The sequence below is a fragment of the Chlamydotis macqueenii genome, chromosome 20, assembly GCF_036417535.1.
Source record: "Chlamydotis macqueenii isolate bChlMac1 chromosome 20, bChlMac1.mat, whole genome shotgun sequence".
NCBI classification, from domain to species: domain Eukaryota; kingdom Metazoa; phylum Chordata; class Aves; order Otidiformes; family Otididae; genus Chlamydotis; species Chlamydotis macqueenii.
The window spans coordinates 10915041-11123769 of NC_141575.1; the positions used below are offsets into that span (position 1 = coordinate 10915041).

At 48.7% G+C, this 208729-nt stretch overlaps 6 protein-coding genes and 2 non-coding genes across 11 annotated transcripts; 2 read left to right on the forward strand and 6 right to left on the reverse strand.

Annotated features, from left to right (window-relative positions):
- Positions 1-14692: 14692 nt before the first annotated feature.
- On the reverse strand, positions 14693-142075 carry PNPLA7 (patatin like domain 7, lysophospholipase). 3 transcript variants are annotated; one of them, XM_086763494.1, is made up of 36 exons: positions 142000-142075; positions 141325-141358; positions 138962-139027; positions 138452-138536; positions 137737-137819; positions 134917-135005; positions 134391-134531; positions 133158-133317; positions 132080-132160; positions 127369-127497; positions 125921-126001; positions 125204-125348; positions 124544-124636; positions 118911-119011; positions 117894-118040; positions 113706-113783; positions 112661-112866; positions 107422-107553; positions 105985-106108; positions 92215-92328; positions 80810-80870; positions 78493-78642; positions 67739-67802; positions 67218-67386; positions 65906-66088; positions 65193-65311; positions 47370-47526; positions 39770-39886; positions 35457-35526; positions 33303-33419; positions 31192-31340; positions 30054-30206; positions 27295-27402; positions 21220-21304; positions 16554-16657; positions 14693-15473 (listed from the first exon to the last, which is right to left on the reverse strand). In XM_086763494.1, the coding sequence occupies exons 2-36, from the start codon at positions 141355-141357 to the stop codon at positions 15393-15395; spliced, it is 3975 nt and encodes a 1324-aa protein (XP_086619620.1). In that variant the 5' UTR covers position 141358; positions 142000-142075; the 3' UTR covers positions 14693-15392. The 3 variants fall into 3 exon arrangements, with proteins under 3 accessions (XP_086619620.1, XP_086619622.1, XP_086619623.1); XM_086763496.1 differs by lacking the exons at positions 141325-141358; positions 142000-142075 and adding an exon at positions 139519-139841; XM_086763497.1 differs by lacking the exons at positions 138962-139027; positions 141325-141358; positions 142000-142075 and adding an exon at positions 138898-138914.
- A 193-nt stretch (positions 142076-142268) lies between these two features.
- On the forward strand, positions 142269-142904 carry MRPL41 (mitochondrial ribosomal protein L41). The gene has a single exon (XM_010128795.2). The coding sequence runs from the start codon at positions 142386-142388 to the stop codon at positions 142791-142793; it is 408 nt and encodes a 135-aa protein (XP_010127097.2). The 5' UTR covers positions 142269-142385; the 3' UTR covers positions 142794-142904.
- Positions 142905-145364: 2460 nt separating this feature from the next.
- Positions 145365-154369, reverse strand: DPH7 (diphthamide biosynthesis 7). The gene is made up of 9 exons (XM_086763972.1): positions 154174-154369; positions 153613-153749; positions 153093-153180; positions 152279-152373; positions 150445-150611; positions 149867-149939; positions 148893-148958; positions 148552-148724; positions 145365-147413 (listed from the first exon to the last, which is right to left on the reverse strand). Exons 1-9 carry the CDS (start codon positions 154309-154311, stop codon positions 146791-146793), a joined length of 1560 nt encoding a protein of 519 aa, XP_086620098.1. The 5' UTR covers positions 154312-154369; the 3' UTR covers positions 145365-146790.
- Positions 154370-159399: 5030 nt separating this feature from the next.
- Positions 159400-169391, reverse strand: ZMYND19 (zinc finger MYND-type containing 19). Of its 2 annotated transcripts, XM_086763773.1 has the most exons (6): positions 169271-169391; positions 168895-168954; positions 167372-167478; positions 162359-162499; positions 161149-161329; positions 159400-160114 (listed from the first exon to the last, which is right to left on the reverse strand). In XM_086763773.1, exons 1-6 carry the CDS (start codon positions 169319-169321, stop codon positions 159971-159973), a joined length of 684 nt encoding a protein of 227 aa, XP_086619899.1. In that variant the 5' UTR covers positions 169322-169391; the 3' UTR covers positions 159400-159970. The 2 variants fall into 2 exon arrangements, with proteins under 2 accessions (XP_086619899.1, XP_086619900.1); XM_086763774.1 differs by lacking the exon at positions 168895-168954 and having other exon boundaries at positions 169271-169338.
- Positions 169392-176413: 7022 nt separating this feature from the next.
- On the reverse strand, positions 176414-179159 carry RPL12 (ribosomal protein L12). The gene is made up of 7 exons (XM_086763490.1): positions 179005-179159; positions 178840-178913; positions 178470-178568; positions 177674-177755; positions 177091-177177; positions 176590-176702; positions 176414-176504 (listed from the first exon to the last, which is right to left on the reverse strand). Exons 1-7 carry the CDS (start codon positions 179039-179041, stop codon positions 176499-176501), a joined length of 498 nt encoding a protein of 165 aa, XP_086619616.1. The 5' UTR covers positions 179042-179159; the 3' UTR covers positions 176414-176498.
- LOC147598271 (small nucleolar RNA SNORA65) lies at positions 177323-177451 on the reverse strand. Its single transcript, XR_015260780.1, has one exon. It is a non-coding gene; the product is annotated as a small nucleolar RNA SNORA65 (small nucleolar RNA).
- LOC147598272 (small nucleolar RNA SNORA65) lies at positions 177909-178037 on the reverse strand. The gene has a single exon (XR_015260781.1). It is a non-coding gene; the product is annotated as a small nucleolar RNA SNORA65 (small nucleolar RNA).
- Positions 179160-179224: 65 nt separating the features above from the next.
- LRSAM1 (leucine rich repeat and sterile alpha motif containing 1) lies at positions 179225-206602 on the forward strand. The gene is made up of 25 exons (XM_086763489.1): positions 179225-179322; positions 183579-183758; positions 185274-185330; positions 186930-186974; positions 187433-187510; positions 187760-187828; positions 188563-188647; positions 189909-190030; positions 191220-191310; positions 192240-192370; positions 193007-193036; positions 194081-194203; positions 194293-194432; positions 194870-194914; positions 195920-195990; positions 196780-196879; positions 197761-197848; positions 198587-198661; positions 200191-200271; positions 202533-202628; positions 203206-203304; positions 204078-204209; positions 204633-204714; positions 204835-204983; positions 205475-206602. The coding sequence occupies exons 2-25, from the start codon at positions 183687-183689 to the stop codon at positions 205598-205600; spliced, it is 2187 nt and encodes a 728-aa protein (XP_086619615.1). The 5' UTR covers positions 179225-179322; positions 183579-183686; the 3' UTR covers positions 205601-206602.
- The last annotated feature ends 2127 nt before the right edge of the window (positions 206603-208729 follow it).

The following is a 208729-nucleotide window of genomic DNA, read 5'->3' on the forward strand; positions in this document are numbered from 1 at the left end:
TAAAAAACTGGCTAAAGGCTTCTCAAAGAGTAGCTGCCCATAGGCAGGCTCCTGGATGGAGGGAGGGCTTGAATGGAGCCCCACCGGGATGAGGGCTCTGCACACTTCAGCATATTCAGAAATAGTCTTGAAAAGCAATTTTAAAAAGGGTGACACCGCTTGCTGATGGTGCTAAGGTTTTCAGAGCCATACATACATGAGACGCTGTAAAGATTTATAGAAGGACCTCCTGGTAGTGAATAACTAGGTAATAAAATGGCTCGGGACAGCTAGAGCAGATAATTACAAAGATATGCACAGAGGAGAAAAACGATCCCAACCTCAGCAGCGCGGTGCCGGGCTCTGCACTGATCCTTCTCCTCAGACGTGGCCTCTTTTCTCGCAGGTGCAGCTGCGCATCATCCCCACCCAGGCTGCATTTGTGCGTCACACGCTGGTCGCTGCCTTCGGAGGGAGTACAAAGGCGGGAGGTGAGGGGAGGGACTGGGCAGTTCGGTAACCGTAAACACAGGGCAAGGCATGATGTTTAACTGGCCGTGTGGGGTGACTGCAGTTTCTCTGGTCCAAATTGAGACCAGGATCGTTTGTGGTCCCTGCAGATATCGCAGTTACACGGTCACTGGGAAGGGCGGAACAAGAGTGTGGGCAGTGCCGCTGGAGGTGTGGGACATTTCCGCCACGCCAGCCGAGGTGCGGGTGTCTCCCAGGCACATGGCGCCCTGACACCGCAGAAGTGGTGCGGAGAGGACTGGCTCAGGCAGGGAGGTTTTTAGCCCCCCTGCCCTCCACTCCCATTGTTCTACACAAAACCACTGGCCCAAGCGCGGTGGTGATGGAGGGAAGAAGCACCAGACTGAGAAGAGAAGACAAGCTGATGTGCCCGCCGTCCATAAACATGGTGTCCCGATTCAGCTGTTCTGACAAGTCACAACAGCCCTGGGAGACGGCGATGAAACCAAGGCGCTGGGGGAGCAGGGGAGCTGCCGGGTTTTGTCTGTACAGCACTGTTTGGAAAGGGTTCGAGGACGACAGTTACGGCCAGCTGCGCTGGGAAGCTCAAGGTCTCCCAGGTACCGGGAGGACACTCAGTACCATCTAGCCACCTTCCCGCTCGGCCAGTTCAGTCGCTTCAAGGTGTTCCTGTTGAATTCACCAATTAGAAACTTCACTCTAATGAGGCACTGTAAGAAAATAACTTTCCCAACACTGGCATAATTAAAATTAGGCCATACATCACAGGAGCAATATCGATAGCTAACAAGTTGGAGGTAGCCAAGAATTATGGTTTTGCTTTGAGTGAATTCATTTGGACAGAGCTGTTCTTAAATGGCCAAGCATTTGACATCAGAAAATAAAAGCTTGTTCAAATGCAGTCCCAAAGATCCTGGTCACTGGTGAGCCGCTCTCTGAACCAGCCGGGGTGCCGAGCACTCAGACCCAGTGTTAGGCCGGCTCACCCCCAGCTATTTTTAGTGAAAGCCCTAATCAGCAATTATCCGGGCGGGATACAGCCTCTCAGCCTTTCTGCCTGTTTCATGACATGTGCCAGCCCCGGTGCGCTGGTGAGGGGGGAGAGGAATCCAGACCCTTAGACCCTGAGCAGGGAGTTACCTGTGCTCAAACGTTACACCCTCTCCTCCGCCCTCCACTTTCCCAAACCTTCTCATTTGGCCAGCGTTCTGAAGAAGCCAAACATTATTTTGTATGATCTGTCTGCTCCTGCGCAGGGCAGCAGGGTCCCTGGCAGAGCCGGCCAGGAGCAGCCCTGGTCCAAACTGGAGATGGGGAAGGGAGGGTCTGTGCTTAGCTGGGGGTGGAGGACATGGAGAAGCTGTTCAATCCCAAATTGGGAAAAAAACAACATTGAAAAAGGCCTTGGAGCTTCATTTCCCATGCATAGCCATGGTTTGGGGGGCGTTTGAGGGCCAGTGCTCCCTCCTGGGATGAGCGCAGCAGCCCATGACCAGCACGTATGGCCCACGCTCGGGGCAAAGCCCAGCGCTCGCATGGGCTGAGCGCGGCTCGGAGGGCACGGTGCCCTGCCGCTGCCTGCGCTGGGTTTCTCGCACGAGGGGGTTCCCCGGGCACAGGCAGCCGCGCTGCGTTTCCTTTGATCCCAGCCGCAGAGCTGCTTTGCCAGCTCCCGCTCACCTTCCAAGTTGGAGCAGACTGTGACTCAGAGCAGGAGCTCATCCCAGTTGGGTCCAGTGGCAGCAGCTCAGCTTCCCACTGGGACGCTCCCACAGAAGCTCTGAATTGGCCTGGGTCTGTCCGGCTCTGCAAACACAACCTGACCAAACTTCACCGTGGCTGTGGCTCAGAGCGAGGGAAAGGTGGTGGAGGCCACAGGATTTATTTTGCCGCCTCCTTGCTGAGAGCGGCGCAGCTCTCTCTGAGCAGACGTCAGCGACGGGGCAGACAGGCTGCAGCTCGGCACCGCAGTGCTCCAGTCGCTCTGGCCGGGCAGCGCCTTTCCCTGCGCCCGCTGCGCTGCAGCATCGGCGCCGGCACAGCACGGCTCTGGTGGGAGGCATCGCGCTACTTAAAGAAAATTATGTTGCTGGCCTTTTCATTATGTTGCCCAGCAAATGTTCCCATGAAATATAGGCCTAATTATCTACCCACATTCAGATTACTCTAAGATGCAATTTTCTTCTGCTCTCTGGAGTTTGCTTTCCTTCTGTGGATCTCGTGATTGAAATACACTCAATTAGCGATTACTCTGCTGGCTGAAATCTTCAGATGCCTTCCCGACGAGGCAGCTCCGGCCAGGTCTCGCTGGCGTTACGGCAGCCAGGTGACACGAGCTCACATGCAAGCCATGAAGATGTCTCACCACACAGCCAGGCCTGCTATTTATTAGATTTGTATCGCGAATGGGAAGTCTGGTCAGGACTGAGGGCCTGGAACGTGACATCGTGAACAAACCTGCCTTCAAACGGGGCCCCAGAAGGCTAAAATCGTTTTCTAAATGAGAGGCATGCCTTGCGCGGGGTAGTTTGGAGCTAGGCAGACTCATTCCCATGCATACCCTTGTTAATATGCATGCATACCAATTAATGAAGTCATAATAATAATACAATTCAGACACTTAAGGGAGGACAGGAGCATATCTAACCCCACCAACCATGTAGATGCTTCCATCCTTTCTCAAACCCCTCTGTCCTTTCCCAGACTCCTCCTTGAACACAGCCAGGGGGTTTCCCGTCGCTCCTTCCCACCCGCTGCGTTCTCAGTCCTGCAGTCCTGCTCTCTATTGCCAGCAGACCAACTTTGCTCCTTGCTGCCAGGTCAGTTTTCGGGCCATTTACGAGCCCAAGAGCGCCTGAGCACCAATATTTGGGAACTGCGCACGAAGTGTCACATGAAGACTGGGAGGCTGTGAACCTTGGCAAAGGTTCTCGTTGGTTCAAAACCAATGCAGGCAGGCGGAGCTGCCGAAGAGGCCAAACAAAGCAAACGGCACTGGCACGGGACATCACTGCGGTCCACGTCCGTCCCTCGCGTGGGATCGTTTCAAAAGTGCGCTCCTAAATCCCTGCAAGGGAACTGACTCTGCCCAGGAGAGAAGGAGTCTGGATGAGACACTGCGTTTCGGAGTCAGGAGAGTGGGCATTTCTAGAGCAACGTAATATTATATTCATATTTTTTTTCCCTAAAATGATACGGCAGGTGGAGAGAAGCAGAAGAAAAGAGCATTGGCTGTAGCAGGAGGGAGGATTTGAGCAGGACGGTAACATCATTGCACTCCTGTCGGCTAAATCGGTGGCATCAGACTGACATAAGCCAGCCCCTCAGAACGAACTACGATAAATAAAACCAATCAATATAACAAAGGAAAAAACAACATGGATATTTCATAAAGGGAAAAGATTCCTTAATTTCTCCATGGAGACGTGGAAGCACTGGCACGCAGGCGCTCTGGAGGTGCCCTGTCCTGCTGCCTGCTCAAAGCGGGACCGTCGCCCACGCTGGAGCTACTTTGTATGGCCAAGTTGTGATGTCCTCACTGGCCCGTGATCCCCACCCCCAGGGTGACACGTTCCCATGCTACAGCACCCTCCTGGTGAGGGGAAACTGGTTTTGCACCTACCAGAGACAGGTTTTACTCCCAGGGCCCCCAGCAGCAGCAGGGGAGGTGCAGGACTTGGCTCTTATGATGGAGGTTCCTCAAGGTCGGGGTTCCCGAAACAGCTCCCGGAACAGACTTGAGGGTAATGGATTGCTCAGTGATTCGGTGATTACTCAGTTTTTGCTCCATCCACAGCTCAGTATTTCATTGTTTGGTGAAATAACAGCCTGACATTGTCCTGACATTGGTACCACACAGCAGAAGAGAAGTTGAAGTGGCTGTGTTACGCTTAAGGCGGAAAAAAAAAAATAAATATTGCTGCTAAAGGAGAGTTTGTGTGACTGTGTCCCTTCTGTGTCCTGAAGCCCCATCCAACCCTACCCCACACCATGTCCAGCCTTCGCTGTGCTGGGCACCAAAATGAAATGGGTTCCAGTTGTCTTGCACATTTGCTGTTACTGGTGGCAAATGGGCTTGGGCAGGGCTGGAAGCGCAGCACCACTCTGGGCAGCGCAGGGAGGTCCAGGTGGGTCTGCACACGCATTTGGGGCCATCAGCAGCTCCTGGCCATGGCGAGAGGGGACAAAATAGGTGCCATCTGCTTCAGCTGGGGCATCGCATGAAGGTGCGGGCGCTACAGAGCCTCTCGACCCTGTTGGCAAAGATGGAAAATTGCACATTTGTGAATAAAACAGCCCAGGGCACAGGAAAGGAGCGGCTGCGGTGTGAACGTGGGGCAGGAGGGGGTTATCCCTGCTGCCCCTGCCCCCCCTTCCACGCTGCCCTGCAGAGAGAAAGCAGAGCAGCCCCCAAAGGCTGGGGATCAGACGGGTGCTGAGGGGGTTGGGCAGGGAGAAGAGGATGGGCAGCAGCTGAGCCCATCACCGTTCTGCAGGAAAGGACCTGGGTGCTGCTGCAAACCATCAGCTGAACCGGAGCCAAGAGCGCTGTGCGGAAAAGTGCACGTCACAGCGCGAGAAATAATACGGGACCGTGCCATCGTGCCCCGGTCTGGTACGGCACCCGCCGGGGGACCTGGCCCAGCTACAGCCGCGGCGTTTTAGCAGAGATCTGGAGAGAGTGCAGAGGGAGCACCGGGAGGGCCCGGACGGTGCGAAAGGGCAGCCCGCGAGCAAAGGCTGAAGGTGAGATGGATTCACCCCGCCAACGCGCCACGCAGTCACGCCACGCCGGCTTGGTGGTCTCTTCATCACCGATGGAACCAGGCAGCTTCACAAACTTCATGGCGAGGGTGCCAATCAGGAGGAAAACCGTGTAGGGTGGGAAAGAAGCAGTTCTCTGAGCAGAGCTTGCAACAGGGCAGAAAATGGAATATTGCCGAGTCGAGAAAATGTAACTTTGGCTGAAAGCCCATCCTGTACGTTGGTAACCTGAAAACAGCAAGTGGCAGCAAATTGACAGTGCGTACGGAGAGGGGGAAAGCAAGAGGCACTGACGGATGTGCAGCAGTCAGCACAGGGAACTACGGCGCAGGGATGTCAATGGAGAAGGGTAAACGGGCAGAGGAAAATCCATTCTGGCAAAGCCAGGACCAGCAAAACGTTGTTCACTAAATATGTTAGGAACAAAATAAATGTTAATGATGTTGCAGGCTTGTTTCATAGACTTAGAGAAGCATAAAAATATTTCAGTCAGGAGCAGCCTCAGCTGTCGGTAATCCAACCTCTCGCTGGGAGCAGACCGATGCCAAAGCCTTGCTCCAGGACCGCCCGGTTGAATTTTTAAAATCTCCAGGCGCGGAGAAGTCACAGCATCTCTAGGTGAGGTTCATCACCAGCGACAAGGCCCTCGGTGTGTCCTGCATTTAGAAAGGATGGGAATGTGAGACACAAGGCTGAGGAAATACTCTCTGGTCTGCTAATGGCCGAGAGCACCTTGGGTGACATCTGCGGGGTTTCTGAATCAGCAGATCCGCGTGACCTGCACCCGAGGGCCGTGAGTGTGCCACGCTGGGCTGCGCTCCCTCGCCACTGGAAACCTCGGAGCCTGGGGAGAGGCGCAGCTTGGCAGGACGCTAACGAGGTGCTCAGCCCGGTTCACAGCCGGTCGGTCCAGCGTGACGTTCAGATTGAAAACCAGAGAGGACACAGGGGAGTCAATGGATACAGAATTCAAGGATTAAAAATACGCCCTTCAGTGTGGTGCGGTGGAGAAATGTCTGGTCAAATGAGCCTCATTTCATCCCTTGAGACAATTACAAGTTTGTAGATAAAGGTTACCACGCAGTCATTATCTGCTTAGCTTTTGGCAACATGTTTGACTTAATATCGTATGACACTCTAATTACAAATTTAGCGCTATACAATCTCAATAAAGCCCGCATTCAGCGGCTGGAGAGCCGCAAGCCCGTCTCCAAAACACGGCGCCGTGCGTGAACAGAGCTGATTTAGAGGGATTCTGCGGGAGCTGGTCCCAGCCTGACACTAATCAATGTTTTCAGCATTGATTGAGAAATGAGCACAAAACACAGCTGATAAATTGTACAGCTGCTGGAAGAGGAGGACTGGCAGTGAATCATTACGGCAGAGAAATTCTGCAAAGCGGCTGGGATCTTTTCTGTGCACAAACCCCTTTCCACTTGGCAATGGTAAAATAGGGCAGCTCTCAAACGGGAGCAAAGGAAGTGTTCTGTCCAAAAAAATTGGGATGCTAAAAAACCAGATGTATCAGGGGAAGGTAAGTCAGAGGCCGTTGCTTTTGCAGCGCTCCAGCGAGACAGCGCCGGCCCCAGGTGTGGAAATGGGAAGCAGAGGATGAGGAAAGTGGGATCATTCCGGGTTTTCTGCAGTGCAAGGAGCAGCGGCCAGAGAGGGAACGGCTGAAATCCCCAAGGAGACCAAGTCCCAAAGGGGGGACAAAGTCCCTGAGCTGCAGGCACCCCACGGGGGTGGGGACGGGCTCCAGCGTCAGACCTGCTGCCAGCCCCACGTCCCAGCGGCGCAGGGACCCGGTCACACTCGTCCCGGCAGCGCACTCCAGTCTGCTCGGCTCCGTCCCTCCGAAAGTGTGTGACACAAACACAAGCGCTCTCTTTCCCAAGGGAAAAAACCGCTTGGTTTGCTGAGTTCTTGCATCAGGCTTGGGTTACGTTTCCCCCGCACCGTTATTTTCTGCCACTAATTGTTAACACGTGGTCAGTAATGGGGAGCTGAGGTGGTTTTCTGAGCAGGCTGGAGGCGAGACATCCAAGGCTCACAGCAGGGCCTCTGCAAGGAGCGGGGGCCTGGGTACGAGTTGCCTTGCGATGACCTATTGACACCGCCCGCAGAGAGACATTTTCTTGGGCAGATTCTGGATCTGCAGCCCCAGAAGGGCTTTTCCAGCACCTGCTTCCAAATCAGCCCTGGACCCAAGGGCCCCAGTGACCCTTGTGGATGGGGCAGGGGTTGGGGCATCCCATGGCCAAAGTCCGACCCGGCGAGGCCACGGCCCTTCGCAGCTGCTGGGGAAGCGCTCAGCTCTGCTGGTATTTTTAGTCCCATCCGCCACATCGCCGGGGTTCACAGCGTGACCTGGTTTGGCAAGGCAAAGCGCTCGCCCCGCTGGCTCCCCGCTCGGCCGCGTGCTGGGGAGGATGCCAGCGGCCCCGGGAACGGCTCCCCTGGGGCACGCCAGCCCCGGCACACGGCGCTTTGCCTCCTGGCAGATCCGCACAGCCGACCCGGGGGCAGATTTTGGGGAGGAGGAGGGGGGTCCCGCGGGAGCCAGGGCTGCCTGTGGCAGGGACATGTGCAGGGCCCCTGGGCCGGCACTGCTCTGCAGGGACCTGATGGCCTCTTTCCTGGGGCTCCGTGCTTCCACTTCATTCCTGCCTCACGTGCAAACTCAGCAGCTCCCAGAGCAGCCCGGACACAGCCTGGATTTGGGTCCCCAAGGGCATTGCCTCCAACAACCCTGCTTCCCAGCACGCCAAACCACGTAGCCAGGTCCCTGCAGAGCCCCATGCTCGGCTCCAGCCATGGGAGCGGAGCTGCCCTGATGCCCAGTCCGTGCCCAGGCTCCAGCGTCCACCCAGCCCGTGGCTGCGGCGGGGACCATGCTCAGCCCCAGCACCACTTGGCGCTGCACGCATCGGCCTTGTCCTCCCGCAGAGCCTCCCCGGCAGCCGCTGTGCAGAGCTCGGTGACCGGCTCGGCTCCCCGACTTTGTGCCATCCTGGCGCTGACGGGACGGGGGCTGGCAGGGTGCTACCAACCCCGCCAGCCAGGTGCTATTTTAAATCATCCCTCCCCACCAGCGCTTTAGACTCCCCACTCGCTGCCCCGGTTTTACTGCGAGGGCCGGGAGCAGAAGCGCTTTCCTCCCACTGCCCGTTTCGCACCAAGGAACGGCCGCGGCGCCACCGCCTCCATGAACGTGGCAGTGCTTGGGCACTTTGAAAAACCTCTTCCCTGCTACTTTGAGCGCACTGAAAGGGCCGTTGCTCGCAGAAGAGGAGCCCCGGCAAGAGGCACGGTCACCGCAGCCGCCCCTGCGAGGCTCAGCTCTCCCCTCTGCTTTCGGGGACCAAAAGCGCCTCGCTACAGGTGCACGGCCCCGCGGGAGCCTCGCAGGCGGCCAGGGCTGGCTGGGCCGCGCAGCCCCACGCCGCCACTCTCGGCCGCAGCCCAGGCACCGATCCGCAAGCCGGCACGGCCGCCTGCTCGCCAGCTCTTTCCTGCCTCATTACCCCTAAAATCCCGGGGGCGCGCCACTTTGCCAGCCCCGCTCTAAAAGCTTTTCCGATCTCTGCTTCCTTAAAAGCTTTCTATTTCCAGTGAGGAAGCAAGCGGTGGGGAGGGATTTTACAGCCCCTGAGTGACTCAGTGCCACGGCTGAGCCACGGAGCAGCAGTTCGGGGGATGTCCCAGCCGGGCTGGCATCCTGCAGCTTCACAGCGGGGAGAGGAGTCACCCACCAGCCACTTGCAGCTCATTCAGCACCTAAATCGGGAGCAGGACAGCCCGGTCACACACTGGGGGAACAGACCCCGCACCGGCAGGAGAGGGGAAAGCACCAAGATGGGACTGAGAACGACGAAGCCGAGGACGACAGAGCCAGCACACACATCCTTCCCCACCACATCCAGCCACGCAAGAGCCGACGCGCCGCACAGCCTGGGCAATGCTCACTCAAAGAGCAGAAACCCTTCCAGCCACGGCAGCGACTGGCTGAAAACCGCCACCGAGCGCCTCTGCCTTCAGGCAGCCATTAGCCACCGCGAGGAGAAAGCGTTTCACAGCTCAGCCCATGAAGAGGTGGATGCACATGCGCCCCAGATGCAGTAAAAAAAAAATATGTAGTTGTTGGAAGTGCAGCTGGGGGCACAGCCAGTGCCGAAAAGCAGCCGGCTGTGCCTCCCCGAGCCCGTGGGGCGCAGAGCACCCTGGCATCAACGCCAAGGGTAACCGGGGCATTTGGGGCCACCCGCGCCCGCCCAGCCCTCCCCGCAGCACCGCGCTCGAGCACGGGCACGGCCCCGAGCTGCCCCGTCCTGCCTGGCCCCCGCGGGCGGGTCAGGGCTGTTCAGTGAGGCAGCGGCCGTGTTTGACACACTCCTCCGGGGTCAGGCATCACATCCGGTGCGCCGCCTTCGAGGGAAAAGCGTGTCATTTATGGTACACCTAAAATTACTGCACATTTGGTGTTCCTGCTGATCCCACGTTACACACTGCAGGAGTGCTACAGCACGGAGCGGCGCTCATCCCTGCGAGGCCAGCATTGCCCGCGCCAGCTGCTGAGCCTTCCCTCCCTGACAGACACCAGGCTAAGGACAAGGTTTCCAAAAATAAGCATTTCCAGCAGCATCGATGCCGTTCATACCTCACGGGTACCAGCTCCTGCCCAGTGCTGGGGGTGTCCCGTGCCATCCAGGGGTCGTGGGCTCAGCACGGAGCAGTTCTGGATGGAGGCCGCGTCAAACCAAACCATCGCTCCTGACGGATAAACCTCTGCCTTTCCAGACCTGGAAGCCCGGCTGCTTCGTGACAGGAAGCTCGTTCCTGTCCATAACCCCCTGCCGGAGCAAGGCTTAATTAAGAGCCATCCCCGCTGGTGCCAGCCACGGAGAGCGGTGACGGTGGCTCTGCCAATTACCTGTGAAAATGCCACATCTGCGCTAAGGAACGCTCGGGCCCCAGGTGCGTCCCCAGCGCTGGGAACGCTGCTGAGGGCCGCTCCCGCAGCGTGCAGCATGGCTCCAGAACAATCCTGACACACAGGCAGATTTATGGTATCTTCGCTTCTAAACCCAGGATGGGCATCAATATCGCTTTGGCTTTGCTTTTCCCTATGATGATTTTTTTTTTTTTTTTTTTAACAACAGGCAAATGCTTTTACTGCTTTTGCTAGTGCTACCGTTTCCCCTAAAAGCCTTGATTCCTCCCAGGGAAGGGGTTTGGCAGCGCTGACTTGCCCAGTATGGATGTCCCCAGGCCGGACTGGCCGGCATTTCCCAGCTTTCGCGCCCGCGGGCAGCTGCGCCCTGTCCCTGTTTCCCAAGGGAGTTCCTGGGCACAGGATGCAGGCGCAGGCCCCGCCAGCTCCTGTCAGCGCTGTTCAACCAAAACCCAAATTAAGGCCATGGGGAAAAAAAGGGTGAGACCCTCAGTGACCTGAGGAGGGGATGGGGACAAGGAGCGTGGACACAAACCCGCCAGACCCGGGCGAGGAAGCAGCCGTCGGCCAGGAAGGGACACCTAACGGGTGCCCTTCTACTAGCAAAACCCACATCACAAAATTGCGTTCATCAAACAAACAGCCTCTTAACAACCCCACTGCCTCCGCTCTGGAAGCCACGGTCCCACAGTGAAACCTTGCACCCCGTGGCGGCGTTTCGGGAGGGTTCTCAGCACTGCGGGCAGCAGCGGGCGCGGGTCCGGCCTCGCGGAGCGCCTGCCGGAGAGGAAAATATTTACTGTGTTTCTCGTTTGCTGATTTTATTACCGGCTCTTACTCACAGCAACAGTAAAACCCAGCGGCACAGTAAAGCCCCCGCATCTTGACAGCTTAAACACAGTCCTCAGGCGGCACGCAGGGAAAATCACACATCGGAGGAGGTCAGGGGAGCACGAGTAAATAAGATGAGAATAATTTTGGAACAACACACAGCAAGAATGACGTCTGCCAGGGAAGGAGCATCGCAGGGTCCTGCCGCAGCCCTGGCCGTTCCTGGCTGGGGAGTGAAGCCCCGAGGGGCTGCATGGACACAACCGGCTCCGTACAGGCGAGAAGCCCGAGGAGCTGCAGCAGCAGCCGTTGCAAGCAGCGACAGCCAGAGCTGTGCGGCAGGAGGTCAAAGCTCTCCCCCTGCCTGGGCAAGGCTTCCCGGAGAGTTTGGGTGGGTGCTTCCAGCTGCCGCACGGGCAATGGTGGTTGGCTCTTCCCAAACGCCACTGGAGCTGTCCCCAAGAGCTGAACAGCTCAGGAGGCCACATTAACAAAGAAACTAATTAAGTTCGTTACTTGCACAGAGCTGTTCGCTGTAGCACCTGCACGGTGCTGGCCCACGGGGACAGGAGCACCACGGCTCACCAGCACGGGGGGTCAGGAGGCCCAGCTACGGCAGCCCCTCACCAGGCATGGATGGTGGCCACGCTGTCAGCCCTGCCCCTGCAGGGACTGGGGCCAGAGTTGGAGTCCTGCAAACAAATTTCCCCAAAACACCCTCCCTCCTCCATGGCCTCACCTCTCCAGCGGGCACCTGGTTCTCAAATCACCGCCTCGGGACACGTCTGTCCCCTCAGCGCGGCAGCCACGGTCACTGGCAGAGCCCCTGGGCAGCGCAGGCTGCGCCCGTGGGCGTTTCTCACCCCGCTTCTCCACGCCGGCTGCTTGGAGGGGCTCAGCCTGGGCCAGCGAGCAGGACCGGTGCGTGACCCACTGCGAATCCATCACTGGGATGTTTCTGAAAGCGCATTCAAGGCTTTACCCCAGCAGCCGGCAGCCATCAGATGTGTCACAGCCAAGGCCTTGCTGGGACCCTTTCCCCCTGCAGCCGCCGCTCACGGCCGTGGTCCCCTAGAACCTTGCTCTGGTCCTGCTACCTTGTGTCTGGCATTGCTGTGTGTCCTCTTCACCCGAGATGAAACCTTCAGGTCTCAGCAGCTGTTTTCTCTCCCCCAGTACAGCCAAACTCATCGAGCTTCTGGTCAGACTTTGTCTTTTAAGGGATGTCACACCCCCATGAAGAAGTCACAGGGAGAGCAGGCGGTTTCCAGCCGAAGCCAGCACCCACTGGGCCAGCGAGGCCCGGCAGGACAGTGGCCCGGGCTGGGACAGCAGAGACGGGCAGACTGGGGCTCTTCCAAACCACCCTTCTGCTGCGTTTCCAGCACAACAACGGGGCTGTCGCTGTGGGCCCCGGGGTGTGAACAGGGGATCCAGCACCAACCCCTCAGCACAGCGCTGGGCGTCCAAGGGCGCAGGGACCACGTAAAACCTCCCAACGTGGAATTGCGCACGCGGGGCAGGACGGTCGGGATGCACGTGGTGTAAGTGCAGGATGGGGCCGAACCAGGACAGGGCCCTGCGGTGGCCGACCGGGCAGACCACAGCCAGCAGCAAAGCAAACTGGAAAAACAATTTTGCTTGTAAAGTTGTACCGTAAGCGGTTACATTCCTCTGCCCAGAAAAGTTTGTTTTAGCATCCAGGGCTCGGCTACAGAGAGCGCAGCTGGGGAGGGACGCTGTGATCAATTATTTAGAAGAGACTTCCAGTCGCACATCGAAGGTTTATTTTCTGTCTCCATACATCTGAACCCAGTGCCATTTCCCCGTGGAACAGGGCACAGAGCAAATAGTAGCACACGCAGGAGCCCCCTATTTCAGTATTTTTCTGTTTTCTGCGACTCCGTCAACCTGTGCAGCCACGAGCCCAGCGGCCCGAGCCCAGGCTGCAGGAGCGAGTCTGGCTGCTGGGGAGGGTCAAGTTAGAACACACAACTTGGAAGAGACTGACCTGTTTGAACAGAGGGGAGGAGCTCTCCTGGACCGGCAGAGCTGCGCAGGAAGCGCTGGTCCAGGCTGACTGATCCGTCATCCTTCTGGAAAACAACCCATGGTTGTAACCGTGCTGCCCCGGCGGCTCGGCAGCTGGGCACAGGGAAGACGCAGGATCGGCGGCTGCCATGGGAAGCGTAACGCAGGTGTCTGACCAGCAACAACCCGCCCATCGTCAGGGGGTCTGATCCTCCCTCTGCTGAGGGCACTTTTGTTTTTAAACCTATCCATCGCAGGCTGAAGGCTGCTGGTAAGGGCAACCAGAGGACCTCGGTCATCTCCAGGACCAGCCCGATTCCTGTTTCCCAGGGGAAGGTTCCTGTGCTGTGACCCCCTGTCAGTGCAGACACTGAAGGGACTCACATCTGGTTTGCATCTCCCCATCAGAAAAACAAATTGTGCCGCTGCTGAGCGAGACGCGCTCCTCCCGCATCGCTCGGAGCAGCTCTGCGCAAACGAAGCAGCCAGCGCTCAGGTGGGCGCTCACCTGCCCTCACTCCCAGCCTGCCCAAGCGCGTCCCCAGCTCACAAGCCCTCCGTGACCGGCACCAACACCGCCCCGTAACCAGTCTCAGCAGAAATGAAACCTCCAGCCCAACAGGCAGCCTGTGCCTCCACAGAGCCCCCGCTGCTGGCTGCTCTGCCTCCACTTCAAATGCCATTTTTAAGTTTTCTCTGTAAGAATTGATTCTTCTCCATAGCAGGGAACAAGCTCCAGCAACTGCAACATTTTCTGTATGACTGCACTAACCAAAACCTGCTTCAAAGACCTGGGTGACCCTTGCAGGGACGGTCTCCGATCACTTCCATCGCCTCGGAACAGGCCGACGGCCGGCCAGGTGATGGAAGTGACCGAGGGGAGGGCGAGTCCCTCCGCAAACACTGCCCTGAGGCTCTGACACGTGAAAACGCCGTTTTGTGTAAGAGGAACGGCCTCCCTTGGTGGAGGCTGCACGGTCACAGACATGCTGGAGGAAAACGTGAGGTGGCGCCAGCAGGGAAGGAGCCTGTGCCAGGAGGGAGTACGTGGGAGAGGAGGGTAACTGCAGCGATCAGGTCACACTTCACCATGCTTACAACCGCCGCGGTCCTCGGTGGTGCCACCAAACACGTTTCTGCCCTCAAAGCTGTGCTGCCCAGCTCTGGTCGTGTCTGGAGGCATCGCCGCCGGCTGCTGACGCACTTCCCATCGGAGGGCCAGGAGCGCTTGGCAAAGGAGGCAGCTCGGAGCAGCGCCTTTGGCGCTGTCGAATGACAAATCCCCTCAAGGCAACAGCACCTAGAGCTGGTGCTGAGCAGAGGAGTCTACATAAAGCAAGAATTAGCTTGCCTATCCAGCCACGCGGAGCTATCGGCAACGACAGATGTGAGACAAGAGTAGCAAGCACGGGGGGACTTGCGAACACGGTCCGGCTCACACCGACTGCTGCGGCCGCAGAGGGGAAGGGCACGGGAGGATTTTCCCAGCACCTGACAACGCACCGAGTGACTCCTGCTGGGGCTAGGAACTGAGAACCACGTGTGTTTCTCTGCAAGTCTGACACGAGCAGAGGCAAGGTGGGCTCTTAGACGCTGACAATCTTCTCTCTGTGGGCCCCAACACAAAGAACCACGCAGACATTTCAATGCAGCAAAATAACTTCATTTCACAGGGCAAATACAGCCAAGTAGTGACTCCCGAGTTGCCCGGCGAGTGTCAGCTCCATGATCCGTCAGCAAACGCTCTGCTGATAGCGGCTCCACAGCCACTGCCCACACTGACTGATTCCTTAGGTCTAGATTTCACCTGAAATACATTCGGACTGGCTCCTGTCAGAGCACTGCTCACGAATGCCTGGTTGAAAGTCACTGAGGAGTTAATGACAGTTACCTGATCACAGGAAAAGAAAGCAACGCTGCTTCACCCACAGACCCCTCCCTCTCTCTGTGCTGCTGCTCGGAGCCTTTTCAGCACACAGCAGGATAGCATCCCGTCGTTCTGTGGGCCTTCACAGGAAAAACAGCGACTAGAACATACAGCAGCAAAAATCAAGGCAGCATTTAACTGCGCGTTCCCAGCACGTTTCCCCTCTGCCAGTCTCGGCGTGGGCAATAACCGGCCGCTCCCACTGGCACCCGTACGAGGGGTGGGGCGCGATGCGGGTATTTGTGCTTGGTGCTGGCAGCTGAATGCCCCAGACCGTGTCTGAGGGAGGACGAAAGCTTGCTTAATTTCCACTAGATGTTGATTTGGCTTTTTTAAATATTCCATAAATACAGATGGCTGCTGTCGGTACAACGGCTGCAGCTCTCAGCCCGCGAGGTCGGACTCTCCTGCGCGCTAGCCCGGCTCTCCCGTGCTGCTTGCCTGGCCATCCACGCTGGGGACATTCCTGCGCTTCCTTATCTGCGTATCTTCATCCTGAAGGAGAAAAAAAGAAATAAAGCACAAATTCATTCCTCAGCATCTTCTCTGAGCTGGATAAAGTCTGTCTTCTTTCCCTCCACTTCTTTGTGCACCAACCATTACCCACTGGAGATCGGCCCAGCAAACAAAATCTTTGCGCCATCTCTCCAGCTCCTCTCCCAGAACACCAAAGCCATCTTACAGCCTCACGTGGGCAGCCACCCAGGGCGGGCACCTTCCCAAACCACTCACGTGCTCCCACTGAGAAACCGTTCATGTCCAACACAACGGGCAGCTCCACCTTTCAAACCTGCCGGCCGCTCTACCTGAGTAAGGGCGGCAAGGATACGACCCTTCAGAGCTTCGCTTCTCAGGCTGTGAAAAGTCTGACCTCCCAGTTTTCCTCAGGGTGGACCTGACGTCCCGCAGAATCAAACAGCTTTGGCTGGAAGGGACCTCTGGAGGGTGTGACACAATTTTCTGCTCCAAGCAGGCCAACCCTAATGCCACATCTGGTTCTTCAGGGCATCGTTTTGGTTTTCAGGTGTCTGCAAGGATGGAGTTTCCACCATCTCCCTGCACAGCCTGTTGCAGTTCTCAGCCAAGCTTACTGGGAAATCTTTCCCCCTGTTCCCAGCCTTCCTTTAGCACAAGTTGTGTCTGTCACCTCTTTTTGCTGTGCATCTCTGCCGCTGTCTGCTCCATAACCACCCAGCAGGCAGCTGCAGGGAGATCCTCTCTTGGCCTCCTCTCCTCCGAGCTGGAGAAAGCAGCTCCCTCAGCTTCTCCTCGTGCCGAAAGCTCTCCAGCCCTGACCCACCTCCTGCGCAAACCCACGGAGCTGCGTGGCCAGGTTTTAACCGTGGCCAGGCTTTGCCACACACAGCACCGCTGTAGATGACCGACCTGAACCAGGTGAGCACGCATCATTTAGTGGCTGTGCTACACGAAAAGCAAACTTATTTCTGCAGCATCTTCCTCAGCCAGTCCCTTCCAGGCGCTTCTCTCCTTCCCAACACCCCCGCCTCGCGCCCGGCACACCCCCTTCACAGGGGCTCAGCGATGCCACGGGCATTGCCACGGGGCAGTTCGTACCGAGTCAGAATCTTCTTCAACCTGGCTGCTTATGAAATTGATATAATCATCCTTCTGGTTGTCCAGAACTTCTTCCTCGTACTCAGTCTGGTAGTCTGACTCATCTAGAGAGAGAGGAGAGACAAAACACTGGTTTAACTGGCACTCAGAGAGGCAGAGAGAACTGGCAGAGCAATGACAGTTGTCTCAACCGAGCACTGGCGCGGGGCAGGGTGACTGCTGGCCAATGCTCCACAGCTCACTGAACTGGGACTACTCCAACCAGACCACAAAATAAACTCTGTCCAGTACATGAACTGGTGTCCTGGGGCCCTCCAGAACCCAAAGAGCCTGGAGCAAGAGCAGCGAGGTGCAAACTGTCTGTACTGCGCTGCTGGGTTCAGCTGCCCGGCCCAAGGGGACACAACCTCTGGCAACGGGGAGACGTTCCCTGGCGAACGCTCTGCACAGAACAGTTGCTGTCTCCCACCCATCAGTGTCAGTCCAGACGAGGCCTGGAAAATCCCTCCAGGAGACACGGCTGTGAGCTACCGATCCGAGCTCTCCCGGACACCTCAGTCCCTGGAAACAGGGACTTCCAGGCACAGGGCGAGCTCGTCCTGGCGCGGAGATGATAACTGTGTGTCTCACAGTCTCTGGTCCGCGGGACAGTGACATTTACACTCCCCTCCACTCCACGGGGCACAACCACCTGCACTCTCTGGTAATCAGCAGATTAACATAATTTAGGGAAGCTCCAGAGCTGTGCACACAGCAGGACATGCCACCAAGCCCCCAGTAACAACACCAGAGCCCACTCCCAAGGGAAGAGACGCATCAGTGCAGCGTCAACGCCCCTTCCAGCACCTGGAGATCACTTTAGGGTCAGGGTTGTCACCTGCGAACAGGACTGACTCCCACACCAGCCCAGTCCTCAAGGAACGTGCCAGGGCAGACGCCCGCCGTCGACCCCAGAACATCACCCAGCGCGCCAGCAGCTGCTGCTGAGCCCCATCCCGACCGAGCGCGAAACCAGGGCCCGCGGGCAGCGAAGCGAAGCGCGTGGCAGACGGCCACCTTCCCTTCGCACGGCTTCTGGCACGCGGCTTTTCAGAACGCAAGTGAAGGCATTAAAATGGCAGGAAGGCATTTTTGCCTGACGCTAGGTCTTCTGCCACGTTCACCAGTTAACTCCAGAGCGCTTGGAGTCGCTGGAGCAATCCCTGGTTTTTAGCCCACTAACGAAGAAAGTGGCTCGTGTTTAAACGGGATTCTTGATGAAGCATTTTTTTTGGGAACAGTCCATAGCATCTGCTCCCTGCTGAAGACAACAGCACAGTCTGTTCCACGGCGTTTTCCTCCAACACGAGAATGACAACCAATGGCTAGAACATTAGGACTAAAGACATTGGGTCTTTTTTAAAAATATTTTTTTGGTTTTGGTTTTAAATATTTTTTACTATGTATTAGAGAATTATCATTAGCTTACACTAAAAACATCGCTGCTAATCTTTGATAAACACACCGGAGAAACTGGAAACTCGAACAGCAACAGGCAGCACAACCAATAGTTTGCAGTTGACAGCCCCAGCGAAGCTGACTACCATCAAACCAAGCCCCTCGATTTTCCGAGCACTATTCCGCATTTACCAGTTTTTTATACAGGTGCTAAAAAAGAAGGGAAGGATGTCCCTTCTCACATCCCTCACACAGCTCCGGGCGCTGGAGAGCAAGAGGGCAATGAGAACAGAAGGCGTCCCTGCTGATCACCTTCCATTGCCCGCTCGAGGCTGAGCTCAAGGGACAACCGCTCCTTTACGCCACGAGAACCCCCAGAAGCATCAAGAGGGACGGAGGCCTCGTTGCGCTGCTCGACACACCGATACCCAACCACCGCAGCGTGAGAACGAGCCAGCGCAGAGGGATGACCCTGGGGGAAGGCAGCCGAGCCTCCCGTGAGCAGGGGAGTCCGTGCACAGCGGGAAGGGCGCGCACCGCTCCTCACGCCGAGGATCTGCTTCGTGATGCTGCAGCTTTCAGCATTTCTTCTACAGCCCGATTTCTGCAGGTAACACACCACACGGGAAGCAAATCGGTTTCTGTTTCAGGAGTGCTGAAGGGCTTCGATGTGAATCTGGGAATCTGGCAGCTGATCAGAGCCTAAGGTGCATGAGTGCCTCTTGACAAAACTCCTTCTTAAGCAGCAAAGGTGTGGAGGGTGACCTAGTGCCCCACAACTGTGTCCCTTGAGAGGCCTGGGGATGTCTCCTGCTCCAGCTGTATGCAAGACGCCGTATTTCACTCCACTGTTAACTCTTCTCTTTCCCGAGTCGTCTTTACAAATGACCGTTGCTACAAACGCTCTGCTATGCGACGTACCTCCTCCAGGCAGTGCGCCACCTCACCTCACGCTAGCAAACCTGGCCGTGGGGACAGCCCAAAGCACTGCTGCTTTCAAAAACGGGACACAAAACCTGCTGTGGGACATCCCCCAAGAGCCTGCGTTACTTCAGTCCTCGGAAATCCCTGACGGGTGGGAGCGTGACCAGAGGTGCAGCTGAGCCACCCTCGCAGGATGGCACCTGAGCTCCCCTGGCTGTGTAAAATGCAATTCCAGCCGAACAAAGACAGAAATCCCAGTCTGGGAAGTGTTTGGATGCAGAACAAACACGGCCACAAACACTGCAGTGGCTCAGCTGTGGAAAGGAGCTCCCGGTCTCCTACAGACGCTTGCCCACGCGCTCACCGGCAGTACCCGTACCCCGGCTCTGCCAGCCTCTGCCCGCTGGGGCCGTTCACCCTTCGTGCTGCCGCCTCCCCCTCTCCTGGGCTGCCCAGTCCATCAGAACACGATCATTGTCATTTTCTTTCTTTAGAACAAAATTATTGACATAATTTCCCCACCCAGCCTGAGACTTGTGCTATGCTGTCAGGTCAGAGCCTTTCTAAATCCCTGAGGTCCGAGATCTCACTCAGGAAGGGAATTCCAGGGAGAAAAAAGGTTTTACCCTCTCTGACAGTGCTGTTTCACAGCCAGGCCACCAAGAAGCACTCTGTCTCTTTCTTACACGGAACAAAAGCAGTCGGACCATCTTCACCCCATCACTAGCAGACAAACCCAGAGGCTCAGCAGCAGGTAGAAGGAACCACCTGACAGCCACGCAGCCACGGCCGCGGAGGTGTCACCCTCTGTCTGAGCTCACCCCAGTACAGGCCGCTTCCCTTGAGAGCTCCAGACACCTCTTGAGCCAAAGCGACACCGTTCTGGAGGCACTGAGGTGACACTGCGTCCAGAGGAACGCCTTCACAGCCACTGCCCACCAAAAACCGGGCAAGGTCCCTGCAGGCAGCACATGGAGTCACCCACAACATGAACAGAAAAGGTCCTTCAAGCCACAGCACCCACGTGCATGACTTCCTCCCTCTCCCCCCCTCTGGGGTCTCCACAACCAACAGCTTTCAGCATCCGTGAGGAGCACGCAGCACCCACCCATCCCAAATGCCCAGGCACAGGCCCTCCTTAGCCCAGCGTTCACCTGATCTGCTTTTGGAAAGACGTGTCCCCTGCTTACACTCATGCTCAAGGGCTTGCCCAGGAGAAAGCAGGTCCTCCTAACGGAGGATCCAAAACTATACAAGGGAGACAGAGCTGTCCCAGTTCCCTGGTTAAACGTCAGCAGGTCCCAACGCCCATGCCTTAAACAACCACGACACACGAGCCCTTCGTTCTTATTCACAACGGCTGATCCAACCACGTTTGATTAATATTTTCTTCATAAGGCATATGATTGCAATTAGCATTTCAAATTACCACAGGGACATCTCCACAAACAGTCACAGATGGGAGGACTGCTAACTTTAGATTTCCCTCTGCCAGAACAAGAAACTGGGAGGAGGGGACAGACTGTTTATAAAGAGTCCTAGCAGTGGTGAAACGCTCGCAGATCTCAGGCCTGCAAAGCTCTGATCCTTTTTGTCAAGCGAGCTCCGGTTACGGCATTTAACGGGGAACGGCTCCGCAGGGCTCGGCTGAGGCACAAGGCACTCGAGTGCCTCCGTGTAAAGACGCAGAGCTGTTAGACGTTCCTCATCGGTTCACTAGTGCTCCCCGAAACAGGAGCGTGCAAAAAGCAACGGAGCCACTGAGCGACTCCAGATCCTACTCACATCAGCAGGGAACACTTGAGATCAGCCTCCTCCCGTTGCAAAAGGGCACGGACCAAAGAGCGAAGCCGTCACAAGGACATGGGCCAGCACACAGAGAGTGGAAGCCGGTCTTTGCAGGAGGCGCCACGCGTGTTATTTCACTCGGACGAGGCTCCCTTGGGTAGGGATCACTCCTACTGGGAAGCCACAGCAGGGAAGGGCTGGCAATGGACGTCTTGCCGTGGCAGGAACGCTCGGCTCCCATCCTCTCCCGGAGAAAAGAGCAGGAAGGGGAACGCAGAGGGTCTGGCCTGGGCAGGCTCGGGCACACCTGCAGGGAGAGGCTCTGGAGGAAGTGAGGGGACAGCCCGCCACCGCCAGCTTCGCTCACCGACACCAGAGCCAGCCCTGGCCTGCCACAATTTGCAGCGCAAGGTGTTAAAAGAAAGCAGTTAGACACAGCATACAGGACGAGCGTGGCCGTCCCGACCTCGCTGCCCTTCCCCACGCCTCCGCAGCGCAGCTGGCTCACCCCACTCACCGTCTGCCACTGGTGCTTTCACGGGCTCGATCCTGGACACGATTTCTGCCAAGTCCGTAAAAGAGGTGGTGGGGCAGGTCATGTTCTGAAACACAGCGTAGGTACAGGTATGTTAACAAGTACACACAAAAATCCAAACATTTTTATCATAGAGAAATAGCACTGAATAGACAGAAAGCTCCGGACACACAAATTCTCCATGACTGCCCCCTCAAAAGCCGTTACTCCTCAGTGGGTAACCTCCTAACGACTCTGCTGATGCAGGTCTGGTGGCAGAGATGGGATTCCCAAGGGCAAACAGTGGGACAACCTCTAACGGCTCCTTCTCCATCCACGCAACAAGAAGCCTTATTAAAAATTTAGCAAACTATAGAAAAGACCACAAAGACAAGAACCAGAGGGTCTGGACTCCGTGATAACTCACTTTCCTCGTTTGCTCTTCATCGCTGTTTCTTTGTGAGAGGGAGCGGCCGGGCCAGGTGCAGCCCCAGGGAGCTTTCGCCTTCCCTTGGGAGAAGAAGAAGGGGCCCCAGTGCCCAGGTGGGACACGGCGCTGGGTCCAGCCCTGAGCGACGCTGCGGGAGGCTGCAGGGACCAGCGGGCAGCAGCGCAGCATGGGGGTGCCCAGGACCCACCCGGGACCCTGACGAGCCGTGGAGCCGGAGGTGCTGCGCCAAGCAAGAGCCTGAGGTACACGGTCTGCCCGCAGTGAGAAACATTTCCCACTGTAATTCCTCTTTTCAATAAACCCTTTCTATTTCTGTTCCGTCTCGCTCAAGCAGTGGGTTGAGCATTCTCTATTTTGAGAAGCTGCCTGCTCCAGTTTCTCTTCTAATAAACCCCAACTTTGGCATTTTGGCCTTCCAGCATGCAGCGCCATGAGCAGCCCGACCTGCCTCCTCAGGGCCAGGCGCAAGGTCACCAGATGGAAACCTGAGCAGCCCTCACCTTGTTTTAAACCAGCGATGTTAACTGGTACACCAGCACACAGCCCCGGAGGGGAGAGACGGGGAAGTGCTGGCAGGGGGCACGTTATCCGTGTTATCTGCGCTAGGCTGACGGGAATTGCTGCGACAGACCTGCCCACGTGCTTCCAGACAGGGCAGTTTCCTAGCTCAGGGCTTTTATGAGCAATTCTTTGCTCTTCTGGCAAGAACAGTGATACCGTGAATCATACAGCCCCCACGGGGGTCACAGCAGAAGCCCGTTACGGCCGCAGCAGACTGCTCCCAGTCGACCTTTAATCTACAACGAACTTTTGATGGGATTTAGTGCAGCCAGAGCAAGGTGCAGATCCAGGACAAACAGCCGGTGGGGAGCAGGGGACAGAGAAAAGCCCAGAGGGAATGAAAAAATACCCGTATGGAACGAAACAGCAGTGGCCTGGGACACACGCTTTAGAATACAGAGAGGTCAGGGAGCTCAGGGCTCGGTTTGACCATTAAGGAGCCATTGAGAAGGGTGAGTCAGCGTGCCGTAGGACTAAGTGAGGGATATGTGCGAACTCCGGCCACCAAGCAGACGCAGCAACGCTGGAGGCAATCACCTGCACTCTGAAAATGCGGGCTCTTACCAAGCGGACATGGCAGCGGCATGCAGTGCCCAGGCAGACACGTGCCAGGCTGTCCCTGGGAGCACCGGCTCTGGAGGGGACAAAAGTCCATCCCGTACGAACAGCTGAACAAAATCCTGCAGCGAGCATCCCCAAAAGGTGCCTCAGGAAAAGCACCATCAGCCCACGTGCTCCCACAGACGAGGTGAGGACAGACAGGGACGAAGGCAGCGGTAAGAGCGACCGCAGCCACGGGAGGGTCGTGACGCCGCCGACACACAGGCGATCTCGCGGGTAAGGCTGTTTGAGGATACTTGGTGAGGCAGCTGCACCCCAAAGTCTTTGCACTAGGGCTGGCACGCCACTTGTGGGAAACCAGGTGCCTTCCTACGCTCCTCTGATGCTTTGCAACAGGAATTTAACATTTAAAACCCTCCTCTTACTACTTTTCAGGACAAAACCGCACTCCATCAGTTAATGCAAGGGAACGAAGCATCTCAGGGTTGATTTGAAACCTACTCTAAAGCCTTTCTGCTGGTACTTTTTTCCCAAGGAGGACAGTATTCTCTTCGGCACCATCTTTATTAAATAAATTAGAAGAGAAAGACAGTTACTATTGTAGTCTGCTAGATTATATTTAGCTTTGACTATGAATAACACTTCAGCAGACAAAACTTCCCCGAGGAGATCCAATTACGGGTACTGCATTATTCTGTGCTGGCGAAGAGGAAGGGCTGGTGAAGTGAACTTTGCGTAAGGTTCCTGCTGTTTGTGTCTTCAGTATTTGCATTTTTGAGACAAGGTAAACAGTGATGGAAGGATGAAAGCAAAGAAAACGCATCTAAACAATTAAATATCTGGAGTTTTAAAGTAAAAATTCAATGCTTACGACACGGAAACGAGATGATAAGAAACCGCGCTCAGCTCTCTCAGATGTTGAACACTCCAGAAATAGCCGAAGAACTAAAACACAGGGAGCATGAAACCTCCGCTAATGAAACGCAAGTTAAAAATATCAGCTGTTATCCCGGAAAGAGAGCAGAGCTGAAGCACTTGAGTGACTCTAATGGACTAAGGGGAAGAAAAAAAAAAAAGACAAACACCCCAGTGGGAGCCCACAACAGTTGTTATTTTGTAGAAATAAATCTACTGAAACAAAAGTCAGATTTAAAAAAATCTTGTTTTTTACTGGACTCCAGAGTTTCCAGAGGAAGCGCAGAGACCTCCTAGGCCCTGGCAGTACAGCCTGGAGCCAAGCCTCAGCGTCAGCGTGGGGAACACACAAAGGTGATGGTCCCCGCTCCGTAACACGGGCAGTTCAGTGAGTCACTCTCCTGAACCCCTTATTTTCAATCCTGTTGGCATCTCAGCAATCAGCACTTTCTGCCGTGCTATCAGGTGCACGCACAGAAATACAAGGAGAGGCTGCGAATACAGTAAGCACGTGACAGACCCCATCTCCAGCGCAGCTGAAAGGCCAGAAAAACCAGGGGAGACTGTGATAAATGCTCAACATGCTGCTTGGTGCACAGCTGTAATATCACGATTTAATGAAATCTTAGCCTGGATTAGCGTACCCCGTATAAGGGCAATGTTAAAAGAAGTCTTCTTTAAAAGAAACACTTGTTACAGCAGAGAATATGTTTGACCTCATTACCAGTTAGCAATAAGTCAGAGGATGATGTGGCCAGCAGGTTGAGGGAGGGGATTCTGCCCTTCTGCTCTGCCCTGGTGAGACCCCCCTGCAGTGCTGCATCCAGCTCAGGAGCCCCCAACATCAGAAGGATGTGGAGCTGTTGGAGAGGGTCCAGAGGAGGCCACACAGATGCTGAGAGGGCTGGAGCAGCTCTGCTGTGAGGCCGGGCTGAGAGAGCTGGGGCTGTTCAGCCTGGAGAAGAGGAGGCTCCGGGGAGAGCTGAGAGCGGCTCCCAGTGCCTAAAGGGGGCTGATAAGAGAGACAGGGAGAAACTCTTCAGCAGGGCCTGGTGTGACAGGACAAGGGGTGATGGTTTTAAAATAGAGGGAGGTAGATTTAGATTAGATATTAGGAAAAAATGTTTTATGCTGAGGGTGGTGGAGCACTGGCCCAGGTTGCCCAGAGAGGCGGTGGATGCCCCATCCCTGGAAACATTCCAGGCCAGGTTGGCCGGGGCTCTGAGCAACCTGATCTGGTTGGAGATGTCCCTGCTCCTGGCAGGGGGGTTGGACTGAGTGGGCTTGAAAGGTCCCTTCCCCATCCAAACCGTTCTGTGACTCTATGATTCTAAATAGGATGTATAACCATCCCCGAGACACACAGAGTCTTCCCTCCCTTGACATCTCCTACGACTGTCAATACAAACACACACATAGCCAGTCTGAACACCAGGAGTCAGGGGCAAAATGGGGGCCCGCCTTCTGCAGCTCAGCTGGTGTATCTCCCAGTCCAGCTCACCTTCCCAGTAAGAAATAACCAGCCCATGCGTTCTGGGGCTCCTCAGGCCACTCAGCTCACCAGCCCGTTTCCCCTAACGCTCAGTCCTCTGCGCTCCTCCCAAAGGCACCCACCCAGCCAGGCAGCTCGGGTGGGATTCGTCTGACGAGAGGAAGCCATTGATGCCAGTCCCCTTGGCTCCCTTTGCGTGGCCGGAGCAGACGGTGCCATTCATCTCATCCCAACGGAGCCACTTCTGCTTCATCTAGTGACTCACACCACACAGAGCTCACCTCTGTCCAGTGACAAACGGGGGTCTCGGGCAACCAGCTCAGCCGTGGGCGTCATCCACCCCTCGTCGCTGGGCTAACGTCCGTGCCTGCAAGTACTGCCCCTCCTCTCTCCTTGCTCACGCTGTCCCACTCCTAGCAAAAGTGCTCTACCAGCGACCTCTGAAAGAGCCGCAAATCGTCAGGGTCATTTTTCACCTCTACTGACTTGCTTACGATACATTCTCGCAATCACTTAAAACATTACTGCTCATTTCCCGATCTCTAAATGACAAAGATTAATTACTGGGTAAAACACGAAGCCTTTTGTAGCGCTTGGGATTTAAATCAGAGGAATTCAAAGGAAGGTAAGAATAAGGCAATATATGATAATATTGTACCCAAGTCCTCAAAAAAGTGATAACTGCTTCTTAAAAACAACTGAAACTTCCCCGCCGAGAAATTCAGTCAGCTCACTGAGTTAGGAACCAACTCTGGAAGCAGATCTCAATCTTTAAACTTGTAAGACCAAGATAATTTTATCCTACTTTCACGTAGAAACCTTAACAGGACCAAACACACAGCAACACCGTGTAGCCTATAGATTTGCCATAATCAGGCGTTTACCACACTGCACATTAACCGCTCGCATGTGCTGAAGTGGGCAGAACAAGGTGTGTGAAACCCAGTCCCTCGACAGCGCCGCAAGCTCCCGCGGAGCTCCCACGACGGCTCTACGAAATGCCTTTTCTAATAGAGCAGTGAGGGAGAAAGCAACAAAGCATGAAATCTGACTTTGCAGGGATTTTAACTCTCATCTAAAAACACATCTCCAGCAAGGGTTCAATTTAGGTTCCCTGGAAGCATCCGAGAACTACCTGAGTCACATCCTGAAAGCCAGCAATGGCCGAGATCAGTGCCAGTGACCCCAACTCACATCCTCCGGGACAGGCGCTGGGCAGCCGGTGGGAGAGCGCCGCTGCCCTGGCAGAGCAGTATCTACTCGCAAGAATGAAATCCAGGTAGCACCTGAAGTTTCTGGCACAAGAATAAATGAAAAATAATTCTTAAAAAGTTACTTGTGCCTACCCAGCACTACTCAAGGAGGCAGTCCATATGCGCATTCAGGCGATGGGTACAAGCATGGCGCATCGCTGGAAATGACAGACAGTCCTCTCCCAGGACCTGCAGGGCAGTGACAGCCCCCGCTCCAGCGCATGGCGCAGAAGGCAGCTCAGCCAGCAGCACGTACTGCCCTCAAGCCTGCCGTCTCCTCACACAGCGGAGGAGAGAAAGGTGGGCATGTAAAGAAGTAGAGATCAGCTACGCGTCTCAGAAAACGCTGGTTACTGGTGAGCATCCCGCCTTCCTTCGAGGTTATTTCTGTCATGAACAATTCCAGGTTACAAACACAGTATCAAGAACCTGTTAGAATGAAACAGCAACAGGAGAGTGCCCTACAGAGCGCTACGTCGGCTCTTGGGGTCTCAGAGACCCCATCGTACTTGCTGAGGATACGGATGGGCACGCATCAGGCAGCGGGGACGGACAGGGAGATGAGGGAGCCTGGGCTCTGGCAGAGCAGGCTTCGGCTGCGCTCGTACCTGACGATCAGAGAAGTGCAGGACCGCAATCACCAAGGCTATGGCCCAAGGACAGAAGTTCTCAAAAACTGATCATACCTCTTCTTGCCTAAAATATGCTTTTAACTAATACCCGCAGCTCACAACAAGGACTCAATGCCATCGATCATTCTCACTCTTGGCAGTTTCCACGCAGTTTGCGGCCTGGCGCGCATCGAGTAGCCCTTGCAGAACGCTGCATTCAAACCGAACACTTACCTCAGTTTTGGATTTGCAAGTCTCTTGTCTGTCTCTCAGCATCTTGTCAAGGACTCCACTCCTGCACCAGACATTAAACACGGTTTTACCGTGCTGATATCCCACTTCCTGGAAAAAAAAAAAAAAAAAAAAGAGAGTCGGGGAAACAAAAGCAATTAATAATTAAATCCATAATGCACATCATCTGCCAATTAGCAGGCGATCTGGAGATCTGCCCACAGCCAGGACATACGTTCGCTACCTTCCAGCCTCAGCCACACAAGCTCTTCAGCCTAAGAATTAGGGGAACGATCAAGCAAGCAAGGGGCTATTTGAAGCCCAAATGCTACCCTGACCTTTGACCCCAGCCTATGCAATGAAAAGTGCCGCCGGACACAACGATTTTTACAGCAGTGGCCTCAAGCAGGCTGCTCACAGAATAATGTCATATAAGGATGGCAATTTTCTAGCAGAGAAAAGGTACTGCAGGGCACCCGGTTCCAAAATCTCTTGCAAGAAGTTAAGCCAGACAGGACTGAACAGGCAAGTGGCCATTCACTGCAGCAGGGACACCACCAAACCCACAAACTCCATGTCCCTCTGATTGAAAGTAATTTGCACTTGGAATAACAACATGGCACTGTGTCATTAGCACGGAAACAACTGGAAAAAATAAACCGATTGCCCCAAGTTTTACTCTTCTTCTCATGAGACAGCAGAAATGGTGTTGAAAAATCGAACTGAGAGGACAGAGTAACCGGTGTCAGAAGCCCTGGATCCCATTTCCAGCTCTCGCGCTGGCAGCACGCACTAAACCTCAGGCTTGCGTGGCAACTCCGCGTGCCGGAACCAGCCTGGGCTGAGCTGGTATTGTCTCTCCTCTGGTTTTTGGACCCGGGTTCAAGGCACGAGAGGCACTCAGGGTGGAATTCACCTCTCAGACCTATCATAGCTCCTCGGCCCCAAGATGGATGTGATTACTGAGGAAGAAAAGGGACTGACAAACCTTCACCTGGCTGAGTCAGATTGATCCAAAATAGCCGTGAGAACCTGAGCTTCAGTAAATGGCACGCAGCCAGCATCGCTCTAGGCTGATACAGAAGAGGGGCTTTGACAAGGAGAGGGGATTTCTGTTCTTCTGACCATGCTGAATAGTTATGCAGTGCCCATTTCTGTTTTCTGTAAAATGCAGGTACACAGCTGAAATAAAAAACCCCGCTACTTCACAGCCTGTAACGCTAACAGAACACCTAGATCGCCCCTTATTTAAGGTCAGCGCAGTCTAAAGCTTCCCAGTGGATAAAAGGTATTTAGCTACACTGCCGGGGATGAAAATGCAGGAGGGTGCTGCCCCTCCACACCTGCAGCGTCTCCTGCCAAGAGCTTGCTCACAGCGAGCGACATCTCTGAGAAACTGCGCTTTTCTCAAGTTTTATTCCACTGAGAAAAATTTGCCTGGCGTCCTTAAATCTCTTTAACAACAGCAAATGAGACAGAGACAGAACAAGGATTTGACAGCTTACTATCAGTTACTGTGATAAACCACCAGCCCCGCTCGTCAAGGTTTTCAGCGTGGCCAGGGCGCTCCATCTAGTGAAGAATAGTATTAACCGGCAAAGTCTCAGATCCACCCTTGGCAGACAGCACTCTTTCCCTAGGAGCCATGAGACACCAAATATCCTTAAGAAAACATTTATACTGGGGAAATCAGCTGGTGTTTTGAGTAGCTTCTCTTTGGTCCTAAGGACTCCCTCAAACGCCAGTCTGCAGGGCTTAACGGTATTACTGGTTCTGTTTTGTATTTTTTAGACAGTATTGGAAAAATCAACCTGCAGCCTAATGAGCATTGTAGGTCCTCAGTACATCTATAAAGGAGAACAACTTAAAGAAAAATCAGTGAGGTTTTTTTTTTCCCAGCCTAGGAGAAGAGCAAAGCTGTGCAGAAACACCGGAGGATGGAAGATGCTTGCAAGGCTGACGCAGGCAAAGAATGGGAAGAGACAGAAAAATAACTTCCTTGACAGGAGACAATGAGTCAAAATGGCTGTCATTACTTCAACCTGGGCAGAAACATTTTTGTTGTGAATGCTGAATTATGTCACTAAGACAACTCAACTGCACATCCAGAGTCAGTTCTTCCCGTGCTGGTTTCTGATACGTAAACAAAGAAAACTAAATCCCAGAGACACGTAACCTGGGACTACCCTTGTGTAACCTGGGACTACCCTTTTACAATGTCCTTCCACTGACATTGGGGCCATTTTCCTGCTACTCTATCAGGCACAGAGGAATTGTGGATGATATGTTCTATTAATAGAAGTGTTGAAACATCAACTGAGACAGATATTGTAACATGCTGCCCTCCATTTCAGTCATTCACGGCCTCCCCTACAGATTTCTTCAAATCTTTCACATGACAACAAGCTACACAATGAAGGGAGAGAACTGACACCATCTGACGAACCCCAACTGCCCAAAGCAGCTCAGACACACCAAGAGTTTTCACCAAGCAGCTGAGCAAGAATTGTCATGAAATAGAGCGAGGCAACTGGCCCGTTCACAGGTCATTATATAATCAAGCTTCCTAACTCCATTTCTGCTATTAATCCAGCCTCACAGCCATGACAGCATTCCACAGAATTGTTTAGCATCAATTATTCCCTCTGTACCAACTGACTTCTCTTTCTCTCCAACAGCTCAGGCGCTGATTAGCACCACAAACCAGCAGATTTCTGCGGAACGGCAATAGGGGGGAACTGCCTTCCCCAGGACACACTTACACAGATTTCGTCGAACTTCCCGAAGTCCAGGGTACCGTATCGGTCAATCGGCGGCCGGATATACTCGCAGTAATCGCTGTTCTTCACCATCTCCAGCTGCCGCACACAGCACACGTATGCAAGCCGTGTCTGGATCTCCGCCATGTTCAGCACCTGCCAAGCAGGCCAGGCACACCAATCAGGATTAATTCAGAAATATCATTTCAGAACATGGTCTGGATTCATAATGGAGAAAAAGCAAGTTATCTATCTTTTTTTTTTTTCCAAGAGCGCACAGAAGCCTGCTGAACCCTTCACACACCAGCACATCCATCTGTTTCCCAGGCAGCGTGGACAGGTAGCCAGCAAGTCTCCATAACCAGCAGCAGAAAGGGGACTGCCCTCAAACATAGCTCTGCAGTTCAAGGTTCAACGGAGTCTTTCATAGCAGGACACAGCGATACCTTAAGAGAGAGATCCGTGCTGAGGTGAAAGCGGCACAGCGTCCTTCATGGCAGAAATCAGCGATGGTCTCCACAGTACCAGGGCAGAGATTTCACAGAATGGTGGAGGCTGACAGGGAGCTCTCAAGATTGAGCTAGAGCAGGTTGTCCAGGACCATGTCCGGCTGAGTTTTGAATAACTCCACTCTGCAATCTCTCTGGCTGGCCAGTGTTTCACCACGCCCAGTAAAAAAAAGTGTTTTCTGGCATTCAGAAAGAACCCCATGTTTTCATGTGTGCCTACTGCCACTTGAGCAGTGGCAATATTTCACTGGACACTACTGAGAAGAGGCGGGATATTCCATTTTCCTCGCACCAAACACGCCCACCGTGCTGGGAACAGCACGGTCAACTCTGCCAAAGCACAGCAGGGCACTCCACTGCTGCACCAACGCCAAAAAGCCACTTCTCAAGAAGACCAGACCTTTCCAGGGCAGGGAGTTATCACAGAGGAAAACGTCAGGTTACAGAGCAGTACTCTCTCCCACGCCACTGCCTTTCCCGTGGTATCAGGGCACTGCCCAGCTTTCTTTGTCCATAAGAGCTCAAACCCAAGAAACAAGACGGTCTGTCACCAGGCTTGCTCCTGAACGAACAAGGGGAAGTTTCCAGCTCTGTACATAAAACCAGATGCATTTTAACACAGTCTGCAATACCTTGACTTTCTCAGCCAGCGGATTCCACCTCTTCCAGAGCAGCCACCAACCAGACAAGCAGTCGCCGTAGTTGGTGAGGTCGGTCTCGTCCCGGCTCCCCACATCGATTGCGATTACCACCTTCGCGCCCATGGACCTCGCAACATCAGCTAATGGGAAAGAAGGTCGTATTAGTACCGCTAATCCTGGTGCTGCTCAGCCAAAGCTTACGTACATCCTGCTAGGGAGCACATAACCCGCCGTCACACCTACCACGAGCGTCTCTGAACAGTCTCAGATACAAACATTTGCAGAAACTCTGTCGAGAGACCATTTATCTGAGGAGGCTTGTACTCCACCTGCTCCATTTTCAGGGAGAGACGCCAGCGTACTGCCCGCTCCGCACCAACCGAGCCCCTGCAGAGCCTCAGGGTGAGCTGCCGTTGCAGAACTGCCGGTGAAGGCCACTGACAGGGTAAGTTTTACCCCGGATTGGCAGGATGAGCTGACTCTCTGAGGCCGTGCTGTCACCAGAACCCACGTGAAGGCAGCAGTGAAAGCATATGGTGGGGAGTTGGGGAGAGGAGGTGGGACACAGCTCGAGTCCACAGGTACACCACGTTGGGTGTAATGGGAAAGAGCACATTAAACCCACATTAATTCTGCCTCTCATGAGAACAAAGGATCTGGGGACCTGCAGAGAGAAGAAGTGGCAGCAACCTTGAAGAGGAGAGTCAGCCGGGGCCAGCCCTGCCGACAGCAGTAATAAAGGAACGGAGCAGCACAGGAAACAGACAGCACGGAGAGGCTGGGAGGATTTCAGGCTACGAAAAGCCTTGGGATCCAAGAGAAATATTCGTATTTGGAAGTGAGAGAGAGAAATGAGGCAACACTTCCTACTTCAAGGTCAATAAAAGGACTAGCTGCAGCCTTTGGATACGGACGAGGATTTAGGGAAGCGCCAAGGGAGGGAAGAGAAGGACGTGTACCTCACAGCACAAATTTATATTTCTTCCACACCCCCAGAGTCCAAGATAGTTGCAGTTTCCAGAATAGTTATGCGTAGGAAAACCACAGCTCTGAAAAGCCAATTCAGATGCTTAATTTAGACACTCATTTAAATCAGATCTGTTCTGTAACTTGGATTTATATTCCTGGGCTGGTTCAGGCTGTTGTATCTCTCCCACCCAGAGTCATCTGCAGCTGTGCTCTCTGCCCTCTCAGTACATGCAGGTGGGAAAGGTGCTTGGTTTGCAATTCATGATTTTGCTCACAGACACAAACAGAGGATGTCAGGCGCAGGTTTTGGTGGTCTAGGTTGTGCTGTTTCCACCTCTGGTTTTTAGGCAAATACAGCCCTGATAGAAAAATATCATCTGGGTTTGTTCGGAACACGTAAATGATTTAGGTTGCTCAGATGCAGAGTCTCCAGCTTAAATTCCTTCCTCTTTATGTGCACACAACTACAGTCACAAACGGCAGTGACACCACGTCTCTCTCCTCTGTCTCGGCCACGCTCCTGAGCCTCCCGCCTTCCAGTGCTTCCTGACTCTGACGACAACCTGACACAAACCACATCCCAAACACGCAGGTGAGTCCACATGCCTTGGGCCCTGCCCTCAGAACCCCCAAACTCCACGTGATTCCACTGCTGCCGCGGGCTAGCGGTGAACTGAGACACTGACGCCCGTCAGCTGAACCCTTCAGGCTCCGGGGGACACCCCTCTGAACAAGGGAGAGTTAACACTGTTGCGTTCTCAGAATTATTTCTTATTCCACTGATAACTTTTCAAACAGAAACTCAGAGATAGACTGTATGTCTGCAGTTTAATTTCTGCTCTCTTGTTTCAGTGAGCATTAAAATAAATTCAGAATTAGCTCAGAATTGTATGTTCAGAATATGTCTATTGGGAAATCCTTCATAACAAAAAATAGTCTTAATAAAGCAACGATAAAGTAAACACCTAGGAAACTGAGAACAATGACTCCTGGTCACCATCAGGCGATTAAAGGTGTCTACAGTATTTACTTTTTTGGGGAGGAAAAAAAAAAAAAAAAAAAGAGGATAAAGTTTTGCAGATTGTTTGACAGGCTGTGTTCTCAGTAACTTCTCAGCTGATCCTTGCACCCACCTGGCAGATTGTTGATATAACCGCCGTCCATCAAGAGATGCCCATCCTTCGGGTCGCAGAGAGGAGGCATGTACCCGGAGAGGGACATGCTGGCACGGACGTACCTCCAGAGAGAGCCTGCGGGAGCGAAAGGGGAGGAACAGCCCCGGCATTAATCCCTGCCGCAGAGCTGGGCTAGGCTTTTGCACTCATTAAAATAATTGGGAGGCAGAGGCTCTCCTGAGAATACTGTTCAAAAGTTATTAAAGCAGTTTATTATTTTCTAGACCGTCTAACTGGCTACGGAAAAGAAAAAAAACAACAACAAAAAAAAAGGGCTATTCAGACACAGAACCAGGCAAAGGCCTTAGAAACTGGAGTTTTAAGCCCATGCCTCACATTTACTGCCTGCACGGACATGGCAGCATGTGCCCGACTGCGGGACCATCTTTAGCACTCTGCGGAGCTGACACCAGTAAGGAGAGGGAGCGGCTCCTCCGGGGACACCGGGACAGACTGAATGAGCAGACTGCAGTGCAGCCAAAGCCATTACGCTCCACAGAGATCCATAAAACCCAGGCGTTTAGCAGGAGCTGAACAGGAAAAATGTATGCTGTGGAAGGCCCAGGATTCTGTTTTCCCTGCTCGGCAATAAGCAAACATTTTCCCTGGTAAAACCAGTGCAAGCGCACGGTGGCCACCGTATCTCTTCTTAGGACACTTCTGTTCATAGTGCTGTAAGAAAAAGGCGATAATCTTTTAAGCTGTTAGAAACAGAAAGTTTTATCAGGTAGAGATTGATTGGATCTGTTTCCTGTGAAATATTCTGCTTAAAGGCTTTTATCTACTGATTTCTCTCTTCACATTTGCGCTGGGTGGATTGGGAAGACACTGCATTTCCAAAGAGGCCAGGAGCCCCGTCTGAGAAGCGAATCTTTAAAACATCCCAAATAAATAGGACTTGCAATATTAGCTCACTTCTCAGTAATTAACTACGTGGTTCTTCAAACAGCAACTCTTTCCAGTAACTGGAAATTGATTTTTTTCCTTTCTTTTTTTGTTTCTAATTATAACCAAAGCACTCCTGCTGTTCAGCACACGTCAGCACTGGCAGATTTGGGGTTTATTAGGAACAGTTTTAGTTGAGTTGGAACTTCCACCCAAAACAAATGCTGACTTCTTGTGTTACACCCCACAGATGAAACCAAGACGGGCAATTGTAGCAGCTGGGAACTTCCTCCCTCTCCTTTCAGTGAATTCTGGAAATGATGATAACCCCTCTCCAGCTGACTTCTGTGCTTACATTAAACACCCGCAGGACAAGCAGCCAGATGAAGTGAGTTTCCTGACCTAAGCTGGCTTAACCAGCTGCAGAACAGGAATATAAAACCTCTAAGAAGGCTGAATCCTTTTTCTGCTTGTTTTAGCTCCCTTGGTTGTCCTGGGTCACCAAAGCACCGGTGTCAGTGTGATTTAGAGATTCTGTAACCCACGCCCTGCCAGCGGGGATGGAACATCTCACCTGGGCCAGCTCAGAAGACAAAGCATCAGAGACGCGGCAGCAAAGGCTGCAGCTACCCAGGGAAATATCTGGGGCACCTGGCAGGCTTGTCCTGCCTTCACTGAGGCCTGACTCACCACACTGTCACCCCAAAGAGACAAAAGCAAGCATCCCACCAGGCTGCCGCCACAGCCCGACAGCAAAGCAGGCAGCTCAGGCCCTTCTCTGCTCAGTCACAGCACATCACGGTTTTCCACCAGAGAAACACAAAGGACTGGGCACAAACGAGAACCGAACACAGCCTCTGCCCCTTAAGGAGTCTCTTTATTCGGAAAATGGGTTCATTTCTGAGGAATTTGAATCTTAAAATGTTTTGGTTGCATTAGTTCTGATTTATGGCTAAAACATCTGCACTTCATGGGATGTTTTAAGGAAACAGAATGGTGTCAACGGACCCATTTTCTCTCTAAGCAGTGAATACAGCATCTCATTGGAGCTCCGTCCCTTGTTATCCATGTACAAACACAGGCTGGTGCTCACCAAGTAACAGAAATGGGAGAAATAAAAGGAAAGACAAATTTAAAGGTAAGGAAAAGTCCAGGAACAAGGGCTGACATGAAGTCTCACATTATTGTTTAAGACCGGCTGCCGGAGAAGGCTGCCCGCACACTCACCGTCCGTGTGGACCCTCATTGCTGAGGCAGTGATGTCGGTTGTGATGGTGAAGTAAGGAATCCACAGATCCTGCAACAGAGCAAGTCTCAATTTTACTAAACCTGTAACCTTGCACTTAACCTAAAACCTTTGCCTAACCCAAACCAAAGCAACAACCACTGTATCTTAACAGAGCTGTAGACATGAACGCCTGCATGGACGGAGGAAACACCATCAGCTCCGTGTTTGAGTTCACAAATTTGTTTCTTATGTGACGACTGCATGCAGAAACAAGGCAGACAAAAATCCTTATTTCCTTTTTTAATAGCAAAAAGTACTTGTTCCAGAAGACTGTCCAGCATACAGAGCAGCCAGAAACCACATCACTCCAACCAGGAGTTCACCTGCTTGCTGACACTTGCTGAGACCTTTGATCTTACCAGGTTCCTGCGTTTCACCACTCAAGGTGGTGTTCACCCGCTGCACAGAGCAAGTCTTCCACAGCTGTACTCACCATGGAGGAGCATGCAAGTACGCACTTCCCCCAACCCCAACCTAAGACTGCAGCAGCAGCACCTTCCCCGCCTCAGTTCCTGAGACACCACAGCCCAAGACAAAAAGGAAAGAATGAGTCACGGCCTCTAGGCTAAATGATGCTCCATTTGTACCTCGTGGTGATGAACCTAGGAGTCATTTCAGCAGGAGACGCAAAGCAAGGCTGCTGAGACCCAAAGCTGCCTTGAGTCAAAGAGGACAACACAGAGCTTTGCAGCGTTACCTACAGGAACAAAGGCTAGAACAAGGCTGATCTTCAAGCAGACCCCAGAGGCTGCTCAAGATACTGCAGGGTAAGAGAGCAGTGAGCAGTGTGGTACCTAACCTACCTAATAAGCAGGATGATATACAAGAAGAATGGCCAAGCTAAGGCCTTGACAAGTTTATTCAACAGGGGCTAGACCAACTCAACAAGTCCTGCTCCCAGCAGGGGAAGTTCTTTCTCTTTTTTGGTTCCACCATGTCTCTACTCACATCCCACTAACTGGAAAAACTGAATGCGAAGGCGGCCTCCCAAATGTACTGGAGTTTGTTGGAGAGAGGATAGTTTTGGAAAGTCTCCACGGTGTCTAATGAAAGGGCTGCCTCAAAGGGGAAGGAGGAGGATTTGTCTGAATGGAACTCATGCCCAGAGAACAACAGCTGATAGTTCTGTGTCAATCAGCAGAGCTGAATCGGGACTGAAAAGGCAAACCTGCTCTCCCATCCAACCAGCCTCTCTGTTCACAGGACAAGGTGTCCGGCTCTTCTCCAGCGTAGCTTTGATGTGCCTTAAACTCACGTCAGAGAAGGGTTTGGACTCCAGCTGTCAGTATGAGCTGAGCAGCACTCCCTCTCTGGCCAGTCAGTACTTCTGGTGTAAGTTTCTGTGCTGTTCAATACGAAATTCTGAACTGCCAAGGAGAAGGGTTTTTTTCCGAGCAAGTTTAATCTTTTCAGCAGCTCTGCGAAGATGGTGGAATCGAGGAGGACTAACAGATGCTGCGCAAGTATTACAACCCATCTGCTATAAATGCCGTCGGAGGGCGGATGAATAAAGTGTGACTACAGGAGTATCAGGGGTGCCTCTCCGCGCTAAAGATATTCTGATGATTGCAGATCTCGGTGCATCAACCGTATTTTAAGCAAAACCAGGGGAACGGGGAAAGAACTCTATCTGATGCTTCCTTTCATATTCATGCAAACACACGCACGAGGGAAACTAAACCAAGTCCTGTCATGCAGTAATAAAGACTGCATTTCTCAGCTACCCTTTCATTTATTTGCAGACAGAGCATTATTTGAGTCTGAAACAGGGCTTGATAGGACTCATCTCTGACTCCTCACACCCGAACCTTCAGCTGAGATGACTTCCAAGAGCATTTTGTGCTTCTGGCACGGGGGATAAAAATTCCAGAGCCTGGTGCTCTCCCAGAAGGATGGATAATGTCAGAGGAGCAATAACTGCGTTTCTTGAGAAACATCGTTCAAGCGCCCTGCCCTGGATTCCTGCGTGCTCTCCTGGAAGAACTTGCACAGGCTGACTTCTTCCCATGGAGCGCCTTTGGCTGACATCCGTAGCAGGAATCACAGGGGCTGCTGGTAACCAGGGCTCCCCCACAAACAGCACTGCTGGGAACCAGGAGACACCTACGTTACAAGGGCTGTTAGAGAGCAAATCTAAGAGAAGATGGAAACTCCTTTTCAACGTCAGATGTAACAGTTCAACTCAAGTGCTTCCGCTCCCCGGCTCTGACGCAGAAGAGGGACGAGGGCACACGTGGAAAGTGCAGAGTGCCCCCTCACAGCTGTGGGGAGCAGAAAGGAGGGTCTGGCCCAGTGCTTTCTAATTTTAAGCTTTTACAGAGACACAAAGGCCAGTACCACCCCAGCCCTGCGGGGAGGAAGTTCTCAGGTTCTGCTACAATCATGGTGGATCCTCCCGGGAAGGAGCAGTTGTGGCCAAGCGTCCAAACACAACCTGTGCGTGTAAGGCTGTGATTAACTCTCGTTAATACGTATTGCCAGTTGGAAATCACTGTGACCCACCCCCCTCCAAAACCACTCCAACAACTGAGAAGAGACGAGCATTTGTAGCTTGGATGCTTTGAAATAATGCTTTAAGAAAATAATGGTTCAAGGCTTAATCTTCTTAGTCCAGCTTCTGCTACTTCGTAAGTTACCCTCCACACTTAGGCCGCTTTCAATTACATCTGCCTGGTGACACGACTGGTTAACCTGCGCTGATAACATGAATTGCGATGCAAGGGTACCCGCCTCCTTCCTTGCAGAGCTACACACCGCTTCTCCTTACTTAGCTGACGGAAGGCTTCCCACCTGAGGACGTCCTCAGGCACAGACCGAAGGGTTTAGCTTGTGACACTCAGCGCACGCACACAAAGATGATGCCGTTGCATGCCTCAGAACTGGACTTCTCTTGGACAAAAACTTTTCTGCGACTGCAAAGTCAGAACAGATCACGCAATTGCGGCTGTTAAGAATCGTAAGGAAGGAACCTACTGCATCTCAAAGGGAAGTTGCCTATTGAAATAAAAAGCAGTGAGAGTAGGTGAGGGGAAGCAGGGGCCACCTAAGCTCAGAGAAGTTTTTCTCCCATTTTGCCCCTCACTCCTTCTCAAAGCTCTGCTCAGCACTGCCGTGCGCCATGCACGGTTCATCCCGGGTTAACAAGAGAAGTCCGTGCTTAGCACCGCCGAGGAGGTCTCGGTGCTCCGCACAGGGCAGCTCCTCGGCTACGCCAAAGCAAGCAGAGGGGAGCTGGTTCAGCCGCTGGACAATCCGGTGCTTTCCTGTAAGACACTGCTGAACCAAAGGTAGGAGCTGCAGTGCTTCAGGAAGGGATACGCGTGATCAAAGAACAGAGAGTTTGGCTGTTGCTGCTCAAACAACGAAAGAAAAATAATTCTGGTCTCAGAAGGATTTATCACTCTAAAACCTGTTTGTTCCCAGCACCATCCGCTCTGCACAGCAAAATATTATTTTAAGCCATGTGATGATTAATTACTTACCTTCATACCTGCATTTAAGTGGGGAATGTCTTAGATTATTTTAACAAATGCATTGAAAGTATATATAGTGTTAATTTGCTACATAATCTTTCATCACAAGGATTCCAAACGTAGGATTAATTTGGTTTAAAACCGCAAACAAGGTAAGACTGCAAGACTACCCAAACACCCTCTAAGCCTGGCGATCTAGAAAGGCAACCATTGATAACGTGCTTTATAAACTGCTGCTGCTGAGAGACCAAGGGTAGGTGGGATCCGAGGGCGGCTGTCAGCTCAGGTGGGCCATACAACATCCAGCAATTACCAAAGGTCACCGCATGCAAACCAGGAAACGATACGCTCCGACGTTACCGCAGCTTTCGATAGGCTGTTCATAAAACTTCACTCTAGCTTCAAAAATAAAATTTAAAACAGCCAAACCCTCTGCTACCCTCTGCAAGGCCTTCTGGTATGCCCTAAAGGTGTCTTAGACCTGATTTGCAGAAAAAGAATGGTAAAATAGTCTCAGGAATTTTACTTCAGTGACACAATTTTAACTTCTGCTCTCAAACATCGGGATCCCTTTGTCAAACAGGACAGAAGCAGCTACAAATAACCTACTCCTTGTGTTTTCTAAATCCCCCAAAATGAAAGACAGGCTCCTTCCTATATTCACGTAACATCACATTCACAGTTTCAACGTGTTTTCAGTCATCGCACAGCCCATATCTCATACCAGCATGGAAGAACAGCGACACCATTCCCTACACAGGGAGTGAACAAGCACCCACCTCTATCTGCTTATCTTTGAAGATGTTGTTGATGCTGTTGTTAAAAGCTGCTCCAGAAAACATAGAGGTTATTGGGTATGTCAAGTCTAGAATAGTCTTAAACACCGAGTTCATAACCTGAAAAGAAAAAGCATTTCAAAGGTAAATACATGCAAGAATCCATAATTAATGTATGCATTAAGGTGTGCAATTTGAGAGACATCGTATTGCAGTCTACAGCCAACACACTGGCAGCATTGCTACTGTAAGTACAGAAGTTGTGGAGAGACAGAAATACAACTACAAAAACTACAGCCAGTAACTCTGTGTATGGTGCCACACATTCAAAACAAAGGCTGCAAACTCAGCAGCCAGTTTGCAATAAGGCTACGGAAGAACGTACATCTGTGTTGCTTCCCTTCTACCCAGAAATGAAAACGTCCCTCTACAGCAGCGCACACGGGCACAGAGCGCACGTGAGCCGTACAGTTTAATTCTTGATTGGTTTTTTAGTAACAAAAGGATATTATTAGTTATCTCCCTCTCCATCCTCCCTTCCCCAGCACACGTGCAGTTCACCGGCACGGAACAGAAACCAGAACTCCGTAACACAGGAATCTGTATTTTTGTTCACCTCTTCTCATTTGTGGATCACACCTCATTTTCCTTCCAGTCTAAAATCCTCTACCTGCCTCGGTGTAAGCACTCAGGAAAACGTGTGTGTGATTCTCCGGGACAGCAACAAGGTTACAGCGGTCACACACACTCTGTCTCAGTGCCCGTTATTTTTCATTCCCCCAGAGCGCTGGGCTCTTCCCCTGCTGCCTGGCAGCCGGCATTTCGATGTTTCCATGGGCACGCCGCATCGGCAGATAACCCACCGCCTCGGGTCCCCAGAGCACTGCAGGACCCATTCTACTGCGTGACAGTGCTGGGCACTGTCAGACGTGGCTCCTCGAAAAACACGTGTACTGTAATTAAGCTTTCAGGGATTTCTTTTTTTAATCCCCCATTTCAAGTGCACCAGACCTGTGCACTAACCTACAAGGTAAAACGATGAAAACACCTGAACTATACGGCATTGTGGGCACTGTATTTGTCCCACAACCATGCTCTTGAACTCAAATCCTAATAAATTCTAACAAAACTCAATGCCTAATATATTAATCGTACTCAGTGAAAATGCAAGAGAAGACAAAACAACCCCAATTAACTCAATCGCAATGAAATATGGTTTAGCTGGATGAAATATTTACATTAGACGAAATTTCTTCTGTCCCTCCATGTTCTCTATAATTTAACAAACAAGCAAGCAGCCAAGGTGGCACTGTACTCTGGCAGAGCCCTGCAGCGGGAAGCTGCAGTTTGTTAAAGGGTCTGTGATATGGCAGATACCTATATTAGGTATCTGCCATACATGTCCAGTATTAAAAAAAGAAAAAAAGATCCTTAAAAACAAGTGTAGAAACAGGAAATGTCGGAAAGTGTAAAAGCCTTCACACAAAACCAATTAGGAACTTGTCACCTTCATCCTCATCCTCATCTTCAGTTCTGAGGGGTGAGGACAGTGTGCCAGCCTAACTACAGACATACTACAGCTTCAGAGTTAAATGGAATTAGTTTTGTACTTAAAATAGGGATTTGGTCTCTGGGATTACTTAGAATGATTAAATCACGGAAAGAGGCAGTTACAAAAAACGATACTGAAGAAAAATCTCTCCAACTCAGCACCAAACGTCGGGCTAGCCTTGCTGTGAATGATCTTTATAATGCTGAGCTCTACATTTTCCCTACAATTAATGCTCACAGTAATGTAGTACACGAACAAAATTCTTCTCATTAACAGTTATTTCTTAATTTTCTCATTCCTCCTAACTGGAAGATGCCCTTTCAGCAGACACTGATGGCCCACAGCCTCCATGAGCCAGGAGAACAGCTGCTCCTCCCTCAACTCCCGAGAAAATTCAGATAAAGATCATCCTTGGGAAGGCAGCCGGAGCCTTCTGAGCTCTCCTCCCCTTCACACTTTGCCAACACCGGCGTCTCCAAGAAGGACACAGCTTCCATTCCCGCAGCGCAGCGATGGGCAGCCCAGCCTTGAGGCATCTCTAACGGTTCTCTCGGGAGAGAGCAGGTATTTTACAATTCTTCATTAACTTCTCACGAACTTTCACCTCTACAGCTCTGCTGCAAGGTGAACCTTCTCATTAAAAAGACCTCCAATCCTAAAATTATTTTTAAAAGGCACTCTGTGGTACAAGGCAACTTCAGCAAGGAAGGGACAAGGTTCTTCTGCTCAGAGAGAACAGGAGCGAACACACACACTGGACAACACGAAACCTGAACTGTAATCTCTGGCTATTTCGTTCTTTGACGCAAAATGGCTGTAAACCAGTGACCAAAACCAGGATAATCCCAGAATTTTTCAATGTTTCTGAGTACTTAAAAAAAAAAAAAAAGTGCAAGGGAACGGGAAAACTTGTTGCAAGAACAAAAATGTAAAACAGTAGAACAGATGAAATATTTTTTAAACTACTAGAGACAGCATCCAGAATTTCTTTTAGTGCCTTTCAGTGTTCACATACAAAGCTTCAGTGGAAAAATCAAAGGAATTCACAAAGAAAAAGATGTTAAAGACAAAACAAAAGCACACCTCAGGTCAACACTTTCAGACAAACAGCGCTACAGGGACGTATTTATCCCGAAGGCAGGAACAACAGATCACGGAAGTTCAGATCTAAAGGTAAACGATTAAGAAGTTGAAGAAAATGAAAATTAATCCATTTAAGAAACCCTATCTCAGAGTCCGGTGAAGGAGAGAGGCGAGGTAAGTAACTGTGAGTTTAAAACCAGATTCAGGCGTTCTGATCCCGTAACATTAATGTGCCACCTGCGTGAGCATCAGCTGCCACGGTCGCCACAGGGCAGCAAGGGGATGGTGCAGCGCCCGCGCTGGGCATTTCAGAGCAATAGGCACGTTTGCAATTTGCGTGCAACCTTTTATCTGAATTTCAGTAAGGCCTGTTGTGACAGGCCTAGGGGTAACAGTTTTAAAATAGAGGGAGGTAGATTTAGATTGGACATTAGGAAAAAATTTTTACCCTGAGGGTGGTGGAGCACTGGCCCAGGTTGCCCAGAGAGGCGGTGGATGCCCCATCCCTGGAAACATTCCAGGCCAGGTTGGCCGGGGCTCTGAGCAACTTGATGTGGTTGGAGATGTCCCTGCTCCTGGCAGGGGGGTTGGGCTGGGTGGCCTTGAAAGGTCCCATCCAACCCAAACCCTTCTGTGATTGTGTGGTTCTATGATTTAGGGTTAATTTCAACACCCAAGTAATACAATTGAAATGGTAAATGTGAATCATCAGGACTTATCACATGATAATAGATTTTTCCTGTAGGTCTTGATAGAAATTTTTAGGATTTAACAAAAACACACCTTGTCCTTTTGTCTTTGTTGTTAGTCTCAAATACAGAAGTCCATCTGAAAGGCAACCAGAGGGAACACTTCAGCTGGCTTAGAAGGGAAAAGCAATCTGCCCCGTTCTAATTTTTGCCGGCAGAGAAGCCTAGTGAATCAAACCTTTCAAACTGGCTGATGAAGTTTTAAAGATGCAATTAAAAAGCACCAAACACAGCAGAGTGCCTTGGCAGGCCAGCGCTGTCCTCGAGCACCAGCAGGGTGGAGGACACCCATCACAGGTTCTCTGCCACTCATCAACCCAATTTAAGAGACAATATGTGCACACTCATTAATCTGTAACGAACCTCTTATTTATTTAGCATTCACTGCACCCTTTAAAGCTGCTTTAGCTCATAATACCTGAACCAGTGCTAAGTCACAGTAACCAAGACTCCCTTCACCTGGGGGACTGGGACCAGTTTATTTTGCTGATCTCTGGTGAGGTGTCTTTCCCATAATATCCTGCCCGCTCCTCATGCCCATCTCGTTTGGCATCGTTTGCCTGCTCAGCTCAGATTTTGTGTTTGCAGGGATCTGTCCTCGTAGCTGTTGTTAGACAGGAGGATCTGGCACACAAACGAAAACAGTGTAGGACACAAAGCGATTTACAAACACTGCACCTACTCACAATGCTCCCTCCGACGCCCACAGCGAAAGGGCCATCCGCGGTGCCCATCGCGTAAGGACCGGCTGCGGTCCCCATCGTGCGAACGCTGCACCCTTCCCCGCTAACCTTTCTGCTGAGCCCCACGGGGCCGTTGCGCGCTGCCACCAATCTTCTCCTCCGCGGTCCCAAGCCATCCTTCACCTGCACCAGGTCCCAGGAGGGCTATGGGTGTAGACATCACCCCCATACGGCAGAGAACAGCTTTTTTTTTTTCTCAAAACAGCAGATGTGAGGGATCAGGAAGAGTATCGGGATCCAGGCTGACAGCAACCTGACCTGACCCACACTGTGCCCGACGGTTCTCCCTCCCAGATGCCCTGCACCAGCACGGCTGCCCTGGCAGCAGGCAGCTCAGAGGAGCTGAGCTGGCCTGAAACTGGCATGGCAGAAAAAAAAAAAAAAAGGAAAGAAAAAAAGTGATGAATTTTTGGCCAGCTCGGCTCATTAAACCACGGTGTCTCGCAACGTGCGAATACCAGAGCAGCGTTAGGGAGAGGCCTCACGACTGTGACCTCAGAAACGCCCTCATTTATTTTAGCTGCCACGCAATCACAGCCAATGACTACAACATCCCCCCCAGCAATTCTTCATTCTCGTTGTGTGAAGAGTTTTAGCTACACAGTCCTATCACCATATTCCCTTCAACAGCAGAATATTCTGCAAACATGGCAGCTTTGGTTTGTTCGCTTTGCTGGCTAAACACAGGTACAGAAGACACAGAGACAATATACAGTAACCAGCCTGACTGGTAATGTTCATACCCCCCTGTACTTTGACAAAAGCGTAATTTACTTCTTTGCTGTTCTATTAAGTCCAGAAAACACACCCCATTAAAAACATCCCTTCTCCCAGCCCCGAGCATAAAACTAGAGATATGCCAATCTCTAAAAACACCAAACAGAGAAATAACTGCAGGACAAAACCAGCATTTATTTTTATGAATATAAAAATTAAAAAAAAAAAAAAAAATCGGAGTTACCTAATCAATCACAATGAAGACATTTCAAAAACCCCCACAGGCTAAAAAAAGCCAGGCTGCAAGGTTTTGCTCAGAGAGCACCGGGCAGCGACCTTCACCAGCAACGGCTCCCAGGCCGCAGAGCAGAATCAGCCGTCCCTGCAGCGGGCAGCGCTCAGGGCTGTTTGCACGCTGTTGGCTTAACGAGGGACGCTCCCCAGCGCGCCCCGCGCGCACAGCCGCCTCCTGCGCCGGCGGTGATGCCGCTCTTCAGGACAGCGGGAACCGTCCTGTACCTGTTAGACACCGGGAATTTGGGGCTTCTCTGCTGGGCTGTCACCTCTCTTGCACTCGGTCCCCGCGGGTGGATCTTCCACGAATCCCCAGACCTCCCTGCCACCACACAGAGCTGGCGCTCAGAGAAAGGAGCCGCTCTCCTTGTTCAGTCTACAGCTGTTGCAACACAATACAAGAGAAAATAACCCAGAACAGCCACTGCTAAAAAGATTTATCATCCCTCGAGCTACTCTGTGCATTAGCTGAGATCTGACCTCGGAGAGAGCATTTTCACGGCTTTCTCCAATTTACAATCCAACCATTTTGCTGGACTGTGCTGGTAACAGTGAAAAAGACTTCAAATAGAGTGGTCTGTTCTTTCTTCCTTCTCAAACCCTTGAACAATTTCTGTTTTGGATGTAGACCTGGCAAGCTTATCAGCACACTCATGAAAAACCTGATGTAAATCCCTTTGTCATTAATAAGAGGAAATGTTTGCTCTAACAGAGGTCTTTAACCTCTCCGTCAGCTACTTATTTGCCGATTTCGAGGTACCAACGCCTGAAACAGCCGGAGGCTGGGCCAAAACCTGCCTTTTCCTTTGTGAAACACTCCTTGAGCTTTGCAATTTGTGTTCAAAAGCTAATCAATAGATTACATTTCTTCATTTCACCTTTAACTATTTCTGGTAAAAGCAAGTGTGATTCCAGATTAGGCTGGTGAGCTCAAGAGCTGCAATGCTGGAAATGACGCCGGCTTCAACTGGTCCACAGCTCCGAGAAGCCCAGAAAACAGCACTTCCAGCTCTGCATCACCCCCTGTGCAGAAGAGATCTGACAAGTTAACAAACGAGAGGAGATAATCCTCTGGACACATGCACGGAGGAAAATTCCATCTCTCCAGCCCAAGCAACGGAGAGAGGGCAGCAAGCCACGGACTGCTGGAGGCTAGGAAATCATTGCACACGCTGCCCTGTAAGCATCTGCGAGTGACCAGTGTGGGAAATAAAGAGTGCAAGGTTAAACGGATGCCTGACACGTCTCAGCACAGTTGGTTTTATGTCCTTAATCCCCAGCCTCCTCCACCTTTGCGATTCCAGTGAACCGCTCTGTATCATAAACAGTTCCCAGCCAGGAACAGGCAGTTCTTAAATAAAAAGCACAAAATCCTCATTCTTCTAGCAAACAGTGACAGGGAGGTGAAACAGCACGACTCCCACGGTCTCTGCCCAGCAGAGAGCACAAACATGCTGGGGCCTCAGGATGTATTTAATGTCCCAGGCTTTCCAGCTGGCAAGGTAAGTGGTGTCTTACCAAGATACAGCAGAGTTCAGCTCAGAGCCACGGCAGCTTAGAGGATACCTGGGAAAGGTAAGCAGTGTACCCGTGCCAGCTACAGACTCCTATTCCCCTCTAAAACTCAAGATCTAAGCAGATCCACAGCTTAATCCCATTTAGAAAACTCCCGTGATGCTTCCCTTTCACTAAGAAAATGAATTGGTTTTCATATAATCGATACAAAGTCAGAATCACACAGTAACTAGCAAACTTCAGAAATAATGCTAATTACACTATTAGGCAGTTGGAACCAGGTGTAAACTGGAGCTACTACAATTCTCCCCCAACATCCCATCAATAAATCCACCCACTACTTAAAACAACCTTGCCAAACCTTGGGTTAACTACGAAAATATGGTTTTGTTTGTGTTAAACACTTAAAGTTCAAATTTTCTCCTGACCCAGAGTACCACCACCCTGGAGTTCTCAGGCTACACCACGAATTACACATTTTGTATTTAGTTTAGAGAAGGATTACCTCTGTCAATCAGTTCCACTGAAAAATGACAGCATGTGAGAACGAAAGAGAGAAAATTACACAAAAGAGAAACACATTTGTTGAGAGTTGGGAAGGAAATAGATTCTAGCACATGAAAACAGAAGATAAAACAAAGATAAACACAGGCTCACACACTCAAACAACATCACTCTACGTTTATAGAGTGATTAGAATTTGCTCAGAGCAAAGTCAAACACTTGACTCCTGCCTCCTCGGGCGTTCGCATCGCCTGCCGGCGTGACAGAGAGCAGCTTTCCCACTTCCCTCCCTCGCTGCCGCGCAGGGCCCTTTTCGTCACGCAGACACCGAAGTGCAGGTGGTGGCACTTTCCCTGGGCGGCTGCTTGCGCACCGCTGCCTGCTCAGGCTTGCGGTGAAGCTCTTGCACTCCATCCGAGGGGAAGTGCGACATCTCCAGCGCTTACCATGGCCCACTGCCTGGCTTTGATCCTCATCTGGTTGTAGCTGCGTTCTTCGGCGTACAAGGCACTCATAAAAGCACCAATGGACGTTCCTCCGATCATATCCACGGGGATGCCAGCTTCAATCAGCGCTCTGATAACTCCCACTTGGGAGCAGCCCCTGTGCCAAGAAAGGAAAAGAAAAAAGCCATTATGAGATAAACATTGAAAAGGCATAAAAACACAAATGCCACCTCCTAAGGGAACGAGCGTGCACTAGCTGAACGGCCGACCTCTTGCTAAACAAGCCTCAATGCCAGAAAAAGATGCCATGAATGCAGAAATCTTCAAACAGACTCCCTGAGGATCCCAGGAAGTGCAGACCACGCAGCCGGACTTCAGTACGAAAGTGATACATATCCCAGCGATACGAAAATAACAGCCAAGAACCAAGCCAGTGGACATGCGAGGGAAAAGTCAACATGGCTGTATGGGAGCAACGCACTTAGGGCTCTTCCAAAGCAGCCAAGAACAGTTGGAATTTAGAGACCTCTCCACAAGAGTCTTTTCTAGCGATTCTTCTAAGAAACCCAGTCAGCCCGGGACCACAAGATGGGTCACGGTATGGATTAACGATGAACGTGAAGATGGAAAACAAAGAGCAAGAAGCGACGCACTGATGAGAAGGCAGGAGCAGAGCAATGATGGAGTCAAGTGATAAACAACAGTGCTGATGGGGTAAGAGAGAAACAGAAGCAGAAAAGCCCCTACAGCAATGAGCTCTCAACTACCTCACTCACACAGAGAGATTTTGGAACCACTGCGGATATTCTCTGAAAAACACTAACCTAGCATTCAGTGGAAACTCAAAAGGCAAATCAAAGGAACCAGAACAAAACAGGAAACACAAGAACATACATTCAGGATGCACCAGCGTTTTTAAAACTGCAAGGAAGCTCAGACTTCTCACTTAAAAAAAACCAATAGCACTAGCGGAAAATGACAGAGAGAAGCACAAAAGATGACCAGAATATAGGGAGGACTTCACGTGAGAAGAAACTAGACTTGAATCTCTGACTGGCAAAGATCACAACTGATGGGAGACACACGGGGCCAGACAAATCGCCATGCAGAAGGTTTAACAGAAAGGGAAGAATTTACACACAGACGTGTGTGTAAATTACTCTCCCCCTGCAGCGCTGTGTCCAGCTCTGGAGCCCCCAACATCAGAAGGACGTGGAGCTGTTGGAGAGGGTCCAGAGGAGGCCACGCAGATGATGAGAGGGCTGGAGCAGCTCTGCTGTGAGGCCAGGCTGAGAGAGCTGGGGCTGTTCAGCCTGGAGAAGAGGAGGCTCCGGGGAGACCTGAGAGCGGCTCCCAGTGCCCAAAGGGGGCTGCAGGAAAGGTGGGGAGAGACTCTTCAGCAGGGCCTGGTGTGACAGGACGAGGGGTCATGGTTTTAAAACAGAGGGACGGAGATTCAGACTGGATAGAAGGAAGCATTTTTTCACACTGAGGGTGGTGGAGCACTGGCCCAGGTTACCCAGAGAGGTGGTGGATGCCCCATCCCTGGAAACATTCCAGGCCAGGTTGGCCGGGGCTCTGAGCAACCTGATCTGGTTGGAGATGTCCCTGCTCCTGGCAGGGGGGTTGGACTGGGTGGGCTTGAAAGGTCCCTTCCCACCCAAACCCTTCTGTAATTCTGTGATTCTATGTGTATGTAACCGAAATTGGGCAGTCCCCTGTCACCACATGCTGAAGAGCTCAAATCACAGACAGATTCAAATGTTGACTGGCTGAATCAAAAGAATGAGGCTGTCAGCGGCTACTAAACATTAAAAAAAAAAAAAAAAAAAATCAAGGTGCAACCATGCATTCAGAAGCTGTTAATTGCTGCAAATACTCGTTTCTGAAGCAACCACTACCGCCTGCCATCAGAAAATAGGTGGAACATTTGATCAGATCTTATAAACAGCGATTCCCTAATGGGAGAGGGATCCCTGTCTGTTCTAGAGAACCACCACAGAAGCAGAGAAATTAGCAGTGTCTTCTTATCTGTACAAAACTACGGCCTCTCGTTTCAAATCCTTTGTCCAATTAATATCAAGTCAGTCAATTAGTTCATTCTACCTGCATGGATGCTTTGCAGTCTAAGCCACACAGCTACAAGATCTCCCTTTTCCCATTTTCATCCCATTTTCCTGTTCCCCCCTGCCGCGCTCTATTTCCGTCCTCTTTCCCCTCGCTGTTTACATCCTATAAATACTTGTGAACAGCTGCCAGGTCCACCATAGGTGTCATCTGGCCAAGCTATGCTGAACACATTCTTTCCATCGAAATAAATCCCCTCCAGCTGCTGAAGCGCTTTCAGACAGGTTCTCGGCTATCCTGGTGTGAATGACTCCAGTGACAGATCCGTGCTCGTGCAAGCCAAGAGCAGAAGACGGCTTGTTTAGCTTTCCTCTCCAAATTCTCCTTCCCCTGCTTTACTATTGCTTCTTCTCATAAGATGCCTTAAGTTAAAAGAATTTGATTTTAACCCCTGCCAGGGAGCCCATTGTTTGTAGGCTTTCAGATGGCAATCTGCTGCTGGCGCCTGGCACTCACGGCTGCCTTACCCCCGTGCGTAAGTCACGGATGAGCTGACACCGATGTTTCGCTGAGGAACAGACCTCACACTATCCCACCTGCTGCCTGGGGAAAGCCTACATCATGTGGGTTTGGTAAGACACGTTAACCACTGGAAAGCATTTCCTGCGTGAAGGGCGATTTTAAACTGGCGAGGACGAGCTCCAGACCGGATTCTCTCCCTTTAATCTCTTCCGAAACTGGATCTCCTCGCTCATGCGTTCGTGCATCCATAAGATATGAGGGATTTGATGTGATCATGCTGGATTTGTTATCTGCTGTATGATACCCTTGAATAAACAACAAAAGATTGCTATTAGTTCTCTCAGCAAGCCATCACCTGTGTCACGCATCGGCAGAGCCCCTGGCAATACAATCTTCCAGCCAAAGGTGTAACAGCCACCTGTCTCCAACAGACACATCCATTTCCAAGCACTGGCCTGCAAGATGGGAACGAAAGTACTTTTCTTCCACAAAAAGGGACCTTCCATTGACTGCCAGCCTAAGTTATGTTTCATTTATAGACAATGACAAAGCTGATTCTTCTAGCTCCAGCATCCTGAACAGCTTCATGTTTAACTCATTTGCACAAACCAAAATCCCGAGGAAAGTCCAAAGTGTGTGAACCCACCTAATTTTTCCATGCACCACCTAGGCTCCTAAAGATGTAACTTCTTCCTAAATTTTTTCACCTCCCTACAGCTTTAGGCCATAGTTACCCCAGAAACACTACTAGATGAAACTTTTCCACAACTCCTCGCAGTTGGTTCTCTCTTGGCCACTTCTCCGCAGCTCCCGGCGTACATAAACACGGGGCAGGCTGCCAGGGGAAGGCGTGTGTGGAGCCGGCGCGTTGCCAGGCAGCACCCATCCCACTCACTGACGCCTTGCCGGTGCACCACGGATAGCCGGTGTGGGCAGCTCTCATGCTGCAACTACAGAGGAAAAGAAACTGAAGCCAGGAGCTAGGTCCTGTTAACAGTGGGAGTATTAGGGCAGGGGAAAAAAAAAAAGAAAAAAAAAAAAAAAAAAACACCAAACCACCGGGGATCGTGCACTTCTTGTGATACCAGGCACAGTTTCACAGGGGATCTGTCCCATTTTAGGGCAACACATGTAAATACACGTGTTTGTCAAGAGGAGCACAAAGGACAATTGCTCACGGCAACGCTGTACGTACGCATCAGTGCCAGAGCACTCGCGTGGAGCAGAGGAGGGACGGGGAAATCTCCAGTGACCTGGCTGACACGAAGCTGAATGTCTTGCTCTGGAGGAAAGGAGGAACAGGGGAGGCCACCGAGATACGAGGAAAGAGCTGCTCAGAGAGGGGATGTTGCTGGAGCTGCACACGCAGCTGTCCTTTGCCTGAAGCTGCCTGACGGTGCAGCTGGACGGAGCATTTCCCCTGCCAGGATTAACACTTGTCCCCAGGACAATGACAAGGACTCCTGGCACCAAGGACAAATAACCTAGAAGATTATTGTCAAATAATTTGTACCAGAACCCAAAGACTTGCCCAAGAAGTGCAGAGTCTGTATATTAACAAAAACTTTTCCATTGTGTATCGGCCCCTAGGACAGGTATGATTAATGACTGCCCTTTGCAGAGAGAGCGGAAACGGCACCAATCAGTTTGAGGAAGAACTGGAAATAAGAGCCAGGCTTTCACCTCTCCCATTGCCTCGCAACCTGACCCGAGAGCCAGGCGAGTTACGGGCTCTGCAGCAGCTGCCCCACAGCGCTGCTTACTGCCCTACTCGCCAGGCTCCTCCTGGCAATACGCTTTAGAAGCCTCCAAAAGCAGTGCCGTGCTTCCCAAATCCCAATCACTACTTCTTTCCTACTAACGGTCACAAATAAATGCCCATGAAGCAGGGCGAGGAGTTACGGGAGAGACGTGCTTCCTTGAAATAACAGGGCACAGTAAGCAGAGAGCACAGCCTTGCTGGCAGACGATAGGGCAGGAAAATTCCCGCTCCCGAAACAAGCCCCTGCTTTCATCCCCCCGGGAAACGCCGCTGGCATGTGACTGTAACGCACGAAGGCCAGAGCACTACTGATAAAAGAAAAATTCCTCTGTGAGACGTGCATGTGTCAGCTCCACACGTGCCTGCCCGAGCTCAGATTAGATGTGACTCGCGGGAAGAAGCGAGCAAACGCAGCAGGACAGTTCAGATTAAAGTGTCAGCAGGAATGCAAGCTGTCCTCCCTGCTCAGGTCAGGGGGCTGAAGAAAATACAATTAATACAAAAACAGAGACTGTGCACCAATTTTTTCTCTGCAAGTCACGTTTAACATATCAATAGAACATTGCCTGTCAGCGTTAGGAGGAATAAACACAATACGTGAGCACACAGAGAGGGGACACTCGTTTTTCAGACCGTGACTAACAGTGCAGCAAGGCAATGCTGCAGATGGATCACGCCACATGCTTCCAAAGTCCACTTCAGCTTCAGCAAGTAAGGGAGAACACAGCTCGGGTATTCGGCCTCCCCAGCACCCAGCTCGTCTCCTAATGGACTCAGCAGGATGAAGATCTCTCTGAATGCGCTGAAGAGACGCTGTTTCCTTTGGTTAAAAACAGGATTAAGGTCACGGCTGCTGCAGAGCTCTGCTGTGTCTCTAACCAAAGCCTCCCCAGAGGAGGACACACAGCTGCTGCACTGCCTTCCTGATGTAGTGAAGTGGTGAAGTAGGTAGAAAAATAGAGAAATTGCCAAGCAGACTTTCCTAAGCTCCACCAGATGCTAACAAACCTGAATTAAGGCTCCCTCATAGCCTTAAAGCTCCTGGAGAAGCAAAGCTATACAAATGAAAACAGCTTTTCCTTCATACAACATCTTCGATTCAAAGCAGGTTACGAGAAGTCATCAGACCACCCAGCTTACGGGGTAAGCGCAGATGAGCATTTACTATTTCCACTTTAGAGACGTGCAAAAGTGGCGTATCAGACAACGACTCCCCCAGCACTGCTCTGAAAGCGCTAAAACAAACGGAAGGTGACCGAGCTTCCAGCCCGTGGGAACGGAGAGCACACCCTGAAACACTGCCAGGTACGGCACGGGGGCTCACCTGCACTTCTCGGACCGGGATCCCAAAACTGGGGCTGGCCACTGAATGAGTGGGCCGCAAGACCACCGGAGACAGCCACATCCACCCCAGAACTGCTTTCTGAATAACATCTTGGCGGTGGCGGTAGATACGTCCCAGCTATGCTGGAGGGGCTCACTGGATTGGGGCAGGGAGGAGATTAGATGTTATTTAAATGAAAGGCTATACAGGGTGGTATCCGGAAATGTGAGACGAAGAGAAATTTCCTCTTTATATAACAAGTAGCATGTTTTGGTATGTGTTTCGTTGCTGATCCCGATGCTGAGTGGCACAGTCGCTGAGTTGGAAACCAGACAAGTCTTCTACAAGTCGCAACTCCAGTTTGGCACCTTCAATCTTTTGTAGCTGCACCAATACACACAAACACTGCTTTGAAGTCTAAATGCACTTGTATCTTTCCAAGAACATTATTTCCCAGCTTTCCTGACCATAAAGCTTCCCAGTATCATAAATTTGCCAGAATAATTACAGTGATTAAGCTGTCAGCTCAAAAGGATAACAGAAAACAGACCACTGCGTTTCTGCCGCAGCTGTAATACTTGTGCACTTACAAGGAAGTTTCCAGCCAGGACAACACTAATTAATTAATTAAGCCCATTAATTGGTCAAATTTCTAAGCTAAATAGAGGGAATAATCCCACGCTACTGGGTTCTCACCCCAACATCCAGCTACCAACATGAACTTACCCAGCACTGCCCATTTTAAGACCATCCCCAGTGACAGGTGTATTGACCCAGAGACCTGAATTCCTCCTGCCCTCCCCTCCGTTAGCAACGGCCTCCCCTCATCCTCGCTCTCTGCCCTCAGATTCCCACCATCCCCTAACTCAGAGCTAAGCAGTCATGTTCCCTTTGGCCCTGCCATTCCACAGGGACCACACATTAACCCCCGCGCTCGGGGCCATGCAGGCAGACTCAGCAGAAAAAGCAGCTCCTGTGTATCACGGTGAAACTACCTCCCTGCCAGAAAATCCAAATACAGTGTCCTTTCAGTGCTGAGCTTGTTTCTGCTTTATACACCACCTTTAAACAGCGGAGTTAAATCAAACTGCACCTCCCCATCACTCCCTGCTTGAGGAAGCCAAACAAAATTCTGTCTCTTACTCTGAGCCAAGAAACAATTCCGTTATCTGCAAAGAAAGATTTGTTCTCTAAAGAAATTATCTATCTTCCCTCCTTCCTCCATCCTTTGAAAGTTATTTGTGAAAATAAACCCTTTGAGCACAAAGTCTGGAAGCTGCAGAAGTAAGACAATAGCATTGCACTTCAAAGAATTCAACTGTGATTTTACCCACAACATCTCCAATCTCCTCTTTCTTAACAGCAAAGCTCATTGCCCAGGTAAGGTTAGACAGATTCCTGAAAACCACAGCCACGCAAGAGCTTTACCATCTTCCTGCAAGGACGCAGCGTGGAGAGCATTTCCTCAGACTGGCAGCTCTAACACACCCAAGTCTTTTCAGTTGGCACAAAGAGATGCAAAACTAGTAACAAGAGTTACACCACAGCTCCACCATCTCCGTGCTTAATTTCACCTGTATATCAAAGTACGGCTAAGATAAATGAGTCTGGTGGGTTGAAGACCGGAGATCAGGACAGGAGAGTCCACATAAACCACTTGCAATTAATCTTTCTTTTTTTAACTCATAACTTGGAAGTAGATGGCTCCCAAGCTCCCGTCGCTCAGAGGATTTAATAGAAAGCATTAAAACCTTCCACCCCCATGGCAAACAGGAGCAAATGAGCAATGATTACATAGGTGCTACAGATGGGAAAAGGAAAAATCAGATCATTAAACATTATGTGGGTGCCAAGCCATATGAACAGGGCTTTTATGTGCATGCCATGACCCAACTACCACACAACTCACTGAGCAATCAGCACTCAGATCTGGTAACAGCCACACGGCTTTGTCTGCAGTTAAGACAACTGCACTTTGAGGCAGAGTTTTGAACTGATGCATAAACACGATTAATGCGGCCGAGCTCTCAGGCAATACACAAGATGGTCTGTCCCTGAAGAAATCAAAAGCAAAGTCCTCTTAGGAGCAATTACGCTGCAGTCTATTACCAACCATTTGCAAACAGCAAGTCTGAAGCCTTCGGTACAAGCTCACAGCCGTGTCTCATGAGGTTTTCTCAAGAAAAGCAAACACTCAGAACTCACTGTTTTATTTTTAGGACCTGGGTTTTGTTTGTTCAAACAGTACACTCCAGGGCTGACCTGGATCAGACTCAAATTAGGTATCCAAACATGAGAGAGCATCAGCTTTTCCAAGGAAAAGCCCACATTCCTTATCATTCTCCTTCAGCCTCTACAAAACAGCACTGAAAGTAAAACACCAAGTCAAAGGTGTAATTTTATCTTTAAGGATAAAGATCTAGACTCTTTCTCTGCTATTTTAGCTCCTGGATATTGCTCTGAAATCAAATCTGCTTTTCAAAAGACAACAGGAATCCAGGAGCCTGACTGCATGTCTGACACTGAAATTCAGATTTAGGTTCGGTTTACCTGCACGTGTCAATGGATCACAGAATCCCAGGATGATCTGGGTGCGGAGGGACCTTTCAAGGCCACCCAGCCCCCCTGCCAGGAGCAGGGACATCTCCAACCAGATCAGGTTGCTCAGAGCCCCGGCCAACCTGGCCTGGAATGTTTCCAGGGATGGGGCATCCACCACCTCTCTGGGCAGCCTGGGACAGTGCTCCACCACCCTCAGCGTAAAACATTTCTTCTTTACATCCAGTCTGAATCCGCTCTTTCAGTTTAAAGCCATGACCCCTCGTCCTGTCACACCAGGCCCTGCTGAAGAGTCTCTCCCCACCTTTCCTGCAGCCCCCTTTAGGCACTGGAAGGCTGCTCTCAGGTCTCCCCGGAGCCTCCTCTTCTCCAGGCTGAACAGCCCCAGCTCTCTCAGCCTGGCCTCACAGCAGAGCTGCTCCAGCCCTCTCATCATCTGCGTGGCCTCCTCTGGACCCTCTCCAACAGCTCCACATCCTTCTGATGTTGGGGGCTCCAGAGCTGGATACAGCGCTGCAGGTGGGGTCTCATGAGAGTGGAGCAGAGGGGCAGAATCCCTCCCTTAGCAGATGCTCTACTCATGACAAGAACGCGAACACATAGGTCGCAGGCCACTCCTCCAAACACCTGTATGAATAACTATAAGCTCTGAAACCTTCATACAGCAGTCTGAGCTTGAAAAAGAGATATAACAAAGAAAAATTACGACTCCACTGTGCACTGAGATACAGATGTCTCTCTACACACATGAAAACATACCACACATCATCAAACAGCTGCCCTTCCTCCGAAACGCACCTGTCGCAGCAGCAAGCTAACCGCACGCCAAGGAGGGTGAAGACGGCGGAGGGTGAAGAATGCGAAGGTCATGAGGATTAACCTCGGGGCTGCCAAACTCCTGCCCTTCCAAATGTCAAAAGACAGATTTTGCCTGGTCTACAAAGGGATTACTTCGAGGAAAGGGAATTGGAGGAAGGATATTTCAAGTATTCAGGGTTTTCTTTTTCCATGACATAAAGCAGATTCAGCCTCTTGTCTCATTTTGATACTTCCATGCTGCAGCAATCTTGCTTCATCAGTTGTTACTGGCCACTGACAGACTGCAGATGCTGGGCCATAAGCTTAGTTCTTCAGTTTAAAAGAAGGGAAGAAGCATTTTTCAAGTTTCTTTCATATTTCAGTTCTGTTCCCCGCCACACTTAACAGCAATATCAAGATGAGAAATGGGATCCCTTTAGTGGTGCATATTCTTCAAAACCTGCCTTGCTATAGAAGAGGAAAGCAGAGTCACTGCCTGCCATCTCAGTACCTCGAGCAAGCAACTGGAAAGGAAACATGGATTTCACGGATGCTGCCCAACTGTATTGGGGAAGAGAATCAGAAAAAACCAGGAATTGCAAACACCTCCTCCCTCCCTGTTATATTGCATAAGCAGAAATTAGAAAATGGAGCAAACTGAGTGCAGAAGGACCCAGTCTGTGCCAGCCTGGCTCCGTTGGGGACTGCCATACACCAGCCTGGAGACAGAGATCTCTGCCAAGCCCAAGCAGAGCCCAGCACCGCTGATCGCCGCTCTCCACACCACCAAGGCTGCTCACCTGCCTGAGCACAGCACTGGACCCACCCATCACTGCGTCCAGCCACTAACCTTCCCGTGACAGCAGGAAAGCAAATGCAGCCCCCCCAGCTGATCAAGACCTGGCACATCCTACTGACTCAGCTACTCAGGAACCTGCCGGCTCCCATCAGAGCCCCTCTCCTGCAGCACCTCTGCACTCTGGAAGAAGACACCAGAGCTGGCGCTGCCCAGAACTGGCTAGGGACTACAGGGTGTGCTTGTGCAGGCTCTCTGCTGCCCAGAACAGGCAAGGATACTCTCAAATCTCAGTAGCCCCTGCAAAAATCTTGACCACGCTTTGGCACTGCACCCAGCCAACACAGGGTTACCAGCAGCCCGGTTACTCCTCAGCAACTGCACACCGGAGCAGTGAGTTAACTTTATCATAAGAACTGGGCTGGATGTCAGATTTCAAGCAAATTCCCCAGACACGTCCAAGCAGAAATCCATACACATTTAGAGCTAACAATGCCCTCCTAAAACCCATTCCTAGCGGTAATGGTTTATACTCCTCTTCCCTGTAAGTGCTTCAGAGCAATTTATGAAGGGTGACCTGCACAGATGCCAAAGCTGGGATGGGAAACGCCTCAGTTTACAAAAGGAGAACACAAGTTCTAAGCGGTGAAGCCATTTGCTCAAGCCCATGCGACGTCAGGAGCTGAAATCCTGGCTGCCATTCCTCGCTCCAGTGGTTTAACCCTCAATAGCTGCAGTAACTCAATGCACCACGAGCATCTCAGAGAGGCTGTCGTTGCTCTTTCAGAGCTGTCCTAGCCAAGGTCAGAATGAAGAACAATGGTTTTAGCAAGAATTTTGTTTCATCATTTACTTCACAACAAGTGTTTTATCAGACTGTGGTTTTTTAATACTTCAAAGAATGATAATCTGATTTTTACACAGTTTTCAAGCTGTCAGTCCTCTGTTTATTATGAATTTTAAGCACTGTGAGACAGAGATAACAAATGAAGGGTATGTCTGTATCCTGTTATAAACCACAGAGAGCAACCTTAAACATTGCTATCAATAGTCTATTTGCAAAACGCAGTGCAGTCCCGAAGCTCACTGCATGATCTCAGGATTATTTTTAGAGCCAAGTGCGTTTCTGTTCAGTTGACAAATAAGGACAGCCCCAGTATGGCAGAAGCAGTTGGCAAACTCAGCTTTTTGCAATGGGTCTGTTGAGAGAGGACTTGAAAGCAAAGGCTGGGAAAGGAACTGAAGGGCAGATATAAAGAAGACAAGCAGGAATGATGTGTGGAACAAAAAGGGTGCAAGAAACCAGGTCATCTTAGGGCTCGGATGTGTCAGAAAGGGAAAACAGAGACTTAGAGACCAGCAGAGGCATGGCCAAGTGGAAAAAGCAAAAAGGTGAATAGATTATGTACTGTCTGGATAGGAATGGAAGCATGAAGACAACATTATTAAGCAAGTTCTCAAGGTGAGCAGCACTGTTACTCTCCAGCACAAGGAACTGGTAACGCAGCACATCTGGGCTCCGTAAATCCCTATCCCCGTACCTTGGGGTTACCTGGTTAGACTCAGTCTATGTAAAATTTTCAACCCAGCAAAGCAGCTGAACAACATTTACTGTGTTCCAACTTACGTGAGGAACATCAGGACTCCAGGAAATTCCCATGGGATTTTCTTTCATCTCTTCTGTAATCTCTATATTGAGCACGTTTAGGATCCCAAAGGGAAAATCACTGCTCTGTGCTCTTTATGCCGGAATTTTCAGTGCACGTCTCTGGAGGTAGCTTCTGAATTCAGGCACCAAATTCCTCCCCTCTCCCCCTACCGCTTCCCCCACACATTCTTGCAACAGCACATTATCTGGGTGCTTGTGGTCAAGTTTAGTAGTTTAAAAAAAGCAACTCCCTTCACGCTGCCAGTTACTACCCTGTATTTGAGGCACAGTAACACCTCTTGGGAGCCCACCACCTCTCATTTCAAGTACTACAGCTCTGCACTGGTAGTTTTAAGACAACGTCCACATACACACTTCTCCCACTGATAGCAGCAAAAAGCCCCATATGGTTAGCTATCCGTCTTAGCTGAGGAATGAGAATTAATCTTGCTTAACTGCTGGGACTGAACCTGAAGAATCTGCAGCATAAAACTCCAGGCAGTCTCCCCAGAAGACTCTGTTATTGTCCAAGACTGAACACCAGGGCTTCATAACCACAAAACTGCTATCACCTGCACCGCAGGAAAGGAAGTGCACTGTCAGCATCCTGTGAGCAAACTGTCCATCCTGAGGACAGCACTTTGTCATTGGAACATTGTTTCCACCTCAAATTCCAGCTTTTTATTCCTCAGATGTTTCACCATACATTGCAGGCTGGGCTATGAGAGGTCAGCTCCACCACTGCACTCCCAGCCAGCCTGTTCCACCCCACGGTGCCCAAACCTCCCTCCTGATCTAACTTTTGTCATGCCCCAGAAGACTCACTAAGTTTGGACATTTTCTGTGCAGTCTTCCCTATTTTCAGGGAAGAGACTCTGCTTTTGTGGACCATGGAGCAAAAGATGACAGTTCAGAAGGGATCTCAGTCGCTAGACAACCTGCACAGCTACAGCTCCCAGTGCTCTCCTCCACAGCAGTGCTGGAAACCAGACCTTCCTGTGCTGTTGTTTGACCTTGGTCTTTGGTAGAGCTAACAACAGCCCCAAAAAAGAAGATATTTTATTTCTGACATCCCTTCCTTGCAGCACATTGCCCCAGTGAGTCCAACTGTTGCGTTACCATGTTATGCTGCTGAGTATTTGCACGTTCATCAATGCTGGCAGCTTGTCAACTTTTCCTCAACCAATTCAAGCAAGGGAAAGAAAACAGTGACTTCATAGCTTCTCTCAGAAAAAGCTGATGAGAATTTCACAGGAGGCGAAAGCAGAATTTCTGCAGTGCATCCTCTTGCCAGACACCAAAGACCTGCATCACGCAATGAAGAAGTGAAAGTTTCTCAGAGTTGAGACAGCAAAATCCAATTGAGTAGGAAGCATTAAGCAACTAAATAACAAAGCAGGTGTTTTGGTAACCACAAAACACCTGCTGTCCTCAGTTATCAGGGGAAAAAGAATTAAGAACCAGCCTGCCCTCACCTGGGATGAAAACACAAGGTTTCCGTACATTTTAAGGCTTCTCTCCAAGTTAAAATAACAAACCAGACAGCAAAACAAAACCCAAACCACACCAGTCTCTTCATTAATCATTTCTGACTCCCCACACGAGCACACCGCAAACTCAGCCTCTGCACTTAATGCCAACTCTGACACCACCTAACTGCCGAGGCTGTAACCGAAGTGCCGTTACAGGCCACGGAGCATCAGCAACACATCCCTTTGTCTGCAAAGGCGCGGGAGCTCCCCGGAAGGCGCTCTGCCTCAGAGGACAGCGATGTGCAAAGGCACTACAGCAGCAATGCAGCCTTCCAAGTAACTCACCTGGATCGGCAGGTCACCAACACCCAAACTCAACTCCCTTTCAAAGAAGATGGAGCTGGGAAAGCACTACAGGGTTTGTTCACACACAAGAGCTCCTCACCTCCCAGCCAAACTTGCAGGCTAAAAGCATGCATCAACATTCAGAAAAGAATATGATCTTGTAAAGTTCTCAAAAAGACTGTTTTAAATTTTTCTTTATATTATCTTAGGAGCTTTTCATCAATCCTTCTCTACCGTGCCTGCTCAGAAACACAAAGGGGCACAGCGACAGCTGGGAAACCTCTCCGTGTGCTGCCAGCATTGGACCCAGCCTTCAATGAAAAGTTCTTTGTACCCGCACCGGGAGATGCACGTGTGCACCCACCACATCACAAGGTGGGCATGCGCGTGCCCTGCCTTCTCCTTCCTTGACCCATGTAGAAAGGACAAGCTGACCTGTACATCCCTTGGATCCTTCCAACTGCACAACACAGTTTTGCCCAACCTGGCTACGCTACGGATTACTCATAAACTGTAAGTCTTTCTCCCAGTGGGGATTAAGCACAAAGAAATTCTGTCTTTGAGCCTTCTGAATAAACGGCAATGCCAAGGGATCAGTGTCCGGTGGCAGAGAAGGTAAGCAAGACTGATAAGCAGGTTTTTACTCAGACTTGCCTGAAGAAGCTGGAGTTGCAGCCAAACATAAGAGACGCCGTGACAGCAAAGCCTCCCTGTTTCATTCTTTGTGCAATCAGCGGTCTTGGAGGCAGACAAGGGTGCAGAAGGTAAATGTGATCTCCTGAGAGCAGAATAATTATGAGATCTGCCTCTTGGGCACACTTCTAGTCTTTTCATCATTGGGTAAAGCCATCAAATCAGAAGATAAAGCCAGGCTTTAAGGAGTACAGAGACCCAAGTCAGGCTCAGCGCAGTAGCCAGTAAGTGACTGGGGGCAGGCTGACCTGCACGTTTGGCTTTCTCTAAAAGCACGGAGTGTGAGCACTCTGCATGTGGCACGGGCCTCAGGAGCACAGACAGACAGACAGGGCAACAAGTGGGTTCATCAGACACAAACATCTCCATCACAGAAAGGCATAATTTGCTTCTACACTGCTGCTGCTTTTCCCTCCCTTTTCAGAGGGCCAGAGCTGAAAGTAAGAAGAAAAGGCAGAAAAAGAAGTTGATGAAACAGGCCAGCTGCCCAAAATGAAAAGGTGTGAGTCTGAGTCAAATCCTTAGAGTCAGCAAGAAAGGGCTGTGGGAAAAAAACACTACTTGACATATCAAGAGCTGAGGTGAAATAATAAGTTAGAGAAGAAAACTAAATGGAAAATGGAGAAAAGACACGCTGATGAAATATCTACAAATATTCTTCAACAGCAGCTCCTCAGGGAACGCTTAAATGCTGCGCCTGAAGGAAAGGGCAGTGGAGAGAAGGGAAAGGCACGGCACGCTGCAGAGCCCCATCCACCCGCGCATCATGCAGCACAGACAGGGCCGGACGTGCAGGCTCCACGAGCACCAGCTGGTAAAGGTCTCTGGCATCATGTGCCTTCATTCCAGGCATGAACGTGTAGCTGACTATTACGCCTTATTTTAGACAGCACATCCAAAAAAGGCAAGTAACTTCTTTTTACAACAGCTCTTTCCTTCTTAACAAGCATATCTTACGCATATCATGTACGTGTATCGTGCATTACTGCAAATACAGCTTATCACCAACATAACCAACCTGGAGAAGGGCTAACACTGCTCATTTTCCCATTATGCCAATGTGGAACAGGCATGGTGGATCAAATTCACTCCTAGAATAACAACATTTTAATCAACAACAACGCTTGTCATCACCTTTTGCCTTAAGTCAGTCTTCTGAAACAGCACAATCCTTTTTTTCCCCCCAAAGCCCTAGGGATTCCCAGATATTTCTGTATTAATTATTTACTCCCCATAAATTTCCGTTTTCAAACAGCTTTGCCAAGACAACTATAGAAAACCAAAGAAGGGTGGGCTGTACGTGGGACGACTAAAGGTCAGGAGAATGATTTATGGGAGGGTTTATGCCTTTTTGGCAGGGTTTGATGTGTCATTATTATCGCAACTCCATTTCAAAGGTATTATTTTTCTAAACGCAAATCTCCCTCCCTTCTCTCCAACTCCACAATGTTTCTAAGTGAAATTAAGTTAGCACTTAAGAAGAGCAAAACACTGTAATTTTAGAACTGTATCACTTGGATTTGTTTTATTTTTGTACTCAAAAGAGAAAGAAAACCTTTAGTTCTTATGCGCCTTTTGTCATGACAAACCACAAAGATAATTACTAGGAAGATGCTCCAGTAAAACCTCCCAAACTAACTGTCACTGGGAAGCCAGACAAACATTCCCAAAATAACAACTAAATAATTGATATTACTGGCGTCACAGAGCACGATGCCTTGAACAGAAATACCCACCAGCCAGCACCCTGTAACTACTGGCGCTCTCCGGGTTTTGTGCCCAGTATGATTCATGCTTCTGGAACAAGGCAGAGGGTTACTCTGTGTAGGATATTACACCAAGGCTACGCTAACGATTATCAGGAGTCTGCGCAGCAGCCCATCAGGATGCTTTCAGCCGCAATGAGCTTTAATCACAGGGTGATTTTAAGTTCCTGGTGCATAATCTCTCAAAGTTCCCTTGTTAGCAGAGATGGGGACCTAAGAACGTACTTCGACCTGTGCACCTTGCAAAGGCTGACTTTTCCAGAGTTCAGAGTAACTTCATGCTTTCCCCAGAGGCTTAATTATATTCTCACTTTGAAAAGATTTTTTTTTTTTAAGAAATCCCAGTCTTTCACCTAACCATGACTTAGACGACAACTCAATTACAGAGATAGCATACAGGTGCCTTTCCACTGGAAGCACAGTGCTGACACCATCCACGTGCCAGCCTGAACCCCCAGGAAAAGCATTTTAGACCGTTACCCAAGTAGGGTTTCAGAGACAGAGAAATTATCCTATTTATCCGTTCTGCCATTTAATCCCCTTGAAGTCCTCCATATTGCACGGATGCAGAAATGAGCAAATGAACGGCTAACGGGACACGGGCACATTGCTGAACCAGTGGTGTGCATCCAGAAATCCCAAAGCCAACACAGCAGCAGTGCAGCAGCTCAGATTTGCGGAGGAGGACAACACAGGACCAACAAACAGGCTCAGTAATCCTGCTCTTTCTTACCTCTGCTCTTGAGAACCAGCAGGTGGTAGCTTGCAAATTAAGTAGTAGAACAAAAAAAAATAGTTTGGCAAAAATTACAGCAGTGTTTACAGAAGGAAGAAAGGAAGGGAATGAGCAAAATGTGCTGCCAGAAATATAGATGTGCACATATTTTAGCATGACACAGGTTTCAGTAGAGACAGAGATATCAGAGAGCTTGTAACAAAAAAATCCATGAGTGCTTCGCATCAGTCCGTTAGAAGCCTTCTGAGATACCCAGATTAAGTAGAAGCTCCCCACCTCTGCTTTACTTTGTGTCTCCACAGGGCAGTGCTTATCTCAGAAATGAAATACTGAAATCACCTTAGTGAGGACACTGTGAAAGCAAGCAGGATAAAGGCATCTTTGTAGACACCTAAAGAAACGCCGAAGCAGTGGCTGTCTCAGCACCAAGTGACTAATCAGAACAAGCTGTCACAAAGGAGCTCTAACCCTTACCATCGTGAATGTTCTGCCCAAAGCACGCGCTGGCCCAAAGTCAAAAACGTGATATTTCCATGAATTTAAACAGGCAGACTACATACAAATGATATATTATTTTTCTTGAGAGTGGTATCTCAAAGTAGTTTTAAAGGAGGCCTTCAAGACCATGGTGAAGAAGACAACGAAGACAGGCTCTCTTGAGACAAAGGGCTACAAAATTTTATGTCTCTCTCAACATAAAACTCTCAAAGTAAAAAGGGATTCCAAATAAAAATGTCACTAATAACTTATTTCCAAAGCTCACCAGGAATTCAGATGGAATTCTAATAGAGTGTTCAGCAAATACCTTATCCTTTGTCTGCAAAAAACACAATCTTTCTGTAAAGTAAGGCTGTCAGAAGTACCTAGGTACTGGGAGTTTGGGGTGACTGTAAAGAAGATAACACTCGCCCATTAGAGGACATCATTCCTCTCACTGCTCAAACTTTGAAAAGCTTGGGGGCCCTTGAAATATTGTGAGCGATTTTCTAATATAAGAATCCATAGGGGAAAAAAATCCATAGTGTAGACCAACAAAAGAAAGAAGAGTCATATTTAGTGCCCGTGTCACCTCCTGGTATTAAGCCCAATTTATGAGAGTCTCAAGAGGTCACAAACACTCATGTTCCTTCTGCAGAAACACAAGAACAAATCCGCACAGCGGGTTAAGCTCATGTAACAAAAGCAGCTCCTCAGTATCTCCCCCAAATGCTGCTTTAACAACAGTGCTGATTTTACAGGATGCCCACTGTTCTGAACGATCTGTCGCAGCCCAGTGACAGTGGTGCTCTAGGAGCTGGTGGCAGGGCACCAGCGCACCCAGGATAAGCCACCTACCTTGCTCCTCCGCCCCCAAGGACCAGCGCAATGGCATTTCCAGTCAGAACACGGGCCAGGCGAGAAAAGTCAGAGTGTCGGTCTGGTGGTTTCTGGAATACGCGTTCGTACATCTCTATCTGCAGAGGAGAGGCAGAAGATGGTCATTCTGAAGGCAGGGCAGAGTCTACGCTCCAGCCAAGAATATACTGTTAAAAAGTGGACAGCTGTTTGTTGAAGGAAAAAAGGGTGAAAGAACTACCTAAACAGTTCTAGTGATCACATGCATCTCGCATACTTTTATAGTAGCTGGGAGAATTTCACTGTAGTACAGTATTCTCTTTGGAGCTATTTCTCTTTCTTGACAACGATTTGAAGTTACTAGGAAGCATCCCAAGTCTGCCTCTGCTTTACGTCTAGCATGGTTTTCGCAAGCATGGGGATCCTCCCAATGAAAAGGACTCTACCACACGTACACTCCTATCAATACGACCTTGAGACAGTATTTTTTGTCTTCGGCCAAGCACGCCTCCATAAAGACGACATGAGCCCCTTATCCCTACGGTTCCTATAGCATATTGAGGCCAAACAGATTTAAAGAGAACACTATCTGTGTAACAGTCAGTTGCACACTGGGGTATCGTGTAGTGTCATTATGTCAGATCACCTTTGATACATGGATTACAAGCAAAGGCACAGCTAAGAGACCAGCCACCAAAGCAGGAATCCCTTACCAGCTTGGGCAGGCTTCTCTTGGAAAAGACTCTGCGCGGGCAGTGGAGATGAAGGTGAGCAGAACACCAGCTCCTCATGTTGAGCCATTCCACTGTTCGGGAAGGGAGAGGCCCATCCTCCTTATGGAGCAGGACAAGTTGCTTCTGGGCTCGGACCGCAGTGTTCTCCAGCATCCTCTCCAGCTGTGGCACATTATACACACCAAAGGAACAGGGGCGTCTGGTATTTACTGCTCCAGTACCAGTTTAACAGAATACTGTCTTGTGAAATACATACATATGCACACATCTACATCCGACCTCTATTCTTATCCAAATCTGCAGACAACTATGCACACCAAGAACCAACAGAGACAACTATGCTGCTAGCTGTGGGCTTACATGGCATACAGAACTCCAAAATCATTCAAAGATTCAAATCTGAGGATGAAGATAAATGCTTTTTACCTAAAAGACAGACCATTAAATGCACAGCACAGACACACGCTGTTAATGCAAAATAAAATCGCCTCCCAAGTCATACTTAAGCCTACAAATGTTTGGCATGTTTCGTTCCTTCATTTCCAATCAGATCACTTTTTCCTCCTTGCATTCCTTATTTTTTTTTTTTTTTTGTTGTTTTAGGCAACTGATGGAGACTTGCTTTTACTGCGCTTCCTGCCTCCCACATACAGTCATGAAGAGCCAACACAAAGCGACACACACGAACGCTGCAGATGGTACCAGTCCCAGGCTCTCCGCAGGTCAGACTCAGCACCGCACAATCCTAAAAAACTCACTCGTGACCTCATTTCTAAATTTCTTGCAGAATTTATGTGCCCAGTCAAACAACTTCGGTAATAAAATATCAAAAATAAAAATAGATAGTAAGGAGGAAAAAAAAAAACCAGCTTACAATCTCTAATAAAATATATTCAATTACTCACATAATGCAATTTATATCTACTTTTTCCTAGGCACACACCATGAATTCCATCCAGACAGAAAAGAGTTCCTCTCTCTGTCTGGAGATCCTGCAAAGAAATTCTGGACAGAAACTCAAAGCTTCAAAGCAATTTGGCTTTTGATTTACCATTGGCCAAAATGACTCTTTAGAGGAAGAGATCTTAGCTGGAAATACTTCTGTATAAAACATGCCATTTCAGAGGATCCTCATCCAATTCTTTTTCTATTTATAATACATATTTCTCAGAAATATTTTGTTATTTATGCTTCACTGGGTAATAAACCCAGGAAAATTCAGAAGTATGAAACAATCTTCTTTGACCTGGGCTGTTAACACCGCACAGACAGGAAGCAGCTGTTTCCACACCTCTCCAACAGTAGGCTCCTGGTCCCCCAGCCCTACGATCAAGATGCAGTCAGCCTGCCGGATGCAGCGCTGGGTCCAGGGAGTAAGGGTGCTGTCTGCCTGGTACAGCACGATACGGTGAATGTCCTCCTGCTGCCCCAGCCAGCTAGTCAGTCGGTACTCGTGGATACTGGGGACAGAAAAGAAACAAAAAACAAATCCAAACCAGTTTATATCAACAGCTCGTGACAGAGTAGAGAGAAATCTTACATGTCAGCCACAAAATTTGAAGGGGAAAGATCTGCATCTCTTGCTCATCCAGCTCAAGAACCTTATCTGCCCACATTTCCAGACTCATGCTTTCTTTATTTCTCCATTATTTATACCAGCAGATATTTACACAGGGAAGAGTGATGCACAATGTAAGAGAAAGCACAGTATAAGTCAGACAGCACACAGGGTTTTATTCCCACACACTGTATTTATAAGACCAGCATAGTATCTTTCTGCATCTTTCCACAAGTAATAATGAGGACAGGTACCTATCCAGCGCAGCAGAACCGAGTCGCTGTTTGATGTTATCACTGGTGAGCAGCAAGGCAGGACCTAGAAGAACAAAAAGTTTTGTACGTGAGCACCTGCCATTCAGCTCCTGACAAGCTGTACTGAGAAAACGTAGCTATAACAAATGCAGCCCCGCAAATTCACTTTGAAGATCGTGATGGACCAGTGCACTGATAAGAGTTGTCGTAGAAGAAAGAGCTGGCACAAAGTCTTCACAAAGATTTTCACACTTATCTACAATAACATCTACCCATTCTCCATATTCCCCAAGCTCTGTTACTTCGTTAGTCCCAGCCTACAAGCTCTCCTTTATCGCATCCCTCAGTGTCACACAGGGTGACAGTATCTGCTGCAGGCGCATTTTCACAAACACAGCATTCAGAATATCACGTACTTTTTCCAAACACAGAAAGCCCAGAATCTGGTTGCAAAGACAAAAGCTATTTCGCTGGCCTACTGAAATAGTTGAGAGAGCTGGGGCTGTTCAGCCTGGAGAAGAGGAGGCTCCAGGGAGACCTGAGAGCAGCTCCCAGTGCCCAAAGGGGGCTGCAGGAAAGGTGGGGAGAGACTCTTCAGCAGGGCCTGTGGTGATAGGACCTGATAGGACCTCAAAATACAGGAAGGTGGATTCAGATTAGATAATTAGGAAACAATGTTTTACACTGAGGGTGGCGAAGCACTGTCCCAGGTTGCCCAGAGAGGCGGTGGATGCCCCATCCCTGGAAACATTCCAGGCCAGGTTGGCCGGGGCTCTGAGCAACCTGATCTGGTTGGAGATGTCCCTGCTCCTGGCAGGGGGGTTGGACTGGGTGGGCTTGAAAGGTCCCTTCCCACCCAAACCATCCTGTGATTCTGTGATTCTATGAAACACATAATCTGTTCATCCTGCTCTGAACCAACTCCCTCAGGAATCCCAAAGCTCTCTGCCGTAGTTCAGCCCCGATCGGGACCAGACTACGCAGTCTCTCTCTCGCTCCCCCCACCCTCCGAGAGAACAGGGAGAGATAATATAAGGAAAAACGGCTCGAGGTTTGAGATAAGGACAGGGAGAAATCCTTAAAGTTACCGTTATGGGCAAAACAGACTCGACTTGGGGAAAACTATTCATTTATTACTACAAACAGCAGGATAATGAGACAGAAAACAAGATAACCTCCCTCCCCCCTCCCTCTTTCCAAGCTTAACATCTCTACCACCTTCCCCCCCTGAGTGGCACAGGGGGGAAGAGGGAATGGGGGTTGCGGTCAGTTCATCACACGTTGTTTTATGCCGCTGCTTCATGGTCAGGGAAAGAACTCCTCACATTCCTCCCCTGCTCCAGCATGGGGTCCCACCCCTATGCCACAGTCCTTCCTGAAACTGCTCCGGCATGGGTCATCTCTTCCACGGGTGCAGCCCCTCCAGAACAGCTGTCCCAGCGGGCCCTCCATGGGCCACAGCTGCCTTCAGGCATCCACCTCCCCCGGTGCGGGGTCCTTCACAGGCTCCAAGTGGATCTCTGCTCCTCCACGGACCTCCACGGGCTACAGGGGGACAACCTGCTCCACCATGGTCGTCACCACAGGCTGCAGGGGAATCTTGGCCAGGAGCCGCATTACTCCTCCCCCTCCTTCTGAACTGACCTTGGCGTCTGCAGCCGTTCCTCTCAACAGGCTGGCAGATGTCTCTCAGGATCCTTTTTACATCTTATTCACTTCTCATCTCCTCTCCACTTCTTGCAGCCGGGCTGGACCGAGTCGGGCGCAGTTGGCCACCTGGCGAGAGGCCAGAGGGTGAGGCCTGCAAGGCCCATGAGGCCTGCGCCTCCCCCTCTGCACCTCTGCCCCCGCTCAGCTTCTTCACATCTTCTCTCCTTTCTTTTTTTTTTTTTTTCCTGTTTTCCCCTTCTTAAATACGTTATCGCAGAGGCGTTATCACGGAACATTCTGCTACCAATTGGCTCGGCCTTGGCCAGCAGCGGGTCCGCCCTAGGCCCGGCCGAGTCCACTGAACAAAGGGGAGCAACTTCTAGCAGTTTCCTACAGAAGCTGCCACCTTAGGCCCCCCCTCACTAAACAAAACCACAACACTCTCGATAGCAGTGCTGCTACCTGTGCCATACGCCAACAGGAATCTATACCACTGCCAACCCCAAGCAGAAAGAGTGCACATGAAGTTTCTTGAGGGCACTTCAGTCTATTTTTCTTATCAGCAATTTTATTTCAGCAGCAGCAATACATGCCATATGTGGTGGAGGCTGCAGAATAACTGCAGCTAAACACAAAAAAGCAAAGGAAAGAAAACCTGAGGAATTAACCTCGTATCTAAAGAAAATACTGTCTCATATTGAGAGAAAAATTCACATTTACAAAAATGAAAAAGCAGTTGCTTTATATTAATGTTTTCATAATGTAACCCTACATTTTTTCATTAATAAAAGAACTGAAATTTATGTACAAAATAACAAAGCACTTAATTAGGTAAGGTCTCTCTAGGCATTAATAAAGCAGCACGCCTTAATGCATTTAGTAAAAAAACCAAAGAGCTGTGAATTAACAACACTGTCACAATGTCACACTTGTGTGCTCAAAAATCAAAAACCACCAGTACGGTATCTGGAGCTGGTCATCCTGACCTTCAGGGTCAACTCATTTTCCCCACAGTGCTCAGTTCCTCCTGTGCAAACTTCACTCTTGTTGTAACATACTTCAGTGCTAGGCTTGAAAGGAACTCAGGAGTATGATTTTTCATCTTGTATTTTCAAACATCCAGACAGCGTTTGCTCTTTGTTACGCTGATTATGATCGAAGAGCAAACAAAAATGGACAAAAATATCCCATAAGTTGTAAGAAAGTATGGAAGAGAGGATGATGACTTGAGAAAAGAATTTAATTTCTGCATCCCCCAATAAAGTTTACGGTAGTTGGTTCCTCTGAAAGCAACAAGTCCCAAGCAGAGGGAATTCATTCACAACCATTTCAAGACCTGAACTGGTTTAACGCACCCTTCACTCCAGCATCTGTGCTGCTCCTCTGTTTGTGTTTGTTTAACACAGGGAACAGACCCAATGCTTATGGGGGCTTTTACCACTTAACTTTTAACATCGGTAGATTCTTTGATCTGGTTCACCACTCGGCCTCACAAAGAAACTGGGCTAGCTCAACTCTGGACGAGGCAATGGGATCAAGAGAGGTCGCCCAAAAGAAATACTCATGACATTGCAAGCTATGAAGACAGCTAGGGAGAGAGGACAGGTAGATTCTGAAAAAGCAGTCCACAGCAGAGTTATCATTTGTGTTCATTAATGTGTTAAAGTTCTCAGCAAAACAGAAATGATATGTAGACCAAATATTCTTCCAGGATACGTGACTTACAAAGCTTTATGACAGTGGTGGAAGTTTAGTAGGCAAAGATGAACAGCCAGGAATGCAAAATGAGCTGAGGAACACAATAAAAATGTCAAGTAAGAGAGACTAACAACGAGGAGGGAACAGCATGCTCCACCTCTGTGTTTGCTTGTTACCTCACTGCACCAGGTCACTGAGATCCACAAACGTCAGCCAAAGAGCCTGGAGTGCACGGTACTGATCTGATGCACGGGGGCACACACCCAGGGGGAAACCATTAAACCAGCAACTTAGCCCGCCAGAACACCTTTTATTCAAGGAGAGAGAGAGACTTTGTAGAGCTGGGGGGTATCTTTATGTTAGTCCAGGAGATGGCTACTTCATCCACAGTTATCTCCAACAGGGACAACACATCCCCGTCAAGCACCAAAAGAGCCTTGGAGAGGGATGCAACTTCAGAAATCACATCCACTCACCTCACTTTAGTATTTGGGAACGAAGCAGTTCCCAGTACACGACACAAACACGTGTGTACAGGCAGCACAGCCATGCCGGCTCGGGAGGAGTCTGCCCAGCATCCCCTCTGCACACCGGCAGCGCGTCGCCCAAACCCAGCGCAGAACAGGGTGATGCTTCCAACGGAACCAACTCTGTTTTGCTTCAGAAATAACAACCATCTGCTCTACACTTCCAATTTCTAGCAAGCTCCCAATTAATCAACCATTAAATAACCCTCCATTAATGTGATCAAGAACACCAACATATGTGTTCTCAAGTACATAAAGCAGAACGACCAAAAGTGTTATTTAAACTAAACTGCTGAGAGCAACGAAGTAACTGAAATCATTCTCAAGTACATACCCCTCGAACAGCCACACCAGCAGGCAGGAATCTCCAAGATGATGCGTTATCATCACCACACACCATCATCTAGCGATGCTCTCTCCACACTCAGCCTCGCAGGCAATTTACAGCTGCAGCTGGCATCATGAAAACATTCCTCCATCCTCCCACAGCCGCCTGCACCCTTCAGGGATTGCTCTCTTCCAGCAGGATTAGACACGGGGGGAACAGCTCGAAGTCAAGAACAGAGGAGAGGTACGAGGTAACATTAAATACTCATTTAAGCCCAACAGTGTGTCTCTGACTGCAAGCAGCAGCAGATTGCTGGGGAAGAGTATCAGAGCAAGGCAAATTTAATGACACTCTCCGAGCCTCCAGCAATTTGCAGTTCATGAATTTCTCAAGCCAGAGGTGATGACTTAATAGCCCCTGGGAGATTTTTCTTTCAGCAAACTTGCTGGGATTCTGAATCCTGGCTTTTATACACTTCAAGTGAGGAACACAGCATGGCAGCAGTCTTACCCCCAGGCACAGAGGATCATGATTCATGGGGAAACCTCATGGAGCAACTAAATTGGTACTCCAGAGTCATCTGCGTTTCAGTACAGAACTACAAGTCCATGAAAGAGAACTGAGGGGAAAAAAATGCTGGCAAATATCAGAGGTCTAGTTCATTTTGTCTTTTAAGAATTTAAGGCACTCAAGAAAAGGCTGAGACAGCCCTTCAGCAAGGCTTCCAAGCTCAAATCCTGCCCCAATAAAGAGACCTAAGTATCACACAAGAGACATAAAACTCTTCCTCTCTTTCCAAAGATGAACATAGTACTCGCTTCTGCAATTTTTTTTTTCCACATAACACCAACTTCACAAGATGTGAAGGAGTGGGAAAACAGATATCCTAGCTCTACGTCTGATAAAAAACCATTAAAAAGTTGCCCAGAGAAATCAGAGGCCCAGAGGTCAAGAACTGATCTCTGATGGTGAAAAATGGTTGCAAATCCACCTCAACTGGAAAAAAATGCTTGTACAAAAAGATACTGCCCCGTATAAAATGCACTGTGGAATAATTTTAGCACAGCAAACTTACTTGCCTGGACTTCCTCAAAAGAGAATTTATATTTGGCCTAATAAAAGTGTACAAAATTATATGTCAAGGAGAGAGAACTGATAAATGAGTTTGATGTCCCAGCATTAGAAGATCTCATTCCAGCACAAAGTACCAAGTCGTGCCAGGGTCCAGGCACCACATTAAACACTTAACATTTAAATCTAATCTGTGTATAAAGAAGGGAAATTCAGGCAGAACTACAATTAAAAACTGCAATAAATTATTAGTAAAGATATTTCAGTGAGCTTGCCAATACATTATACATTTTTAGAAATGAAAAAGAAAGCTTATATTTAAAGGGCAGAAAGGAAGGAGAGACACGTATGTTGGATTTGAATCTCTCTCTACTTCAGTTTGAAATTGCAGATGATCAGAGGGCTCCCACATATCATCAGCATTTGCACAGCCATGTGGTATCATGTATCTGGTCTCAGTCAAAGAACAACAACAAAAACACAGAGTCATGCAAACACTTCTTAAAAATCTGAATACTGCAGAAGAGCTTTTGATAAAAGTTGCTCCCAGCTCTACCAGGACAGCCTGGATTTATTGGGGGGCGGGGCGCGCTTCGGTGGCAGCTTCTGTAAGAAGTTTCTAGAAGTCGCTCCCCTTTGTCCAGTGGACTGGGCCAGGCCTAGGGCGGACCCGCTGCTGGCCAAAGCCAAGCTGATTGGTAGCAGAATGTCCCGTGATAACGCCTCTGCGGGAACGTATTTAAGAAGGGGAAAACAGAAGAAACGTAAGAAGATGTGAAGGAGCTGAGCAGGGGCAGAGAGGGGGAGGCGCGAGCCTTGTGGGCCTTGCACCCCTCACCCTCTGGCCTCCCGCCGGGCGGCGACTGGGCCCAACTTGGCCCGGCCCGGCTGCAAGAAGTGGAGAGGAGATGAGATGTGAAGAGACCCTGAGAGGCGTCTGCCTGAGCCAATTGTGAAGAATTTCTTGTGAGAGGAACGGCTGCAGACACCGAGGTCAGTGCAGAAGGAGGGGGAGCAGTAACGCAACTCCTGGCCAGAATTCCCCTGCAGCCCGTCGTGATGGCCATGGTGAGGCCGGCTGTGCCCCTGCAGCCCGGGGAGGCCACGGAGGAGCAGAGATCCCCCCGCAGCCCGGGGAGGACCCCACGCTGGAGCAGGTGGATGCCTGAAGGAGGCTGTGGCCTGTGGAGGGCCCGCTGGGGCAGCCGTTCTGGAGAGACTGCACCCGTGGAAGAGATGACCCACGCCGGAGCAGTTTCACAAAGGACTGTGGCCCACGGGTGGGACCCCATGCTGGAGCAGGGGAGGAATGTGAGGAGTTCTTCCCCAGAGGAGGAAGGAGCGATGTAAAGCAACGTGTGATGAACTGACTGTGACCCCCATTCCCTCTTCCCCCCTGTGCTGCTCGGGGGGGAAAGTAGTAGAGATAATGTTAAGCCTGGGAAGAGGGAGGGGTGGGGTAGGTTATCTTGTTCTCTGTCTCATTCTCCTGCTTTGGTTTAATAATAAACAAATAGTTTTCCCCAAGTCGAGTCTGTTTTGCCCATAACGGTAACTTTAAGGATTTCTCCCTGTCCTTATCTCAAACCTGGAGCCGTTTTTCTTACATTATATCTCCCTGTTCTCTCAGAGGGTGGGGGAAGTGAGAGAGTGCATAGTCTGGTCCCAAGCGGGGCTAAACTATGACACAGGATTAAGGGAAAAAAATATTAATAATAAAGAGAGACATCACGTACCTTGACCAGAATTCATCAGCATGGTTATCCTAACCTGAAACTTTGCATAGGACTAAAACTTGCCCATCTTCATTTCACTTCAGTTCAGAAGTGGAAAATTCTGTTCCTGCTTTTTGGAAGTTCTATCACAGAATCATAGCGTCATTGCAGTCTACATCCTCTTTCTCTGGAGACCCAAAGACCAAGATTCAAAGAAAGAGCTTTCACATCAAAGCATACAAGCACAGGGAGCAAAGAAGCAGTGATGCGGCCTCGGGTTCACCGTGCTCTGCAGGACCTTCCCCCTCTCTCTTCAGCGCTCAGATCATGTTTTACATTTCTGCCTGTCTCCAGATGAAAGCAGATTCACGTTGAGTTATTCCCACCAGAAACCAAGTAACTGCTTCATTGTCCAGCTTTTAACAGAACAAACACCATGGAAACGCGAACATCCCTTGGTATTTAACTGGGACACATTCACACTGTCCAGAAACAATATCTGAATTACTGTAAACCACAGAAATACCAAACCTCAAAGAAACCAGCACAAAAACCGTGGTTGGTACCACATGTTGATGCTCCCTGCGTGCTGAATGCAAGCACAACGCGGTCAGCCAGGCCACCGTGCTCTGGGGCCCAGAAAGCCCAGTATGGGAAGTAATCTGGTCACATGAGGAGCTCCCACTACAAATTTTAAAAATCAGAAATTTTTTAGAAGTATAATTAAATTCGCACAACAGAATCAAGCAACCAAACCAATAAACCTTGCCACATTACAGCCAGAAGTAGTTTGGGGAAAAAAAATTCTGAAAAATTTTCAAGTTATTGTGGACAGTATATATGAATTAATGGTGTAATGAAGCTTCAGCTGTCACACTGAGCTATTCTACTTGTCGTTATTTTTATACTCCTTTAATAAGATGGAAGCAGTTAAAAATTTTTTTTAAAATTACAAAATCCTGTTAAACAGATTAATCTGCAACCAACTCCAACTCATAGCACTGCCAATAGCCTTAAAATGCCAGTTCCAGGACGAGAAAAACCGTCCTCTCATTTTGCAGGCTGTGTTACAACCCAGTCTGCATCCCGGCCGCTCTCCCCGGGCGGAGGGTCAGCCCCAGCGAGGACGGGCTCCCCCCAGGAACTGCAGCAGTTGATCCCTCACCATGGTTCTTGCAACGAACTTGGTATAGCTGCCGGCGTTCTCCTAATTTCTTCTGTCCTCTTGTCTCCAACCTGCAGCAAGGGGATTCTAGGCATCACTGCAGTATTTGTCTACATTAACAGGAAGAGCAAGGCATTTTCTAAAATAATGTACTAAGTTGTAACAGAACACCAAAACAAACAGCTTTCACCCCACACACGCTCATGCATACCGAGGCTGCCCTCCACCGCTCCGGAACGGATTTCAAGCGCAGAGCAATGAAACAATATGGATCAAATGTTAAGCCAAGTGTTAAATGGCAACATCTGATTACAATTTATGGTTTAAAAAAAGTTGGTTCAAGCAAAACCAAAAGAATAAACAAGAAAAATACGCTAATAGCAGCAAATCTACAGAGAGAAACCTGGTATTTTCAAAATTAGGAACATATGCGCTGAAAGAGACTTCCCTAAGAGAGAGATTTTCAATTAAACCTTCTCAAGCATATTAAATAACACCTCTCATTTCCATAAATACATTTAAGGACTAATCGCGGTTCACACCCAAACCCCAAGCGCTAATTAGACAATTTGGAATCCAGAAGTGGGTAAGCACTCAGGTGGCAGAGGCATGGGGATCCCATACACCAGCTGCTCACCAAGGCCCAAGAGCAGATCTTTTCACACAAATGTTCCATTTCCTCGCACGTGGAATGGGTACAGCTCTAGTTGGTCAGGTGAATACCACGTAAACCAGAACGTTGCTTCAGGACACTGACTTTACTACTCATTTCATTTTTTGATGCAAGAAGTCGTTCAAAAAACCAGCACTTTTCCTCATAGCAAAGCATCATGTGGCACAGTGCTCATAGCACCGATAAGGAACACCCAAACAATTTACAGCCATAGTATAAAGGAGAAAATACAAAAGCTACCAAAAAAAAAAAAATTATTTATATATGGCCTGCATGAAAAAGCCCTCAGCACTGTACAGCACGTAAAGACGCACAGCAAAGCACTGGCAGAAGGCTAACCGCTGTCTCGGGGCGCCGTGGGGCTGGGTAAGCAATAGGCTGACGTGAGGAACAGAGGCTCTGAGGGCCAGAGAGCCTGCTCTGCCAGCTGTGCGGTGAAGCAGATGGCTAGCTGTGTTTCCACACAACACTCCTCTGCCCACTGCAGCCGTCTGCTCCGTTTTGGCAGGAACTTCAGATGCCAAGGTTGTACAGCACTATCTACAGCCGCCAAGCACTGCCGAGCCGGCAGTGTGGGAAGAGAAAAGAGGAGAGAAGGCTGAACGAGGAAAGGCCAAGTGATCCACACAAAACCCCTCGTTCGCTACGTTCTAGTTGCTTTCAGCCAGAATGGTTATTTTTATTCTGAATAGTCCATCCATGTACTTAAGTTTCTGTTTGTTTTGTTTACAGGCTCCCAGCACTGTCACACATCAAAACAAGCTGGCAGCAATCCATAAGAAGTACCCATTAGCAATACAGCTCTGGCTGAGATCTATGCTCCGTTAAGGATGCAAAATCTTTCTGCCATCTCAAAATAAGAGGAATCTTCAAATGCCCATGAATCAGTCCTCACTGTAACACACCTCCACAAGCTGCATACAAATCCATAGTTCCAAAGGTGAAAGAATTCAAGCATCAAAGCCTTTTTCCTGTGCTTGCTCTCCTAAAAGATTTTTTTTAAGCAACACGATAAGGGCCAGCTCCAGATACCCCTAAGGTCAAAAAGGAAATAACCAATAAACGTAAGTGGTTATACCTCAAGCATCAGGTAACCTGTACTTCTCAAAATAATAAGCCATGAGATAGCAGACCAACAATTCGTCACACGACTACAGGAGGTTTACTGAAGAGATCTGTGATAGTGTATGAGGATGAGAAGAGGGTGTTCAGGAAATGTAGTACTGAGCGTGAACTGAAGTGTGAATTAAATACACGGTTTTGTGAGCAACTGGAACTTGCACCCACAACTTCACCAACAGATAAAGCAGTTAATGACTCAACTGTGAGCTGAATACATGCTTTTGTGAGCCCAAGACAAACAAACAAGCTGGCAACAAATGGCACAATGACTTAAGTTTGGACTTCCAGTGCCAACCTGGATCTCCTTCACAAGCCTATTCCATCAAGTCTTATGCCTACCACTCACTGCACGACCTCAACAAGAGAAAACTGTGTAAGCCATCCTCTGCTGAGTGAAGCCGTAATGACTGAGGAAGCCTGAAAGCTCTCAGACATGAGAGCGAGCGAACCAGACTCTCAGACAGGCGCTGTGGGAAGCGTGCACTGGTGGTGGGATTTGTCCCCTGGAGCGCCTGCAGCCCTAGGAGTGCTGACGGCAGCCGAGGCGACAGGCCAGACGCATTGGCTGGTATTTCTGAGACATTAAGGCCACAACGTTTTCCACTAAAATTACAGGCACATTGGGGATGGGAACAGAGAAGCAGGAGTTTATGAAAAAGGCTGATCCTGAGCCTTGCTGTACCGCTGCTCCCCTCAACGCAGCACAAATCCACCTCTGACCAATGACAGATACCTAGCCTTAACTCTCTAAAAAGACAAGCAGCATTTATTTCCCGCGATGCGGTAACGTGTAAACACTTCTTACCCACAGCGCTGAGAGCATGCTTGAGCTCCAGAGTAAAAGCCGTAAGCGGCACCTCTTCAGACACCGGCATGATTGCTACTGTGGAGAGATTGCTGGCAGGATTTCCGGCATCCCACTTGCTACTCGAGCTGTGTAATCCAAGAGGATGACCTGTTTGAAAAGAAAAAACTTGCCATCAGCCAACCCAGAAAGCTCGGTGTCATTTCATTGTTTTCAGCTGTCAGACAGCAAGGAAAGGATCACTGAATTGCTTAACCTAAGATAAATGTAACATCCTCCATATCACATAAAATGAAAGAGTTCCCACCTATCTCATTTGTAAGAGGATGAAGATCAATTTCCATCATTTTTGGCTGCTGACACAGCACGCGTGGGTACAAGGCAATGCTAAAAATATCCGGATGCCAGGAACAGGTTAAATACAATGTGCATTCACCTGACCTGTTAAGGAAAAGATAAAAAGGCACTTTGCTCGCTTCGAACAGCCACAGCTTTGGGACAGGCATTGATTCGCCCACAAGAGGAATCGGATTAACTAACAAAACCTCAAAACCTGTTGTCAGTGTCAAAATACTCCAAAAAATAACATTCCCTTTTTATGGTATTCCTAACCAAGGCAATAAACACCTGTTTTCAACAAAGTTCCTACAGGGAATGTGTCTCTCCAAGATGGGAAAATGTGGAGCTTTACAGGTATCTGCTTAGGTGTATTAAAATAAAATACGGAGCCTCTGAGGTAGCTGCAAAGTAACGGTGGAGGGATCTCCAACATAACACGGTAAGCTCAGTAAGGAAAAGAGTGTGGGCAGAGGAAAGCATTTTTTGACAGAAGCATGCAATGCATGTGACAAAGACTAACATCTTCCTAGATAGTTTAGAACGGGTAAAGATCAGTGACAGAGGTGTTCTACAAACTGTTCTTTTTATTTGATATTGTTTCTTTTCTCTTTAAAGAAGCCTTCTCAAACAACCTTACCCTGCTGCTAATGCCTACCAACTCAACTCTAAGTACACGATAAACTTGTCATCTAAGTTGGGATTTAACATCCCACTTATCTCATTTCACCCAGGAAAGGCCTAACACGCACCATTAAGATGAATTCTTGAGATGGACATATGAAATCCTTGATATGGCATGCGAAAACTCATTCAAAGTCTATGCAAGACTGCCAGTACACTGCAGGACACAAAGAAATGTCAGATAAACCTTTCTCAAATATATTCAGCAACTGAGTTATTCATTTCAAGTCTTCTAAAACAGCTCTGCACAGAACATTAAATAGTTTTTCCACTCTTTGCTGCTCTTCAAGAAGATATCTGGAGGTTCAAACAAGTTACACATCACTGCTCAGCTCCTTCAACTCCATCGGTCCTTTCTTCCTCAGAACTTCAACGGCGACTCCTTGACTGAACTCCTGTTGCTATTACTAGTTTTCTCCAGATAGCACATTGTCATATTTCCCAAGCAGTGCAGACTCTGCCTGAAGCCATAAATGCATTTCCGCGTGCACAAAGGTGTAGGTACCATTATCGCTAGAGATCGGTACACAACTGACCGTGGACAGAAAGCTGAGCATGTAAATAAAGAGAGGACTTTGAGATTCACTCCTCAAGACTGCTCCAAAACATGAGTTGGCTACCTCATTTTCAGCCTCCTTAGAATATTGTAAACACAGCAATTAAAGTAATTTTTAAAAACCCCAAACAAACAAAAACTAAAGAACCTACAGCCGCCTCAGTAGTTAATGTGCATCTGTTTTCTTTTAAAAGCTGCTCGAGAAAATGTGGAAAATCTCCTCCTACTCACTCAATTCAATCAGTAAATACACTTCATTTTGCCTCTGCCACATCCACCAGGCTTAGGGACTAATCCACAGCAGGCCATTTCCTCTCAGACACTCATCAAGGCAATGCAAAGACAGACATATTAAGTCGGTCTGCATGCAGACGCCACTCAGCATGACTACCCGCTTCAAATCTATTACAGCTGCTATTTCCAACGCTCCCTCTGAAAGCTTCTCTTGCAAGAAATTTCAAGGAAATTTCACTGCACATATGCAGAGGTACTTTTCTATCTCAGTTGCAAATCATTCCATTCCTACACTTATTTAGCCGTGCTCTGCCAAAAAAAAAAAAAAAATATATATATATATATATAAAAAAAATAAAAATCACCATTCACTTATGAGAACAGCTAAAATATTTAGTGACAAATTCTCTTTTCAAGTATGCGCTTTCTGTTTCCAGATTTAACGATGTAAATCTGGCTCCGAGGAAGCACCAGCATCAATGGGAGCAGTCCAGGAATGAGTCTTACCTCCCTGCTGCAGGCTGCCAAGAATCTTCTCGCCCAGCAAATGAATAAGTCTAGTCACAACCTAGCAAGGGGAGAGAAAGAAAAAGACAAGAAACAAACATTCAGGCAGAATGTACTTGAAATAGTGCATCTAAAGGGATGCTGTCAAACTTTTGCAAGCCGTTAGCGCAAGCTGAACTAGACAGAGATAAGGTTTTATCAGCGTAACTTCTTTCCTGGCTGTAACGCATGGGGATTGATCATTTGTCTTGATTTATTTTACCTTGGCTTACTCTAATCTGGAAAAACAAGAAAAGAAAACAAACAAACAAGCAAAAGGCAATATTTAGCTTGCTTTGAGAACAAAAGAAAAAAAAAATCCAACTATTTTGGGAAACATGTCAAATTGCATTTTCACTTCTCTTGCCCCTCCGCAGCGTGACTGCAGCTCCGCGGCCGCTGCACACCTCCACTTTCGGTAGGTACTAAAGGTTCAAGCCTGTACTCAGCCAGACGCTCCATACAATCCTCCTTCCTCCTGGCTGCCGTGAATTAGTCAACATTTACAGAAACCAGTTTCAGAGAACTGGAACAAAGGGACAAATACACACTCTGCAGAATCAGAACTACCCAAGAAATTGCTTTCTCCCTCAAATCACGTTTGTGTGGTACCTTTGAAGGGACAGACTTTTTCCCAGTTTTTTTTTTCCAGCTGGACTTACATCGATATAAGCCAATATTCAAATAGTCAAGCACATTTGAAAACCACAAGCTTATCTCCAACATTTACAATCAATAACCCCAACAAGTGGTGCAGCAGACAACTAATAATTGCAAGACCAAGGAATGACAGACTTGGAAACGTATCATTTATTCTGAAAAGCTATGCACGAATGTTTTGCCAAATAATGCAAAGAGATATGTAAATGCATGAAGAATCAATAGAGCAATCACTAGATACTCTCCCCCAGACAGAGAATTCAAAGGTCAAAATAACTCTAATCTTCAGGAGGACATAGCAAACCAAAAACCACACCAAAAATTCCCCGAATTCTTTATCAAGCTGAACAAGCAGCAGCAAATGGCTCCCTTGGATTTGGGACACAGAAAATACACACTGTTCCCGTAAGAACAAGCAGTTCAGGATGCATCTTTCAAACAAAAGACCATGTAAGCATCAAGACAGGTCAGCATGCCCATCAGAATCATTTATATGTCCTGCTTTAAAGAGAAACAAGATAAATTGCCCTAGACTGAAACTCCACAGCTTTCATAAGCACCAACATTTTTTTTTTTTAGCATCTGGAGGAGGAAGGGAGAAGAGCAAACAGGGAGCTTCCAACATAGCGCGACTTACAGCGAGCAGTAAGAGTTAAGTTATTTCAGTAATTTCTATCCCATAGCCATGACTGCAAGTTCCTAGAGATGCCACATCAACCACCTCCTCAGTGATCCAAGATCAGCTTCAAAGTTTCTCTTATTTGCACCAACAGTAGACACACATGATCCGTACCCGTCTCACCAAGGGCACTGTTGCAGCACGATGGCCGCTAACAAGCAACGGCGGAACAACGGCAGCTATCGACAGCAGAGGAGCTCTCAGCCTCCTTCCTTACCCTGGAATGTCAAACAGGATCTCAAACGCTTCATTTGTCCAAAGTACAACAAAGCTGACGATCGCCCAGCCACCCACTGGACTCGTTACCACTTTAACACCACCAAGATCTGGGGTTCAATCATGGTGCTGGGTGTAGCTACCGAAAATTGTCCCAACTACAGGGAGCAGGGAGGGAAAGAAGGAATTCTTAACAAAAGTTAGGAGACAGATTGCCCTTCCTACAGGAGACAACCTGCCTCTCGAGAGCGTTCGCTACACCCAGCTCACACGCATTCACCTAAACCTGCACCTGCACACTAGGACTTTCCTTAAGCAGCCTTGGAAGGTGTTAGGAACATTTTACACTTCTGAACCACTTAACTGTCAGAATTTTAATTACTTACTAAAACCACCTCCTGTATTTATAACTTTTTCTGCTTTACAGACAGTCAAGGAGAGCTCCAGCTAAGTTAAAGAAAATGTCCAAGGTTAATGACGGAACTAAGAATAGAATCTATTGGTCTCATTTTCCAGTTGGCTGCTCTTGTTACCAGGAAATATTATTTGTCTTGTTTGCTAGAGCAAACCTTGCAGCCTTGGTACGTATAGATATGGAAAAATTATTTCCCTGGTGACTTTGTAAGACAAGCAAATTGCTAACCATAACGGGATGAGTCACTCTGTCGCAGTCATGGCAACGTCGAAGGAACATCAATTTGGGATCAGAGCTAAGAACTGGCCTGAAATTTCCTTGGAGTTTTATATTACGTACACTAAATTTTCTTTCATAAAAAGGCAATGTGTTCCTTTAAAAATGACTTGTCCATCCGTCTGAGGAAGAAGTCAATGTAAATCACATCCCTTCATCGACAACAGACCCAGGTTCCACGAGCGACCTACACCCACTACTGTGCCGAGCAGCTGTCACCCAATTCAGTACAACTGGGAGAACTCAAGAAAAGATCACCCTTCAGGTTTCCAAACCCCTTTCTTCTAACCCCTCTAGTAACCTGGCACAAGGAGAGGGAGCAGCCCAGCCAGACGCAGCCCAAGAGGCCACGCAAGGAGGCCAGGAGAGCCAGGGAAGGACCAGGGCTGACATGGAGGGGGCTGGTTTGGCTTGGGGAAGGGAGGAGGAGGAACCAAGCAGAAATTAGCCCTGGGGCTGGGAGGTCACGCACCCCACAGGGAAACAGAGTTGTTCCAGGCACGCCTAGACGAGACAGAGGCAGGAGAAAGGCAGGTAACAGGGCACTGGCAGGCAGGTACCTCAGCACAGACATCCGGGCAGCGATTCAGCAGTCGCTTATTCCCACCCTCCCTATTTAGCCAGATTTCGTAGGAAAAGCTCTGGGAATTGGCAGTGAGGGTTTGGGCAGAGGGGGAAGGCAGGAACTCTGGCAGTAGCGCTGGGAAGAAGCAGATTAACCTGGAAGAAACTGTTAAGTTTTCCATCCTCTGGAGGTGCCACACAGCCTCCACCACTGCCCCCAGTGCAGCCGAGCCAGTGATGGACTCTGGTACCAGTTTTGCAAAAGTAGCCAAGACTTCCAGCCCCTCTCCCACGCAAACGCCCGTCTTTCCCAAACACGGTGCCAGGAGAGCGCAGAGCACTTCCCAGACAGCTCTAAATGCAAAATTGTCTCATTTCCTCGGTGTCACCGTCACGCAGGGCTAGACGGCCCTCACAGCACAGCTGGAAGCGTCCGGTGTGCTCATCCCTACGGCACATCCTGCATTTTACAGGCTCTTCCAGCACCCATGCACCCAGCCCTGCACGCACATCCCCCTCTCACAGACAGAGCCGCAGCCCAATCTGCTGGCACAGAATCAGGCCGTTGGGATTTAAGCTTTGAAGAAAAACCTGCACTGCAAAAAGGCAGCGAGCTGGAGTCCAGACTTGGCCAAGAACACCAGAGGCTTCTAAATTAGGCAAGAATCGTTAATTGCCTGCAAAGGAAACGCAACTTTTTGACTCTAGGTATGGAGATAAACTTGTTTTAGTGTCTGAGGAAGTTGAATTATTTGTCATTCCTCGCTATTAAGAGCCGCACCAGCAGTGAGCAGATCCTGCTCAGTTAGTCACAGGTAATCACTTCAAACAGTAATGAGCAGCAGAGACATCAATTAGGCATTTCTGTTGTAAGGCCAGGCGTGAACAGAGCTACACCGCTGAAACTGCCACGCTGCAGGTTAAACTTCTCCTTGTGACTCGGAGCCCACTTTCCTACCCACCGCTGCCATCTCCAGCTGGGAACTGACTCAGAAAGGCCACAGGGCTTTGCCAGGAACCTAAATATACATCTATAGGGTCTCGCAGCACGAGCCTGGACTCTGGAGCCATGCAGCCTGTCTGGGTCGTAAAGACAACTAGGTCACCTTAAAAAAAAAAAAAAAAAAAGAAAAGAAAACACCAACATCGGCCAAAAATAAAAACCCTAACCTAAAGCAAACAAAAATTCAGTTCCTGAGCTCATGTAAAGGATTTTTCAGGCCAAAAGGAACAAACCTGACCTTACAGGGCTGAAACACTGAGTACTTCTCCATCTCAAAAGCTACTCAGGATTCCCAGTGCATGATTACCGTTCTCCACAAGCCCCCAAACCTCTCCTGCTCTCGCAGATGCTACAGCAACTGTAAATTCATAAAACCAGTCCCAGAGTAGGCCATTCAGTTGAGACAGACATTTTGCAAGGGAAATAAAATCTTGCTCCTCCCACCTACTCACCTTTTCAGATTAACTCACCAAAACACTTTTGTGCAGAGCAAAACAGGGCAGAGTATTTCTTTTTCTGAAACGGCATTAGAGAGCACTTTCCTCAGCACAATCCCACCTCTCTGGCCCAGCTCACCACTCACCACCTCAGCTCACTAGAAACACGCTGGCTTCCTGGCCGTTTCTGAATCCGCCCCGTCACCACTAAGACCCAAGCTCTCTGAGCAGCCCCAGTCCCCCCAGCTCCCTCGTACTGAACACGAATGGCTGCTTCTGCAGCTGCTACAGAGAAAGCTCTGGGAAACCGTTAATTTTCCCTCTGCTTAACTAACGTTCAATTACTCAGCAGACCTGCTGCCTCTGCATTGCAGGGCAAGGACTAACCTTCCCGCTCCCAAGGGGACTGGATTTGCCTACTTGAGGATGACTGGAGAAGAGGAGGTTCCAGAGAGACCTGAGATCAGCCTCCCAGTGCCTAAAGGGGGCTGCAGGAAAGATGGGGAGAGACTCTTCAGCAGGGCCTGGTGTGACAGGACAAGGGGCAACGGTTTCAAAATAAATGGAGGGAGATTTAGATTAGATATTAGGAATTTTATTTTTTTTTTTACAATAAGGGCTATAGAGCACTGTCCCAGGTTGCCCAGAGAGGTGGTTGATGCCCCATCCCTGGAAACATTCCAGGCCAGGTTGGCCGGGGCTCTGAGCAACCTGATGTGGTTGGAGATGTCCCTGCTCCTGGCAGGGGGGTTGGACTGGGTGGCCTGGGAAGGTCCCTTACAACCCTAACCAGTCTGTGATTCTATGACTAATTCTAATTTCAAAACAAGCATTCTCCAGCAGTGGGGCCCAGCAGCATCGTAACTCTGCATCCCTGCCAGCGATGGTGCGAAGGTGGCTTTCTGCTCCCTCCACCTCAGGGCCTGGGGGCTGTCCTGAGCCCCTCATGCTTCGCAGCGACTGTAATTCCCACACCAAGCGGCTACGGTCACTCTGCAGCGTTGTGTTTCCTATAATCCTGTTACATAGTTCAACCTATCATCCACACCTAGCTATCTTCCAAGGCTGGGTTCCAGTTAAAGCTTCTGTTCCTGTTCAGCTGTGAAACTGAAGACTTGCTTCACAACAAGTCCTTCTGAAAGTGATTTTCCTGAGAATTCATTTGTAAAATACCTTCTCAGGGATGTTTATTGCATTCTGCGACTAGTACAGATTGCCTGGCAAACTGACTATCTGCTAGCAGAGAACGATGGGACCCAACAAGGCTTTTTCCCATCTTAGCTAACTTTGAACAAAGCTCATTTAGAGAAATCATGGGAAAATTCCAGAAAATCTACACCAATATCCAAATTCACAGTAACAAGCAACTGATGTAAAAGGTACTGTGTAAGACAAATCCATCTTTCTTAGAAGAGAAAAAAATATATGTAATATATTTCATATATATGAAATATATGTAAGAACAAAAAAAACCAAACTGAATGTGGCTTTCCTTCCAAGTTGTTTCCGATCCTCTCCAGCGGGCCCTCTAACACCACCCATTTCCAAAAGAACAGTATTCTTGCAGTGAAAAACATGGCTTGCAGGTGAGCTAAAGACTTTCTCCGGTGACTTTGAAGTTTAAAAATAAGTTACCTAATAGTTAAGCCTTTAAAACTTCAAATCAGTCATTGATAGGCCAGCTTTAAATTAAGTATGTTAAATAACAATTTATTGGTACCTGCATAGCGGGGTATTGTTAGACCTTCGCATCCATCTGAGATTTAGTTAAAGGACACGTAAAAGGGCTTTCTACCACCCGCAGACCCAATGTGAACAAGCTGGCACAGAAAACAGGACTGCCAAGGGTTTTCTGTTCTACAAAGTAAATGCAATTGGGGTAAAATAGTAATAGCAGCCATTTATCTACACAAACTCGCACAATAGCGTGTTCGCTTCTGCGGAGCTCTTTCTACGAGCCGAGAGTATTCTCTACCAGGTTTCTTAAGGCTTTTTTTGAGGGACAAGGGAGGAGGAGAGATAAATTAGATCATCAACTTGAATAAAACCAGGGCGTTATTGAAGCTTTATACAGCCCCAGATCAGGTAAAACACTCTGTCACAGAACCGAGGTGCTTAGCGAGGGGTCACCGATTAAAACTTCCGACAGTTTGAGAACCGCGGTGACAAAGCAAATCCTAAATGCTCACTTGCAACAATTTCTGGTGCCTTTACAAGCGCCAGTAAAGCACACAGAAGAGCTGCAGCTTAATCCTGGGGCTGCTTGAGCTTCAATCGCTTCTGATCAATTGTGTCTTGAAGAAAAATGTCAGTCTCACATCACTGCTATGACTAAGCACTCGCTCCTGCCCGCCTCGTGTCAGGCAGCTTCAGTCGGTGACCACGCTTCTGCCGAACATTTTTCTCCTCGCCTTTTCACATCTACTTCTCTGACAGTCAAGGAAAACTTATTTTAATGGGCTATGAGAAAAAACACAGAAAAATCTAGAAGCATGGCCTCTCCTGACCTATTCCACAGCACCATATCAAGCTTAAATAACGTGACCCACGATACACACGATGCCTGAGGGAACCACTTTGAAAAGAGGGCACGTCATCCAACTCGCTTTGTGAGGCAGAGAATGGAGGGAAGGCTCCCTCCGCTTCAGAGAAGCTCTGGTTAAAACACGCACACAGAGATAGCAGGGCTCGCTGCTCAAGATGCATGATGGGTTCTGAATATATTTGAAACCCAAGGGTGGACTTAGAGAATTAAAAGGAAGATATAGAAAACTCTATTTTCTATCATGCTTTTCCAGCCTGCAAAAGGCTGGCTGGCAGTTAACCCCCCACGGCTCCCAAGCAACTTCTCAGTGCCATTTCCATCAACAGCAGCAGGTCTAAATTTCAAGTTAGAATTATAAAAACAATCTCAGCTCAGTAGAGGCAAAGATAATCTATGAAATGCGATCCAAGTTATACACTGATGCTAGAACATCTCTGTAATCTGTTCACAAATCCTGCGCTCCTGCCACTGCTTTGAAACCGCTTTGCAGTGCCAAAAATCGTGAGCTGACTCTCTGTCCTACTTTTCAGAACGGAAGGCAGCGATGAAAATAGAAAGAATCAATTCCCTTTTGCTCCTGCAGCTCTGCAAAGCTGCAGGCAGCACCAGAAGCAAGCACGGAGGCTGTCGGAGCAGCGAATGCTCTCGCTGGCCCAGTGCCCTGATGGGTATGCTGGAGAGCTGTGGCCCTCAAGCACGAGCTCCAAGGAAACAAAGGAGAAGTTTTGCCTGTGGACCACCTTCAACTGGGAACGTCTAGGATGCCACAGCCAGAGTGACTCAAGGCTGGGATGCTTTCCTGAGAAGCTAGAAGATGTAGATTTGACTTCTGCAGACTGAACAAGATCTAGAAGACAACATCTGTCATTTCTGGGCACATATTCTGAAATTTAGGCTGTTACTTCTAACTGAGATGAGAATCCCTATGCTCACCCATCTGTTTCATCTCTCAGAACAAGAGCAGCTACAGTGGGTCACACCCAAGATCCCAGCAGAGCAGGATCCCCTCTCTGACAGGACCAAAGCAGATGCCCAGGAGAGAAGATAAAACAGAGGGCAAGCATATGGTGCTTCCCCACGCATCGGCTTGTACTGATGTACCCAGATTGTACATCACAGCTCAAGGAACCTGAATTATTGTGCAGACTAATAGAGCATGATTTCCCTCATTTGACATTGCTCTCACGGGCGAGCACCACTCACGTTTACAATTTTCTTAACCTTCAGGTAATATTTTCTTGCAATGCATTCCAGAGCTGGATCCTTTTCTGGATCATCTACAGACACATCAGGACTGGTGAAAAGTATGCAGGATGAAGTCCTTCCACTAACTCCTAGAATTAAGGGGTTCTCCACCCTCGACAGGAAACAGTAAAGCTCCAGGGTACCTAATTGCAAGGGTAATTCCATCCCAGGAACTGCCCAGCTCCTCGCTGTTACAATACCACTATTTAGGCTGTATGGAAGCTTCAAGAAGAACACTAAAACAAAAGCAATTCTTTCTGGTGCAGGATTCCTCTGAACTAAGAGAGCATCCCACCTGACTCAGGGGAGAAGCAGCAATGTCTGATCACTGTTCCACTGAGCAAGACTCAGGTTAACTCATCCTTACCAGTCGGTAGGGGAGCGTGTGTTTGATGGAGGCAGAGTTGCTTCTTTTCCTAAAAGATGGTTTTCTGATTTGCAGAGGACTAAGAGGGAAATCCTCCCTACACTGCTGAACCACAAGCTAGCTCTTCCTACCTAGTCAATTATTTCACAATTATCGCACCCGCTATCCCTTCATTACTTTATTACTTCTGGTTGGATAGGGAAAACATCATAAACCCTGTGTATAAATCATTCTACTAGAATAACAGGAGAGAAAACAGGAAAAGAAAATTCATCTGGCCCATCCGTCTGCTCAGCACTAAGCACTACCTCAAACATAATTTTTAAGAGGCTACAAAAACAAGTAACAACCTTCCAGCCTTTCTAGGGAGCAGAATCAGCTTTTTCTTAATATCCAACTGCTGCAGTTTCAGTATATCCCCGTCCGCTCCAGTCCAGTACGGTGAGTAGCTTATGCACCTTCTACCAGAAGGGAACTTTATACACTGGAAAATAGCGACCATGTCTTCCCTTAACCTTTCAGTCCTTTTGCCTTTAGAGGTTCATATTTTAAACACCATTTAGCCTCCTTTTTGTCCTCTAGACTCTCTTCACTCGGTCTGCCTCTTCCTTCAAACGTGCTGCCCCAGGCTGGTACCAAAGCTTTTCCACCATCACAAGGATTTCGTCACTCCAAAAAGCATTCTGTTAACACAGTTATTTTTTTCACAACTGCATGACGTTTTTCAGGCACGGTCAGCTTTTGATCCTCCAACGCCTGGATTGTTTTACTAAGAAACTGCTACCCAGACCCTTTTCTCTGTATGCAATTTATTAGTTTCCAGCTCAAAAACCTCTCTCCGGTACACTCCCTTAAAGCTGACTTTGTACTTTCTACTTGACTCAAACTTTCTACTCTATTCCTTTCTTCCATCACTTCAATTCCCTCTCACTTCTGTCTCTCCTCTCTTACCTGATGGCCCTAACAGACCAAAAGAGAAGACACAAGAACTTTGAGGTCATATTAAAAAAATATATTTTATCTTAGGTTCTTCAGACAGTCTGAAGGCATTAACTGCAGAAATCACTTCATTAAAGTTTGTCTTACACTCCTCTTTCTATTTCTAATGCTTGCTCTAAAACAATCAAATAATAAAAATGTAAGCTCTCACATTTTTGATACCAGCTTAACATCTCTCTAGAATTTGGAGATCTCAAACAGCAGCAAGAATATGTTTTTCTAACAACCTTTTTTGCAACATATTTCCTTAAAATATTTATTTTAGCCAAACTGTCTGCAAGCCTAGAGAAAACTAACTCTGTATTCAAGAAGGTCAGGAATTTGAGGCTGACAGGCTGCACTCTTCAGACAGGAGAAGACATTTGAACTTTATTACAAACACATGGTTTGAGTTGTACTATAAACATAACACTGGAGCTCAACTTTAACCGCAAAGCGAAAAGAGTCATATCTCCACAGAAAGCACTTTCTAGGGGAAAACAAGTCTGCCAGCTGACGGAATGGGAAAAGGGAAGAGAGAAAAGAGACACTGAAATCAGTTCTCGCCCCGGACAGGCAGAATTAGAACACAACCTCTGTGCAGATCAGTGTTCAAGGCATTACTACATACTACATGTTTAGTGCTTATGAGTAATTTAAAGCTTAAACGTTTACTGGTAACATTTAAAATCATCCACCATGTAAGGGGAAAGGTGGTTTTAAACTCTACCCAGCTCATTTCCTCACATTTCAATCCATCCTGAGGAGAGTGATATTCAAAAGGGCACCTCAAGGCAGGAGGCCACGCTGTGGGTACCCAGTTTGTGGCCAGTTACATACAGAACCTGCATGCTGCTACCAGTTCATAAATGCAGGCAGGAAATCTGCTCCATTAAATAGAGAACAGAATTAGAGGACTATTCAAGAGAAATTCAGAGAACAGGAGTGCCTTAACAACCCACGACAGAAGTTCCAAAACAAAAGCAAAAAGAACACTTACAGGAATCAAGATTATTTTTCATTTATGTAACTTCTGAACACTTACTGCAATGCTGAAATTCTCCTAGCAATAATACAGACAAAACCCCCACGGTTACTGTAACATGAGAATGCATGAATACAGGTTTTCTATTTACAGTTAAAAAAAAATAAAAAACACTATTATAGGTCCTAAGAAGGCAAAGGAATATAGGTATTTTAATTAGGTTTATCACTATTGCAGGTTTTTTTTTTTTAAATACATTTGGTAAAATAAGTATATGTCTTACAGACAGAAAAAAGAAAAATCAAAAATAGTTTGAAGTAACAGCATTAAAGTATTGCCTGTAAGGCCAGTGCAATGATTTAGTGTTTAGTGTAATGTCTCTGATGCACTTCGGGACAAAAGAATTACATTTCAAGTCCGTCAGCTCCAAATCTGCAGGACAGAGCTATAATGTCAAGCAAATTAAAGAAGATGGATGAGTTGTCGGATTCAAAGGGAGCAATCACAGCCTTCAGGATGCAGACAGATCTGGTAGCTGCAGAATGAGGACTGACAACCTAAAATGCAAGGAAGAGGAAAACCAACCCCCAAGTACCAATGCTCTGGAAATAAAGGTACACACAACCAGGGGCTGACCTGGACTCCTGGTGAGCAAGACAAATGCATAACAACATTGAAAAGGGATTTCAGAAGTCAAACTTTCATTTACTATCAACAGCACCAAGTGCCTGCCACCTTGCTAAGTATGTGTTCTGCATGTGAGCATGAACTTCTTACACACGCAGAACAGCCCTGCCACAAAACACGCTAAACTTGATAAAGGAAGAGAAGCTGGTGAAAGGCTGGTATAGATCAGATCAGGCAGACAAAGAGAACAAAATGTCTTCTCAGTATGCATCAATACTGAGACAAAACCCAGAGGATTTGGTGGTAATGGAGAGTTTTAGCTCCTCAAACATCATCTGAGGTAGACAGAAAACACTTTAATTTTCTTACCTGGGGGAATTTGCGTTTGATAGAAGTCAGCGCGCCCTCGGGGAGCTTGGCGAGCTCTGAATCTCTGACTGCGTGTACTGTGGTGGCTCTGGGCTGATGGGTCAACGCCTCTACCTGAAAGAGCACATACCCAAAACATTAAAGCAATGTGTTCCAAAAATCAAATGTCAGGCTGAAGAAACGGAATGATTCCCACGAACCAGACTGTCACACTTGTTCACACGCGGTCAAAACAGAACGCTGCCTCCCCCGAGGGTGCTTACAGAGGCGCTTTACCGCAGGCCCATCCGTCTGCAGCAAGTATTTCATCCTGACCCCAGATCTCCCCACCACACGCTCTGCTGTCGGCCAGCCGCAGGTTCCCACAGAACCAGAGCCCCGTAGCACCAGACGGACAGCACTAAACAGAAAGTTTTGCGTGAGATTTGCACCTCTCACACACTGCATCTCCAGAGCGAGGACAAGCACAGAGTGCCAGAACAGCAGCCAGAGTCACACAATGAACTCACCTATCACAACACCACTTAAAGCTCTTAATCAATCATTTTTAATTGTGATAAAGCCATCTAAGGGAAAGAAAAACTCCACTTCTCCACTGCTTGCTCTTTCTTCTTGCCTCAATGTCACCTTGAAATACCTTCACTTTACTTTCAGAGCTAATATGGCAACATCCTTGAAATAATCAAGACTTCTTACAAATTAAGGAAAGGGATGAGGAGCAAATCAGCACATTCTGGCCAGAAATGAGCTTTGCTTTTGCAGGTCTGGGGTTTTTCTTTTTTTTTTTCGTATGCCTGTATCTGTGCTATGTAAGCAGGAAAATGTGACAGTACACACCTACCTGAACAGAGCTTGATTAGTTCACCTAGAAACATTTATTTTATTGAGAGTAGAAATTTAAAGCAGAAAATGATCACGCAAAGAAAGTTAATGGGGAGATACTCTCCTTTATGGGGAGAACCCGACACAAAGTAAACAAAACCAGGTTCTAAAACCCTGCTCTGCAAAACGCCGCTGTTCCCCACATCCCCGCAGAGCCCGGATGTGCCACCAGCTCTCCTTTCATTTGGAAACGCAGAAATCAAATTCCCTGGTGAAATATCCTCACGTGCCTAACGAGATAGCCTGCCCGGCGCGATGGCGTCATCCGGAGCTCAGGCGTGAGCTACAGCATTTAATTGCTTAGAAACACCCTGGTGCTGCGTTTTGCCAGTTTTAGCCACAGGGATCTTTGCTGGGGTTAAAATCCACAGAGCAGCCATTTTGAAAAAAAAATGGTTGTCACTGTGGCAGCTGTAATTACTACGGTTAACATACAAAAAATTTCTCACTGTAACTGCAATTCATGGACACTTAGAATAAAAATGAACATGACTTTTCATTTTAAGTTTTCCAGCAGAAAAGGAGAGATACTACATCAGAATTGCTTGGTTTGGCGTTTTTTAGTGGAAGGGTGGGGGAATGTTGGTGGGGTATTTTGTTTGTTTGCTTTTGGGGTTGGGTTTTTTTGGATTCGGTTTGGTTTTTTTTCAGATTTTGTTCCGAAGCGTACGTTTACAGCAAACTCCAACCCCAGCAATGCTTTCACTACAGAAGTAGGGGCTCAGCCACACAAGAAGCTAACGCGCCGCACCCAAGGCCCCACACAACGGCTGGGCCAGGAGCCAGGCACGCGCTGCTGCCCACGATATGAGAAAATTTATTTCAAACACACAGCTCCGTGACCCCACTTCCAACAAGAGAGCGTTCTTGGCAGACTACGTGTGCACAGAACGGACAGCTCGGAGAGCCAGAACATCCAGATCTCCCAGTCTGCAATGAGTCCGTAACGCCGAGGCCAGCCTGCTGGTATTAACATCAATTGCTGTGCATGAAAAACTGCCCAAGTAAGTGTAAAGTAACTACATTTTGTTATGCAATCACATTTTAAACTAATTATACAGAAGGGGAAAAAGGGTTGTGCCATCTTCACACACGCACATACTGAGAACCAAGGCCCCTTTGGGTTCCCCACATGGTCTGTAACGTCTTCTGCTCTCTCTCCCCTATCACCAGATTTTTACCACAGTGTTTGGCTCTGTAATTTAACTTCCTTATCCTGAAAGCAGGTTAAGAGTTTCAATTGTTAAAATAAAACCTCTCCTCTCAGCCAGTCATCACCCAATCGAGTTTAATTTGTATAAAGGAGAAAAACACTCAAACTGTCTAACAACCTTTTCCGCTCTTTTTGTGATATATGAGTGCATAAAATTCACTGTGCTCCACTGGGCTCACAAGTCTTTCAGAAAAGATAAGATTTCTAACAAAGGGAATTAAAATTTTGACTTTAAAACAAAGCCTCGGGGATTTTTTTCCCCTCCAAATTACGACTTTGTCTTTTCAAATTGAGCCGTGCCTCGTCCCCAGGCAGAGCAGAGGGGAGATGCAGACCTTTTCCACGCCTCCTTCGCAAGGAGCCGTTCAAATCTCCAGAGCGAGTGGCATTTGCAGCACGACCAGTGTTACGGACTCCCCCCAAAAGCAGGGAATTTATTGACTGTAATTCAAATTTTGCTTTCCCCTTGGGTATTATCCACTCAGTTCCCAATCGCTATTTTTATTAGTTATCCCAAACTACTAATAAAAGGCTTCCTCTTCACTGGGAGTGAGAGGGCTCTCACTGAACACCCAGACCATCAGTAGGATTGTTCTCAGTCATCACCTCTCCCCTCTTTACACCCTGCGGTTAAAAACCCTTCTTTGCACTCGTTTTAGATTTTCTGCACATGGGAATCTGCCAAACCAAATAGGTATTTGGCTATTCTCACCTTTTCTGGAAATTAAAAACATATTCTAACATTGAGTCATATTTCTCTCCTGAAAATTATACTTGTCTTCTTTATATTTATTCTTAATAAACTATTTGAGATGTCATCTAGTCAGAGGTTTTCTTCTTGCTTAGAAAAAAAGCTGTTTCACGCAATACGAGTACTTAAAATCATTTCAGTCTTAAGCCACCTTCAAATCCTTGGGCTCCTCTGTCCAGTGAACCTTTGAACAAGTTTTCTCATTTTTCCAGGTTTGTAAATAGTACAAGACCTAGCGACCTAGCTTCATCTTTAATATGAATCAAACTCACCTGCGATCGGAAGATCAATCCCATAAGACTGTGACCTTGGTTATGAAGAAGAAATTTAACATTTTGATCACTCACCACAGCAGCAGCAAACAACACAAAGTGACCTCCATAATAACATTAAAAACCAAATGTTTCAAGGAGTAATTTATCATTATCTTCCAAATCTTACTCTCCCTGACCAGGGGAGCATATGTTTGCATGCGTATATAATCACCCAAGACTCTTCTGAGCTCCTTCCCAGACTACATCACCGTCATTTCCCCACGCCAGCATGAACACAGCTACGTTTGCTGCAGTGCAAGCGAGAATCAGTGGATTCTCTCCCACTTCTTTTCAAACTCAAGCCAGCGTGACATATTTTGCTTGAGGCAATAGTACATCTCTGGTTCTTCTCCCTTAATATCCAGTCCCTCTCCTTAGTAACAGGCCTCTAAACAAGTTCTGCCTCACTGCCCATTTATGGTCTTCTTTCCAATTTTATTTCACCCGTGTGCCGTCCTCACTCTTCCTCTCCTCCAGTGTTTGTGGAGCTCACTGAAGGCTTGAGCCCGTCGCCTCTTCTGCTCCAGCTGGACTGGCTCCTCTTCTCTGCCATCTTATTATCTACTGTTGTTCGCTTTTCCCTCATGTTGTAAACTCAGCAAACCCATATTACAGTGCTATCCCCACCTTGAAATCAGTCTCTCTCTGAAATCCAACTGCTACACCTTATTTTAGCAGTCACACAAAAGTGCTAAACGTCCCGTTCATTGCTCACCTTGTCTCCCAGCTCTGCCCCTTGGCTCCTTGTTCACAGCAAGCATCAACATCTCCTCTCCATCACACCCCCAAGAATCTGTCCATCCATCCTTGCCTTTACTCCCATTTCCTCCAAGAGCTGCTTGAAGCAACGCCTCGGATGCTGTTCATAATATGCATCACGGAGCATGTACCAGTTCAGAGTGTTAAAACCGGTGGTCCTTGTAACTGATTATGAGTGTTACCATAGCTGGTCCCCTCCTGCACTACTGCAGTTCTGTTGTTCCTAACATTAACAAAAAGGAAAAAAACAACCACAACCATAAATAGATCTCTGCTTTTTATTGTTTCAGTTAATTCTGACTGCGAGGTTTCTCCCATTTTCTCCTAGCTCAGTATTAAACAGTGACAAAAACACACCCCATGCATCCATCACATACAACACACATGATTCACAACCCTGGCTTACAAGTTCTTTACAAAGAAAAGGCGTTATTGTAAATCTTTTAAAAGGAGAGGGGAAGGCAATTTATATTCTCATGACCTCTGTTGACTTCATTTTCAACAGTTGTCTGCGACAGTTCTTCTTACAGCTTTCCAAATTGCACTGTTGGAAAGTGAAAACTAGCAAGTGTCGTCTTCTGCAAGTTGGTCTAATTACTGCAAATTCCTTTTTGAGCCACATCCACCAAATCACTTTGAATCTTTGCCTGACTTCAAGTGTGCACACAGCCCGGTGTGATAGCACAGCTGTTCTCACGCTTAGCCGTTCTCACACTTAGCCCTACGCAGCTTTGAGACTTCGTGGAGGACTTGGCCAAAACGGGGACGGTCTATCAGCTGGGAATAAAACACTGCTTCTCCACACAAATTCAGCCTTTGAGAAACTACGGGGTGATTTCCTCTAACAATCAGCAAACAGTAAACGCAAATAACTTTAAAACACAGTTTCTTCTACAGATTGTTCTTTCCAAGTGAGTTTAAGTCTGCCTAGTGCAGCAGTACACTGGTCCAGTCTGAATTAGTGACGCAAGTCAACAGGATCACGTTTATCCCCGGAGTTTATGTCCATTCTCCCCGACCTTCAGCCAGTGGCACATTTATATGATGTTGCGGCTCTTCCTGTGCGCTCCCTTCCCACCCAGTTTGCAATATACTGCTTTCGGCTTCTCTTCCCAGTGGCTAGTATTCCACCTGAGAATCCTTTTATTTGCCCATACATCATATTTCCTTCTCTCATACCAATCTTTTCCTTGCTACCAGCTCACAAAAAGCAGCAATCTTTCCACATCACGGGTACCCTGCATTTTGGCCCTGGACACAACGCAGTAAGAGCAGCCGCAGCAACGAGAGCGTCAGTTGTGAGGAGACCCTGGGAAGCAGGTTAGGACTCCAAGGATGATTAAATTATGTAACCTAAACCCTTCATCTTCCAGATTCTCATTCATGAAGGCCACAATCACCGTCTGTCAATTAGCCTGATATTTGTAGGCCTCAAACTTTGATTTTCATGCATGACGCCTTGGCAAGACCCAGTGCCCCACACAGACGCAGCCCCTTAGAAAAGAGCGCACCAGGGAGATGGGGCAGGGCACATCCAGCAGGGTCTCAACAAAAGCAGCATCACGCCTAACAAAACAAAGCGAGAACCCTGGTAACAGTCAAAACAGCACAAAGGCATTTTCTTCTCTTTAACACAGGCCCAGCCTCCAGCAGCGCCAGTGGAACAGCCACAGACTGCCCCGGGCAGGGGTGCAGCACTTCAGATGCTTCCCAGCACAGGCACCTCACCTCTCCACTGAAAGGTCAAACGGCTCAGAGATTCGTCTGCCAAAACTGCCTCCTCGCTCCCTCCTTACACAGCGTCCAGCCCAAACCGTGCCAGACGCTGTGCAAAACCAACAGCTCACCCAAAGGCACCGGGGAAGGACCACCACAAGACAGCGGGAAACACAAGGGACACGGATGAAATACACTGTGCGAGGAAGCACAGATGCACCCGTGGAGGCGTAAGAAGAAATATCAGCATTGACATCCACTGATACTCCGGAGGCTCAAGGAAAAGTTCAGGCACAAGTCGGATGCACAGGTACCTGGCAGCACACCCGCATCACAGCGGCCAGCACAAGCCCTGGAACAGCGCAGGCACAAAACAGACCCACACGTGGATTTTCCCAGCAGTGTTTGTGCCAGGCTAGACCGGAGATGATGCTGCTGCACCTGAAAACAGCGATGTAACATAATCAATGTCACATGAAGGGCAACCAAAGACCACACAGAACAATTTTTTTCCTGGTTTAAACAAGCTGCTCTCAGACTGCTTCAGCTCATCTGTACCTGAAGCAGCAGAGGATGCGAACCTCAAAGGTGTGTGCTCCATCCAGCCCTTCGGAAGGATCTGAAACAGAACTTGTTTGTATCAGATCAGGACAAAGGAGGAGACACTGCTGGAAGCAACGAATGAGTGGGAAGAGCAAGCAGACAAGCTGCAAACCAACGCTATTTGTGGGAGCAGCGCCAGCGGATGAATGCAGTACACCATGTACTCTTCAAAGTTGTTCTACCAACCACCTTCTGCAGCATCTCGTGTGCCAAGTTAACCCTGTGCCTGAGGACACCCAGCACGTCTGCTGTGCAGAATGAAGAATCCAAACCCCTCTCTCTCATTTATATATACGTATACACATATACACACACACACATATATATAAGATTTACATACATATACACACACTCATACATGTAAGTTACTTTGTATGTCTAGCTGTGTATGTGTAAGTGATATATAAGATATATGTAAAAATGTAATAAGACTGGGCTTGCTACCTGTTGTAACTAAGGCAGTGAGAGGTTCGGGAGGTTTCTCAAAAGGACTGAGCCCCCATTTTGTAGCAGTGCAATGCCGGTCCTGTTGCAGCACTGGACGCCTTTAAGGGACAGCAAAGGGACAGATGACAGCGGGGGAAGGGGACCGACAACAGTCCTACCCAGGGGATTTAAGTTTCACTCCCTACATACATGTGGCTAGAGAAAAGATGGGAAGTTGCATGCATTTTTTGCTCCCCTAATCCAACATTACAGTGAAAACAAAAAAAAAAAAAACCATACCAGAAGTTACCTGAAGAGCATACACACACACACAAAACCAATACATCCAGTTTATCCAGGTTGTTTGCGGAGTATCTGCAAGCGCAGCACCACTGACAAGCATGCGGCATGCTCCTCCTGTGATGAAGTTATGCCTGAATTTCAGCAATGGAAGAAGAGCTAACAGAACGTGACCACCTGCTTGAATTCCTTCCAACGGGGGAGAGAGCTTACTGCCTTTGACTCAGCCCCACGCCACAGTATCACCAAACCAGGCTGGAACTTCAGCAACATCCCCACCCTTCACTGCTGGACTCTGTTTCCCACTACTCCCTGTCTCCAAGCATTCTCATCACAATGAAAAGGATCACACTTCTCTCTTACTCAATGGCTCCCACTTAACGATGCTTAAAAAAAAAAAAAAAAAAAAGTTATAATCAAGAAAAAAAAATCTCTTTTACTAACAACTCACTTGTCCATTTGGCACAGGCTGAAGGGGATGCAGCACTAACCCTTGCCATTCACAAGCCACCCTCGCTTGATGCAGCATTTCTCCAAACGGAAGAGAGAAAGGAGCAGAAGGCAAAGGAAGCGCAAGACTGTCCTGAAGGTGGATCAGAAGCTGTATGAAGATTTACTTGATACCTGGAGGGTAGCAATGATATTATCACAGGGGAGTTTAGCTGGAAGCAGGAGGGAGACACAAAATACCTTAAGGAATGACAGTCTGATGCATGAAATCACCTGCCTGAAACCAGCAGCTCACAACTATTATCACTGTCTGACATCACGGATCCGAATACTCTCTAAAAAGAATCTGGCTAAGGAGATAAAGCTCTCTGCAGTTTTATCTGCGGCAGCTACAAAGCCAAATGACTTACGCACATAACATTACTGCCAGATAATTTAAAACCAGATCCTTTCACAACTTTGCCTGTGGTTTTCCCAGCCAGTGACATGACCACTAAACTGTACCACAACAATTTTTGGTTAGGAATGCTCTCTTACTTTCACCACCTGTCAGAAGCTGAGGTAAATCAAGATAAATTGTTGTGGAGAAAATAACTGGAAAACCGGACAGGACTCAGCAGCTCACCCCATAAGTGAAGATGCTCACAGGAAACTGAGGTTCATGTGGATCAGATCAGTGACTTCAGTTCTGCTAAGAACACCCTCAAAACAGGTCTGGAAGTCAGGACGCCCAGATTCTAACTTCTGTCCGACCCTAATTCAGCTGTGCAAACGTGAACTCAGTTCTCAGAGCTTCCTCTGCCTTGCTTCGCTGCGGGCAGATACTGGGGGCGTTCTGCAGTTTGTCTTTTGTTTGGGGGTTTGTTTGTTCGGGGTTTGGTTGGTTGGTTGGGTTGGGTTAGTTTGGGGATTTGTTTGTTTGTTTAAACACAATTTCACACCTAAGATGCTGCTAGGAAAATAATAATTTTTAGCAATGTATTACCAAGAAGACACTGGAAGAGATGGAAAGAGAACACCTTCCAGAACCACGCCTTCCAGCTCAGCTCTCGGACCTCATTCGCCTCCAGTTTCCACAGATACAGGCTGTGCACAGCGAGTGCCTGGGGTGCCACTAACCTGAATTAACCTGAAATCTGGTGGTTTTTTAGTAACTTAAAGCTTTAGAAATAGAAGAATTCACAGTTTGAAAAAATTGCATGCAAGTAACACACTTAAAACTGAAAAAGTAAACCAGCCTTAGCAGAGCAGAGCTTGCCCGGTCTGAGCACAGTTGTCAAGGGTCCAACAACACTCAGCTGGCTTTGGCAGTGCCAAAAGACCGCGGTGTGCGATAAAATTATGATAACATTAATACTGATAAAGACCAAAAGCCTGACAAGTGTAATCCTGATGCTGTGTGTTTCCTTTGGGGCTTACTCAGCAATTAAGGATTTCTAACAGTTACTGTCACATTTCAAAAGGACAGTGCTCCAAACCCCTAAGGAAATCATAAGCCATTTACAGATTCTTCTTGGTTTTCAACTTTTCAGAGAGAAAAAAAGCCGTGTACACTTAACTGTATTAATGGGATGAACAGCTTAACAGCTAAAAAACACTCACAAGAGCCATTATTGCTAGAATGTAAAGCATGATTTCTTCCACAGTAGTACTGGCATGCTGCAGCAGCAGATGAGGACTCTTTCTGCGATTTATCAGCCATGCTGCCCTGCATTAGAAAGCGTTCGTGCACAAATGCCTTTCTGCACAAATGCCTTTCTGCACATGTTTTTCTATCTTGCTACCCCAAAACAACTGGGTGTAATCCTACTGATAAGGAGGGGCATTCTGGTTATTAGAAAGAAGCAGAAAGGATCTTGAATTAACCAAAACACTGCTGCAACTTTCCCACTCAGTATGGCATTTCTGAAAGCCGGCTGGTTTGCTGCTCAGACACTGCAGACTCTTTTCCGAGGCAGGTGGCTACCTGTAAGTCTAGCTATAAACTACACAAGAGTCCAGCTTTTAAAAATATTGCAAGTTCAACAGCTGTCACTGAGGTCCCCAAGAACTGCCTGGCATTCAGCCATCTTACCAACACTGCAGCCACTCCTCAGGAACCCAATTCCGACAAAACGTTGACCTGCATAAAAAGCCAACTGCACAGAAGGTTCTGTCCCATCTGGATTTTTGAAGGGAGCAGGTAATGTACAAATGACTTCTTCTGAGCAGGAGATTATTCTGCAAGATAGCTCTGTTGGGCTTCTTCCCTTCTCCTCACCTGCTAGCATCTTTCCAACAATGCAAAAAGCAAAGAACGCCCATCTCAACAGATGCTTGGAGTTGTGATCCTGTAAACCCATCTGGGATACCCTGCTTTGCAGGTTAGAAAAGAAAAAAAAAAACAAAACCAAAAAAAAAGCCAAAACACAATGCCACCCCAAAAACTAAAAAAAAAAACCAAACACAAAAGCCTGAACAACTGTCCCAGTCTCATCAGTGGTGCTAGGGATGACACGAACTGTCCAAGTCTGGGCCGGTTTAACTGATATCGATAGGGGTAACAAATAAACGAATGACAAAATGTGTTAATGAGATCAAGATAATGAGAGTAAAAACTACAATTTACACTAGTTAACTAAGATCAGAACTAAAGCAGCTACATCAAGGGAAAAAAAAAAAAAGACATTAATATAAGCATTTTAAACAGATAACTTGGTGAAGAGAAGCCCTTTCACCCTACCAACACAGGGTGGGCTTTTCTGATTTCCTCGGGGGTCGCCTGGGCACAGCAGAAGTGACACTAGAAGAGTTAGCTTGCAGTTTGCCCTTTAGCTCACATAACCGCTTAATAAAATTTCATCTCAGCATTTTTCCACAAGCACATCTGTAACAATTCGCACCAACAAATGAGAAGATTCCCCCCAAAATGAGTCAAGTCATAGTTTCTAGACAACAGGACTTCTGTCAACTGTATTTCAAATGGTCAACTGTATTTCAAACGGGAGGGATTTACCTAACAGGTTCATCATTGTCCTTTAAATACTACCTGGAAGGCCTTCAATCAAGTTTTGGCTTGATTTGACCAGATACAGCCACTGGAGTTGCCTATCGGTAAGGTCAGCAGCAGCAAGCGGGTGGCAGCATCCCTCCACAAAGGCTCCCGGGGATCATTTTCCCCCGACATAACTGTCCTCGCCAGCTCTTCAAGTGACTACACACAAAGGCAAACTTTAGTTTCTAATCTGTTCTTCTCCCTGGAATCGACAGACCTCAGAAACAGATGCCATTGAGTCAGTACAGGGAACAAAACAGTTTGAGCCACAAGTTTAGCCTTGGGAGCGCAAGCACATGCTTGGAAATTAACATCTTGTCTGAAATCCTTCATCTTTTAGTGCTTTTCTTCTGAAAGCAGAAACAGCAGATACTCATCTCCTATGTATATGACACACAGCATTTTTAAAGCTATGAGATAAAGGCAATAAACAAAAATACATCGACTAAAGACTCTGGTACTCAGTCAGCGCCCCCAGTTCAGAATGACATGGGGGGGTCTTGAAGGGCTTTCAGGGAGGAACATGGCACCAGCTGACCAAAATACCAATTACCAATACCACCTACCGATTTCGTTCCCTGCAGGCACCTAGAACCCTCCAATTACTTTACGTTCAGGGAGAAAACCCAACCCTACAGCAGGCTTTTAAAGGTTTGTAACAGATCCTGCAGAAGGGGATAAACAAATCTTTTTAAAAGGAAAAGTGTCATTCAGCTAATGCCCTCTGCAAAGAGCGGCCACATTAATCTTGGCAATCTTTACAAATCCTCCCCCGGGTTTTCAAAAGGCAGCCAGAGTATGGAGATTCGCTCGACAAATGGCAGTGTGAGTCAGTAGGCCTGAGAGCTGCGGGTAGGAAGGAGCAGATGACATCCATGGAGTCACAAAAGTCTTCAAAATGATTCATGTCATAGCACGGATCCAGAAAAGCGACTTTTGGTTTAGACATAAACTATACGGGTGTTCCTGAATCCGGGCCTAGGGACTGACCAAACGCAGCACTGCTACAGCAAACGCGTCCCAGTCCATCCACCGAGTCAGCCTCCCTCTCTGCTCACCAGATAACAGTTGAGCCAGCATGAAATGTTACACCAAAACCAGTGCTCATACAGGGAGGTAGAGTTTAAACTTAAAATTGCTTTCAGAAAGGAGAACAGCAGCCCTGTTGTTTTAACCTGGGAGCTCTGCAAAACTCCAGAAGCTTGGCAGTGGAGCTGCAGCTCACTGCTGGTGAAGGAAAGCAGGGAAATGAGCAGGAAAATGCCTGCCCTCCCTCTTCCCAGGCTTAACATTATCTCTGCCACCTTCTCCCCCCCGAGCAGCACAGGAGGGAGAGGGAATGGGGGTCACGGTCAGTTCATCACGCGTTGTTTTGCGCTGCTGCTTCGTCATCGGGGGAAGAACTCCTCACATTCCTCCCCTGCTCCAGCATGGGGTCCCACCCGTGGGCCACAGTCCTTTGTGAAACTGCTCCGGCGTGGGTCATCTCTTCCATGGGGTGCAGTCCCTCCAGAACAGCTGCCCCAGCGGGGCCTCCGTGGGCCACAGCCGCCTTCAGGCACCCGCCTGCCCTGGCGTGGGGTCCTCCACGGGCTGCAGGTGGATCTCTGCTCCTCCGTGGGCCTCCATGGGCTGCAGGGGAATCTTGGCCAGGAGCCGCATTACTGCTCCATCTCCTTCTTCCCTGACCTCGGTGTCTGCAGCCATTCCTCTCACAAGAAATTCTTCACAATTGGCTCAGGCAGACGCCTCTCAGGGTCTCTTCACATCTCATCTCCTCTCCACTTCTCTCAGCTGGGCCGGGCCAAGTCGGGCCCAGCCGCTGCCCGGCGGGAGGCCAGAGGGTGAGGGGTGCAAGGCCCATGAGGCCTGCGCCTCCCCCTCTCTGCCCCTGCTCAGCTTCTTCACATCTTCTCTTTCTTTTTTTTTTTTTCCTGTTTTCCCCTTCTTAAATACGTTATCGCAGAGGCGTTATCACGGAACATTCTGCTACCAATCAGCTCAGCCCTGGCCAGCAGCAGGTCCACCCTAGGCCCAGCTGAGTCCACTGAACAAAGGGGAGCGACTTCTAGCAGTTTCCTACAGAAGCTGCCACCTTAGGCCCCCCCTCACTAAACAGAACCAGAACACCTCCTTACAAGAAAACGTTTTAATTCTCTCAGGAAAAACAACCCAGGTGTTAGGTCAGCTCCCAGTCTCAGACAGCAGACAAGACCTCTGCTGTGAGTACTTTACAACACAGATACCGGTCTGCGACACACCTGCCATCCGAGCCGAGGGCTCACGTGCTGGTGTTGTACTCCTGCCCCAGCTGCAGGGACAGCGCCCTCCGTTACAGACCGGCCAGTGACCAAGGGAAGGAAGGAAGGTAGCAGAGGCGAACCTCTTACACCAGTGGGTAACTCAACTGCTGGATCATGGCACTTTCAAAAACATCAGCGTTTGCAATCAGTACAACCTTGAATCAGCTGCCTAGAGGAAACCAGCCCCATACTCCTCCTTCCTCGTGATCTCTGTAAACAAGAATGTCTTCTCCTAGCACTAACACCAACTCTTGTGTTTTCTTTGTTCAGAGGTATGCTAGTTCTGGCTATAAACAGATACACATTAAATGTTCTGGTTTCAGCTCAGAAAGCAGAAGAGGGCCTGAATCACAATCTCAGAAGTTCAGAAACCTTCTAATTTTCAATATAAAACTCAAATAAGCCATGCATATTTATGATGCAAGACTCTCAGTTGTTCAACTTGGTCTGAGAAACAAAAAATGGGAGAGAAACTAAACATGGGTAAATACTACCATTTTGAAGTGAAAAGTTGCTTTATTGCCTTCTAATAACTACACATTCCCTGAACAACCTGATGTAGCTTTAAAGGTAGCTCTGCTAACTCGGAGGAGGTTGGACTAGATGCCTCCACGGGGCCCCAGCCAAACTGAATCTCTCCATGATACTGAATTTATTCAAATCACCATTTAGTGCACCCTCCTGAAATTTTTCTTGAACTGTTCTAACACGTTGCTCTCCTCCCAATGTGAAAGAAAGTAACCCGTATCACAAAAGAGCACCGTGCAGGGCTTTTTGGTTTGGTTGTGACTTTTTAAAATCTTTCTTGTTAAACCAAGTCTAATAATCCCATCCATGTATTATTATATAAGGTTTCCAGGTAGAAGGGATTTTCCATCTTTTTAACTTGTGAAAGCCCTTAAGTAAAAGTAAAAATAAAAGTAAAAATTTCTTGCTTTCAGAGCAAGAATTTTTTTGTTTAGTGTGGAGTCAGTACCAATTTCTCAGCCAAACAATTCATTTTTGAAACTGGCCCTTACCACTCCAATTAAGTCTCCCCGTCCATATTCACCCGTCAGGTGCTTTTTTCCATCATCCATCCGTATGACTGAGCGAAGGCGACCATTCAACACGATGTACGTGCAGTCTGACTTGTCACCCTGCCTGCAGGAATCATCAATAACAAGGATTAGTGAAACATCGTTGCTCAGCAAATGCATCTAGAGTCTTTAATGAGTTGATCACCTTGCCCTACCCGGCTTAGAGGAGATAGGAAAATGTCTACTCAACGGTTAAACATAACAAGCAAACAAGAAACTGAACAGGCATCTGTTAAAAGGTGGCTTGGAAACACGTTTAATGTTTAACCAGTTGTGCAAAGCACGTACATTTAATGTTGGGCCTGGAAGCGGATGACCAGGATGCGAGTGGTCTCTGCGGGAGACACCAGGCTCATGACTGGTGACAGCAGCAGCGTGCTGGCAGTGCAAGGTGGATGCATAGAGAAATTCTGCAGGTCAAAGAGGAAAACCCCCAGGTGGCTCAGGGTTTGGATTCCTTTTGGTGCACACGTCCTAGTCTACCAAGATCAGACATTAGGAAGATATGTTTTACGCTGAGGGTGGTGGAGCACTGGCCCAGGTTGCCCAGAGAGGCGGTGGATGCCCCATCCCTGGAAACATTCCAGGCCAGGTTGGCCGGGGCTCTGAGCAACCTGATCTGGTTGGAGATGTCCCTGCTCCTGGCAGGGGGGTTGGGCTGGGTGGCCTGGAAAGGTCCCTTCGAACCCTAATTATTCTGTGATTCTATGACTGTAAAACATTGGCAGCTCTGACTGCTTTGATGCACCAAGTAATCCAGAACTTCCACTAGCACTGGTGCTGCAGGTATAGTTATAAAAGTTAAAATTACAATTACATAGAACACGTACTAAATTAGACCTTTATTCTCCCTCCACTGCAGCAACCATACAATGGCTCAAATGCATCCTATTACAAAAATCCATAAAACTAAGTTTCCCAAGGATAACTTTCACCCCTTAACCACAAAGTGCAGTGCCTCTTTTCAATTTACTATCGAACAAGCCGGACTGAATTACCTTTGAGTTTTGCTGTTTATTTTAGAAAGGCTGAAAAACTCTTTGAGGCATAGATGTTCAATAATGCAGAAACTACCACCAGAAGATACAACTATCTATGTTTTAATTGATTATGTCACCTTAAAAGCTTGCTGAGACAACATAAAGAATGAGGAATGCTACGAAAGTTTTAGTAACACCTACTGACAAGAGACTGAAGCAATGTTGAAGGGTACTGCAGAAAGAAAGTAATCTCAAAATAGGCAGAGAAACCTGATGGAATGGTTGATAAATTTGGTCCAACAAGTTTCTTATTCTATATATCACCAAGGGACCACAGTTCCTTAATATGAAAATTTAAATATTCAAGAGACAACATGTAATTTTGTCCACATCCCACCTGTAAACAGCTCGTCCAGCCTCAACCTCCATCCAATCCAGGGCAAAGTCAATTTGCCTAACGAAGGGGGACATTCTCTTGACAACAGTGTGGGCCACACCGAGAACTACGCTTGGCTGCTCCCGCATTATCCTAGAAGGGAATTTAAAAAAAAGTGTTATTAAGGTCCTTCCCCAAAATAAGAATAGGTCCACACAGACACAACATCCCACTGCAGCCGTTACCAGTTGGGCAGTTACACAGACACTAATTCAGAACTTCGTACATACCCATATACACACTGCACTACCACCACAACCACACCACCGCGGCAATAATTTGATGAAGTACGGGGCTGCAGCCTTCCAAACTGGCCCTAACTAAACACCACTCAAAGCTGACAGTGTCCCAGTGGCAGCAGGACTGTGCTAGTCCTGATGTCTGCCCAATTCCCGTCTTTAACCAGCAGCAGGATGGACGGGAGCCACGCCAGCTCTTGTTGATGGGTCACCCTCCCAGCTTCCCCGTCACCTGGGTCTCTCACAACTCAGGACAATGTTCATACTGTCCAAATTATCCCTTCCTGCCGTTCTGCACCTCTCAGTCTCTCACGCATGCACAAGCGCTCACCGTTTCCTCTAGATTTTACATCAGGTCTGAACTTTACTCTATGTAAAGTTTGATGCTCTTAAAAATAAGGGACCTGCTCCGCATTTCAGATGGTCCCTCTTCCATGTTGCAAAGACTACAAAGAACTGAAACATCTTCTAATAAAGCTTCTGATCGTCACACTCCATCTTTTGAGTGATGCTTAAAAGTCTCTAGTGATAAAGATACCATGTAATTCAATACTTTTCTCAAACTTAAAAACCTTTGACCATTTTCTGACAGGGATAACTGCAAACCTGACACTGACTGCAGGCCCGAGGGAAACTGCTCTCAGAGACACCTGATAACTGCTCACGAACGTCTTATTTCTCATTCTTTTTAGACGAAAGATCACTGCATCCTGTCACTTTGTGAGTAAGCACTCAAATTCCTACTGAAGCACTGCTCCACAGGAGTGAACTGATCACGTGTATCTGTTAGGACGTTACCTCCTCTGTTCCTGCGCAGCATCAAGAGCAATTGATGGCAGAATACTAAAAACAGTTATTTCACCAGAGGCAGCACAATTCAGAAAGAAGTAGGTAAGGGTATGCAGACCTGGTGTGTGAAGTGCACGCAGAGAGCGATGAGGGAGCTATGTTAAGCCATACATGGACAGAAAAAAAGAAGAGAAAATGACAAATACTTGGTATGTTTTCTGCATCAGTGTTCCCTTTACAATGAAGGTACCACACTGCCGTAAGACAATCTACTAAGGAGACCCTGTGTATGTGGGAACTCTTGCTCACTAAGCACAAATCGTGAGCTTTGTATCTAACCTCACACCCTAAAAAAATGGAAAGAAGGAGAGAAAGGCATGGAAGGAGCACTCTCAGTCTTTGTTCCCTAACTAAAACATGGTTCCTTGTGAATCACCGTAACCTGGCAGAAATCAAAGAAAGTCTGATCCATAATCCTAGAATATGATATCAAAAGCAAACTCACCAGGAGCTCTTCACTGCCTGGATGAAGCACAGAAACTGCCCCAAAGTTTCTAGAATGTCAGATCTCTCACTCATTTGTCCTCTAGCTGCAGCAAGAGACCCAGAGCTGACAGTGACTATGGGTCACACGCAGCACACAGGACACTGCAGGAAGCTTTCGTGTTTATCATACACGACTATTCTTCTCTCCTCACCCAGTGCCTCAAATTACTTCTTTTTGCAGTAATGAAGCTTATAGTTTCTGCAGCTGAAACCCCGGAATTTGAAATGGAAGAGATTCGCAGGCATATCTCGCTATTCCATACCAAGCTCATCACGCGTACCCCTGCACTCGTACATGCTACTATATAAATTAAACTGAACACCAACTCTGACATTTAGCGCTGTTTAAAATCCAGCCCTCAAAACAGGGTTACGAAAAAGCAGGACAACTTTCCTCTCCTGCCCCTTTTTTCTTTTTTTTTTCTTGCCCTATGGTTTCCATGCATCCCCCATCTCCGACCCGAGATACGTAGAGACCACCTTGGTTTTGAGAAGCTATTATTGCATGTGAAACAACATCTTATTTTATGGAAACTTTACCACGCTAATCTACCTTGGAGCAATGGACAAAGGAGCTGGAAGAGGCACCCCAGAACAAGCACTAATAAACAGACAACCCCAACCCTTCAACACACCCAAAACACCCAGCCCTATCACCCTTCTCAGCTGATCTAAAAGTTAAATAAATCCCCTGAAAACTTCTGAATGGTTTAGCTCATTGTTTTTACTCTACTTGCTGATTTAGCCCTCAAAGTCTCCTCCCACACAAGCAGTCTGCTGTGATCAATAAAAGCCATTTACTTCTTTTCCTCCCTCAAGATATGTATCTTAATGCATTCAAAATGTAAACTACTAACAGGCTGCTTGCGTTTCCATCTGGAGCTCTCTGTTCTTTCACTCCGTGCTACACAGCTTCTAGAAGCGTATTAACATAAAAGGTAAAAGCCCACTCCTATGCACAAGAAGAGAAAAACAGATTTTTTTTTTTTTTTCTCCATTATCAGCCAGGTTGCCTTCCTCTCACTTGGGCATCGTCATCTTTGCTCTTCAGCTCTGCACGTGCCTGACACTGGGAAAATCAAGTGCCAAAGCTCTGCACTACAGAAATCTGCTCCTGAAGGGATCCTCAGGATTCTTTAATGGAAAGCTCACCGATATAGTGATGAAAAGGCTGAACTACTGCACATGAAAGCCTGGGACTTATGCAGATATTCTTGTGGATGAGGATGCAATTCGATATTCAGCTTGGCTGGCGATACAAAATAAAACCCAAAGTATCCCTGCTAATCTGGCGAGCGCACGTGATTAAGACTCCAAACTGTGAAATTTACTGAAGCAGAAGATGTGTCAGAGTCCCTAGCGCCGCAGAGCCTGAACATATTCCCTCAGGAGAGGCTGCTGACAACTTGATTACACTGTTCATCAGGAGACACCAACAGTTGCAGCGTAGGCACTGCACACTTAGTACAGCAGCTCAGCAAAATAGCAAAGCATTTAAGGTACACACTATGTAATTAGCTTGTGTCACCCCTATACTTAAACTCCACACTTACAGATCGCTATTTAGTCATGGTAGTACCAGTAAAAGGCTCCTGCCCCAAAGTTTCAGTGAAAAGGATTTAATTCTGTTGTCCAACACCCAACATGTCATTCTAAACCCCAGGCCACCTCCATTACTGGGCTCTTTGCCTAATGGCAGCTATCGACCACGGTCTTTCTGCTTCACCCTCTCATTAATTATTGAGAAAAAACACACACATTCCAGGACAGCTCAAAGTAAAATATTTGACAAGAAAGGAATTTTGGAGAATAATGGAGGTTCTTGTCAAATTTCAGTAAGACCCAAAAAATCAATCCTGTGAGATACACAGTGAAGGAGAAAGTCTGATGTTGTAGGACTATGCAGACAGATTTGGCACAATTTTATCAACAAGTCTGTCTTTCTCGTAGACCTCTAAGCAAAAATGAACAAACATCCGGATGAAGAAATCTCATAGCTCTCAAAGACTTTCTATGACAACGCTTAAATATGGGAACGGGAGTTAGAAGTGATATGAAGCTTGGGTTTCAGGAGAATTGTGAAGATGGAACGGTGAAAGATCACTGAGCTCGTAAAACACAGAGCACTGGCGATGGACTTTTTGAAGGAGAAAATGGAAGATTTAAAAAGGTCCCAAAAATGATGAAGAGGACAGAGTGATGGGTTCAAGATCACTGACTGGTAAGTGGTTAATGGAAACAAACAGGTAAGTTGGAATAAACCGGAGACAACTCGATTCTTGAGAGAGAAGAGAAAACTCAGGAAAATGAGCTCAAGCAAATACGAGAGTTAATCCAGGACTGAATAGCCAAACAAAATAAGAGGAGGAAAAGGTGGAATCTGACTAGTTGGCTGAGATAACATCATGAAATCTAAAGTCAGAAACAAGTAGGAAAACAAGAGTAGAAGAAGAAGGAAGGAAAAAGCAGGAGTTTAGAAGAAACATATCCGATACTGCATGGAGTGGCACAAACAGGGAGTATCTATCAGAAATTAGGTCAAAGAGTTGACATCCACCACACAGACCTGAAAAAACCCAGCTAATCAACCAAGCGCACTGCTGAGAACAGGGTGTGCAGTTTATAGCATACAGCCTTCTGCCTGAGGTGAAAAAAACAAAAAACACAGAATAAGATTCTGTGCTAGAGTTAATTAGGAATATAAACAATTAGAACTATTTAGAAAGTAATAAGCCTGCAGAAATACACAACATAATGGTAGCCTAGAAAACACAACCTCAAGAAGCCCTGCATGTAACACAGGGCTGGTGGCATATTCAAGCAGAAGGTGAAAAAGGCGTTTGGGAAAGGAAAGAGGTATTTGACACAAATTACACAGGTGAACAGGTGAACAGTAAGTCTTAACAACAGGATCATGGAATAAATCAAGAGTATTAATCATTCATATCGGACAAGAAGGCTCACCACACTCATCATATCAGGTTTGGGTGTGTTTTGCAATGAAGAAATACCTCTATCCCCCTTTGAGCACTAAGCTACAAGTCATGTGCTACTTCCACAGTCCGGAAAGGAACCTCTCCTGCAGAGAGGCATTCTTCTTCGACCTGTCCTACTAGTGAGCACAGAAGACCTACAGTTACACCACGTCAAATCATTCATGACACACCCAACAGCCTGGGCTGTGTTTGGAAACAGAAGCAGGGTGGTTCTCCAGCAAAAAGGAATAACGATTCTAAGAGAATGGGCCTGGCAAAGCAGCACTTAACCCAGCAACGCACAGGCTCTGGCCAGACTTTCTTACTTGGATTATGAAGTATACGAGTTTTGGGTCACAAATCACACCCCATGGGGTTAAGTGCTCTGTAAGCCTAGAGGAAAGGAGATATCACCATTTAATATGACCATGTTCCCTGCATTGTCTCTCGCTGGAGACCAAGCCGTCTGAGCTCAGAGCTCATCTGGGCACCTAAAACGCTCACAGTTTGCTACCTGGTTTGCTACAGATGTACTGCAGCAGTGCTACGCCACACGCATATCCAACGCTCCCATTTGTTCAAAATGGCTTTAAAAAATTAAGGAGGGAAAAAACAAACCCACTCAACATATGTTTCCGTGGCAGAACTCACTCATAGAAATGGGACTTGGAAATCGAGAGGAAGCTGCAGTCCCGATTGGCCTTGATGGTGAAAATCAGTGGTTCCCCAGTCAGAACAGCCAGCTGCCCTACGAGCTCTCCTGGATGGGTGATGAACAGACAGGTGTCCTCCTCCGAGTCTATCTTCCGCTGGTACACGTGGAGCGTCCCCGAGACCACAAAGCAAACATTAACGTCCTGGAAAAAAATGGAAAAAGAGCTCAATAAAATCCCCAAAGATTTTAAAAGCAATTATCACAGTGGCAGTACTATCATGACGGATCTGTTTTCCAGAAAGCCCCCTATAGTTTTTGAACAATTAGGTGATAAAATAAGACACAATAGTGAATTATTAAAAGCTGGTTATGAATATTTAAATCTAAGCAGCCACAATATTGAAAAATTAATTTCTCTTTGTATGGTTGTGAAAAATGAAGGCTGCAATCTGCAAGATCTCAAGAAATAACAACAGAATTGTGAACTGAGATAATGGGGTAATCACAGCGGCACAGTGAGGGCCACTGCAGTTCAGCACAGCACAATACAGCAGCACCGCAACTGGAGCTGCCCCTTATCTGCTTTGCATAAGCTTGTCTATTTACACAATATTGTTATAAATGGATCTCGTTATATCCTGAAGACACTTTGCTATAAACAAATAACACTGGATTTCTATTGTGCGTGTGGAAAAAAATATTGCAACTGAGTGATGTCACGGAAAGCCCGCAGTGCAGGGCATGAAAACGCGCTGCCCAGTCTCCACACCTCCTCCGGATGAGGGAGGTACGATGCTCCGTACCTTCTGATGAACGTACGTAAGAGCTGAGGGCAGACAGGTGCCAGATTTCCACTCTGGCACCAGCTACACTGCTGCTCTGTGGGGGCAGAAAGGCTGAGCGCTCGGATTGTTTCACCTCGAGAAGAGAAGGTTTGGAGGAGATTTTTTTTATCATCAATGTGTATAAATAGCTTATGGTGGGGAGGCAAAGACTGAGCCAGACTTATGTACTGTCTGCTCTCAGGTGACACTCACCCACCTGATCTCCCTGCCTCGACAGCACAGTCCCAGCAGTAACCTGATGCAGTGTCACTTTGCCGTTCAATAACGAAGGATCCTGGAAAAGAAAGGGGCCGGGGGTACAATTTTCTTGTTAATGCACACGTAAAGATCTGAGAACGTGCATTGAAATAAAGCAAATAAGAATAATAATTACTAAAGACAATGTTATAAGTACTTAAATCTCTTTAAAATACAATGCATGAGTTTTATATTTCTCTGCCCAACAGACATTTCTTCCAGAAGAAAAAAAAGTTTAGTTCTTTTCAATTGATCAGGCTTAGATTCTTCAGGATTTTATTTGTCCAATTTGTCCCCAGACAAGGGGCAAAGGGTCTATAATGGAAAGAGACCTAAATCAGTTGGCATGAAAATAATGAAGTATGAAGTTATTTCCAAAGGAAAGTGAAACCAGAGGAGACCGTCTACATTACGTGGTCACACAGCTCAGCTGTGCTGTGTGCGCGCAGCAGATTTTCACACACGCTACAGACCAAAAGCTTCCCCAAGCAATGAACTCTCATGTGCATGCACACGTGGATTGCCAGGAGAGCAGGAATTTTCCTCCTGGCTGAAGAGCACACGGGAGGGAGGGTCGTTCCAAAAGCCTGCCTTCGGTTTGGACTCGGCCCCAACCCCTTGCAGTGGCCAGGAGCTGACCTGGTTAAGCGCATCAGCGGATTCCTTCCCTGCTCCAAAGCTGGTCACCACCACAATGCTGAGTACGTAACACAGACAACCATCAGGCACAGGGAGAATTTTCCTTCATCTCTGAAGAACTGCCCATAAAATTCGGTGTGTGTGCAGTCAGTATCAAACCCTAATGCTTCAGGCCACCTTTGCTTCAGCAAAAGTTTCACCTAAACCAGCAAATCTTCACAAGCTCAACATTTTTTTATCATCATGGGTAGGGGCAAAAATGTAAGCTCAATTATGTTTGATCTCATGTTATGCTAAAGAGTGACAGCGCAGTCCCTGCCCGCTCTGCAGGGCAAAGCGGGACGTACTGCGTCCCGTGCGTTGCCACAGAGGTAGAGCCACTAAAAGCAAGAGAGCTGCATGCACAGCAAGACACAATTCAGTGCAAGCAGCAGAGCAGAATCTGCCCGCAGTCATTAAACTTATCGCAGCAGGAAAACAATATAGCCGGGATGTAAACATTTTACCATTGTAATTGCTGCGCCAGGCTTTTCTCTTTTCATTTTTGGTTGGAAAAAAATAGAGCAAGTGAAATAATCAGACTTATTCTTTACACCTACAGCTGATAAAAAGAACAGATTTTCATCAAAAAATAGCTTTATTGAAACCAATCTGTTTCATGGGAACATATTTAATGCAAAGAACCTGACAAGCACCTGTCAAAATATTTTGGTTCAGCAGCATCAACTCAGCTAATTTCTACGCTGTTTTTTCTATATTTATACATTGACGGTTATATAGTATCACCTATACGGAAAGACAAAGTTTTAGCTATGGAAGTATCTCACGGTAAGGGAATACAAGCTCCCTAACGAGCTCTGCTTGTCAATGGCTTTTTTTTTGGCTGCATTAGCTCTGACAAAAACTGTTGCAAAGATTTTCTTCGCGTCTAAGACTGCTTAAGAAGTGGAACAGATTACACACAAAGCTGTGAAATCCTCATCATTGGAGATCTTTAAGAACAGCTTAGACAAAAACCTGCCAGAAATGACTTAGCAATATTTGATTCTGCCTTGGGCATGAAAAGAGACTGAACGACCTCCAAGCAGCCCTTGAAATCCTACTTTTCTGTGCTGTTACTACCCTGATTAAGGAACAAAGGAGTTGACAAGGACAAGATCCATCCTCTCTGGTATCTTCTCTCTTGAATGCCAAGACCAGCAAACCCGCATTTAGCACTGCGTAGTTCCAGGGCCTGAGCTGAATTACTTTGCACTGATCCCCTCTCACCTTCTCCAGCCACCAGCTTTTAGGAGAAGAAGCCGCTAGCACAACAAACTCTATTTCACAGCAAGTTTCTTTTTTTGTATTACTATAATAGATAATAAATTAGCAGAGGTTTATGATGCAGAAGTGAAAGCACAAACCACTTATAAACAGTAAACAAAAGCAGTAATTAACCAGGACAAATATTTTTTTTGTCAAAGGAAGCAACTCAATTCCCTTATAACTCATACAGAAGATATGCCCTGCAACATTGTTTAACTCTCTTATCATAACTGCAGATAGAGCTGAAAACATGCAAGTTGTGTGAGACTGAAAACCACTCATGACAGAGACCCAAGGAAGTCAAGTCACTTAGATCAAAAGAAAAAAAAAAAAAAAAAAAAAAAAAGAAATCTTAATTCTGAAGTCAGATACCGAAGGGTCATTTAAAATGATGCTGCCTCTCCTCTCTTACAGTATCATGGGAAAAAAAAAAAGCAAAAACAAAAACCAAAAAACCAACAACCTACCAAACCACCAAAAAACAAAACACCATCATCTGTCATCAAAACATCTTCATTTTATTCACACCGATTGGCTGCTCTGAAAAATGACATCTTAAATTGCTTCCAGCCAGCTAAGAAATAAAAAATCTGAGGTAATTTTTTTGAGAGAAGAGCTTACAGAACTCATTTGCTTCCTTGATGTAAGTAGTACTGAACACAAATGTTTTAAACACAGTAAGATTTTTCTTCCCTTGCCTGCAGAAGAATCAACTTCTGCTATCCTGCACAGAAGAAATTAACAGTGACCTTTAAACGAGATTCCTAGCATTTGGCTACATTCCCTCAGATTCTTATTCACTTGTGAAAAACTGAGTTGCTAGAATACCAAAGTTTGAAAAGCCTACCTTCTTTTATTATTACTCAGCTCTTCATGTTAAAAACATTGCCTATTAGCTGCTGCACTTTAAGAGTATTGTTCCAATTAACTTTAACTCTAAGCTGTTTACTTGTTAATTACTGATAAATTTATTCTAGATTTTTTTTAAAGTGCTGTAATTAGTAGCTTCAGTGATCTTGGAATTTTTGCTCATGATCTGATAGGTCTGAAGAGGAAGACATCAGTTGCATACTGGATACAAACTTTTGTCACAAGCGGCGTCTGAGGGCAGTCCTGTCAAGAACGGAAGGCTGAGCAGAGCAGACTAAAGTACCTAGTCCTCCTTTTCTCCATCTGTAACAAGAATGTCTTCTAAAACAGTCTGTAGCCTTTCATGAGGATATAAATGCCTGAAAAACCTGAAAATTAGCATAACAAGACAGCTGGGTCTCCCGCAGACTAACGGCCAGTACTGCACCCCTCGGTCAGATCCGCACAAGGCAGGGTGTTTATCTCCAGCCCCACTACTGGCAGCTGAAAGAGCACGATCCAGATTTTGAAGCTGCAAGGGGAATAATTTGGAAGCGAGCATCGAATGTTAAAATTCAAAAGTAAAATCTTTTAAGTTCTACTGGCGTTTGGTGATACTTCTTAAAACAGTGGAGGAGCGGCTGTGCCCAGGCCTCTGGCAGCAGCAAGAGACCTGTGTTACTGAAATATGTGCAGTCATAAAACTGGGATGGCTGTGACTGGTTTAGACAGATATACAGTTTTCCCAAATTGTCTGATTAGCTGCACGAACAGTTACACCCCTGTAACGGAATCACAGGAACGATGGAAACAAACATTTCCATTCCTTCTTACAATACGGAGGTGAGAAGCAAGGGCTGGGCTCGATAACAACGGCTGCGAGGGCACCAGGCATTTGATTTTGAACGGGCACGATGCACTCACTCAGCTGTGAAACGCACTCACAGCCAACGGCCAAACACGGAGATTCAATTCCAAAAATCAAACGAGGCACTCAGATGCTGTGCCACCAGGATTAACAGATTCAGCAATCACCTGAACGCCTTTATGTAACTTCTTCACACAGCACGTGAGAGGGTGAAATTACAAGGCGGCAGAAATTGCACATTTACTTCTCAGATGGATAAATCTTTGCACAATGAGAAAAAGATTCAAGCAGTGCATTCCAGTACGGTCTTTTCAAACGGCAGAATAATTCAGATTTATTTCAGTCCTCCTAATAACTTCAACAGTCTAGAGAATAAAACTTGCAGCTAGTCCACAGTGTACTAAGGAGACAACTTACTTTTCAGTGTCTGGCAGAATGCGATGAAAAGCAAAAACAAAGCCTCTTTTTCCTGCAATAACTTACATCGAGTTTCATCAAGGTTGAAAGGTCTTTCTTTGCTGCTTCCACGATGGCATCAATGTGTTTGCTATTACAGGAATCTTGCACAGCACTGTAATGGAAAACTGCTGAAGGCGTTTCTGTCACCGTCACAGTCTTCTTCAATATCGACTGCAAAGAGCAGACACACAGCAAGCATTGGTTTAGATGCTGTAACTGGCACCTGCCCAGCAAAAACTGCCGTATCGTCTGTGTTCTCTATCCACCACAACTGGTGGCCTGAAAAAAAGAAAAGCTAGATTTCCAAAAAAGCAACAGCTTGCTAACTTCATTATCCTTGTATTTTTCTGCAAAGCTTGACACTCACGTCAAACAAAGTTACTCATCACAGCTCACAAAAGGGAAGAATAAGAGACTTCCCAGAAATTGGGCAGCTGCCAGCTCGAGAGAACTAAAACTTGATCAACACTGCATACGGAGACGGAGGGAAAGACAAAATGTCCGTCAAGGTCACATTGAGCGATGGTTTCAGATTCTGGTTTGCAGTTTTGTAATCCAAGAGCATTTCTGTGCTCTTAACTTCCAAATCAGTATTTGCAAAAAGTAGATCATAAAAGAAAAACAGATGTATAAATCATGACTGAAAACCTTCAGGAAGTTCACAGGCTGACAGAAGTTCTTAACTCCTTGTGGCAAAGCAGTTCTCACAAATAAAGCACGGTCTGACAAATTCACCTTTCTAAATAATCCTCTTCATCAGTCAGAGGAAGGCAAACCTAAAATCAGGAAGCTGCAGCAGTGCTTTTCCCATATTTGCCGAGGGAAACTCCACAGTTTCAAGGTCTGCACTAAAAAGTCTAGTCACCAAAATCTGCTGAAACAACTGTAAGTTAAAACTCACCAATATAAGACCAAACATCACAGGGGCGCAAAGGCAGCATTTCAAAGTAAGGGAGAAAACACTGGAATTCCCCAAAGAATAATGATGCAAGGAAGTACGGTGCAAGAAAGATGGCGGACTCTCCAAAGGAGACAAAGTACCTTGGCCACAACAGGACTGCTGCCAGCATCCTCCGAGCCAAAGTGCACTCTGGCTCTTTCATACGCCATGTCCATGTCTGACTTCGTCCCGCTGGAATTATCTGCAAGCAATACAAAAATCTTTTTATAAGCATCTCCTTTATTACAGTTTCTCAGAAATAGCAGATAAACAAACAAAAATTGTGTGACTTTGTGTACTGTTTTTTATTTCTGGAGCTGAGGATAAAATAGGAAGTGGCATTCTCATTCTTATTTATTTCCTAGTTCCTTTTCACCTGGAAGATCTGATGGGAACTTTAAATCTTCTCATCTGAGCTCATGTATACAGTATGCCCCAAAACTGCCACAACCACTCTTGTGCAGAGTACAGTCATTATTTTGGGGTAGACAAAACAAAGTCATTCTGATCTGAAGATCATCAGGAAGAGGCAAATCCACCAAACAGATTTTACTTATTGTTTTCAGGAAATGATTCTCAATAACCTTTTCTCCACCTAATCAAACAAGTGTTTTGTACCTGCTATATTGCAAGAGCTTTCATACGGAGAATATTATGATTAGCAACTTCTTAAAGTCTCTCCATGGAAAGCTTTCCCCCCGATGCCTAAAATAATTTCAGATCTTTTCTTCAACGTCCAAACTTTCAGTGCACATCATGAGCTGAGAGATGCATAAGTAATTCCCTTATAGGTCTCACTTAATTCATGAATTTGAAGTTGCTAACAACTTCCATTCCTTACTTCTCAATTTTAATACATCTTAATTATATTAGCTCCTTGGCTGTTCTACCCATCTTCCAGGAACTTCTCCGAGACAACCGATAATGCAAACATAACTGGGAAATGCTTCCTATTTAATTACCTTGAATAGGACACCCACCAATCAGCCCGAGGATTTACAGATGAGTGTGAGTCATACAGAGATTGCAATTTCCTTTAACAAACAAACCTATAATCGTTTCTATCATATTTCTGTGTCTAATACATCTCCAAAACATAATGTATTCAGAAAAGTTTACATTTTCTCCCTTATGCCTTTTTCCTTCTGTTACTACATTGTTCTTGTACTTTTGCTTTTTAAAGTACCAATTGGTGCTCAAAATCAGGATGGGCCCTTAGGAAAAGCAATTGTCTTTCCCGACTGTTGAATTCTGTTACCTAGTAAACTCTGAAAGGGCTCAAATTCTTAATTCTGAATTCCTCCTCCATCCTCCTGCTCTCTGCACACACACACACTCGAGTTTGCCCAGGACTGCCCTGATCTTTGGAAAGCTGGCTTTTGGAAACATCGAGCTGCCCTATATTTACACCCTCGTGTGCATGATCCTGTAAGACTATTGCCCTCCCATGGAGGGCTGTCTATAAATTTAGTTTTTAAAAATACAACTATTTTATTTCTGAAGGAGCATGACTCCTATCTCCACCTCAGGTAGGACAAGGAGCAACTCCTGCTTTCCCAAAGACTCAGACCTACCTCAGGGTACGCTTTTCCATGTTATCTACAAACACGAACAAATCTCTGCATGTAGTAAATCCGTACCTGCCGCTGGGGTCATAACATCATTTAACGATCAGCCTCCAGACAGGAAACCCAACAAGCTGACCCAAAGATTGTCATCAGCAAAACTTACAAACCATAAGACAAAAAAAAACCTGTTGATGCTATTAACTGAATTCTATATACACTGCAACATTAAAGACTCTAAATTAGTTATAAACAAAACAACAAAAAAAAAAGCTGGGATAGTAGAAATAGCAGCATGGAACTCCATATGGGCTGATTTGACTACCTGTCAGTTCTACTGCCCCACAAACCATGTTGTCAGCACGATTACAGCCCCAACACACCCAGTGGACTTCAGATCTAAACACACACTTCTCAGGTTAAACCTAAATAATCTGATAACGGGCATGTAGGCATGGAAAGCATCCTCTGCATAGGTCTGCATATTGAAAAAACAGAGAGAGGAAAAAGAGGAGGCACGCTAAGAGTGAATGCTTATGTCTACCAGACTTCTATTCAAAGCAGAAGTCTTCATCTCAGTCGTAGATACAAGCTTCCCACACAGCGATTAATTAAACTGTCTTGTTGCTCAAACGGGAGTTAGAAAGCATAAAGCAGAACAAGCTTGAACGAGAACCGTTGAGTCAAAGGAACAGAAGGCAGTGGGAAACTCAAGAGTGGAATGCAATCCTGTTTGATGAACACATGCTCGCTGGTATCCCACACACTGCTGGTATGGAAGTCACTGCAAAAACAATGGCAACTGCCACAGTCCTGGCAGGATCTCAGCGGCCTCGCTCCTTCCAAGCGCTCGCTCGCTCAGCTACCTGCTTTTCCTAAGGCAGGTGGTCCTACGCTCCTGCACGTACGCTGTGGGGTTACGCCTTCTGTTTTGAAGAAGGAAAAGCAGTTTCCCTTAACTGCTGATGAAAAAAAAACCCAGCAAAGAAACAAATAAAGTTAACTGCTATTTAACCTTAAAAACATTAAGGTGGAAACACTTACTTCCAGGAACAATAAAACTGATAAAGTTATTACAATACAAAAGATCCCCTTGTTTTATTTCATTTGTCCAATTCTTCTGTCCCCCAGCCCAGACACCCATCTGACTGGGTTTCATCTCTCTCCACGTGAAGGCTCAGTATACTTACAAAGCAGACTAGGCTAAGTTGGCAGGATCCTATTTCCTCATCTACACAACCGCTATGTTTCAGGTTAGGTAACTCCACAAAAACCAGAAGAACAAATTACATCCCAACCCCAGGAGCAACTGAGGTAAAAATGTTTTCCCCAAAGTCATTTTTAGTAGTTTTTGTTAATCGTCATGAGCCAAGCAAATCAAGGAGATGCTGAGATAAAAGCACTCATATAACAGACAGTTCTCTTTTCTCTGAACCAATAATCATCATAATCAATATTCCCATGGAGTCTGAACACACAGTAAGGCAGTGAATGACAATCTGAAGATCTTGATCTTTTCATACAGACATCAAGATAACTTCCATGCAAACTAAACAGTGACTGTAACCTCAGTGCTGTGAGCAGAAATCAGCTCTGTTAACCAAGGCTAATCATAATTACCCAATTAGATATGCTGCTTCTGTCAGTAGAAATTAATTTTCTCTCTCTGCTAAGCTCTGCATACCCAGACATAACTCTTACGACACGTAAAAGGAGAAAGGAAGGACAAATGGGTATATTAACTGTTAAGTGTGCAGGGATTCTTCCACATAAAAGCTTCTGAGAACACACATGGACTCCACCTTAAAAGTGTTTCATGGCTGCACAGGCAGATCTCACTGAACTTCTTCATTTACCTGGGGGAAATGGCTGTATCCTGAGTAAGCATTACTTAATTTACCACTGAATCAAGTCTGCTGGTGTATTTTGTAACACATAGTGCAAAACAACCTAACACAGAGGAAAACAAAGCCAAGTCTTGCTGGGTCAGTTCAGTATTTTGCCTTAATTTGTTTCCCTGGTTCAGAAAGATGACCTTCTTATCACTAGCCAAAATCCTACTTCTCTGTCACATCCATCCCTCTGGACAGTAACATGGAAATCAAGGGAGGGGGGGAATGCAGAGGCAGTCAATCAGCTCTCTATTGCTAAAAACAAAGTAACTACCCCTTCTTCTCGTCTCTACACACCACCAGCTTAACTTGACAGCAACAGCTGTTAGAAACCTTACACTGGGGAAAGCCCTCAACGCCCAGTGCTCCCTCAGCCTGCCCCTCTCCTTGTCTCCATCCTTTCCAACCCCTCACAGCATGTTCTGATCTCCTAAGCCAGCTAACAGTCAATGTAAGCAATACACGTGTCTTCTAACGTATGCAGGGCACCTTATTCCACCAATTAAACTTTCTATGACGTCCCAGTTAACAGTACCTTCACAATGGCGACAGTATCTACTCATGACCTTACAACCACCTCAAGAGGGTTAGTTTTTTGTTAGCTAACAAAAGACACATGCTTTCCTTCTCTGATTCACCAAGAAGTTCCAGTTTCTGTCTCAAACATAAAGCTAACCGAAACAACTGGCCCAGAGAAAGATGATGTCTACAGTGGAGACAACTGAAGTTCACTGAAATGAACACTGCAGCAGCAAACCAGCTCAGCCACAGAAATGTCTCATCAGAGCATCCAGTGATAAATCACCTTTATCACCCACCCAAAAAACATTCCTCTAAAAGCAACAAAGCCATGTAATGTGCTCTTTGGGACAATCAGCCAAGCAAGAATCGTGTGTCACCTTTTGTATGAAAGACAACATAGCTTACCATCATAACTCACTTTGTTTCAGTTACATCAATTAATAAAGCTCTTCATTTGCAGGTGTCTCAGTAGCCAAATTACAGTATGTTCCCCACTGCTAATAAAGACAGCGAGGGAATGCTCTCCTAGATAACAGTCCGTTTGTTACTTCAGAAAATAAATCCTTGACAAATGGCTTGGGAAGCAGTATTACTGCAAGATGATTATCTAACACACAGGAAGATTATCAACCCAGTCATGCTGGGTTTCTGTAGCAGTGGGGCTACAGTGGCAGCTTCTGCGAGAAGCTGGCAGGAGTTTCCCCTTTGTCCGCTCCAGTGCGGACCCGCTGCTGGCCAGGGCCAAGCCAGCTGGTGACACCAATAACGCCTCTGTGATAACGTACTGAAGAACAGGAAAATAAAACAGAAGCATGGGCAGAGAGCGGGAAGCATGGGCCTTGCAGCCCTCACCCTCTGGCCTCCCACCAGGCAGCCATTCGGACCTGACTCGGCCCGGCCGCAAGGAGTGGAGAGGAGATGAGATGTGAAGAGACCCTGAGAGGCGTCTGCCAGCCTGTTGTGAAGGATTTCTGTGAGAAGAACGGCTGCAGACACCAAGGGCAGGGAAGAAGGAGGGGGAGCAGTAATGCTGCTCCTGGCCAACACTCTCCTGCAGCCTGGGGAGGCCCACGGAGGGGCAGAGATCCCCCCACAGCCCAGGGAGGACCCCACGCCGGAGCAGATGGAGGCCTGAAGGCGGCTGTGGCCCGTGGAGGGCCCGCTGGGACAGCTGTTCTGGAGAGACTGCACCCCATGGAAGAGATGACCCACGCCGGAGCAGTTTCACGAAAGACTGTGGCCCACGGGTGGGACCGCACGATGGAGCAGGGGAGGAATGCGAGGAGTTCTTTCCTCGAGGAGGAAGGAGCGGCGTGAAACAACATGTGATGGACTGACCGCAACCCCCATTCCCTCTGCCACCCTGGGCTGGTGGGGGTGGGGGGAAGCAGGGGAGATAGCCCAGAATGAAGTTAAGCCCAGGATGAAAGGAGACAGGAAGGAAGTTGGGGGGTTTTTTTCTCTCTCATTATCCTGCTTTGGTTTTATTGTTAATAAATTGAATTTGTTTTCCTGAAGTCGAGTCTGTTTTGCTCGTATGAGTAACTTGAACGATGTCTCCCTGTCCTTATCTCAAACCTGGAGCCTTTTGTTACATTATCCCTCCCCATTCCCTCGGAGGGTGGGGAGAGCAAGAGAGAGTCTGCACAGCTCGGTCCCGAGCAGGGCTAAACTACGACACCAGTGCTCCAGAGAGCACGTGCCTTCCTCCACACACATTACACATTTCCCACAGTCTCGCCAAGCACTACTTACTGGAAGTCTCTGCAGACCCTGCATAGGGAGGTGAAGAAAGGCTTCTTCTGAAAACATGCTCAGTGTTTTCTGTACCAGAAGTCTTCAATGTATCTGAAATTTAGAAACAAAAGTTACACAACTACAAACGCAAGGTACTCCCTAATAAAATAAATTTCACTGACAGCAAGAACCTCTCACTATCCACTTTTAAAACTTATTAAAGGCTGTGTTAAAAGGTTTTGAAACACCAATGTTAAATATTGTTTAAACTTGCTTCCTGCTTTTGATTTAATTAATTTTTTTTTTCAGGTTCAGAGGCAAAATTCAACACAAACTATTTTCCCAGGTTTAGCTTTCACACCGACACTTCAACCTGAAAGCCTACGCACATCCAGCAATCCGTCTGCAAGCATCTGGAGTGCAGAATTTTCACAGCTCCTCCTATGAAGCCAACATTATAAGCCACCTTTTTCTCCCCTTCTCCTCACCCCTCGATGTCATTAACAGCACAGTACTAATTTCCTACTAAAGCTAAGGACTATTCAAATATTTCAAACCTGAAACTGATTTAAGACAATCCCTAACTAACTCCAATCAAATAAAAATCTTCTGATCAATGCCACAACAATTAAAAGAACATCGCAGAGGAGGGTTACTACACATTTCCAGAAACATCACCTATTTCCAGCGCTTCCCCAGCTTTTTCAATCTTTTCTCCACGATCTTCTTCCGATACATTAGACACTTGTCTTTTCACTGCTTTGCTCGAACTTCCTCCAGATGTTACGCTTGCCACAGAGATGAGTGGAATGGCGTGGCTCTGCTGCAAGAAGGAAAGTGAAAATGCAAACATAAACCACACGCTCATACACGTTGAACAGGACTGGACCCCTGGGGTACTTCTACCAGTTGCAACGATCAAAGATTATCAAGGGTGGCCTTGCAGTATCTGCCAGCTCCCTCAGCACTCCTAGCTGCATCCCATCATGGTCGATGGACTTATATACGTCCACTTGGCTTAAATACTCCCTGACCTGATCCTCTTCCACCAAAAGCGCATCATCCTTTGGTCTGCTGTGGGCAGAAGTGACTCGTTACCATTAACAAACGTCAGGACGGCTGACACACACCGATGTACGTGCACATACACCAGTTTGAAGTGATGCCCTTCTTCTAACTTGTGAAATTTAAGCTTCCCTCTGCAACTCCCCAGGCATCAGCATAGGCTAGGTTTTACGGGCTGGTTATAACAAGCACCTCACCTCTCCAGTACTGTCATTAGTAAATTAACATGTAACATTTGCTTTATGATCCTGTGAAAGAAGGAAGAGCTCTCTGTGCCAAGTCACAGACAGGCTGCGTAGGAAGAGCAGGTAAAATGCACTCCAAACTTACACAGTTGAAGAGCTCAGTGGTCAGGCCAAGGTAGTTGTGCAAAGCGAGGAATGTCACTCTCTGCAGCCTCACCATGATGATCTAGAAACGGGAAATCAAACAGCAGCAGGAATGGCTTTCGCATTCCCCCACACTCATTCTTGCAATTACATACAGCTATGTACCAGAGTACCTGGAAGCACTTTATAAGACACAGGCTGTACCCTAAGCTGAAATTGCTTTTAGGCAATTGTTAAACCGAGGCAAAGACAGATTCAAGTGATTTATCAAAGACTTCACCATCATTCGACAGCATAAGAATCCAAAGTCTTACTCCCAAACACCAAATAATGCTTTTTGTTTCCTGTAAACATTGATAATAAATAAGCCTTGAAATAAAAGCATTTCCTTCCATTTTTCCCCCTCATTAAAAAAAATTAATCCAACTCTCCCCATACAGAGCCTGTGCTGCTGCTCTACGCACACTCTGAACTAGCACAAGGCACCGCCGCCACCTGACCTTCCTCTGCCTGGCAGCGTCTTCCCACTCCTGTTCCCATCATCTCTTCTGCATCGGCTCTCATGGAGCAAATTAAATTGATCTGTTCTCCTCAACCAGCAGTATTAGGAAGTTCATGTGTCCCTCATAAATCATCCAGATACCAGAACGGTTTGCAAGGACAAAAAGATTTAGAAGGGACAGTAAAACAAAAGGACGGACCAGAACGGCCGATCAGGCTACGTGCGCTCGTTTGACTGTTACGCCTGCGGGACAACACGCCACTTGGCAAACTCTCCAAACCGAAATCGCTGATACACCAGTCCCTGCACTAGCTTCCACCTGCAGGATGTGCAAGACATTTGCAGTGCTTACCTGAAAACTGTCGAAGCTTCTGCAAAGCAAGGGAAGGTGAACTTAAAACTGACACAAAGCACAGCTTTCCTCAGACACTGACAATTGCTTCTGAAGTGGAAATTCACTTCAGTCTGAATGCTGCAAAGCATCACCCCTCAACAAACAGATTCTGAGGGTACAGCAATCCTTTTTCAGAATATGTGACTGTTTTTTCTGTTCTGTAAGCCATTCCGAAACCCCGCTGGTGCATAACCATGATGCAGGGCCCATCCCAGCACATTCTACCTCGCCAGGACTAAAGAGCTCACAGTGCAGGTCAGGCTGAATCGAGAGGCAGGAACTGATTCAATGTGTGTGTGTGGAGAGAGAGAGAGAGAGAGAGAGAGAGAGAGAGAGAGAGATGAATTATTTCTTCCTGCATATGATTAATGCTGAGATCATCAATATAGGACTCTAAGAGCAAGAGGAACTAATCCAAATCTTGAAAAGCAGCTATACTGAACAGCTCCATATCTGCAAAAGGATGATGAGCTTGCTGAACTTCAAAATGTAACTTTGAAATTAGAGTGATTTTTTTTTTCTTCCCCCAACTCTACTTGAAAATGAAGCTTACCTGTACCACTCTAACAAGAGTTTCAGGATATTTCTTGAAGACATCTTGAAAGGCACTTGCTGGAAGCCGCAATATAGTGGATGGAACAGCTGCTCGGGCTGAGACCGTTTTATAAGGAGCAGGGTGACCCTAACAGAAAGTTGCAGAGACACACAGTTAATCCACCAATTATCTGACCCAGTTCTTCCCAATCGCTTCCCAAACTTCTACTTTGATATTGTATACGCTTGACAGATATCATCTGACCGCAGAAAGCCTTGAACTTATGCTCCAGGACCTACAGGCGGTGTAATGAGGGCAGCAGGGGCAGGTGAATTCACAGCGGCCATTCCACTAGCACTGAACAGAGACAGGGAGAGAAATAGGAGCTACAGGAAGGGATCAGGTTAAGGGGAACGTGGTGGGCTGTCAACTCCATTACAGTTTTGACACAGGCAAAGCCAGGCTTCAGAAGTGTTCCAGCTTCCAGCTATTCAGGACTCTGAGAACAGAGGTTTTGTCATTACCCATACTGATGACCAATCTATTTGCTGCACCAACAATCAGAGACTCACACAATCAGCAGAAAATACAGCCAAATTGTACAGTAATTACATACATAATGGGATATGACAAAAACCAGGCAGACTTCTTGTGTTCCAAGATCTATGCAATGTATCTTCACATATATTCGTATATATATGAAACATTCCAAATGACAAAGCCAAACAGCTTCTCTTTACTTGAGATAACCCGGGTGTAGCCCATCCTGCGTTACACAAAGAACAGGATAATTAACAGACCAACGGAAGTTAAAACTTTAGGTGGGTAGAATACAGAGATGTTGACAGTGGAAGGCGAGCCTCTGGTTTAGGATTTTCCTCCTAGAATCAGTACAGATTTTAACAGTAATCCACTGCCAAACACTTGGATAAAAACTCCAGGGAATATCCATTCTAGCCCATTAGCAAACGCTGAAAAGAATATCTGCAAGTCACGAACACATTTGCTAATACATGAAACATTGACTTATCCAATATTTCTAGGACAAAAGGAGGGTTTTTTTGTCGTATGGAGCATGACCGAAGGAAGAAATGGAGTTTCTGCTTTAACAGTCACCCTGCAGCTTCTGAAGCTCTCGTTCCTCCTGAGCAGAAGGCAAATTTTTCCAAACGCTAAACACACAGATGCTAAACGCTGATGACAAATGAAACAACTTGCAAGTTTTCCAGAGCATCCGACACCTAAACACAACCACTGCAAAATAACTTCTGCCTAAAGAACACAGCAAAACCAAACAAGAGACATTCTGTGCAACTATAGCCACTCTGGAAAAAAACCCACAGCTCCGTCTGCCTTCCCGGTCTGGAAGCCGCGATGAAGCAGATTCTAAAATTAAATTAAATTAATTGGAACCAATTTCTTAATTACAGCAGCTTCAGCTGACCTTTTTATAAGATCTGGGGATGATATTAATAGCTTTGATTTTCAAGTTCTTGAGGGATTTGAAATTTTAAACATCTCTTTGACCTACGGCACAAAGCTCCTAGGCGTCCTCAGTTTTTTCGAGTTTCTTTTAATTAAGTAAAAAAATTAACAAATGACATTGCTGTGCTTTTGCTGTACCCAAAAAAAAGGTGACATTCCTCTTTTGCAGGCCAGTTTAAAGTCTGACTTTAGACAAATAAGTCACTTGGAATTCTCCTTATACTCAGATGTAAAAGAAAATTTATATAGTGAGTTTTTGAGTACATACATCACCGTATTTGCCATCAACTGTATTTCCTACCAATCTCTACACCAATCGCAGTGAAACCGAAGGAACTCTATTCAATCTTCAGTCGCCGGACAAAGGATAAGCATTAAGTTTAATAATTTACTGTTCCGTAACAGTTATTCAAAGGGCAAAATAAGCACTGTACATCACAGTTATGTGCTTTACGCTCTGCCTAGTCAAATGTTTGGGTTTTTTCTGAACAGTGCTTGTTTGAGGCTAGGCCAATGCTGACAGTCTCTCAGCAAACCAGTTCAAGGATAATAACGGATAACGATGCAGCAGCCTTTTTCTCCAAAAAACAGCCCATCCCTCCGGTTTTTCAGTATGTTATTTCTCCTTTTCGAAAGCCCTGCGTGAGAGCAGCCTGCTTCTGAAAGGGCCAACCACCACGTCTAATGGGTCTGGAACACGCTGAAAGCTGTCAGAGGAACGCAGAGAGGAAATGTTCCGTAATTGTCAGGTCTCTCGAGGAGAACACCGTGTTAAAATTATAATATTTCACAATCACACACTGAGGTCACGAGGAACAGTTAAGTTATAATCAGCATTGAGCTAGAGTTTCTTCAACAGAGAACTTTTTGTTCTCAACACAGATAACTATTTACTTCTGTCTTGTTCTAAGAGCCGCAGGGTAATTAAATACTGCAGGTGACAAAAATCACAGCTAAAGTAGTAGTTGAATCCAGATGACAGCTAATGGCCAAATCCATATGAATTTGGTTAAGAAATCTGCTACAAGAGACACAGGTGCCTTACACTCTCCCACCTGGAGTGGCAATTCCCTTTTGTAGCCAAAAATCCAGCATATGCTTCCTATTCCCATTGCTTGGATTTTGGCTCCCACCCGCCATCCTCCACACTACATCGATGCTGCTGCAACCCCAAAGTTCTTGCAGCAATCGCTTCTTTATATCCTCATCTGTCTTGTCCACTGCTGTTCAAACAGACCTGAGCCCTGCAGCCTCACCTTTATCCAAGTGTTGTTTCAGCTTCTTTTAATCCCCAGACTCTCACTTTTCTCCCTTCAGTCACGGGCAATTGATTAATATTCCTCCCAGGCTCTTCTCTTTCATTCCAGCTCCTGCTCCCAGTTTTCCAAATACCACCTCCACATGGAGGACAAAAGAAGAGTAAAACCCAAAGCTCTGGCAATCAGTATCAAACACTGCCTCTGTTTGTCCCATTTAACTCTGAATGAAAATTCACCATTTGGGAAACATCGGGGTAGAGTGAGCAGGCAGCAGCAGCTTCTGCAGACACTTGCATGGACATCACCAATGCTCAGTTCAATATCTGAGGCAGTATCAGTTCAGACCGAGATTAACTACGGCACAGAATTGTTCCAAAACACCAGGAAAGGGCTAGCATCTACCTGGATTCAAAAGCTTCCAGTTTCCCCTTCCAGTTTTGAGAAAGCAGCATTTATCCATCCTCAGAATAAGTGAAATACAGAAGTCTGTTACGTCAGAACTGGTATCTTTGTATTTAGTGGATCTAAGGGGACGTTTCAATTTAAAAAACTGGAAAATTAAATTAGAAAAATACCTCTTGTGTGACCTTTCTTTTAGATCCAAAAATAGGTAGCCACTTCTTGCAGCAACCCCAATTCTCTTGCACATCTCTCAATCGAGTAGGGGACCAGCCTGAAGTCGTATGTTACAAGATCAGCCAAAGAAATCACAAGCTCAGCTCAGACAACTCAAATCCTCTCTGAATACATTCTTTCTTCATGTCAGATCCATATGTTTGGTGGCACAGTGAAACCTGACTGCCGTTATGGTATCTGCAGGACGTTCTAAGACTCATCCATGAATTTAGAAGCCACTGAGAAGTCTCCTCTATTTTGAACAATACTACTTTCTCTTTCCTTGCCCATTTCAATGCTACTCCTACACCTAAAGTCAGCAAGGAGTTTAAGGAAGAGGAAAAACTGAAAGAAAACAACCAGTTCACAAAGCTGGGAAACAAGGGAGAAAAGAGAGTTGTAAAAATAAATGTGAACAAGTTATTTAGCAAAAAAACATTGCAAGGTGTTTGGTTATATACTCTTCTGCACACTGATAACTATTTTCAACACACTTTCAGTAATTTTTATTTTCTGATTTACCAGTGGTATAACTAACAAGAAAGAGAAATAAATTATAGAATGAGAATTTAAAAAAAAACCCCACCTTTTAATGAAACCAGACAGCTAAGCATGAAAGAAACATGATACAAGGTCAAATATGAACACCTTCTTGATTAGATTATCTTCATCTTCTCAGCTATCACAATTCTTCAGGTACGCTTTAAGTGCTTGTGTGTTATCGAAGATGAACAACTCACCATCTTCAATTTAGCTGTTCCTAATTAGGTGCACTGTGACAATTTCAGCAAAACCACCATTGTAATTTCAACTGAAACAAAATCCACACCACTAATCTGTGCAATAAATACGACCAACTGGCATTCCGCTCAGCTTGCCGCCTGCCAAAGAGCACAACCTTCAGATGGCCACCAGCAACATGAACATATTAGGAAAAAATTTCACAGTATAATTACAATAATAACTGTCAAATTTATTTTCATTAGAGTAAATAAAAATAAATTCAGTAAGTAACAAATCAAATAGTGTAAAAGTCTGGACTTCTTGGCCCTAACCTGGTCCTCCTCCTGACTTCTCTGTGACCTTGAGCAAATCAGACCACAGCTCACTGTTCCAGCATAAAAGAATCATTCAGATCCTACTGCTCATCAGAAATAGCCGGTGTTACACTGTCAAGCACACACATTTCACAAACAACTTACACACCACAGAGCTCAGTTTACAGCTGTGAAGGCCTGGGAGGAGGAAAAGAACTGGTCAAAGAAACCTCTTCCATTCTGACGCTTTCCCAGCAATATTCAAAGTTCACTTCTCCCGACAGGCTCTGACATGAAGAGCGCAGCAGAAAGCCGGCACGTTGCAGAACTTACCGTGATAACGTCAAGAATGCTGAGAAGGCTGTGGACGCTGTCTCCTGCCAGCACCTCCTTAACAACCACTTCTGTTCCATCCTGCAAGCATAGGACAGAGGATTACCGCAGGCTAGCAGTTGCATATTTCACATAGTGTTTCAGAAAGCTTCTCTTGCTCTCCTTCTCCCCGACACTCCAAACAGCCCTAACAGAAATGGTCCCCCATTATAATTTGGATGCTTGTTTCCTCTCTGCTCTGATGGAACTGTGCTAATCCAAACCACCAAAAAGTTTTAAACTAACATTCTAAAAGTGATAAACTAAAAGCAAAAAAAAAAAAAGCTTCCTTCACTGTGAGACAGAATTAGCTGCCTTTATCGAGGGATTACATGTCACGAGGTAGCACAAAACAAAGAGCAGCAAAATACAAAAATAGACAGAAATCAGGAAAATTGGGATAAAACACAAACACAAAAACTGTGCATTTTCAGTCATCAGAATACTGTTCACAAGTTAAAGCTAAATTCAAAGTTCAGTCAGGAAGAATAGAAAAAAAAAAATCTAAATTGGCAGAAGGGATTGCAGGGGCTAGCACTCCATACTTCAAGGCTCACCTGTAACACAAGCCATCATTTGTTTTTTCCCTGTCTACCCAAAAGTGAATCTTAATCTTCCCCCTCCCAGGCAAACCCACTAACTACCACGCTACAATCTCACGCAGCGAAGTGTACCTGGTCTCTCCTGCTCTGTACACCTAACATTTCATATAACTACTACCCCAAAAAGAGAGTGTTTCCAATGCTTTCCAAGTCAGTCCTGCACCCCACCCCCCTCAATAACTATGCAACCAGAGTACGTGAGGACATTGAAGAACCTCTGATCAGGATTGCGTTTCACTCTCTCATCTAAGTAACGAGGGATGACAGCTCAAAACCTTGATCTTTATAAATACCATGGCCCTGAAGGGTTGGAAGTAATCCTTTCTAAATCACTATGATTCAAATGTCTAAGTTTAATCAATGCTTAATGATTCATCCCAGCCTATACGCTACGCCAACAGATTGGTCTCAGGAACCACAGATCACTTTATTCTTACGCTTTCTTGAATGCAAACTTCGAGCTTGCCGTCCTGCACAACGTAGATGCTGTTATCCAGCTGCCCAGGACGGAAGATGTATTCACCTTCGTGCAACTGCACAAAAACCATGTGCTTGCACAGTTCCAGGAAGAGAGGTTTCTCAAAGTGGCCAAGGACCCTGCAGGAAAGAAAATACAAAGGGAAACCTAAAATGGCCACTGCCCTTGGAAAATCTCTCCTAAATTAGCAAAGCCCCCACGCATGAACAGCAGAGGAACCCCAGAGTCAGTTGTTGCGTGGCAGTCCAACAGCCTGGCAGAAGGAGCAGAACTCCAAGACCGAAGCGCAAGAGTACTGTGAAACGCTGAAAACTGTAAATACTGGCGTTCCTTTTTGAGCAGCCCTTCAAGCAATGCCAGCAGGCTCCGAAGGAAGTAGATCTAGTCTTCCTCAAGCAAACACCAGCATGGCTTTTGAAGGGGAAGACATATAAAAACCTGCAAGATTCCACATTGAATGGCAAAAATTACCCTGTGGAACTTTCCCTTTTAGTACAGCTGCCCTCCCCACTTAACCAAAACACATGAGAAATACTGAAAACAAAGGGAAAAATTCCTGTCACCTGCATGTACTTGTAAGCTTGGAATATGCCATCTCCTGCAGGTAACGTGCAACCAGACTCCTTCAATACTGAAGCCAGTCAGTCACGGCCAGGCAGACAGAAATACCTGGCTTAAACCCGATCGCTCTGTGCACAGCACCAGAAGGGCCCTCCATCCCTTCTCAACCCGCCAGAGAGCTCTGGGGATTAAGCTGACTTTGACTCCACTGGCAGTCTTTTTAAACAGAGAAGTAAAAGATTCTGCAGTTTAGAGAATTGTCAATATGGCATCCAACTAATATTTGCCACTTACGATGCTCTTCTGTACCAAAAAATTGTCTGATAGAGTCTAAAGGGAATTTTAAAAATGCACTGACAGAGATCTGTTCATGTTAGAATAGGTCTATCCTCTAATTTAGGCCACTAATCTACCATCTCTTTTTTCCCTCTCTTTTTTTTAAAACATTCTCAATTATTTTCTTAATATTTATAGACAATTAGAAGTACTCAGATTAATTTTGAGTCAACTGCTTAAAGATTCTGACCATGCAGTGGTAAAATTTAAGATTTTACATGAACTGGCAAATATTTAGATCACTTGAACATCCATCAAAACCAAAACCCAAACTTATCTTTCCATTTAACATTACCTAACGTTTTTAAGCATGTACAGGACTTCCGATGGCAAATGGGAATTCTTCACATCAAATTCAGTCAGATCTGCCTCTAGCAAAGAGGGAGGTGGCTCTTTCGGCTGCAGAGTTGGACACTCCTTCTTAATACGCAGAATTCTACAAAGAAAAAGATGAGTCAGAAAGCTCAGGAGGCCTCCTCATTTGTTTTAAGAGCGGGCTGTACACTGACACCATACACGGACTGCAATACCGAATGCACACCGCACCAAGTCACACATTATCAAGTAGATAACACAGCAGCACTCCACCCTCCAGCTGCTCCTTTCCTGCCCTTCTTCAACAAAACCAGAGCCAGTGCTGCGTGCAGAAACCACTCCATTTTAGCAAACGGCTAGGCTCATGCATAACTGCCAGGACTGTGAAAAAACAGCAGCGATGGAAAAGTGCTATGCTAGGGATAAAGTTCCACGCCACAAACAGAAGAACCCCACAAAGCCAGCCTCCACGGCCTGAATTTTTCCTTTCCCAAAAGCCCAGGTACCTTTTAGCCAAAGATAAAACTTTTGCCCGCTTCCGCATCCTTTGGCGAGGCACAGTGTTCCCAACCAGAGAGTTTGGAAGAGTTGTAACCTAGAAGGCAGTAATGAAAACAAAAACATCTACTAAAAACCAAACCAACCAACCAACCAAACCCAATGCACCAGTTCCAACCCTGCAAAGGATCCAGCTTATCCACCAAGGCATTAGAACGTGAGCAGAGTGGAGCACTCATACCAGAGCCTGGGGGACTGAACACCACCTGCTCCAGCATCACCTTCTTTCTGAAAGGCAAGTGCAGTGAACTTCCATTTTAATAAGCAACTACTACAGTGGTAATGGATGGCGGGGGGAGAAACCCCTTAGCTATATAGTTCTCACTCAGGAACACTCAACAACAGGCAGAGAAGTAACATTTACGGCTCTGCTACTCCTGTGGCAGTCTGTGATGCTGAGAAACGAGAGACTGATGCATTTTTGAGCTGGTGACAAACAGCAGCACAGACGTGCAGCAAGGCTGTAACTTGTTTTTAACAGTTATTAAGTGCCACCTTCTGGAGAAATGCAACAACTGCAAGGAACACTCAAAACATTACTAGTTCTCCATTTGTTTCTCAGGGAGTTTAATCTCAGGAAAAAGTTTCTCTTGCAGAAAAAAAAAGAAAAAAAATCTATAATTAGTTTAGAGACTCACTTTTTTCTTTTTTTTTGGGAAATAAAATCTTGGTATTTTATCAAAAATACATGAAGTACCACCAACAGCAGTTAGTTTGTAATACTCTGTCTCTTATTCAGGAATAAAGTCAAAAACCAAGGTCTAAGGCCCTAAATAAAAAACTACTCAAAATGATTTTACCATGTGGAATTTAAGCATTGTTTACTTGTGCGCATTATATACAAACAACTGCATTAAATACTATTAAGATTAAGACATTGCTGGCAACACACAAAACTTCTTTTAATCTGAGGCTTTTTTGACCGAGTTCTATGTAAAGCCTGATCTGCAATGCAAAAGCAAGGTTCAGGGACTAATCCCCTCCCTCCACAATGAGCCACAGCCCCAGAACCGAACGTCAGAACCAGCACAGCATCTAATCATTAAGTCCAAGTGTTTGAATTCACCTCAACAAAACTTAGCGGTGCGTGGTGCAGAAGGCTGAGCTCACAAGAGGAAGTGTTCCTCCACACGCAGTGAGTAACAAAGCAAGTTCACTTACCTGTACCTTATTTTTCTACAGATGTTGTTCTTGAGTGCCCTGGCAAGGTGAGCGCACGCCTGGACTCCAGCACATTACCCCACAGGGCACAGCTAGGACACCCCGGCCCTGCCCCTGCTCCCATTCCCAACTCACAGCTGCCGTGGGTCAGAGACCCCACCGGACCGCACCTTGGTTCCGACTCTACAGGACAGCAGGCAGGGAGCACTTACTGCCGTCGGAATTCAACAGCCTTTTTCCTTAGCAACCGTTCATATCTCCCATCATTCACTCAACAGGTGACTACGAACAAGCAATAACCGTCTGTTATTCTAAAAAGGGGTCAGACTTCCCACCTGAGTAAGCAGCAGCTTTTCAAAGTCCAGCTTTCTCAACAGCATCATACGTATTTAAAATGTGTATGGAACTCCAAGAAGTTGCTGCACAGACTTTGGTACGGGAAGTGTCGAGCAATGAAGTCATCTCGACCTCCAGGACCTATTGCACAAGCTTGTAACAAAACCAGATGCAAAATCTCTGCGCTGACACAGTCACTCATGACAGCCCTGAAGAGTTCTTTTGACCACGGTGGGACTGTCAGTCAGAAAAGAAAATGAATCCCACATTCCGCACACACTAAGTGGCTTCGAGGGAAGCATGTATTTTGAGGAGAAAGACGGGACAATTAATCTCCTCAGTTAAATGAAATCCAGGCAATCAGGGGTGCACACCTAGCATGCTTACTAAGACTAACCGAATCCATTTCGGGAAATGCCTGTCTGCAGATTTCCTCAAGCCTGCTTGTTGCAGTCTCCCAAGAAAAGCCATGTGCAAAGACAAAAGTACAAAACCAACAAATAAAAAAGGATCTAAATATCAAACAGGCAACATAGACTTGAAATATTTAACTAACTGATACAAAAACAGATTCCTGACTGACGGAAAATTCTTGAGGAGACCTGCCAGAGTAACAGGACAGGAACAACATCAGAACAGGAATCAGAGGGCACTGGTGGTATTCCTTGTGGCAATCCAAGGGAAGAGGTCAATCTTGGGATAAATTCCTCCTGAACAGTCTCTAATGAGACAGCCTGCAAGTCCTATTTGCAATTCGTAACAAGAAAACACAGGCTCATACGCTGAAGTGCTTCGTGCTCTTCACGGGTGAATTAAAGTATCTGCTCCGCAGACAGACTCACACGGGAAAGAAAGTGTCGGCTTTGAAAGTAATGGCTGTACTGGGAGTCATTATCTGAAAAGGACAATCCTGAATATAGGTACTGAATATCTTTAATACAATCCTAAATCCTGGGAAAGATAGATTACTATAGATATTTAAACAATCATCAGCTCCACAGAGGAGTTAGGTATTCATTGATTTATTACTGCTCTCATTGTCTGCAAACATTCTTGAAAGAGGTAAGGTTTGGCCAGGAGAAGCTACTGCTGTTCCATCAGCAATTCAGGCTGAATTCCAGGAGTTCTGAAACACCCCCAAAATTCCAGTTATATTATACAGGTTGAAGGCCCTGGGGCAGGCTAAGCAAGTGAAGTATTACAAAGTTTACACCACCTCCCAAACTGGATTTTAATCTTTACTTCCCTCCCACCCTGCCAGATGTTCTTACCTTTCTCATGATCTTCCGCCCATAGAACATCACTTTGTCTCGCTTGCGAAATCTGTACTGGGGCACATGTGGCTGGAGTTGTTCTGGAACAGAGAAACATCGCATCAGAAACAACCTGCAGCTCTGGGCTACGGGAAGCGAAACCGAGCACAGGCTGTCCATTTTGCTGCCTCTGTAACAGCACCGGCTCCTGTCTACTGAGCAGCAAGCTCCTGCAGCCAGCATTTGGAATTTAAACCAACATGAGACACCTCATTATCCGACACTGGTTAGCCACACCAGCTAGGGAAGAGCTGGCTTGAGGCTCTCCCTAATCACTGGAGGAGATTAAAAGGCTCTGTAAACAGACACAAGGATCAGGTAATTTTAATCTCACAAAGGAAACCTCAATCACCCGTTTCTCACTACTGCAACAGTGAAATCACAGCCTGGCTGAGATTATTTGCACACCAACTGATACTAAGGCGATCATACACTAGGGAAATAAAAACCTCCAGCGTCCTGCACGCGACAGCTATGAACCCTGTGTTCAGGCCTGGAGAAGTGAACCAACACAAGTCCTTCATCTTTTTAAAGCTGTTTTTCTGCAAGAACTACTACCTTCACAGCAAGCAATTATTACGAATCGGCATAGAATCTACCACATATTATTACAAAAATATAAAGATAGCTGAGAAAACTGGTTCTAAAACATACACAGTTACTGAGTACTTACTAGATTGTTTCACTCTTCTGTAAATGACAAACACAATCGCTATAAGTAGTAATGCCACTGCAGCTCCAATTGCAATTCCCGTCAGCTGTGAGAGGAATTCAGAGGGGAAAGAAGTTAGTAACTTCTAAAGTTGAAAATTATTAAGTACTTCTTTGAGGGTTGAAGAACACTTAGCTCAGTAAGATGCCTATAAGTCAAGTACATTCATAAATACTTAAATTTTTAATTAAAACATTACACATGCAAGAAGTTTAAACTACACCCGTGTCTCACTCATAAGCTCACATGCAAAACGTTCAGCATTTTCCCCCACAAACACGTGAGCTGATCAACTCAATGTACAGGAGATGAAAAAACGGGAATTAATTCCTGCCCCATGCACAGTAACAGCGCAGAAACACACACACAGACTTGGACTGTGACTTCGCAGAGCTCCTAGCACTCACGAGAAGCTACACGCTGTTCCGGCACACACAACCCTCCACGCGCCTGATCACAGCTATACATTACCATAGTCGTCTGTATTCTGTCTTCTACGAACTGAAGAATTCGCGTCCCGCCTGCTGGCAACGCAGCCTAGCGCCAAAAGGAAGGTGAAATTAGTTTCCCGTGACTGGCAGAAAGCCTCCATAAAAATATCTCAATGCCCGGTCTGGCACACACAACGCAACTCGATTGTATTTTCCAGCGTCTGTCTCTCAACTACAGCCACTGTGCAAACACAAGCCATTCAGAAGAGAGGGGTCACAGCGGAGCTCTACACTGGTGCCAGTTCAACACACTCCTAAATAGTCCTGAAACAGGGTCGAAGAGCAAGGTGATAACTTCTTTTGATGATTCTACAGTATTCAGAGCAACAAGGACGAGAATTGAACGTAAAGGACTGTATGAGACTGAGAAAATAAGTAATAAACCAGCAGATTAAATTCACTCTAAAAATAAAATTATGCACCTGGGAAGAAGCTTCAGCCTCAGGTACGCAGTCCTGGGGCCTCTGCCAACTATTGTTATTCGGCAAAAAAATCTGGCAGTTACAACAGTCTCACACACGCCAGCTCAAAACTCACCAGAACAGGGGGGAAAAAGCAGACAAAGCATTAGGCACAAGAAGGAAACAATCCGAGTCCAAGGGCAGATGTGTCCCCCGTAAGTCTTGAACCTCACGGGTACGTGAATCTTGAGCCCTACAGGCAGCTCTGCTCCCAGGTCTTGCCCTTGGTTCCAGACCGCGATGACCTCTTAATTTAGCTTTGCCACCAAGAGAAAAAACGAAGCGTATGCCGAGAGCTGCCAAACCGGCCTGTCTCACGAAGTTCATTCCAGTTGTACAGGGCAAATCAAACTCCTCCCTGACCAGTCAGCACAAACGGATCGCTGTCGTACAGTTGTCTCCTTCGGGTGCTTTAACACAGCATATTGACAATTAATCTTCCCAACATTGCTCAAACTAACCCTATCGCTATTATTATCAGACTATTATTAGTGACACTCTAGTGGAAAGTCACAAGAATTTTAAAAATAAAAAAGTTGAGAGTTTGTTAGCAACAGATACAACACATTCTGGTGAAATACAGCCAGTTCTTGGTGTAAGTCTGTTGCGGTCACTTGATTTATTTCCCCTTGACAGTGTCAGCAATAGACACAGTTCTGCTATTATCCAGGCCTGTACGATCTCAAATAACACCAAAAATAGTAGTTGCCAACTGACAGCCACCTTGCTGCTACATGAGGAGAAGAAACAAAATCACGAGCAAAAGAATAAAACACACAGGCACAGACAGAGCCCTCACGCCTCAGTACAGAAAAACAGCGAGGGAAAAGAAGAAATTCCGACTTCCAAGAAAAACCGAGAGGTTCTTGTGAGGTTGCTCACAAACACAGCACCGAAATTCAAGGACTTCGCAGGGGCCTTACCCACCCTCAAACAACTACTGGACACAAAACACATTTGGAACAACCCTGAAAAGAGGTCAGCAGAAAACAGAGCAATGATATGCTAAGCGTATGTATTAGAATAAATAGCACGTCTGCTTTTTCCAATGATGTTGAAATTTCATTAAGAAAACAAGAATTAATGGTAATTAACAAAAATATACAGCCACATAAATAGTGTTTACGGTCATGCAGAGTAACAAGCACAGAAGCAGCAGCTCTGCTGAGAGTTTAACAACTTCACACGGCAACCAAAGGCAAGCAGCGAGGCAGCCCCGCCGAGGGAGGGGCGGACAACGCTCATCTATGCCGAGAGCAAGGCCTTAGGACGGCCCAGAACATCCGACCTCCTTGTCGCTCGTAACCACGCAGGTCCACGTGCGTACGGTTTGACTACAGATACTGGATCTTCACCAAACCACCTAAAGTAGGTTGCACGTATTTTTTAACTTCTACGAAGAACTATTTCCTGCCATGGGCCTTGCCTTTCATTACTATGAAACGCACCGTGTGGCCCGTTGGACGAGGAGTTTCACATTTACGATCAAAGAACAAACACAAGAAGAGCGAGCTGCCAGAGAATGCTGCAATTCTTCCAGCTTTAGGCTAAAAACGTACTGCTGAAGCAAAAGCTACTTAAATCAAATCATTCTGCTAACAGCTGAGAACATGCAGCAGAGTGTAAATGGTCTGCAGTAAAAAAAAAAAAAATAATAAAGTTAAAAAAATAATAATAAAGACATAGACATATAAAAAACCGGACAAATCTTGAAGCTTTCGGAAGGATAAAACTCTTATCAGGAAAGTTTCTTTCAAAGTGAAACTGCTGCACCTAAGGACACCACCCAAGTGCTATCACATCAGGCACAGCAGCTTTCAGCTTCCGGAAGCAGCAACAGGGAAAGAGGTGAGCTCAAAAACACCCGCAAAGCACGTCGTACCTCGAGGCTGGTGCTGTTGCCTTCTTCGTCCATGGCTGCAGGTACAGCAGGAGCAAAAATAAAAAAAAAGAAAGCAGACTGAGTTAAGAGATGACCACGTACTCGAACGCAAAGTGTTTTTAACTCTGCAACGCAAGCGCACCAGAGCTGCTGCTCTGGTTTGGCAGAAGAGCACAACTCGAGGGGAACAGCTTGCATTTTGTTTACTTCGCTGTCCTTTTTCCTCTGCGCCGAGCAACAAACCCCAGCAAACCTTCACGGAAAAGCAGAGCTACCGGTCACGACCGCCCCCGACGCCCCGTGGGAAGCGCACGAAGCCGAGCGGGTCCCCGCTCTCCCCAGGCCCGGGACCCCCAAACCCCCGGGGCCCCGCCCGCTGCGCGAATCCCCGCGGCACACAGCGCGGGCTCCGCGCTCCAGAAGGAAAATGAAAATCCCGGGTTTCAGCCGCTCGTCCCACCGACCCCAGCCCGGCCCCGCGCCCCCGCTGCGCCCCCCCGGCCCCTGCCCGGCTCCGCTTCCCGCCCCGCGGTAAAACACGTCACGGAACGCGGACGCGGTGTTTTACGGGGGGGCGCCGGCACCTCCCGAGCCGCCGCACCAGCAAGGCCCAGTTCCCCGCTCCCCGAGCCCCGGGCACCCCGAGCCGACCGGACCGGACCGGACCCCTCACCTGCTGCCGCCGCCGCCGCGCTCGGGGCCGCCCAGGCCGGGGTCAAAGGTCACGCCGGCGGGCGGGGAGCGAAGGTCGCGGAGGGAAGACCCCACCGGCCACCGTCCGTCAAGGGGCAGCGCCAGGCCCCGCCCACGCCCCGGGCTTCTCGCTGCTCATTGGCGAGAAAAGTCCCCACCTCCGCGATGAATGGCCCGCGGCCTTGGCAGAGTACGATGGGCACTGCGGATTGGCTGGTGCGTTTCGGCCAATGGGAGCGGGCGGTGTTGGTGTGTGCGGAGGCGGGAGCGCGCCGAGGCGAGGGGAGCTCCGCGGGGCCGGGCCGTGCGGGGAGTGCGGGGCGGGAGCGGCGCTGCCCCGGCTTCGCTGAGCCTCCGTGCGCCCGGCCATGGGGCTGCTGACCGAGCTGGCCCGCGGGCTGGTGCGGGGCGCCGACCGCATGTCCCCGTTCACCAGCAAGCGCGGCCCCCGCAGCTACAACAAGGGCCGCGGGGCCAAGAAGCTGGGCGCGCTCACCTCCAACAAGAAGTTCATCCTCGTCAAGGAGATGGTGCCCGAGTTCGTCGTCCCCAACCTGGAGGGCTTCAAGCTCAAGCCCTACGTCTCGTACCGCGCCCCCGAGGGCTCCGAGCAGCCGATGACGGCCAAGCAGCTCTTCACCGCCGTGGTGGCTCCCCGCATCGAGAAGGACGTGAAGGACGGCAGCTTTGACCCCAACAACCTGGAGAAGTACGGCTTCGAGCCCACGCAGGAGGGCAAGCTGTTCCAGCTGTTCCCCAAGAACTACGTGCGGTAGGGAGCGAGCGGCGGGGCTCCTGGAAAGGGCATCGGCGTGTGAGAGGCGACCTGCACCAGCACGTACGGGACAGTTTCTGTCACTGGCTATTAAAAGCAAATCCTTCCCCTTTGTCTTTCTGCAATGTCTGATTCAAACTGGCGGTTGATTTCCCGTCCCCTCCCAAGGAAAGCCTTGCCTGTGTCTTGCACTGTGCACACAGCTGTGTTGTGTAAGCGTGCGGGTGTCCTGCTCTCAGACAAGAGCTGGTTGACCAGTTGCTCATCGTTAGCAGGAGGCAGTTTCTCTCCAGGCTGCTGAAACACCAGTCCTTCACTCTGAGAAGGAATTCCTCTCTCCTGGGAACAAGAGAGGACGAGTCCTGTCTCTTTGAGAGAGTCTGGAGTTCCCTGGCCGCGGAGAGCAGGCCACTGCACACTGAATGGCGTAGCCCTGTCAGCGTGCTGCCTCTGCTCGCGCCAAGGGGCCGTTGTGGTCGAAGAGGGAACACCTGGATGGATTTGCCCCTGATGGAGCACTCCCCTAAACCGGGAGTGAGACCTCCAACAGGTAAAACCACGTCCCTGCCCTGAGCTCTCTGAAGAGAGTACTGCGGCTTATACTGCACGCCACAACTTGTCCAGACTTTCCCAAGTCTCTTGTAGGGTAAGTCAGGATGCAGTTAACAGGGACGTTTACCGTCTGTTCCGTAGCAGTGCAGCTGCTTGAAGCTGCAAGGTACCTGCTTAAATCTGAAACCTATCCCCGCCACTGTTACCTTTGGACATGCTCCCAGAAGAGCGGTGTCTCGCTGTTCCTCAAATGCTGTTCCTCAAATCCACACAAGCGATGCATATGTAGCCAGTTGTGTGCAACTGTGTAAAGTAGAAACTGCTAAGTTTAAAATGTTTTCAGTCATTGGAAGTAACATGTTTTCTCTGACACACAAATGCTGAAGTCTGATTCTTCTGTGGGATGGTTCTGTGTCCGTGCTCCCAAGAGGTACTCGGGGCGGGGGTTTGCGTGAGGTTTTCCAAATACAAAGTGCTGCAAAGCTTAAGCGTTAGATAATTAAACCACAATTAAAATGCTCACTTTTGGAGAGGGGAAGCATGTTCACTGTGTTCTCTAGGAGCATCCAGTCAAGGAAGACTGACAGTTTGAAGTGTTGTTTAAAAACTTACATAAGTTGAGGGCCAGATAGGGCTGTGATGAGGGGAGGGGACACTGCACTGCCTTCCACTTCTTAGTGCTGCAGCCCCAAATAACAGCAAGTGAAGCTGTTAGCACACTTCCACAATCACATCCATGGTGAGGGAAGGTGCACTTTTCCAGCTGATTAAGCCTGACCTGCATTTTTCACTTACGTTTCAGCCCGTGAGCATAATGGTTATACGGCAGTGGTTGTTTTCTGCCTTCAGCTGTCGCTGTTGGCGGAGCTGGTGCTTCATCCCTTCCTTTGAGGTGTCACTTTCTTAGGCTCCACTCTGGGTTTCTAGAAAGGACAGCCCTGTGCAGGGGGGCGGAGGACGTGCAGACGCAAGGCTGGAGATCCTGTGCCCTTTGATGCCAATACCAGCTTGGTCTTGAACAAGTCGCTTGCCTTGCCTTCCCCACGCGAAGGCACATTGTAAAAGGAGACTCCTCACTTCGCGGGGCAAAGCAAGGACTAACGTAATGCATAAATCAAGTGTCCCAGTCCAGTCACGTTCTGTGACACCACTCCAGCTTCACTAACCTCAGGCTGCTTCCTCTTAATCTCACGCGGCAATAAAATCGCATTACAACCTTTTAAGACAGAGTCATAGTCAAAAGCCATGGTGCTACAGGGATACACCCTTGCTGTTCTCAGAGGCGTGAGGAAACTGGATTGTCTGCTCTGGCTCCCAAAGAACACTGAACACCGCATCCTGGGTTTCATCAGGAGAAGCGTGGCAGCAGGGCGAGGGAGCGGATTCTGCCCCTCTGCTCTGCCCTGGTGAGACCCCACCTGCAGCTCTGCATCCAGCTCTGGAGCCCCCAACATCAGAAGGACGTGGAGCTGTTGGAGAGGGTCCAGAGGAGGCCACGCAGATGCTGAGAGGGCTGGAGCAGCTCTGCTGTGAGGCCGGGCTGAGAGAGCTGGGGCTGTTCAGCCTGGAGAAGAGGAGGCTCTGGGGAGACCTGAGAGCGGCCTCCCAGTGCCCAAAGGGGGCTGCAGGGAAGGTGGGGAGAGACTGTTCAGCAGGGCCTGGTGTGACAGGACGAGGGGTCGTGGCTTTAAAATAGAGGGAGGCAGATTTAGATTGGACATTAGGAAAAAATTTTTTACACTGAGGGTGGTGGAGCACTGTCCCAGGTTGCCCAGAGAGGCGGTGGATGCCCCATCCCTGGAAACATTCCAGGCCAGGTTGGCCGGGGCTCTGAGCAACCTGATGTGGTTGGAGATGTCCCTGCTCCTGGCAGGGGGGTTGGGCTGGGTGGGCTTTGAAGGTCCCTTCCAACTCTAACCCTTCTGTGAATCTATAAATGCCCTGAAAGAGACTGCACCATCACAGGACAGGCAGAAGGTGTGTGACGGACTTGAAAATCAAAACGACCCAGAAAGATAAATCACTTATATTGATTTTATTTTAGAAACATCCAAAAATAGGGTGTTTTTTTAAACAAAAGCTCTTGTTCACAATACTAATATGAATCTTCATGTAACAGTGCTCAAGACTGTTTTCTAAAATACACATTCACCCTTGAAAAAGGGGTTTCAAAGCAGTAAAATGCTGATCTGCTGTACCTGGGTTTAGAGGCAGCGCTGTTACAGACAGATACCTGTTGCTGGTGTTTCTTTCCCCCCAAACAACTGATTCTTTAGGACCCTCAAAGAGAAACCATGCAAGCTAGAAGTTACTTACCTAGTTTAAGCTGGTTTTTTGTTTCTAGGAAGATAATAGAGACAGTGTTCCAGAAACGGTGTTTTGCTGATATTTCACAGTGAAAAAAGAAAGCTAATGGAGCAACCATGAGAAATTCTGCAGCCATTCCCGGAGGTAGTTAGGGCAATGTTGTTAAGATTTTGGTTTCTGTACTTACTTATTTTGAACTTAAAAGACGTCATGAAACATTGCTTGTACTTTTTGGAGGTTTTGATCTTAAAGCTGTTCACCTTTAAAAAACTGAAAGATCTTGACTTTGGACCAAAATGTTTGTCTCACTGTGGAGAGCAGAAAAGATGAGTTTGATACCGAGAGGCTGTGGCGGGGTGGTTAAGTGTGGCACTAAAACCTGGCGGGGCTCACTACAGAATTATGCTAAACCAGGCTGTGCTTAGCTTGGAGAGCGATAAAGTCACTCTGCATCCAGGCGATGAGCCCGACGTAAAATCAGACTGCAGATACACACGAATCCTTCCAAGAAAAGCCCTGCTCCTAACAAAGCTTCCCGTCGCTGAACTGCTGTCTGTCATACCGGTCAGTCTGGATTTCCTTCTAACAAAGAAGTTCTCTCTACTAAAGATCGCTACGAGCACGTTGCACTGCCAGGATCTGGACTGTCTTTGAGCATCTTCCCAAGGTTCATACTACTGTACAGAGCACACAGCTGAGCCTACTCTTGGGCTTTTCCGGGACATTCAGGAAAACCTCTGATCACATCCCGTGTTTGTCTGCACACGTAGCAGCGCAGACAAATTTGGTTTGTGATGGTAGGAGGAGAACGGGCCTAACAGACCAATCGTACAAATGCAGCCGAGCCTTGAAGGGATTCAAATATAGGGTACAAACAAGCCTTTGCGGGGGAGGCTGTCCGACTTTGACCTAGGACATTAAGGGAAAACTAAATAGACGTGTCTGTGCCTGACCACACTCCTCAGAGCAAAGGCTTTCCTCAGTGCTGAAAATAAAACAGTAATTCCATCATTATCAGCCTTAAAAGGCTCACAAGCTCGACAATAAAACTGGAAAAGCCCAACAGAAATTAGAGGGAGCGTAAGCCCAGCCGTCGCTCTCAGTACAGGAATTTTCCTACCCCTCTCCCTTGGGACTGGTCAGTGCAGACTTTCAGCTGCTCTTTCAGACGGAGATGCAGTACCTGGCGTCTCCGAAGGGGTCACCAGGCTCATCTCCCACTTCCAGACATGGAGGATATTGTCATAGAAAGAACAAGTTGCTACAATGCTCGTTTTTTTCGGACTGTCTAGAGACCTGGCTGAATCACTGCTTCTCTCCAGGCCCATTCCGTTGGGTCTCTTAGCTGCCGGGTCAGAACCACTGGCTGACTCGGGATCTCCCCCCTGGTCGGGACTCCCAGCCAAATCTAAACTCCCCTTTAAATCAGGGGCCCTAACCAGGTCAGGGTCCCCGGACAGCTTAGGACCCGCCTCTGCTTTGAGGGGCAAGGCGGGGCCTTCACTCTCCTCATCCAATATTACATCAAAAGTAGCTGTAGGAGACTCATAAATTATCTTCAGGTTTTGGACCTGCAAATTCAGTCTCTCGTCTCCTTCCTCTGATCTTCCAACAAGTTCCTCCGAGGAGTGGCACGCAGCAGCAGAGTCCTGAGGTGCAGTCAAGGAATCCCTCGGACACAGCCTTGACCAGTCAGCCCCGTAGGCCAAGGAATTGTGCAAGACATAGGACGACAGGATGACACATTCCTCCGTGTTTTCCGCTTTAAAAAAATAATTAAAAAAAAAAAAAAGATAAATGAGCAGAAATCGAGTTGTGAAATGGTCTGTTGCAGATTGCTCAGAAGCCATTCCAGTATTGGCTGTGTCCTACAGGAGGAGTTCTCTGGTTATGGCCTTCTTCACAAGAGTTAAGCATTCTAGGGGAAATGAGGTTCTGCCTCTCCTGGCAGTTTTTCAGCCACCTCTCATTAGCTTTGATGTTTGCTGGTTCAGTGAGCAGATAGGAGAAGATTTAACATGCATTAACACGCATCATTATTCAAAATACTAAAAAGGCTCAAAAAAGACAAGACAGATCACGCAGTGATCCCCCCACTGAGCCATAAATACAACTGGTAAGATAGCCAGACCAGGTTCTGGTTATTAACGGATTGCAGATGTGCTCTTCCCACGAGCTCTCAGCATTTGACTTTGACATTACGTGGACATCAAGTTCTTCCCTTCCCTACACAGCAGAAATGTTAATCTCATTCTGCAAGCCGTGGATCTGGCCAAGGCCTGGAGAAACCCAGGAAGGCAACTATTTTATGCAAGATTGTATTTGTAATGTAAATGCTAACAGCTTTTAATCATGTAAATACCTTCTGATTCACATGGAGGGCTTACTCATGTTATTCTAGATCAACCAGGCTGCAGAGCACTTCCTTTCTGAGGCAATAACCAATTAACAGCAGGTCAGGAACTTCTGCTGACAGTAAAGCATCGTCTGCCTTCAGAAGAACCTCTCTGAACCATCAATATGAATACAAACCGGAATAGGCATGTCAACGGGTAACGCCTTCACACCACAACAAACAGGCTTTCTTCCCACTAGAAGATGTTATGGGAGATTTACGCATGACTAATGACGGCGCCTTTGCACAACCGATCAGGCCAAGAGTGAGAATAGGTCTGGGAAAGCCAGAGGAGTTTTCTCAAGTTGGATTAAAAATCTATTGCTATTAACAACATCTAGATCTTTCTAGTAAGCTCTCGTTTGCTCAAGTTGGATTAAAAAAATCTATTGCTGTTAACAACATCTGGATCTTTCTAGTAAGCTCAGAGCTGGAGTTCACCCCATAACCTGGAGGCAGGAAAGGAGAGCAGCGCAAGAGCATCTCTGTTCCACTGAACACTCACCCATGCTTCCGCGGCAGTCAAGGATCTTGAATCCACTCTGCATGCAGGCTGCTAACAGCACAAAATCACAGGTTGGGTGCCACTTCAGCCTCCAAACTCCACCTTCAACGTGGGTGTCTGCCAGCGGCTGCTTCATGTTCCTGGTGTCCCACAACAGCACGTGCTCGTCATAGCTGGAGACACATCACAAATAAATATCCAGAAAAGCAGCAAAGCTGCTGCAACGAGTACAAAAGCAAATTAGGAAAGATCACGTGCTCTTCACCACACTGAACGTCTGAAGAGATCACGCAGTAGCGCGTTCAGGATAACAGAGGCGGCTGGTCACAGAAGGGATTTACCTGCCAGTAGCAAGAAGATTCTCCCGGTGGGGACTGCACTGAATGCTGCACACACCCATCGAATGTCTGCAAGAGAGAAACATACAGCAGAGGGAAGAGGCAGCAATGTACAACCTGAGAAGGGGTTATTCCTTGAATTTCAAGGATTTTAGGTCCACATTACTGCACTGAGGTGTCTCAAGAAAGGAGAGCAAGGTGAACTCCAGTTTCAATCCAATGAAATACACAGGCAGAGTTCCACCTACAGAGTCCAACAGCCTCTCCAAGGCAAAGCTTCTGCTCACACCATCTCTCAGCACAAGTATTTTCTAGTAACAGTTGCACCATAAACTGCTGTTCCCAGCCTGTAAGAAGCACAATTCCATTCCCAGGAGACTTTACTCCCGACACCAATATTGCCATAGCAATAATCCCCAATGTATTTTAAGGTTATATATAAGTTTCACTGAGAGTTGTGTATATTGTTGTAATAATATTGTAAAAGATATGTTATGGCACCAGAAAAAAAAAAAAAAAAAAGAGATTACTTCAAATGAGTGAACAGTGGTTGTCGTGGTTTTGTTAGTGAGGGGGCGCCTAAGGTGGTAGCTGGTCAGGGCTGAACTACAACAGTGGTGAACAAAATATTTTCTAAAAAACATTCCATACTAAGATATCCAAATTTAACACACACAAAAATTCTCAAAATAAAAGCGTAAATCAGGACTCTTCTTTTAGAAAGAAGCTACCACCATCTTCATGTGTGGAAGGGAGCTGTTGGTTTATTATGTTGAAGGACATGGAGAAGAGATTTTGAACCTGAAGTTGTCCTGAGGAGAAATCCTAACAGATGTCTCCATTTCCCACGGGAGGCAGAAACGGGACCCCACTGTCACCGCGTGTCTCTGAATTCTGTGGGCGGGGAAGGGACACAGTAGCACCGTATGTTCACGCGCGACAGGTTTAGGGTCCCGCTGCAGACGCGGCTGGCTTACCTCCTGCTGGTGAAGACGGGAATCTCCGGGCTGCACCTGGTGTCCCAGCCCTTCAGCAGGCTGTCATCGCCTCCTGCACAAGGACCAACCTCCGTCACCCTGAGCCCCGTCCACACAACCAGGGCACCAAGGCAACACCCAGCTGATGCCTTTCAGCCCTAGGGTCTCACAGCATTTAACACACACACCAAACACCATTTGAGGCTGTCAGAACTCGTCACCACAGAAGAGACACACATTAGCAATACCCTCACTTTGCTTAGCAAAAAAAAATAGTTAGAAGATAGAAAGACTGGACTCCAGAAGCTCTCTAGCTCTCTTTCGCACACAAGAGATTAACGTATATTTTGGCAATAGCCAGTCAAAGCAGTTTAAAAGGCACAGCTCCTCCTAATTAACTCCAACCACTTCCCACGCTCAAGAAGCCTTTCACCCCTAGCAGAGGCCTCGACTCCTACAAAAGGTGTGATGCCAGCAGCACACACAACCCTGGAAAGTAAAATCCCAAGGAACACACGTCCCTAAACCAGATGCCCCCTCCCCAACACCCCCAAATGAGATTCCCAGCCCTTACAGACCTGAATACACAATATCGGTGTCCCAGTAATTAAAAGCAGCAATCCAGGCCTCAAATTTGTGAGCTTCCCACTGGTTCAGGACATGCACAGAAGGAGCGGACTCATCTATGGAGAAGAGATTCAGCTTCCCCTCTGAATCACTGCTGATCACTCTCAAAGGACATCCACTACAGGGGAATAGAGAGAAAACATTAGAGATTACTGAAACCTGTGTCCTAAGAAGCTGTTGGAGTAAAAAATAGCAGCCTAAGTCTGGACAGATAACGAACATAATACTATATATGTTTGATTCAACTAAGCATTGACAGAAACCGGTAGTGCAGTGGAAGGAATGCACACATTTACACAGTCCTTCTTAGCTTCAGCCCATCCCACCTTAAAATCATCTACTTCAGTGATCCCACTCCCCGATTTCACAGGGCAGCAAGTGCTCACGCTCAGTGAGGGAAAGCAAACCAGCCCTGTGTCTGTTTCTCCTAGATGCGTAACTTGACTTCCCGCGTGCTTGATATTACATCCATAAACAAATTCCCTGTGAAGAGGGATTATTTTTCCCTCCGAGTCAGACTGACAAGGACCTCTCGGAGTCTCTTCCCTCTTCTGGAGAATGAAGAAGTGTTTGATTTCCCTGCTGTCACGCACACCTGAAGCACTGGCTGACCCTGACCTCTCCTGCTCTCTTCCTGTGGCACAGTACAGTTGCAGTTTCTGGACACAATGTTATTGGAGCACTCACAAAAGTTTTGCAGCTCAGGGTGCACAGATTTTCTGACTTTTCCTGACATGAATTAGGTACCTTGCTACCATGCAACTGTCGGTACTGACGAGGTGGCTCAGGGCTTCTCTCCATTATCATTATCTCCATTCTCACTGTATGCTAGTTACTAAACCATACTGAATCTCCCAAATTCCCACACAGGAGATATGAGGTCACCCTCTTCCTACAGGGATGCGAAGGCTGCACACTCTGCTTCTAGAAGGGGTTATCCGCATCTCAACTGACAACAGAAACAGGCTTTACAGGGACCTTTCATCATGGCAACAATAATTTATCTTGAAGGGCAGAGACAAGGGGAAGAAAGGAAGTATGGAAGAAGAAAGTATAACTGGTAATTCTACTTAGTCGTTAAACAGCATGCACTGAAACAGCTTTAATTAGCAAAAGCTATTAAATATTTGCCGTGCAGCATTAAGCACCTGACTGCCTGATCCCCTCAGTTTCCAGCCTCACACCGAAGGCACCACTCTCTGTTTCGCACTGAACTTTTACAGGAAACATATACCCTGCCTCTCTCAGGGTACAGCTAATTCGTGTTATTTCATGCAGTGATGCCATTTCTGAAATCAAATGTACGAGCATTTGAGAGAGGAAGGAGCCACTTCCAAACGAATTCTCTCCCATTTCTCACTAACCCACGTTTGACCTTCTACACGTGCTATTTTAGCAGCTCTTAAGCAGAACTTCAGACTGAAGTTTCAGCCATTGTAAGAGCAGAGTTGGAACCAGTGGATCCATCTGCACCCCATTCTGGCCTTTCCTTTTAGCGACGGTAACAGAAGACAGGTCCCTGGCTCACCCGCCACCACAGCATAACCTCACATTTGTTGTTGGTTTAGTCTCTGTTACAGTGGCCATGTGTTCTTTTTCCTTTGTTCTACCCTTCCTCTGGAAACAGTAACTTCTAGAGAAGCTGCAGGGAGAAAGCTAGGACCAAGAAAGTCAAGCTACTTCACAAAAAGCCACCAAAGGTTCATTCATCAAATCCTCAAGTTATGCCTAAAGCTGTCACATACACAGCAGCCTCCAACACCAGCCTTCATCTCCCATCCTCACCATTGCTCTCGTCCTGTGGACCAGTCTAAAGACAAGGCCAGGCGCTGCGCACCGAGATCAACCCTGAAGCATGGCTCCAACATGCAGCTGTTCTTCTACTGGAAAGAAAAGGAACAGGTTAAGACTGGGAAGACAGTTACACAACACCACTTGTACGACACCTACGGCAGGTGTTTTCCAGAGCATATTAGCGTCCCGCTCTAAAGAAGAGATGACCTGTCCCACAGCACGGCTGCTTAGTACCAGCTGAAGGGCAAACACGCACACACAGGTTCCTCACCCTTCCACTTCCCATCTCCCACCAAATCCCCCTTAAACTTTGCTTCCTGTCAGTGAGTTGTGAAGCGCAGAAGTGATGACCTGACTGCTGAATTCCCTTATAGTCTGGCTTCCGCTTTCTTCGCTCTGTGGGAGTGGCTCTTGATCACTCCCTTCTCCCACCAACTGAAAGACATCCCTCTCCAAAATTCCTCTCTGTTTTTAACAACTTTGCACTTTCTGCTGTGTTTACCGTTTAGCCCATACTCTCAAGTGACAGTTTTCCTGGGCTTGCTTCTCCTTCCCTCATGCCTCTCACACTCTGCAGGTGGGTAGAACCCAGCTGGTCTCTCTTATGCCACAAACAAATTCATGGGATTTATGAGAAACATTATCAGAAGACAAAAGAAGCGGTGTTTATAAACCCAAGCATACCAAGGAAGCCATGGAAACCATACAGCTTTCCTACAAGTCTGAACACTGCTAATAAATCCAGAGATGTATTAAATCTGGGTTAAACACAGCTTCAACAGCAGCAGGCGTTACAGCCACTTACCTCGCTTCCAGTCAGGTGGCAAAACTCCACAGCGCCTGTCGAGTTTGCAATGCCAACCATGGGATGTTCTGCAACAGGAACGTGGCACCTAAAAGGTCAAGTTAAACAAGCCTTGAATGTCCACATCTCTTGAAGGAGGAGAGCAAAGTCATAACTTTTATTCCAGGATGCACGAGGAGAGGATACTTGACCAAACAAATCTCATGAAGAAAATCTAAAGCTCCTCAAGTTCTCACAAACCTGCGTGGAGACCATTATATATAGGAGAAATCTACTATATATTACTATATAAACGAAAGAGGTCCACAGTCACTGACCAGCTGCTCATAAATAAGCAAAGCGTAACAGAAACGAGCAGCCTTTGCTCACCGAACCAAAATAGAGACTACTTCCCTCCAAGAAGCCAGGGGCACATTAGTTCGTAAATATTACCGTTGCTGCCACACCAACAGCCAAACCAGGACCCCAGAGGGGCAGAGGACGCTGCTGCGAGCTCCAAGCCTCCGCGGGCCAGCATTACCATTTGATGTCTAGGATGGCAGCCGTGTCAATCCTCTGGATTTCGGTCAGCGGGATGTAAGGCTGCTCCTCGTTGTAGTGATACAGGTAGAGGCGCCCGGTCCGGTCACAGGCCCCATTGCTTCCTCGGGAGTCAGTCTACATCAAAAATTGGAAAGAAAAGCGTAGGCTCAGCAGCGTTCCCACCTCCCGCAGACCCCTCCCCGCTCGGGATCGTGCAGGGAGCAGCCGGCAGGAGCAGGGCAGAGGGCTCCCACTTCCCAGCGCCTCCCTTGAGGGGCGACAGCCGCCACCGCGCCCCCAGAGCCAGCCGCGCTCGCCGGCGGGGCCCGCCCAGCCCCACACGCTGCGGCCGCCTCAAGCCAGCCCAGCTGGGACAACGCGCGGCCCGCCGGGGCGGCAGTGCCGGGCCCAGCGCCGGGAGCAGGGCCGGGGCGGCCGGGGGGCACCCCAGGCGCCGCTGAGGCGGCCCGCGAGGGGCGGGAAAGCCCCGCCGAGCCCGGGCGCGGTGGCTGAGGCGGCCGGGAGCGGAAGCGAGCCCCGGTTGCGGGGCCGGGCTCACCGCGGCGGGCGGGCGGAGGTGGTAGGTGCCGCAGGCCAGGATGCTGTGCCAGCCCTCCACCGGGCACCACTCCACCGCGTCGGCGCTGAACTCCGTGTCCACCACCTGCAGCGTCCGCGTCCGGCACGGCGCCGCCATGTCAGGGCGGGCTCATGCTGCGCGGGGCGGCGGCAGCGGGACGGCGCCGGGGAGGCCCCGCCGCCGCGCAGCGGAACACCCGCCCGTCTGCTTCCCGGTCAGGGGCGGCGCGGGGCGGGCCCGGCTCGGCGGGGCCTCCGCGGGCGGTGCTGCCCTAGCCCGAGCCAGGCCCCGCCGCGCCCGGGGGCCCAAGGCGGCCTTGTTGGCACAGGCGGCTCGGGGACGTGCTGAGCTTCGTCCCTGACGGCCCTCGGACCAGGCTTTTTGCCATGAGCTCGTCCAGGCTGTTTCCAAAGGCACCACCCCATCCTGCGGAAAGGGGTCTGCAGCTCCGACAGGTGCTCGGTGAAGGACTGCTGCTCAGAGCGGCTGCTCCTTAGAGACAAAATCAGCATCGGTGTTCCCTCAGCACCCTGCCCCTCTCAAAGACCTTCCTCATATCCCTGTCACTCCTCTCTCTTCCAGAGAGGTGGTTGACGTAGCTGTGCCTTCGCAGAAGCTGTTCTGGACCCCAGAGGAATCGTGCTCCCTGCGCTGACCCTCTCCGCTTTCCTCGCAGGCCTTTCAGAGATGGAGGGCGAGACCCGCATGCTCAGGATGCAGCACACAGCCAATTCATGCTGTGGTGCTGGTCTCTGCTCTCCCGTCCGTTCCTCGAGCCTGGTTTGCTGCCGTTCCCCAAGCAGAAATTTCTGCAGGACTGAGTTTCACAACCCAAAGGTCTCATTGCTGAGTGAAAGGTCAGCTAAGGGCTTGTCTTTTCATGTTTTCCCCTGAGAAACATTAAATTTATTGACATTTAATTTCATCTACCAATGGGTCTCATAAGATCCTTCTGCAATTCTTCACTCAGCCTTTATTATATTATTATTACACTGAATAACGTCGTCAGTGGATGTCATCACCTTCCTGACTCATCACTTTTTCACAATTATTTTTTAATATATTGGGCATCAAGCTGTTGACTTCCACCCACCCTTTAACTCTTCCTTTCCTGTCTATTGAACAGGTGTTTGTCCACGTGATGACCTTTCCCATAGCAGCTTTTTTCTTTAAGTGCCTTGAGCAAAGCCCTGATCAAGTGCATTTTGGAGGCAGACTATACCAACCCAATCCCCTTTATTCCCTGCTTGCTGATGCCATCAAAACAAGTCCAATGGAGTTTTGAAGCACTGCTTCCCTGTACAAAACCTGTGTTGACTCCTCCCCAGCATTTAGCCATGATGCTGCATCACAGCATCTATGAATTTGCTACGTGCAAGTGCTATGTTCACCCGGCTGTAGTTTGCCACATCTGCAAACTGATTGCAGCTGAAATCAGCTGATTTCAGAAGCTGTTGTCACAAGCGCTGTGGGTACCGCGAAAGAGGTTACCATCCCTGCTGGTAGCTCGGCTTATTCATCCGTGAGCTCCCTTAGAGCTCGTAGGTGGCACTGTCTGGTCCCAGCAACTTGTTGCTGCTCGTTTCACCTGAACTTCAGTCTCCCCTAAAAACACTTCAGTTTTAAAGAGATTCTCTGTTGAGCTCTCCGTATGGAAGTACTCCTGCGTGAACCCCACCAGCTCTTTCGCAGCAAACACATATGCAAACAATTCACTTTTGTTTTCCACTGGGACTTTATCTTCAGGTCAGGCCTTCCCTTTACTGCGCACCACATCTACTGAATCTGGCGTTCTCCCTGCTCCTGATTTCTTCAAAAGTATTTCTGCAAGTTTTACAACTTGAATGTTCTTCATGTTCCATTTTCCTTTGCATTATTTGGTGCGGTTTTGTGGTTATTTTTTTCCTTCATGGGGTTTTGTTTTGGTTTGGCTTTTTTTCTGCTTCATTTCACCTGCTAAATCTTATTTTCCACCTTTTACATTTGGGCACACATTCAGTTTATAAAGGATTTCTTCTTACTCTGTGATCATCCCATACTCTGCTGCTTAATCACACCAGCCTCCTTTTGTCCCCTCTCAATTCTGTTTTGATAGGTGGCAAACATTTGCTCCTGGCTCTAAAGCAGTCTTCGTGTACACTGCCTGCATGCCACCTGCAAGCGTTCAAGTCTTTTGGCTGCCCCTTTTACCTTCACCAGTTTCATTTAAAATTAAATCTCCACCAGCACAGAGGAAAAGCTGGAAGTATAATCCTTTGGGTGTATTAAAGGCTCAAATACCAGAAGATAAACGCTGAGCCCTGCAATACGTTATTCCAGATTTTGTGTTCCCTAAGCCAGCCATGATGTTTATCAGTCTGAACTGTGACTTTTGAATGTTTGGGATTGGTAACACCACGCTGCTTTGATATGGAGGAGTACCTAGGGGCGGAAGCATCAGCATTTCGGGGTGTGTTTACACGGTGTGTGCATCCCTCTGGTACAGCCAGCACCAGTAACTCTGCAGGCTACTGATGGGCTGGATTTGCCACTTTGCAACTGTGCCGGAAATCTTTCTCCAGACTCTCCTAAAGGTTCTGGAAGCCCATGAGGTCCTCCTGGAACTGGCTCACACCAGACATTTAAGACCAAGCAGTGTGACCCACCAGCAGGAACCCTTTCAGGCCTGGCCGCCCCGATCAGCTGCACAGGGTGCCACATTTGTACACAAAGACACAGCAGCACGGCTGGCGGCAAGGCCACGCCAGCAGGACTGCACTGGCCCGAACAGCCAAATTCCGTCTCCCAAAAGCACACGGATCAGCAGATCCTCAAGCAGCTCGACAGGAACAACAGCTTAGAAACAGATGGCTGTACAACAGGCTGTGGAGGTGCAGAATGCCCTGATCCTAACCCACTGCACTCATTCTCTCTCTCTCTCCAGACTCTTCATAGCCCAGCAAGTCTTCTCCCCCAGAAGACTTTTGGAGCTCCTCTTCCAAACAGATGTTCCCATCTAGGAAACCTGACTCATTAAGCCTTGTTTTGGTCCACAGGTGAGTCAAGGATGTGTAGAGTACTTCAGAGAACCAAGGCATAAGACACAGATGCAGGTTTTTTCCTCCCTGCAGGAAACATCTTAGATGGAGAGCATCTCCATCAAGCTAAGTCCTTGAAAAGTCAGTTCACTTACCAGTACTGTACAGGCTTGCTCCAAGTGACCGCATACTCTAACTCTGTGCTTTTTAAATACTTGCCCATAGGAGGATATCCATGCCAGCCTGGTTTCTTTAAGAGGGGAAAAGAGGTCCTTTATGAGAGCTTCCTGCTCTGAAAAAACACACAGGCTATATGAAGCAGAGCTGCCATGTTCAAGTGTAACTGGTTCCTTTCTGACACACCTTACGAAAAGGGAAGGTCTCTGTAAGTTAAAGATCTGCCAGAATCGTTGATCACACAACTTCCCACACCCATCAGGAAAAACTGTTCTGCAGGCAGTGACATGCTTAATGCAGTCCCCAGGACCTTTCCAAGAGTCAGCATCCATGTAGCCACCTCCCTCCTCTGGCACAAGGGCCGTACGGAGCCAAGGATATTTCACCAAGCCCTTTCAGGATGTTTGAGCAACTCGTCACTTTTCATTCGGTGACAGTCTAACAGACCCCTAACCTAGGGGCATCTTCCCTCCCGCCCGCTTCACCCCTTTCTCCCCTCCCCTCCCCACTCACTGGGATCAGTGAGCACCCACCTGTCCTCTTTTTGCAGACTCTCTAGCTCGAGTCTCGCCCTCCTTCATCTGCTGCTCAAGAGGAATCTACCTCACTGCAGCACCATTACAACCATTAGGACTTTTCCCTGCTCAGTCCTGCAGAAGTGTAAACGCTCTAACACTGCACTTCAGTTTGCTAACCATGGCTACTGGTAATACAATGGACAACTGCCATGACAATAGCAGCCTTTTAAAAAGAAAAAAAAAAGCCAATACTTCTGCCCTTTTCAGTGGATTACCTTGAATTTAAAAAAAAAAAATATATAAATTCCTTATGTCCCATTTTATATTAATCAAAAACTGCACAGTTCATTTAAAGCAACTAACTGTTTCCTTCAAAAAATAATATCATCCACCACAGGAAAATTTGATTAGGTCCTGCTTGACTTCTTTGCACTTCAGGGCATTTCAGGCTGCCTCACAGAAAAGTTACAGTATAACCAGGAATGAAGAGTTGACACTTGACAATGTGCCTACCAAGTGAACTTCCAGCAGGAAGCTTCACAAGTTCTTTGTTGTTTCCCAAGATGCTTAAAGCCAAAATATGAAAACCCACCCAAATATTAAAGAACTTCCTGCGCAGATATTAGAAACGTAATACAGTATTGGAAGTCCACAGCAGTTTGATTTTTCTAACAAATTGAATACAAGCAAGACCAGCATTGCAACATGAAGTGGCAAAGTGAATCCTGACTGAAAAATTAAATTCTTAATGGCTTTTACAAAAAATATTTAAATACCTATTTCACTAAGCACTCGGAGAAAGGCTCTGCACTAAGCATTCCGCAGCTCATTCTGCTGTGGAGTAAGACTTACACCTGGCACTAAATTATCCACCGAGTTCTTCGGGAAACTCAGTTGATATTCTTTATATTTCTAAGGCAAAAATTACAATGAAAAACAACTTTCAGATTATACATGACAGAATGTCTGAAAAGAAAAACAAGCATGTACTCTGCAAGTCAAATCCTCCTCCCATATTATTTTACTCATTGCTACTTAAAAATCAAAAAATGATTCTTGGATTCATGGCACCTTTTAAAAAATGAATAAATAATTCAAATTACCAAATATTAGAGAATGTAAACATATCTGCACATCACTATAGCATTTGCTATGCTTACAGGGAAGCCACAAGGGCAAGCGCAGCCACACACAGCTGACTACCTGAGATTCCCTACCACTACTTTATTCACAAAGGTTTCAGAACAGAAAGCTTTCGCCAGTTCAGCTTTCTAAAAATACTGGTTGCTCAAAGCACGGTCTCCAGCAGCCCTCCGCTGAGGCAGCACATGCTCTAGCTTGCCTGTACGCACAGATCCCAGATGGTCCCCTGCGCTCCGCTCCAGCTCCTGGCGCGCTGGTTCCTACTGAGTAGGTATTTCTGACGTCCAAGTGTGACTGTGCTCTGAAAGCAGCTGGAAGGGAACGGGAGAAAACTAGAGAGTAGACAATGATTCATTCCAACCTTTACTTTGTTTGCCACCCCACCCCCCGCTCTTTTTTTTTTTTTTTTTTTTTTAATATAACTTCCATGCAGAGTTCTCCAGAGTACTGCTGATGTCGGAGCCTGCCTCCTGGCCTCGGCACAGCCACAGACACTTCTAGCCACAGCCACATGGGAGGAAAAGCTTTTGCTACATGACTTTTTTTTTTTCCAAACTTTTAGGCCAACAACATGTTCTCATCTGAACATTACAGTTAATGAGTCCTATCAAGAATTTCTAACAAAAACTGTACATGAGTTTACAAACATATTAACATATAAATAACGAGAAGCTTCCTGCCTGGAGCCTCCACAGTAGTCTTTTTGCTTGAGAATGTAATACTGGAAGGGCAGACCCAATCCCTTTCCACAGCACCAGTCAGAGCTGGCTTAGTCCAGTCAGCCATTCTGCTCAAGCATCACAGGGTTTTTTCTTCTTCAGTGTCTCTGGCTTCAATAAGCAGTCTGTCATTACTGTGCAAAAGCAAGAGTCCAATGCCTTCGAGAAGGAATCCTGCTGCTAAGAGGCCTGCGCCACCCGGTCATCGTTCTGGTCCGAGCTCTTGCTGGAAGGTTCGTTTCTTCTCCCGACAATGTTTCTTGTGAGCAGGCCAGTCCTTTTGCTGGCATTGGGACCCACAGTACCTCGCTACCTGGCACCGGCCGCAAATGTTGAATTCACGTAACTAGAAAGAACACAAGACAGCGTTAGTGAGCCTGCTCGGTGCCAAGGAGCACCCCTGCATCATTTCCCAAGGAGGTTTATGATCAAGTCTCTTGCACCCATCACAAATATGAACATCCCACCAGAAGTGTCAGAGCAGCAATAGCTTTTGAAGTAATTGCATTCGTTTGATTTTGCAGTTGCTCTTGCAGAGTCATATTATGGCCTAATAGACAAAATATTTGAGCACTTCACATTTGTTCTCACACTGCTACTGTTTTGCCAATTTAAGTTCTGTTTTGAACTCCAAACATCTTACATTCAGAAATGACTAGGAGGGCTGCACAAGCTCAGCCATTGCCGAGCTTAGTTATCCAGGAAGCTTTCACACACAGACCCAAATAAAAGGTAAAGCTCACTCTTTTTCAAACAGAGGGCATTTAAGACCATTTTTGCAAACCTTGCCTTCCCCGAGGAAGAAGGTGGAACACAATGATTTTAGCCCACTCAGCATTCGTTATCACAAGAAAAGCCCTTCTTATTCTGTCTGACAAAGAGGCACAGCCCTTGGACACTCATTCTCTGACTACGTACGTTGCTTCGTTCCATCTATCTACAGCAAAGAACTGGAACAACCTTTCCTCCCAGTTCTCCCCTGAATAAAAGTCACTCAAATTCACCCTTTTCTCATGAAAGGTCAAGCACAGTATTTTTTTTTATTCCACTACTGCCCAAAACCCTGTACAATGCTTTCTCCTGTCTTACACAGCTGTTTGCTCATTCCAGCGCTGGGTCCCTAGAGGAACGCTTCCACCTGTCTTTTCGTACACCCTGCGGAAATCAAACTCCTCCCAGTGAACCACAAGGTCGTTTACTGCTCCAATTCAAACCTACATTATCTCAAACTGAAAATCAACGTAGAGTCTGAAGATTCAAGCCAAAGAAAATCTGAGCTTTTAGCAACTGAATGGCACGTGTAAAGCTTTACATTTCAAGGAACAAATCCCTGGACACACACGGCACCCCGAGTCATTACATGCTTTCTTTCAAACACACCTGTTTTTCAATCATTGTGCACGGGGGGTAGTGACATTCGTAATATGTGCATGAGTTCTCCTCCTCCTCCACAACATCCCCGTTAGCGTTGTAATAGCGTGTTACATTCAGTACAGGAAACTGCTCTTCTATAGGATCTGTAGGAAGCTGTTGGATTGCCAGCCAATACAGACTTTGTTCCCTGTAAAAAAAAAAAAAAAAAAAACAAACTAATTTGGTCCATAAATTCATAATAAGCATACAGGGAAATTGATTCCAAATTTATTAAAGTAAGTAGAGTTAACGTTGTATTTAGCCTGTTGAGCCTCAATCTGCACATACTCTTCATATATTGGATCTTTTTATGGTTATTTTATCCTAAATGAAAAAAAGTTAAAAAATATCTATCAAGAAACAGTTACATCAAAGCAGAATTATTTCTGCGTAACTGGCTTGAAGTCTGTTTCTTGTTCTTGAACTCCCAGAATCAGTGGGAGCATTACTGGAGCACCACTGCCATTTACTACGTCTCTTCAAAATCAGTTTGACAAGCTCTGAACATCCCCTACCTTATGGGTGCTGCAAGTGTTTCAAGAGAAGTGTCTAGTGTGATGTTAAATCTACGGTCTCCCACCAAACACAAACACGCCTGCGTTACATTACGTCACAGATGAACCAAATCCATCCTGACGTTAAGAGTTCGATGTGCTTTGAGTAACATTAGTGCGACACGGCACGTAGGGAGCTCCCACAGCCTGCTAGTGAAAGGCGATGGAAGCTGGTCCCAGGACTCGTGTTTTCAACTCAAATACACCATTACAAGTGTAAGCATTTTGCAGCTGCTGGCTTCTACAGGTTTTGTTAGAATTTTGGTGCCAGAGGATGAGAGCCACAAGCCAGTAAAATCTGCAGACTGAATTCAGCGTGCCCAGGTGCCATCACTCACATGGAAGAGAGTGCAGGCTTACTGTTTTACTGCGGTGACAACATCTGGGAGGACCTCTACATAATAACACCATGGGCGTAGATGGTCGCTTCACAGCTAGCGCGAACAGTGAGCACTAACTGCATTCCCCAGCTGAGGAAGCTAGGACGTATATTGATGTGCAAGAAGCCCAAGGTCAAATAAAAAAGGCTCTGCCAAGATGAAAATCACTGAAGGAAGGAGATACAACGATTTAAGGTATTTTCAAGTTTTTGGATGGCAACCTCCTGCCAAATATTGACGTACCTTTGTTTACTAGAGATTTCTTCAGCTTTGGGTTTCCACCCCCAAGGAACGAGGCGCAGATTGTCCAGGCGGTTGTCCACTGTCACTGAATTCAGATGTACCACCTGAAATCCAGGAGCAATCCCTCCCCGGTGTCTCTCCCTGGAGGAGACAAAAACAACTTGAAGGTCAGTGATGAACGAGACTCCATAGCTAAAAAGCAAAGTATCTTACTAATTCCACAAGATAGCTGCATTCTAGCCTGCTGCCTGGTGTCACCGAAACAGTCGCAGTAAAACTTGCGTTGCCAACAGACTACAGTGGTGACTTCAGGTTAACCCCCAGAAGAAAGAGACTTGTTCCAGCAGGTTATTTCCATTCTAGAGGAGTTGAATCGAACGACAATCATGGTATATTCTAATTGTAAGGATATTGCAAAGAAAGTTCCAGAGGCTACCACTCCAGTTACTGTAGGAGCATCTGTGTAATTACTGTGTACCACAGAGCAGACTTGAAAGGAGCCAATACTGTTTTATTATTTTAATAGGAAATTCCATCAGACCCATTTATGCAAGTTTGGCCCTGGTGTGGAGTCACAGTTTGTTATTTATGAAGAAATGTCTCTTAACAAGTACAGGACAAAGGTTTCACCACCAAGTAAGCCAATGCTTTTCAGACTAATTGTGCGTAACACACAAAGCCTGCAGCGACTCCACAACTGACCAAGAGACATCTCCGGAACTTGCTCAAAACCGAAGCAGGACTATTAGCAAGGAGGATGGCTGCGCATTAGCTCCTATTGCGATTCTCCCCTGTTGCCTTCTAACAGTTTTCATTTCCCTTTCCACCTTCTTTTCATCTCTTCTTTCTGTTTCATGAAGCATCAAGTTCACTGCCAAGCAATCTTACGCCTGGACGAGTTTCTGTATCATTTATGGCAGGAATCCCCATCCCACCTGGAACGCAAGGCTCGGACAGAAGCTGCCTCTCGGTACGTTTGCTATGCCACAATTAATTTCACAGCACAGAGAGAACATCCTGGCAGCAACCAAGAAGGACGATGTAAAACTGACTGCGCTGTCGGAGGGTTACCCAGCATTTCCTTCTAGGAGGCTATTCAACTTATCACTTTACCAACGTCTGGTCTGGATGTTGCTTCCTGCTCGCTAGTTACTGAACGTTTCATCCAGTTTTGAAGACATAAGACTTGCCCAAGCTAAAAAATTCCCACTTATTTTTCCCCTTTACCAAGCTCTAGCATTATCCCTCAGAACAGGGAAATTCGTTTCAATGTGACTGACAATGAAAAATGAAGTATTTTGTTTTCTTTGTCAAAATCCACCCAGATGTGGTCAAATTCTATACCTCGGGTGAAGAAAAAACACTTGCAATTCACAGATGCCCCCAAACCTCCTAGAATTTAATGAGCAAAATTCCCCTGGAGAGGCTGCACGCAGCACCCACGCACAGCCCGTGCTCCAGCTCACAGGCAAAGCAATTCCTCTTGTAACGGCAGCCCTGCACGACGACAGAGCACGGAGCCTCCTGCCAGGCGGTCTTCTGGGCCTCCACAGAACAGGGAGAAGCTCTCCCTTTTGAAGGTAAAAGGAATTAAATCCTTCTTTTGGGAAAAAAAAGAAAAAAAAAAAACCACTACAGAAAAGCAAACAAACTATGGAAAGGAGTGTGCTGAAATGCTGTAAAGGAGGAAAAGCTATTTTTGAGTTGTCAAAGGCTACCAGAGGGTCTGGCAAAGGAAATCGGGAATCCTGAGGGCTACAAGTGGGAACCCAGGAGGCACAGGGATCCAAACAGACGAAGGTGAGCATCAGTCAGATACGGAGACAGGGAAGGAGTTAAGGTTCTGAGACTGTGACTAGGACAGAGCGCCAGCAAGAGAGATGGGATAGATATGAACGAGGAATCCGGGAGGAGGAGACAGAAGTTCAGAGCAAAAGCGAAGTGTGCAGGGGGGGAAGGGAGGAGGGGAGTCTAAGACCAAGTTAAGAAATATTTTTGAAATGGATTAGATAACGAGAGCTTAAGAAAGGTTGGAGTTGGGGAGAGGATTACAAAAGATTGTTCATGCCATCAGCAAATCACAGCAGAGTGGCACATACCTACCACTGCTCCTACGAAGTCTGGATCTCCACCCACAACTTCCCACGAGCAAATACTGACAAAATCCACTACCGCAGCGAGCCTGTCTCCCTTGCTTTGTGTAAAACCACATTCATCTCTGTTGCTGTCAGTTCTTCTATGACCTCACGTGGCAAAGGCGAAAGTAAAAGTAGAAATTGGGCCACGCTGATGACGGGTGAAAGTGTTAACACAATACCACTTGATTGAGATGCCAGAATTAGCACCAGCAAATGCAGGGCGGTCCCTTTTCTCTATACATAATCAAGCAACCTTTCAATGCACAAGCACACACTGCTCCTCTCCCTAGACCTACACTTCAAGAGTGTGCAGCATGGACCATCTCCAGAAGGTAATCTGAAGTGCGCGGTGGAGGACAGCTCATGGAAGAACCCGCCTTGTCCCTTGCACAAGGGGCCAAAGAAGGAACGGTCTCAGCCAACTCTTCTGTGGAGCCGTAGGTTCTACCCCCCCCAGCATGCCTGAGCTCCTACAAGATGCCAGGCAAAACAGTTAAACCAAAACTTTTCAGAGAACTAACTGGATACTGCTCTTTTCGTATTTCAGCAGCTAAGTTAAGAACTGATGAAGTGCCAAGTACAGACAACAGCAATTCAAGTCACCGGGAACCATAACTGAGAAGTATGATGGTAAGTGCTCTGAAAAAAAAAAATCCAGCTCAGGTCTTAGACATATTTTTGAACACGCAGTCAGTGATACTGTGACTAATCTCCTGATGCTGCTGCTCTCCAGGGAACATCACTACCCCCAGCCAAAATACTGCGAGCTGGGATTTCTACGTAGGAAACAGCAAGAAGATGACAGACTTGTTCTGCAGGCCCCTAGCCAGAGACACTCAAATCCTGCTTTGGAGGGCCAGCAGTCCATCCTGAAAGCACAGCCAGCACAAGAGAGGCTGCAGGAAGTTCTTCCTGAAAGAATGCCTGCAGCAAACCTGGGTATTTTTCAGATCTTGGTTCCCATTTCGTACTGCAGGCCACTCTCCGCAGAGGTCAGCAGGGCTTTGGGGGAAGAGCAGGAGAAGGTCCCTGTCATTGTTCAACTTTGGTAGCTACCAGCTTCCTATTTTGAGGACCGTACCATGTGAGCAATGATACCTGCTTAGCAAAATCCAAGGGGGGGAAAAAAAAAAAAAAAAAAAAAGTAGAATATGTAAAAATCGGCTTTACTTGCAGTGGTATCCAACACATGCCTACTCACATCATCTTAAACCAGAGCACACAATCAGGCTAGTTTCTCCAGAGTGAGCTGATTTTTTGGGGTATGTTTGGGGGAGAACAGTTACATCACACTCCTATATCTGCAGTGATTAGAGTTCGTTGCTTTTAATTTACCCAAGAAGTAAGGCTGGCACTGGAGAGAGTAATGCCTGCTGCTGCCCATCTCTCCTGTCTTTCAAAGGCTCCAAAACCTTCGGCATTGTGTTTGCTTGTAACTAAAGATCACAGCAAAACATACACCCTCAAAGGGTTCAAACTGGATGAACAGGAACAGCTGAAAAATTTTCTAATTTCTGGTCAAAGAATTTGACTTTGCAACTTCAGAACTGCAGCTCTGCTTCCCTGACAGCTTACACCTCGCCTTTGTGACTTTCAAAATTCCCTATTACACACACAATCTCTGATTTTTTTTTTTTTAACACCAGTGCACACTAGAGTGACACAATTGTAACTACTTAACTGAATACGTTATAATTATTTCCTAATTTAAATAAAACAAACCAGAATAATAAGCAAACAGCCAGACTGTCATCACCTACACAGCCTTCAACTGTCAGCTAAAATAATTTTAAGGTGCTGTTTGGTACTACTTACAGCCGACAATTATTACAGTATGAGGGTGACAGTTAGTAGCCGACAGTGATTTACTCCACATACTGTAGCCAGCTTTGTAACAATTTTCAGAGTTACATGTGCAACAAGATTAAACATTAACAGACGCAGGTTAAAATCCATATTTAATGAGCAGATTGTAAATAATAATAGTCCCTGATATTCTTCCTGTCTCTCTCCTCTTGCAGAGAGGTAAGTTTCAGGAATAAAAAGTAACCTGGAACAATAAAGAAAGCACAGCTGTATCTTGGGCACTGCCACTTCTACGTATTGTTTATGGGACTTAATAGAAATCATGCTTAGTTTCTCAAAAAAGGCTTTAAAAAGAAGTAAGAGTTCTCTTTAGCACACCCTGTTTTCTCTACAAACTCTGAACGTATCTAGAAAGAGCAATGCATTAGCTCACTGGATGAGCTAATCTCTCACCAGCGAGAAAGGTGGCCTCTGAATCTAAACTGGCAGCTACGAAGGATATCAAGCAATGATTACTAGAATATGGAAAATAAGACGTAGCAGCTGGTATGAAGCATCATCAGCATCACTTCAGGCAGCTTTCCAGAAGGCCAAACAAAAACCCCGAAGTTTTAAGTTATCAGACCTCTCCAGTGCTCTGCCAATTCTCACTGGTGCCAGTGATGTACCTGGCTATCACAGGATAAAAAGAAAAAAACCAACCCACCCTCAAAAGGCTAATCTTCACCTACTAAATGAAGCCAGTTCCCTGCTCTTCCACCCTGAACTGAAGTTCTAGCAGCATTTCTCAGGTTTAAACAGTTTCTAATTGAATAATACTCACCCAGCGCTGTTTTCCCTGGGAAGAACGTTTTTACAGAGACTCAGCTGTTTGAAGGCCCAGTGCAAAACCAAACCACAGTAAGATCTATGGGCACCCCCTGTGCTGGTTTCCAACTGAGCGCAGCTGCAAGCCTCCTGAGAAGACTTACAACACTACAGGCAAGGAAATAAACATCACACAAGCTGGCAACGGCAAACTCCACCGTAGTGAACCCTTAAAGTATTTAGCTCTCCCTATGACACCTACCAAAGCAGCTCATGCAGAAGACGGCCGGATCCCCTTCCACGATTTTTGTCGAACGCGTAAGCAAATATTTTAGCACCATTTCCATCAGCATCTACCTCCATCCGAGCCTAGAGAAAAGGGAAAGGCTGTGAGAACATCCAACAGCAAGCAGCGGAGCGCATGCTCCACTGGGATGTGGGAAGGACCCAACATTTAACACTTGTCTCCTAGAGGTCACTTGACCTTAATGGAATTGGCGTCGTTTCAAAGCCCCAGCGGAACCAACCAGCTCTGCCATTGTAGTTTATGAAGATGGGAAAGGGAAGAAAAGAGGCTGTGCACAGCAGGAGTCCCGCTCGGACAAAGAGCGGCGACAATCCAGTTGTGAGCCTGTAGGGCCAGGATCCATTCTCTGCTCTGGCGCAGATTTTCTGTACAGGCATCAGCAAGCCACCAAGGCTTTGTTTTCCGTGTTGCTTTACACCAATCTAATTAGGGGTTGCTAGTGAGAGGAGAGGTCCTGCCCTCTTTTCTCCACTCTGCTCCATAAATTTGTGCTGGTGCTAATGCTCACAAACCGCACTGAGGACTAGATAAATTTAGGATCCTGGTTGTATGTTACCACTCTCAGCGGTGGAACGCACTTACAGCGAGCTGTGCCTGAGGAGGAGGGGGCAAACAAGGCGATTTTTGGTAGCGGCACTGCCACACCACTTGTACCAGCAGCTCTGAAGTACAAGTTTCCGCTGCATTACAGGCACAAGGCAAAAGAGAGTCCCTGTTCAAAAAAAAGCTGTACTTTTACATTTTGTAATCAAGAATTCTTTCCCTTTCAAAGCCTTGGTAGCATCCACTTCCCCTGTTTCACGGGATGTTAAAAGAAAACATTTTTTCCCAGTCTTGCAGTAAGTTACAATAAAAGAAGTTTTTTTTCATCCAAGACTCTGTGCAGAGTGAAAAATTTTAAAGTTTGCCAAACCAAATAAGGTGAGACAAGTTATCAGCTCTCAAAAAGTATACAATCAGAAAGCTGAAAACAAAAAGCTATCTAATAAATTAATTTGTTTAAAACTAATGCTCGTTTAAAATAAAAAAAACCCAAACTTTTCTTGCTTGAAAGCATTCACATTGGTATTTTGATAATTTCAAACTTTTTTTCCCCCCAAGCCAGAAAGTTGTGGGGCAGAGCGCTTCCATCAGCAGTTTTATTTAAGCGTGTCACACAGAAGGAAAAAAAAAAAACCAAGCCCTCAGCAGCAGATCGCAGTTACCTCCGCCCCCCAGACCGGCCCACGGCGAAGCCCCCACAGGCACCGCGGGCCCGGCAGCCGGCGGCAAAGGGACCCGGGGGGCGCTGAGGGCCGGTCGGGGGGCCCAGGGAAGGAGATTCGGAACGGCGAGGCACGAAAGCAGCGAGGCGAAGCGGCTGAGGCGGCGGGGCGCGGGCAGCAGCCGCGGGACGGAGCCGGCGAGAGGCGGCACCGGGGGGAACCGGGGCTGGTGGGGGCACCGGCGGGGGAAGGGGCCCGGGCCGCGGCCCTCACCTCGAAGGAGTAGCTCTCCACCAGCGGGATGTCCTGCTCGTCGATCAGCGTGTACTTGGTCTGAAACACACCGCGCCCGTCAGCGCCGCCCGGCCCGGCCCGGCCCGGCCCTCCGCTCCCGCCGGCACCGGCCGGGCTGCCCGCGCCTCCCGCCCCCGGCCACGGCGGCGACGCGGCCCCTCAGCACCGCGCCCGCCCGGCCCCCGGCCCCTCAGCACCGCGCCCGCCCGGCCCCCGGCCTCGCCGCCGCCCCCCCGGCCCCCGGCCTCGCCGCCGCCCCCCCGCTCCCCCCGGCGCGGCCGAGCTCGGCCCGCAGCGCCCGGCCGCGCCCCCCCCGGCGCCCTCAAGGCCGCCGCCGCCGCCGCGGCGCGCTCACCTTGCCGGCCACCCGGCCGAGCCGCACGATCCCCAGCTTGAAGTCGGTCATGGCGGGGCCGGGCCGGGCCGGGGTCGCCGCCGCCGCCCGCGCTCGCCCCTCGGAGCCCGCCAGCGGGAGCCGCTGCCACGCGCCGCCGCCTCGCGCACACCCGGGGAGGGGAAAGGAGAGGGGCGGGGCGCCGCGCCACCTCCCACCCGTCGCCGCTCGGCCAATGGCGCCCCGCGCCGCCGACGCGTCGCTCCTACTACGTCGTCGGGTCGCCCAATCGGCGGGCGGCGCGGCGCGAGGTCACGTGGGGAAGGGGAGGCGAGGTGGGGGCCGCCGCGCGCGGGGCTCGGGAGCGGGAGGGGGCGGAGGAGGGAGGCGCGGGCGGTGACGTCACGTTCGCGGGAAGCTTTGTGCCGCCAACAGGGGAGCGCGCGAGCGGGGGGGCAGGGCTTAAAGGGGCCGCTCGTGCCCGCTTCCCGCCTCCCCTTTCCCGCCTCACGGGCTGTGAGGGGCCGCGCCGGGCGGGGGAGGGCGGGACTGGGCCCGAACCCCGGCACCGCCGCGCTGCCGTGACCCCAGCGGCCGGGGATCCCCGGGACCAGGGCCCGGCCAGCGCTGGGAGGTGCCGGTGCGGGCGCTGCTGCGGGGACACGAGCGGGCCCGACCCCGCTGAGGGGGAGAAGGGGACTGGAGAAAGAGCCCTGCTCGGCCCTTCGTTGTGGGGGAGAGGGTCTCCCAAAAACGCCTCGCTCTCGCAGGACTGGATGTGCGGCTGCATGCGCCCCACCACCGGTCCTTACGCGAGCGGGACGAGCGTGCTGTCACTTGTGTCCGCGATCTAACTGTGACCAACACCTAAACAACCATAAAAATCGCTGGCACCAAAAAATCGATCCTTTTCACAAAACTCAGGGGAAAGGGCTGGCGGAGCTCTCCCTCCCGCGGGCTCTGCCGCCGGAGCCGAGCGCTTCCAGAGCTGCCGCGGTTTTCTGCTGGACGTGTTGGGTTCTGCGGCCAGCGCCGGGAGGGCGTAACAAAGCACAAATACACCGACAAAGCAGGCGAGGAGGGCTGGTCAGTCAGCTTCCTATGGACAGAGTTACGAAGCTCCAGGGCAGACCAGGACAACCGCGTCCTGGAGAACGCGAGCAGCAAGGTTTAACCCGGTGCTGGGAGCATCCAAACGAGGCGGATGTTACATGTAAAGATGGATCTTGGAAAACCTTTCCGACTCTCATCGCTGCAATGGAGCGGGACAGTCCCACAGAAGAGAGGCACAGCTTAAGGCCGTACTGGCGGAGCTGGGAAATCAAACGTGAAGCCGTTTGGAGCAGTCTGTCATTAGCACGTTGACCCGCAGATCTGGGGAGAAGCTAATTCTGCAAGTGCGGCACCGCAGCTTGGGCAGAAACCCGACCACTTTTGGCACAACAGCCAGGCAGACAATGTGAACTTTTGCAATTCCTTTTGCAATTTTCCTTATAAAATCATTTATAAGGGAGGGGGGAAAAATTGCTAGTAAAGTAAACTGTTAATTGGGAAGGAACAGGCAGTGAATTAATGAGCGTACAGCTTGGTTTATCAGGGAGATCACTTCATTTTTGATGTCTGTGGGTCTTGATGATTGTGGCCGTAAGTCTGAATGACAAAACACCAACCAGAGCCCATAGTAATGCTGGTGTTGAAAGCTCAGCGGTTGGTGTTCAGCACACTGGGCCTTCACTTGGGGTGCAAAGAGCTCTGGCTCCCCACGGCACCGCTCTTTCATGTAGCTGGGAGGCACACTGAGCTGGAATCGGGGATTCCTTGTTCATCGGATGGGGAGAAGAGATTGTGTGGGCCAGGGAGAAAATCGGAGCGGTGCTGGTGATACCGGCACGCTTTGAGGTTTGCCTGGGGGTAGTTAATGAGACCCCAGGCACAAGCCGCAGTGCCCAAACTCGCCGTGCCCTGGCAGGGGAAGGCAACCAGCCCCAGCGCAGTGGGAGGACTGGAGGACCACAGCCCTCGCGTATCACCACGGTGAGGTCACCCCGCGGTGAAGGGCTCCTCGGGGGAGCAGTTTACTCCAGCCCTTCCAGTACTGGGGGCTATTTCAGGCTGCATGCGGGCACGTGAGGGCATCACAGCAATTTGGGTTCATGATTTCAGCCCGGGGAATACTCTGCACCTTCCTTCCTCAAAAAAGCCCAACAGCATTTGTGACATTACTCCCTTTTGGAAGTTTGCTGTCGGTACTGCTGCGTTTCACCCCTGCAGAGACACCAGCCTGCCTGACTCCTAGGAAGGGTGGTGAAGCGCTGGGTGCTGCTCTGCTCAGATGCCCGCAGTGGAGGTGAGCCACAGGTATGTCCTGCCCCAGCCCCATTTCCAGCCAGGGCTTCCGCCTGCAGCTCCTCCAGAAAGCAGGCTTCTCCCTGCCTTTACGCCAGGAAAAGCTCCCTTTCCTGTTTGGGCCTTTTTTCACCCTCTTCATACCCTCTGTACTTCCCACGTCACCCACTCAGCGTGGTTCTCGGCCCCTGGGGATGTGGCAGAAGGGCACAATCTCCCCCAGGCCACAGGAGACGCAGCAGGAGGTGATGGATGAAGACCACTTCCCCTCCCTTGCGAATAGCAGGTCTTCTGTTAGAGGGGGGCCATGGAGTCAAATTCCCACTCATGGGGACAGACGCGCTCGGCAGCTGGCTGAGCACCGTGACATCGGGCCAGGCAGTAGCGAGAGCCAATGTACGGACTTAGTGGCAGAGCCACACTCCTCCTCGCACTGGCCGAGGCACCGGGGTTTGGAAACAGCAGAGGAGCCCTGTTTGCGAGCGTTTCACACCCCGCGGTGCTGCTCGTGAGCTCGGATGGGACCCGTGCCCCCATGAGCACCCACCAACAGCTCCCACCCGCTGGGCGACGCTGCATTCGGCTCTCCCTTTCCCACTGCACCCACACCGATTAGCGCTTCACTTTACTGCATCCACCGCAGTGGGGGGAAGCTGGCCCTGTGGGCCTCCAGTGCCCTACACCAAACTATAACAAAATTCAGGTTTTCTGTCCTAATGTTTTGTAGCGCAGAAAGGCATGAATCCCACAGATTTGGCTTTTCAGGGCCTGTTTTGTCTCAGGAAATGAGAAAGTGAATTCTCATTAAAGCGCAGATATCCCTTATTGCACCAGAGCAGAAGTTTCCTGGGAAGGGCTCAGTGCTCCTTGATGTCCCTTTTCCTCTTTTCTCCTGAAGGTGCAGGTCACCAGACTGAGAAGAAATCCTGGCTTTGGAGCACACACACAGTTATGAAGAAGATGTATTTTAAATGCAAAGTTAATGTAGTTTGTTACTATCTTTAACACGACCTTTGCCTCCTTTCTAAGCCTGGTTTGGAAAAAAATGAATTATGGGCAGGGTAATACCCTTCTTCCAAGCACCACATCGCTTCCACCAGGGCCCGTGTGCCAAGGTAGCATGGGAAAGGTTATGTATCCTGCCCCGAGAGAATTTCCCTTAAGCAAAATAAATCCTTTTTCCAATTATTTCCAGCACTGCCAAGTGGGAGAAAATCCACAGTGTGTCTGTTCTGGCACACAGGGCAGCTGTACCCATGAAGCTGCCTGTGACCACTCGTCACAGAAGTTTTTCCCCCCATATCTCACCAGAATTTGTTGCAATCCCTGTCCTTTGGGAGCTGGGGAAGGTGCCAGGTTACAGAGCAGGAGGAACCACGCCTGACCCCGGGTCAGGGAGCATCTGAGCATTCCTAGCCTGAAACATGGTCAACTCCAAGCCAAAGAATTTAAGATAGCAAGTGTCAGGGATTTCAGCCTTGTTTCTGTTTTATTCCCTGGTTGCCTCAGCAAAAGGCTCTACAAACAGCAGGAGAAAAAGCAAATGAAAGAGCAAAGCCACAAACTCTCCTGCTTTCTGCTCCTGTCAGCTGAAGAGGCTGCACAAAATCCCGCGCTGCCTGAGTGCAGAGCTCGGGGTGCGGGGCGCCGAGAGAGGCCAGCCAGGGCCTGGGCCGCGGCAGAGCTGCCCAGGGTACAGCCCACGCTGTAGGGGAACAGACAGACCCTTAACATTTTGTGGGCAAAACCTCTCAGGTTCTGCAGGGAACCGCAGTTTCTGGGGACACCTGGGTCAGGCTTTGGTCACTTTTGCTTTAGCAATGAGGGAGGTCCAGCTCCTCCCTCCATCCTGGCAGTCACACGTTGGGATGATCTGTAAAATCGGTGTCTGCCATGGCTGTTTGATTTGATAAAAAAGTTTTTTGGTTTTTTTTTTTTTTGGTCATGCTTTTCCCTATTTCACTACAGCCACTTTTCAGTCTCTGCAGACCTCAAGTCACCAGGGCAATGTACCCTCACTTCAGCAAGGAACAAAGGACAAAATTGGATCTTCTCAGAAGCTGTAAGTGCGGTGGTCAGCCTAAACTGCTCCTCCCGCACATCCTCGCCCCCGCAGTCCTCCGCTGAACTGCCAGCCTGCCTTTCTCCAAACATCCTGGCAACTCCCTTCTGCCCACGAGCTCAACGCAAAATTGCAAAGTTCTTGCATCGTTAAACATTTCAGAGAGCAGGACCACAGCAGAAAACGAGCGTGATTTGTAGTTTCTTTTCGCTGGGCCTTGATGCTGACCTGGCGTTTTGGATCTTGCAAGGACAGGCTAGGAGACTTCTCCTTTCCCGGGCCCACCTCTGTGAGGTTTGGCCTGCCACGCTGGTAGGTGCTTTAACAGAAGCAGAGCAGATAGGAAACTGAAGTCTTGCCAAAGCACCGCTTTGTCGTTCCATCACGTGCAGATACAGGTGATTTCTGAAGACCCCCCGCTAACACGAGGTACATTTCACGCTTCGCAAGCGGTACAAGATCATTCCTAGGGCACGGCTGCTGTGCGCTGAGAGGCAGCGCCCAAGACTCAGCCCAAGCCCCACTGCCGGCCTAAGCTAGAGCTAACACAAAGGTTGCGTTTCAGCAAAGCAGCTCACAATTGCTCTGCATCCCAGTAGCCTTCGACTACAGCTGCTTAGGAATTGCAGTGCCTTGTATGCTGGCAAATAACACATTACTTTATCTGCTTCAGAAATGAACAGGTGCTCACCTCCAGCCGTTGGGTTTGGGATGATGTTTATTTGGAGCCCTGAGTTTTCCTCTTTACAGAGGCTCCAGCTCACTCAGCAGCTGGTACGTCTGACACAGCAGCAGCAAATTCCCCACTGCAGCCAGCTTCGCCCTCCTGCTGCACAGCTTCTTCCTACAAAGGGCTCAGGCACGTCCTGGTCAATAATCCAGACCCCACGCGGTGGATTTCGGCAGCCCAGCTAGCACATACACCACTCTCCCACACACCCGTAGAGGCAGCAGCAGAACTATCTTTTTTTCCTCCCTCATTTTTTTCAATGCACACCGCTTTTGAGTCCTGCTTGCTATAGTAGAGCTCCAGCCAGGAAGTTCTCCTCTGGGCCTGTAAGTACCCTACAAGGATAACTTTGAGAGTTATTTGCAAAGCTGAAGAGACACTGGCCAGAAAAAAGTCAATCAAGTGCTTTCACCACTTTGCAGAGGAGGAAAACATACCTCACAGAGCATTTGAGAGCAAGGCTGATACAGCTCAGCATCTTGGGGAGAATTTGGTCTCCTTTCCCTTTGGAAAAATGGACCTAAATTGACATTCATGATGTTTTTTTCCCAGGACACTGTTAGGGCTGAAGTAAACTGCAATCATAATGCTGTTGTTAACAGGACCTGCAGTAACACCTCAGTCAGCTAAAGCGTTCTTATTACAGGATCATTTCACTTCACTTCTAGCAGAGCTTCCCACCGCCTGAAAAGCCACACATCATCCCTCGTGCTGTGCCGCCCCAAGGGAAAATCCAGCCTTTGCTGGAAATAGAACAAGGTTTCCCCCGGATCTTTGGAGAACCTTGGCTCTACCCACACCCCCCAGCCACACCTAACAGCTTGACAGAGCTTTCCAGTGCGAGAACCAGGTGTCAACCACTGAAGTACAACGATTTCAAGCATCAAGCCAGAAACATCTGATCCTCCAGGTTAGGTAGGAAAGTGTGCTAGAGCTGAGCTTCGGTTTCTTGTATCCTCATTGGGCAAGATCCCTAAGCTGGTGTGTGCAAGGCCCTCCTGAAGGGAGGGCTTTTTTTTCCAAAAAAAGCGCTCATTTGGAATAAGCAGGGCTAAATCCTCACCGTGTTTTTCAACAGCTGTACTTAGATTCCTACCCAAATCCATACCATAATGGGCACGGACACCTTACTGGCAGGTTTCCTAGCAGCTCATCAGCAGGCTAAGCTGGCACTCCCGCTCCCGCAGGAACAGCCGGAATACTCACAGCTAAACAAGTTTTGTTGCCCAGCCAGGTTTTAGGATCCATTTCTTGCCAAGCAGCAGCACTGGATTTACAGTGAAATACCAACACTTAAACTGCTTTTTCTTTCAGAGAATACACCAGGACCTGGAACATAGTATGTAGAGAGGAGCTACACGGCTCACTGACCCCATACCCCAGTACCACCAGTTCAAGGAACCAGGAGATCCAAGAAACGAGGCTGGGCCCTGTACGACTCTCTGAAGCAGAGAATCACACAGTTTCACTCACAACCAACACTTGCTCCTCTCCAGCGATGAAATAAAGCACAAAAGAAATTCATCGCCAGAACCAGAATGTGTGTACTTGTCCTCATCACCAGAAGAAAATCCAGCGTCCTCTGTGCCAAGCTAGGAGAAAAAGCCAAACAAGGAATCCAGTCTGTTCTACAACCGAGAGCCCCACGTTGCCACCTAGGCCAGAGATTCCTCCTGTAGTTAAGGGCAGGAGGAAAGGCCGAGTACACGCTGCCAGGCACACATGGGTATTCCCTGCTGGCTCCTGCGGTCCCTGGGAACACTGACTGAACAGCCGCACCTCCTATTTCATTTCCAACAGGGACACAGTGTCTGGGAGTGCTGGCTTGAGGCCACTCCACCTCTCTAAGCTCAGTGTCACTGCAAGGAAGTTATTTCAGGGCAGCAAATGGGAAATGAACGTCTTCCAGCTTTAAAGTTTGCGTAAGAACCATCACCTTGGTTGACGCAGAGGGCAGGTGGTCCCCAGCCAAGAACCCCTACTGACACAGCACAGGACAAGGACACACTAAGCCAGCAACACTGTCTGCAGACAACTGGGTCTTTTATTAAGTATTTAAGGTGCTACAAAAACTTAAGAAGCCTTCATATGGCAACTTCTTTTTTGCAGTCTTAGCTCTGTTGAAAGAAGCAGATTCAGCTCATTAGTAGAGAGTCTCTTAGTAAATAACACAGCAAGTTTCAGTCAGAAAGGAGTACTTACAGCTGGGCACTCAATTGCACCACTGTTGATGTCATCAATGATATCATGTGGGTGCCTGCCATCGATGCTGCAGCCCACAGACTGGGCAGTTCCAAGAATCTCCTTGATCGTCCCTGCAATGGGAAGAGACAGCTTGTCAGAGCTTTACCACAGGAAAACACTTTGAGGAACACACGGTGAACTCAACTCTTCACAGCCCTCAGGGGTCCCTCCCGCCACGATTTGCCACTTAAGCCAGGTCTAGCGTACTGGTTTCCAGGGAACGCACCAGAAAGCGCCACACGCACTGCTCACCATCCTGTACTGCCTTCACCAGAAGCTGTGAGGCTGGCTGCCCGCTGCCAGCACAAGGTTGTTCCTGTGGTGCTCAGTGCCCAGACCAAGCCACAGCAGGAGCTCCACCACACCACAGCTACAGGGCCCTCCCAGGAACTGGGCAAACCTGGTTCAGGCACTCTGGGCAAGCAGAGGACGCAGTGCAACCCCAGCACCAGTACTTACCCGAGAGCTCTCGGGCCAGGGATCTGTGCCGCATCTGCCGCGCAATGTTCACGATCTCATCAAAGCTGACACTGCCACTGTGCTTAACTGTGAAGGAAAGCAGTGGCACCAGTGAGCTCAGGCAAACACAGCCACTTCCAGCTCCCCGTGCTTCGTTAGAGAAGCAGCATTCCCAGCGCTCAGACCACACGGAAAGCTGAGTTTACAGCTACAGCAGGGCTGCGATCAGCACGCCTGTTCCCAGACTTCGGCACAAAGTTACCCACATGAAGAATAACTCTGTTTCCTAAGTTAGCATTTTCTGTCAGCTCACCTCTGGACTGTACTAGTCACTGCATCACAAGACAGGTACAGTGGCGGGGAGCTCTTCTACCCCATCTTCCAAAAAACTGGCTGGTTTCTTCCAAGAAAGAACAGTACTTCCAAGTGCTGTCTGTACTCTGACACTTAAGGAATGCTGGCTGTTCAGGACACAGCCCCACGGCACCTCTTTGCCAGGGTATGCTGAATAATCTAGATGCATGTACCTGCTCCCCCCTTAGCCCCAGAACACATTCAGAAGTAAAGCCAGATGAGAACTTACTGTTTTTCTGCTTCTTCCTGTCACGAGGAGGCTCCTTCAGAGCTTTGATAATCAGAGCAGAGGCAGAAGGAACAACCTCTATCTAAATGAAAAGAGATTAATTTTTCCCCCCTCTAAGCAGAACTGGGTAGCTAATGAAGACATTCAACCAAGCAGTCAGTGCCTGGACAGCTAATTGCCAGAGCACTGCGTTTTCAGTTAGTTCACTAGCACACACGGCCTTTTTGTGACACAAACGTGTTCCCAGCCTTTCGGCACAGGCCTCCCCACAAGCAGAAGAGGACTGCTTCCTAGACTGGGGCTTCCTCTCAGCTCACCACTGGAATATACCAGCCACAGAATTCAGGACAGGTATAGTGGCAGGTGGCTATGGGATTAGTTACGGAGGGCTTTTGTAATTTCTGTGTTGCTTGAAATATTTTTTTTTCCCCTGATCAAATGTTTTGTGGGAGGAACAATTTATCTGCAACAGGACAAAAGACCGACTTCCACATGCAAGTGATCTCCTCCCATCACTCACAGGCTGGGAACCTTCCGCCTGGCAAGCTCCAGGCTGCATACACACACACAACCACTGCCAGATTCGAGCCAAGGGCGCTCAGAAGGCTCACACGGGTGTTTTAAGGTCTTTCCCAGAAGACCCCCACACACTCGCTGTGTGGCACTCATTTTATCCACCTCGGAAGGATGAAGGGCTGAGTCGACCCTGCCGGGATTTCAGCCTGTGGTTCCAGCAAGCAGAGCACATTGTGCTCGACGCTCGCACCACAAAGCCATCCCTTCTGGCGTTTAGTACCTGAGCTTGCCTGTTCTGGATGGTGAGCTTCACCGTGATCCTCAGCCCCTTCCAGTCACCCGTGGCCTTGGCAATGTCATCACCGACCTTCTTGGGGGACTGAGGAGAAAAAGAGACGTTACAGTCACAGAGCCAGCACCTGGATCACAGCAGCGCATCCCCGTACTCCAACCTACAGCGTTTCTCCGTTACATCGCTAAAAACCTTCTCCTCCCCCAGGCCGACCGGCAGCCGCCGCCCGCCGCACACCGGGACAGGCTTCCCCCCGCGCCGCCGCCTCCCGCTCCGGCCCCACCTCCCCGCCCCGTCCCCTTCGCAAGCGACCGCGCCCGCCGCCCCGCCAGGCCGCCCCCGGTGCCGCGGTACGTACCAGGCCGAGGGGGCCGATCTTGGGGGCCAGGGCGGAGGTGGCGCCGACCTCCCCGCCGGTGCAGCGCAGGTACACTGCGGGCACAGCAACGCGCGTCAGCCCCGCTCCCCCGGGCCCGGCCCGCCCGCTTCCCCCCCCTCCCGCCGCCCCCCGCCCGGCACGTACCGACTTTGATCTCGTTGGGGTCGAATTTGGGCGGCATGGCGGCGGCGCCGGGCGCGGATGGCGGCGGATGGCGCGCGCGCTCGGTGCGGCCTGGCGGGGCGGCGGAAAAGGCTGGGGGGCTGCGCGCGCACCGGATATACCCGCCGAGATCTCGCGAGAGGCCGCGCGCGGGGCGGGCGCTGCGGGACGCTTGGGCGGAACTCTACGGTGGGGGAGGGGCGCTCTGGCCGCTTTTCTCGATGGTGCCGGTGGCCGGGAGGTCACGTGACGGCTGCCGGTGGCGGGCGGGGAGCTGTCGCATCATGGCGGCGGGGAGCGGTGAGCGGGGCCGGGCCGGGGAGGGGGGGGGATCGGGCCCCGGGGCCTCGGCGGCGTCTGCGGGGCCGAGACGCGGGGCCTGGCGGGACCGGCTTTCGCGGCGGATCGGCGGCCGCCTCTGCCCGTCCCGAAGCTTCGCGTGGGTGTGCGGTCCCCTGGGCTGCGGCCGGGCTCCCCGGCAGGGCGAGGGAAGGCACACGGCACCGTGCGAGCGCTTCTGCCGCCCCCGCAGAGGCCACCGGAGGCGTGGGAGCGGGGGGCGCCCAAAGCTGCGGGCGCGCTTGCTGCGGGAGGAGACGCGGCCCTTGCTCACTGTTGCTGCTTTCCTCAGGTGTCGGGGCCGGGGCTGGCAGCGCTCGGGCCCTCAGGCGCAGAACGGCTCCGTGCTGGCTGAGAGCAGAGTAAAGAAGAAAAGGACCGAGAAAGATAGCCTTTGGAAGCTGTGTGAAACCCGGGAGGGGGGCACTGCAGGGGAGCCCGAAGGAGAAGAAGAAGAAGAGAGTAGTGACAATGAGGGAAGGAAAGGACTGAGAGGCAGAGCTGGAGCCGGTGAAGAAGAGAGATTTGTTTCAGGCGTTGCGAGGGGAGGCCCTTGGCAGGATCAGGCAGAGCCTGGTTATTGCAGGGCTGGTCCAAGTCTAATGACAGCTCTCCAGCACAAAGAGCAAACGTGCTGTGGGAGAGTAAGTTACGAAGCTGCAGTTCGCCTCTGTCTCCTTCCTGAGCCTTGTTCCAGTGCATGCTGCGCTGCAGGGCTTCCTGCTACTGCTGCTAGTCGCTTGATGAGCTTCCTCTGGGTGAGCAGCACCTGCTGCTTGAGAGATGTCTGGTGACAGCTCTGTCCTTCATGACTAGGTGGCATCTCTGCAGGAGCCCCGCTCAGATCCAGGCGCCGGCTCGCTGCTGCATTGCTGTGCTCCTGAGCATGTTTTCCCAGAGAAAATAAAATCTCTCTTCCTTCCAGACCCCCATCTTGTCTGTTACAGTGCCATGGCGTATTTATGATGTCCAGAATGTTTTAACAATTGGGGTTTGGTTTGGGTCTTGTTGGTGTTTTGCTTTGGTTATGTTTGTTTGTAAAATTAGGGGTTTGTTTTTATTTTACTCAGCATCCAAGCGGCTGCAGACTGTAAAACAGACAGTGGATATTCCCTTGCCCTTTCTCCCCTGTGTGTGCAGTGCTGCAGAGCAGATGCCTGCAAAGATCAGCTGCTGGCATCCCTAAAGACGCAGGATTTGCAGTTCATGGATGCTCAGGGTGGGTGCTGTCCCTGGCGCACACAGAAAGTTATTTCAAGAACTTAATAAATAAAAATGACATCATATAAAATACGGTCACACGCCAAAGGCCCTTCCCGTTATTGACTGCTGAGTGCTCGTCTCACTGAAAACTGGTGATGGTCAGCCAAGCACACAAAGCCAATGTCGCAGAGAGAGGAACAGCTTTGCTCTTTGCAGGTTTGACATGTCTTTTCTTTACAGCAAGTTTGGACATCTAAAGGCTGTTCAGTCCAGTTAACAAATCTCTGATCCTTCATCTTTGGACCCTGATATGATTCTTTCCCTGTGCAACTGTCTGTCCTTCAGCCTTCCATGTCTTTATGTATTTTCTTGGGTCAAATGTAAATGGCTTTCCATTATCCACAAGACTAATAACAGGTATCTAGCTGTGATAGGTAAGGTAAGGTGGGATAAGGGGATGCGTGAGTCCTCGGGAAAGAGTTGAACACGTTCAGGAAGGTTATGGATATCGTGCTGCAGGCACCCTTCTGGTTTCTCATCTTTAAATTTCCTCCTTTTGTTTCTGCCTGTGATGGCTGACCCTTGCTTGTGGCTGGCTCTTGATCGCTTTCCTGCATTTCCAAACTGTAGCTCCTGACAATCAGCTTCCCTTCTAGCCTCATCTTCTGAATTTTTGCTCTTGCCTCCCCTTCTGTGGAGAGGTGAGTCTGAGGGGCATTTCAGTAGTCTGAACTTGTTAAAAGACAGCAAAGTGGGATGGCAGGGAAAGAGCCGTGAAACTGTTAGGGTTTGATTCTCTCACAGAGTGAGTTTGTTTGCAGCTGCCGTCTGCTGTTCTAGCTTGTTCTAGTAGAGCAGTATGACAGCAGTACAGTGAAACCGGACATCCTTGCCTCTTGTTTCTGAAGGGAAATGAAGGGTAGCTGCTTGGATGCATTTAGACTGAAGTTATGTTTTGCTTTTACACTAAGGATTTATCTATATAAAGCTCTGTTTAGTTTTTGGCAGAGATCTCCGCGCGTGAGGAGCAGCCCTGACCGTGTCCTGTGGCTACGCGCCTTTCAGTGTGGTTTGAGATCAGTTCGTAGACACAGAGCTGGCAGGGAACCATCTTTTTATGTACAACACAGGAGCTCCACTAAGCACTAAATTAACTGCATTTATAGCTGTGCCATTTACTGGTGAAGGTACTGGTGAACTGGTGAAATACTGACTCTTCTGTATTGTTTTAAAAATTACTTATTAAAATGGTATTTGAAAAAGTCATTGCAAAGTGAACCTTCCAGTGCAAGTTTCATAGCGTGTATCTCGATTTGGACTTTCGGCAGCTGTAGCTTCTGCCTGGGCCCACCCTCTTCGCCGTGCAGTGCTGATCATGGCTCCTTGGGTTCCTCGTGTACCCCGAGGTTTCTTGCCCAGCCAGCCCAAGTCTCCTCCTTTTGGGCTCACTGGTGCACTTCTACTTTTCTCTCATCTTGTCCCAGTCTTACCACCAAGCATCAGCTCCCTTTGTGAGCCCTTGTTCACCAGCAGCTCCCGACTCGGACTCTTTCTGCATTGCCACTTTTTGCCCCCTGCTCTCATGCAGTGTGAGAAGAGCCCCTCTTCCTTCTTGATTTTTATAGCTCAGCTGGTCCCCATCTCTTTTCCCAGTCTGCCAACTGGTACCCCTCTGATTACCAGCTGTTCTCCCCATTTCTTGTCCAGCCTTAGCTTGCTGCCCTTCCCACAAAATCCGCCAGCACACTCCCCTTTTCTCCCCTGCTGATTCAGAGTCCTCTTACAGAACTGACTCGGGTTCCTGTTCCCCTGCACCCACCTGCAGTCCTGATTTCGCAAGACCCCTTACTGTGATCCGCTCTTTCCGGTTTAACTTCTCTTGCCTTCACACTGGAATCAACTGGTGTCTTTGCATAAAATCCAGTTGAATTAACAGAAGAACATTCTCCAGCTCTCAGTGCTGTAGTGACCTGGAACAACCGTTTTGGGGAAGATCTGGCTGCCCTGTAAGCCCAGGATGGAGTGTGGCAGTTTAATCTGGAGACACACAGCCTGCGGGAAGCTCCTAAGCGCCCGGGAGGGCAAATAGCTCACCCCAGCATGCGGCCGAAGCAGCAGTGATTGCCTTTGGTTTGTAGGCAGAGGTGTTCTGAAGTTAGGTTATTTTAGCTTTGCAGGCAGTTATTAGACTACTGGAAATTTATTTGGCTTTACTAAAAGTCTGACTTTAAGCTGTTAGGTGTTTAAGCTGAATCTTTTAATCTTGCTGTGTGGCTAAAATGGAGAAAGTATGCCTGTGCGACTCGGCTTCTGCCTAGAAAGCAAATGAATCAAGTGTTTTGTTGACTTAAGACAACCCCGAAAGCTGGGAAGCAAAGTTCAGCTTGGGCGTCCTGATTCCGGTGCCTTCTCGGGTCCTCACGACGTCTCGGGGAGCAGCTGGGCCGGGCTGTGTGACGTGCCAGAGGAGGCTCTGCTGTACTGGGCAGTCATCAAGTCCCTTTCAAACAGTTATCTGTATTTTGAACTGCACTGGGGTCTTGTTTGTTCTCACCTGCCCTGAAAGGGGAAGGCAGCTGTGTTGCTCTCAGAATTGGGAGTTTTTTACATTTCCAGCCTAGCTTTATTCTAGAACGTTTTAAATTTTCTTACTATTGTGTCAGAATTGACTTTGCATTTAAATAGTTTGGGTTTTGTCCCTGATGCCTGATCTCTTCATGCAGTTACAGCTTTTTTAGTTCCTATCCTGGAGTGGGCCCTGCAGTTTCCTGGTCACTCAATAGCCTTTCTCTGTCCGTGTTCCAGCTTGACTTAATTTCTCTTGCACAAGGATGACCAAGACAATCAGCTCGTCTCAGAGACACAGCAGTGCTTTTGTGGCTCGTGTTAATGCTTCCACCATGGAGGTGTGCCGGAATCTGCCTGCTTGATAAGACAGAGAAGGGCTTAAACAAAGACAATTACTGAGACAGTGTTTTTTTTCTTTTTTCTTTTTTTTTTTCCTCATTTGTTAGAGCACAGTTTTGTAGTCCAGGCTCCTCAGCAAACGCGTACTTCAGGAGCCCTCTGCCTTTATGCTGATCATTTGTGCCACTGAGACGGAGCTATAGTTAAAACTGAAGATGCCACTCTTCTTCCGTAAGAAGAAACCCAGTGAAGATGCTCGAAAGCGCCTTGAATTCCAAATGTGCCTGGTAAGCAATGCTGAGGTCTTTTCTGTTCTCTGTGTCTAGTCCTGGATGCAAGATGACATGGCATCCTCTGCGTTACCAGTAATTGTGTTACTGATCTCACCAAGACAGCAGGTCGTCTTCCTCATGCACGTCAGGGAATTCCTCCCACAGGTCCCCTTTGTGCCACTTCCATCCCTCTCTGCCGCTGTGGTTCCACGTAACATCCTCCACCCCACGCCACCTCCTGCCAGCCTGCGTCTGGGACCTCGTCCCTCCTTTCTCCTCCATGCACTTTCACTCTTCCAGGTCTCCCAGTTTGCGTTTCCTACCAAGGAACCCGTGACATACCCTTTCCCATCTTACCTGGCTTTCCTTGTACCTCTCTTTTGCTTCTCATTAGTATTTATTTTCTTCCTGACACTCAGACAATTGACTTGTTAGATGTTGCGGTTTGTTTTTCTGGACTCGCATTTAGCCAAGATCCTCTGGGGCAGGTCCTCGGCAGTTGCTGTCACGCCAGCGAGGTCGGCAGAGCTACTTGCCTTACCGCAGGCTCAGATTTAAAGTTGGCTTTCTGAAAGCAGTCGTCTTTTGAATTGTTTCACCTATTCTGCCACAGGAGCTGTGGACCAGTGCTGGCGTGGGGGATCTGCTGTGCTCTACCCGAGAGGCACCTGCATTTTAAAAGTGACAAAATTATGCTTCTTGGTAAGGTATTTTGGAAAGGAAGGCTTTGTTATTTACCAGTAGTGAAACTAGTTTTACTGAATTTATTCAGTTGTAGCGTTTCTGTTCAGCTCCTGTGAGGCTGGGGAGGGATAGCTTAATCTGGCCGTTCTAGGATTAGTTCTGTATTGCATGTGCTTAGTTTCGAGTCAGGATATCTGGTTCTGAAGCCTTAACAGAAGCACTAACACAAGCAGGTTTTATTGCTTTCTTCTGTACCTTTTATTTAAGAAAGTAATTCCAGAGATGCAATGCTGCTCACGGTGAGGTTTGTCCAGTTTCATTCTGTTAGCAGCTGCATTGGATGTAGTTGATTTGAACGTGGAAAATTACTTTTGAACAGAAGCAGTGAGTCCTTGCTCCTTCTTATACAGCAGAGCTGGCTCTGCAGGTCCCATGGAGGCAGAAAGGCAAGAGCTGGTTATTTTGGTTGCTGTGTACGGTTCAGAAGCAGGTCAGTCTGCTGGGTGAGACGTGCCAGTGACACAGCAGGCTCTTCACAGGCTGGGATGGCACTGCTGTTGTTCCTGGGAATTGCCTCTCTGGTGCTTGAGAACACGTAATTTCCTTTCCACTTTTATTGCACCAAAAGGTTTTTCCTGCAGTTGGTTTCCCGATTGCTGTTGCTCGCTGCAGTTGTAGCAGCACACTCTTTGCTTCTAGCGTTGTCATTGAATTACGTGGCTGTGGCAGAGAGCTGTAATTGCATTTTGTAGGGAGCGGCCAGTTGAGTAGTTCAGTCAATGTGCAGCAAGACGTCATGGATTTCTGCATGGTCTAATTCTCTGGATGCGTATCTTCCCTCTCCAGGCAAAAGAAGCTGGTGCTGATGACATTCTTGACATATCCAAATGTGAACTCTCGGAGGTACGTCCTCTAGAACTCCAAGTATTAGCTCACAGGTCTGAGTTCTCTGCTTTTTGTTACCAACTGTCTGATCTGGTATCACGTCTGTGAGCCTTGAGACAGAAACAGCCAAGTTACTGGTCCACTTCTGCCTGTGTCTGCTGAACTCTGGCTTTCAGGTGGGGGCTTCTCCTTTTTTTTCTGTGAGAGATTGTCTGTCTGATGCTTCAACAGCATTTCTGTCCTGGGAATCCTTTTTCATTTCACAGATGGGGAGGGCAGAGTGGTCTCATAGCCTCCACCAGTATGTTGGTAGGACCCTAGTTTGGGACCTCATGGCCTGATTTGGCTAGTCACAAGAGAATTTGTTTGCCAAAGGCTTACTGTTTCTAATCTTAGAGTTACGAAGTCTGCCACCTGCGGTTATTTTTCTGTGTAAGTGAAAATTCCTAGTTCCTGGCTGCTGGTTAAGGATGGAAATCTCGCTTCCAGCTTGGCTTCTTTTGTGGCAGCCAACTAAATTAGGAACAAGCTGTCCTGGAGCATGAGCGGCTAGTGACAGATTGCCAGGCTTTCTGAGGAGACAGCTTTTCATTCTGGCAGCCAGGCAATCCTGTTAAACAGAAGCCAGTTTATATTTCACTATCAGTTTTTATTCATTGTCTCGTGTTTCTAGAATGTTGGTCCCTGTGTAAACTTTTGTCACAGGATGCCTTTGCCAAGCAAGGTAACAGATATTGCACTGCTCTTTGGGAGAGATTTGGGACCATCCTGGAGAACATAGGTGTCTCCTGTGCAGTGTGAAATGGCTTTGCTGAGACTCTGGGATGTTTTGTTCCAAGATCAGAAGCCAACGGCATATTGTGTGTAGGTTTGCGAGCCAGTCTGGGTAAAAGGGTGGCAGACAGAGGGTGTCCTGAGCCAGCTCCCTTCATAGCCGCAGCTGGGCTTGGATCCCCAGCAGCTCCTTTTGGATTGGTACCCTAAAACTCAGTCTTGCTGTTTCTTTTTAGACTTTGTTTTTTCAATAAATGAAGTGAGCCATCAGTTTGGTCTTAAAATTGACTCTGGACAAGAGTTTGGCTGATGTGGTTCCATGCTGCAGAGCAGGTCACGGTGCTCAGCCTTGGCTGGCTGGGGCTGAATTTGCTGGCACGTCCCTTTTCCAACTGTGCCTCTCCTGCAGAGCGCAGCAGGGACGAGGACACCCACTCCTGCCTGTTGCTCGCCCTTCTCATTTAGCCTGCTGCAGTGTGTTTGCCGAGGTTGCAAAACGATAGAATACATTTGTATGATGACTAACTGAAAACGTGCTTGACTCTTGAATCATCTGCACGTTGAATATTAAATCACGCTCGGCTTGAACTTCTGCCTAAACCTCAGTCTGTTCTGTGCTATGCACGACACCGTTGTGTTGTAGAGAGGCATTGCAAGCTGTTAAATGGAAGCTAACTGGGAAGTACTGGGATCCTGGGCCAAAACCTGGGGCCAGTAATTTTAAATATCACTTGTGTTTTCATTAAAGTTAGTTACTCACACTTTCCAGGTGGATACTGTAGAAGTGCTTACAAAGATAGTACCTTGAGAAGTCTGACACAACTATTTTTTAATTGTTTTTAGGTTCCTTATGGGGCCTTTGCAACCTGTAAAGTCTTGCAAAAAAAGGTAATGTTGCAATCATAAATTATTGGATAATTCTATTATTATGCTTGAGTATTACTGTTGTGCTTGAAGTGACTGTATGTGGTTGTTTATATGTTGCTTTGGAAGAAGTTTGCTTGCAATGGATTTGGCCACTTGTACAATACCACATAGAGCAATTTGGGTAGGACTAATCCTTTCTGTGTGCTTTAAAGCTAACTTCTGTCACGAAGGATGGGATGGTTGTTTCTGTCTCAGCCTGTCTGATGACATTTCTCATGTGAGGAACTAGGCTCTTGCTTAGATCTCATGTTAAATGTTTGACCTTCTATGAAAATCCATTTACTACTTTAATATTTTATATGATCCTGAACAAGATATTGAGCTCTTATACATCCTCTGCAATTAAATCTCAACAAATGTGCTTGATCTAGACAGCAGTGTCTCTTGTGTTCATGTTTCAATGGGATTTTCCTCCTCAGGTGCTGATTATTCATACGAATAATCTGACATCTTTAGTTCCAAAGTCCTGCAGCCTCCTGAGTCTCATAACCGTGAAGGTAATTGTGATTCTTAACAGTTAATCTGCAGTCTATTTTCCTTGCGTTCTAGCTGCATTAAAACACACTAGCCCAGATAAATCCCTTCTATCTGACTGAATTAAGTGCCTGTGTCTCCTTGAAAACTTAAACCACTTTTCAAAGCCCTGTTGGAAGGGAAGTAATTTTCATTGCTAGATAATTCTTGACCTTTCATTCTTGCACCATGACTTCTTTTCCCAACATTGATGAAATCATGGACTCTTCCAGGTTCTAGACCTGCACGACAACCAGCTCGCATCGCTTCCTGCTGATATTGGTCAGCTGACATCACTTCAGGTAAAAGATTTGCAGCTGCATCCCGAGTGTCTGTAAAGGGCAGCACAAATATGGGGTTACTGCTCTTTGTTTTTAATTAATTACAACTTAAATTATGGTCCACAGGGTGTCAGATCTATTTCATTGACTTGACTGTTGCTGTTGAACTCCTTGTTGGAGAAGGAGAGCAGGAGAAGAGCAGGAGTGCTGAGTTACATAGACCTAGCTTAGTGCAAGGGCTGTCAGCCCAAATGGCTCGCACTGCCAAGCAAGTGCTGTGACCAAGCAGAGCTGGAGCTTCCAGCCCCATTGGTTTCCCAAAATATTCAGGTTTTACCATTCTCCCTGGTGTGATTACGTTGAGAACTCAGTGCAGTGGGTTGTAGTGCACGCTGAGGGTCCTCTCTGCTAGGAGTGCAGCTTTAGGTTCGGTCACCGCTCTGCTGTGGGAGCCGGGGTGGGGGAGCGCTGCCCCGGAGGGGAGGACACTCCGCTTCCCAGTTCCTGCATCTGGGTTCAGCACCTGCTGCTGCTCTTGGTTGTGAATAGGGTTTCTCATTGCATATGGTAGCTAGATGTACCCTGTCTCCAGGGCATCTGGAAAATATGTATTTTTTTTAACCCAGAAAGTATTGTCTAAAACCAATTTCAAGTTCTCCTTCTGGGCCTGAAAGTAGTCCCAACAGCATAGATGTGTAGAAGACCTGAGACTTGTACAAAGAATATCTTTAATATCTTTTCTGTTAATACCTTAGGTCCTAAACCTTGAAAGGAATCTTTTAAAATGTCTTCCACAATCTATAGGAGACCTTGCCCAGCTCCAGATGCTCAATGTGAAAGGTATGGCTTGTGCTTCTTGTCGGTGCTCTGGGCGAAGCACCGTTTATTATCTAGGTCATGTTGAGCTGCAGTAGTAGTTATTCCTTTCAACCAAGGCAAGCACCGAATGGTTTACACTATGAATGCTAAGGAAGAACACAAGAAAGAATTGAGTGCAAGTAATTGGCAAGCCAGGAGAAATCATCTAAGCAGAAAATGGGTCCAGACTGGTCCGTATGATGTCTTAATTCAGCCCGTTGCCTTTTCTCAGAAGAGAGGTTGTTGGGTCATCGTGCCTGATCTCCACAGCTGAAAGCTTACTTGTGTGCCTGCGCTTGGACAGCATTTCGAGCCCCAGCTGCCGCATTCCTGCGGTGAGGAGTGCTGAGAGGGCTGGAGGCACACGTCTTCCTTCAGAAGCGTGAGATACGTGTCGAGCTGGGAGCACTGTGTGTGCCCTGCAAGAGGAGTCCCAGGCCAGGGTTTGTCCCCCTCTGGATTATGATTTAGACCACCCTAAGAAATCTGTCTATGCAGATTCAAGTGTGAGAAAAATAGTAGGTCTTTGGCAGAAGCAGTTCAGCAAAGCAAGCAGAGCAGTCAGCATGCATAAACTGAATTACAGTGAAGTCCACCGACACCCGGAGTTCGGTCCTGGGAGCCTGTGCAGCCCTGCCAGGTTTGCACAGCCCTAACACAAAGGTCAGAACTGCACCTCTTCTCAAGACTCCTGGGCATTTTCCAGATATGCAGTGCTGTAAATCTGGGAGAAAAAAAAGAGACTTTGTTACAGGGAGCTGTTGCTGAAAAAGGGAAGGGAATGGAGGGCAAGAAACTTGGAAGTGCAGCTTGGTTCATTGCCATATCTGCCTGCAGCACCTGGCCTATGACCTGTAGATGTGTGATCCCACACTCAGTGCCCTTTTTCCCGTCTCTCGTACTTGCACCAAAGGGAAGAAGACTCCATGTTACAAATATTCTCCTGATAAAGAGCACAGATCCAGCCTGCAGCAGTGACCTCAGCTGAGAAGGTCATTTCAGCGTGAGGAACCGCTGCTGGACCTGTGCGCTGGGGCTATGTGCAAGTAGATCTTGATCCCCATTTGCCTTGGTGGGCGATGGCAGCCGTTGGAGTCCTTGTGTGAGTGTGACCCGTGCCAGCCCTGTCCCTGTAGCAGAGTATAGAAAATGAGTCATACGTGTGATTATGGTTTGGTGTTCCAGCAGATGAACTTGCTTTGGAAAGGTTACGTGGCACTAAATGGCTTTTCTCTGTCTCTAGGTAACAAGCTGAAGGACCTGCCTGCTACTGTGAGTGGCTTGCGGAGCTTGCGCACTCTGGACATCAGTGAGAACGTGCTGCAGGAACTGCCACGGGTGCTGGCTCACGTCCGCACGCTGGAGGTACGCAGCCGGCCAGCCGTGTCTGTCTCTGCCCTTCGCAGGCTGTTCTGCTGCAGGCTGCTTCCCTTCCTACTTGCTCAATATGATAATAAATTTAGCACAGAAAGTGAATTTTGGGGGTTAGGGCAGGGCCACTGTGGGGGATTGTAACCAGGCTGTATGCGGTTCTTGGTGTCCAAAATAACTCTTGCTTATCCTTCCTGCTTTGGTCTTTTTCTGATCACTTTTTGCCGTGGTTTAACAATGAGAACAGCAGTCCCCAGGGAGTGAACCCCTAGGTGTGATCTGCCAGCGCTGTCTCCGAGAGCACAGACTGTGCCTGTGCGCTCAGGTTGACTCAGCCGCTTTCCACCAAGGCTGGTTCTAAATGAGCAGATGGGATGTTTCCGATCAGGTTTTTGCCTCCGTTGCCGTGACAGATCTCTGACTCATCGTCAGCCTCCGTGGGTTTCAGGCTCCCTGGAGTGCACATTCGAAACGGGACAAGCATTGAGATTTTTATGGATGTGTTACCTTCTGGCTGCCAAACCTGTCAGTACGAAATGGTGCAAATGTCAGGCAACAGGGCTGACTCAGGCACCAGCACGGAGGATGCGAGTAAATGCTCTGCTGTCTCGGATACACATGAGGCTTCACTTCTCTTGTGGGCAGTCTCTGAGATGAGTGATCTGTGCCGCTCGCTCCCCTGTGCTTGACAAAGTGCTTCCTTTCTAGGCCTTCCTGCTATGCCCTTCTCTACAGGAGGCAACAGTAGGTCCTTTTACTGGCCACAGTAGGACAAAACAGTGGTCCTTCCACTCATTCTTTATGGTACACCTCTCCTCTCTGTGCCCTTTGTATCACCATCCCTTCCAGGCATCATGCTTAAGGGCTCCAGCACACTAAAATGTAGAAAATTTCTGTAGTTGAGAAGCGGTATGTCCTCTTGTGCTTTCGCAAAGTAGACACGTCAGCCTGAGCGGGATGTTCCACTGAAGGGCCAGCTCAGAAGCTCCCAAATAAGGGACAGCAAAGTCACCTCTGAAAGGTTCAAACACCCAGCAGAAATTTGATATCTCGTATTTGTGCCAGGATTTAGGGTAACCTGAATTTATCACTCCATAAATGAAATTTTGGGGAGCTGCAAGGATAACTGCACTCTGGCTGGGCCATCAGAATAACCTGGACCTCTGCATGTTCTCTTTTGGAGATGCTGACCCTGGATGCCTCTTCCATGACCTACCCATCACCTGATATTTGCAGTGCGGGTACAGAGTCCATTCAGCGGTTCCTCTGCAAAGGTATGCAAGAGTCTGTGGATGGTAGTGAGAGCCTGGGGGGCTGCGCTGCGCTCTGACGAGGTGCTGTGGCGTGTTCAAAGATTGCGTTTACAAAGGACAAACGGGATTGGCTCTGCTTGGGGTGGTTCCTGATGCTCTGCACGCTTGGTGGGCTGGTCAGTGAGTTATGTGTCTTTGCTGGTAAACAGCAAAACAGGAGCTTTGAGACTTTCTTCTTCCTGTCCCACTAAAATTTAAAATAATTCTGTTAAAACATCAGAATAGCTGGGTCAGAGACTGTCTGGGTGACCATAAGAAGTCATTGCACCTCCCTGCGGTTTTGCTTTCTCATTTGTATTTTCTCTGGTGGAAGGATTAGGCGTTGTCCAGATGTAGCTGCCTTGGGACAACGAGATAGACTCGGTAGTCACTCAAGGTCCCTTCTACCCTCATTTTCTATGAGGAAGGACCTGGGGCCTGCAGACTGATGAGCTGTTAAAAGAAACCAGATGGAGAACTCAGAGGACAAAGATGATGTGCTGTGAGTTTGTAAACACGGTGTTTAATGCAGACAGGAAGGTTTGGTAGAGGTTTGATGCAAGGGAAGTGCGTTGCCAGATATTGGGCGAATCACTGAAATAAAGGGACAGTCAGAACTTACTTTGGTATGGGCACTAACATTTGCAGCCCTGCAGGAATCAACACGCCTGTACTCCTGTGAAGGAAGCAGGTTAGCTTTGATCGTCTTCCTGGTGGGAATGGGGGGCACTGTCTCCTCTCAGAGCTTCTTGCTGTTCAGCCTGAGCTGAAGGAGCTCTTTTGGGCGCTCGTCTGTGTGCGGGGAGAGGGAGCGAGGTTGGAAGCAGTCACACACCAGCCAGCCCTCTGGCGTGCTGCCAAGGAGGTCTTTAAGCACCAAATGTTCTTGTTTTGTGTCTGATACCTTCCAGAGTGTGGAATTGCATACTACCCTCCGTCACAGTATGTGCTCCCCGCGCTGGAGAGTGATGGAGGAGGAACGTCAGTGGATGGGGTGGACAGGGCAGTGCTTAAGTACTTGGAGGAGGAGAGCGAGTGGCAGGTGAGGCTCTACTGTGTGTGAAGTTGTGTGAGAGGGTTTTGGATTTGTCTCTCTGCTCCATCAGTGGCTCTCACAGCACTTAGCCCATCATCCCTCATCACCTTCCCCCCGTGAGATGTGTCTTTTGGGATCAAGAGAGCATCAGTGCTCCGAACCACGCGTAGCACTGTGGACGTGGGTGGCTCATCTCCTTCCTGAGAGCTGGGGACGGTGTTACCGCTGCTGATTCCTGGAAGACACATCATGAAAGCAATGATGCCGTCAAGGGACAGGGGTGACAATGTGTCAGGGTGTATGCAGCACGGTAACGTCTGTATTCTGGAGGGGACAGCAAACTGCAGAAGAACCTTGTGATTCCCAGCCACGTCCTAGAGATGTTCAGCCCTGCCTGGGAGAGGGGAGGCTGGGCATGTAGTTGTGATAAACGGTGTTAATTCCTGTGCTGTTTGACAAGCACAGAGTAAATTTCTTTGACCCTGGAGAAGCATGAATGACTGGACTTTGTGCCTGTGTTAATCTTCTTGTGCCTTTGGTTGATGTCTTTACTCAGTTAGGGGAAGATATCATGTGGGCTAATAATATCTACAAAAAATTGCTTTTGGGAGTAACTTTCTGCGGATATTGCTTCTTTTTCAGAACAAATTTTCGGATTATGAGAAGAGGAAGGTAAGGACGAACACCTGCAAACGCTTTGTCTGCAGCATAGGTCCATTTCTGTTTCTTGTTTTCCATCCCTTTATCTGGTTTCTCAGCCAAAGCTGAATGTTTTGAGAACAGAGTTCTTGCAGAAACCCCCGCCAAAGCTGCTCACTCCTCACTGCAGGAGCCAGGTGGAGCGTGGGGGATCTGGGCCTGACTCTGCCACATGCAGCCGATGCGCTGCAGTCTCTCTCGTAAGCGAGCTGTTGCAGTTTAAGTCAGTCCATGTTTGCGGAGTTGGATCCGGGGGCTTTCACACCAGATGGCTTTTTTGTTGCCTCTCCCTGCTGGAGGCTCAGTTTGTTTTTCACGTGAGGTGGGCAGACGTGTGTGAGCAGTCCATGCGCAGACCGCTCGGTGCACCCCTGCCCTGAACTGCAGCCCCTCCCTGACTCCTGCCGTGGCCCTTTGGCTCATAGTGCCACCGTTCCTGCTCCCTCTTTCCATTCCTTGTTTCTGTCCTCCGTTCCCCTCACCTGGCTGCATTTTTAGTTTGCTCTTCTTTTTATTTCACTGGTCTCTCTCTTCCCGTGTGCACTTTGAAATAAGCAGAAGTTCCTTTCATGTAGTTCCCCTCTCACTTTGGGTAGCACAGCTCTTGGCTGGCTGCTTCCCTCACTCTGCGGTCTTCAGACAAGGGAGTCCCCTTGCCATCTGGAATTGAACACAGCCTTAATTTTGGGCTTCCCTCCGGGTGTTTGTATTGGCTGTTTCAGCTGTGTGGGTTAATGCCCAGGGACTTCGGCTTCATGATGATGAATTAAGTTGTGGGGAGTTTGGAGACTGTCATAAAGAGAGCAGCAGCTTCTGCGTCCCAATTTTTGGGTTCCTAAGGAGAGAACATTTCCATCCCCTAGTCAAGCCTCCTGTTTGCCATTTGGTTCGCTTTCTTGTCATCGAGGGGATAGCTGTGCCTTGTTTTATGTTTTTGCCCGAATTTTTTCTGGTTTGGGAAGGAGCAGAGCCAGCAGTCTACTGATCTCTGGCATTCATCTTTCTTATTCCTCTCAGGAAAAAAAAATGCAGGAGAAGCTGGAATTTGAGCGACGCCTGAACATGGGGCAAAGAGAACATGCTCTGCTTGTTCAGCAGATCAACAGTCAGAAGGATGAGATACTGCAGACAGTGAGAGAGGTAGGTCTGCTCTGCGCAGGCCCCATACAAGGCACTGCCTTTCCTAAGCTGACCACTTTCTCCTCTGATTCTCTCTTGCTTTGGCCTAGGACCAGGTGAGGCTGGAGGAGGGTCTGACAAAGCACCAGCGCTATTTGGAGGAGGAGCGCCTGAAGCTGCTGCAGCAGCTGAAGCAAGCGGAGCAAGGCATTACCAGCCGTATCCAGAAGCTGCTAGAGGACAATCAGAGGTATGGTCCCAGGGTACCTTGCAGCGATCTCTGTCCCTCAGAGGCTCGTGTTGTTTTGTCCCACTCTGAGCCGTTCATTTTGCCCTTTCTGAGTGCTACAGAACTGGGCAAGATTGATGTCTCTAGGAGGTGCCTTAGTTGTTGAAGTGACAAAGTCCCATTTAAAGGAACTGGAATTTGACACCTTAAAAATTTGTGTTTGACACACATGTGTGCTGTTGGAGTTTTGCAGTGCTGTGGAAAAAAATATTAATTCCTCATGGAAGGTGCATATTTGAAGTATTTGGAAGTACCACTGCCTGGATCTGCTGGACTGGTGCTGACGCAAGGTTACCAGCCTGCTTAAAGTTGCTCTTCCGCGCATGAGATGCAGAGTCATTTTCTGCCCTCTGGAGGAGTAGGATGTCCCGCTCATATTGTTTTATCTGGTTTTTTAGGCAAAAACAAAGTTCAGACATTCTGAAATCCTTGGAGAATGAGAGGTGAGTCTTCTTGAAATAAGCTCTTCTAGAAAAGGAACAATAAGCTGGGAAGAGGGCTGGGACCTTCCTTTCAGAGCTACTGGTCCGAATCCACCTTAAGTCAGGGGAAGTTCGTCTCATCCCTGCAGCTGGTTCTGTCCAGTGTTGGAGGTATGACACTGGACTGGATGTGCCTGGTCTTCCCCAGTCTGGCAGACCCAATGGGATGGTGATTTTACCTCTTTGGTCTCTGAGTGGTCCTAGCTAAGGAGTTTGGGAACAAAACCCTGTATTCCACTATCAAGAACCAATTACATCTGGTGGAAAACAAGGCATTTGTGAAGACGGTCCAGTGATGGTACAGGCTGGGAGGAACAGGTTGAAAGCAATGCTGCCATTCAGCCCACACTCTGAGCTAGCTTTGCCACCAGAAGTGGTTGTCCCCAACTCTGCCCTGCCTACATGCTGCCCCCTCCCTTCAGCCAACTGTTTGTGCTGTGGCATGATAAACTGGATGGGGACACTGACCTGGCTGAAAATAATCCCTTTGTATGTCAGATAGTTTTCCAGCCGCATCAGTTCCTGATCTGTTAAGCGGTGTTGTGCGTGTTTGTGCTGGGACAAGGGCAGGGGAGGTGGGAATGGAGCCAGGCTGCTGCTGTCAGGGGCCCTGCTCACTTAGGTCAGCTTTAAAGTGCTCATCGAGCCTCAAGAGAAAGGAAAGCAAAAAAACCCGACTGCTACCATGTTTGGTGAGAGTGTATGCGCGTTGCATAGATGTTCTCTTTCTCAGAAAGATCAGCTTTCCGCTCTGATAAACAATTTTCCCCATGGCTTTGAGCAAAATTTATGCTGTCTCCCGTAGACTTAGAGGTTCCTTACCAAGAGATCACTGAGACTTTTGTGTCTCTGATAAGCACGTGGCTTTCCTGAGCAGGGGGTGAATCTGCTCAGCATTTAGGCTCTGAGCTGGGTGGATGGAGGAGACATGAGATGGTGGCTGAATTGTTCTTGTTTGTTCGGCAGAATAAGGATGGAACAGCTGATGGCGATAACACAGGAGGAGACGGAGCATCTGCGCAGAAGGGAGGTGGCCTGTAAGTCCAGACAACTCTTTGGGGTGGTAAGGTGCAAGAAGGACCTGGTTCCTTTGGAGGTGCGCTGAATAGGTGACAACCACGTGGGAGATGCTCTGTCATGCACGCGTTCGTGCTGTATTACTTGGTGCAATGGGGCAGAGCTGCAGGGGTAGCAGTGCACGTGTACTGTTGCCAATCCACTGCTTCCACCTTCAGCTCGCTGCCGATTCTCCTCGAGGTGCAAGCTGTGCTCCCTGTGTAGCTACAGCACGTCACACAGGGAGTTTGTGAGGCTGGCTATAAACACAAAGTGCTTCATAATTCAGAGGTGCCAAGCAGATATTAACTGATCAGGTTCATGAGGCAGGAGGCATGCGGTAAACAAGAACGGTGCTAGGGAGCCTTTTCTGCTCGTGATGACCATCATCAGATCTGCTGGGGTTGCAAGGGACACAGTGTGTGTGTTGTCACCCCAAGGATGGGTTATTCAGAGTGTGACGGGCAGAGCTGCAGCCCCTCTGAGGGCCAGTAGGCCGAGACTGGGCTCCTCTGGATGCTGAGGAGATGCAAGCACAGGCAGAGTGGCGTTTGCTCAGCTAATTTGCCAATAAATAGCTGTGATTCTTGCCGCTGAGTGGGTCTGCTCTGAAAGGAATGAAGTGGAAAAAGCAAGGACAGGTTGGAAATGAGAGAAGGCACTGTGAATCGCAGGTGATTGTAGCAGCAGTGGTAGATGAGCGCTGTGGTATGATGAGTGGTAGTTGTAGACACCCGCAGACACAGACTGACAGCGTTTCTGTCTTCTAGCTGCCATGCAACAAATGCTGGCCGAGAGCTACAAGAACAAGCTCATCCAAATGGCCTACGAGTCTCGTCGGCAAGACCTAGTCAACCAGGCGTGCTCCAGGTACAGTGGGAGATGGCTGGGGCTGGTGGTACTGTTGTGAAGTCCTTTTCTTTCCAGCAGTTCCCGGTGTCATTCCCATGTATACGCCCAGGAACTCCTGCAGCCACTGTAGTGCAGCAGGCAGCTGTGTAAGAGCAGGTGACAATGCAATTTAAAGAAATTGTCAAACTTGATTAACCACAAGAACGTGCTTGTTAATCTTATTTTGGATGAACTACCATTTTTATAAACTGTTTCTTTTACTTTATACATTCTGCTAAATATGGAGGATGAAATTCGACTGGTCTTCTTCCAGTCTGTTAGCCAGTTCAGTGCCAAACTGTAGCACAGAACTCCTTTCCTCACCTCCCAGGGCTGTCCCAAGGATGCTGTTTGCATACACGTAGGACCTATTGCCTTGCTGTAGGTACAGAGCGCATTCTGGCTCGCTCTGTTTACAAGAAGCTGAGAAATTTTCATCTGTCAGCATCTGGCCCTGAATGGAAACAACCTTGTGTGCCTGTGACCTGCCAGGAGAGGGCAGTGGGCAGACACGGTCGTGCCGGCGAGCGCAGGCAGGATATGGGCAGGTTGCCTGGCTCTCCATCAGCCCGCCCTTTCCAGTGCAGAATACCAACGTCCAAATCCATCGCCTGAGCAGCTTGCTGGGCAGCAGCAGCCCCTGTTTGGACTTCAAATTGTGCCTGTGCAGGCAGCAGTGCTTCTGCTCTGGCTCGGTCTGCGGTGCCGGTTTGGTTTGGTTGCGGGGAAGGAGGTTTTAAATCTGTCGCCCTTGTTCAGTAACACATTTCTCCACTCCCGGATTCCCTGTTGCCTGCTTTTCCTCTTGTTTGCATCAAGAGATCCAGCAGTAACTCCATGGCAAATCCATCTTCTTGCAGCCTAGCTGAGATGGATCAGAAGTTCCAGCAGATCCTGGCTTGGCAGCAGCTGGATCAGAACAAAGCTGTTAGTCAGATCTTGCAGCAGGTAGGCAAGGGAGCAAACTGCTTGTGGGGGTGATCAAGGGAAAGCAACTGCACGCGAAGGCAGGATGGAGAGAGGATCGCAGGAGCAATGGTGGCTGGGCTGGGCTGCATGCAAAAGTTATTTTATTTAACACTACATGCTGAGCTTTGAGAATCATTGGTATTCTAATAAACTGACTTGGGTGGCTGAAGGAAAAGTGTATTTATTTTTTAACTAGACAGCTTTTCAGAAAAGACAGCAGCACAGACAGAAGCAGAAGCAAAACTGGTCTGATGATAAACAGAGAGGATTTTGAGACAGAAGTCCTGCCTTTTTGGCAGGTTTCCTGGGTGAGTTGGGGCAAGCTGCCTACAGGAAGCATTTTCAAAGCCTCTGCTCATTCTGAATACATCATTTTGAACCTGAGACCTCTGCTGCTTATTTTTCAGAAGTGCTGGGCAGCCATGCCCTGTTGCACAGCTTGGATGCTCCGTGCTCCTGAAAATGAGAGGTCAGGTTCATACAGAGCATTCAAAATATGTGTTTGAAGAACAAGAATATAATTTCTGTGTCTATCTGTCAAGTGGGTTTTACCTTTTGGGACTGTAGGATCTAAGCCATGGTGTAATCAGGACACTGTTGCACAGAGTAAATGCTGTTCAGGTGCTTGTGCCTCAGTAACTGCAAGGTAACGGGGGTTTTAGCCCATTTACAGCTGCATCAGCAAGCTCACCAAGCAGGATTTTGTCTGTCCCTCAGATTGAGATGCAGAAAGCTGCCTTTGAAGCTCTCCAAGTGAAGAAGGATCTTATGCACAGGCAGATCAGGAACCAGGTGAGTCCGCAGCAGAGGAAAGAGCAGCCAGCTACTCGGCTCATGCTGCCATTCGGTGAGGCACTTCTGAGGAAGGTCAAGGTTCTGTGAGCATAGAGCAGGGTCTGAGGGAACTGAGGAGCTCTTGTGTTGCTAAAAGCCCTGTAACAAAGCAGTGGGCAGCGCTGGTTAAACTGCAGTCTCCCAGCTGCATAGGAGGGAGCATCAGTGCAGGTGTTGGATTCCTGGAGGCAGCGGAATTGCCGTTGCCTCAGTCGTCGCAGCACGGATGTGGGTGAAGTGCTGGAGAGTGGGCACTGGAGGACAGGCCGGCGTTGGCTCTGTGGGGGTGATCTGCAGTTGCAACTAGGATTTCCTTCAGGCTGTGTCCTTAGCAGGGCTGCTCATCCCACATGAGTCCACTGCATCTCCATCCAGCACGTCGGGACTGCACCTTGAGCCATAAGTTTGCTTTTATTTCCCATTCCCAGCCTGCCTTTCCGAGCTCCATTCCACAGAAGGTGCAATGCGATAGTTGGGAGGGAGAGACAGAGCTTATGGAGAACGTAGTTGTGGTTGATACATGAAGACAGGAAAGTAGCGGTGGTTGATGCATGAAGATGGGTGGCTGGTTTCTGACACGGTGCTGCAGAATCTTCCCTCTCCTGATCTGACACTAGCAGAAAAGTCTCAGGTTAGGAGTTGGTCAATAAGCCTAAGAGCTTGGATATTCTGAGTCACTCAGTGACCAGTCTCTGCTAGAAGCCTATGGATTGTGCATGGACAATCCGGGAGATGGGTCTGACAACTCTCCATTGCTTGAGTTCATCAATGAGAGCCCTGCCGTTTGCTCACACTGGCTCTGTAAACAAAGGGAGTTTGTTCCTTGGTACCATGGCTGGATCTTTTACTATTGAAATCCAGCCCACCCCACCAGCATCCTGCACAGGCAGTGGCCGGGCAGGAGCCCTGGGCACTGGCTGCTGCAGAGCCTGGGGTCAGCAGGAATTTCGTGGTCGGTGGCGCACATTGAGCAGCGTGGCCTGGGGATGGTAGATGGCCTGGCAGACAGGTGAGCTGGGCTCTCATCTTGGCTTTGCTGTGGGATCTTGGGCAACTCACTTCACCTCTCTGTGTCTCAGTTGCCCCATCGTTGTGGGATTTGCTGGAGCTTCTAGAAACCAGGACCTTGCCCCAGTTAACCTGCAGTTTGAGCGGTGGTGCTAGGAGGACTTTGACAATCAGTTGGTGCCTTCCAGAGAGGCTGCAAAAGGTTTGGCTGAACAAACTGGTTGCAGGGTGCTTCTGGACTTGAACGGAAAGCGTTTAGAGTAGAGAGACAATTAGAGAGTGAGGGACAGCTCCTCAGGCAAAAAACAAAGAGCAACCCTAAGAGAGTGCATCATGGAAGGGCATTAGCAGGTTCCCCAGATTTCTGGGTGGCTCTGCAGTGCTGTCCCTCCTAGGGCAGCAGTCAGACCTCGCTTTAAAAGAGCATAAATTAAAGTCATTTCAAATGTCAGTAAAAAAATGTTTCATCTTCTGTTTAGATTAAATTAATAGAAACAGAGTTATTGCAGCTGACACAGCTGGAGTTAAAGAGGCAAGAACTGGACACAGAGACGCTGCAGGTATGTAGGGCTCTGGGCTGCCCCGCCACGCTCTCCCTGCTCTGGGATCGCAAAAGCTCCACTTGCTTCTTTTGCTCCTTGCAGTTTCCAGATGGTTTTATGCTTAGTCAGAAGGGCATTTACCCACAGGACACCACAAACCCTCTTTGTCATGGGAATGTGGGAACATTGCTGCTGCTCCTAAAATCTGATGCGTTTTCAGAGGAGAGACAAACGAGCCGGCCCTGATAGCAATGGGCAGTTCCGGGTTTCCTGGGTGGGGAAGGATTTTGCGATCCAGTTGTTGGCTATCCCAGAAACACCTGCCTGCCGCGCATTGTATGTCTTCTTACTTTGTTGTGTTGTGTTTTGTTTTTAAATACCTGCCAGTGATGGCTGTCAGCTCTCCCCCGTCATTTCTAAGCCCTGTGTCCCAGGCTGCTGTGTCCCACCATCCCGCCGTTCAATGAGCTGTCTTCATCAGCAGTCACACACTGAGGAGTAGAAAGTTTGGCTTAAGCAGCTTGGCTTGAAATTTTGTTATTACGCCTTTGCATCCGTTGTTTTCTGTGTGCACTGTTTGCCAGGTTAGGTCACCTCTTCTGTCAGCCTGAAATCAGTTACAGACACCTTACACTTTCCAAGAGCAGTGCCTGCAGCAGGTTGTGCAGAGGTGCTGACTTAAGACGGGAGCCCTGTGCTGGACTCCCTGAAGTGTAAGAAGATTTGGGTTATGCCAGCTTAACTCAGGCAGGTCCTCTGTATAACGCTGCAGTGTCGGAGGCCTGATAGTGGGGGACCCGATGGTGAGACTACCCAAAGTTCACACAGGGAAGACCAGGGAATCCCACGCAGATGTGGTTCAGGTGGCCCTGGACTCAGGTGATTCCTGATGGGTGACCACAGGAGCTCCAGGGGAGTGCAGAAGCTCTGCCCTAGTACCCCTCTGCAGCCCGTCAGGCAGCACAGCGTATGCAACTTCAGCACTGGATGCTAAGAAACAAGGCACAAACAGCTTTGGCTGGCTGGGTACCCTCCTGCCGCTTGGTGGTCTCCAGCCCAAAGGTTCCCTGCTGTGATTGACCCCCCAGTGCCCACGAAGGGCTTTGGCAGAATCTTTTCTGTTGTGCTTGATACCTCCCGTGCAGTGGGCAGCTGCTTCCTCCCCCAGTATACAGGTGCTTTAGTAATGGACTTGATAAATCATTGGAAAGCAGGAAAAAACCCAAAACACCCAGAGAAAGGGAGGTGCTTGCACAGGTCTCTTGCAGGGTCAGTCTGGGAGAGCGATCCCAGCGGGGTGTCGCAGTGCGGGTGGGCAGGAGAGCGCATCTTGAGGTGAGCTGAAGCTGAAGCTGAAGCTGAAGCTGCCTGGGTTTCTCATCTGGAGCAGCTCCCGTGTGTGGTCTGTGGTCCCTCTCACCTCTGTGGAGGTCCTGACACAGCGGAGCTTTCCTGCCTGCGTCAGAGCAGCTCTTTCCTGCCAGAGCAGCTCTGGTCAGCGCACGGTGGGTTTGGCTGTGAGAGGCAAGCATTCCTGTCTCCTGCGCAAACAGAGGACCTTGTCCCTGTGTAGGGTCCGGATGCTGAGCACTGAAGTTTCCCCACACTTCTTTAGGAGGTCAGCCTTCTAACAGAACCCTTTTCCCTTTGTCCATGGACACCTGAAGTCCTTGTGGCTGATGACTGCTGGCCTCTGCTCAGTTTAATGATCCTCCCAGCAGGTATGAGCTAACTGGGACGGAACCACTCAGAAGTGCCACACGGTCTGAGGTTCCTGAGACAGTTAACCTCTCCTAATTTCCAGCAGTGTGGCCGTGGTGATGAGTTACCTTGCCCTGGTACCCAGCGGTGCTCGGTGTGAAGGGCAGGCTTCCCAAAGCCATGGGGACACTGCTACCTTACCTGTGCTGCATACCTGCAGGCTTCTGGAGCTAGTTTCAGGTGGTCTTTCTCAGTTGAGGAGAGGGACCATGAACACTTGTAATGCCATTGACTGACTGATGGAGTGATGAAGAGCTTCTGCAGGCCAGCGTGGACTGGGGCTGCCCGGGGTATCTGGGGGTTGGTCGGTGCAGGACCGAAAGAAAGGGGTTCAGCTTGGCTCTGCCGTGCCAGCTGCTAGGAGGGGATTCAGGCTCAGGGGGGCCTGTCGAGCACAGGGCTCCCACATCTGCTGTGGCTGGTCTGGGTCCGGTAAGTGCTTTGCTGGAAATCGGGGCGGGTGGTTGCTGGCAGCTGTGTGGTACGGAGATGGGGATGCCAGAGTCCTTCTGTTGCAGGGGGTGATCACGGAGCAACGCCAAGCACTTGGCTACCTGCTGCAGCAGCTGCTCAAAGAAAAAAAGGAAAGGGAAGAAGAACTGCGACAAATACTGGTAACAAAGGCCCCTAGTTAGGCGCTGTAGAGGAAGCACACGGGCTGGCTGCGGGGAGAGAGTCACGGGTCAGCACGGGAATAAAGGGGAGCAGAGGAGGGCTCTGAGGAGTTGTGTCCAGATCCAGGGGCCAATTTAACTTCAGAAAGCGCTAACTTAAGTGCTTGGGGGCACAGTTACCACCAGTCCCTGGTGCCGCGTGAGGCACCATCATCAATCTCCCCGTCAGGAAAGGGGGCTGTAGGAGGGGATACACACAATCCCACAAGGACCCTGCTGTGGCCTTGTCGCCTTGAAGACCTCCAGACTTTCCTGAGCGTCAGACCAGGCTCCAGTGTCTGGGCAGAGTGAGCGGAGGGGATGCACAACCCTGGACTGACAGGGGGGTCAGAGTGGGAGCAGCCTGCAGAAGGGCAGAAGTGCCCATCTTACCATAGCTGTGCCCGTCGCAGGGCTCTGAACCGGCCCTGCGTGGCCAGGCTGTTGGTTTCCCCTCCTGACCTCCAGCTCAGGCTTCCCTAAATGCTACTCGCAACGTTATCTCGGGCTGTTGAGTGAATGAGTTTTTGTTCTTCAGCTGGAAATGGAGGCAAAGAGCGAAACCAAACAGGAGAACTACTGGCTGATCCAGTACCAGCGCCTGCTGAACCAGAAGCCCATCTCCCTGAAGCTCCAGGTCGCTGCCGCAGCTCGGGCTTTAATTGTAGCTGTGCTCTGCTCTGCGGAGTGCGGGGGGAGCAAAACAGCCCTGCCTGGGACCCCCAGGTTCAGCTGAGGCGGGGAGCAGGGCACAGGCCCCTCGCACGGGCTGAGGAGCCGCACAGGCTGCCCTGCGTTCACCTGCTCCAAGCCGCGCTGCCCGGCAGCCCTCTCGTTCCTGTGCGCTGGGGGTTACGGAGCTGCCCGGATCCGTACGGAGCCGGCATCTCAGCTCTCTGCCAGCGGGAGCTGCCGTCCCACCCACAAACAGCTTGCTGGGACTCTGGGCGCCTTTTATTCCAGCTAAACACCCAAACGGCTCTGCCTGGCCCCCCAGATTCCCCTGCGAATCCATCTGAACGCAGCAGCTCCTGTCCCTCCTGCCCTAACGTACTGCGCCGGGGACTTCGTGCTGTTAAACACCCGCGAGGGTGGCCGCAAAGGCCTGGAGCCGAGCTCTGCCCGTGCTGCGTTAGCACATTGCAAAAAGCAGGTGCTGCTGCTGTCATTGGGTGCCAAAATGGTTTTATGTCATTTTTCCTGAAACACAGTGTTTTGATTGTGCTTGTGAAATGCCCAGGGCCAGAGCTCCTCCGACGGCTGGGCTCTCCAGCTTTCCTGTCTTCAGGGATGCGGAACGCTTCGAACAGGGCAGAGGGCGGGGAGGAGCGCGCTGCTTGGCCTTGCTGCCGCCTGCGCCCGCGCCGTTTCTCGAGAGCGAAGTCTGGGAGCTTGCCGTGTGTTTTGCAGGAGGAGGGCTTGGAGCAGCAGCTGGTGAACCTGTTAATCGAGCTGTCGGCTGAACAGTACGTGCCAGTCTTCGCACACCATCGAATATCCGTGCAGGCGCTGAGCACCATGACCGCCAGTGACCTGGAAAAGGTACGAGAGAGCCGACGCAGAGTGCAGGACATGACCCATTGAACCTGCCCGTGCTCCGAGCCCGGCTGTGCTCGTGGCTGTGCCCGCGGCAGGTCTGCCAGGAGGGACTGCAGGTGCTCCCGCTGTGTCCCCTCCCAGCAAGGAGAGCTGCCAGCGCTGCTCTGTGCCCAGCCCAGTGAGCGACAGCTCTGCCAGGGCGCTCGCAGGGTGAGCTGTAGCTTGGCTCTGGCTTTCAGCGTCCTCAGATGCTCTTTGCAGTAGAAACGGCACCAGGTTTCCCCGATCTGGCTTTGACTCCTGACAGAGGTGCTTCCCTTGGCATGGCCGGGTCTTGCAGCGAGGCCCAAGAGTTTCCAGTGTCCCCTTCGGGACAGAAGTCTCCTTTCCCCTCCGAGAGCTAACAGCCCTTCTCTTGCACCACAGATCGGCGTGACAGAGGCTGGCCTGCAGCGCGCCATCCTCAAGCGAGCTCAGGAGATCCTGGCTGTGGCCAAGACGATCCCAGGTACCACCAGTTCTTTATGGGAGCCCTGAGCTCCCGTCTCCCTGCAGCCATCCCCAGGGGTGCTGGGAGGGTGGGAGATGGTGCCCTCCTGGTGCTCACACCTGCTGCTTGTGGTTGCAGAGCTGCTGAGGACAGTGGAGGCCGAGGTCCGTGCAGCCCCGGAACCCAGCGCTCCCTTCGAGGAGCCTCTGAGCCCTGCGGTCCCCACGGCTCCCCCGCTGCAGTGGGAGGAGAAGAAGTCGGAGTGCGTTGTGTGCATGGAGCAGGAGGTGAGAACCTGGCACAGGCGTGGTGCTGGAGCAGGGGGTGGGGTGAGGGCGGCATCCAGCGCATCCCCCCGTATCTGTGTCCCCAGCCTGGCCCTGGGCAACACCTGGACGCTCAGCCCTCCAGCGCCCGCACAGCCTGGCTTAGGCCCCGCAGCAGGGCTGGAGGCTGGGCAGGGCAGAGCTCTGTGTGGGCCTCTCTGCAGGTCTGTCCACGCAGCAGCCATGGGGAATGTTCGGGGGGCCTCTCGGTCCAGCTCCTTCCCTCAGCCCACTGCACTCGTGCTCTGCACCGCCCGGACCCTCGTAGCGCTGGGCTGTGCACAGGGGTGGAGATGGGGGCGCCGGGCTCTGCCTCCCATGCTGTGGGACCCCCGGGTGATCCCCATCTCCTCCAGCCTCATTTCCTCCTGCGCTGGAGTACAGCGGCGCTGGGATGGGTGTCACCGGACGGCAGCACTCTCCGTGTCCTCTCCTCTGTCTCTTTCCCCCAGACCCAGATGATTTTCCTGCCCTGCGGCCACGTCTGCTGCTGCCAGACCTGCTGCGAGCGGCTGCACACTTGCCCCCTGTGCCGCAAGGACGTCACACAGCGCATCCGCATCTTCCACAGCGGCTAGGCAGGGCAGAGGAAGGCAAGGCTGCCGGGCATCGCCTCCGCCGCCCCTTACCAGGGCGATGTGCCTCTCCTGCTTTGTGTCAGAACTAAACAGACGCTCGGGCAGCATGACCAGCGCTGCCCTCCCCGCGCACGGCCCCGGGCTGGCTGCCAGCTGCACCCAGGAGCCTCAGCATCCTCCACGCTCCCCAGCGGCTTCTCAGCCTCGCCCTCGGGTTCCCTCTTCATCTGCGTCCCTTCCTCCTGCCCGCCCAGCCTCCACTGGGTGATGGAACTGGGTGCGCTTCTGCCGCCTCCTCTCTGGCTGGTGTGTTTGCAGAAAGGCCGCTCGCTCAGCAGGGACGCGGTGGGTGCCGGCTCTGGAGCCACCGTGACCTTTCAGCTCCCTGGTTGTGGCTGGGGCACTGCCGTGCTCTTGCGTCCGGCGCTGTTACCCGGAGGTGGGTGAATTTCCCATGGGAGGACGTGGCCAGGGGCGTGCGATGCTCTGGGGCGCTGGCAGTGCCTCGCACCTCCATCGTGCCCAAGGTCTGGGGTTCCGCTCTGGTGACCCACGGGAGCATGCCTGGGCCGCTGGTGGGCTGCAGCCACGGGCAGCGGGTGCCAGGGCAGAGTGGGCAGCTCCCTGACCCCCAATTCCTCCTCCTGTTGGCGGGGGGAGTCTGCAGCAGCCCCAGGTCCAGGACTCGAGGGACCCGCTCTGGCCAGAGGAGCCCAGCGCGCTTCCTCATCCTAAACTCACAGGTCCTGAGCAGGAGGCACTGCTGCCACCCCGCCGCCAGCACCAGCCCAGCGGTGAGCGAGGGGCCGGGGCTGGTCCTGGTGCAGCTCTGCATGCCCTCCGTGCGCTGGCATGCGGGCAGTTCTCCATCGCCATTAATAAATAACGATCCCAGGCAGGCTTTCGTCTCTTGACCTTGAAGCATAAACTGCAGAGATAAGCCCGGTCCCTCCACAGCCCTTCCCCCAGGAGAAGCTATTAAAAAGCAGCTGGTTTCTGCTGGGGGGGTGGTTGCTGCATTTTTCCTTCTGGAGGGGGAGGACACTTGAAAGCCGGGGGATGTGGTGCAATGACAGAGCCACCACGTGCCCGGCTGGCCTGGCAGCAATTCCTCGTCTCCCACGTCAAACTGGGAAGAATTTGCAGAGCTTGCACTTCCCCAAGGGACTTCCAGGCAGCGGGAGAGCTGGGACCCAGCGCGGGGGCCACCCCCGTGCGCTCTGCCCGCGCAGTGTCCCTGCGGGCACACGGGTGGCCTCGATGGGGTGGCTGCGCGTGGCGCTGTGTGCCAGCAATCCCGGGGGACATCCCAGCGGCAGAGCCGGGCTGGGTGTGCGTGGGCCTAGCTGAGCGCTTTGGGGACAGCCCTGGGGACATCTCCCCGCTGCTGCACCGGCAGATCCCAGCCGGGGGCTCGCTGGGTGCTTGGGTGGGCGCCCGGCAAGGGGAGGACACACGGGAGCAGCTGGCGATAAGGGTGCAGCGAGGGGCGTGCTGGCAGGGATGCCTGGACAAGGGCAGAGAGGGGCTCACCCACCTGCACCCCCTCGCCGGGCCGGGGCGCAGGCAGCGGGGTGCATTCCCCAGCACTGGGGAGGAGGAGGGCGTTGGGTGCCAACCTGCCGGGGATGAAGCACGGCGAGGCAGCGTGGAGGTGGTGGGTCCCAGCCGTCCCCCACAGAGCCCCAGCCCCACAGGGAGCCCCCCCTGTGCCCCGCTCCCCCGGGACCTCGCTGGGAGCCCCACGAGGCCGGCTGGAGAGGGAGGAGGGACCCCCAGTTCTGCTGGCCGCCCCGAGAGCGGCTCAGCGCGGCGGTGCTGCGAATGGCCCCTCTGTGCTGCCGGCAATGGCGTTTGGGCACCGGGGCCAGTAATGGGTGACGGGCGCTGAGGGCAAGGTCCGCTCCCTGCCCGTAAACAAGCGCCAGCTTTTCCCGGAGCATCGGCGGCGCTGGGCTGCCCCTCGGCCCCAGGGCCACCGCCGCAGCCCTGCGTGCTGCAGGGCCAGCCCCGCTCGGCTGCGTGCGGGGGCACCGCCACAGCTGGAGACCCTGGGGACGGGCAGCTTGTCCCCACCAAGCGATGCCCTGTGCCACCCTAGGCTGTGCTCGGGCATTTTCAGGGGAAAACAAAACTTAAATTAAAAAAAAAAAATATATATATATATATCTCTATCTCTATATCTATATATCTATCTATCTTTGCCCACATCCAGCCTTAAGCAGCGCAGCGCCTGCAGCCGCTCTTTGCTCAGCACAACCATCGCGGGGCTGTGTTGGTCCCTGGCCAGGGCCGTCCCGGTGCCGGGTGACGAAATGACCTGGTCTGGTGTGAAGGGAGGCTGAGCGTGAGTGGATGCATGGGGGGCTGGTGTCCCCCACTGGTGAGCTCGCCCTAAACTAAAATAATTAATAATTAAAAACCCCACATATTATGGTTTTGGGAAATAATAAGAATATAATGGATTTGGAAACGAAAAAAAAAAAGGTTTGTTTTTTTTTGGGATAGTATTTTCCTAGAGAGGCGGAGGAGGAGCGTGCCGGTCCAGTGCCCGCTGGGCACCCCAGGGCCGGACTGAAGTTCAGCGGGGGGGGCGGCCGCCCTCGTCCCCCCCACGCCTCCTTGGGCATGGCCACCTCCCGCCTCCCGCCTTCAAAAGCGGCAGCGGCCAGGCCGCGCTCCCCTGGAGCGCCATGGCGGTGGGGCCGGAAAGCAGCGGGGAGTGCGGGATCTGCTACGAGGCGTACCGGGGCGCTGGGGGGGGGCGAGCCCCCCAGCTGCTGCCCTGCCGCCATTCCCTCTGCCTGAGCTGCCTGCGCAAGCTGGTGTGCCGCGCTGCCGCTGTCGCCTTCATCAGCTGCCCCTTCTGCAGGATGGTGACGCTGGTGCCCGAGCTGGCTCCAGGTGCTCCTGGGGCAACGTCGGCCTCGGGGAGCTCGCACAGCGAGGAGGAGGAGGAAGAGGAAGGCAGCGGTGCCCTCCCGGCTGCTCACCAAGCCCCGGCGCGCTCCGTGGCAGTGGAGGTGGCGTGTGCAGCTCACGCCCCCATCTTCGCGGTGAGCGGCATGGTGTCCCCCTGCGGCCTGCGCCGCGGCTCCGAGGCACCGGGTGCCTTCGTGCTGGGGCTGC

What these genes read in the sequence shown, in the direction of transcription:
- PNPLA7 (XM_086763494.1), bottom strand. Translation starts at nt 141,357, where the DNA reads ATGGACGAAGAAGGCAACAGCACCAGCCTCGAG. An exon ending in TGTCGAGGCAGGGAGATCAG is followed by an intron (nt 112,867 to 113,705) that starts GTGGGTGAGTGT and finishes ATTTTTTTCCAG; the next exon opens with GACGTTAATGTTTGCTTTGT. An exon ending in CTTGGGGGCGGAGGAGCAAG is followed by an intron (nt 47,527 to 65,192) that starts GTAGGTGGCTTA and finishes TTCTTGGCACAG; the next exon opens with GGGCTGCTCCCAAGTGGGAG.
- MRPL41 (XM_010128795.2), top strand. Translation starts at nt 142,386, where the DNA reads ATGGGGCTGCTGACCGAGCTGGCCCGCGGGCTGGTGCGGGGCGCCGAC.
- DPH7 (XM_086763972.1), bottom strand. Translation starts at nt 154,311, where the DNA reads ATGGCGGCGCCGTGCCGGACGCGGACGCTGCAGGTGGTGGACACGGAG. An exon ending in GCCATCCTAGACATCAAATG is followed by an intron (nt 153,181 to 153,612) that starts GTAATGCTGGCC and finishes TTGACCTTTTAG; the next exon opens with GTGCCACGTTCCTGTTGCAG. An exon ending in TCCACAGGACGAGAGCAATG is followed by an intron (nt 150,612 to 152,278) that starts GTGAGGATGGGA and finishes ATTCCCCTGTAG; the next exon opens with TGGATGTCCTTTGAGAGTGA.
- ZMYND19 (XM_086763773.1), bottom strand. Translation starts at nt 169,321, where the DNA reads ATGACCGACTTCAAGCTGGGGATCGTGCGGCTCGGCCGGGTGGCCGGC. An exon ending in CTTCTGCATGAGCTGCTTTG is followed by an intron (nt 162,500 to 167,371) that starts GTAGGTGTCATA and finishes TGTCTCCTCCAG; the next exon opens with GGAGAGACACCGGGGAGGGA. An exon ending in GCACAATGATTGAAAAACAG is followed by an intron (nt 160,115 to 161,148) that starts GTGTGTTTGAAA and finishes TGTTCTTTCTAG; the next exon opens with TTACGTGAATTCAACATTTG.
- RPL12 (XM_086763490.1), bottom strand. Translation starts at nt 179,041, where the DNA reads ATGCCGCCCAAATTCGACCCCAACGAGATCAAAGTCG. An exon ending in TCCAGAACAGGCAAGCTCAG is followed by an intron (nt 177,756 to 178,469) that starts GTACTAAACGCC and finishes CTTTTCATTTAG; the next exon opens with ATAGAGGTTGTTCCTTCTGC. An exon ending in CCTGGCCCGAGAGCTCTCGG is followed by an intron (nt 176,703 to 177,090) that starts GTAAGTACTGGT and finishes TTCCCATTGCAG; the next exon opens with GGACGATCAAGGAGATTCTT.
- LRSAM1 (XM_086763489.1), top strand. Translation starts at nt 183,687, where the DNA reads ATGCCACTCTTCTTCCGTAAGAAGAAACCCAGTGAAGATGCTCGAAAG. An exon ending in CCAAATGTGAACTCTCGGAG is followed by an intron (nt 185,331 to 186,929) that starts GTACGTCCTCTA and finishes AATTGTTTTTAG; the next exon opens with GTTCCTTATGGGGCCTTTGC. An exon ending in AAGAACTGCGACAAATACTG is followed by an intron (nt 202,629 to 203,205) that starts GTAACAAAGGCC and finishes TTTGTTCTTCAG; the next exon opens with CTGGAAATGGAGGCAAAGAG.